Source organism: Erythrolamprus reginae, chromosome 12, assembly GCF_031021105.1.
Source record: "Erythrolamprus reginae isolate rEryReg1 chromosome 12, rEryReg1.hap1, whole genome shotgun sequence".
Lineage (NCBI taxonomy): Eukaryota > Metazoa > Chordata > Lepidosauria > Squamata > Dipsadidae > Erythrolamprus > Erythrolamprus reginae.
Window position 1 is genome coordinate 16,133,990 of NC_091961.1, and position 268,393 is coordinate 16,402,382.

The 268,393-nt window shown below is 42.6% G+C and overlaps 4 protein-coding genes and 1 non-coding gene across 9 annotated transcripts; 3 read left to right on the plus strand and 2 right to left on the minus strand.

Moving 5' to 3' along the window:
• Nucleotides 1-7,313: 7,313 nt before the first annotated feature.
• On the plus strand, nucleotides 7,314-162,012 carry RNF122 (ring finger protein 122). 4 transcript variants are annotated; one of them, XM_070765535.1, is made up of 6 exons: nucleotides 7,314-7,691; nucleotides 82,264-82,420; nucleotides 137,427-137,472; nucleotides 138,855-138,896; nucleotides 152,980-153,062; nucleotides 161,015-162,012. In XM_070765535.1, exons 1-6 carry the CDS (start codon nucleotides 7,667-7,669, stop codon nucleotides 161,127-161,129), a joined length of 468 nt encoding a protein of 155 aa, XP_070621636.1. In that variant the 5' UTR covers nucleotides 7,314-7,666; the 3' UTR covers nucleotides 161,130-162,012. The 4 variants fall into 4 exon arrangements, with proteins under 4 accessions (XP_070621636.1, XP_070621638.1, XP_070621640.1 ...); XM_070765537.1 differs by having other exon boundaries at nucleotides 7,330-7,691; nucleotides 152,983-153,062; XM_070765539.1 differs by lacking the exon at nucleotides 7,314-7,691 and adding an exon at nucleotides 7,905-8,019.
• Nucleotides 72,241-72,935, plus strand: LOC139174910 (small ribosomal subunit protein uS7-like). Its single transcript, XM_070765610.1, is given in 1 exon segment — nucleotides 72,241-72,935. A coding segment is annotated over 1 exon segment (687 nt). The 5' UTR covers nucleotides 72,241-72,248.
• A 59,158-nt stretch (nucleotides 162,013-221,170) lies between the features above and the next one.
• LOC139175109 (small nucleolar RNA U13) lies at nucleotides 221,171-221,268 on the minus strand. The gene has a single exon (XR_011560472.1). It is a non-coding gene; the product is annotated as a small nucleolar RNA U13 (small nucleolar RNA).
• A 266-nt stretch (nucleotides 221,269-221,534) lies between these two features.
• TTI2 (TELO2 interacting protein 2) lies at nucleotides 221,535-229,740 on the plus strand. 2 transcript variants are annotated; one of them, XM_070765839.1, is made up of 8 exons: nucleotides 221,535-222,996; nucleotides 224,455-224,641; nucleotides 225,427-225,519; nucleotides 226,514-226,701; nucleotides 226,799-226,942; nucleotides 227,600-227,762; nucleotides 228,262-228,462; nucleotides 229,298-229,740. In XM_070765839.1, exons 1-7 carry the CDS (start codon nucleotides 222,335-222,337, stop codon nucleotides 228,430-228,432), a joined length of 1,608 nt encoding a protein of 535 aa, XP_070621940.1. In that variant the 5' UTR covers nucleotides 221,535-222,334; the 3' UTR covers nucleotides 228,433-228,462; nucleotides 229,298-229,740. The 2 variants fall into 2 exon arrangements, with proteins under 2 accessions (XP_070621940.1, XP_070621941.1); XM_070765840.1 differs by having other exon boundaries at nucleotides 222,109-222,996; nucleotides 228,262-229,740.
• Nucleotides 228,551-242,433, minus strand: MAK16 (MAK16 homolog). Its single transcript, XM_070765841.1, has 10 exons — nucleotides 242,342-242,433; nucleotides 238,442-238,491; nucleotides 236,296-236,405; nucleotides 235,607-235,671; nucleotides 234,473-234,624; nucleotides 234,273-234,327; nucleotides 233,746-233,820; nucleotides 232,449-232,559; nucleotides 229,139-229,195; nucleotides 228,551-228,858 (listed from the first exon to the last, which is right to left on the minus strand). Exons 1-10 carry the CDS (start codon nucleotides 242,354-242,356, stop codon nucleotides 228,664-228,666), a joined length of 885 nt encoding a protein of 294 aa, XP_070621942.1. The 5' UTR covers nucleotides 242,357-242,433; the 3' UTR covers nucleotides 228,551-228,663.
• Nucleotides 242,434-268,393: the final 25,960 nt, after the last annotated feature.

Consider the following 268,393-nt stretch of genomic DNA (forward strand, 5'->3'; position numbering starts at 1 on the left):
TAAGTTTCTGCTGCCCTCCTTTCCGAAATAAATCTTACAATAATGTCTCTTTGATTGCTATGATTCCGAGGGCCAAATACCCAGTGCGCTCTCTCAAATTCATTTGGGTCACTTTTAATTTTATTTTCACAAAGCCATTGATGGATCTCTTGGATAAGACGTTTACTCTCAGCGAAATCTTTCTTGAAGCCTCTTAAGTGCAGATTAGACCTCCTTTGTCTGTCTTCTAAGTTCTTTATGTGTGACTCATGGCGAACTTTCCCCTCCTCCAATTCTCAGATCTTGTGATTTCGACTGTTTTTTAAAGTCTGTAACACCAGCACTGACGGCAGCTATAGCTGTTTGCATCTCTTTGAGCTGTTGCCCCATGTTTGCAAATGCTGTTAGCAGTGAGTCCATTTCCCCCCCCCCAAATCAGGAGTAGTTGCCATTTTTCCTTTGTTCTCTATTTTCCCCCTACTCACGTTTAAAACAGTAGCTTGCTTCTCTTTTTGTAATGATCCAAAAACGTTTTCAAAAGCTCTTCCTCTCAATCCGCTTTTCACCAAGCCAGAGAGGGTTGTCAGGGGTTAACTTTCACTTTTTTTTATTCACATTAGGGAGTTCTCTGTAGAGATGTCTATCTTCCTGGACACATGCACTGAAGTTAAAAGTATTTAGTTATCAGATTATGCTCCATTGTTAGCAGTGATTGAAATGGATGCTAACAGACAACAAAGGATCTGGAGATACAACCCTGTGGTTTCGGCTAGTGAAAAAAATAGACTCAAATTACAAAAGGAATTGTGTGAATTCTTTAATATTAACGAAACAACAGAAATTAAGCAAACAATAGTTTGGGATACACACAAGGCTTTTATGAGAGGTATTTGCATTAGCACTGAAGCTTTTATTAAAAAATCTTGGGAAGTAGAAAGAGAAAGAATATTAAAAGAGATAGACCTAATCCAAAAGAGCCTGAAAATCACAAGAAATAGAGCCTGGAACACACAACTATTACTTAAGAAAAAGAAACTGCAATCTCTTGAGGAAGAGAAATGGAATAAAATGAAGATGATTGTAAAACAGAGAATTATGGGATGGGGGAACAAATCAATGAAACAAATGGTACATTATTTGAAAAAAAAAGGAGAAATCCTATATCCCTGCTTTAAAGGATAAGGATGGTGCATTAAAACGTAGTAATGTTGAACTGGAAAAAATAATGAGAGACTTTTATGGAAATTTATATAAAAAAAGAACAAATCACAATGCAAACTATAGAAGTTAAGGAGAAATTAACGGAAGAAGATAGACAAATCTTAAATGCAAAAATAACAAATGATGAGATATCTAGAGTTATTAGAGGGTTAAAACCTGCTAAAGCTCCAGGCCCAGATGGTTTTACTGGTGAATATTATAAGACTTATAAGAATGAATTATTACCGCATTTGGAGAAATTGTTTAACAATGTTTTTCAGACCTTCGACATTCCACAGTCATGGAAAATTTCAGAGATTATAACTATCCCAAAGCCGGATAGTGATTTAATGGACCCAGGTTCCTATCGTCCTATCAGCTTACTTAACCAGGATTATAAAATATTTATGAAAACATTGGCAAACAGGATAGAGAATATTTTACCAAAGATAATTGGAGAAGACCAATATGGATTTGTTAAAGGAAGAAAGATTTACGAACCAATTAGAAACGTTAATGTGATACACCATGCCACCACTACCAAAAGAAAATGAGGTATTTTAAAGTTAGATGTGTACAAAGCTTTCAATAAAGTTAACCATGATTACTTGTTTCAATTGTGTAAAGATATGGGAGACAACTTTTGTCAAATTATAAAAGCAATTTATAAGGATAATATAGCTTATATTAGGGTAAATTGGCAATAGAACAGAGAAGGTTAAAATTCAGAATGGAACTAAGCAGGGTTGCCCACTATCCCCAATGTTATTTGTATTGGCAATTGAGGTCTTAGCAAATAAAATTAGAAATGACAAGGAGTGGAGAGGTTACCAAATAGGAAAACTTGAATTAAAACTAAATCTTTTTGCAGATGATGCTATAGTATTGACTGAAACCCCAATTGAAATGATGAAAAGAATAAAGATTTTACTCCAGGAATTTAAAGATCAGTCGGGTCTTACAGTTAATATAGAGAAATCAGAGATAATTTGTTTAAATACAGGCCCTAAAGAGCAAATTGAGATACAAAAAGTGTAAGGATTGAAATTAGGATGTAAAAAAATGAAATATTTAGGAGTTTGGCTGTTAAAAAATCCTAATAAAACTGCGATGGTTAATTATAACTTAATATGGAAGAGACTTCAAAAGCAGATAAAAACTGGAAGAAAAAAAGGTTGAGAAGAATGGCTAAGATTAGAGCCCTTATAATGATGATTATACAAAAAATAGAATAGAACAATTATATGAGAAGGAGGGAAGAGTTAACAGAACTCGGTTGGAATGGTGGTTGGGTCAACCGAAATGGCTGCAGATTAATGCAATAAGTAAATATTTAAATGAAAGTGAGAATAAAGAAGCTTTCTTGAGAGAAGAAAATTGCTTAGAGAAAATATTAAAAGAAAAGATCAATGATACAAAAGCACAAGCTAGTAATATATATAGAATGTTATCGCAAGCAGAAGAGGAAATAAAAGGCTTGACAAGATGCTGGCAAAATGCTTTACAAATAGATGAAAGTGAAATGAAAGAAATAGTAGAAAATATACATAAGATTAAGAACACAAGAGTTAAAGAGATGAGAAGAAAAGTTTTACATAAATGGTATTATACACCAGCACAACTTGCACACTTCCAGGGGAAAGAGAAAGGTAATTGTTGGCATGGTTGCCAAAAGAAAGGAATTTTCATGCATATGTTCTGGGAAATTCAGAAATTTTGGAAGGAAGTGCAGAACGAAATAAATGAAATGCTAAATATTAATTGGATAATTACAAAAGAAATAGCGATATTAATTAAACAAAGAGAACTAAGATTTTAAAGAAATAAAAACTGCAGCACTGGAAAGCGCTCAGGCAGTAGTGGTATTGGGTTGGAAAGAGTGTATAAAATGGACACTACAGAACTGGTACTGGTACATGGTGGATCACATTCATTTTGAAATCATGGAAATAAGATTAAACGACTTTGATGAAAATAAATTGGAGAAGCTGATGGCACGATGGAATAAGGTGAAAGGTTATATGCTGAGTAGAATCTGTGATGCAAATGTGAAAAATAAACTCCAATCACTCTTTCAATAATAACAAATGCAAAGTAGAGCCAAGGAAATATATATATATAAACTAGTAAATATTTGAACCCCCCACAATTGGTGGTGGTGGTGATGGTTATTGTCAGTCGGGTGATGGTACACGCACTGTGCACTGTTTTATGTTTGTTTTATGTAACCAATAAAAAAATCAATAAAAATATATTTTTAAAAAAAGAACATATTTTTACGATCTGGCCAATCAAGCGTTTATAGTGGGGGTGTCCCTCTGATCTTCCTGCCAATCAGCTTAAAGCTCTGTTAGGAGAATTGATGCTAGATTTATGATTGGGGGTCACAATGACATGAGGAACTGTATTAAGTGGTTGTGGCATTAGAAAGGTTAAGAACTACTGACCTAGATACAGTCATTTGAGTCTCCTGGAAGTACAACAGATATGACATTATAATTAAAAATTGGCAGCTCAAAGGAGCCCTGGACTTGGTTTGGAAGTGTGTCTGCCTTCAGAAAATAAAGGCAATGCGAAACAGGGAGAGTAGTCTGAGTCAATTGATGGGATGCAGGTAAGGTATTTTTATTTAGCCAAGATTGCACCGACAAAGGCTGCCTCGGTGAAATGCTCTCACAGTTTCTTCATTTTCTACTATCCCCTGCAATTCTCAACAGATTTCCTACTCAAGAGACCATCTACTAAGAATTAAGGAACATTGCTTTAAGGAGCATGTCTCTGCAACTTCACCCCCACCTGTCTTTACAAACACAGAGATTTTTGTACAGGAGGAAGCCATTTTCCGGCAACCATGGATCACCAAAAGCAAACTCAGGCGGCAGAGATGAAAAGGTAAAAGGGCGGGAATTTTAAATAGACTAAGGAACAAGGGAATTAAAAAACCAGCTCCCTTCCATCTTTCTTACCAATTTACATTCACTTGCCAACAAGATGGATGAAATACTGCTTTTAAATAGATGCAATTCTGATTTTCACAACACATCTGCCCTATGCTTTACTGAAAACTGCCTAAACAAGGAAATTGATGATGATAGTATGCATATTCCGGGCTTCCATATTTTTCACACAGATAGAAATGCAAAATTATCAGGGGGAGACTTATATATATATCAACAACAGCTGGTCTCAAGACATCACCATTATACAAAAATTCTGTGATGAAAACTTGGAGCCTTTAATTATTAATTGCAAACCCTTTTATTCCCCTTGTGAGATTCATTCTTTCTTAATATCTACAATTTACAGTACATCCCTCTGCAAGCACCTGTAAAAAAGGCACTAAGAACTCTAGCTGATCAGATTACAGAGGCTGAAGCCAAATACCTTGATTCACTGGCCATTATTCTGGGAGATTTAAACAAGGCAAACTTAAGAGATGAGCTACCAAAATACTTTCAACATGTAAATTGTCCAATCAGAGGCAATAATATCTTAGACCATTGCTACACAACAGCAAAAAATGCTTATTGGTCCTTACCAAGAGCAGCTGTGGGCCACTCTGATCATTGCATAATTCACCTTGTACCTGGCTTACAAACAAAGATTTAAAGCCACAAAACCAACAATTAAATCAGTGAGGACTTGGACTGAGGAAGCAAAGTTAAAGCTACAGGCTTGCTTTGATTGCACAGACTGGAATATTTTTAAAGACACCTCTGCAGACCTAGATGAACTCACAGATACTGTAACATCATATGTCAGCTTCTGTGAAGATCTATGTGTGCCAACCAGGAACTTGGAAATATAGTAACAATAAACTTTGGTTCACAGCCAAACTCAAGCAGTTACATCATTCCAAAGAGGAAGCCTACAGAAAAGGTGATAGAATGCTGTATAATCAGGCCAGAAATATATTAACAAGGGAGATCAGAGCAGCAAAAAGGAACTACTCTGAAAAGCTAAAGAATCAATTCTCAACAAATGAACCAGCAAACATGTGGAAAACTCTCAAAAACATCACCGGTTACAGCAAACCACCTTCCCAAGCTGAAGAAGGTCAGCAACTGGCAGATGACCTGAATGTGTTCTACTGCAAGAAACCACAACCACCTATCTGCACAACCTCCATCCCAGACACACCACCAACAGCCAAATCTTCTACAACTGAACCCATCCCATTGGGTTTACAACCCCTAGTGATCACAGAAAAGGAAGTGAAAGATCTATTTCATAGACAGAAGCCTGGAAAAGCACCAGCCCTAGACAAGATAACTCCTGCTTGCTTAAAAGTCTGTGCTGACCAATTGGTCCCCAACTTCAACCAAGTCGTTAACAAATCACTAGAGTTGTGTTATGTTCCTTCCTGCTTTAAACGCTCAAACGCAGTGCCAAAGAAGCCCTCCATCAAGGAACTGAATGACTACAGACTAGTTGCTCTAATGTCTGTAGTTATGAAAACCTTTGAAAGGCTAGCGATGTTCCACTAGAAAACCATTACGGATCCACTGTTAGACCCCCTGCAATTTGCATACCGAGCAAATAGATTGACAGATGATGCTGTTAATATGGCTCTACACTACATCCTTCAACATCTTGAATCTCCAATGACCTACGCTAGGGTCCTCTTTGTAGACTTCAGTTCAGATTCAACACCATCATACCGGACATTCTCTTAACCAAACTAAGTCAGCTAATAGTACCTGAACACACTTGTAAGTGGATCACAAGCTTCCTAACAGGCAGGAAGCAGCAGGTGAAGCTAGGAAAAATCACATCAGATACATGTACAATTAGCACAGGGGCCCCTCAAGGCTGTGTACTCTCATCACTTCTCTTCTCTCTATATACAGTACTAATGACTGCATCTCAAACGATCCATCTGTTAAACTACTGAAGTCTGCAGACGATACAGCAGTGATGGGACTCATTTGAGACAACGATGAATCAATCTGCATACAGACGAGAGGTTGAACAACCTAGAACTGAACACACTCAAAACCGTAGATATAGTGGTAGCCTTTAGGAGAAACCCTTCCATCCTTCCACCTCTCACAATACTAGACAACACAGTATCAACAGTAGAGACCTTCAAATTTCTAGGTTCCATCATATCTCAAGACTTAAAATGGTTACCTAACATCAAAAACATCATTAAAAAAGCACAACAAAGAATGTTGTTTCTGCACCAACTCAGGAAGCTCAAACTGCCCAAGGAGCTGCTGATACAGTTCTACAGAGGAATCCTTGAGTCTGTCATCTGCACCTCCATAACTGTCTGGTTTGGTTCTGCAACCCAAAAAGACTGACACAGACTTCAGAGGATAATCAGAACTGCAGAAAAAACAATTGCTGCCAACCTGCCTTCCATTGAGGACCTGTATACTGCACGAGTCAAAAAGAGGGTGGGGAAAATATTTACTGACCCCTCACATCCTGGACACAAACTGTTTCAACTCCTACCCTCAAATTGTCGCTACAGAGCACTGCACAGCAAGACAAAGTTGGTATTTGTTTTCCCCCCAAAGCCATCACTCTACTAAACAAATAATTCCCTCAATACTGTCAGACTTTTTACTAAATCTGCACTTCTATGACCCCTATTACAACCGTTAAATGTTGTATCACATGATTCTTGACAAATGTATTTTTTTCTTTTATGTACGCTGAGAGCATATGCACCAAGACAAATTCCTTGTGTGTCCAATCACACTTGGCCAATAAAAATTCTATTCTATTCTATTCTATTCTATGGGAGAGGGTGCAGAATGCAACCCTCTTTGTCTTATACAGAATAAAGGAGGAATAGAAATCTAATAAAGATAAGAGGAATCGCCAGATGAAGAGCTGGAAAGGTGATCCTTTTAAAAAATTAATAAAATCGGGGTTCTGCACCTCCATTAGCCAAGCTTTGTCTTCCGTCCAGGCTATCTGCACCGCGAATGATCCTAAGTGCAGCCACGGTAGATCGATTTTTTTTCCTTTTCTTTCTTTTTTCTAATCCCCATTCTTCGTTCTTTATCTTTTGGTTCGCAGCGCTATAGGCTGGAGTCACGTTCCAAGCCAGCCAATCCCGACCCGCTGCTTGCCTACTTCAAAAGCGAAAATGCTAATCTACTCCTCTCCTCAAGGGCCCTGACTGGATGGTTGACTGGGATGGGGCGGGATTGACCAGGCGGAGGATCGGTTTCCGAACCCGTGTGTTGGACGCAAACACGAGAAAACAGCTGCTGTTCGGGTCGGTGGTTCTACGGTGCTCCTCTAGGATTGAGCCGTTCGAAACAGCCGCCCGAGCTGCAATAATTTCCTTTGGAAAGTCTCCCACGGGGAAGGAGGATTCCCCGCGATTGGAATGCTGAGTCTCGTTCCGAGGCTGGGCAGAGGACGTGGGCAGAGCGCCTGGTAAAACGAGATTTTCATAGGCGCCCCGCGCAGTTCGGGGTTTTGTTTCGCCTTTTCGTTCCGCCAAGCAGCTGCTCTGGGGCCTCTGATGCACCCCTTCCAGTGGTGTAACGGTAAGTCCGCTCGATCCCCGTCAGGAATGAGGGAGGGCAAGCAAGCCCCCTCGCAAGTCTCCCACGAAAACACCCTTCTCTTTCCTCCGTCCAGATGGAGTAGGCAAATTCAGTCGTCAGAGACAGCTATTCCTTTATTGCCAGAGCAGCTAGCCCAAAGGGAGTGTTTGGAATCCCCCCCTCCCACGCCGCTGTATTCAGGAGCTGCTGCGGGTGGAGGGGAAGAGTGATGAGACCGCCCCTTCCAGAAGCGGATCGGCCGGCTGTTCTTTGTCTCCGCTTAAAACAGCACCGCCTTGAGGTTCCCCAACTCTTCCGAACAGATTGGGTTGAGTATCTTTGTTGTGGGTCTCTGGCTAGTGTAACAGGATTAGGATCCCCTCTCCCTAATATCGGACGGCAGGTATTGTATGTTCCTTTCTACCATAAACACTGATTTGCGTGGGATCCGGGCGACTTTGCCGTCAGAGCTTCTGAAGCGAATTCTGTAGAATGGCAACCTTTCTGGGTTAGGGTTGCACATAAAATCTACCCACATATCAAAAATCTGCTGGCACATAAAATCCACCCACATATCAAAAATCTGCTTGATAGTTTTGCGCATTGGATTGGGTGACCTGGTGTTTATCTTGGTTTGTTGTTAGCCGGAACTACCTGTTACCACCCAGCCTCTTTAGTTGATTTAGAATTCTGTGTCAGTACAAACTAGGTTAATCCAGAAACTTGGTTCAGTTGTTCAAAGGTAAAGAAAGGTTGTCAGATCATTCCTCATTCTATTGGGTGTACATTGTTCCATCCAATAGTATCTAGTGCTGCCAGTTTCAGACTATGACTCCCATCAGCCACAGTTACATATCTAAATAATGTGAACACTGTAATAAAAGGTGAACATGAGGCTACAGCCCCCCTGCTCCGATTCTGTCTTTTAATATTTAGTTCCTCTTGATTAAAAACAATAAAGCTGGATTTTCTTATAGAGAACTATATGCAAAACCCTTTTTCCCGTCTAAACAAGATAGCAAAGCCAAGCATTTTGAACAGATCCAAAAGCCACAGTCTCAAAATGGCAATTGGACAGAAAAATAAAGTGAAAGGAAGATCTAATGAAATCATATGGATTTTATCCTGGCACTTGCTGCATAACTACTATCCTATATTCACCTCCAAAAAAAGTTGTTGAGCTAATCTCATTTTGTGGATGCTTTTATTCCAAGGAAGATTATTATTATTTATTATTATTTTATTGAATTTGTATGCCGCCCCTCTCCAAGGACTGGGGCGGCTCATTGCTTGACTGGATGCAGGCAGGCACATTCCTTTTGCTCAAACTTTTTGCATTTGTCTTTGGGATGTTTATTTTCCTCCCAAATGAGGAGAGTCAGGTAAGAATCAATCCATCTTGGCTGAAGACACAAAGAAGCACAAAACTTTCCTACCTTGGACAGTTTAGCCGGGAAAGTTTCTTAAAATCCTATTTTGCTTGTTGCATTTTGTGGCAGGGTAAAGATTGGTTCCCTTCAGAAGCATAGTAGATGGTGACAGCTTTTATCATGGTTAATTGAAAGGGTAAAGCTATGCTTGGGATGAATTACTTCAAGCAGCTTTTATTGTGTGGCTTTCTTCTTCATTTCCACTTTTTTATCCCTCCTTTATCTTGCCTTGATTTCATGAAATGTAACAAACCCACATTCTCTGAGCCATGTGCTTCCCAGACAATGGCAGGGAAGGGAAACAGGAGGAGAATATTCAGAGAGACATAGAATCAAAATCAGAGACTCAGTTAACCTCTTCTGCTTTGCTTGAAGCAAAGTCAGCTTCTTCCACCACCTGCAGCTTCAGGGATAGGATTAGAACAAAGTTGGCTTGGAACAAAGGTCCCATCTACCACTGTCAGGGCTATTTGCCAACAAGATGCAGTAAACAAAGTATGTTTTGGAATCTTTTCAGTAGAGATGCTTTTAAATTGTAGGTTTGCAGGCTTAAGGTTAAATCAATTCAATTTTTTTCTTAGTAGGTTTCTTGTGTTAATCAAGGACTATTTCTATTCTTCCAATTTTGATGGTGGCCCAGCTAATAATGCTTGAATAATCCTACTCTTCCTTTCTCCTGCCTCCTTCCTTTTTCTTTTTCTTCCTCTTTCTCTTTTTTGAATGATACAAATATTAAGAGATATTATATGATCAGGACTATGATCTGTCACTATATGTGTGCAATTTTTTTCTACAAACAGGATGAAAAGAAACAAAGATATGACCATTCCAGGCAGAGCATTTGACGTCTAATTTTTAAAAGTCAGAATTGGAACTATCTTTATGGTGTGGAAAAAGAGTTGACTTCTCTTTTACTATCTCAGGCTTCTCACCTTTAACAGATACTCTACATGTCAGGCAGGGACGCCCTGGGTCCTTCCATGCTGAAAGCAATTGTCATCTATTTCACTTGGCACTTCAAGGAGAGTGAGAATTTGATCCTTGGGTGATACTAAGATACTATCATTTACAAACAATTTGTATTTTTAAACATTTTGGTGGGAAGTAAGCAAAACTGGTAGGTTTTTTTGTACTCAACTACAGAGTGAGGAGTGAAGAGAAAGTTGCTTAGAATAAAACTAGAATTAACTTGTTCATGGAGATTCTCAATCATCCAGGTCATGATTGTCCTTAAAATGTTGTTCAAAAAGCAACTGGACATTCTCAATTTTTCTCCTTGAAAACATTTCATTTCTCATCCAAGAAGCTTCTTCAGTTCAACTGAAGAATTGAAGAAGCTTCTTGGATGAGAAGTGAAATGTTTTCAAGGAGAAAAACCCAAGAAAGTCCAGTTGCTTTTTAAACAGCACCATTGGGATAGAATTAAAATTATAGAAGTCCAGGAACAGACAGTCATGAGCCCAGATGGTGTTCACACATCATCAGTTCTTTAGTTTGGGGTTAATGTATCTGATTGATTCATTGAGTAATAAATCATGACTTAAAAGTATGAGTCAACCAGACCAGATTCACACATAGCCCAAAGATGGCATCAGCATCCTTGGAAGTGAGAGAGTTTAGAGCTTGTATTATGCCAACATATTTTTTAATCCGGAAAAGGCTACTTACAACTTCCAGAGATCAAGACAGTGACACAGTAACAGTGGCTCTTTCACTAAGGATTGGTGATCATATCAAAATCAAAGTCTCTTAAAGGGGGGAAATGGTTCTCCTCTTATAGATTATCCTTTGTATATCTGGTGAGGCTCTTAGAAGTAAAATCCTGGATAAAACATTTTGGCAGCATCTAAGGAGCTATGAATAATTGAGTGTCCTGGTCTGGAGACTATAAATCTGAACAACTGGGGAACAAATGGGCTTTTAAAAAGTAAGATGAAGTTCAGTGATAAAACAGCAGGTTTCCAGGGTAGATCTTGGCTTCTCTAGATCAAAAGGATCAGACAGTGGGAAGATCTAAGAACTGCTGCAGTTGAAACAGTTAGAATTGGGTCAAGTTGGTATAATTCACCTTCCAAAATCCCAAGATAAAGAATTACTACCCTGTTTCCCCGATAGTAAGACACCCCCGATTGTAAGACGTATCAGGGGTTTCAGGGGGGTCGGCTAATATAAGTTGTACCCCGAAAGTAAGACATATGTCTTACTTTCGGGGAAACATGGGGGTATTGCCGGGGGGGAGCCCGATGACGTAGCTTCCAAGCTCCCCGCGCGCCCCTTGCCTTCGCCTCGCCGCGGCGCCACCGCCTCTTCCCCGGCTTGGCAAAGCGAAGGACGGCGCTGGTCCGAAGTGAGCCGAGCGGGCGGCGGCTTGCAGCGAAGGTGCTCATCCCAGCAACCGAGTCCTGCCGAGGCTCAGCTGCAAGCGGCCAGCGAGGCCGACCGGCTCCGAGACGAGCGGCCGGAGCTGCGCCCTCCTTCGCCCGCCTCCTTTCCGGCAGGCAGGTGGGGCTGCCCAACTGCGCAGAGCGGCTCCTCCCCTCCAGACACATGCTTCCCCGACACGCGTCTGCGGCTCCACGCGTGCACGCCGCTTGGAGCCCTGAGGTTGAACTTGGAAAAGGGCTCACGAGGCTCCTGTCCCGCGGCTGCCCTTCTGGACTCTGGGGAGATGCCTTCGGGAACGCGACCCTTTCAATTTTTTTCCAATGTAAGACATACCCCGAAAGTAAGACGTAGTGGGGCTTTGGGGGGTAAAAAGAAAGTAAGACACTGTCTTACTTTCGGGGAAACACGGTACAACTAATCCACAGGACATTTATCCATTATATCTTGATTTTTGTCCAGACAAGCTATTCAGCCCCTGAGTTTTAGTAGTAAATATAAATATGGGCTGTTTTCAGTGCTAGGGTAGATTGACCTTGACAAGTATATTAACAAGAGCTCTTCTTTGAAGTAATGGCCAATTTTATCTTTGATAGATAAATAAAGTTTGTGGAGTGCCACAGTACTAGGAATCTCTACTGGGAAGTTAGTTCTCTATCAATAAAGTCAGAGGAGACTTGATCCTTTTGCTAGAAGATTGGAATGTTCAGATGAGGACTATTAATGTTTGGGGCCTCAGTCAAGCTACTGTCCTGATCCATTAGGGAGTGGACTTCTCAACTCATAAGAAATTTCTGGGGCGGGGCCACGGCCAGCAGGCAGGAGAGAGCAACGCTCTGCTTTCCCGAACCTGGATTCTGATGCTCAGGGGCTGAAATTTCGGCTGAATTTTGGCACAACCATGTTGGAGAGGTGGGTGAAGAAGCGGGGGTTCCTTCAAGCACGGAGGTGAAAAGCAATCATCCCCTGTGTAGAAGAGAGAGCTCTGCAAACCCCGAGGCAGGAGAGCCGCCAACCAACATGGCAACGGTAAAGCCTTGACTGCCCACTGCAACAGAGGAAGCAAGAAAGAGAGAAACCTACAATTCTGTTTACAAAGAAGAAAAAAACCATTATGGTAATCAAAGAATATATAAATTTAAAGTAGACGAATATATAATAATACACTGAGAGAGACAGTAAAGTTGAGACCCGCCAAAGTTAAATACTCAGCGGTGGGGGAGAAGAGGAAAAGGAAAAGAAAAGTAATCTAAGAAAGTTCGTGAGTCGTGCAGAGACTAAACCAAAATATTGGGGAGCAAACATCAAGGAGATTATTGGAGCCTAAAGTGGTTGGTTGTAAGCTTCATTGCCTGAAAGACGCTGGGGAGAGTAAGTGAAGAGAGCCGGAACGATGAGGATTTGACAGATTTGGTGGTGCGGAGATTGTGAAAATTGCAAAGGCTACGGGGGCTACGGAGCGGCTGGAAAGTGGAGGAGGTGTTTAGGAGCTGAAAAGAGTCGTGGACGAGGACTACGGTTGACAGAGTTAATGGCAGTTGCGGAGTGTGGTGGCAGAGCGGCTGCGGAGTTTGCGGAAAGTGACGAGAACACGAAGCTGGTGGTTATCAAGTTGAAAATTGTAAGTGGGAGGGAGGTTTAACTTGATAATTGGCAACCTGGGCAAACTCTGCAGAAGGAAGTAGAAGGAGGCAACGCGATCCGGAAGAAAAACAACAGGAGAGAGAGAACTTAAAGAGAGAAGACAGCCTCAATCTACGGTCAAAATAAAGCCAGCTTTACATTAGCAACACAAGACAACAGTCGATAATAAACAGGAAAGAGAACACTACTTCTTATCCCCCTCTTTCTTTTGTTTTCTTGCTTTGCTGATATCTATAGTGGGGGAGAGAGAAACGGACTGAATCAGGAATTGTACTAAATTTGGACCTTAAACTTTGACGCCGAAGATTTAGGTAAAACAGGAAAATCAAATCAATTTAAATTAATATAACAAACTGACATACTGATTTTTGATGAACTGATGAATTGATTCTTAATGAACTGAATGATATTAATGGAATATTAATTGTTACCAATCATTACCTTTACCTTTACCTTTGTTACAACATATCTATTACATTTAGAATATTATGTGCTAATATTGAAATATTGAAGAAAATATCTTTCTATAAGTAGATATAAGTTATAAATTAAGCGTATGAATTATCTCTAAAATTTAATTGAGGGGTTAGAAGTTATATATAGTACAATATATTTAGAGCTTAGTTATAGTATAGCATATACAGTGGTACCTCGAGATACGAGTTTAATTCGTTCCGGACCTGGGCTCTTAAGTCGAGCAGCTCTTATCTCAAACGACTTTTCCCCATAGGAATTAATGTAAATAATTTTAATTGGTTCCAGCCCTCAAAAAACTCACAAAGTTAGTCTAAATTATGCAGAAAGACATGTTTTTAATGAAGAAATGTACATGTACATATAAATGAATAATGAAGTTTCTTTCACTTAACTTGTAAACTTTCTTAAACTTTTAAATTTACATATGTTCAACTTCTCTGCCACCCAATCCTGTAGGACAGAGGTCCCCAACCCTTTTTGCACCAGGGACCGGCTTTAAGCGATCAAGAGAGGAATGGGTGAATGAATGGACGGAGGGTGGGAAGGAAGGAAGGAAAGAGGGAAGGGACAGGAACAGAGGAAGGAAGCAAGGAAACTTATGAAAGGGGAGAGTAAGAGAGGAATGAGTGAAGGGAGGGAGGGAGGGAAGAAGGTGGGAAGGAGAAAGAAAAGAAGAAATAGAGGAAGGGAAGGTAAAAGAGAGAAAGAAAAAGAGAAAGAAAGAAAGAAAGGGGGAAGGGACAGGAACAGAGGAAGGAAGCAAGGAAACTTATGAAAGGGGAGAGTAAGAGAGGAATGAGTGAAGGGAGGGAGGGAGGGAAGAAGGTGGGAAGGAGAAAGAAAAGAAGAAATAGAGGAAGGGAAGGTAAAAGAGAGAAAGAAAAAGAGCAAGAAAGAAAGCTGCAAGCACCCCCCCGAGCCCCCCAGGCCGGCTGCAACCTTTTAAAACATGCGCGCCGCTTCGCAGCTGTCTCCTGAAGCCAAACGCGGAAGTTAGCGTTTGGCTTCAGGAGACAGCTCCTTGGCGCTTGTATCTCGAATTTGGGCTTGTAAGTAGAACAAAAATATCTCTCCCCTCCCAGCTCTTATCTCGAGTTGCTCTTAAGTAGAGCAGCTCTTATGTCGGGGTTCCACTGTACTGGATTTATAGAATATATTGGATTTATAGTATATATTGGACTTAATAACTAATTGATACCAACTGAGACTATTTATCTTATTGAAAGGAACTTTGCAGTAACTTGTATGGTAGAGTGGGGTGAAGTAATAAGGGTGATTAAAATGTCAACATTTCAGAAATATGTTAAAAAAACATCCTCCAATCCAACATTAACAACAGGTTCCCGCTGAACCCAAAAATCAATAGTCAGTATGTTAGCAACAGAAAAGACTAGTAATACCTCACAAACAACACAGGAAACATTATTGGAAGTTTTTGGAAGCTTATGAAAAGGGAGCTGCAAATAAAATAGATGTAGTTGTGGATGATAAGGGGCAAACTAATAATGAAAATAATGTTCGGGTAATGTGCACGAATGCTCGAAGCTTGAGCAACAAGCTCTGTGAGTTAATGGCCATAATATCTAGAGATAATTTGGATCTGGTTGCCATAACTGAGACATGGTTTAAGGATTCTAATGAATGGGAAATATCCATACCAGGATATACACTGTATAGGAAGGATAGAATAGAGAGAAGGGGGGGTGGAGTAGCCATTTATGTTAAAGAAAGTCTAAAAACAACACTAATTCAAAATACATGTCAAGATCTGGAGACTCTCTGGATTTGCATGCAAAATAAAGAAGGTTCTGTCATTAGAATTGGGGTGATCTATAGGCCTCCAGGGCAATCTGAGGAATATGACAACAAGATGGTGGATGAAATTACCCAAATGGCACTAAAGGGAGATATTGTGGTTATGGGTGATTTCAACATGCCTGATGTTGACTGGAATATCCCCAGTGCCCTTACATGCAAAAGTAAGAATATAGTAGAATAGAATAGAATAGAATAGAATAGAATTTTATTGGCCAAGTGTGATTGGACACACAAGGAATTTGTCTTGGTGCATATGCTCTCAACGTACATAAAATAAAATATACATTTGTCAAGAATCATGTGGTACAACACTTAATGATTGTCATAGGGATCAAATAAGCAATGAAGAAGCAATATTAATAAAAATCTTAGGATATACGCAACAAGTTATAGTCATACAGTCAACATGGGAGGAAATGGGTGATAGGAATGATGAGAAAAACTAGTAGAATAGAAGTGCAGATTTAGTAGAAAGTCTGACAGTGTTGAGGGAATTATTTGTTTAGTAGAGTAATGGCGTTCGGGAAAAAACTGTTCTTGTGTCTAGTTGTCTTGGTGTGCAGTGCTCTGTAGCGACGTTTGTGTCCAGGATGTGAGGGGTCAGTAAATATTTTACCCGCCCTCTTTTTGACTCGTGCAGTATACAGGTCCTCAATGGAAGGCAGATTGGCAGCAATTGTTTTTTCTGCAATTCTGATTATCCTCTGAAGTCTGTGTCAGTCCTGTTGGGTTGCAGCACCAAACCAGACAGTTATAGAGGTGCAGATGACAGACTCAATGATTCCTCTATAGAACTGAATCAGCAGCTCCTTGGGCAGTTTGAGCTTCCTGAGCTGGCGCAGAAAGAACATTCTTTGTTGTGCTTTATTGATGATGTTTTTGATGTTAGGTGACCATTTTAGGTCTTGAGATATGATAGAACCTAGAAATTTGAAGGTCTCTACTGTTGATACTGTGTTGTCTAGTATTGTGAGAGGTGGAAGGGTGGAAGGGTTTCTCTTAAAGTCTACCACCATTTCTACAGTTTTGAGTGTGTTCAGTTCTAGATTGTTCTGGTCACACCACAAGGATAGTTGTTCAACTTCCCATCTGTATGCAGATTCATCATTGTCTCGAATGAGTCCGATCACTGTTGTATCATCTGCAAACTTCAGTAGTTTAACAGATGGATCGTATGAGATGCAGTCATTAGTGTATAGAGAGAAGAGAAGTGGTGAGAGTACACAGCCTTGGGGGGCACCTGTGCTAATTGTACATATATCTGATGTGATTTTTCCTAGCTTCACCTGCTGCTTCCTGTCTGTTAGGAAGCTTGTGATCCACTTACAAGTGTGTTCAGGTACCGCTAGCTGATTTAGTTTGGTTAAGAGAATGTCCGGTACGATGGTATTGAATGCTGAACTGAAGTCCACAAAGAGGACCCTGGCGTAGGTCATTGAAGATTCAAGATGTTGAAGGATGTAGTGTAGAGCCATATTAACAGCATCATCTGTTGATCTATTTGCTCGGTATGCAAATTGCAGGGGGTCTAACAGTGGATCCGTGATGGCTTTCAAATGGAACATCACTAGCCTTTCAAAGGTTTTCATAACTACAGATGTTAGAGCAACTGGTCTGTAGTCATTCAGTTCCTTGATGGAGGGCTTCTTTGGCACTGGGATGATAGTCGAGCGTTTGAAGCAGGAAGGAACATAGCACAACTCTAGTGATTTGTTGAAGATTTGGGTGAAGATGGGGGCCAATTGGTCAGCACAGACTTTTAAGCAAGAAGGAGTTATCTTGTCTGGGCCTGGTGCTTTTCCAGGCTTCTGTCTGAGAAATAGATCTTTCACTTCCTTTTCTGTGATCACTAGGGGTTGTAAACACAATGGGATGGGTTCAATTGTAGAAGATTTAGATGTTGTTGGTGTGTCTGGGATGGAGGTTGTGCACATAAGTGGTTGAGGTTTCTTTTCAAACCTGCAGTAGAACACATAGTAGAGGCCTTTACAGGAGCAGCTCTGGCACAGCTGGTTAAGACACCAACTAGAGGGGAGAATATTCTAGATTTAGTTTTTACGAATGGGAATTGGGTTTCAGAGGTCAAGGTGGGAGAAAATTTAGGTTGCAGTGACCATCTATGTTTGTGGTTTGATGTAAAAACTCATTGTGAGCAATCCTATAATGCAACCAAAGTATTGGATTTCAGAAAAACAAATTTTAATGCAATGGGGGAATATTTAGATAATGAATTAAAGGGGAGGGATAAAATGGCAGGAGCGAGCACCCAGTGGACTGTATTAAAAAAGGCCATCTTAAAAGCCACTGGACTGTATGTAAGACAAATAACTAAAGGTAAAAGGAAGAAGAAGCTGCTATGGTTTAGCAATGATGTAAGGGCTATAGTCAATGAAAAAAAGGCTGCCTATAGGAGGTATAAAGAGTCTGGAAGTATAGCTGATAGGGAGGTGTATAAAATGAGACAGAAGGAGGCAAAACAGATAATATATGGTGCTAAAGCCTCAACAGAGGAAGAAATTACCAAATCTGTAAAGAAGGGGGATAAAACCTTCTTCAGATATATTAGTGATAAGAAGAAGAAAAACTGCGGCATCACGAAGCTTAGTACCGGGAATAATACATGCATTAATGGGAATAAGGAGATCGCTGACCATTTCAATAGCTACTTCTGTTCAGTTTTCTCAAAAGACACCTTACAAAATAATACTATGGAGGGATATAGCATTGCTTCCAGCTGTATGGATTCAGCTCCAGTGATCTTAGAAGCCGATGTCTTAGAAGAACTTGAACGATTAAATATAAATAAGGCAATGGGTCCAGATGGTATCCACCCCAGAGTTCTTAAAGAATTCAGATCTGTCATTGCTACCCCCCTGACTGATTTGTTTAACCAATCCTTGTTAACAGGAGAAGTTCCTGAGGATTGGAGAATGGCCAGTGTTGTGCCTATCCACAAGAAGGGCAATAGAGAAGAAGCTGGTAACTACAGGCCAGTTAGCTTGACATCAGTGGTAGTTAAAATGATGAAGACTCTACTCAAAAAGAGGATAAATCAGCACCTAAAAAACAATAACTTATTGGACCCAAATCAGCATGGCTTTACTGAAGGCAAATCATGTCAGACTAATCTCATTGATTTCTTTGACTATGTCACAAAGGTGTTGGATGAAGGTGGTGCCGTGGATATTGCCTACCTGGACTTCAGCAAAGCCTTTGATACGGTTCCACATAAAGAGCTGATAGATAAATTAGTGAAGATTGGACTTAATCCCTGGATAGTTCAATGGATTTGCAGCTGGCTGAAGCGTAGACATCAGAGAGTTATTGTTAACGGCGAGTATTCTGAGCAGAGTCAGGTTACAAGCGGTGTGCCACAAGGGTCTGTTCTGGATCCTATTCTTTTTAATATGTTTGTGAGTGACATAGGGGAAGGTTTGCCTATTTGCCGATGACTCTAAAGTGTGCAATCGGGTTGATATTCCTGGAGGCGTCTGTAATATGGTAAATGATTTAGCTTTACTAGATAAATGGTCAAAGCAATGGAAACTGCAGTTTAATGTTTCCAAATGTAAAATAATGCACTTGGGGAAAAGGAATCCTCAATCTGAGTATTGTATTGGCAGTTCTGTGTTAGCAAATACTACAGAAGAAAAGGATTTAGGGGTAGTGATTTCTGACAGTCTCAAAATGGGTGAACAGTGCAGTCAGGCGGTAGGGAAAGCAAGTAGGATGCTTGGCTGCATAGCTAGAGGTATAACAAGCAGGAAGAGGGAGATTATGATCCCGCTATATAGAACGCTGGTGAGACCACATTTGGAATACTGTGTTCAGTTCTGGAGACCTCACCTACAAAAAGATATTGACAAAATTGAACAGGTCCAAAGACGGGCTACAAGAATGGTGGAAGGTCTTAAGCATAAAACTTATCAGGAAAGACTTAATGAATTCAATCTGTATAGTCTGGAGGACAGAAGGAAAAGGGGGGACATGATCGAAACATTTACCGTATTTTCCGGCGTATAAGACGACTGGGCGTATAAGACGACCCCCTAACTTTTCCAGTTAAAATATAGAATTTGAGATATACTCGCCGTATAAGACTACCCCTCTTCTGTACATCATAGACCTGACTGAGTCTAGGTCTATGATGTACTTGCATTGAGAAAAAAATCATTTCTGAACATGATAACACAATATTTTAATTACTAATGATGAAGATCTTATTGTTAAAATTATGAATGAATTATTTAGAGAGAGAGAGCCAAGTGGGAGCACTCTTCTGTCTATCTCTCCATATGTCTCTGTCTATCTGTCTTGTCTGCCTCTCATATTTCTCCTCACCACAATTAAGTTTATTATTATAACTCATCATAATTTGTCAACACAAAAAGGTGAACCTGGCTATTTTTCTTTCTCCTACCATCTATTCTGCAGGTATCTTTCAGTCTAACATGCAGCATGCTGACACCTATGTGAGAATCTATTATGGAATGAGAATCTGTATGTGATATCATGATATGGCAATCCAAACAGCCCATCCATTTTTTCCTCTTTCCGCACTTTCTGTCTTTATCCTCTTGCAATGTCACTTAAACAGATTTTAACTTGTCGGGTTTAATTAGTGACCCTGCCAATTTTCAGTACTGTGCAGTGTGCTATGATACAGAGCAAGGTGAATAATATGACCTCAGCTTTTAAAGTTATTTTAAAATGTTGCCTAAGAAATATGGAAAGATTATTCTTTTTGGAGGAAAAGTACATTTTCAATGGTTAAACGTAAGAACAAATACAAACAGGCAGAAATAAATGCATCCAGTTTAACATTCAATTTTGCAACCACTAATAATGTTGGTCAAGTAGGTATAAAAATACCTGGGGAAATTATCAAAGTCTGGGAAATGGGTCCCTTGTCAGTTAAAAGGAGTGCTGATTTACCACCTGCTAGAGCAGTGATTTTCAACCTTTTTTGAGCCGCGGCACATTTTTTACATTTACAAAATCCTGGGGCACACCACCAACCAAAATTACACAAATCTAATAAATAAATAAATAAATAAATACACACACACACACACACACACACACATAAATAACCCCCTCATATATACAATCCCATGTAACATCCCCTTATAAATACAGTCAATCATCAATCATCCCTCCTCAAATTTATACCACTGTCTCATTTCTGGGTTCTTCTCCTGTCTTTCCCCCTTTTCTCTCTCATGTTTCTCATTTCTCTCTCTTCCTCCCTTTTTCCCTCATTCCTTCTCCCTCTCGCTTCTCCTCTTTTTCCATCCCTGTCTCTCTCCCCCCCTTACGTGTGTGTGTGTGTGTGTGTGTGTGTATACACACTCGAACCATTTCCAAAACCAGTTGAGGGCTGGGGTTTTTTTCTCTTTTATTCTTTTCAAACACAGGTGTGGGCTGGGGGGGGTGTTTCTTATTATTTGGGTGCTTTTTACCATATGCTTCAAGAATCACCTCTCTCCCTCTCTCTTGTTCTCTCTTATTTTCTTTCTGAGGCTCCTCCCACAACGGTGGCTACAGCGGCGCTGGCGATCCGGCCGCTAGCCGCTCCGAGCGCTGTGGGAATGCCCACCCCTCTCACAGTCCGGTCCCGGGCTGACAGTAAAGGGGCTGCTTCCCATCCTCCTTCTCAGAAGGTTTCCTTCTGAGCAAGCTGGCAGGAGGATGGGAAGCAGCCCCTTTACTGTCAGCCCGGGACCGGACTGTGAGAGGGGTGGGCGTTCCCACACCGCTCGGAGCGGCTAGCAGCCGCATCGCCAGTGCCGTTGCAGCCACCGCTAATGTAAAGGGGCTGCTTCCCGGCGGCAGGAACTGCGGGGGGTAGCCGGCGTACGCTCCGGCTAACGAGCCCTTACCGCAGCTATCCGCCACTTCTTTCTTCTCCGCCTCGCCTCTGCTACTCCCGGCGCCGCCTTTGCTCTCCCCGCCGGGCAAGAGGCAAAGGCGGCGGCGGGAGTAGCGGAGGCAAGGCGGAGAAGAAAGAAGCGGCGGATAGCTGTGGCAAGGGCTCGTTACGCCGGCTACCCCCCGCAGTTCCTGCCGCCGGGAGTGGCGCTCCACCCCAGCAAAGCCGGTGGCGGGAGCGGCGGCGTCCAGCCCTCTAGCCGGCGCCTCGCCAGCTATCCGCCAGATTCGAGTGCCGCCGCCTCAGGCGGCAGCGACAGCAGCAACAGCAGCGCTTTGATGAAGCCGGCGAGGGAGCTCCGGAATCGGTTGGCGCTCACCCGACGCCTTGTTTTTTTACTTCCCCCTTTGGTTTCTCTTCACAGGCGGGAGTTCGGGAGGCAAGGGAGCGCTCGAGGAGACAGCGTCTTGCGGCATCGCTTCCCGTCGGGTTTACGACGAAGGGACGCTCAGCAACTTCTTTTTCCTTTCGGCGCCATAGCCACCCGCAGTCCCCTGAGCCGGCGGGTTGAGGCAAAGGGCTGCGTTTCCCTTCCCTCCCTCCCTCCTGCCCCCGTCCTGAATGGAAGCCCCGCTCGGCCAAGCAGCCCGGGATCTCCGCCGCTTGCAAACCGGGCGGGCGGAGCAGACCCGCGCTCACTTTCGGCTCCGGGGACTGCGGATGGCTATGGCGCCGAAAGGAAAAAGAAGTTGCTGAGCGATGCCGCAAGACGCTGTCTCCTCGAGCGCTCCCTTGCCTCCCGAACTCCCGCCTGTGAAGAGAAACCAAAGGGGGAAATAAAAAAACAAGGCGCCGGGCGAGCGCCAACCGATTCCGGAGCTCCCTCGCCGGCTTCATCAACACGCTGCTGTTGCTGCTGTCGCTGCCGCCTGAGGCGGCGGCACTCGAATCTGGCGTGGTGGAAAATCTTTGCCTGCCTCCAGATTTTCCACCACACCAGATTCGAGTGCCGCCGCCTGAGGCGGCAGCGACAGCAGCAACAGCAGCGCTTTTTCCTTTCGGCGCCATAGCCACCCGCAGTCCCCGGAGCTGAAAGTGAGCGCGGGTCCGCTCCCCCCCCCTCAATCCCGCTCCCGGCCTCCTCCCGCCCGCGGCTGTGGAATGGGCGCAGTATCCGGCCTATAAGACGACCCCCCACTTTGGAAAAGATTTTCAGGGGTTAAAAAGTCGTCTTATACGCCGGAAAATACGGTAAATATATTAAAGGGTTAAATAAGGTCCAGGAGGGAAGTGTTTTTAAAAGGAAAGTGAACACAAGAACAAGGGGACACAATCTGAAGTTAGTTGGGGGAAAGATCAAAAGCAACATGAGAAAATATTATTTTACTGAAAGAGTAGTAGATCCTTGGAACAAACTTCCAGCAGACGTGGTAGATAAATCCACAGTAACTGAATTTAAACATGCATGGGATAAACATATATCTATCCTAAGATAAAATACAGAAAATAGTATAAGGGCAGACTAGATGGACCATGAGGTCTTTTTCTGCCGTCAGACTTTTATGTTTCTATGTTTCTATTGGCAATTCAAGAAACAATGCTAAAACTCCAGGAAAAATTAGATAGAAACCATGAGACAATGAGGGAGGATATACAAAAAATGGACAATAAAATTGAAATAATCCATCAAATATTAGAAAAAAATGAAAGAAGAATAGAACAAATTGAAAAGAAAGTAGAACAAAGTGACAAAAAAGTAGTAATAATAGATGAAAAACTCTTACAGATAAACAAAGAGTTAGAAGAATCAACAATTAATTTTGAGATGGACAGAGCAGACTTTTATATTAGATTTCAAAATGTAGAAGAGGAAAAAAAATGAAAATTTGATAAAGACAATGACAGAAATGATTGCCAATATATTACAAAAAGATAAGCAGGAAACCGCAAGCGGAATAGATGAGATTTATTCCCGAAAACACAAACTTCCTAGGGAAGTACATGTGAGATGTGTTAAAAAAGAAACTAGAAATGAAATATTAAAAATCACAAAAAATGAAACAATAATTTATAAAGGGAAAGAAATCAGAGTTCTTAAGCAAGTACCTAAAAAACTAAGGGACAACCGAAGAGGATATCGTCTATTAGCAGAACTATTAAATAAAAGAAAAATCCCCTTCAGATGGTTAATCCCGGAGGGAATGCTTATCACATGGAAAGGAAGGAAAATAAAAATAGACAATGAACTTATGGCACAGGAATTTTACGAAGAATTTATATCAGAAGAGAGGGCAGAGATAGAAAGTCAAAAACAGGCAGAAGAACCCCTGATAGATCTAGATAGCGGGAAAGAAGGAACTTCTAAAGGTAAAGAACAGGAGAAAGAAAGAATGTTAACAAGAGCACAGAAAAAACCAGGACAAACAGAAGGCAAATAAGAAACTAAAAGGTTATGGGAACGGAGGTTAAGTTAATCTCAATCAGTGTAAATGGCTTGAATTCGTATATTAAAAGAAAACGTATATTTAACAAATTATAAGAAGAAAATTTGAATATTGTCTGCCTACAAGAAGTACATATTCCACAAAAAAATGAAAAACAATTAGAGAATGAGAAATTAGGAAAAGTATTCACAGCTCTATCACACAATAAGAAAAGAGGGATTGCAGTATATGTTAAAAAAGAATTAGATCCAAGAAAAATATATGCAGATAGAAAAGGAAGAATTTTAATAATAACTGTGACAATTGTTAATATAGATGTAACCCTAGTTGCCATATATGCACCGAATAAAAATCTCAAAAAAAATATTCCATAACTTGCACCAGAAATTAATTGAACTGGAGGTGGAAGATTGTTCTGCATGACCGGCCTCAAGCAATGATTAATGGTCCAGAAAAGAAGGTCAAACACACACGTGGATAGTTAATTAGCAAACTTGTATTTAAACAGTAAAGAAAGAAGCCTAAAGCAAATGGTCCTTACTTTCAGGAGAAACAAAGAGGATTCGTTGCAAAATTCAGTCAGCTGTAAAGTTCAGTGAAAAGCCAACCCATACAAAAGTCACGGAGCAGAAATAGTCCAAGAGTCTCTGAATATTCACAGCACAAAAGCAGCAGCTTGTCCCAGAGCGTTCAATTCCCACAACGCTGTAGTGCAATCCATGAGCAGGAACAAACGACAAACCACCCAGATAATCAGCCACAGTTTGCCTTGGCCCCGTTCCCTTTTTATGCTGTTTAGCCCTCATTAAGGGAACCACATCCAGCCCAGGTGTGTTTCTCCTACTTCTTAAAGCGACCCCTTCTTTGTAAGGCCCTACGGCTGCGTAAATTGATGTATTGTCCTGCAGACGAGCTGAGAGAAGATAAACTGTCTGATGAATTGCCAGCCCCTTCCCCTGAACTGTCTGCCAATTCGTCCTGGCTCTCTGCCCCATCATCCTGACTGCTGGCTACATCTTCCTGGCTGTCAGCTGCATCATCCTGGCTGTCAGCCAGGCTTTCACAGTCACTGTGTGCCGCATCTCCCCCATCTGTGGGGGCAACAGCTGGCCCAGGCCCAAACACAACAGAAGATATTTGTATGATTGGCGACTTTAATGGCATAATCAATCCTACTAAAGATTATAAAAGCGCTAGCAAAAATTGATATAAGAAAAGTGCTTCCGAAAACGTTCCACCAGATGTGTGAAGAACTAAATTTGAGAGATTGTTGGAGAATAAGAAATCAAAATAAAAAAGAATACACATTCTACTCTAATGCACATCAAAGCTGGTCCAGAATAGACATGGCTTGGGTCAACAATAAAATAGGAAACCTGATAAAACAAATTCAAATTGACAAGAATGATGGACCGTTGAACTTACCTGAACAGTCTTCTCGATGCACTGCAAGGAGAGTCCAACATGGGATATTCTACAGTCTGATTGGTAGGGACTGAGTTTAATTTAAATATTAGCCAGGCACCGCCCCCTTAGCCCTCCAGTCTAATATGAATGAAGGAGCAGTAAGTTAACGAACCAAACAATTTATTTGAACAAGACAATTCAAACAAACTCCCAACAAGAACCTTAATCCAAAAACCAATACCCTGGTCCCGAAGCCGGGCGGGTTTGGACTCTCCTTGCAGTGCATCGAGAAGACCGTTCAGGTAAGTTCAACGGTCCTTCTCCAATGCACTTGCAAGGAGAGTCCAACATGAGATGTACCCAAGATACAGTCAAAGGGAGGGAGAAGGCTGGACCAGGGGCGCTGAGAAGGAACACACCTCTTGCAAAACCCTCCTCCCAAACGCTGCTTCCGAGGAAGCAAAGGAGTCAATTCTGTAGTGCTTAATGAATGTGGACGGGGCTGCCCACGTGGCTGCCCTACAAATGTCCTCCAATGAAGCCTGTGTCCTCCTGGCCGATGACGTGGCTGCACTACGGGTAGAATGCCCTGTTATCCCCTGTGGGACAGGTGTGTTCTTAGCCCTGTATGCCTCTGAAATGCAGTCTCGCAACCATCGACTGATTGTCTGAGATGAAACCTTACGCCCCATGGCTTTGGTCGAGAAAGAGACAAACAAGGCTTCTGAAACTCTGAACGTCTGAGTCCTGCGCATGTAGATCTTTAAAGCGCGTCTCACGTCAAGTATATGCCATCTTAGTTCCGAGGGATGGGTCCCATGAGTGCAGAAATCTGGGACTACGATGTCCTGAGTCCTATGAAAGGTGGAGATCACATTAGGAATGAAGGCTGGATCCAATCTCAGAACAACTCTATCGGGATGAAATTGACGGAGATCCTGTCTGGTTGACAAGGCTGAGATCTCCGAAACCCTCCTAGCCGACGTGATGGCCACCAAGAAGGCAGTCTTGATGGTCAAGAACCTCAAAGAAATCTGGCGCATGGGCTCGAAAGGGGGGCCTGTCAGAGCGTGTAGAACCAGAGGCAGGTCCCACGATGGAAACCGGTGAATCGTGGACGATTTAATGTTAGCTGCCTCTCTTAGGAAGTCCCTGACCTAAGGATGCCTTGCAAGGGGTCGGTAGTGATCCTTGCCTAAAATGGTCGATAATGCAGCTACGTGACGACGAAGCGTGTTGGGTGCAAGCCCTTTCTCAAGGCCTGTTTGTAAAAAGAACAAGACCACTAGAATCGACGCTCCCTGTGGATCTATCTGCTGTTGTTCGCAAAAACTGCAGAAAGCCGCCCAAGTGGCTTGATAGACCCGTTTAGTAGAAGGTCTGCGGGCAGCCTGAATGGTGTCTATGACCGCATCAGGCACGAGCTGGTTTTTCAGATGGAACCGCTCAAGTGCCACACAGTCAGCTGCCACCACTGAGGCTCTGGATGAGTCATCGTCCCCTAGCTGAGCGCTATCCGATGGTCGGGAATCCTCCAGCAGGGTGATATCGAGAGTTCTGTGAGATCGGCGAACCAGCTGCGTCGTGGCCAGAATGGAGCTAGTAACAGCACCTCTGCCCTTTCCTCTAGAATCTTCCGGATCACCCTTGGTATAATGGTGACTGGTGGAAAGGCGTAGAGCAGACCGGGTGGCCACTTCTGGCATAACGCATTCACTCCTTCCGCCCCTGAGGAGGGGAAGCGTGAGAGGAAGCGAGGAAGCTGAGTGTTGGAGGAGGTGGCGAAAAGATCCATAACTGGACTCCCAAACCGCCCAACAATCTCTTGAAAGAGTGTGGGGTCCAGGCGCCACTCCCCTGGATTGAGAGTCTCCCGACTCAGCCAGCCCGCACAAACGTTTTCTACCCCCGAAATGTGCTCCGCAGACAGGGAGGCTAAATTGGCCTCCGCCCATGTCAGTAAGGACTCTGACTCTGCCATTAGTCTCCGCGACCGTGTTCCCCCCTGTCTGTTTATATGGGAACGTGTCGAGATATTGTCCGTCATGATTAAAACATGCTGACCTCTTACCAAATGGGCGAAGCTCCAAAGGGCCAGCGAGACCGCCCTCAGCTCCAAAAAATTGATGTTGCAATCCTGCAGATCGCCTGGCTCCCAGAGGCCCTGGGCCATCTGAGAGGAGGTGTGGGCTTCCCACCCCGTCAGACTGGCGTCCGTGGTTACCGTGAGGGGATTCTGATGCAGGAAAGAGGAACCCTTTTCCAACGCTGGAGAAATCCACCATCGAAGGAATCGTCGCACTCTGGTATTGAGGTGCACCTTTCTGTGAAGATGGCTGGACCTCTTCTTTTGAAAGGGAAGCAGGAACCACTGAAGCGGTCGCAAATGATGCCTTGCCCATGGTAAGATGTCTATGCATGACACCAGAGTCCCTAAGACCTTTGAGAGGAAGGAAAGTTGAGGAGAGCGCTGCTTGTCCAGGTCTCGTAACAGTTTCCTGATGAAAGATTTTCTCTCTTGGGACAGAAAAACCATCCCCAGAGTTGTATCTATCATGGCTCCAAGATGGGCAAGACATGTCGTAGGTGTTAGATGGCTCTTGTCCAGATTCACTGTGAACCCGTGATCTCGGAGGGTCTGGATGGTCAGGTGTAGGTCTCGGTACGCCTGCTCCCTTGTCCTTGCCAGAATAATGATGTCGCCGAGATACGCCATCAGGCGTACCGACCATTGTCTTAGATAGGCAGTGAGGACGTCCAGCAGCTTCGTGAACATCCTTGGTGCTGAGGAAAGTCCGAAGGGCATCGCCCTGTATTGGAAGTGAGTCCCCCCCAGGCTGAATCGTAGGAACTGCCTGTGTGGTGGAAAAATGGGGACATGGAGATAAGCCTCCTTGAGGTCGATGGAAGTCAAGACATCCCTGTGCCGTATGGAAGCGAGAATAGATCGTAGCGAGTGCATCTTGAACCTCCGGTACTTGACGTAGAGGTTCAGATGCCGTAGGTTTAAGATCAGTCTGACCCCTCCCGAGGACTTTGGGACAAGGAAAATCACAGAGTAAAACCCCTTGCCCCGTTGCTCTAGAGGGACCTCCTCTATGGCACCTATTTCCAAAAGATGCGAGACCTCTTGGTAAAGGAGGGATTTCTTCTGAAGGTCCAAAGGAACAGGGCATGGGAGGAAGCACTGAGGTGGAGGGCGAAAAAACTTGAGCCTCAGCCCTTGGGACACTGTTGCCGCTGCCCAAGCGTCCGATGACGTTGACTCCCAGCGGCCCGCGAAGTGCGCCAGCCTGCCGCCTAAAGGAAAGGGGATGAGAGAGTCACTTGTTCTTCCTGAACCCGCGATTGGTCCCTCTAAAGGGACGACGGCCTTGATAGGACTTGTTGCGGTCTTGCAAGGAGGTCCTGTCTGATCTTAAAGACCCTTGGTTGAAGGAGCCCTGGAAAAAAGGTCTCGATGCCTGGGTAGAATTCGAGGCGGGCTCTGTCTGAAAGGGCTGGCGTCTTTGATAAGGTGTGAACCGCCTGTCCTGTCTTTTATTTGACCGTGGCATTACTTTCTTTTTGTCTTTGTCCTCTACTAGCACATCATCGAGGACCTCCCCAAAGAGCTTCTTGCCCGTAAAGGGGGAGGAGGCCAGGCACCACTTCGATTTCACATCTGCCTGCCAATGTCGGAGCCATATGAGACGGCGAGAGGATACCGACGAGGCCATGGCCCTGGCCGCGAACTTGGCGGTGTTGGCTGTGGCGTCCGCCGAGAATTCAGTGGCAGCTAAAAGTTTGTTAAGATCCTGACGAAGGCGGCCATCCTCCGGACTAACCCTCGACTGGATCTCCTGCAGCCAGAGAATGGTAGCCCTGTTAAAAAACGAGGCTGCGGAGGCGGCTCCAATAGCCCATGCCGCCATCTGGTGGGTCTTTCGAATAATGTTCTCAGCCCTTTTATCCTCAGCCTTCAGACCCTCCTGGGATTCAGAAGGGACCAGGGCATTAGAGACAAGACTGGTGATCGGCTTGTCTACCGTTGGGAAGACCAACAAGTCCTCCATTTGTTGGTCAAAGGAATAGAATTTTTGGTCCAAGTTGGATGGGCCCTGAGCAGCTGCCGGGTTCTCCCAAGGACGCTGGATAGTCTCTAGTAACATCTGTGAAGACGGAATGCTCACAGTTTCTTGTTTTGGAAGGACAAAAAGGCCCCCGTGGTAGGGGTCGAGGCTGTGGCGTCCGCTTGTCTCCCCCCCCCCGCCTGATCAATAGTCACTTTAGCCTTGTTGAGCAAGACCTTAAAAAGGGAAGACTTGAACAGGCCCGTGAACGAGGGCTGCTCCAGCGGTTGCTCGTCGCCAGACAGGTCATCATCCTGGTTACTGAAATTGTCCCTGGGGGATCCTTCCTCCTCCATAGAATCAGCCAATGAATGCGTGGCTGGGGCTATCCATGGGTCCCTGAGTCTCAACGGGGGTTGACCCGCTAGTGGCTGGTGTTGATGTGCCCCGGTTGCAAGGCCCTGGGAATACGCACTAGCGATCAAGTCCTGGAGGGCCTGAGGCATGCTCTGCCAGGTATCCTGAGAGCTGTGCAGTCCTGCCGCTGTTGGAGTAAAAGTGGCTCACTGCGCTGGGCCATAGAGTGGATGTGCAGGGGCCTGAGGTGGTGGATAGATTCCAGGCCACACGGAGGGTTGCCTCGCATAGCTGTAGGCCTCAAGAGCAGGCCTCAAGAGCAGAAGGGCGCTCTGGGGACCAGTCTCTTTCTGAGGCCGAGCCTGCTACCCCTGGTGTAATCATGGGGGAGGCTGGCAGAGGAGTGGGCCCAAAAGACAAGGTTGATAAGGAGGCCTGCTTTTGTGTCGCCTCCAATTGCTTCTCAAGGGCCTTTATATGTTTTTCTGCCTCCCTGAGCGAGGCACCTTGAGAAGATTTAGCCCTCTGGCTCTTCTCCTTGGGGGTACTAGGCTTATTTGGGACAATAACCTCCTCCCCTGGATGGGCCGGTGTTTCTGCCATAATGAATTTTCTTCCTTAACACTCACAATTCTTGAGAGTAATTAGTGAAGACAGCTCAGCTCAGCACGCCAGAAGAAATAAGCAAAGACAAACGGTCTTTCCCCCTGGCTCCTGCTGCGCCTGCGTGTCACCAGGCAGATCAAGAGCCTGCAGTGTAAACGTCGGCCCCCCGAGCCTGACGTCGCCTTGCCTATAGGCCTTCCAATAGGCTGTATCCTGGTTGCCCTGGTAACCGTTGAAGCCGCCGCCGAGTGCCGGCGGCCCCCAGCGCTCAACTTAATGGCCGCCACCCCTGTTGGCATGGAAACAGGCGGGAAGCTCCTCTACTTTCCTGCCCGACTTCTCCTCCAAGATGGCCGCCACCATAGCCGGCGAGCTCCCTCAGCCTGAGGTGATCGCTCCAAGAGCCCTTCACGCTCGCTGCGCGGCCAGAGGAGGAGTGGAGGGGGCGCTTCCAGCTCCAGAATCCTTTTCGGCATCTCCGCCACAGGGGGCAGGCCCCCCATAGCGTCAGCCGTTTTTACATTCACCGGGCGCTACCGCGGAGGCAGTCAACCCGGGGGACTCCCTCTAAGCCTGGCTAATATATAAATTAAACTCAGTCCCTACCAATCAGACTGTAGAATATCCCATGTTGGACTCTCCTTGCAAGTGCATTGGAGAATGGGCTGACCACAATCCAATAAAAATTATATGGAATGGGGAAGGTAAGAAAAATAGGAGATGGATGTTAAATCTACAATTATTAAAAGAGCAATTGAAAAAGATATGAAATTATTTCTAAAAGAAAATAATAATTCAGACACTTCCCTACAGAATCTATGGGATACAACCAAAGCTTACCATAGAGGACTAACAATAGCATATACATCTAGAAAAAATGAGGAAAAAAGACAGAACCAAAAAGAGTGGATATCTAAATTAGGAAAATTAGAAAAAGAATCCCAAAATGATCCGGGAAATGAAAATACAGTGATCCCTCGATTATCACGAGGGTTCCGTTCCAAGACCCCTCACGATAATCTATTTTTCGCGATATAGCAGTGCGGAAGTAAAAACACCATCTGCGCATGAGCGCCCTTTTTTCCATGGCCGCGCATGCGCAGATGGTGGAGCGATGACAGTTCGGAGGCTGGCAATGGTTGTTTTTCATCCCGGCCACCCCCCCCCAGCGCCTCCGGGCTCCTCGACGCTACCCCCGCCCGCCCGATTCGCCCCTCTCACCGGCTTTCTTGGGGCAGCGCTTGTGGCAATGGCTTCTTGGCTTTTTCCTTCCTTCCCTCCTTCCTTCCCTTCTCTCCCTCCCTCCCTCCTTTCCTCCCTCCTTCCCTCCCTCCTTCCTTCCCTCCTTCCTTCCATCCCTCCCTCCTTCCATCCCTCCTTCCTTCCCTCCCTCCTTCCTTCCCTCCTTCCTTCCTTCCCTTCTCTCCTTCCCTCCCTCCCTCCTTCCTTCCCTCCTTCCTTCCATCCCTCCCTCCTTCCATCCCTCCTTCCCTCCTTCCCTCCTTCCTTCCCTCCCTCCTTCCTTTCTTAAAAAGCACTTAAACAATGACAGAATAAAACCCCCCAGCCCTCACCTGTGTTTGAATTTCATTCACTCAGTCATTCATTCATTCTTCTGTATGCCACTCAGTCCCAACACTTTCAACCCACAAATTACCATTTCCCATCCCCTGTACCTGTACTGTACACATTGAATAACACACTTAGTCATCCTGATAGAAATAATAACAATATTTATTTACATTTTTACATTTTTGGGGGGGGGGTTAGCATAACTAGGATAAATCGGGATCTTCTTCTATCACCATGTCTACAATGGACGCTGCAGGTGATGGTGTGACAGACCTCGTGGTTTTTGTGACAAACATAGTTATGGGCAGTTGTTGGCGCATTTTCTTTTTCTTGGCTAACATGGCTCTGTATAGTGCAAAGGTGTTGTCAAGGGAGGCCTTAAATTGTATAGAGCGAGTCATGTTGGGATCCCAAAGTTCCACCATGCGTTGTACATTTGCAGCAGCTCTGTTCAGTTCTGCAAGCCGCTCAAGCGTTAGGCCAACATCTTCTTCTTCCTCAGCTTGTTCAGCTTCCTCTTCCTCATCTTCTTCACTCGCTGACCTGGTCAGCTCCTCCAGATCTCTGTCTGTCAGCGGTAGGCCATGCTCATCAAGCAAACCATTGACTTCCTCTGGTGTCATGTCAAGGAAGCCTTCTCCACCCAGTGCCTGTGCCAGCTTCACAGAGTTCTGGACTGCAGCATCTTGAATTTCTTCGGGAGCAAATCCCCTGTAATCATGCACCACTTCTGGCCACAATTTCCTCCAGCAGGCATTCATTGTCTGTGACTTCATATCCATTAAGGCATTCTGAATGTTCTTCAGACAAGATGCAATTGTGTACTGACGCCAGTAGGCCTTCAATGTGAAGTTTTCATCAGCATCCATTGCTTCCACGATGCTTCCAAGAGAATTGCGCGTGTACAGTGCCTTAAATGCACGGATAACACCTTGATCCATCGGCTGGATAAGCGATGTGGTGTTTGGTGGCAAGAATTCGACTTGCACCCCATCATGTTCATGTGCCAGGTCATCATGGCCTCCAGCATTGTCCATTAGGAGAAGCACTTTGAAATTGAGTCCTTTGGCAGCCAAATAATCCTTCACCTGTGGGATGAAGCACTGATGAAACCAGTCCCACGTGAGGGGTTTTGTAATCCATGCTTTAGGATTATACACTGGCAATGCATTCTTATTTCTGTTCTTGAGGGCTCTTGGATTCCATGACTTATAAATTAGCCCTGGCTTCATCAAAAAGCCTGCTGCATTCCCACACATGATCAAAGTCACTCGATCTTTCATGGCCTTAAAGCCAGGGGCTTTGGCTTCATCTTGCATCAAGAAAGTCCGTGAAGGCATCCTCTTCCAGAACAGGCCTGTTTCGTCCTTGTTGAACACCTGTTCTGGAAGGTAGCCCCCTTCTGCAATTAGGTCTTTAAACGTGCGCTGGACGAAGTTTTCGGCTGCACCTGTATCTGCTGAGGCAGCTTCTCCATGCAATGACACACTCTTCAGGCCATAGCACCGTTGAAATTTCTCGAACCACCCTTTGCTTGCTGTGAATGTGGCTGGGGCTGAAGAAGCAGAAGATGTTGATGGCTGGGGGTCTTCAGAGTAACCAGCACCTTCATCTACAGAGAATGACAGTAAAGGGAGAGAGAAGTGACTTGAATGAAAGCATACAGTCCTTCCTTCCTTCCCTCCTTCCCTCCTTCCCTCCTTCCTTCCCTCCCTCCTTCCTTCCATCCATCCCTCCTTCCATCCCTCCTTCCTTCCTTCCTTCCATCCCTCCCTCCTTCCATCCCTCCCTCCCTCCTTCCATCCCTCCCTCCCTCCTTCCTTCCCTCCTTCCTTCCATCCCTCCTTCCATCCCTCCTTCCTTCCCTCCTTCCTTCCATCCCTCCTTCCATCCCTCCCTCCTTCCTTCCCTCCTTCCTTCCATTCCTCCCTCCTTCCATCCCTCCTTCCTTCCTTCCCTCCTTCCTTCCATCCCTCCCTCCTTCCATCCCTCCCTCCTTCCTTCCCTCCTTCCTTCCTTCCATCCCTCCTTCCATCCCTCCCTCCCTCCTTCCTTCCCTCCTTCCTTCCATCCCTCCCTCCTTCCATCCCTCCTTCCTTCCTTCCCTCCCTCCTTCCATCCCTCCCTCCTTCCATCCCTCCCTCCTTCCTTCCCTCCTTCCTTCCCTCCTTCCCTCCCTCCCTCCTTCCTTTCCCTCCCTCCTTCCTTCCCTCCTTCCTTCCATCCCTCCCTCCTTCCATCCCTCCTTCCTTTCTTCCCTCCGTCCTTCCATCCCTCCCTCCTTCCATCCCTCCCTCCTTCCATCCCTCCTTCCTTCCTTCCCTCCTTCCTTCCATCCCTCCCTCCTTCCTTTCCCTCCCTCCTTCCTTTCCCTCCCTCCTTTCCTCCCTCCTTCCATCCTTCCTTCCTTCCCTCCTTCCTTCCATCCCTCCCTCCTTCCTTCCCTCCTTCCTTCCATCCCTCCCTCCTTCCATCCCTCCCTCCCTCCTTCCTTCCCTCCATCCTTCCATCCCTCCCTCCTTCCTTCCCTCTTTCCTTCCCTCCCTCCTTCCTTCCTTCCCTCCTTCCCTCCCTCCCTCCTTCCTTCCCTCCTTCCCTCCTTCCCTAAAAAACACTTAAATAATGACAGAATAAAAAAACCCAGCCCTCACCTGGGTTTCCCTCATCTGCATCGCCTCCTTCTGTGTCTGCAAGACGGTTGTACAGTTGCTGCGCCTTGGTTCGTATAGTGTTCGTATCCAAAGCAATGCTCTTTTTGCGTCAGTCTTGTACCCACACAGACAAAGCAGCTTCCATCTTCATAAGGCGTTTGTTTCTAGGTGTCACCATTCTTTTTGCAGCCTTGTTGAATGTTATGAGAGAAGTTTGCCTTATCTTCTTTTCGTCTTTCCGAATGTATCGCACAGTCGATTCGTTGATCCCATAATGCCAACCAACATCTACATTAGAACGTCCCGCTTTCAGCATGTCCAAAAGTTCAATCTTCTCATTAATTGTCAGCATCTTCCTGCTCTTTTTAGCATCGCCGCCTCCACTCCGCATGCAACGTTTAGGAGCCATCTTCCAAGAAGTCTTCACAAGTTCCAACAGCTCCAACAGCTCCAACAACAGCTCCAACAGCTCCAACAGTTCCAAAAGTTCCAAAAGTTTCAAAGCAAAGCACGCTGAGCAAACAACACTGATTGGCCGAGATTTCTGTCCAACAGCATTGTTGGGCGAAATGTTTGCAATGACAACACTGATTGGCTGAAATTTTGCTGTATCACCGTTGCCGGGCAAACTTATTGCAATGGCAAAGCTGATTGGCCGAGATTTCGGCCAACCAGCAATGGTAGACGTCAGTTTAGTGATGACGCGTGACGTCATCCGGCGGGAAAAACCGCGCAGGTATTTTTAATTTATTATTTTTTGAAAAATCGCGATATAGCGTTTCGCGAAGATCGAGATCGCGAAAATCGAGGGATCACTGTATAAGGCAACAAATTATGTTAACAAAACACAAATTAGAATTATTAGATCAAGAAGAGGTAATAAGGAAATTAATTTGCTATGCTGTTTCTGGACGCTAAGAAAGCCTTTGATAACCTTAATTGGAATTTTTTTAAAAAATTGATAAACATTATGGACTTTGGGACAAATTTTGAAATTACGATAAATAAAATTTATTCCAAACAAAAGGCAAGGATACTAATAAATGGGGATCTGATAAATTCATTTGATATTACGAAAGGAGTGAGACAAGGGTGTCCACTATCTCCCTTAATCTATATAATGTCTATTGAAATTTTATTGAATCAAATTAGGGAAAATATGCAAATACTGTACAAGGCACTAAAATTAAACAACAAACATATAAAACACAGGCATTTGCCGATGATTTGGTATTATTTTTAGAAAACCCAGCCAGCTCAATGACATATTTACTAAAAGAATAAGAAGCCTATGGAAATGTAGCTGGATTAAAAATAAATAGAAATAAAACTAAAATATTAACTAAGAACTGTAAACAAGATCAAAGTTAAGATATTAACAAAAGAAACAGGATTTCAAATGGGGAAAAAAATTAAATATTTAGGAATCTGGTTCACTGCAAGATATTCTTCATTAAAAGAACTAAATTATATGAAACTATTAAACAAGACAAAAGAGGATTTAGAAAAATGGTTAAATCTAAACTTATCTTAAACTAATAGTTTAAAAAAGGTTTACAGTAGAATAAATTTAGACATGCTATTTGCTATATTATATATTTTTGAATAAGTATTTTACGGACAAAGTAATTAATTAACATATAGAGTCAAATTTAATAAAGATTTCTAATATAAATGTATGTTATTTTTCTATCGATCTGACTATAGTTAGGTTTTTATTTTTTGTAGTAAGCGGAGCAATGGCAGTTCCTTGAGTGTTCAATGTTGTGTGTTTTTGTTTGTCCTTTTAAAAAAATTCAATAAAATATTTCAAAAAAAAAATCTAAACTTATCTTTAATGGGAAGGATTATAAACCAATATACTCCCAAGGTGGCTTTACCTCTTCCAAACAGCTCTAATACAATTAGACAAATCATTTTTTACAAAAATAAATAGAATAATTTCAAAATTTATTTGGCGTAATAAAAAACCAAGAATAAATATGAAAGTTTTACAAGATTTGAGAATAAGAGGAGGATTTGGCCTGCCTAACTTAGAATTATACCATCAAGCTGCCAAATTACTATGGATCAAAGAATGGGTTAATATAGAAAACTCTAGAATATTAACAATAGAAGGCCACGATATCAATGAAGGCTGGCGTGCACATTTATGGGAAAAAGAACATATAAAGCACTCACATTTCAAACAACACCAAATACGGAACACCTTGCTGGAATATTGGCGGAAAGTTAGGAAAAAACACTATAGTGAAATACCTAGATGGCTATCCACATTAGAAGCCCAAATCCCTCCAAATATAATTAGCCAAAAACAAATAATAACATATGAAGACCTCTTAAATGCTAAGGGAGGTATAAAAACCAGGGAAAGACTTAAGAATGAAGGGATAGAAATAGATTGGTTACCATACTATCAAATACAAAGTAGATATAAAAAAGATCAAGTAGAATTCGGAATATGTAAAAAACTAAATGAAATAGATAAAATCTTAACAGACCCAGATAAAAAATTCATTACTAAAATGTATAACTATCTACTAAATTATGAAAATATTGAACAAATAGTTAAACACAATATGATAGCGTGGATGACTAATTTTGGCTATATGATCCAATTGGAAGACTGGGAAAAACTATGGAAAGTAAATTATAAGATGACACTATCAATACCCTACAAAGAAAATTATATAAAATGTTTTTCCGATGGCACTACACTCCAGCACGTTTAGCTAAAATAAATGGGAATGTAAGTAACAAATGCTGGAAGTGCAAAAAAGACGTAAGAACATATTATCATATTTGGTGGCTATGTACGGAAGCAAGAAAATTTTGGACCCAAATTCAGACCTGGCTGGAAGAAATATTGGATTACAAATTAGAGATGAAACCAGAAATGTACTTACTAGGAACAATTAGAGGCCAACACAGTAAAGAAAACTATTATTTAATAAACCATATACTTACATCAGCAAGATTGGCATTCGCACAAGTATGGAAGCAAAAAAAGACTCCAAATGAAGAGATGGTGATTAAAAATTAGACTGTGCCAAATTAAGTAAATTAACGTATGAAATACAAAATCAACAAAATAAGGACTACTACAGTGTGTGGGAGAAATTGTACAATTGGATTGAAAAAAAAAGGGAAACTAGCAGTAAAGGAATATAATATAAATAGAATTGTAAAAGATTAATTTTCATGCATATAGGGAATGATTAATGTTTAACGTTGTTTGTATGTTGTTTGTATGTTGGTATGTCAAATGAACTTTATAAAAATTTAAAAAAAAGAAATTTCTCAAGAGATGAGATTTGCTTTAGGGAAATCAAGATGGATCACCTTACCATGGACCAACTTTACTGTATCAATGTCCATCTTTTTCTTTTTAAAAAACCCATGGTCCATTCCTGGCATTGTAGCATGGTGACTAACTTTGAATTTGACATTTATTCCATCTTCGCTTGTAATCAGCCAAACCTTATGCTGTGTCCAACTCTGATCTGGAGTTTATATGAAATTACTGTCTGGATGATTTAGTCTGTTGATGTTTCTTCTAGGTAGCAATGCATGGAAGTGGCTTTGCAAATAACTATCAATTGAGTCACACACACACACACACACCATTCTGTTGGACAGAAGCTAATGAAGATTGCCTCCCTTTTAACCCTGAATTTGTCAGTTTCATTCTCGAAAAGAAGGCCTGGGAAAGAAGAAGTGACACAGGAAGGCTGAGTTACATATTGGCTGAAGTCATGCTTTGCATTTAGCCATACCGCGGCATGTTGGCTTTGATTTAGTGGTCTTGGCAAGCCCAGGCCCTGTGCCTACTGATTTACTGACACATCTGAATCATATTCCTGTCATTACTTATGCCAATATCAATTTCCAGGCTCTTGGCGAGATCAATGTGCACAGATGCTTTGTGAAGTTACTTGGGTACAAGATCAACTTAAGGGCAACTTTGCCTTTACAGTTTACATCAAAATGATACAGCAATGGAGGACAGACTATGCCAAAGCAATCAGGCAAACTTCAGAATTCAAAACAAAAGAAAAAAGACTGTTACTCTCAATACTGTATTACTCTGCACATTGTTGACCTGATCTATTTTCTCATTTTATTAAGAGAGTCAGAATGGGAGGAAGGTGGTATCTTAAATTTTCTGGAAATATAGAGAAAGAAAGATATACATTCTCCAACTTTCCTTTGGGAGAGGTTTATGTTACATTCCATTCTTTTACCCTGAATTTCACAAGGTAAAGTTTATTGTTGCTATTAAATCATGTAGACAAACTGTATTCAAACTGGGAAAAGAAGGAAACTCTTTCTTCTTCCTTCATGCTCTACTAGTGAAGCAGCCTGCTTCTGGGAACCTTCCTTGCATGCCACGTTTCCATCTGTGCAATCCTCGGTGGACATTCTTAGGCACCAAGTGGTGGAAGAAACATCAGTCAGAGGTTAGTAAGCTACCTATCAGTACCAATTTTAGCCAGCTAAATGGAGAAATAAACTGAGGTTTCTTCTAATCTTTCTCTTTTTTAAAATAATTGAATATATACATTAACAACAGGGTACAGAAAAGTAAAGCGAATATATATAATGTACATTCTAGCAATTATAATTTACTTATATAGTACACGTAAGTGGGGAAGGAGAAAAGAAGAAGGGGAGGGGGTTGGGGTTGGGGAAGAAGGGGAAGAGATACGAGGGGAGGAAGGGTAGAAAATTAGAGCAAACAGATAGGTGGTGTGTCAGGCCTGAGTCTTCATGTGGAGTTTAGAGAGTTCAGCCTGACACAACACAAGGGGGGGGGGGTAGTGAGTAGTTAGAGGGGAAAGATTCCAAAGATTCCTTTCTCCATGCCAAGGCCACCGTTTGTTCTGCCTCAACTGAAGAGAAGAGGAAGTTGATAAGCTCCTGCACACAGACTGGCTCTTGTGATGAACTTGTGGGTGTGGGGGATGTAAGATGAACCTTAACCTAGGTGGGATTCTGAAAAGTACTCAGAATCGAAATGACAAAGGCGTAGCTAACATGGTTCTGTTAATAAATCAAGCTCTGATTGAGAGAATTGGACTGGGACTTGTTTTATTTTTCACATGCTATTTAGAACGCTGACGTGTAGATTTCCCTAAAGTTTTATCCATATGTGTTTGATGTAGTTGCTAGTGCCAACACGTATCAGTGGTTTAAGAGTTTGTTCATTCAGTTTCTTTGTAGTTCGAAATTTGTGTTGATCGATGTTTACAGTTTGTCGTTTTAATTTGATATTATGATTCGTGTCGTAGATTGCTGGTTTACACTTTGTTTTTGTTGGATATTTTTCTTGATGAATAATTTTTAAGTAATTTTTTTTTTAAATCAATGGTACCATTTGTAGAAATCTATCTCATCCCTATTTTGCAGTTCCATTGTTAACTTGGACATTTCTGCACATTCCATTATTTTAATCAAAAAAGATAAAACGGTTGGGTTTTTTTTCCTGTTTCCAGTATTGCGCATATAGAATCCTCGCAGCTGTAATAATGTGAAATATAATATATCTGTTTTCTTTATTAATATTTTGTCTTATGATTCCTAATAGAAATAGTTCAGGTTTTAGTTGGATGGTCTGGGAGGTGATCTGATCTAGTATAGTTTTAATTTTATGCCAATATTTTTGGGTGGTTTCACATGTCCACCAGATATGGTAATATGTGCCTGGTTTTTCCCTGCACTTCCAACATAGAGGTCATAAATTTGGATACATTTTTGCAAGTCTAGCTGGTGGTAGGTGCCATCTGTAAAACATTTTGTAGTGATTTTCCTTATATGAAGTTGCTATCATTAGTTTGTAGTTGACAGTCCAAATTTTTTCCATTCATTTAAGTTAATTGTACAGTGATCTCTCGGTTAGCGCGGGGGTTACGTTCCAAGACCTCCCGCGCTAACCGATTTCCGCGTTATACTGGATGCGGAAGTAAAAACCACCATCTGCGCATGTGCGCCATTTTTTTCATGGCCGCACATGCGCAGATGGTGGAGTTTGCGTGTGGGCGGCGGGGAAGAACAAGGGAAGATTCCTTCAGCCGCCCAACAGCTGATCTGCTCCGCAGCGCGGAAGCAGCGAGGAGCCGAAAATGGGGTAAAGGCAAAGGGGAAACCCCATCTTCGGCTCCTCGCTGCTGCCGCGCTGCGGAGCGGATCAGGTGTTGGGCGGCTGAAGGAACCTTCCCTTGGTCTTCCTGCCGCCCAGGCAAAGGGGAAACTCCAAGATCGCTTGCCGCTTGCCGCTTTGCAGCTTGGAGCCTTGCTTCGCCTCCTTCGCTGCAATAGGCAAGCGGCAAGCGGCAAGCGATCTTGAGAAAGAGAGAGAAAGGAGGGCGACTTGCCAGTCCACGCCCCCCTGGAGGAACAGCCTCGCATGGCCCCAGCGCCGGGCTCCGTTGTTGCCTCCGCCCCCATTCGGCTCTGCAGCTGAGAGGCCTTCCCGGCAGAGCCCTCCCCAACAGCTCCCGCCGCCAGCGCAAAAAAGAAAAGAAAAAGAAATCCCCAAAAGAGGCAGGCACAAAGCGGGGGCACAAGGGGAGCTGCCCGGCAGAGGTTGCTTTTTTTCTTCTCGTGGGCAAGTGGAGGGGGGGAGAGAGAAGGGAGGAAGAGAGTGTGAGAGAGGAAGAAAGAGAGAGAGAAATGATAGAAAAAAGGGGAGAAAAAAGAGAAATGAGAAAATGATTGAAGCATAGTGACAGGAAAGAAAGAGAAAGAGACAGAGAAGTGACTCTTGGTGATGACGTATGACGTCATCGGGTGGGAAAAACCGTGGTATAGCAAAAAAACCGTGGAGTATTTTTTAATTAATATTTTTTGAAAAACCGTGTTGCAGCGTTTCGCACTAATCGAGACCGCGCTAACCGAGAGATCACTGTATATCCAAAATTTTGTGACCAAGCTATCATGGGTCCTTTAACTATTTCTTCTACCGTATCATGTTGAAGGAGGAGATTATATATGTTTGATATTTGTTTTTTTTGTGGGCCAAAAATGATCTTATCAAGGAGATTATTTTTTTGAAAGCTAAATTTATTCTTATTTTCATTATATTTTGATTTAATTTGTAGGTAGTGTAGCCAATCCACTTTAATACCTTTTTCCACAAGTTTGTTTAGGGATTAGATCATTATTTTCATTTAACAATTGATCATATGTTATAATTTTGTCAAGGGTTAATGCGTTTGGGTATATAATTGCTTCTGTTGGGGATATCCATTTCGGGATACAGAGATAATGGGTTTTTTTAATGAAGTGCCAGGTGTTAATTAAAGTTTTTTGTATGTAATGTGACCCTAAAATATGTTGGTATTTTACCTATGTCTGCCATCAAAAAAGCTTGCCACCCGGATTGAAGGTTGTAGCCTTCAAGTGTTAATATTCTAGAATGTTTTAATGTTATCCATTTTTTCAGTAAATTTGCAATTGAGACATGGTAATATAATTCCATGTTTGGTAACCCGAATCCACCTCTTGATCTATGGTCTTGTAAGTTTTTGAGTTTTATTCAGGCCTTTTTTTTTTTGTCCATATAAATTTGCGAATTTTTTTGTGAAGGGTATTGAAAAAGGTCCTGTTTAATTTAATGGGTGCAGTTTGAAAAAGGTATAGAAATCTGACAATTTTCCCCATTATAGAAAGTGGGAGCTTTGACCATCTGGAGAAATCTTTGTCCATTTCGTTAATTAATTTGTCATAGTTGTCTTTCTTAATAGTGCTATAGTTAGCGGTAGTCCATAGTCCTAGGTATTTAACTTTTTTGGTGGTTTTGATTTTAATAGATTCCTCTAGTTTCGATATCTGCTGTTTTGTCATATTTTTTGTTATCATCTTAGTTTTTTCCCTGTTGATTTTTAGTCGCACAATCTCTCCAAATTTATTTATTTCATTAATCAGAATAGGTGCAGATTCTAAGGGATCTTGTACAATGAACACCATGTCATCAGCAAATGCTTGAAGTTTATAGTGTTCACTGGGATTTCCTTGTTGTGCCTTATTTTATTAAGTAGAACTTCTAGTGCGAAAATAAAAATCAGGGGGGCTAAGGGGCAGCCATGCCTCACTCCTTTTTTAATGTTTATTGTTTCTGTCATATCAGTTTATCAGTATCTTGGCTGTTTGTATTGAATAAATAGTTTTAATGAGTTCTGTAAATTTAATACCAAGTTGCATTGATGCCATTTGGGCTGTGAAGAATTACCAGTATAAACTATCAAATGCTTTCTGTAAGTCTACGAATAGGAAATGAAGCCGCTGCTGTCCAGCTCATGCTCCCTCCTCAACCATCTCAGATATCAAAAAAGTTGCTAAGAAGAAAGAAAAGGAGTAGTGAAGAGCCCCAATGAGAGTTCACCAGGTCGGTCCAGCTCGGCTTTCTGAGAGAGAAAGAAGAGACACAGACAGAGGGTGGGAGGGAGATAGGAAGAGAGACTGTGAAATGAGAAAATGAAGGAGGGAGAGGGAGAGGGGAAAAAATAAAAGAGAGAATGGGAGATAGAAAAATGAGAGAGAGCTGGGGGGAAATAATGAATGGGAAAAGAGGGAAACAAATGAGAGAGAGAGAAAGAAGGAAGGGAGGAAGGAAGGAAGGAAGGGAGAGGGTGGGGAATAAACAAATGAGAGGGAGAAAGAGAAATGAGAAAATGATGGAGCGAGGGAATGACAGGGAAAAAAGAGGGAAACAAATGAGAAAGTAGGGGATAGAAAGAAAGAGGGAGAGGAAAAAGAAAGGGAGAGAAATGAGAAAATGGAGGGAGAGGAAAGAGAGAAACAAATAGAGGGGAAAAGATAAATCAGAACTGGAGGGAGAAAATGAGAGGGAAAAGAGAGGGGAAAAAATGAGAGTATGGGGATGGTGGGGGAGAGTATGGGGATGGTGGGGAGCAGAACTCCAGAGAAACCTGATGCCTGCCATAGGGAACCAAGGGAAGCCATAGACCCTCTGGGGGGGGAGACAGAAGATTGGGGGAATCCTGGCAATTGTTTAGGGATGGCAATACAAGCAGCGAACTAGAGAAACACTGGGGAAGATCGATTGGCTGGAAAAGATGGTGTGTAATGGCAACCGTGCGAGCTCCTGGCTGGTGGAGGAAATAGCAAATAGTTTCAGTAGTTGGTTTCAGTAACTGATTAAACATAACAGAATAGGAAAAGTGAATTGAAGGAGCTGATTTGATTGATTAGGCTTGGATTGGAATGAATTGAACTGAACTGTATCAATTTATCTTAACTAACTGGAACTGAGCTGATTTGAACTAAATTAACTGATCTCTGCCATTCTGAATGGCAAACATTTACTCTTTATTTTTCCTTCTCATACTAGTGGTATGATTCAAATATAACCAAAGATTTTATATTATATATAGGAATTGTGGAGGGTGGTGAACATAAAGTGGCTAAGAGGGAAGTGTGGTGAAAAATGGCAGGCGCAAGTCTCCCGGGGTGCCAGCGTTCTCCTGGCTGGGAGAGTCTTCAAACTCTCCCCCTGCCCCGCAAATCCACACGAGGAGGAAAACCGGCCATTTTACACTGGCCGCTCTGAACTGACAGGCTTGCACCACCGAGCGCTGTCCTCTTTTTTGCTCTTCCTTCATTGAGGCTGGCTGAGGTAACGAGGGGGGAGGGAGAGCCTCTGAGGCAACTGAACCCCAGCCCTTGCTGACTGAAGGGTATGGCCATGGAGGCCAGGGACCCCACAGCACCCTGCTGGGCCCAATCTTGGTGGTGCTAGGCTATGAGGGGTAGGGCCAGTAAGGGCCTGGACCTCTGGGCAGTGGTCTCTGGGAGCATTGGCCCCGATGAGGTAAACGTGGTGCTGGCTGTACCCTCTGAGGGGAGAGGCCTGGTATCTTCCGTCTTCTGTTCATACCTGTATATATAGGAAACAAGAAGAGACATTATTTATTAATTACATTATTTACAATATTTAATATGAATAACAAAGGAGAAGGAAAACTCTAGTCCCTATACTACGGCTGAGTCCTTAACTCAGTCATTAACCAATCAGGCTGAAGTATCACCCATGTTGGACTCTCTGCAGCAGTGCATTGGAGAACAATCCAGCTCCTTTGAAGACTTACAAGCCATGCTTCTGCAAATATAGGAGAACATGAACAAAAACCATATGGACATTAAAAATGAAATAGGAGAAGTAAGGAGTGATATGGGAAAATTAAAAGAAAAAATGCAATTAATGGACGCAAAATATGAACTATTTCAACAACAAATGTTTAAGAATGAGCAAAGATTATAGGAAATAGAAGAAAAAATGGAATCTGAGTGTCAAAAGATGGACCAGATAAATGAGAGGTTGACCCAAGCAAACAAGGAGCTGGAAAATACTATGATCATTGTGGAAACAGAAAAAGCTAATCATTATCTAAGATTTCAAAATTTAAAAGAGGAAAAGGGCGAAGATCTTCCAGACGTAATGGCGGACATTTTAGCTAAGACATTGGGTACTGAGAAAGAGGAAATGTTAACAGAAATTGATGAGGTCTATCGAATACACACAAATTATCAAGGCGACATAATTTGCCTAAAGAGGTCCATATGAGAATGGTTAAGAAATCTATTAGGGATGAAATTTTACTGAGGGCGAGGGAAGAACCAATAGAGTACATGGGGAGACAATTGGTGGTTCTTAAACAGATGCCTAAGAGGGTTAGAAACCTTAGGAAACCGTATATTTTTCTGACCTCGAAATTGACGAGACACAATGTAAATTTCAGATGGCTGATCCCGGAAGGTATATTGATTTCACGGTAAGATAAAAGGACTAGAGTAAATGCAATTGAAAAGGCAGAAGAGTTTTATTACAAATACTTTGCAGGAGAAGAAGAAATAGAAAGGAGGGAGATCAGAGAAGAGGGAGAGATAAGGGAGATGGAAAATAAATAATCGGGACAGAACAAGGGACAAAGAAGGGAATGACTGGAGGAAGTCACTAAGGAGATGGAAAAGAGAACTTTAAATAACGATGGCAGAGCAGAAGAACCAAGGGAAGTCAGAAGTAATAGGGCAGTTAGGCCAAAATACAAATAGTGTGGGGGGGACAAAAAATAGAAATACATTCAGTGAATATCAATGGTTTAAATTCCCAACAAAAAAAGGAAGAAAGTCCTAAATAAACTATATAAAAATCATTTTGACATAATAGCTCTCCAAGAAGTGCATACAAAAGACAAACATGAATATCTATTGAAAAAAGATAAATTAGGAATACTATATACTTCCCTTTCAAAAGAAATAAAAAGAGGTGTCGTATTTTATATAAACAAAAGTATCCAGGAAAAACAATTATATAAAGATTCAGAAGGATGAATATTAATGGTGGAATTAGTATTGAATAACAAGCCTATGACTTTTATAAACATTTATGCGCCAAATGAAGGAGAAGAGAATTTTTTATAGAAAATTACAAGGGATAATTGGAGAAGTAGCTGGGGATAACATCTGTATCTTAGGTGACTTTAATGGGATTATTAATAGAGAACTGGACTATAAAAATGGAAGGAATAAGAAAATCAGAAAAGTGCTCCCTAAGTCCTTCTTTGAACTTGCTAAAGAGTGGAAACTAAAAGATAGCTGGCGAGAAAGACATTTAACACAAAGTGGTTTTTGCTATTCGGACAGATATTGCTCTTGGTCAAGGTTGAATATGGCATGGGTAACCATCGAAATAGATTTACAACTAGCAGAGGTGGAAATAGAAAGCAATTTGGAAGCAGACCATAAAGCAATTATGATAAAGTGGAAAGGCAATGAAAAAAACCAAAATGGACATTAAAGAGGGCGGTAGTGAACCATAAAGACTTTAAACAAAAAATAAAGGATGATCTAAATTTTGTTTTCAAGAAAATACTAAGGAGCAAACAAACTTACAAAATTTTTGGGATACTGCCAAAGCGGTAATGAGGGGGACAGCAATAGCATACATGGCCAAGAACTTTAAGAAGAGACAAAATAGGGAGAAGTTAGAGGAAGAATATAGTAAATTAGAAGAAGAATTACAAAGGGAACTGGATAAAAAGGAGATAAAACAACAAATAATGTTGGTAAAACATAGACTTAATCTACTAGATAAGGAAGAACTGGCTCAGCAAATTAAATATAATAAACAAATTTTTTTTGAAAATGCATTCAAGCCTGGGAAATGGCTTTGAAATAAAATTAAAAAACAAAGAGAAAAAAGTTTGATTGGTACTCTTAAAAATGAGGAAGGAGACCTTTGTTATAATATAGAGGAAAAGAAAGAAATTATTTGTGAATTTTATAGATTACTATGTAAAAATGATAAGCGGGTTGACCAAAAGAAAACACAAAGAATTTTCAAAATGGCAGATCTTCCTAAAGTTCCAAATAATATTAAACAGATGTTAAATAAAGAGATTACAAATATAGAAATGAGAGAAGCATTTAAAAAACAGAAAAGCAATAAATCACCATGTTCGGATGGACTCCCGATAGAAATCTATAAAGGAATGCAATAACAATTGGAAGATAACCTATTAGAGATATATAATGCCCTATTGAAAGAAGGGAAAATACCTACATCCTGGAAAGAAGCTAATATAGCTTTGATACCCAAAAAAGATACCGACCACACCCTAATTCAGAAATATAGACCCATTTCCCTCTTAAATGTTGATTACAAAATTTTCAGCTCAATTATGGCCCAGAGACTTAAAAGGATATTTAAATAGCTTCATCCACATTGATCAGAATGGATTCTTGCCCAAAAGATATCTAAGAAATACTTAAGAACAATAATTAATGTAATTGAATATTATGAAAAACAATGAGAAACAGCTGGCATGAATATTCCTAGATGCCAACAAGGCATTCGATAATGTAAACTGGGATTTTTTATTAGACCAATTGAAATATATGGAATTTGGAACCAATTTTATAAGAGCCATTGAAGCAATAAATTCTGAACAGAAAGCCAAAGTGATAATAAATGGAGAATCAACATCACATTCAGAAAGGTACAAGGCAAGGTTGCCCCTTATCCCCTTTACTTTTTATTTTGACATTAGAAACATTGGCAAGAATAATTAGAAATGATAAACAGATAAAAGGACTACAAATTAAAAAAGAAATATTCAAATTACAAGCTTTTGCTGACGATCTCATCTTTATTCTAGAAGACCCATTACAATCTGGTCAGCATCTATTGGAGATATTAGATACATACGGAGAAGTAGCAGGACTCAAATTAAATAAGGATAAAACCAAAATGATTGTTAAAAATATGCAAGAAGATCAGAAGAAGGAGCTAATGAACAAACTAAACATTTAAATTACAAAACCAATAAAATATTTGGAAATTAATTTAACTGCCAGAAATGTAACTCTAAAAAGGATAATTATGATATGCCAAACGCAAAAATTAAAAGAAATTTAGACAACTGGGCAAGGCTGCAACTTTCCTTTATGGGAAGATTTGCAGCCGTCAAAATGAACATATTACCAAAAATCTTGTTTTTATTTCAGACAATTCCGATCAAATTGAAGCAGGAATACTTTACAAATTTAAATAGACTAATGAATACATTTATCTGGAAATTACCTGCAATTACCCACCCAAATTTTAAAAAGGTTGGTAAGGCAATAACATACAAAAAAGTGATGAATTATGAAAGGAATTTAAAATAAAAAATATAACTAAAAGAGGAAGGGATTGATTTGGAATGGTGGGAATATTTGCAAGTAAAGTCAAGATTAGAAAAATATAAGAGGGGGGGGGGTTATAGAAACAAAGGTATTCTTAGATAAAATGCTATTAGGCCCGGAGGAGAAACTTATTAAAAAACTATACTGTTATTTATTAAATTATAAAATGGAAATAGAACAAATGAAAGAAAATACAGTATGATTAAGTGGGCACAGGATTTTAGTTAGCCCATTACCCTAAATGAATGGCAACAAATGTAGAGTAGAAACAAAAAGATAACATTAGCCACAAATTATAAAGAAAACTGGTATAAGATGGTGTGATGCAGATTCACCAAAAGTCAGCATACGAATCCCCAAGAATTCTATCTTCCAACTACCAAAACTGACCACATGCTAGTATGCAAATTAGCTCTCTCTCAACATTTCATCTCCCTTTTCCATGCTATATGTCAGACCTGGGCAAGATGCGGCCTGTGGGCCAGATGCGGCCTGCCCGCTGTCTGTGACTGGCCCGCGAAGGTTGGTCCAACCTGTGCCCAAGCACACATGTGTACAGGCAAAAACCAAAAGCCGCACGGCGTTTCCAAAAGCCACGCAGTAGAGACGGATGGCCTCGCCACCTGCGCGCAGAATCAAAAAGCGAAAAAACAGCAGTCACGTTGTGCCGGTGGCTCGGCTAATGGCGCTGCCTACACCGGAGCTCTCGCCTCGCCCTCTCCACCTTTCCTGTAAGTTGACTTAACCTTCTTTAGGAATTTGCGGCGGAGCCTCTCCCACCTCCAGTGGGGGGAAATCAGGTTGGGGAGCAGGGAGAGAATTGGAAGACTGAGAATGGAAGGAAGGAGGGAGGGAGGGAGGAAGGAAGGAAGGAAGGAGAAAAGGAAGGAGGGAAGGGAGGAAGGAAGGATGTAAGGAAGGAAGGAGAGAAGGGAAGGAGGGAGGGAAGGACGAATGGAAGGAAGGAAGGAAGGAAGGAAGGAGAAATGGTATTACTCTGGAAATATAAAACTATTAAATATGAATCTCTCCCCTTTTATGGAAAGTTCCTTGATAGATAAATATAGAAGTAGAAAGAAACTATACAACTTTAGGATTTTTTTTAAAAAAATTAAATAATCAGGTAGCATTATATGAATTGAATGAATTATTAACTTAAAATTGAATAAAGGAACTTTCCAGGATCATAATGTTTCATAATTTGGAATTATAGGGAAGTGATAATGACCAAATGATTTCAGTTTTTTCATTTAGCATCTGTTACCAGCATATGTATACTATATAATTTATAATTATAATATAATTATAATATATAATATAATATATAACTTTTCTAGATAAGAACCAGATGTTCAAGATATAATATATAATATAGTATAATATATTAATATAATATATAATTATAATTTATCATTTATCATTATAATATAATTAACTCAGTTCTACTCCATAATATACAGTATTAGTCCAGCCCTCTAAAACCATCCCAATTTCTCATGCGGCCCTATGGCAAAATTAATTGCTCACCCCTGCCCTGCTGAAATAATTTGCATGGAAAAACATTGTTTACATTTTCTTTATTGCTAGCAAATCCATGAAGTTTCTATGTCTTTCATTTGGTGATGGCTTTGTAAATATATCAGCTGGCATATTTTCTGTTGGCACATATTCTAAGACAATTTTTTTCTTAAACACCATATCTTTTACATGAAAATAGCTAATATCTGTTCTGCCGGCTTATGACACAAGCCTTCAATTAAAGGTAAAAATAGCCAAAACAGACACACACACAGGAATATGCAATAAGAATGTCTTTATCTGAAACAAAATAGAAGCAAAACTCCCTTTTTACATTCAAAGGGATTTCTTATAAAAACAAAGCACACTTGAATGCAGTAAGATAATAAAGACAAGAAAATCTCCAGTCAATTAACTAGTAACTGTGAAATGCGTCACAGCCACTATTCTTCAGACGTTGTAAAACTCACAATGATTTATGGCCAAAGACCTGAAATCCAAACAGAGTCCTAAAATCCAAACAGAGTCCTGAGAACAAATCCTGAAATGGCAAGTCAAGGTCCAACAAGTATGACCAGATAATCTTCCACACTGCGAGGCCGGCACGCTGCCCATTTAACAGCAGCCCTAATTATTTGAACCCCACCCAACCACAGGTAAACTCCCTTATCGCCTGTAATACTTTTGAAGCTGTTCTCTCCTATGTATAACTCTACGCATGTGTGAGTCTATCATTGTTTCCTCATCAGAATCTAACAAAGATAAGGAGGATTGGCTTCTTCCTGGGCTGTCTGCCAAGCCCCCCTCTTCCATCTCATCGATACTTCCTTCAGAGGATAATTCATTGGCCAACTCTGTCGGCAGCAAAACAGGCCTGTGACATTTTGATGTTTCCCCCACATCCACATCCACAGTCCTTGGGGCAGGAGCTGGGCCAGAGCTAACCACAACAATATCAATATGCTTAGTTCTATTCTTAACCTTTTCTGTTGTGATTCTTTTTAAATAAGCTTGGTTATCTTTGTATATTTTCACTATTTCACTTGCATTTACACCTGCATCTTTCAATAACTGTTTAATCCATATTGAATGATTAAAAGCCTCTGCCAATGCTATAAATTCAACTTCCATTGTGCTGACACTTACCAGTGTTTGTTTTTGAGATATCCAATCAATTGTACGTTTTTCATATTGCGCTACTATTCCTGTTATTGATTTTCTATCCGATATGTCTTGAGCAGATGAAGCATCTGCCCATATTTCCAGTTCATCCTCGTTTGGCTCAATTATCAATTTATGATCTATTGTTCCTTTTAAATATTTACATAGTTTATTTACACCATTCCAATTATGCACTGTTAGTCTATTTACATGCCTGCTAAGAATACCAACACTAGCACTAATATCAAGTCTTGAAACTCCAGCCAAATACATTAATTTCCCTATGGTGCTTCTATATAAATCTTGCTGCAAAAAGATTTCACTCTCATCTATGTGATTTGTATATTCAGTTGACATAGGTGTATTTGTTATATTTGCCTCTTCCACATTGCAACAATTGTTTTATCTTATTTTCCTGTGATATACAATATCCTTTATCTGTTTTTTCTATTACCATCCCTAAGTAATAAGAAACATTTCCTAACTCGACCAGTTTGAAATTCTTCTTTAACATCTTGACGAAATCTTCATAAATTCCTTCTTAATTATATATTATAAGTGTATCATCTACAAATACAATTACTTTAGTATCTCTTATGCTTTGTATACTCCTTTGGTATACAAACAAACATCTGCTTTGCTTGCTGTAAAACCCATTCCTGTCAACACTTTATTTAATTTATTATTCCAGTTGCGAGCTGACTGCTTCAGTCCATAAATGGATTTTTCCAGTTTACATACCAAACTTTTATCCTTACAACAACCAGGAGGTTGTAACTTATAGATTTCTTCTTCTATATCTCCGTAAAGAAATGCAGTTTTTATATCTGTGTTTTACTGCCATTTTTTCCTTTGCTACTATAGCAAGACATAATCTTATTGTTGAATGTCTGCATGTGGGACTAAATGTTTCATTATAATCAATCCCTTCTTTTTCCTTATATCCCAATGCTACTAGCCTAACTTTATACCTCATTATGTTGCTTTCTCCATTATATTTGGCATTAAACACCCATTTGCAACCAGTTGGCTTCTTTTCTTCTGGTAGTGTTACCAATTTCCAAGTTCCATTTCTCTTCAATAAATCAATTTCTTCCGAAGCTGTCTTTTCCCATCTACTTGCCTCTTCATTTGGCATTTTATTTACTTCTTCTCAATTTTGTGGCTCTTTTACTAATATTACTCTAGCTTTATTCTCCTTTTTAACTTCAGCTACTTGCTGTGTTAACTTTTCCTTACTGATTTCTTTTCTAACTTTATTTTCTTTCTCATTATTTTTATTTCTCAACCATACATGGTCTCTCCCTTCAAATATTATACTCCTAGACACTACTACCCTATCCTCATCTTCTATATAAATTCTGATTGCATGGCTATTTTCATCATATCCTATGAAACTTCCTTTCTTGTCCCTTGAATCTAATTTTCCTCTGATATGCTTTGTAACATGAACATATGCTATACATTCAAACACTCTAGTATAGCTCAGATTTAGCTTTCTTCCATATGGGACTTCACATGGAGTCTTTCTAAGATAGGAGTGATAAATTCTATTTTGTATGTAATTTACACACCTGAGCCCTTCAGCCCAATATTTTCTTTCTAATTTGGCATCTGAAGGTATCGATCTGACTCCAGCACCTAATGTCTTTTGTTTCCTTTCAACAATTTCCCCTTCTTCTGAGGTATATATTGGAGTGCGTCTATGACTTATTCCTTGTGACATTAAATAATTTTCAAAAATTCTATTTGTGAATTCACTACCATTGCCACTTAATATTGTAGTGATTATATTTCCAAATTTCCTCTTTGACCACATAACAAAGAATTTGAACCATTTCAATACCTGACTTACTCTCCGTTGGATATACAAAGCAATATCTGGAGAAATCATCGATAATGGTTAAAAAATAAGATTTACCACTAAAATTTTTACAAGTTACTGGTCCATGCACATCAATTTGTATAAGCTCCATTACTCTTTTTGACCTTGCATTATTTCTTATAGGAACTGTTTTTCTCTTTGCTTTTTCAGTGTTACAGCAGTTATACACTACATAGTTTGCACATTTTTGTATCTTTAAATTATATTTATCTTTTTCATTTATCATCTTATTCAAATGACCAAAATTCACATGGCTTAACCTATGATGCCATTTATGTATGCAATTTGGAACTTTACATTTTTTTTCACTTAAATTTTTGCAAACATTCTTTTGCCCTTTCCAAATTCTCCTTCCCTTCAATTACATATAAAGACCCTTCCATCTTACCTGTTCCTTTCAACAATTCCCCCTTCTTCTGAGGTATATATTGGAGTGCGTCTATGACTGCACTTTGACCTTGTGCATTATTCTTACATATATTATTTTCAAATAATACAGAAAAACCATCCTTATTTAGTCAAGACACAGACAATAAATTGCTACTGATTTCTGGAACCCACATAACATTGTTCCACACATTGTGGCCTTGTTCTTCTGGATGTTTCAGTGCTGATATCTTCGCTTTTCCGACCCCTGCTATTCTTATTTCTTGTCCATCAGCCATCTCGACCCATCCATCCGACTCTTCTTGCTTTCTAACCTGCAAAAAATATTTTTATTATAACTCATATGATTTGATGCCCCTGAATCAACCAACCAGTGTTGTAGATCATCTTCCTCTGTATCATTTTCTCTGCACACCATCATCTTCTCAGGTTTCTTTTCTTCTATAGCTTTGGAAGTTTTCTTTATTCTTGGTATTCTGTTTCTCTGAACATTGTCCAATAAGATGTTTGTCAGACCCACATCTGAAGCATCTTTTCTTCTTCATCTTTAATGCTTTATCTTTTCTCAATGTACTTGTCACATTTTTTACAGTTATCTGTTCATTTGGCAAGTTTTCAAGAATACTGACTATGGTTGAGTAGCTATTTTCCACTGAACTTAGCATCACTGCAAGCTGCTCCTCTTCATCTATTTGTGCATTATTCTTTCTCAGTTCACACATAGTCTTTTCAATTTTTGTCTAGGTGATTTATCATGCGTGTGCCAGGTTTCATCTTCATTTGATACAACATTCTTCTCAGAATCAGCCTCTTGCTTACTGAAGGCCTTGCAAATAAATTTTTAAGTGTTTTCCAAATTAATTTTGCTGTTGGTGTATCTTGAATTCTGAATAACATTGTATCTTCTATTTTCAAAACCAGCAACAATTTAGCTCTGGTGTTTTCTCTATTGTATTGCCTTCTGGCTTCCCATTCTTCTTGATCTTGCTCAATAAAATACCATAAGCCTTCAGGCTCCAATAATAACTTCACTTTTATACACAATGAACTGTAATTTTCTCCATTCAATTTGCTGATTAGTGACTTTTGATTAGTGACTTTATCCCCAGCCATTTTGATAAATCTTCAGAGAAAAATTTGCACTTTTAATACTGTGCCTTTAAATTTTCTCCTCACACTGCCAACTGTCACAGAAATTCCAGCTACTGCAGTTACCACCACCAGCTGCCACAGACCTCAACTGTCTTCTCCACTGAAATTTTTCTTTCTGGGTATTTTCTGGTTATCTGGGCCAATAACTCATTATGTTGGATTTCTATGTTATTTATGGTTATAAAGTTATATTCTTCACTTCATATAGCAGAGACTCTTAATAGCAGACCGTGCTTCAATGTACACATTACACTGTGTAGAGTACACATTACAATGATTCCAATATAAACTTATGTTTTTATTTGTTCTTTTCTCATTGAACTGGTTTCATATTTACACAAATAAACAACTTGACAGTATAACTATATTTCTCTATACATCTGCTCTCTATGATGCAGATTCACCAACAGTCAGCATACGAATCCCCAAGAATTCTATCTTCCAACTGCCAAAACTGACCATATGCCAGTATGCAAATTAGCTCTCAACATTCCATCCCCCTTTTCCATGCATGCTAACATCCACATAATGACAGCAGCGAGAATAGTGCTTGCACAACATTGGAAAAACAGAAATTTGCCTATTGAGTGTTCTGATAAGGAAGATGATTGGCTTCTTCCTGAGCTGCCTGCCAGCCCACCTCTGAAGGTCCCATCTCACAGTCACTTCCTTCTTCAGATGATAATTCGCTGCCCGAAGCTGTCGGCAGCCAAACAGGCCTGTGACATTTGGATGTTTCACCCACATCCACCCCCACAGTCCTTAGGACAGGAGCTGGGCCAGAGCTAACCACAACACTGAGGAAGATATAATTTAAAAAATCACATTGTGTGCAGAAATGGATAGTTTAACCAAAGAAATAAAAAATATAGATGAGCAAGAATACATTAACTGTTGGAGTAGGTTTTATCACTGGATGGAGAAAAGGGGGGGGGGGAAGTAAAATGAGAGAATTAATAAATATTAGATAATAAATATTAATAAATATTAGATAATAATATGGGAAGTAAATGTCAGAGAATCGGTCACAAAACAAAAACCAAAAGATATACCAGAATAAGATCTTTGGTAAAACTCGATGTATATATGTAAATATAATTTATGGAATAAGCACCATTAGATTTGTATTACAGGCACGCCACAAAAATGTCCAACTTCTATTTTAATGTTTTGTAATTCTTTTCTGTGTGAGTGATTGTTTTGTGTGTTTTTTGTGTTTAAATAAAGTTTACTTTTATTTAAAAAGAAAAGGAAGAGAAAAAGAAAAAATACGCCTCCTACTTCATACTTCCCTATGACCCATAAGGGCCCACAGAGTCGGCCATTTCCAGGTCCTGTCCACCAAACAATGTCAGCTGGCAGGGTCTCAGGGAAGGGCCTTCTCTATGGCAGCTCCATTGTTTTGGAATCAACTGTCTCTGGAGATTCATATTATCCCCCCTCTGCTGGTCTTCAGAAAATCCATCCAGACCTGGCTTTTCTGACAGGCCTGAGACCTTGAATAAGTGTGTGTGTATGGCTTTTTAGGGGTAGAACGTACTTTATACTGCTTTTGTATTTATTGCTCTTGTCTGTTACATTGTTGGTATTTATTCTCATGACTGTAAGCTGCCCAGAGTCCTATTGGAGTTGGGCGGCTGATAAAGCCAATTAAATAAATAAATAAAATAGGGAGAGAAAAAAAGAGAAAAACAAATGAGAGGGCAGGAGAGAGACCCATTTTCCACAGAAAGCACAGGGAGCCACAACATCTGGGTAGGCATGGCTCGGGGTCTCATGTGATTGGTGGGAGTGACCCAGGTTTTGTGGTTCCCAGTGTTGTGTTTTCTATAGGAAACAGGTCCAAATGGCTCTTTGAGTGTTTAAGGTTGCAGACCCCTGTACTAGGAGATACAATAAATTAGACTTTTTTTATTCCACAAAGGTTTTTAAACATAGCTTCCCATTTAAACTAAAGTCAATAGCAGCTTTCAAGTGACTTGAACAAATCATGCCCTCTGTTAGACATTTTGATTTTCAGTTTACTTTCTCAAGTTGGGGACCTGTCATATGCATCATCTCAAAAAGTTACCACATCTCAACAACCTCAGCCTCAACCAAAACCTCATGGAACCAGCTACAACTATGATAGCGAACTATGGCATGCGTGCCACAGGTGGCATGCAGAGCACTCTCTGTGGGCACGTGCCATCGCCAACTGTTTTTCTGGTTTCCGGTGCTGGCCATTTGGTCTTCAAGGGCCCCAAAATGCTGTTAAATGCCCTGAAAAACACCCCAAAACCAGGCCACTTTCTGGGCCATTTTCAGGCCGTTTATGGCCCCAAAAAAACAGCTTGAAGATGGCCCAGAAAACAGCCCAAAACCGGCTTAAAATGGCCAAAAACAGGCATGCATGGGCTGGTTAGCTGGGCTTTGAGTTTCCAATGGTCTGGTGTGCGCAAAGACCAGCTAGACAGCACACATGCTGGAAACCCAGAGACCAGGTTGCTGGCTTGTGCATGGGGTCCAGCAAGCTGGTCTTCTGTTTTCCAGAGCTCTGGTGTATGCTCATGAGTTCTGGTTTGGGCATACTGTATTTTTGGTGTATAAGACGCACCTTGATTTTAGAGGAGGAAAACAAGGAAAAAAGTATTCTGAACCAAGTGGGTAGTATTATATTGTTTAATAAAATACCAGTGTAGCAGAATACTTTTTATAACCATGTATACTGTTTTAAACCATGTACACTTTTTAAAACCATGTACACTTTATACAAAGTTCAAACTTGACAGCTTCAAGACTTGTGGATTTCAATTTCCAGAATTTTTCCTTCAGTCATGCTAACTCAGAAATGGGAGTTGAAGTCCACAAGCCTTAAACTTGCCAGGTTTGAAGACACTTGCACTCCTAACCCCTAACTCAGGGATCTTCAAACTTTTTTAAAAATGTATTTTTATTGGTTTTGCACATTGAAATTAATAAAAAACAAACATAAAACGGTGCACAGTGCATGTGCCCATGACCTGACTGACAATTCCACCACCATCACCACCAATTGCAGGGAGTTCAAATATTTACTAATTTATATTCTTTTATTTCCTTAGCTCTACTTTGCATTTGTTTATTATTGAAAGAGTGATTGGAGTTTATTTTTCACATTTTCATCACAAATTCTACTCAGCAAATAATCTTTCACCTCATTCCATCGTACCATCAGCTTCTCCAATTTATTTTCGTCAAAATTGTTTAATCTTATTTCCATGATTTCAAAATGAATGTGATCCACCATGTACCAGTACCAATTCTGTAATGTCCATTTTTAGACTCTTTCCAACCCAATACCACTACTGCTTGAGCACTTTCTAATGCTGCAGTTTTTATTTCTTTAAAGTCTCTTAATTCTCTTTGTTTAACTAATATCGCTATTTCTTTTGTAATTATCCACTTAATATTTAACACTTTATTTCATTCTGCACTTCCTTCCAAAATTTCTGAACTTCAACACACTCCCAGAACATATGCATAAAGATTCCTTTCTTTTGGCAACCATGCCAACAATTACCTTTCCCTTTCCTCTGGAAGTGTGAAAGTTGTGCTGGTGCATAGTACCATTTATGTAAAATTTTCCTTCTCATCTCTCTAACTCTTGTATTCTTGGTTTTATATATATTTTCTACTATTTCTTTCATTTCTCTTTCAACAATTTGTAAATCATTTTGCCAACATCTTGTCAAGCCTTTTATTGCTCCCTCTTCCGCTTGTGATAACATTCTATATATATTACTTGCCTGTGCCTTTGTATCATTAATCTTTTCTTTTAATATTTTTTCTAAGCAATTTTCTTCTCTCAAAAAGTCTTCATTATTCTAACTTTTATTTAAATATTTACATATTGCATTAATCTGCAGCCATTTCTGTTGACCCAACCACCATTCCAACCGAGTTCTGTTAACTCTTCCGTCCTTCTCATATAATTGTTCTATTCTCATTATCCCTTTACAATTTAATTCTGCTTAAGTTAACGTCATTATTTGTATTCAATACATGTAACGTTGATAATTTTGAGTTTCTAATTCCCAATTTCCCCTGCCATTTTAACCATATTTCTAAAACTGCTTTCAGAGGATCAGTTAAATAATTAACTTCTATTTTACTCCATTTTTTAAATAATGACTCAGTATTTATATTATTGATTTCCTTTTCCAATTTCACCCACTCCCCCCCCCCAATAACTGTAGTTCCATTAATCTTTCTATTTGGAATGCTTCCCTATATAACTCTAAGCTCTGGCTCCCCCACCCCCACTCTTTCTCATTAGCATACAGCCATCTTTTCCTTATTCTAGGTCTTTTATTTCCTTCAACCGAAAAATTTAGTTTACTATCCCATTCCCTCAATTTTGCCCCTGGAAAGGTACCTGATAAGACCTGAAATAAATACATCATTTTTTGAATAATCATCATTTTAAGAGGTCTAATCTTTGCCATTATTCTCAACCTTTTTTTCTTCCAATTTTTTATCTGCTTTTGAATTCTCTTCCATATTGAGTTATAATTACCAATTGCAATTTTATTAGGATTTTTTAATAACCAAACTCCTAAATATTTCATTTTTTTGCATCCTAATTTCAATCCTGAAACTTTTCATATCTTAATTTGCTCTTTAGGACCTGTATTTAAACAAATTATCTCTGATTCCTGATTGATCTTTAAATTCCTGAAGTAAAACCATTATTCTTTTCATCATTTCAATTGGGGTTTCAGTCAATACTATAGCATCAACTGCAAAAAGATTTAATTTTAATTCAAGTTTTCCTATTTGGTAATCTCTCCACTCCTTATCGTTTCTAATTTTATTTGCTAAGACCTCAATTGCCATTGCAAATAGCATTGGGGGTAGTGGACAGCCCTGCTTAGTTCCATTTTGAATTTTAATCTTCTCTGTTCTATTTCCGTTTACCCTTATATAAGCCATATTATCCTTATAAATTGCTCTTATAATTTGACAAAAATTATTTCCCATATTTAAATCCTTACACAACTGAAACAAATAATCATGATTGACTTTATCAAAAGCTTTGTACACGTCTAACTTTAAAATACTTAATTTCCTTTTGATAGTGGTAGCATGGTGTATCACATTAACAACATTTCTAATTGGTTCGTAAATCTTTCTTCCTTTAACAAATCCATATTGATCTTCTCCAATTATCTTTGGTAAGATATTCTCTATCCTGTTTGCCAATATTTTCATAAATATTTTGTAATCCTGGTTAAGTAAACTGATAGGACGATAGGAACCTGGATCCATTAGATCGCGATCCGGCTTTGGGATAGTTATAATCTCCGAGGTCTTCCATGATTGTGGAATATCAAAGGTTTGGAAAACATTATTAAACAATTTCTCCAAATGCGGTAATAATTCATTCATATAAGTGTTATAGTATTCACCAGTGAAACCATCTGGGCCTGGAGCCTTAGCAGGTTTTAGCCCTTTAATAACTCTAGATATTTCATCATTTGTTATTTTTGCATTTAAGATTTGTCTATCTTCTTCCGTTAATTTCTCCTTAACTTCTATAGTTTGCATTATAATTTGTTCTTTTTAATATAAGTTTTCATAAAAGTCTTTCATTATTTTTTCCAATTCAATATTAATACGTTTTATTACACCATCCTTATCTTTTAAAGCAGGGATACAAGATTTCTCTTTTCTTTTTTTCTAATAATGTACCATTTGTTTCATTGATTTGTTCCCCATCCCATAATTCTCTGTTTTACAACCATCTTCATTTTATTCCATTGTTGCTCCTCAAGAAATTTTAATTTCTTTTTCTTAATTTGTAATAATTTATTCAATTCCCTATTTCTTGTGATTCTCAGACTCTCTTGGATTAGATCTATTTCTTTAATTATTCTTTCTCTTTCTACTTCCCATCTTTTTTTAATATAAGTTTCAGTACTAATGCAATTGCCTCTCATAAAAGCCTTGTGTGTATCCCAAATTATTGTTTGCTTAATTTCTCCTGTATCGTTTATATTAAAAAATTCACACAATTCTTTTTGTAATTTGAGTCTATCTTTTTCACTAACCGAAACAACAGGGTTATATCTCCAGATTCTTTGTTGTCTGTTTGAATCTATTTCTATCACTGCTAATAATGGAGCATGATCTGATAACCAGATACTTTCAACTTCAGCTCTCTTGAGATGTATATTCCCCGTTTTATTCATTAATATATAATCAATACAAATAAATTTATTATGTCTTGCTGAATAAAACATATCCCTATTTGCCACGTTTGCATGGAGGTCCAACATATTATTTTTATTTAAGTGTAACTTTTTCTTTTCCCCCTTTCCTGCTGTTAATTTCAAATTAAAATCTACTGCAAGGATCACTATGCCTTCTGCAAAGTTGTCTAGCTTACGTTTTACATTTATTATGAATTGCTTTGTATTTACATTTGGAGCATAAATTACTGCTAAGGTTATCACCTTATTATTTGTTTTCCCCTTAATGAATAACATTCTTCCATCTTTATCACTTTTAATATGGGTTAACTCAAAAGGAACTCTTTGATGAATAAGTATTGCAACTCCTCTGCTTTTTGTATTCCCCCGAGATTCATAAATCCATTTCCAATCACTATTATTAACTAATTTATCTGATCTTTTCCTTCTTTTGTGAGTTTCTGATAAAAACAAAAAATCAACTCTACTATCCCTGGCCAATTTCATAATTCTATAACTTTTTTTTTGCGATGCCATGCCATTCACGTTTAGTGACATTAAAATCCTTTCACCCATTATACATACTTTTAAGTGTGTTTCCCCCTCCTGCAAAACAGAGCCTAATGGAAAAATCTTTGTTAATTATCTTGAACCCCCACCCTAGTGCCCCTTCCTCTGCACCCCCCCCCCAAGGGGGAGTCAACGAAAAAAGAATCCGTTGATCCGAAGAGGCACCCATAGATTTACTAATCCACTGAGGAGGCTCCTAACATTTCCCCTTTAAGAACAGTAAAGAACCCCCCCTCCTTCCCTCTTTATCCCCTGTTAATTAGAAGAGAATACGCAAAGAAGCAAATCAACTGAGAACAATAATACCATTTTAACGATTCAGTTCTTATTTCTTCTTTTGACGTGTGGTTCTGGGTTCTTCTTTCTTCTCTTTCTCCTGGAGTAATGCCAATTCCTTTTGTAAAGCCGCAATCTTTTCATCTTTTTCTCGGTCCAAGATGCGGATTGGTTCAGCTGTAAATAGGTCCCGAATCAAATCTTCAGTTTCTCTCCCTCCTTCCGCTGCGACTATCTCCTTCGCTGGCGATGCCTGCTGATTTAAATCCAAATCGACCTCCAGTTGCTGAAGCATTTTCTTCCCCTCCTTCAAAGATCTTGCTTGAAAGACTTTTGAATCTTTAAAAACCATTATTGTCGCTGGGTATTTCCAGGTAAAGCGAACTCCACTTTGTAATAGAAGATTCGCGATAGATCTCATTTGGTTTCTTGCCTGCAGTGTCTCAGCAGACAGATCTTTTAAAACACGTATTGGAGTGCCTTTATAATGTAGATTTGAAGTTTGCTTTAATTCTCTGTAGATCTCAGCAGCCCTCCTTTCCGAGATAAATCTCACAATGATATCTTTCTGGTTGCCTGGATTCCGAGGGCCGAAAACCCAATGAGATCTTTCAAATTCATTTAAATCAACTTTGATCTTATTTTCCTGAAGTCACTGATGGATCGCTTGAATAAGTCTTTTGCTCTCAGCAAAGTCTTTTTTAAAGCCTCTTAAACATAAATTAGATCTTCTTTGTCTGTCTTCTAGATTATTTATGCGTAGCTCATGACGGCTTTTCCCCTCCTCCAATTTCACAATTCTCCCATCCTGTTTAGGCTGGTCTTTTAACTCCTTAACTCCTGCACTCACAGCAGCTATAGCCATTTGCATCTCTTTGAGCTGTTGTCCCATATTTGCAAATGCCTTTAAAAGTGAATCCATTTCCCCCCCCAAATCAGGAGTAGTCGCCATTTTTTCTTTGTTCTCTTTTTTTTCTACTCAGTTTAAAACGGTAACTTGCTTCTCTTTTTGAGATGACCCAAACACGTTTTCAAAAGCTCAGTTTGATTCTCTTCCTCTCAATCCACTTTTCACCAAGCCTGAGAGGGTTGTTAGGGGTTAATATTTACTTTTCTAATTCACATTTGGGAACCTCCCGTAGAGGCGTCTATCTCAGTCGATGCGTGCGCAAATCCCCCAGGGGTCTTCAAACTTGACAGCTTCAAGACTTGTGGACTTCAACTGCCAGAATTCCTCCTTCAGTCACAAGCCTTAAACTTGCCAGGTTCGAAAACTCTTGCACTCCTAACTCAGGGGTCTTCAAACTTGGAAGTTGGTCTTCAAACCTTCACCGAGGCCATGGCGCATGCCCCAGTTATGAGCGAGGAATCCCCTCTCGCCTGCTCCCCCAATGGGGAGACCCACTTTCCCCCAGAGATGGGCGCTTTCCCCATGGCTTAACTGGTCACATACCTGTGTGGACCAGGGGGAGGCGGGTATATGGGAAGGTCTCCGGCTCTGACTACCTCCACCTCCCTTGTAATTGGGAGCTGGACACAGGACTGCCTTCCTGGCGCCCAAGGAGCAGCACTGCTGACACGGCAGCTCCTCTCCACGGCTTACTTCCCCACGCAGGGTTTGGTGTAAGGATGCTGCTGAGGGACAAACAGCAAGTAGATGGATTGGCCCTGCCTTCGCCCATATAGAACTCTTTCCTCTGAGCGGATTCGGATGATTCTAATTATGCATATACATATGCGCTCGATTTTATCCATTTAGGGGTCCGCCGGAGGCCACTCTGCAAATAAAATGGGCTTTTTTACCACACTTCCCCTTTGAATGGAGCAGCTCAGTGCCTGTAAAAACACACCATTGAGGATCTTTTTGAATGGTGGTGGTGGTGATAGAAGACGCTGCCAATTTTCATCTGCAGCCCTAACTAGCCCATGCTCGCCAGGAGGAATCACTGCTGAATTGAGTGTGGGTCTCTTTTTTTGTATCCCTGAGGAGATCTTATACACCGAAAAATATGGTAGGCACCTATAAGGTTCACCATCACTAAGCTACACTATTATTGATATCTCAATTCTCATCAAAGATGCACTTGAACATGAAAAGAAGCATCCAAACACCATCTTATTTGGACTTGAGTACAACAATGAAATAGATGACATCACTATGTTTCGCAGCAGCAGCAGCAACTTTCCAGCATCAAACACATTTCCTAAGGAAATTATTAACATCTCCCATGATGGCCCAGAATACAAAAACAATGACGGCACAATGGCTCCTCGCTTATGTAGAATCATTTGCAAATTTATCCACTCAATTGACCCTAAATGAGGGCTGAACTGAAACAATACGTACAACCCTATAATGCCATCACTACTTTAGGACTCAATCAATTGGTAACTATCAACACTAGATTCAACAATTGCCTCAATCTAATCTTCTGCAACAGTTTAAACACAATTTATAACCTTCATATCAAAGAACCTTTTAACAATAGGGACCACTGCATGATTAACTTTTGTCTAAATTTACATCCATAGAAAGAATCTCATAAGAGAACTCCTAAATACAACTTCAAAAAAGCAAACTATGATCTCATAGCTGCTGGCCTCTCATCTCTATAGATTGGCAAATCCTATTCAATGACTGCAACTCTGCAGAAGACTATTGTAACATTTTCCTACTTGAAGTTCAAAGATCAATAATCTATATGTACCTTTAGTAACTCCCAAAGCCAAAAAGGACAAATTATCCTTATTAAAAAAAATTCCCTTTGGAAGAAAAATAAAACTGGCTATGTAGCTAACTTCAAAATAATAATAATTAATAATAATAATAATAATTTATTGGATTTGTATGCCGCCCCTCTCCGTAGACTCAGGGCGGCTAATAATAATGATAAAAACAGCATGTGACAATCCAATAATAAAACAGCTAAAAACCCTTATTTATAAAAACCAAACATACACACAAACATACCATGCATAACTTGTAATGCCCAAGGGGGAAGGAATATCTCAACTCCCCCATTCCTGGTGATATAAATGAGTCTTGAGTAGTTTACGAAAGACAGGGAGGGTTGGGCATGCTTAGAAATATGGTCTAAATGGCAGAGAAAATGTGGAACTAGGAACTCCAAGCTATCAACGTTATACGTATTGAATACAGCGGAAGATATTAACTTAAGCAGAATTATTAACGTATTAAATAGCAAAGGGATAACGAGAATTGAACAATTATATGAGAAAGATGGAAGAGTTAGCAGAGCTAGATTGGAATGGTGGATTGGTCAACAGAAATGGCTGCAGATTAATGCAATAAGCTCATATCTAAATAAAAGTGAGAATAAAGAAGCTCTTTTACGAGAAGAGAATTGTCTAGAAAAAATAATAAGAGAAAAGATTAATGAGAGTAAAGCACAAGCCGGTAACATATATAGAATGCTATTGCAGGTGGAAGAGGAAGTAACCAAAATTTTGACAAGATGCTGGCAAAATGACTTACAAATAGATGAAAGTGAAATGAAAGAAATAGTAGAAAATATATATAAGATTAAAAATAAGGGAATTAAAGAAATGAGAAGGAAAATTTTACATAAATGGTACTATACACCAGCACAACTTGCACGCTTCCAGGGGAAAGAGAAGGGTAATTGTTGGCATGGTTGCCAAGAAAAGGGAATCTTTATGCATATGTTCTGGGAATGTGCAGAAATTCAGAAATTCTGGAATGAAGTACAGAATGAGATTAATAAAATGTTAAATATTAATTGGACAGTTACAAAAGAAATAGCAATTTTAATCAAACAAAGGAAATCAGGTGAATTTAGGGAAATTAAATCTGCGGCATTGGAAAGTGCTCAAGCGGTGGTGGTATTGGGTTGGAAAGATTCCATGAAATGGACATTACAAAAATGGTACTGGTACATGGTGGACCACATACACTTTGAAATTATGGAAATAAAATTAAATAATTTTGACGAGAACAAATTGGAGAAGCTGATGGTACGATGGAATAAGGTGAAAGAATATATGTTGAATAGAATCTGTGATGCAAATGTGGAAAATAAACTGCGATCACTCTTTCAGTAATACTTAATGCAGGATAGAGCCAGGGAATTATAGATAAACAAATAAAATTTTTTGAATCCTCTTGTATGGGTGGTGGGGGTGATGGGGGGTGTTGTGTTGTTAGGTGATGGGCACATGCACTGTGCACTGTTATATGTTTGTTATATGTAACTACTTTCTTTTAAAATTAATAAAAAATTTATTTAAAAAAAAAGAAAAAGAAAAAAAAGAGTAGTTTACAAAAGACAGGGAGGGTTGGGACAATTCTAATCTCCGGGGGGAGTTGGTTCCAGAGGGCCTGGGCCGCCACAGAGAAGGCTCTTCCCCTGGGGCCTGCCAAATGACATTGTTTAGTCAACGGGACCCGGAGAAGGCCAACTCTGTGGGACCTTATCGGTCGCTGGGATTCGTGCGGTAGCAGGCGGTTCTGGAGGTAATCTGGTCCAATGCCATGTAGGGCTTTAAAGGTCATGACCAACACTTTGAATTGTGACCGGAAACAGATCGGTAGCCAATGCAAGCCACGGAGTGTTGAAGAAACATGGGCGAATCTTGGAAGCCCCACGATGGCTCTTGCGGTTGCGTTCTGCATGATCTGAAGTTTCCGAACACTTTTCAAAGGTAGCCCCATGTAGAGAGCGTTGCAATAATCGAACCTCGAGGTGATGAGGGCATGAGTGACTGCGAGCAGTGACTCCCTGTCCAAATAGGGCTGCAACTGGTAAACCAGGTGAACCTGGGCAAACGCCCACCTTGCCCCAGCCGAAAGATGATGTTCCAATGTCAGCTGTGGATCGAGGAGGACGCCCAAGTTGCGAACCCTCTCTGAGGGGGTCAACATTTCCCCCCCCCCAGGGTAATGGACGGACAGATAGAATTGTCCTTGGGAGGCAAGACCCAGAGCCACTCCGTCTTGTCTGGGTTGAGTTTGAGTTTGTTGACACCCATCCAGGCCCCAACAGCCTCCAGACACCGGCACATCACTTCCTCTGCTTCGCTGACTGGACATGGGGTGGAGATGTATAGCTGGGTATCATCTGCGTATTGGTGATATCTCACCCCATGCCCTTGGATGATCTCACCCTGCGGTTTCATGTAGATATTAAATAGCAGGGGGGAGAGGACCGACCCCTGAGGCACCCCACAAGGGAGAGACCTAGTGGTCGACCTCTGACCCCCCACTAACACCGACTGCGACCGACGGGAGAGGTAGGAGGAGAACCACTGAAGAACAGTGCCTCCCACTCCAGCCGGTAAAGAAGGATACCATGGTCGATGGTATCGAAAGCCGCTGAGAGGTCAAGAAGCACCAGGACAGAGGACAACGCAACCAAAGCAATTTCCGTGCTGTAGCCGGGCTGAATCCAGACTGCTGAGGACCTAGATAATTGGCTTCTTCCAAGGACCGCTGGAGTTGGAGCGCCACTACCTTCTCAAAAACCTTCCCCATAAAGGGAAGGTTGGAGACTGGACAGTAGTTATTAAAAATGACTGGGTCCAGGGAAGGCTTCTTGAGGCGGGGGCGCACAACTGCCTCCTTATAAAGGGCTGGAAAGGACCTCCTCCCCAAGGAGGCGTTGACAATCTCCTGGGCCCAGCTCCGTGTCACCTCTCGGCTGGCCGAAACCAACCAAGACGGACACGGATCCAGTAGACATGTGGCGGAACTCAGAGCTCCAATGGCCTTGTCCACTTCATCAGGTGTCACCAAGTCAAACTCCTCCCAAACTGATGGACAAAGACATTTAGCCCCAGTCACCTCGACTGACTCATTGTCAGCTGATACTGCTATGCAATTGGAGTCGAGATCAGCCCGGATCTGAGCAACTTTATCAGCGAAAAATGAGTTAAATTCCTCGGCACTATCCTGCAAGGGCTCCCCAACTCCCCCCTGATTTAGAAGGGAGCGGGTCACCCTAAACAGGGCGGCTGGGCGGGATTCCGCTGATGCAATCAAGGCGGCATGGTACGTGCATCTTGCCGCCTTGAGTGCCTCTTTGTAGGTCTTAATAAAAGCTCTTACAAGTGTTCGGTCGGATTCAGACTTACTCTTCCTCCATCGCTTCTCTAGACGTCTCTTCTGGCGTTTCAACTCCCGGAGCACCTTGTTGAACCATGGAGCTCTATGGGGTCTAGTGCCACAGAGAGGTCGCAATGGCGCAATTCAGTCGAGAGCCTCTGCTGCAGCCTTGTTCCAGGCCTCAGCAAGAGACTCTGCCGAGCTGTGTACGAGTGAATCTGGTAAAACTGCAAGCGCCCTCGGAAAGCCCTCAGGGTTCATCAGGCATCTATGGTGGAACCTCCTAATCGGTTCTGCCTCCCTGCGGGTTAGGATTGGAGCCAGGAAATCAAGCCGCAGTAGAAAGTGGTCTGACCATGACAAAGGCAATGCTTCTAAGCCCCTTAGTCTCAGACCATTATTCAACTGCTCCGAGAGGAATATCATATCGGGTGTGTGTCCACCCTCGTGAGTCGGACCCTGAACTACTTGAGTCAGGTCCATGGCTGTCATGGTGGCCATGAACTCCTGTGCTAATCCAGAGGAACTGCCGAGTGATGGCAGATTGAAGTCCCCAGGACAATAAGTCCGGGGAACTCCACCACCAACCCGGCCATCTCCTCGAGCAGCACAGGCAGGGCTGTTGACATGCAGCTGGGAGGCAGGTACGTGAGTAACAAGCCCACCTGAACCCCTGAATCCAACTTCACAAGGAGTGACTCACAACCCGCAATCTCAGGGGCAACGAGTCTACACAGGCGAAGGTTCTCCCTGGCTACAATAGCCACTCCCCCCCCCTTCCCTGGGGTCGAGGCTGATGCCATATTTGAAACCCAGCTGGGCATAATTCCGAGAGAGGAACTCCTCCCTCTGGGCCCAGCCAGGTTTCAGTCACACATGCCAGATCGGCCTCCTCATCCAGGATTAAATCCCGGATGAGGAAAGCTTTATTTACTACCGATCTGGCATTGAGCAGCAGCAGCTTGAGCCCAGGGCCAGGATTACACTCGTCACCAGAACCCCAGGTTGAGCTCACAGAACCGGAACAAGGGATCGCGATCTTTTTTTCCTCCAGAACGGCTAGCCCCATGACTCCCGCCATATCTACCTCTACAAAAGCCAATACAAAGCTGTGTGCCACCAGATAATAACAGAGTGTACCAATTACCATTGCAAATGGGAAAAGAGCTGTTACATACAAAATCCAATCCAAACCAATCCAATAGGAAATACTATAATTTCCTAAATACCAAACTTAAAGACTGAAAAACCATCCCATGATTAAATGGACAAAATGTTGAAGATTGTAACAATGATGTCCTTTCTGTTTCGGGTCTATGTGACCCGAAGCCAAGTTTGAGTCCCTGTAAAAAAATTTCCCTGCATATCTGAAACTTGAAATTTCATGACTTTTCATCATTTCAGGGGTTCTCTCTATGAGAATTTTTTTGGGGGTGGGGCTTAGTTTTTGCTGGGCAAAAAAAGTCACAAATCTTATGTTCGGGTCACATACGACCCGGACCGAAAACTCTTCATTTGAAGTGCTTATGTTTGGTCAATTTGAAAACTTTTTTCACTTGGAAAGTAGTCTGAACATTTCTGCACACAATGATATGAAAATTGAAATGAAAAAATTAATCCTTATTGGTTTATTTTGCACATAAATGTGCCTCCCCCCCGTTTTTGTGAAAGTTTTTTCAATTTATGGATAGTTTTGCTTGCAAAATGCATTCTATTTTACTGAAATTGGTGTGGGATTGGTAGCTTGAACATTTCTGAATATAAGAAAAATATAAAGGAACTGAAAAAAATGATTCTTACTGGTTTTTCAACATCAGAAATTAGTCCTCCCCCCCCTCACATGCTTGCAACCATTTTCACTTTTTATTTTTTTATGCTCCAAATCCGAAATATTCTTTAAAATCTTAGGCATTCATTTACTCAATTTAACAATGCTGATCATCAAAAAAATATTTGTGGGTGTGGGGGAAATTTTTTTTTGTGGGCAAAAAAAAAGTCACGTTTAGTCTGTTCGGGTCATATAGACCCGGACCAAAATGATTTTTTTAGGTACTTGAATTTGGTCTTTTTGAAAACTTTTTCAACTGGAAAACTAGTTTGAACATTTATGAACATAATGATATGAAAATTGAACTGGAAAAATTGAGACTTATATTTCTATTTTGATCAAAAAGCCCCTCCCCCATCCTTTCTGAATTTCGTGTAAATTTATATTTTTTAAGGCTACAAATCCCTAAGGAATTTTCCCCCAAAAGGTTTGATATACTACATTGAACAATCCTGAACATAAGAAAAATATAAATGAACTGAAAAAAATGGTTCTTATTGGTTTATTTTTCCCACAAAAGGGCCACCCCCCCCCCCGGGCTTGCTGTGTGCCATTATTGTCATTTGTTATACAGTGGTACCTCGAGATACGAGTTTAATTCGTTCCGGACCTGGGCTCTTAAGTCGAGCAGCTCTTATCTCGAACGACTTTTCCCCATAGGAATTAATGTAAATAATTTTAATTGGTTCCAGCCCTCAAAAAACTCACAAAGTTAGTCTAAATTATGCAGAAAGACATGTTTTTAATGAAGAAATGTACATGTACATATAAATGAATAATGAAGTTTCTTTCACTTAACTTGTAAACTTTCTTAAACTTTTAAGTTTACATATGTTCAACTTCTCTGCCACCCAATCCTGTAGGACAGAGGTCCCCAACCCTTTTTGCACCAGGGACCGGCTTTAAGCGATCAAGAGAGGAATGGGTGAATGAATGGACGGAGGGTGGGAAGGAAGGAAGGAAAGAGGGAAGGGACAGGAACAGAGGAAGGAAGCAAGGAAACTTATGAAAGGGGAGAGTAAGAGAGGAATGAGTGAAGGGAGGGAGGGAGGGAAGAAGGTGGGAAGGAGAAAGAAAAGAAGAAATAGAGGAAGGGAAGGTAAAAGAGAGAAAGAAAAAGAGCAAGAAAGAAAGAAAGAAAGAAAGGGGGAAGGGACAGGAACAGAGGAAGGAAGCAAGGAAACTTATGAAAGGGGAGAGTAAGAGAGGAATGAGTGAAGGGAGGGAGGGAGGGAAGAAGGTGAGAAGGAGAAAGAAAAGAAGAAATAGAGGAAGGGAAGGTAAAAGAGAGAAAGAAAAAGAGCAAGAAAGAAAGCTGCAAGCACCCCCCCGAGCCCCCCAGGCCGGCTGCAACCTTTTAAAACACGCGCGCCGCTTCGCGGCTGTCTCCTGAAGCCGAACGCGGAAGTTAGCGTTTGGCTTCAGGAGACAGCTCCTTGGCGCTTGTATTTCGAATTTGGGCTTATAAGTAGAACAAAAATATCTCTCCCCTCCCAGCTCTTATCTCGAGTTGCTCTTAAGTAGAGCAGCTCTTATGTCGGGGTTCCACTGTACATATTTGTCTAGAAATATTTGGAATATCCTTTTGAAAATCAACCACATTGTAGCCAGATAACTAATTTTATGAAAGAAATCCATTTTACTAAAAAAAAGTATGTAAGTTTGAAATTAACAGCATAATTTTTATATAAATTGAAATAACTTTATGTGCAAAATAAACCATTATGCATCAATTTTTCCAGTTCAATTTTCATATCATTATGTTCAGAAATGTTCAAGCTACAAATCCCACACCAACTTTAGCAAAATAGAATGCATTCTGCTAGCAAAACTATCCATAAAGTGAAGACTATTTCACAGAAACGGGGGGGTGCATGCATTATATCAGCAAAATAAACCAATAAGATTTACTTTTCTCATTTCAATTTTCATATCATTGTGTGCAGAACTGTTCAAGCTACCAATCCCACACAGCAATGGCATCTCCCCCTCATTTCCTAGTCATAGCTCAAGCAATTGCAATGATCTAATCCACATTTATTTTACTGAAGACCACTACACAAACTAAAGCCATCTCTATCTATTGGTCCTGATGCAATATGTGCCTTCTTTCTAAAAAAGCTCTACCTGAACCTCCATGCACCATCTATGAAGTATCTTTTAAAATGAGCTCTTTGTCTGAGCTACGGTCATTAACAACAGTCATACCTAACTTCAAACAAGGTGACCTCGGCCTTGTTGATAATTATAGACCAATCTCCCTTTGCTATATCACCTGTAAAGTCATGGGAGTCATAATAAACCAACCCATCACTCTCCACTTTGTGACAAATAACCTACTCTCTAATAAGCAATTTGGTTTCAGGAAAAATTGTCATTTTAATCTGCAACTCATACATTGCAAAACCATTTGAACCTCTCAGCTTGACCAGGGTAAAGCAATAGATGCAGTCTACATAGATTTCTGCAAAGTCTTTGATTCTGTAGTACATGACAAACTTCTGTTAAAACTAAATACTTATGGCATTTCTGGATCCTTGCACAAGTGGCTAGCTGCATTCCTATCAAACAGGCAACAAGTAGTTAAAATTGGAAATGCTATATCAAACCCAGCACTAGTTAATAGTGGTATTCCCCAAGGCAGTGTTCTAGGACCAACATTATTTGTGGTTTATATAAACAACCTTTGCAATCATATTATAAGCAGCTGCATCCTCTTTACCGATGATGTAAAACTTTAACACCACAGACAATTCTACTACCCTACAAAATGACTTAGATTATGTATCTGAATGGCCAGACATTTGGCAACTCCCAGTTTCTACTAACAAATGTTCAGACCTGCATATTGACAATAAAAATCAGAACATCAAATACAAGCTGGATAGAAATTATCTAAAAGATGACTCACACTCTGTAAAGGACCTTGATTTATTCATTTCAAAATATCTAAGCTCCAGAGCTCACTGTAACAACATTGCTAAAAAGATATTAAGAGTTGTCAACCTTATTTTATGAAATTTTCTTTTTGATAAAATTACACCTCTAACGAGGGCGCACGGGGAGAATGACGGATTGGGAGACAGCCCCTGCTGTGGCAGAGACCCCTGATATCAAGCTGTTTGGAAAATAGAGCACAGATGATGTCCAAATCAGTGATATCTCCCTGCAGGATTACATTGCTGTGAAGGAGAAATATGCTAAGTATTTGCCCCACAGTGCTGGGCGCTATGCTGCTAAGCGCTTCCGTAAGGCCCAGTGCCCGATTGTGGAGCGCCTCACCAACTCCATGATGATGCATGGGCGCAACAATGGCAAGAAGCTCATGACTGTGCGCATCATTAAACATGCTTTTGAGATCATCCATCTGCTTACAGGAGAGAATCCCCTCCAAGTCCTGGTGAATGCCATCATCAACAGTGGCCCTCGTGAAGACTCCACCCGTATTGGTCGTGCTGGCACAGTGAGGAGGCAGGCTGTTGATGTGTCACCACTGCGTCGTGTCAATCAGGCTATTTGGTTACTTTGCACCGGGGCACGTGAAGCTGCCTTCCGAAACATAAAGACCATAGCTGAGTGCCTAGCAGATGAGCTGATAAATGCAGCAAAGGGTTCCTCCAACTCCTATGCCATCAAGAAGAAGGATGAGCTGGAGCGTGTGGCCAAGTCCAACCGGCATACCATGCCAGACCTATCCTTGAATACTGCTCACCTGCCTGGAACCCACACTGTATTTCAGACATTAATACGTTAGAGAGGGTCCAGAGGTATTTTACAAGAAGAGTACTCAACTCCTTTGCTCGCAACAAAATTACCTATTCCAGTAGACTTGACATTTTAGGCCTGGATAAAACTATGCATATGTTGTGACCCAAGCTTAGTACACAAGATCATCTACTTTAACATCTTACCTTTAATTTCAACTGCAATAACACTAGGATTATCAATAGATATAAACTAAATATAATTTGCTCTAATCTTGATTGCAGAAAATACAACTTGTGCAATTAGAGTAGTAAATGTCTGGATGTCAACCTTCGCTATGCTGCTGCATTCTTTCACTTGGTTGTCATAGAGATGGGGTGGGGTTAGAGATCAAGGGGGGTTGGGAAGCATGCAGGAGGAGAGTTAAATTTCGATTTCTCAGGTGTCAGGAGGAGACTGTTAGATGGAAAATTCCTGAAGAGTGATGGGAGGGGCAATATGTGCCACCTGATGCATCTGGACAATGGAGATTGGGCGAATGCCCAACAGGGGGTGGAATGGGTTTTTTATATATATGCTGTACACGCCATTTTTCCTCAGACTTTTCTTTTCTTTCTATGCTTCAAGTTCTGATTTTGATAAATTCACTTTTGAACCTTTATAAAAGGACTCTGAGTTTTATTTGTCTGAATTCTGACTGGCAGCTTGACATTAAGCAGAGTTTGAGGGAAAATGGCATGTACAGCATATATCAAAAAAACCCATTCCACTCCCTGTTGGGCATTCGCCCAATCTCCATTGTCCATACGTTCCTGTGCATACACACCTAGAAAGCTAACTGAAACCAAACGGAGGTGGGCTGTATGGAAAAAGGTAGTGTTTGCAGTACGCTGGGCCTTACTCTCTTGGAGGCATTTTCTAGAAGGAGCTAAACACCTTTTGAGGTGTGGACGGATCACAAAAACCTAGAAGCTTTAAAAAAAACCCGGAAGTTGTCCCCAAAACAAGCTAGGTGGGCGCAGCATTTTAGTAGGTTCAACTTCTCGCTGCGCTACATATCAGGGGGAAACAATTCAACCAGTGTTTCAAGCAGCACAGGCAGCGTGCCTGGCATTGACCAGACAACAGGGTTCAGGGAAGATGGAGCTTCCTGACAGTCTGGTGACGGATCTTCAGAAGGCATTAGAATCCGATGATTGGTTTTTGACAAATTAAGGAGATTGCACCAAGAGAAGCGGCCTAGGTTGGTTAGGGTCCCGCTTATATGTTCCTCTATCCATGAGGTCAGCGATTCTGGAAAGGGGACACGATTCTAACGTGGCTGGACATTTCACGTTCCTAAAGGCATTACATTTATTGAGAAGGCAGTTTTGGTGGCCTTCGATGAAGAAGGACATCGAGACCTATGTAGCGAGCTGTCCAGTGTGTGCGGCAGTGAAATGGCCCCCGGATTGGCCCCAAGGACTGTTGCAGTCAGTGGCTAGGCCTGGGGCACCCTGGAAAGAAATCTCAATGGACTTCATTGTGGACCTACCTGAAAGCGGGGGGAATACTGTGATTTGGGTTGTGACTGACCTTTTCTTCAAACAGGTTCATTTTGTGGCATGTTCCAAAATCCCCATCACCAGGTCATTAGCGAAAATGTTTATACAACATGTATATCGTCTTCACGGGGTTCCTGAGAGGATCATATCGGACTGAGCAGTACAATTTACCTCTAACTTTTGGAAAGAGTTCTTGGGGTTTCGGGTACAAAACAAGGGCTCAGCTCTAGCCACCACCTTCAGACAAATGGGGTGTGTGAGAGGGCTAACTCTGGGCTGGAGCAGTACCTTAGGTGTTACCAGAATTATCAACAAGATAACTGGAGTGATCTGTTACCATTTGCAGAGGCGGCCTATAACAATTCACTACATAGTGAATGGGTTCACTCCATTTAAGTTGATAAATGGACAAGATTTTGTGCCAATCCCAGAATTACCCCAAGATGAGCCTCAACACCCATCATTGAAGGATTGGGTAATGCAACTCAAGGCAACCTAGCCCATAGTGCGGAAGGCATTAGATGAGGCTCATAGCTCCCATAAGGCCCAGGCTGACAAGAAAAGGATAGCTGTAGTGGATTATAAGGTGGGGGATAGAGTTTATCTCTCCACTAGGTTCCTAAGGACCACTCAAAAGTCTAAAAAGCTAGGGGCCTTTCCCTATTATGCAGGTGGTGAATTCAGTGGCAATGAAATTAGATCTGCAAAAAGAGCTGAGAAAGATTCACCCGGTTTTCCACGTGAGTCTACTTAAACCGGAACGAACAAGTGACTTGTGGCCGCTGCAAGCGGATCCCCCAGCCCCTTCACTCATTGAGGGTGAGCAACATTTTGAGGTCAAAGAAGTGCCGGATTCCCATAAACACAGGGGCAGGACTCAATATCTAGTAGCTTGGAAACATTTTCCGGCATCTTATGCGGAATGGGTTGATGAGAAACACATGAATGCCCAGAGAGAAATTGACCATTTTAGAACGAAATATCCTGATAAGCCCTAATGATGAATTGTATACATTGGTGATGTTTCTGTTTGTTTTCTAGGACTGAAGTCCCTGTTCTAGGGGGGGGGGGCGAATGTCAACCTTCGCTATGCTGCTGCATTCTGTGCTTTGTTGTAATAGAGATGAGGTGGGGTTAGAGATCAAGGAGGGTTGGGAAGCGTGCAGGAGGAGAGTTAAGTTTCGATTTCTCAAGTGCCAGGAGGAGACCGTTAGATGGAAAATTCCTGAAGAGTGATGGGAGGGGCAACATGTAGCACCTGATGCATCTGGACAATGGAGATTGGGCAAATGCCCAGCAGGGGGTGGAATGGTTTTTTTATATATATGCTGTACGCGCCATTTTTCCTTAGACTCTTCTTTTCTTTCAATGCTTCAAGTTCTGATTTTGATAAATTCACTTTTGAACCTTTATAAAAGGACTCTGAGTTTTATTTGTCTGAATTCCGACTGGCAACTTGACACTGGAATACTTTACCTGATCCTGCTGTTAGTTTCTATAACCCCCATACCTTTTACCTTAAACTGTCTACCATGAACCTTACACGTTTCTTAAGAAGTCCCTAAGGGGGCGTGCATAAGTGCACCAGAATGCCTACTGTCCCTGTCCTATTGTACCCAGGTTATGTTTTGCTTCTTTATATCCACTTATTTGTGTCATTTTTTCATGTTGAACTTTATGACAAATAAAATAATAATTAAATGCTGTTGTCATAGGTGGTGGCCATAATTTCACAGGTGTTCTTCCTAATGGTTGTGGAAACCTGGCACTTGTGGAATACAGGACAGTATTAAGGCCAAAAGATGTCAGAACTGATTCTAGTTTTTGACCTTTTGAGACTCATCATCCTGCAATGGTTGGGAGAAAGCGAGTTGTTCACTCCTCTGTTTTCATTTCATCAGCCTGCAAATTGGCTTTTGCTGCCAAGGTGATTCCCCAACACCACTGAGGAGGGATTAATTATATGTATTATATATTATTACTTTTAAAACAATTTTAAGGGGCTAATTTATGTATGTTATGAGTGAATGGGATTATCTTAGTCATTATTAATTAATTTATTTTTTAATTAATTACCTAATAATGGATATCCATAATCATTGGAATGAATGGAATGGTGTGAATGGAAATGAATGGGAGGGGCGTGATAGATGGAATAGGGTGGGTGGGTGGGATTATAATATGTATGAAATGAATGAATATGATATGAATGAAATTTCAGGCACACCTGATGCTGGAAGGGCAGGAGGTGGGGGGACACTTATCTCTGGGATGGCAGAGGGTCAAAATATCCTGGTTTTGCTGGGGAGAGGCAGGTATGGCGGAAGCCATGGAGCTAGCCGTTCCAGGGGAAGGAGGGATCGCTGCTTAGTAGCGATCCCTTCTTCCGGCTCCATGAGCATAACTCAAGGCACTGGTGATGAGTGTAATTCTGGCCCTGGGCTCAAGCTGTTGCTACTCAATGCCAAGTCGGTGGTAAATAAAGCTCTCCTCATCCGGGATTTGATCCTGGATGAGGAGGCCGACCTGGCTTGTGTGACCGAAACCTGGCTGGGCCCGGAGGGAGGAGTTCCTCTCTCTGAAATCTGCCCAGCCGGGTTTCTGATATGGCATCAGCCTCGACCCCAGGGAAGGGGGGGGGAGGAGTGGCTATTATAGCCAGGGAGAGCCTGTGCCTGCGTAGACTCATTGCTCCAGAGATCGCGGGTTGCGAGTCCCTCCTGGTGAAGTTGGACTTAGGGGTTCAGGTGGGCTTGTTACTCACGTACCTGCCTCCCAGCTGCATGTCAACAGCCCTGCCTGTGCTGCTGGAGGAGGTAGCCAGGCTGGCGGTGGGGTTCCCCAGGCTTACGGTCTTGGGGGACCTTAACCTGCCGTCACTCGGTGAAACCTCTGGGCTAGCACAGTAGTTCATGGCCACCATGACAGCCATGGACCTGACTCAAGTAGTGCAGAGTCCGACTCATGAGGGGGGGGGCACGCACTCGACATGGTATTCCTCTCTGAGCAATTGAGTAATGATCTGAGACTAAGGGGCTTAGAAGTGCTGCCTTTGTCATGGTCAGATCATTTTCTACTGCGGCTTAACTTCCTGGCTCCAATTCTTCCCCGCAGGGAGGCGAAACCGATTAAGAAGTTCTGCCCCAGACGCCTGATGGACCCAGAGGGCTTTCAGAGGGCGCTTGGAGTTATTCCAGATGCACTCATCCACAGTTTGGCAGAATCTCTTGCTGAGGCCTGGAACAAGGTGGCAGCAGAGGGTCTTGACCGGATTGCGCCGTTGCGACTTCTCCGTGGCACTAGACCCAGTAGAGCACCATGGTTCAACAAGGAGCTCCGGGAGTTGAAATGCCAGAAGAGATGTCTAGAGAAGCGATGGAGGAAGAGTAAGTCTGAATCCGACCGAACACTTGTAAGAGCTCATATTAAGACTTACAAAGTGGCGCTCAAGGCGGCAAGATGCGCATACCATGCCGCCTTGATTGCATCAGCAGAATCTCGCCCGGCCGCTCTGTTTAGGGTGACCCGCTCCCTTCTTAACCAGGGGGGAGTTGGGGAGCCCTTGCAGAGTAGTGCCGTGGACTTTAACTCATTTTTCGCTGATAAAATCGCTCGGATCCGGGCGGACCTCGACTCCAATCGGAAAGCAGAGTCGACTGACAATGAGTCAGTCGAGGTGACTGGGGCACGTACTTGTCCACCTGTCTGGGAAGAGTTTAATCTGGTGACACCTGATGAAGTGGACAAGGCCATTGGAGCTATGAGTTCCGCCACTTGCTTACTGGATCCGTGTCCCTCCTGGCTGGTTTCGGCCAGCAGGGAGGTGACACAGAGCTGGATCCAGGAGATTATCAACGCTTCCTTGAGGAGTGGCTCCTTTCCAGCACCCTATAAGGAGGCGCTTGTGCGCCCCCTCCTCAAGAAGCCTTCCCTGGACTCAGCTGTACTTAATAACTATCATCCAGTCTCCAACTTTCCCTTTATGAGGAAGGTTGTTGAGAAGGTGGTGGCGCTACAGCTCCAACAGTCCTTGGAAGAAGCCGATTATCTAGGTCCCCAACAGTCGGGTTTCAGACCCAGTTACAGCACGGAAACTGCTTTGGTCGCGTTGATGGATGATCTCTGGCGGGCCCAGGACAGGGGTTTATCCTCTGTCCTGGTGCTCCTTGACCTCTCAGCAGCTTTCGATACCATCGACCATGGTGTCCTTCTGCGCCGGCTGGAGGGGTTGGGAGTGGGAGGCACTGTTCTTCAGTGGTTCTCCTCCTACCTCTCAGGTCGGTCGCAGTCGGTATTAGTGGGGGATCAGAGGTCGACCCAAAGGTCTCTCCCTTGTGGGGTACCTCAGGGGTCGGTTCTCTCCCCCCTGCTATTTAATATCTACATGAAACCGTTGGGTGAGATCATCCAAGGGCATGGGGTGAGGTATCATCAGTACGCTGATGATACCCAGCTTTAGATCTCCACCCCATGTCCAGTCAACGAAGCAATGGAAGTGATGTGCCGGTGTCTGGAGGCTGTTGGGACCTGGATGGGTGTCAACAGACTCAAACTCAACCCTGATAAGACGGAGTGGCTGTGGGTTTTGCCTCCCAAGGACAATTCCATCTGTCCGTCCATCATCCTGGGGGGAAAATATTCACCCCCTCGGAGAGGGTCCACAACTTGGGCATCCTCCTCGATCCACAGCTCACATTAGAGAAACATCTTTCAGCTGTGGCGAGGGGGGCGTTTGCCCAGGTTTGCCTGGTGCACCAGTTGCGGCCCTATTTGGCCTGGGGGTGACTGCTCACAGTCACTCATGCCCTCATCACCTCGAGGCTCGACTACTGTAATGCTCTCTACATGGGGCTACCTTTGAAAAGTGTTCGGAAACTTCAGATCGTGCAGAATGCAGCTGCGAGAGCTATCATGAGCTTTCCCAAAAATGCCCATGTAACACCAACACTCCGCAGTCTGCATTGGTTGCCGATCAGTTTCTGGTCACAACTCAAAGTGTTGGTCATCACCTATAAAGCCCTTCATGGCACCGGACCAGGGTATCTATGAGACCGCCTTCTGCTGCACGAATCCCAGCGACCGGTTAGGTCCCACAGAGTGGGCCTTCTTCGGGTCCCGTCAACAAAACAATGTCGCTTGGCGGGGCCCAGGGCAAAGCCTTCTCTGTGGCGGCCCCGACCCTCTGGAATCAACTCCCCCCAGAGATTAGAATTGCCCCCACCCTCCTTGCCTTTCGTAAGCTCCTTAAAACCCACCTCTGCCGTCAGGCATGGGGGAATTGAGACACTCTTTCCCCCTAGGCCTTGACAATTTATGCATGGTATGTTAGTTTGTATGGATGTTTAGTTTTATAATAAGGGTTTTTTAGTTGTTTTTAGTGTTGGATTTACATGATGTTTTTTATTACTGTTGTTAGCCGCCCCGAGTCCATGGAGAGGGGCGGCATACAAATCAAATCAGTAAGTAAGTAAGTAAGTAAGTAAGTAAGTAAGTAAGTAAGTAAGTAAGTAAGTAAGTAAGTAAGTAAGTAAAGAAAGAAAGAAAGAAAGAAAGAAAGAAAGTTTGGATAATTAAAATAGTGCATTCACCCTGAAAAATCACCTTTTCTACTCTTCTCTGCTGCTTGGTGCTGAATGGCTAGCATTTTATTATTTTTGCTTCAGAATGAAATCTCTCTCAATTCATTTGCATACCTTGCTTATGGGTTTTGAGTTGCATTTATAGGGCTTTTAAGACAATCTTCCTCTTACTGCTCCTAGATGATCTGTGTTTTGCATGAAATCAACAGTTTCTATTCTGTACCATTTTTTTAAATAGTTCATTTGACTGGGCTTTCATCATTTCATACTTTTGGCTGGGGGGAAATTAACTCCTTTGGCTTCTGTAACTGCTTTGAACCATGGAAGTCTAATTGCTATGGTCTCCAATCTGCATGTGCCTAACATCATTGGTGAGGATGAGATTTTAATCCAACATATCCAGATTGGCTGTAACAAGAGGAGGCAAGGTCTTCTCAGCCTTTAAGGGCAATTGCCTGTTGTGGTTAAGTTGATGCTGAGGAAAATTCTATGTTACTATTTTACTATTTTATTTGATGTCCTCCGACACTGGAGTTCTTTTCAAGGCAGAGTCATCTGGGTCTGGTTTTATGGTTAGAAGATATACACTACCAACACATACCATGTGTTGCACAGTTTTAACTACTTAGTTCCTAGAGGAAGGAATGCTTTGCATGGTGGTCATAATCTCTTCCAGTTGTTGATGGATTGCCATTGCCAAAAGCATCTATGAAAATGAATAGTGATGGAGGATATGGGGAGTTCTACAGCCAGAGGGCCACAGACTCCCCATCTCTGCTTTAGAAATTGCATGATTCATGGGTGCCCCAATTTCACAAACTTCATTCCTTGGTTTCTTAATGAATTTTCTGAGTGTTGTCAAGAGAAGGCTTGTTGTGAGAGAGGGGTGAGGTCTGATGGCTGCAGAAGCAGGAGCCTTTCTTCTCCCTCGGAAAGGCTCCAAATCCCCACTGCCCGGGGTTCTGGCCCTTTTGGACCAGACCACATCCTCCCTGAAGATGCAGGGGCCTTGCAGGGGCTGGCATGCCCCACCAGATGAACTGGCCTAGTATTGCACCAGCTGTGGTGTGAAGCTGGCCAGGCAGCCATGCCTGAGTCAACACAGCTGCGGAGACAATGCAACACCAGGATGGATAGATGATTGGTAACATCTGGAAAGAGCTGGAGGTGTTACTTACAGAGGAAGGAGAGATTTAAAGCTGTGCTGGTGAGTTGAAGTGTCCGAAAGGGATTTTTAGATATTTTATTTGCTCTATTTGATTTCAATGGAGCAAAAACAGCCTGAAAATGGAGACAGGAAGCAGCTGTCCTTGCAACGAGACAAAGTAGCAAATGCCCAAGATTGGACTTTTAAGATTCTTAACCATTTTGAAATTTGTTTTTTTTTAATTTGGACCCCTTAAATTTTTGCTGTGGAGGCTATTCTTTTTCTTTTTTCATTTTTCTTATTTACATGTATGAAAGCGGAAGAGGAATTTTATAGACACCGGAAGATTTGAACAAATGTGTTATTTAGTGGTCAGAGGAAATATAGCAGCCAATCTGTGTATATGGCTTGGAAGCATCTGTTTGGCCTTCACATTGGTTGTTTCTTTTTTTTATGAAAAGGGAGGTTGCCAGCTGTGGCGTGGAAGGAAGAAACTATTCAAGATGGAACTGACCTAATTGTTTGAAAACATATTGGATAATGCAATTTGAAAAGAAAGAGGTTTGAGACTTTTTAAGAACATTGACATTGAAAACCCAGAAGACAGCAGAAGACAGTAGTACTTCAAAGAAGAGACTGAGTTTTTCCCCATAAAGCTATAAATTATAAAAGGAATTGACTATGAAACTAAATGAATTGGAATTATCAATGATTTAATTTTATTGGAGTTTATTACCGAAAAGAAAATTAGAGATAAAAAAGTTAAAATGAAATGAAATGATGGAATAAGGAGAGGAAAATAATAATAATAATAATAATAATAATAATAATAATAATAATAATAATAATAATAATAATAATGTTAGATTTGTATGCTGCCCCTCTCTGGGGACTTGAAGTGGTTATGAACGGTTATGAATAAGAAAATTGAAAATGGTTATGATTATGGATGAGAAATTCGAAAATGGTTGTGATTATTTCAGATGATTGCCATGTTTGATAGTTTTATTGATGGATGGATAGATAATATGATATATCAATTATAAAATTAGCTGTCTTAGCATTAGTACATATATAACTTTACCCCCTTCTCTTTCTCATTTCTAGGATGCTTCTGTGGTCTGGGATTGATCTATACCAACAAAACGTGTACCATGCCTCCCATCACTTTCCAGGACTTGCCACTGAACATCTACATGGTGATTTTTGGCACAGGTGTCTTCATCTTTGTACTCAGCCTTATTTTCTGCTGTTACTTCATTAGGTGAGTCATGTTTCCAAAGGGAATTGTGTTTCCAAAGTCTCAGATGGCAAAACAGAGGAAACTTAACAAATGCACCTGGGCTACTGACTACAGTTTTGTGTTCTCTTGCTATTTTTAACTGAATTGGTTACTTGAAAGTATTGATTTTTCTTCAATCTAATCCCTAATTAGATTTAAGAAGAATCAATGCTTTGCAGTCATTTTAAACCTCTTTGAATTAGAGCAGCAGTTTTCAAACTAAATTACAAGGTCAGAAATAAGATCCATAGGAGCTTATTGTAGATTCTTCCATAAAACATTGGGTTGGGTTTATATATCATAAGAAGCAGCTATTTTTTAAAGTCATGACTTATTAAGCAGAGGCTCTTCAAAGTCTCAGGCAAAAAACTCTTTTGCTTGCTAATCTACTTGATTCTAAATGTCAGAGCCAGAATCTGGATGTTTTTGCATGTAAAACGATTGTCTTTGGCACTCAGGTCCCATACTGTAGGACCAGGACATGAAATCGGCTCTGTTCATTCAACCAACTACAGTGGTACCTCATGATACGAACCCCTCGTCATATGAACTTTTCGAGATACAAACCCAGGGTTCGGAATTTTTTTGCCTCTTCTTACGAACTTTTTTCACCTTACGAACCTGCCGCCGGCCATTGGGATGCCCCACCTCCAGACTTGAGTCCTTCCCATTTTTCCCACCCTGTCCTGCACCTTTCTCCCCTCTTGATCTCCATGGGTTCCTCCCGTTTTTTCCCACCCTGTCCTGCACCTTTCTCCCCTCTTGATCTCCATGGGTTCCTCCTGTTTTTCCCCACCCTGTCCTGCACCTTTTTCCCCTCTTGATCTCCATGGGTTCCTCCCATTTTTTCCCACCCTGTCCTGCACCTTTCTCCCCTCTTGATCTCCATGGGTTCCTCCCATTTTTTCCCACCCTGTCCTGCACTTTTCTCCCCTCTTGATCTCCATGGGTTCCTCCTGTTTTTTCCCACCCTGTCCTGCATTTTTCTCCCCTCTTGATCTCTATGGGTTCCTCCCGTTTTTCCCCACCCTGTCCTGCACCTTTCTCCCCTCTTGATCTCCATGGGTTCCTCCCGTTTTTCCCCACCCTGTCCTGCACCTTTCTCCCCTCTTGATCTCCATGGGTTCCTCCCGTTTTTCCCCACCCTGTCCTGCACCTTTCTCCCCTCTTGATCTCCATGGGTTCCTCCCGTTTTTTCCCACTCTGTCCTGCACCTTTGTCCCCTCTTGATCTCTATGGGTTCCTCCCGTTTTTTCCCACCCTGTCCTGCACTTTTCTCCCCTCTTGATCTCCATGGGTTCCTCCTGTTTTTTCCCACCCTGTCCTGCATTTTTCTCCCCTCTTGATCTCTATGGGTTCCTCCCATTTTTCCCCACCCTGTCCTGCACCTTTCTCCCCTCTTGATCTCCATGGGTTCCTCCCGTTTTTCCCCACCCTGTCCTGCACTTTTCTCCCCTCTTGATCTCCATGGGTTCCTCCTGTTTTTTCCCACCCTGTCCTGCATTTTTCTCCCCTCTTGATCTCTATGGGTTCCTCCCGTTTTTCCCCACCCTGTCCTGCACCTTTCTCCCCTCTTGATCTCCATGGGTTCCTCCCGTTTTTCCCCACCCTGTCCTGCACCTTTCTCCCCTCTTGATCTCCATGGGTTCCTCCCGTTTTTCCCCACCCTGTCCTGCACCTTTCTCCCCTCTTGATCTCCATGGGTTCCTCCTGTTTTTTCCCACCCTGTCCTGCATTTTTCTCCCCTCTTGATCTCTATGGGTTCCTCCCGTTTTTCCCCACCCTGTCCTGCACCTTTCTCCCCTCTTGATCTCCATGGGTTCCTCCCATTTTTTCCCACCCTGTCCTGCACTTTTCTCCCCTCTTGATCTCCATGGGTTCCTCCTGTTTTTTCCCACCCTGTCCTGCATTTTTCTCCCCTCTTGATCTCTATGGGTTCCTCCCGTTTTTCCCCACCCTGTCCTGCACCTTTCTCCCCTCTTGATCTCCATGGGTTCCTCCCATTTTTCCCCACCCTGTCCTGCACCTTTCTCCCCTCTTGAGCTCCATGGGTTCCTCCCGTTTTTCCCCACCCTGTCCTGCACCTTTCTCCCCTCTTGATCTCCATGGGTTCCTCCCGTTTTTTCCCACCCTGTCCTGCACCTTTCTCCCCTCTTGATCTCCATGGGTTCCTCCCGTTTTTCCCCACCCTGTCCTGCACCTTTCTCCCCTCTTGATGAAGGTGCAGGACAGGGTGGGAAAAAACGGGAGGAACCCATGGGAACCCGGGTCCCGTCGACTAAACAATGTCATTTGGCGGGTCCCAGGGGAAGAGCCTTCTCTGTGGCTGCCCCAACTCTCTGGAACCAGCTCCCCCCAGAGATTAGAACTGCCCCCACCTTCCTTGCCTTTCGTAAACTCCTGCCGTCAGGCATGGGGGAATTGAGACATCTCCCCCGGGCCTATACAATTTATGTATGGTATGTATGTCTGCTTTAATAATGGGTTTTTTAATGTTTTTTAAATTATTATTAAATTATTAGGTTTGTCATGAATTGTTTTATTGTTGTTGTGAGCTGCCCTGAGTCTACGGAGAGGGGCATCAATCAGATAGATAGATAGATAGATAGATAGATAGATAGATAGATAGATAGATAGATAGATAGATAGATAGATAGATAGATCAATCTGCAGTTGAGCATTTAAATCTTTCCAAGGATATAATTGTGGCCCAATCCTGAGAAGAATAGCCAGCCATTTCAGAGGACTGGTATTTCTGGAAAAATCTAGCAGGAAACTACAGGAAGTTGGGGGAAAGGGTCTTATTCAGAAGGCTGCAATTAGACCTATTGTCTCTGTGGAAGATGTCCTGGCTCTTTATTTATGGAAAGCTTATTTTTAAACTTTCGCAGTCATGTGCTGCCAGAATGTCTAAAAAGAGCCTGGTGAATGACACAGAACTGCTGTCATCCAGCTCATTCTGGAGCTTTGGGACCACAGAACATTAAATGGAAAGATACAGGAAATACAGTGGTACCTCATGATACGAACCCCTCGTCTTACGAACAACCCGAGATACGAACCCGGGGTTCAGAAAATTTTTGCCTCTTCTTACGAACTTTTTTCACCTTATGAACCCGCCGCCGCCGATTGGTTTTTGTGATCTGTGGCTCCCTCGGCAGGTCGGGAGGCTCCAACTGAGGTGGGGAATCCCAATAGGGAATTCCAGGGGCGGAGCTTTGACGTCACGGAGACATCCTTCCTGGCCAGCCAAAATATGGACTCCAGGAAGGAGGTCTCCGTGACGTCAAAGGTGTTGGAGGGGAGAGAGAACCGCGCGTCAGAGGAGCTCTCTGCAGCCGCCCCATCTGGCTGCCACTTTCCCCTTTTGCCCTTCGCTTCCTCCGCTTGGAAGTGAGACGAGGAAGCATCGGGCGAGGGGATTTCCCCCATCTCGCTGTCAAAATGTGTCCGTGGGAGACCCAGCCATCCATCGCCCACAGCCCCCTCCTGCCAGAAGCCCGCAAACAGCCAAAGCTGGGTGTGGAGAAAGGCGAAACTTTCAGCTCCTGGATGGACCGGAGAGCCTGGAGACGCCACCTTCCCGCCCGCCTGCCCTACCCTGCCGGTCGCCCTCCCACCCTCCGCCAACAGCGCCTGTCCCATCCTCTCCAAGAGCTGCACCGAGGCCGCATGGGAGCCACTGCTTCCAGGAGGGTTCCCCTCGCTAGCCTCCTCTAGATCTGCCGTTCTCTCTCTCGCACACACACACACACACACGCACCTCCACCCCCCACCTCCAAATCTCTTCCTTGATATCTCGGGCTCAGGAAAGACGCTCCGATACTGAGGAAACACAGAAAACACACGCTCAGTATCGGAGCTTCTTTCCTGAGCCCGAGATATCAAGGAAGAGATTTGAAGGTGGGGGGTGGAGGTGCGTGTGTGAGAGAGAGAGAGAAAGAAGAAGGGTCCTTTCTCAGAGTCCACAGAGATCTACACTGATGCTTCTTTTATAAAAGAATCTCAAGGGGGGGGGGCTGGCAATGAAAAGAATCCAGAGCCCTGGAATAAAAGTCAAACCGGCACAAAAGCCCAATCTCTTCACTAGAAGCAGGATTGGGGAAACCTGATGAGGAAATTGGGCGGGCTTTTCAACGGGGAGTTACAGCACTTAGAGAAGCTTTGCAGAGCCCAATGTGTGTGTGTGTGGGGGACACTTCAGCTGGGAAGTCACCTTCACCACCCTCTGTCATAGTTCCCTCTAAGCTGAGCAGTGAGCAATCGCTCACTTAAAAATCATCATCAACTGAGAGGGAAGGAGAGAGAGAGGAAGAGAGGAAGAGAGAGAAACAGGTAGAAAAAAGAGAGGAAGGAAAAGAGAAAGAAAAAGAATGGGAGTAAGGAAGAGAGAAAGAAAATCAAAATCTAGTTTGAAACTAGCTCAACTATTTAAGTGGCATTTTGATATTGATAGAGTTGCCCTATTATGAGCTCACTGTTATAGACACACAGTACAGTATTTTATTTTGAAATTCTCTGAGGCAAAACAGGGTGGGTTTTTTATTTGTTTGTTTGTTTATTTATTTATTATTTCTGTACCGCCCAGTCCCGAAGGGACTGCCGTTCAGACACTATACTTTTCCGCCCCCCCAAAAAAAATTAGAGGGAACACTGCCCTCTGTTGTCTTTTTTAAAACCTGATTGGGGGGGAGAGCTCAACAGCACAGCCACATGGTTACTGCAGGACTGGTTTCATGGGCAATGTAGTTCCCACCGAAGGGATCACGCCGCCATCTGCCAGGTGATTGAGTCTGAGGACTACTGTTCCCAGCATGCTCATAGCTGGAAGGACGAGGCAGCTCAAGAAGGCTCGCCAAAACACAGCAATGTTTCTCTGCTAAATTACATCAAAAGGGGAATGTTCGGCAAGCGGACGGTGGAAGAAGCGAAAGTTCTCCCTTCATGACCCTCTTTTCTCCGCTTTTCTGTTCGGTCCAATAATATTCCCCCATTCCGGTTTCACTATAAAAAAGAAGGAGGGGAGGAAGTTTTGTGGGGAGTGTTTCTCTCCAGCCCCCTCCCCGGAGATTTCGTAACTTCCTTACTTCCTTACTTCCTTACTTCCTTACTTCCTTACTTCCTTCCCTTCCCTTTCCTTTCCTTTCCTTTCCCTACTTTTGGACCTGATCAACTTGCCATCTGGCCAGAAAGGAAATCTTGCAACCATAAGTCCATGCCTGAGGTCTTCTGTTATTCTTTGGTCTACAATTTCTGGCCAAGCAACAAAGGACTTAAAAGGAACCAGCAAAAGCGATTTACCAATCCAAGCATTTCGGGACAATCGATTTCAGATCGTAACTTTTTCAAAGCTCTGAAACCAGTCTCTTTCCGAATAAACAATTTGCCCCTACCAAAACTAACGTCTGAGCGTGTGTTTCTAGCGAAGGGATTGTGCTTTTGTGCCTCTGAACAGCCTCTGAACAGCCCGGCTTGACTTTTATTCCAGGGCTCTGGATTCTTTTCATTGCCAGCCCCGCCCCCCCTGAGATTCTTTTATAAAAGAAGCATCAGCCTATAGATCTCTGGACTCTTGAGAATGAACGTTGACTCACCTGATACGCTCTTTCTCTTGGTAGAGGAGTCGACAGTCAGGATGGGTTGTACTCGCTCGTTAGAGGCGTGTCCGAGTCATAGAAGTATAAAAAGGCTGGAACCGCCCACAGACCCAGTTTTGATGACGTAACTGATAACATTGACTCGGAGTGGCAGCACAACTCAGACTCCTAGATTCAACTAATTCAAGAAAAAAAAAACCTGAACTATATACAGGAAACTTCTTCAGCTCTACATTGAAGAGGGGAAAAAACAAGGAAAGAAGAAAAAGGTAGATAAGGGGAGGGAACTGACTGTCGACTCCTCTACCAAGAGAAAGAGCGTATCAGGTGAGTCAACGCTCATTCTCCTTGGAGGGAGGAGTCGACAGTCAGGATGGGACATGTCAAAGTTATTGTCCCGAGGGATGGGCAACTTCCACTACTTGTTGTAGGACCCTCCGCCCAAAGGCCGCCTGTGCTGAGGCAAATTTATCGATCTTATAGTGGCGGATAAAAGGAGTGAGAGAGGTCCAGGTAGCTGCCTTGCATAAGTCCCCCAGGCCGCCGAGGAAGCCGCACTCCTAGTGGAGTGTGCAGTTATACCTAGAGGCCTCTGGACGCCCTCCACGTCATAGGCTTTGGCAATGGCCCCACGGATCCATCGACCAATGGTGGACGAAGAAGGCCGATCTTTTGAGGGGAGAAAAAAATAAACAGGGCCTCAGATTGCCTGATGGGCCGTGTTCTTTTCAAGTAAACACGAAGAGCTCTCCTCACGTCTGCGTTCTGAAGGGTGAGAAGATCGGGAGCAGAAGGTTGGTAGAATAATGTCTTGACTCCGGTGGAAAATCGAATTGATTTTGGGGAGAAAGGACGGGTCAAGGCGGAGGACTACTTTGTCTTGGTGAAAAAGGCATAGGTCCTCTCTGACAGATAATGCTGCTAACTCGGATATCCGTCTGGCTGTTGTGATGGCAATTAGGAAAGATACCTTGAAGGAGAGATATCGTAGAGAAGCCTCTTGTAGAGGCTCATAAGGAGGCTCTGTTAACGAATACAACACCTTTGGGAGGTCCCAAGTGGGGAAACGGTGGACCACAGGGTGGTGCGAGTTGGAAACGCCCCTGAGGAATCTGGACACCAAAGGAACATGAGCAAGGGATATCCAGGTGTCACAAGCGATGATGGAGGAAAGAGCTGCAGTTTGCCGCTTAATGGTATTCGGAGAGAGACCCTTATCTAGGCCGTATTTTAGAAATTTAAGGACCTTTGAGAGGGGAATGCGAATTGGAGACAATCCTTGGGACTCACACCAGGAGCAAAAGGTTTTCCAGGTTGAGGAGTAAATACGCTCCGTGGAAGGTTTGCGAGCCTTATGAATATAATCAATGACATCGTTGTCAAAATCCTGACTCCTCAGGACGCTCCGCTCAAAAGCCAGGCGGTCAAGCGGCACATGCCTGGGTCCGGGTGTAGGAGGGACCCCTGGGAGAGCAAGTTGAGGATTCACTGGTATTTGCCATGGCTCCACCACCGACAACATTTTTAAGTCCACAAACCAGGGTTGCCTGGGCCATAAGAGAGCTATCAATATTACCTCCGCTTGCTCCTCCAATATCTTGTGGATGACTTGGGGAAGGATAGGTAATGGAGGAAAGGCGTACAGTAGTCCCCTGGGCCAGGGACAGTGGAGGGCATTGTAGTTCTCCGCCCCCTGGGACGGGAAGCGGGAGAAGAAGCGGGGAAGTTGGGTGTTGAGAGGGGAAGCAAACAGATCTATTAATGGTTTGCCGAACCTCATTGAGATTTGCTGAAAAACTCTCGGATCTAATTTCCACTCCCGTTTGCTTTACTGTTGCCCGGCTGAGGGCATCCGCCTGTATGTTGTCTGTCCCCGATATGTGTTCCGATCAGAGAGAAGACAAGTGTCTCTTTGCCCAGAGGCCGATCTTCTTGGCCTCTAGCATCAGAGTCCTGGACCTGGTGCCCCCTTGACGGTTGATATGTGCCTTGGTGGCCATATTGTCGGTCCTGATGAGGACGTCCTGTCCGGCAATCAGGTGGCTGAAGCTCTTGAGGGCCAGGAAAACTGTGTGTAACTCCAGCCAGTTGATGGGGCAGGAAGACTGGCTTGCGTCCCAAAGGCCCTGAGCCTGCTGCTGGCCGCAATGAGCTCCCCATCCCGACAGACTGGCGTCCGTGGTGATGGTTACGGTGGGGGAGGATCGGAACAGGGTACCGTCCTCGATGGCTCCGGACTTCCACCACGTCAGGGATCTTTGGACCTGTGGAGGAAGATGGGTTCGTCTTGCCAAGTGGGCCTGTCCAAGCTTTTGGAAGGGAAGTAAAAACCACTGGAGATCTTGAGAGTGAAGTCTAGCCCAGGGAACAATGGAAAAACAGGAAACCATCTTCCCTAACAAGGAAGAAAGGGAGGAGAGGGTGGGGAAAGGGTCGCCCTGGATTAGGGACGCCAACCCCCTAATGCTACTTATCCGTTCAGGGGAGAGACTTACTAGACCCACTGAGGAGTTGATAACTGTACCCAAATGAAGGATGGAGGTAGCAGGGGTGAGATGGCTTTTCTGAATATTAATAGAAAAACTGTGAGCTGTAAGGACCTCGACAGTGGTCTTCAAGTGGTCCTGAGCTAGGCTAAAGGACTTCGCTAATACCAGGACATCATCCAAATAGAATTGAAGACGAATGGGTATAGATCTAAGATGGGCAGCTAAAACTGATAAAATCTTGGTGAAAACCCGGGGGGCTGAGGATAGACCAAAAGGAAGGGCCCGGTACTGAAAATGCCTTCCGGCATAGGAGAAACGAAGGAACCTACGGTGTTCCTTAGCTATGAGGATATGTAAGTAGGCTTCAGTTAGGTCCAGAGATGCCATGAAGTCTCCCCTTCTGATGCAGGCTAAGATAGTTTTAAGATAGTGCATCTTAAACTTGTGATATTTTATATACAGGTTAAGGCGTTTCAAATCCAGAATAGGTCTCCAGCCCCCCGAGGATTTGGGGACAAGGAAGAGAATAGAATAAAAACCTTGGCCCTGAAATTCAGGGGGGACGGGCTGAATGGCCCGAATGTCTAACAGGTGCTGTATGGCCTGGTCCATTAGAGCCCTCTTAGAGGGATCTTTGGGAATAGAACAGGCAATGAAGAAAGAGGGGGGAGGGGAAAGAAACTCCAAATGTAAACCCCTTGCCACTGTATTGAGAACCCAGGAATCTGAGGAAATAGCAGACCAATGGGAGGCAAACTTAGCAAGGCGACCACCGATGGGAACTGAAAGGGGATCGGGGTGGGGGATATCACCACCTACCTCTTCGGCCCTGACAGCTTCCTGCAGATCCGCGAAAGGGCCGTTTGGTTCCTCTACCTCTAGAGTTCTTGTCCTGGAAATTGTGAGGTTTGTAGCTCTGTTGAGCTGAGCTTCTGTAGTAGGAGAAGGATTGATCAGTCTGACGAAAAGGTCGACGATAGTAAGGAGATGGACGTTGAGAATATTTCTTCTGGCTTGAGGGTAGGATCTTCTTTTTGTCCTTAGAATCGATGAGGAAGGGCTCCAGGACATCACCGAAAAGGTTCTTACCCTTGTATTCTGCTGTAGCAAAACGCCACTTGTGTTTAATATCCACTTGCCACTTCTTCAGCCAGGTCATCCTCCTGGCTGCTATTGAGGAGGCCATGGTTTTGGCTGCAAACCGTGATGTATAAAGAGTAGTGTCCGCAAGTAGTTGACAGGTGGCAAACATCTTGTTCAGGCTTTGTTGGGCTGAAATGTCAGAAGCCGGAATCTGTTCCTGCAACTGTCTGATATAGATGAGCATGGACCTGGCAAAAAAGGAAGAGGTTGTAGCTCCTTTGATTGCCCAAGCAGCGGATTGATGACTCTTCTGCAGGAGCTGATCAATTTTACGGTCTTCTCCCTTTAGAAGATCCTCCTCCTTTCCCGGCAGGTTCTCTGAAGAATGCAGGGCAAGAACTGAGAAGTCTATAGTGGGGGGCTCTAGGAAAGAGGCGAGCTCCGGAGCTACATTAAAAAATCTCTTCTCTAGATTAGAAGGAGCTGGACCTGCCGCCGGATTTAGGCATTGTTTAGTAATAGTCTCTACGAAGAGTGGCCTGGCCGGTATTATGTCTTGCTCCTCCGTGAAAGGATTCCACATGGTCTCCACTTGGGAAGCAGAAGGTTGGGCTTGAGTGGGCGGAGCTGTGAGCCCCGCAGTTGAACGAGCCTTCAACAAAATGGTAGAAAATAACTCTGCTGGGAATAAGGCTGCTGATATAGGTAATGCTGGAGAAGCTTCTTCGTCCTCAGACAGACCGGCATGACCCCCCTCTGGAGGATCCTTGTCGTAAGAATCCGAGTCCTCAGTCGAGGAATCAGACCAAGAATCTTGGTTAGGTCTGAGGATAGAGGCAGCAAGGGAAAGAGGGGCCACTGGTGGCGCAGGTACTGGTCTAGAAGGAATGGTAGTGGGTAAAGAGCTAAGCTTAAATTCAATGCTGCGTTGAACTGCTGAATCAATCCACCTCTGGATGGCTGATGTATCAAAGGTTGTTGAAGAGGAAGGGTGGGCTTCTGGAGGAGGCGTCGCCTGAGGTATCTGTTGAGGCCAGGTTGAACTGGAGGTACAATGAGAATCGAAGGAGAAAGAGGAACAGGGGGTCTAGAAGTGTCTGGATTTAAATTTTGATTTGGCAAACCAGCTGGGCCCCAAACGCTGGCAGCCAGAGTTCCAGCAGACCCAGAAGGGGTAATAGTAGCTGGAGCCTGATTAGGAATTCTGGGAGTAGGGGAAAGAGCCCTAGCTGCTTTCTCATGGAGGCGTTGTAGAGTAAGATCCCTACGCCTCTCTGCTTTCGAAGGTTGAGGAGTAGGGTCCCTGTTCTCTGGAATAGGGGAAATGAGATCAGAATCCACCTGTAGAGGCCTGATAGATTTTTTGGTTCTTTTCCCTCCTGCTTTAGCTAGGTCTGACATGGCAAGACAGCTAGAAAAAGGGAGAAGGGAATAAAAGGTAGAGGAAAAGTTAGTAAGACAAAGTCCCCTTGCAGGGGTCTGTGAGGGGACAAATAAAACAAAGGTGAATAAATAAAAATTGTTGAAAATGTCCCTTGCAAGGAAGATCTAAATATATAGAAAATAACCTAGCCCCTATTTGCTCCTTCTTTACAGCCTGGTCTGAGTAACTTTTCCAGAATATGGGAATGTACTGAGACCGTTATAGAATTAAGCCAGCAGATGGTGCCAAAAGAGCTGGAGTTGCTTGGGACTGTTTGAATTTGAGCCAGCCGATAATTAAGGGGGGGGAGAGAAAGGAAAAACCTCTCTAAGAGGGCTCACTTATCCCCCCAAAAAAACCCCCCCGAAAAAGGTTTCAACAGGGGCTTGAAAAAACTTCCCTGAGTTACTAGGAGAAGCAATTAATGCCTCGTAGCTGAGGCCTGGGAATTAAGTAAACAGACAATTTCTCCTGCGTCACAAGCTATCGGCCTTTTTTTTACTCTCTCCCAAGCTTCCTGGAAAATCTGACACGGAGTCAGAAACCAGCTCTCTGGTAGGGAATCAAGATAAAATGAAATCACCACTAAGACTGTAGCCAGCCCCAGGGGAAAGTGGTCACTCTGAGGTCTCGCACGTTCTGACTAGGGAGGAAACGTTGGCAAAGGGGACCAGACTGTAACCAGTCAGAATCCCTCACCAGGCTTATGGCTTGCCTGCGAGTGGCTCCAAGGCAGCCCTAACGGCAGAAGGAGACAAAAAAAATGAGCCAGGGGTGTGTGGAAGGCCTGGGGCCCTACCACCCAGCAGATAGAGCTGTACCAAGAGGTCACCGCACCCTACTGCTTCCTCAGGACCAATTTTAAACTGAATAAATTGGAATTACCAACCTAATGAGATTATTTATAAGGCGTCACAGACAAAATAGGTTGTGCTTGCCACGAGGTGTCTCTGTTAGAAGCGAGTCAGAAAAACTGGGTCTGTGGGCGGTTCCAGCCTTTTTATACTTCTATGACTCGGACACGCCTCTAACGAGCGAGTACAACCCATCCTGACTGTCGACTCCTCCCTCCAAGGAGAAAGGACCTTTCTCCTTTCTTTCTCTCTCTCTCTCTCTCTCTCACACACGCACGCACCTCCACCCCCCACTTCCAAATCTCTTCCTAGATATCTCGGGCTCAGGAAAGAAGCTCCGATACTGAGCGTGTGTTTCTAGCGCCTCTTTTTGTGTACGGGCGCCCGCTCCTTTAATCCCAAGAGAGATTGCATAAAGCTCGGTCTCTTTCAGAAGTCTTGGCTGAGAACCCTTGGTTTCCGTGTTCCCAACGAGTGTTGGGAGCAGATCTTGCCTTCCTCCCACTCCTCCTCCTCCCGGCCCGGCTCTTCCTCCTCCTCCCCACATTACCAAGTCATGCTCTCCCCAAGCTTTTTGCGCACCAGAGCTTTTCAAATCATATTTCGCCTTTGGGTGGCTCCCGTATGGGGAGCCAACCCCCTTCCTCACGCAAGCTAAAGTTCAGGTTGGGGCATTGGAGGGATCGTGAGAGGTGGAAAAAAATCCTCTGGGCAAGTTGTGTTGGGAGAGCGTGCGTGTGCTGGGCAGGGATCCTCCCAAGTTACCAAAGCCTTGAACGGCAGATCTAGAGCAGGCTAGCGAGGGGAACCCTCCTGGAAGCAGTGGTTCCCGGGCGGCTTCGGTGCAGCTCTTGGAGAGGGTGGGACAGGCGCTGTTGGCGGAGGGAGGGAGGGCAATCGGCAGGGCTCTCTGGTCCATCCAGGAGCTGAAAGTTTCGCTTTTCTCCACACCCAGCTTTGGCTCTTTGTGGGCTTCTGGCAGGAGGGGGCAGTGGGCGATGGATGGCTGAGTCTCCCATGGACACATTTTGACAGCGAGATGGGGGAAATCCCCTCTCCCAACGCTTCCTCAGCTCGCCTGTCCCCACTCTGTTCTCCTCCACTTCGTCCGCCCACCGCTTTTTAAAGAAACTTAAAGTTTTGGATTTTCTTAATGGGCTTGCACGCATTATTCACTTTTCCATTGATTCCTATGGGAAACATTGTTTCGTCTTACGAACATTTCACCTTACGAATCTCGTCCCAGAACCAATTATGTTCATAAGACGGGGTATCACTGTATGTGGTCAGGTTTGCCTTTTTCCATCTAATCAATATTAGCTTGGGGGGGGTGTTAAGGTCAAACTTCAACTGTCCTAGTTTTAAACTATGAACACTGAGCTGTCAAGTTAATAAATCATGACTGACATTTTCTGAACAATATTTACTGCAAGCTTTTCAATACCTTTTGCTCTGTCAGGGGCTTAAGAGTGGTCTTCAGCCTTGCTTTGGTAACTCAGCTTAGATCTTCGGACTTGAAAGTGGATCAACAGATAATCTGTCTTCAACTTGGTACTCTTTGAATGTGATTGGGCTGCAGTTTCCTCAATTGTGGATGTTGCAATTCAACTGTATAATGCACACTGCAGAACTGTATCCAAATTTGCACCCCAGGTTGAATCCAGCACATTTGCTCCAACTTTAAAGTCTGTTATCAGCACTCTCATTCCTTTGGTTAAGAATTGCACAATTCTTCATTTTCTCTTATCATAATTCATATAGTTGAGAGCCCAAGATATTCATCGAAATGATTGGCCTTTTATACTAAAGTAGGAAATGGAGGCATCTTTCCTCTCAGAACATCTTCCAGATGGAAGCTATTTGCAAGGAGGTACAGATTATGATTTATATATGCAGAAGGTTCCCAGATTCAGTCACTGGCAACTGCAATTCAGTGTCTCAAAGAGCAGGTGATGCTAACAAAAATGCTCAAGATGGACAGGTTTTCCTGGCCTTATGTAAGGGAGCTTTATATCTTTGTAATATAGCAGGATACATCTGTACAGGCAATGGAACAGCCAATGCACATTTATCCTCATTTCCCTAAGTTCTGTATGCCAAAGAGAATCACAATACACAAACGAGAGCAGGGAGGGAGGGAGATCTTATCCAGCAATCAATAATGAAGAGAACCAAGAGGGAGAAAGGGGTGGAGTCATGGCACTGGGGAAACTCTGAATCCCCGCTGCCTGGGGGCTTTGGTTCCCATGGAAGCAAGCCAGATAGATCCTTGTTGAAGGGCAGGAGATGCAGGGGACGCTGCTGGAGGGCTCGTTTGGGGTTGGCTTGTCTCGCACCAGCAGTGGGTGAAATCGGCTGGGCTGCTCTGCCTAAGCCAAACAAGCCAAGCCAACACTGCAACAAAAGGATTTCTCTGTACTAAATGAGCGGGTCCAGTAGTCACATGGGTTGCTCGCTGTCCAATCCGCATAGGACCGAGCCTTGTCTTTTTAAAAGATAGCTGGATCTGTCCCTTCCCAGAATTCGCTCAGTCCTCCTACCGGTAGGAGGCGTGGTGGCTCAGCTCCTCTCCAAACATCTTCCCTTCTTCACTCTCTACCTACAATTCAAATCGAAAAGATAAGTAATTAGTTTTTCTCTATTGTCAAGCCCAAATGAAAGATTTAGTCTTCGAGCCAATCCTCCTGGACTCAGCTCCAAACGGAGAAGCCGCAACAAGACTCAAACGCCGATTGTGCAATCGCTGCTCTCGCTGCTGCCAGTTGTGTTTATCTCTTTAAATCTACCCGGCTGGGAGATTTTATTTCTATTTGTGGTTCCTTTGCTTCCTCCTGCAGTGTGGGACGCATTACAAGGGCTCTTGTTCTGTCCCCTGGACTTACTCTGATTCCATAGTGGAGTTCTTTTCCTTTTTCTTGGTGCGGAGGCCCTCAGCGCCCAATAATACTGGCACCAGTGGCCCGCCCACATGCAAGCTGCTTGGTGCCATAAAGTCCACTGCGTGGCCCAGAGTAGGCTGTGAGAGTCTCAGGCTATTATTCCTGCGCTAGGCCTCTCAACCAGTGTGCCTTGGTTGGTTATCTAGCCTATCTGTACTCATTGGCACAAACTCTATATTGATCCAGATTGTCTTTGAGTGGCAGACGCTCCTAGGTCTAGGAGCATGGGCCCCCTTTCTCCTGGGAATTCTTTTTGTTTTATATTGTTGCTTCTCCCAATTTGGTTCAAGACCTTGACCCTGTAATTTATCATGCCATGGCTTCTTCTATTCCCAAGAGAGACACTTCTTCCAGAAATATGCAGTACTCTAGGCCTACTGGAGATGAAATTGAACCCATCCCTCAGGCCTTGTCCTCTCTTGCAGCTCCTCCATTGGCTAGGCCAACCAGAGGCTGAAAAAAAAAGGCATAAAACTCTCCAAAAAATTCATGAACAATCAGCTAAATGTTTAAGAGTGCAGGCCCAAGTGCACATTAGTCCACCTGAACCCCCAGAATCCTCTGATCTGCCTCCTTCATGTGTCCCTGTTCTGTCCCTGGATGAGCCAAACCTAAACAGGCCCCAACCTAACCTATGGGGTTTAGGTCCAGAGGATCCAGAAATTTTAACTCAGGGTCCATTCGAGCCAGGTCCAACCCAGGCTCACAGGGCTTCCCCTGATTTGCCTGCATCTATTACTAACCTCTGAGTTGCAGTACAGTAGAACCTCGACATATGAGCTGCTCTATATACGAACATTTCGAGATGCGAGCTAGGAGGGGAGAGATATTTTTGTTCTACTTACGAGGCCAAATTCGGGATACAAGCGCTCACTGCCTGTCCCTGTCAGCGGAGCCTTTCGGGCTGGTTACTTCAGCAGCACAAAGCTTGTCTTCTCCTGGATTTACCCCCAAAAAAGAGATGGGTTGTTGAATGTTCAAGGAGCAAAATTAACTGCCCTCACCCTGCCTCGAGCCTCATCTCAAAGAAGGCAAAAGCGCGCGCGCGGCGCCTCCAACAAGCCTCGGAGGATTCAGGGCAGCTGCTGCCGTTACATCAAGTCCTCCACCACCCCATGTGCGTCCCTCGGCCGGGGCCCAACCCGAGCAGGAGTTTTGCGCCTCGACCCTGCGCGGAAGAGGGGACTGAAGGCAGCAGGATGGCAGCCGCCGCCACAGCCGCCGCCAAGCCCGCCGAATTAATGGGCATGGAGAAGGAGAAAGCCAAAAAGTCGTTCCTGCAGTCCCTCGAGTGCCTCCGCCGCAGCACCCAGAACCTCAGCTTACAGAAGGAGAAGAAGGAGAAGAAGCTGAGCAGCTGCAGCCGCCTGAGGAACAGCCTGGACTCCTCCGACTCCGACTCGGCCCTCTGAAGAGGCAGGAGCTGCGCCCCGGCTGGGTTCCAGGCTGTTCCTCAGGAGGCTGCAGCTGCTCAGCTTCTTCTCCTTCTTCTCCTTCTGTAAGCTGAGGTTCTGGGTGCTGCGGCGGAGGCACTCGAGGGACTGCAGGAATGACTTTTTGGCTTTCTCCTCCTCCATGCCCATTAATTCGGCGGGCTTGGCGGCGGCTGTGGCGGCGGCTGCCATCCTGCTGCCTTCGGTCCCCTCTTCCGCGCAGGGTCGAGGCGCGAAACTCCCGCTCGGGTTGGGCCCCGGCCGAGGGACGCACACGGGGCGGTGGAGGACTTGATGTAACGGCAGCAGCTGCCCCGAATCCTCCAAGGCTCGTTGGAGGCGCCGCGCGCGCGCTTTTGCCTTCTTTGAGATGAAGCTCGAGGCAGGGTGAGGGCAGTTAATTTTGCTCCTTGAACGTTCAACAACCCATCTCTTTTTTCGGGGTAAATCCCGGAGAAGACAAGCTTTGTGCTGCTGAAGTAACCAGCCCGAAAGGCTCCATTCCATTCAAAAGTCTGTCAAGCATTCCTCAGGCCGCTCCGTCCAGGATGGGGCTCCTCCGGAGGGACGCACGCATTAATCGCTTTTCCATTGATTCCTATGGGAAACAATGTTTCAACATACGAGCTTTTCAACTTACGAGCCTCCTTCCGGCACCAATTAAATTCGTAAGTCGAGGTTCTACTGTATATGTTTTCAGGCTTCTCTCAAGCCATTGATGCCAAATTCAGGACCATCAATGTGCCTCCTCAACCTCGTGCTCAGCCTCATGCCTCCAGGCCTGTGAGCTCTTTCTCAACGTACAGAGTTCCAATCCAAGAACCAGACTATCTGAATCTTCTCAGGAGGAGAATGAGAAAGATGAGGATCTTGAGGACAGGGATGATCCATTCCAAGGCCAGTCAGAGGATGAGGAATCACAAATCAAGACCCCTCCATCCTCCACTATATTTCCCTTTCAACTGTTTAAATCTCTACTATTCAAAGCTAGAGCAGCCACAGGCCTCTCTGGTCAGGACACGCCTGCACCGTCCACTCCCCAGGAGGAGAATCTCCCGTTCTTCATGGAGGAGCTGGAAGACACTGAGGTCATTCCCATGCCTAAATGACGCACTGCTGAAACAGTGGGACCACCCAAACTTGGGCTCTAACCCCTCTTCCAAAGATAAGAAACTATACAAAGTCTCACTATCTTATGAGGATTGTCTCCTTTTCCCCAAAGCAAATGAACCAGTGGAGATCCTGCATTCTGCAGCAGCCGTGCCTGGAGAAGCAGAAGAAATCTAAAAACCGGAGGATAAGTACCTGGAGCAAATGCTCAAGAAATTTTTCTTTGCTGACACCTGGACTATTAAACGTGCAGCAGCAGCATTCTTTTTCACTAGAGCCATGCTACTGTGGTTGCAACAAGTCCAGCAGCATATTCCTCCCGACGACTCTGGACCTCAACAAAGTGTTTGCAGTGGCCCAGGACGTGGCGGACGCCACTCTGCAATCTTTTAGATTTGCAGCAAAATCAGTTGCTGCCTCTGCAGTGGCCAGGAGGCTTCTCTGGCTCCGTCCCTGGCAGACAGGAGTGAGGTAAAAGTGGCAGCTCTCCTGGGGTCCTCTGAAACGTAAACTATTATTTGGTGACTTGCTTGATCCACTTCTTACAGAAACCACTGACAAAAAGAAGGTCCTGGGTCCTACTATCAAAAAGGCGCCCTGTTCGCCAGCAGGAACAAAGTTTCACGTTTCAAAGGAACTCAGGTCAGTATAACCTCCGTTTTCATTCCCAAACAGATAGGAATCCCAGGGGCAAAGGATCCTGTTACCAGAGGGGCCCCTCCTCTTCAAGAGCCTCTAAAACAGACCTGGCCCGCCCGCTATCTGTGGCCGTGCAGGCAAAGCGTGGGGTTTTCCACCCCTGCACAGTGGAGCCGGCACCTTTTCTCCCACCCAACAGCTGATGTGCCTCAGGGTGAATGTCTGCGCCTTGCCATGTGTGTGGGGGGGGGAGAGGGGGGGAAGCTAAGCACTCCACCGTGAGCTTTAAAGAGAAAGGCAGAGGAAGGGCAAGGCAAGAGTTCTGGTTTGGGCAGCGCTGCAGGAGTACGTGTGTCTGTGTCTGTGGGGAAAAGGGGGCAATTGCTCCCGTTGCTCGGTGATGGCGCTGCTCAAACTGGAGCTCTTGCCTTGGCCTCCCTCAGCCTTTCTGTTTAAAGCTCACATTCAGCCTCCCCCTCCCAGAGGCAAGAAAACGGCTCTTTGCCTGTCACCGCAGCCACACCCCTACCCGAAATTAAGGTGAGAGAAATGAGAGCAAAAAGGGAGGGGAAACAAATGAGAGAGAGAAGGGGGGAGAGGGAGAAATACACAGAAATGAGAGAGACCTGGAGGAAAAGAATGAGAGAGAGAGGGAAAAGTGGGAAAAGAGAGAGAGAAAGAAAGAAAAGGGAAATAGAGGGAGGGAAAGAGAAATGGAAAGGAAGGAGGGAGGGAGGGAAGGAAGGAAAGAAAGAAGGAAGGAGGAAGAATGAAATGAATGGAGGGACAGAGGAAGGAAGGACTTTTGGGGGTGTAATTTTTTTTAAATTTTTCTCTCAACATACTTTCAAACAATACAGTGTGTCATCTAAATGTGATATTTTGTTAGTAACTAATATCAATCATCAAAAGAGTTGCAAAGCTTTTTTGTCATCCAGTTACATTTTCTTTTAATTAAATTCCCTCCTTAATGTTCCTTCAAAAAGTACAACACCAATTATATTTCTAATTTATTAACCATTATCCAAAGTGCTTCCTTCTTTCTTATACATTTTTCTATAAACCAATAAAACCTTGTGTGTGGGGGGAGAGGAAGGGCAAGGAAAGAGTTCCAGTTTGGGCAGCGCCACAGGAGTACGTGTGTGTGTGTGTATGTTTCTGTATGTGTGTGTCTGTGTCTGTGTCTGTGAGCCAATCAGATGTTAACAAAAGAAAATTAAAAACAAAACATAAACATAACCATATACGAATTTCAGACTTCTTCCCCCCCTCTAAATAGCACATATACCTAATCCCAAATTTAAAAATTATTTCAACCCATTTAACATTTAGCCAATTAATACTTATCTACATTTCTTACTTAATTATTAATCTTAAATTTCAGTCAATTTGAGAAAAAAAGGAAAAAATTCTAAATATTCTCTATTTTCAATCAATTAAAAATCATTTAACATCATTAATCTCTCCAACAATTCTAAATTCAATTCCATTTATGCATTAATCCAAATCAGTATCACCTACTACATATCTTATTATAATCAATACTTCTAACTTTATTAAAACAGATCAGCAATTCCTAAATTCATATATCTAAATATAAAAACCATCAGCACCTCCTTGCCATTAGGGCTATCCAGCCTGTTCCTTCCTCCCAGAGAGGCCTAGGGTTTTACTCCATCCTCTTCATGGTCCCTAAGGCTTCGGGAAGATGGAAGGCCATCTTAGATCTCAAAAGATTAAATCAGTACATTAAATACAGGAAATTAAGGATGCATTCTCTATCTTCCATCTTAGCATCCATCCATCCAGGGGACTTAATGTCCTCCTTGGACCTTACAGAGGCTTATCTCCCAATTATCAAGGGCCATAGACAATTCCTCCATTTTGCCTTCCAGAGCAAGCACTATCAATGTAGGGCTATGCCTTTTGGTCTGTCCTCAGCCCCTAGAGTTTTTATCAAGGTCCTCGTTGCCTTAGCGGCCCATATCTGGGCTACCCCCATCCATATTTTGTGCTATTTGGATGATATCTTGTCCACAGCCCCTCCAAAGAGGATATCCGTTTAGACCTCCACTCTTCCATGTCTATCCTACAGAATCATGGGTTTTCTATCAATCTCAAAAAAAATCAGCTCTATCCCTCTACTACCCTTCAACACTTGGGAGCAGTGATAGATTCTAGACTATTTAAAGTTTTCCTCTCTACAGAGAGGAAGAACAGCATTAGGGAGCTTATCTCCCAGGTCAGATCACAAAGGAAGTCCACTGTTATCACCCTTCCTTCCCTACTGGGAAAGTTGGTGTCCTGCATTGGCATTATCCCGTGGGTCCGGCTCCATGCTAGGGAACTCCAATGGCTTCTGTTGCCATTCCAGAGATCGGGAACCAGCTCCATCTATGTTCCTCCCACCATTCTGAGATCCCTCTCCTGGGGGACCTCCTCCGCCCTGGACAAGGAGTCCCTGTTCAGGTTGCCAGTCTAGTTTATCATCACCACAGATACTAGTGTGGCCAGCTGGGGTGCCCACGCTCCGGGCCTAATAGCCCAAGGCACGTGGTCGGCGAAGGAATAAACCAGGCCAATCAACTGGCTAGAACTGAGAGCAGTGTCGCTAGCCCTCAAGAAATTCAGACCACACATCATCAACCAACATGTTTTGATCCTAACGGACAATATGCCCACCAAAAGTTACATCTGTCGACAAGGGGGTACCTGATCCAAGGCTCTGATGCAGGATGCTCTGAAATTGGGTTTCTGTGCAGAGAGACATCTACAGTCCCTCTCAGCTGACCACATATCGGGAGTCCTCAACATCCAAGCGGACTGGCTCTCTCGGTCGAGGCTGGATCCAGGAGAATGGGGTCTCCATCCAGACCTATTTCATCAGATCTGCCTCAAATTCAGTCACCCCTTGCTAGACCTGTTTGCGACCGCAATCAACATGCAACTCCCTCGCTTCTATTCCAGGTTCCCGTCCCCGGGAGCAGAAGCGACCAATGCACTCAGAACTCCTTAGTCTCGGGGGCTGCTTTACACCTTCCCCCAATTCCGATCCCACCAGACATTATTCACAAGATAATTCTCGAAGAGGCCCAGGTGATTGTGATAGCTCCTCAGTGGCCTCGTCGTCCCTGGTTCGTGGACCTTCAGCGGCTATCCGTCCAGGCCCCCTGGCGATTCCCCATTTTGGGGGATATGTTGCAGCAGGGTGTCTCTCACATCCAGAACTGGAGTGGTTCCACCTCACCACCTGACTGTTATCTGGAGCGACTTAGACCTTCGAGGTTATGACTCAGATGCATTTGAAGTAATCTTAAAATCAAGAAGAATTTCCACCGACAGAATTTACGACCATACCTGGTCTAAGTTCCACCAATGGTGTACTCAGGAAGGTCTCTCCCCTATCTGCATTCCCATCCACAGGATAGTGTCCTTCCTTGTGAGAGGTTTTCATCAAGGCCTTTCAGCCAACACCATCCATCGGCACCTGCCTTAGTCCTGGCAGGACCTAGCAAACAGCCTCTCCGTAACTTCCCTGAAATACAAGAATTGTTAAAGGGCATTTCAAACCTCAGACCTCCTAAAGTCCACAGATATCCATCTTGGAACTTACCTCGAGTTCTACACTCTCTTACACAAGCTCTATACTAATTGCTGATGTCTACTTCCTTCAGACACCTGTCTTTCAAAGTAGCCTTCCTGGTAACAAACACCTTGGCTAGAAGCATCTCCAAGCTGGCGGCACTTTCCATCCGTCCAGATCTATACCAGTTCCATCCAGACAAAGTAGTTCTTTGCCTAGATCTGACCTTTCTACTTAAGGTCAGCTCCATGTTTCACAGATCTCAAGACACTGTATTGCCATCCTTCTGCTTTAATCCAAATCATCATCTTTCTACCAGATTATTATTATTTATTATTATTTATTAGATTTGTATGCCGCCCCTCTCCGAAGACTGGAGGGGTTACGATAAGAGGGGTTCAGGTAAGCAATCAACACTTATTTAAAGTAAGCTGGAAGTCATCTGGAGAGAGAACTAAGTAATGTGCTGGAGCGAGAGGAACTGAGTTAAGAATGATGCTGGTGAGTGATTCGGCCGACTGGAGCTTGGATTGTTTTTCTTGATTTTTAAACAGGAACAAAAGCTTGGGAAAAAATTGAGAGGAAGCAGCTAATTGGCAATTGGAAGCAATAGCGGAAAGCTTCTGGAAGGACAATAAAAGCCCAATAAAAGCCCAAGATTGAGAATTTTAAAATTTGTTTATCAGATTATTGAACTATTTTTATGAATTTTAGCAATTGGTTTTAATCAGCTGAGAAAATTAAGTTTTTACTATATAAATAAGTTTAAAATATTTTTCCTGTGGAATTGCCACCTGCTGGTTGGAGAAATAATGACAGGAGAAGATTTGTTGCACATACAATATGTTTTTCGACCTTGGCTTCTGGAATACCTTATCTATGCTGATTGTGACTGTGAATTTTCTTAATTATTTCCATCTGGAGGCTACAGCATCTTGAAGAGGAAAATTTATATTGTTCTACAAGAATTATTTTATAGAATTGCAGAAACATGTGGATATTACAGATCCTATTTGCAGCACAGAAATTGAACTGAGAAAGGGGATTAAATATTTTAAAATAATAATAATAATAAAATAAAAGCAAGAAAGTAAAAGAAGAACTGAAATAAGAAGGAGCAGATGGGAGAAGATTTGGACAATGATAAAACTACAAATTTGCAAGACTGATAAATGGCTATTTAATTATTAATTGAACTACTAATTGAAATGCGAGATAGCCTATATTTGTAATATTGAAAGGAGAAGGAGCAGGTGAAAGAAGACTTAGATAATGATAAATTTATAACTGTATAAGGTTCTTAAATGGATTTGTAGAGACAATTTTGAACTGATTATTTGAACCATAAGATTATTATAATGTGAATGATAATGGTAAAGAAAAACAGGGCTAAAGGGAAAAGGGATATAATAAAGCTATGATTATTAAAGGAGGATTAATATGGGAAAATAAATAGTACTGATTATTATTTATTATTATTATTTATTGGATTTGTATGCCGCTCCTCTCTGCAGACTCGGGGCGGCTAACAACAATGATAGAAACAGCATGTAGAAATCCAATTAATAAAACAACTAAAAACCCTTATAATAAAACCAAACATACACACAAACATACCACACATAACTTGTAATGGCCTAGGGGAAGGAATATCTTAACTACCCCACGACTGGTGGCATAAATGAGTCTTGAGTAGTTTATGAAAGACAGGGAGGGTGGGGCAGTTCTAATCTCCGGGGGGAGTTGGTTCCAGAGGACCAGGGCCGCCACAGAGAAGGCTCCTCCCCTGGGGCCCGCCAAAAGACATTGTTTAATCGACGGGACCCGGAGAAGTTGCGAACCCTCTCTGAGGGGGTCAGTAGTTCCCCCCCCCCCCGGGGTAATGGACGGACAGATGGAATTGTCCTTGGGAGGCAAGACCCACAGCCACTCCATCTTGTCTGGGTTGAGTTTGAGTTTGTTGACACCCATCCAGGCCCCAACAGCCTCCAGGCACCAGCACATCACTTCCACTGCTTCGTTGACTGGACATGGGGTGAAGATGTATAACTGGGTATCATAGGCGTATTGATGATACCTCACCGCATGCTCTTGGATGATCTCACCAAGCGGTTTCATGTAGATATTAAATTGCAGGGGGGAGAGGACCGACCCCTGAGGCACCCCACAAGGGAGAGACCTAGAGGTCGACCTCTGACCCCCCACTAACACCGACTGTGACTGACCAGAGAGGTAGGAGGAGAACCACTGAAGAACAGTGCCTGCCACTCCCAACCCCTCCAGCCGGCGCAGAAGGATACCATGGTCGATGGTATCGAAAGCCGCTGAGAGGTCAAGAAGCAGCAAGACAGAGGACAAGCCCCTGTCCCGGGCCCACCAGAGATCATCCATCAACGCGACCAAAGCAGTTTCCGTGCTGTAGCCGGGCCTGAACCCAGACTGCTGAGGACCTAGATAATCGGCTTCTTCCAAGGACCGCTGGAGTTGGAGCGCAACCACCTTCTCAACAACCTTCCCCATAAAGGGAAGGTTGGAGACTGGACGGTAATTATTAAACACGGCTGAGTCCAGGGAAGGCTTCTTGAGGAGGGGGTGCACAAGTGCCTCCTTATAAAGGGCAGGAAAGGATCCACTCCCCATGGAAGCATTGACAATCTCCTGGGCCCAGCTCCGTGTCACGTCAGCTGGCCGAAACCAACCAAGAGGGACACGGATCCAGTAGACATGTGGTGGAACTCACAGCTCCAATGGCCTTGTCCACTTCATCAGGTGTCACCAAGTCAAACTCCTCCAAGACTGATGGACAAAGACGTTTAGCCCCAGTCACCTCGACTGACTCATTGTCAGCCGATACTGCTATGCAATTGGAGTCGGGATCAGCCCGGATCCGAGCAACTTTATCAGCAAAAAATGAGTTAAATTCTTTGGCACTACCCTGTAAGGGCTCCCCAACTCCCCCCTGATTTAGAAGGGAGCGGGTCACCCTAAACAGAGCGGCCAGGCGGGATTACGCTGATGCAATCAAGGCGGCATGGTACGCGCATCTTGCCGCCTTGAGCGCCACTTTGTAGGTCTTAATAAAAGCTCTTACAAGTGTTCGGTCGGATTCAGACTTACTCTTCCTCCATCACTTCTCTAAACGTCTCTTCTGGCGTTTCAACTCCCGGAGCTCCTCGTTGAACCATGGAGCTCTACGGGGTCTAGTGCCACAGAGATGTCGCAAAGGTGCAATTCAGTCGAGAGCCTCCGCTGCAGCATTGTTCCAGGCCTCACAAAGAGACTTTGCCGAACTGTGGATGAGTGAATCTGGTAAAACCCCAAGCACCCTCTGAAAGCCCTCAGGAACCTCCTAATTGGTTCCGCCTCCCTGCGGGGGAGGATTGGAGCCAGGAAATCAAGCCACAGTATAAAATGGTCTGACCATGACAAAGGCAATGCTTCTAAGCCCCTTAGTCTCAGACCATTATTCAATTGCTCCGAGAGGAATATCATATCGGGTGTGTGTCTCCCCTTGTGAGTTGGACCCTGAACTACTTGAGTCAGGTCCATGGCTGTCATGGTGGCCATGAACTCCTGTGCCAGTCCAGAGGAACCGCCGAGTGACGGTAGATTGAAGTCCCCCAGGACAATAAGTCTGGGGAACTCCACCGCCAACCTGGGCACCTCCTCGAGCAGCACAGGCAGGGCTGTTGACATGCAGCTGGGAGGCAGGTACGTGAATAACAAGCCCACCTGAACCCCTGAATCCAACTTCACAAGGAGTGATTCACAACCCGCAATCTCCGGGGCAATGAGTCTACGCAGGCGAAGGTTCTCCCTGGCTGCAATAGCCACTCCCCCCCTTCCCTGGGGTCGAGGCTGATGCATAATTCCGAGAGAGGAACTCCTCCCTCGGGGCCCAGCCAGGTTTCAGTCACACATGCCAGATCGGCCTCCTCATCCAGGATTAAATCCTGGATGAGGAGAGCTTTGTTTACTACCGATCTGGCATTGAGCAGCAGCAGCTTGAGCCCAGGGCCCGGATTGCATTCGTCACCAGGGCTCTGGTTTGAGCTCATGGGACCGGAACAAGGGATCGCTATTAAGCAGCGATCTCTTTTTCCTCCAGAACGACTAGCCCCGTGCCATATCTACCTCTCCCCAGCAGGATCGGAATATTCTGGCCCTCTGTCACCCTGGAGAAAGGTACCCCCATCCCTCCTGTCCCTCTACCGCCAGGTAGGCTAAATTCTGCATTCATACTGACCCTATTATTCCCATACATACCATCCCACTCACCCCACTCATTCATATTATAAAAATTACAATTACCATTTACCTCATCCATACCCCACTCATATCGCAAGTTAATCCCATCATTCATTCCATTCATTTCATATATACCTTCCATATGATGCCAAATATCCATCACTAAATTTACCCCCAATAAATTAGTTAAAAAATATATAAAATTAAAAATTAATTAATTAATTTAAAAAGGTTAACCAGTCAATTATAAAATTAATCTGAGACAATAATATAAATTAGGATCAATTAATATAAAATCAGTTCTTGAATAAATAAGTAGTTCAAAATTCATCAGTCAATCAGTCAATCCAGGACAGGATGATAATAATGTCTTTAGTAAATCCTTCTTTAAGTCAGTTGTAATTATAAAGTCATCCACCAGGGGCGCAGTTCTTCAATGTAATTCAGTAGGGAATACAGGAAATGGAAGCAGGGGGAGGAAGAGTGGGGGAAGAAGACAAAGCGACGATCTTAATGTTTGCTAATACCCTCAGAATTCGATTATGATTAATAGAGGGGTGGCATACAAATCAAATAAATTATTATAATTATTATTTATTATTATTTTGGAGGGAGGTATCTGGAACTTCAACTGAATAGATCAGGGAAGATTGTTATTTTCAGAAATATGGTGAAAACAAATAGATGGAAGTTTATTACACTGAGATGATTAGTGATTAGTGATTATTATTATATTGGGCATCATAGTGAAAGATATATAGATTAGGGAAAAGTATTACATTGGGAATGATAGTGAAATTAAATAGATTAGGGAAGATTATCACACTGAGTGATAATTGTGAGTATTGTTGTGAGCTGCCCAGAGTTCTTGGAGAGGGGCGGCATACAAACCTAATAAATAATAATAATAATAATAATAATAATAATAATAATAATGTGTGATGTAATTTATTATTATTATTATTGTTGACAGTGGAAGATACATAAATTAGGGAACAGATATATAGATTAGGGAAGATTATCACACTGGGAATGACAGTGATATACAGACTAGGGAAGATTATTACACTGGGCTTGACCGTGGAAGTTATAGATTAGGGAAGATGATTACACTGGGAATGACATTGGAAAACATATAAATTATGGAAAATTATTACTGTACTGGGATTGATAACGGAAGATACTTTCAGTGAAAAATAAATAGAAAAATATGTTACACTATAATTATGATTTGCTAAATTAGAAATGATATATTTGTAAAATGAAAGAAATTATATCTTTAAGTGTATAAAGAAGATATAATTTAAACTCTTACTGACTTGTTTCCAGCGGGGAAACAAGAAGGAGGGAGGGAACTGCTGCTCCGACAGACCACGACGAAAAACATCAAAAACATAAAAATAAAGAAAATTTATTTGGCTCATTGGTCCTGGCCCAGAACCCCAACGCCGATCCGATCCCCGGGGACCCCCCCCACACACCACGAGGATTCCTCCTAAGCCCAGCCTAGCCCAGCTACCAGGAGCCCCAACGCCCAGCTGATTCCCCTGGAGCAAAATAAATAAAAATAAAAACAAAAAATACCAAGCTACCGGGAGCCCGATGCCCAGCTGACTGCCTGGCTTGTAACTGTCCCCTGGCACAAAACAGGCCCAGAGCCCCAGTGCCAGGACTCTCCCCAGCGAAGCCAGGAGGACTCTCCCTAGCCTCCGGAAGCCTCAGCCAAAGCCCCGATGCCCAGCTGACTCAGCAAAGCCAGGAGGACTTCCCCCAGCTTCCAGAGGCCCCAACAGAAGCCCCGACGCCCAGCTAATCCTCACGGGAACGCCTGAAGCCAGGAGGACTCCCCCGAACCTCCGGAGCCCACAGCAACCCCCCCACGAAGCACCTAAGCCAGGCAGACTACTCCTGGTGACCTCCAACCCCAACCCCCGCCATTACCACGTGAATTACCTTAATTCTCTGTTCTTCATAACCTCTGTCCTTCTTAACCCTAAAATCGCCCAGCTAGCAGTGACACTCCAACCCCCCCCCCCAGTGGCTGTAAATAACTTAGCAGTCACTTCTCATTCAAGCTACAGATCCCTACAGGTTGCATCTACACCCCTAGTGGCTGCAAAGAAACCAGCAGCTATGCCGTCCAAGAAAAAAACCCAGGCAATTCAAGTAAATGACTCTGTTAACATCTGCTTTATATGCAACAACACTATGAAAACACAAGAAGGATTTATAAAATGTCACTCCTGCAAAAAATTAGCTCAACATACCTGCCTTAACATAAATAAGCTCATTGCCACTTTTCTTCAAGATAATCCTTCTTTCTACTATTTCTGCCCATCCTGTACTCCCAAATCAGACTCCCTTGGCAATCTATCCAATGTAATACAATCAACAGTCTCTAAAACTCAACAAATATACACAGAAAGCATGGAACCACGGCTTGCCTCCATAGAAAAAAACATCCAAGACCTGATAAAGCTAAAATACCAAAACAAGTACCCTACACCACCCCGCCACCGCCACTTTATACTCCACCACAACCTCCATCTCCAAGCCCTACCACTGACATCTCCACCCTGATGCAAGATGCCATGGAACGTGGACAAAAACACCTTAACGCCGTACTTTTTGGCCTAAAGGAAAATGGGGAATCAGATCTATCTAATATTCGTAGCATCATCCACAACCACCATCCTCAATCAATCGCCCCTGACGATATCTTAGCGGTTTCTAGAAGCGGCACTGTACAAAAGTACAGTGATGGAACAGTGGCTCCCCGGCTATGCAGAATAGTCTGCAAAAACGAAACTACCAAACAACAGTTCATCAGGACCATGAACTCCATCGCCAGAAACAACGCAAATAACAACAAACTCAGATCCAGACCAGACCTAACACTACTCCAACGTATCTGCTCTCGTGAACTACGGGCCGAACTACGGAGACGTTATGACCAAGGTGAAACTAACCTCTACATTGACTACCGCTCTGATTGTATCAGGACCAAATCTCATAATCCTCCCTTCTTCTCCAAACCCACTGTCCCTCCTCAGCCATCTTCTCCACCTATCATCCCTCATCTTCAAACGGACCCCCCCAGCACTTCAAGCAACAAATAGGATAGTGCACCTCTTACTACCTCATTCCATTCCAATTTCAACCCAACTCAACCCAATCCCACCCTTGACCACAAACTCAATCTCAAATGTAAACTAATCAATGCAAGAAGCATAATCAACAAATTATCTGAATTCCTCATCCTTCTTGACACAAACACCTTTGACTTAATATTTGTTTGTGAAACATGGCTGAACTCTTCATATCCTGACTCCATCATCACACAAGTCTTCCGGTCTGACTGCGACTCCCGCAGAGGGGGTGGTGTAACCTTATTCTACAAAAGCTCACTCAACCTAAAAAACATTCAAGTTACACAAGATCTCATTCTCCCTGAAAGCCTAGTTTGCGACATTTCCCTCAACACTACTCTCCGTTTCCTTCTGTAATGTCCAAACTACGACATTACCCATGCAACTAAACTAACCTCCCTCCTAACTTGGGCAACCTCCTGCCCCCATCCCATTATCTTCCTTGGTGACCTCAACCTACCACACATCAACTGGTCACTAAACGAATGCTCCACTGAACCTATACATACCGCCATCTATAACGCCGTCACCAGTCTAGGACTAGTATCAAACAACACCAGACTCAACAACTGTCTCGATCTCATATTCTGCAACAGCAAAAGTGCTATCTATGGACTGCACATAAAAGAACCCTTCTCCAACAGCGACCACAGCACTATCAACTTCAACCTCAACCTACATCATCTAAACACTCACTTGAAGTATGCGGCGCCTAAGTACAATTTCAGGAAAGCCAACTATGAACTCATAGACGCCAATCTCTCATTTATTAATTGGCAATCCTTGTTCTCTAACTACATCACCATTGATGACCTCTACAACACATTCTTACCCCAAATTAATAGACTTATAGATCTGCATGTTCCACTCACCTCTCCTAGAAGAAAACGAAAAAATAACGTACCAGTCTCAATAAAGAAACTACAAACCAAAAAAAAGATCCCTCTGGCGTAAAAACAAAAAAGGCCCAATAACCAACTTTAAAAGCCGCTACAGAAGCATATGCCAACAAATAAAAGTAGAATGTCTCAACTATCACAGTGAACAAGAGCAAAACCTCCTATGCACCAAATCTAACCGTGCCTTCTACAACTTCGTCAACAACAAACTTAACGATTCCAGACCTATTCCACCTCTCATAGGACCCAACAACAAAGAATACCACGATGACCCATCCAAAGCTAATCTCTTCAACTCCTTTTTTGGCTCCGTTTTTGTTAACAGTAATGGCTCATCCCCCCTCTTCGCAAATCGCATTCCAAACTCATTAAAAAACCTAACCCAAATCACCTTCACTATAGACTACATTGAAAAAGCAATCCGTGACCTGAAACCTTCCCTATCTGTTAGACCAGACGGTCTTTGTGCATACTTCCTAAGAAAACTTTCTTCTGCCATAGCTGAACCCCTAAGCATTATCTTCCAAAAATCCTTCAGGACCAGCACTCTCCCCAAGCTGTGGTCAAAAGCAGTAGTCATCCCCATTTTCAAAAAAGGAGACCCATCACAAGTTGACAACTACAGACCAATATCACTATGCTGCGTCCCTTGTAAAATCATGGAATCAGTTATAAATCGATCAATCACCCTTTACGTAGAATCTAATAACCTACTATCAAAAAAACCAATTTGGATTCAGAAAGAAACTATCCTGCAACCTACAACTATTTCACTGCAAAAACATCTGGACCACCCACCTTGATCAAGGAAAATCCATTGATGCAATTTATATCGACTTCTGCAAAGCCTTTGACTCAGTGGTTCATGACAAACTTCTCCTAAAACTCAAATCCTATGGCATCTCAGAACTCCTCCACAACTTGATTACTGCATTCCTGTCAAACAGGCAACAAGTTGTCAAAATCGGAAGCCCCATTTCCACCCCAGTCCCTGTCAAAAGCGGCATTCCCCAAGGCAGTGTACTAGGTCCTACCATTTTCATCCTATACATCAATGACCTCTGTGATAATATTGCAAGCAACTGTGTGCTTTTTGCCGACGGTGTGAAACTTTTCAACACCACTGACAACACACTCACTCTCCAAAAAGACTTTGACCTTGTTTCAGATTGGTCTAACACCTGGCAACTTCAAATATCAACCAACAAATGCTCTATCCTCCACATCGGCAAAAAGAATCCAAGCCTCACATATGAACTGAATAAACAAATTCTCGTAGCCAACCCACACTCAGTAAAAGACCTTGGAAACACTAATATCAAACGACCTAAGTGCTAAAGCCCACTGCAACAATATCGCCAAAAAGGCTTCCAGAGTTGTTAACCTGATCCTACATAGCTTCTGCTCTGGCAATCTCACACTACTGACAAGAGCCTACAAAACCTATGCCAGACCCATTCTCGAATACAGCTCATCTGTCTGGAACCCACACCACATCTCAGACATCAACACTCTCGAAAACGTCCAAAGATGTTTCACCGGAAGAGCCCTTCACTCCTCCACTCGAAACAGAATACCCTACGAAAATAGACTAACTATCCTGGGTCTAGAAACCTTAGAACTGCGGCGCCTAAAACACGATTTAAGTATTGCCCACAAGATCATATGCTGCAACGTCCTTCTGGTCAACGACTACTTCAGCTTCAACCGCAACAACACAAGAGCACTCAACAGATTCAAACTTAATATTAACCGCTCCAAACTTGACTGTAAAAAATATGACTTTAACAATCGAGTTGTCGAAGCGTGGAACTCATTACCAGACTCAATAGTGTCAACTCCCAACCCCCAACATTTCTCCCTTAGACTCTCCACGATTGACCTCTCCAGGTTCCTAAGAGGCCAGTAAGGGGCGTATATAAGTGCACTGATGTGCCTATCGTCCCCTGTCCAATTGTTTTCCCTTATCTTATATATCATACATATTCTCTCCTTATCTATATATATGTATATGTATATGTATATGTATATGTATATGTATATGTATAGAGGCAAAAAGGAGCTGTGACGTTCCTTCAAATATACCAGGGTGATCCGACATAAAAAAAAAACAAAAAAAAACCATATAGCCCCTCCCTGGTACACAGCTGGAAGGGATCTGATCTGATAGCTCAAACTGCTAATTCTCTGCCTTACAAGGCAGAGTCCACCGGATCAAATCCCAGTAAGGAAGGGTGTGGCTAGCTGATGAGGCCAGAACAAGGCCGAAATGGGACCATCCTAGTCTCCCTTAATTTTAAAATTCCAGCTAAAAAAACATTTGACATATATATGTACATGTATGTGTATATATACACATATACACATATACACATATACACATACATATATATATACATATACATATATATATATATATATATATATATATATCATATATATCATATATATTCTCTCCTTATCTCTTATATCATATATATTCTCTCCCTCCCATCTACTTTTCTTCTTTTTTACTTTCTATCTTTACATATATTACTTAATGTCTATTCTCTTCCATATGTATTGTATATTGGACAAAGAATAAATAAATAATAACCCCCCCACCTCCCGTATTGCTATTGTTATAATTAGATTTAAGGTATTATGTGAGCCAATGTTTTTTTCTTCCTTGTTGTATGAAGAGAAGTAAATTTGGAACTTTCCTCGTAAAGGGCAGTTATATTAAAATGAGGGTTTAAAAAACATGAATGAGATAAGTAAGAATATAAGAAATGGACTGAAGCACTATAGCATAGTTTTAGTAATAAAAAAAAAAAAAGCAAATAGCCAAGGGAAATTTTTGATAGCTTATAGAATTTTGAACCCGAATGAGAACAGAAAACAGTCTTTGAAATCCGGATGACAAAATTAGAAAAAGAAGGAAGCACAAGATCAATGATATATGCCAAACAAAACAGATAAAAAAATAAGAATTTTGATTAGGAATTTGGCAATTGATACTATATTGTATTCTAATTTGAAGATATATGAATTTGTATTTCTGTAAGGTGTAGAGGAAAAAAATAAAAAATTTCTACCACCACCACCCCCCCCAAAAAAAAAGAAGAAGAAGAGAACCAAGAGGAAGACTCTACTTTGGTAGCTAAGATGTCATCGAGATCTGCTGCATTTTCCTGCATGGAAAACACATCAGGAGGAAGGGAAAGTCGCATTTCTGGAGCCAAGGATGGCAACTCGCACCTATCTCAGCAGTTGTTTTGTATTGTTTGACTAATTTAGTTGCTGATCACACATACAATGCAGGAGAAGGGTATTATGCATGCTTGCATTGTAGACATTCCCGCTATAGAAGTTTGCTAAAGAATAAGTAGCAGAGTTGGAAGGGAGCTTGGAGGACTTCTAGTCCAACCCCCTGCACAAACAGGAGATCTTATACCCACGATGGTGAGCCTATGGTACGGGTCCCACAGGTAGCATGCGGTGCCATATTGGAGGATACGGTGAGGCATTGCCCTATGTCAGCTCCAGCATGCATGCACGTGCTGGCCACTGATTTTTGGCTTTCTTTTTGGCTGTTTTCACTCTCCCCAGTGTTCAGGGAAGCCTCCTGAAGTCTGGGGATGGTAAAAATGGCCCAATGGGTCAACCGGAAGTTTGGAACTCCCAATTGGCCTATTGGGTCATTCTCCAGTGCATCTGGAAGGAGAGTCCAACATGGGTATTACTCCAATCCTATTGGTAGAGACTGAGTTAAATTTTACATATTAATTGAGCACCGCCCCCTCTGCTCTCCCCATGAGCCAGTTTTAAAAACTCAGTCAAAGAGTAGAGACATGCTGAGTTTGTTAAGAGAACCTTTAATGGGTTAAATTGATTAATAATAATAAATAAAATGTATAAACCTGTTTTAATCTGTTTCTTTCTCTTTCAGATTGGAAGACAGAAGAGGAACAGGAGGATGGGGTCTCTGCCCTCCGTGGGCAGCACCTCCAACGATCCTCCTCAGGGGTTTTGTATTCCCCCCGAGGGAACACCCCGCAGAGGAGCAGCCAGCCTGGGGTCCCTGACCTTCGAGGTCATACCAGGGCTGCGAGCCGAAGGTGGAGGGGAATGCCCCTCCACTGGGAGGCTCGGAGGCGTCCCGGATCGGCCGGCATAGAACCGCCTCACAGCTGATCAGGAGATCAGCGCGGCGGCTGCTGCTGTGGCCACAGGAGCCGCCGGAACAGCCGCCGAGAGCCGCGAGCAGCTGGGAAAGCCGCGGCCCCTCTCACGGAGCCGCGGAGGCCAGAGAGAAGCGGGTCCAGGCTTCGAAGACTGGAGCGACCCGGAAAACACCCCGAACGCCGCGGAGGCGCGGGCGCCGCCATGTTGGGGCTGGAAATAAGCGGGCGTGTCATTAGGCGCGAAAAACCGCTCCTCCCCCCCCGACGGCGGAAAGAGCGCGAAGGGCCAGGAAGCCCAGGGCGCAGGCGCAGACTCGGGAAAGACGAGGCGCCATTTTGCATGACTCGAAGGAGGCAGCAAACAAAGCAACCGGAGGCAAAAAAGTCGAATTACTGGACTCAACGAGCTTGTGTGTTACCAGGCACTGTGAGTACTATGGAGGATCGCCAAGTCAGCGATAAGCCCGCTTCCCCTAGACCACCAAAAGACAAGCCCAAGGGGAAGGGAAAGGAGAAGGCAAAGGCCCCTCATTCCCCGGCTTCCACCTCTTCTATTAAGGAAGCTGAAAAGCGCATCAAAGCGCTTGAAAAGAAGCTGGAAGCTGCCTTACAATCTTCCCCAGCAGGGCTACCTCCAGCACAGCGACAGGCATCAGACCCTGTGTCACCTCCAGCTGCCTTTGGGCCCATGGGGGTCCATCATGAAGGGGACTGGTCCCCAGACAGACAGTTTTTGCCCATGCCTCAGGTCATGCCCTCCCCCAGCACTTCCTGGGCCAGACCAGGGTCAGCGGGGCCTTTGGAGAGGAGCTCCCAGGGACCATCTGCCACTTTCACCCCCACAGCAGCTGGATGGAGATCACAGCCTGGGGCGTGGCAGAATTTGCCCCCGGATTTGCAGGACATTATAGCCAATGCGTATTCGCAAAACATGGCCATGGGAGCACAGCAGCATGGCAGGCAGTCCCACCTGGCAAGGGATTCATGGTCGGCACCGCCCCCTTCGGGCTTGGGGTCCTTGTTGGAAGAGCCAGATCAGTTGGAAGGCAGTGACCCAGAATATGGCTTCTCAGAGGATGAGACCGCTCCAGAACAACCACCTACGGTGGGTTTATTTAAACCAACGCCTTTTAAGCCCTTATTATGTAAGGCCAAGCATGTGATGAACCTTCCCGGCTCAGCCAAAACAACAGAGGCCACAGAGACTGGAAACACCTCAACCACCCTCCTTCAGGAGCCTCAACCCGAGTCCGACCACTTTCCTGCCTCGGACATTTTTGTGAAAGGGCTCAAAAGACCCTGGCAGTACCCTGCAGCAGCCCAAGGGCCTACCAACATCGAAAGGAAGTTCTACACCTTCGATGAGGAGGTGGAGAAGCTTTTGGAATTCCCTCCAATTGATCAACCTGTCGTGACGCTCGTATCAAGCGCCTTGGTGCCTTCAGAGACAGGCGACAGCCTGAGACCTGAAGAGAGGAGGACAGAAACATTGCTGCGCAAGACGCACCAGATGTCAAGCTGGAGTTTCAGAGCTGCGGCAGCAGCTTCATTCATTAACCGAGCCTCACTGCTCTGGATACAGGAGATGCAGTCACGCCTCGGCCCGGAGGATGGGCGTCTCCGCCAAGATCTGAGTAAGCTGCGAGCGGCGACAGAATTCTCCGCCGACGCTACCCTACACGCGGCCAAGTTCTCCGCCAGGAGCATGGCAGCCACACTGTCATCTCGCCGTCTCCTGTGGTTGAAGAACTGGCAGGCGGATCTTAAATCAAAATGGCGACTGGCATCCGGTCCATTCCAAGGATCAACCCTGTTCGGAGACCTGCTAGAAAAAGTCCTCGTGGAAGACAAGGACAAGAGGAAGGTCCTCCCCAGGTCCAACCGAAGGCAGGACCGTAGATCCACGCCATACTCCAGACGGCAGTCCTTTCGTTGGGACACCTCGGCCGGATCCAACCAGAACCAGCGACCCTTCTCCCAGGGTCAATATACTTCACAATCCTACAGGAGCGATCGCGGCTCCTTCCAGGACAGGCCACGAGGCTATCATCAGTCCAGGAGGCCGTTTCGCGGCAACAACCAACGAGGGTTCAAACGCAACTCAAAGTGACTCAGCCACCTTACAGCCCTTGGGAGGCAGGCTCCAGGGATTCAGCACGGCCTGGCAAGCGACCTCCTCCGACAAATGGGCTGTGGCTACCGTGACACACGGACTAAAGTTGGAGTTTATTCAGTTACCTCCCAGTCGTTTCTTAAACTGCCCAAAGATAAAGGACTTTCAGAAGAAGCTACAATTACGCAAGGAAATCACACATCTGTTGGACATCCAAGCCATAGAACAGGTCCCCCATCAGGAGGAAGGCCAGGGATTTTATTCCATGATATTCATCGTTCCCAAGGCTTCCGGGGGCTGCAGGTTGATATTAAACCTGAAGCAACTGAACCTCTACATAAGATACCGGAGGTTCAGGATGCATTCCTTGCAGACTATTCTGGCTTCTATCCGACCACAGGATCTTTTAACATCCATCGATCTCAAGGAAGCCTACCTGCACGTTCCCATTCATCCAGAACACCGCAGGTTTCTTCGCTTCTGCACGGAAGGCAGACATTTCCAGTACAGGGCCATGCCATTCGGCCTTTCATCGGCACCGCGGACCTTCACCAAGCTCCTCGATGTGCTAACAGCCAGCCTACGGGCGCGGTCCATCAGATTGATGGCCTACCTGGACGATATCATCATTTTGTCCAGGTCCCCGGCAGCGGCCAGGAGAGACCTTACAGAGACTATTCACACACTGCAACGGCACGGCTTCACCATCAATGTGGAGAAAAGCCAGCTCACGCCCACCACCAGTTTGCTACACCTTGGTGCAGTTATAGACACCCAGACGAGCACGGTGGCGCTGTCAGCAGAACGGCAGGACAACATACGACGCCTGGTGTCCAACACGCGACGGGGACCAATCCCCTTATCTCAACTGTCAAAGATACTAGGAACCCTAGTGTCGGCCATTGGTATCGTCCCTTGGGCCAGATACCACATCAGAACATTGCAATGGTTCCTGCTTCCAGCTCAGAGGACAAAGGTGAGCCACTCACATCGGCTAGTACACCTGCCTCAGAAGGTAAAGGACTCCCTGGGATGGTGGACATCAGCCGCAATAGCCATCGGATCTCCATTCCGAATACAAGACCAGATCATCCTGACCACAGACGCCAGTCTTACGGGGTGGAGGGCCCATGTTGGGTCCCAGATGGCTCAAGGCCTGTGGAGAGTGGAGGATCTATCGCCCATCAACATCAACTTCTTAGAGCTAAGAGCAGTTTTTCTTGCTCTACAGACATTTACACCGTTGGTTCAGGGAAGGCACGTGTTGGTGCTCACGGACAATGTCGCGACCAGGGCCCACTTGAATCATCAAGGGGGTACGCGGTCACAACGCCTCATGAAGGAGACGAACAATCTCTTCAATTGGGCCGAACGTCATCTGCAGTCCCTGTCAGCGGAGCACATCGCGGGGGTCAGCAATACGCAGGCAGATTGGCTAAGTCGGTCTACCTTAGACCCATCAGAATGGAGGCTGGAACCGAGCATCTTCCAACAGATGATCGCCAGATTTGGAACCCCGTTAGTGGATCTGTTTGCAAGTTCCCTGAATGCACAGTTGCCAAGGTTCTACACAAGGTTTCCAGACCCGAGGGCGGAGAGGGTCAATGCCCTGTTGACACCCTGGCCCCCGGGATTACTGTACGCTTTTCCACCAACGAACCTGGTACAGAGGGTAGTGGAAAAGATCTTGAAGGAGAGAGCGGAAGTACTGTTGGTAGCCCCACACTGGCCCCGCCGACCGTGGTTCTCCGATTTGGTGGCACTGTCGGTGTCACCCCCATGGAGGATTCCGGATCAGATGATTGCTCTCAGCCAGGGGAATCTACAACATCCAGAACCCCAGTGGCTTCAACTAACCGTCTGGCACTTGAGCGGCTCAGACTATGACAACTGAATATACCTGACAAAGTCATTGATACCATACAGGCCGCAAGGCGCCCCTCCACATCTCGCATTTACCAAGCAACGTGGGCAGCCTTTTGTGGGTTTTGCGAAAGACACCAAGTGAACCCTAGGACAGCGTCAGTGATCTCCGTCCTCGAATTTCTACAAGCAGGACTAGAGCGTGGGTTGGCGCCTAATTCGTTAAAACGACAGGTGGCTGCCCTTTCCACTATGATACAAGTGGAGGGCATACGATCATTGGCCTATCACCCTCTGGTGAAAGACTTCTTACGGGGAGTGTCAAACCAACATGCCCCGCCGGTTAGGAGGTTTCCTTCGTGGGATCTCACGTTAGTTCTGAGGGCCTTGACAAAGCCACCATTTGAGCCTTTAAGATCCATACCAATTCGCTTGCTGTCTATAAAAACAGCCTTTCTAGTCGCAATCACGTCGGCAAGGAGGGTGTCGGAACTGGCCGCCTTGTCAGTTCGGCCTGATCTCTGCATCTTCTACCCGGACAGGGTGATACTGAGATTGGACCCTTCCTTTATCCCGAAGGTGAACTCAGAATTTCACAGGAAACAAGAACTGTGTCTTCCTGATTTTTGCACCCACGGTAGCCATTCGTCAGAGTTAAGATGGCATAAGATAGATGTCCGCCGTGCGGTCAAGATTTACGTTAGACGGACGAGGTCGTTTCGGCGAACGGAGAGGCTGTTCGTCGCATTCTCTCAAGGGAAGAAGGGACTTGGACTTTCATCTACTTCGGTCAGCCGTTGGATCAGAGACTGTATCGCAGAGGCATACAAGGCTCGAGACCAACCAGTACCAACGGGAGTGACTACTCACTCTACTAGGAGTGCGGCCGCTTCAGCTGCCTGGGCCACACAGGCGTCCATAGATGATATCTGCAGGGCTGCCACGTGGGCAGCCCCCTCGACCTTCATACGGCATTACAAGTTGGACTCCTTCGCTTCGGCTGAGGCAGCATTTGGGAGACGTGTTTTACAACGAGTTTGTGTTTCCCCAACGTCCCTGACAAGACCTTCTCCCTCCCATGGGCCGTAAATCTCTGGTATATCCCATGTTGGACTCTCCTTCCAGATGCACTGGAGAAGATCCGTTGTACCTACCTGAACGGTCTTCTCAGTGCACTGGAAGGAGAGTCCAAACCCACCCAGTATGATAAAGGGTGCAGGGACGCCGGAGTGGGCAGTTAAGTCAGTTATTAGTTGTTGATAATAAAAATTGGTTATCCTCTTTCTATGCTTCATTTTTAAAACTGGCTCATGGGGAGAGCAGAGGGGGCGGTGCTCAATTAATATGTAAAATTTAACTCAGTCTCTACCAATAGGATTGGAGTAATACCCATGTTGGACTCTCCTTCCAGTGCACTGAGAAGACCGTTCAGGTAGGTACAACGGATCATTTTTGCCATCCCCAGATTTCAGGAGTCCATTGTGAGGCCTGTGTGCATGCGGGGTGTGTGTGTGTGTGTGTGTATGTGTGCACATGCATGGGAGGGCATGGGTGTGGGCGCTCATGTTCCTGCACACCCTTTTGGTGCTTGAAAAAGTTCATCATCACTGCCTTATACCATTTCAGACAAATGGTTGTCCAGTGTCTTCTTAAAAACCTCCAGTGATGGAGCACCCACAACTTCTGGAGGCAAGTCCTTCCACTGATTGTTTTATTTCTTCATAGATCTAGGCTGCTTGTCTCCTTGATTAGTTTCATCCATTTCTTCTGGTCCTGCCTTCAGGTGCTTTTGAGAATAGGCTGATCCCCTCTTCTATGTGGCAGGCCCTTACATATTGGAAGACTGCTATTATTTTGCCCCTAGTCTTTCTTTTAATTAAATCAGACACCTAAATACACACATGTAGCCCTTTCAACACTATGTAAAGCAACTATTGCTACTTGTATCTTTCCTTGTGGACTGATTAATATTTTAGATGTGAGGCAGCAGTAGGTCAGAGCAGCTCCTTTGCATACAAAAATGCCAAATCTAACACCCAAGACCTCTAGGCATGGTTGGGAAATACAAGGTGAAAAGGGACACTGAAAGGTGCAGTTACTATCAAAATAATGAGGTGGGTAAAACAATTGAGTATTTCTCAAACTCTATTCCATAGTCTAGGTATAGCACTCCCCTTTAAAGCTACACTTAGTGTCCCTCAAAATCTTACTACAGGTACTCCTCAATTTATGACAACAATTGAGCCCAAAATTTATGTTGCTAAGTGAGATTTGTTAAGTGCATTTTCCCCATTTTACAACCTTTTTTGCCACAGCTGTTAAGTGAATCTGGCTTCCTCGCTGATTTTGTCAGGTGGTCATAAAAGGGGATCATTGGACACCCCAAAAGATAATAAACATGAATCAATTGTCTGAATTTTAATCACATGACAAGGGGTGAAAATGGGCATATGTCACTTTTTTCAGTGATGCTGTAACTTTGAACAGTCATTAAATGAACTGTTGAGAATTGAGGACTACCTGTCCTCAAGTTCATTCACAATCTCCCATCTCTACTTCAAAAATAACTCTCACTCTATCCCCAACATGTTTACTGCTAAAACATGCCATTTGTGGCTAAAGTGCCAGTTAGACAATTTTCTTTTGAGGGCAAGAAAATGTTGCCCTCTCCTTCTCCTTTAAATTTTACTGGTCAATTTCAAGATGAAGCATCCGACTATTTATCTAGAGAACCATTTACTTCCCCCAAAAGAGATATTATTTCCAAAGTTGCAGAATGCAGCTTTTGGTTTGCACTTTCTTTTTTACTTCCTTCAACAATCCTGTGGCCTCACAAAGCAACAGATTAATCTCTTGTCTTCTAGAACAGCCATAGCAACAGCATCAGTGTTTGTCTCTTATCCTACCCCTGCTTCCAATTTAGTGCAACTTAGGCACAAAGAAACCTCTGTCCACACCAAACAGAATGATTATTCAGAGTCAATGTTCTGCTTCTCATGGCTCAGACCAGCTGGTTTATCTTCCTCTGCAGCAAATGGACATTTGACCCTAGCACAATGTTAATTAAGCATTGACCCAAACTTTTATGCAGCAGAACACATGCCGTGTTCACTGTTAACGCACTTGGAACCTTTAACTGCCCTGTGGCTACTGACTTGGGCAGCGCAATGCTGAAGAAAAGCCAAATTCTTGATGACTCATCTTTAGCCATCATGTTGGCAGTTATTGGGACAGTAGGGATAATTCTTGCACCAGCTATCAAGAGGTGAATAGCAACCATCTTCTTTTTTAAACTTAATAGAACTACTTCAGCCAATATTTATGGCAGGGATGTCAAACAGAAAGCCCGTCAGGTGCAGGCCACACCCACCCCAGATCTGTGAATGGAAAAAACTTCATGAAATGTGAAGAGTCCAGAGACAAAGGCTTAAGTAAAAACGGTTCCTTTATTCAGCTCTTAAAGGGAAGTGACAATCAGCGGGAACACGTCTGGCTTAACCTGGAGAGCAGCCGCTCTTTTATACATTTGCGGCTCCCGCCAAAAGAGAGCAGTCAGCGTCTGAGCCAATCAGGCGCGACTTCCTGTTTTAGCACAGACAGATGTTTTTTCATGGAACCAACTATTTACATAGGATTCAACACCCCTCCCTCCTTAGTCAAGAATACATCAATCAAGTAAGCCATGTGACGAAATCCTCCAATCTGCTCGGTCTACGCAGGGTTCTCTCCGACCTGCGCAGATCATTTGAGTCCTCGCTTCCAACGGTGGAGGTTGGTTCACCTGTACCTCCCCCGTGCGGCTGGGGCGAGTTTGGGCTCCGGCCCGCTGAGTCGAGTGGGCAGGCACAACACCGACCTCTGAGGACGAAGATGGCTCGGTGTCGCTGGAGGACCTTTCCTGGCTCGGTAAGTCCATTTGAATGTCCATTAAAGCGGTTTGCGCGTTACAGTCTATTAGAGGGGAAGAGTCTGTTTTAGCGGTTTGCTCAGGGGAGGTTTCAATGTGCTTTCGTACATGGTCAATGTGCCGCTTCCACATTCGACCATCTTCCAATTTTACAATATATGTTTTAGGAGCAGTTTGTTGTACAATTGTTCCCTTCATCCAATTCAAACCCCCATCAAAATTCTTTGCATAAATACTTTGACCCAAATACAATTGTCTTTCAGGATTTACATACATAGGATTATGAGTACAATACCTTGGGTGTAATCTATCCAGTGGGGATCTAAGTTTCCTTCCCATTAGTATTTCAGCAGGACTTATGTGTGTGTGGGAATTTGGTGTAATATGTTGTGTTAACAAAAATTGGTCCAGATGCTGTTGTACATCTCCAGGGCCTGACCTGCGCAATGCTTCTTTTGCAACTGGAACGTATCGTTCTACCAACCCGTTAGCCCAGGGCGAGTAAGGCGAGATGAGAGCATGTCTGATCCCCAAGTTATCTAAAAACAATTCAAATTGCCTGGCTGTCAATTGGGGCCCATTGTCTGACACTAAGATGTCAGGACAGCCATGGGTGGCAAACAAATGGCGCAGAACCTTAATTGTAGCACTAGTGGTTATATTATTCATTGCAATGATTTCAACCCACTTGGAAAATGCATCTACCACTATTAAGAAATATTGTGACCCCACTGGCCCTGCAAAATCAATATGGACCCTGGACCAAGGCCCTGCAGGTTGCTCCCACTCAGCTGGAGTTGTTTTGGGAGGATTTGGCCGAGACTCTTGGCATGGATCACACTTGGCTACCCACTTTTCAATATCAGTATCCAGACCTGGCCACCATAAGTGCCCCCTAGCTAGACCCTTCATCCTGACAATACCAGGGTGGCCCACATGTAGCATGGTGAGTACTTTGGTCTTTAGACTTTCAGGAATGATTACTCTATCACCCCACAACAGGCAACCTTTAACATATGACAATTCCAATCTTTTGGTTTTAAAATCACTTAAGTTTGTTTCTACAGAGTCATTTTGCCACCCCTTGAGTACACAGTTTACCACCTTTTTCAAAATTGAGTCTTGCTGCGTGTGCACAGCCACCTCCCTTGCTGTTGTTAGTGGGTTATCTTCGAGTTCTATCATTAAAACATCAGCAGATGGGGCAGGGTCCTCTACTAACTCTGCCATTGGGCACCTACTAAGACCATCTGCGTGGTTGATGGTTTTACCCCCTTTGTGAATGAGCTCGTACTGGTACCCTGAGAGAAACAAGGCCCACCTAATTAGTCTTGGAGACATAAATAGGGGAGTTGGTTTGTTAGGGGCTAGGAGGCCTAGTAAGGGCTTGTGGTCGGTAATCAATTCAAAACTCCTGCCAAAAAGATAGTTATGAAACTTCTTCACCCCAGCCACTAGCGCTAGAGCCTCCTTATCTAGTTGGCTGTAATTTCTCTCAGTATTGGTCATTGTTCTGGAAAAGAAAGCAATTGGGGCCTCTGTATTATTCGGCAAAACATGTGCCAAGACCCCTCCCACGCCATATGGGGACGCATCGCACGTAAGCCTGACGGGTAGCAAAGTGCTATACTGGACTACTACACTTGTGGAAGTTAACAACTGCTTTATTTGTAAAAAGGCTTTGTGCTCAGTTCTCCCCCATGTCCAAAGGGTTCCTTTCTGAAGCAGCCGGTGTAGAGGCTCTGCTGCTGTTGCCTTCTGTTTTAAAAACTGGCCTAAGAATGCCTGCAATTCTGTTTTATTCTGTGGCTCTGGGGCTTCCCTAATGGCTTTTAATTTTTCAGTAGTGGGGTGGATGCCTTCCCCATCGATTCTATATCCTAAGAATTCCACACTGCTGGTTCCCCACACACATTTGTCAGGTTTGATCCTTAGCCCTTTATCTTGTAGTCTATGTAATACTTCTCTTATTCTTTTGTTGAGTTGAGATTGGTTTTCTCCTGAAATTAAAATGTCATCAAAATAGGGAATGGTCCCTTTAATTCCTGACAACAAGCGTTCCATTATGCTTTGAAAAATCCCGGGGGCTATGCTTACTCCAAATTGTAATCTGGTACATTTAAACGCACCCCTGTGGGTGACAATTGTTTGTGCGAGTGCTGTCGGTTCATCGACAGGGAGTTGCTGGTAAGCTTGGGCTAAATCGATTTTTGCGAACACTTTCCCTTCCCCCAGGGAGTGAAGGAGCTGTTGTACCACTGGAATGGGGTAAGGGTGATGTTGGAGGGCTTTGTTGAGCGTTGACTTATAGTCAGCGCAAACCCTCAAAGAGCCATCCGGTTTAAGAGGCGTGACTATGGGTGTTTCCCAAGGCCCCTGCTCTACAGGAACTAAAATGCCCTGGCTTATGAGCTTATCTAGCTGTAGGTCAAGCTTGGGAAGGAGCGGGAGGGGTACCCTGCGTGGTTTGAGCCGGACAGGGACCTTGGGGTCAATAGAAAAGGAGATAGGGGGCCCTTTATACGATCCCAAGGTGGGGCTAAACACCTCTGGGAATTCCTGTAAGAAATTTGGAATGCTATCGGAGTTAACAGTACAAATACCAGAAATTTCAATTCCCAATGGTTCCATCCAAGCCAAACCCAGGAGAGAGTGTCTAGCCCCTGCAACAACAACCATAGGAAGGGTACATTTAACAGTTTTAAACATAATAGGTACATTCACTTGGCCTAGAACAGGTATTATCCCCCCTTGAAAATCTCTAATTACCAATGAAGTTTGTAAAAGGTCAGACTTTGAGAGGCTAGGCATGTACATTATAAGCTTTTCCCATGGCATAATGGTGTATTTAGATCCCGTGTCAAGTTCCATAGTGCATGGCTTGTTGTTTAGGAGCAGTGAGATTACAATCTTGCCCCCATTTTTTGTTGCCGTGCTATTTACAGAAAATTGATTGTTACCTCTTGAGTAGTCGCGGTTAGCGGTTGAGTAGTTCTTGCGGCCGGAAAACCGAGGAAACCGGTTTTCGCACGGTTGAGGTGTTTGGGTCTGGAACCGAGGAGGACGAGGAGTGGAAAAATATTCCTCAGGCAAGGGTGCTCTGCAGGCTTCGGCGATATGGCCGCGTTGGTGGCAGCGGCGGCAAATGGCGTCCCGGAAAGGGCAGCGTTGGCGCGGATGGTTTCCTCAGCAGCCGGAGCAGGGGGCGACGGGGCGAGGGTATCTGGGTTGTCTCGGCTGGTCCTGTTGCAGCAGAAAACAGCTGTCCTCATTGAGGGCTGGTGGGCTGAGGTCGTCTGGGGCCTCTGCACAGGAAACCGTGGAGTCGATCTTGGCGACAACTTCCCGCTTGTCATGCTCCTTCAGCTCTTTGGCAGCAGCGTCGGCGACCTTTGCGGTTTGTGCCAGCTTGATTACTGCCTGGAGAGACGGCTCGTCTTCGGTGAGGAGCTTGTTTTGGACCATGGCATTTCTCATGCCGAAGATTAGGGCATCAGTGAGGCGAGCTTCCGGGCTATCAAACTTACATTTTGAAAGCACCATTCGAAGACGCGTAGCGAACTGGTTAATGGATTCAGATTCGAGCTGGGCCATTCTTGAAAACTGGTGCCGGAAAACGACGACTGGTTTCATAGGCTTGAAATGGCTCATGAGCTTGGTTTGCAGGACATCCCAAGCGACGGATTTGGCTGGAAGCGGATCGGTGAGAGTCTGGGCGAGATCGAATATCTCTGGGCTGCAGTAATTCAGGAAAATTGCCCGCTTCCGTTCGGCGTCGGCGTCCCTTATTCCGGCAGTTTCGAGGAAGATCTCGAACTTGGCCATGTAGGCGTCCCAGGAGGATTTCTCCGGATCGAAGAACTCAGGAGCCCGGCCGATTTGAAGGTTGTTCATCTTGCACGCGTGGTTCTTCCGTCCGTCGTCGCCAGTGAAGAGTCCAGAGACAAAGGCTTAAGTAAAGACGGTTCCTTTATTCAGCTCTTAAAGGGAAGTGACAATCAGCGGGAACACGTCTGGCTTAACCTGGAGAGCAGCCGCTCTTTTATACATTTGCGGCTCCCGCCAAAAGAGAGCAGTCAGCGTCTGAGCCAGCGTTTTTTCATGGAACCAACTATTTACATAGGATTCAACAAAATGTCACGTGATGGCAACGTGGCACAGTGAGTTTGACACCTGTGATCTATCTGGATTCTGTCATAGTTATCCCACTGGTACTTTTTCAAAAGGCAATTAGACTTCAATTTCATTTTTTTTAAAAAAAATATTTTTTTTATTAATTTTCATAAAATAAACAAACAGACATACCAACATTAAACACAAAATGGGGATACATTTTCCCCGCTTATCTCGAAAGTATAGATTCAAATACAGAAAAAGAATACATAATTAGATATATGTTAAATATTTAAAAAAATTGCTAAATTTTGAATTAAAGTTTTTCACATTTTCACTAATACAAATATAAAACCAAAATTCTTACCATATTACTTATATATAAACTAATTCTAATATAATTCTTGAACAAAATAGATTTAACTAATACTAATATAACCCAAACAAAAAGGAATACCTTATGCTTACTAAAAATAGATTATATATCTTATTTTTTCTTATCTATCCATGTATAAACTTTGTTCCATGTTTCATAAAATTTCGTATCTTCTTGATCATTCAAACGTCTTGTCATCATATCCATTTCAGCGCAATCTAGTATTTTCACAATAACTTCTTCTTCTTTGGGGACTTCCTCCCCTTTCCAATTCTGCGCATAGATAATTCTAGCCGCAGTTAAAATGTGTATAATTAAATATAAAATTTCTTTCTTATAAATCTGATTAGTAATTCCTAATAAATAAAATTCTGGGGTAATTTCTATATCCTGCTTTACAATTTCTTTTATTATTTTCTCTATCATCTTCCAGTATATTTTGGCTTTACCACATGTCCACCATTGATGATAATAAGTTCCTATTTCTTTTTTGCATTTCCAACACAACGGGGAAGTTTTAGGAAACATTTTTGCTATCCTATTTGGTGGGAGATGCCATCTGTAAAACATTTTGATTTGATTTTCTTTTAATGACACTGATTTTGTCATTTTCCAATTATTAATCCAAACTTTCTCCCATGTATCTATGTCTATTTCTTTACCGATGTTTTTACACCATCTTATCATATTGTCTTTTAAAGTCAACTCTACATTTTTATGTGCAATCAAAAATTTATATATTTTCCCTATTGTTTTTGTTTGATTAAGAGTAATTAAATTACTTAGTAAATTTTTATTCTTATTAAAGATATAAAGTGTTATGTCTTTCTGATATCTAGATCGAATCTGTGCATAGTGCCACCAATCTATTGTTATCCGTTCTTCTTGTAGTTTAATCCTAGATTTTAATTTCATTTGATCATTTAATAAGTCTTTATATCTTATTATTTTTTTCTCCTTTATGGACTTTGGGTGAATTATTGCTTCTAAAGGAGCAACCCATTCGGGAATAGTTAAAAAATGTTTTTTCCTTATATGTTTCCAAACTTCTATTAGGTATTTCCTTAGTGTATGTCTTTTAAAATATGAGTGATTTTTCTCCTTATCATACCATATAACGGCATGCCATCCAAGCATAAGATCATGCCCTTCTAAATTTAATATTCTTTTATTTTCTAAAGTTATCCAATCTCTGATCCATGTTAAAGTGGCAGCCTGATAATATAATTTCCAATTTGGAAGTCCAAATCCTCCCCTTTCTTTAATATCCTCTAAGAAGTTTATTTTTATCCTTGCTTTTTTCCCTTGCCATAAAATTTTTTTAAAACTATGTTTGTTAATTTTTTAAAAAAATTGCCCCCTGGATTTATTGGGGTTACCTGGAAAAGAAATAAAATTTTGGGCAAAATATTCATCTTAATTGTTGCCACCCTTCCTAAAAAGGATATTTTTAAATTATTCCAAATTTCTAAATCTTTCTTAATTTCTGTCAATAATTTTATATAATTGTCATTTTTTAATGTTATTGTTTTAGCTGTTAACCATATTCCCAAATATTTGACTTTTTTGGCTATTTTTATTCCGGAAATGCATTCTAATTTGGTTTCTTGCATTTTACTCATATTTTTTGTTAAGAATTGTGTTTTACTTTTATTTAACTTTAAACCTGCTACCTTTCCATATTGTTCTATTGTCTGCATTAATATTGGGACTGTCGTTATCGGATCTTCAATTATGAAAGTCAAATCATCTGCAAAAGCTTGGACTTTATATGTCTCATCTCCTACGGTTAAGCCTTTTATTTTGGGGTCTGCTCTTATCTTGATTAATAAAGTTTCCAAAGACATAATAAATAACAAAGGTGATATGGGGCAACCTTGACGGACTCCTTTATTTATCTCAAGAGTTTCCAGTTGTTCATTATTTAATATAATGTTCGTTGTTTGTTTTGAATAAATGGCATCTATTAAATTAACAAATTTTGGACCGAATCTCATTTTATTTAATTGCATTTTTATAAATATCCAGTTGACGTTGTCGAAGGCTTTTTGGGCATCCAGGAACATTAATGATAATGTTTTCCCTGGATGTTGCTCATAATATTCTAATGTGTTAATAACCACTCTAAGGTTATTTTTAATTTGTCTACCTGGTAAAAAACCATTCTGATCTTGATGAATTATCCCATTTATAACCCTTTTTAGTCTATTTGCGTATATAGCAGTAAATATCTTGTAATCTACATTTAATAATGATATAGGTCTGTAATTTTTAATTTTTTCTGGTTCTGTACCCGACTTATGAATTAAGGTTATTAAGGATTCAGACCAGGATTTGGGGATTTTACCATCAAGTCTACATTCGTTAAAAATTTCTAACATATTGTTTCTTATTGTCTCATTTTCTATTTTATACCATTCTGCCGGTATAGCATCTGGTCCAGTGGCTTTATTATTTTTCTGTTTTTTGATTATTGTTAGGAGTTCTTCCATTGTTATTGGTCCATCCATAATCGCCTGTTGGTCTTACATCAATTGTGGTAATTCTGAGTGTTCTAAGTACTTAAAAACTTCATCTTCGCTAATATTATCTTTTGTATATAGTTCTTTGAAAAAATTGTATACAATGTCTGCTTTCCCTTCTGTGTCATATTTTATTAAACCATCCTTATCTTCTAATTTTTTAATTATTTTTGATTGCCTCTGTTTTCTAAGTTTATATGCTAGCCATCTGCCTGGCTTATTAGCATGTTCAAAGTAGTATTGTTTTGCTCTTTTTATTTTTTCAGCTATTTGGTTTTGTTCTATCAATCTAATTTTATGTTTGATTACATCTATTTTTGTTTTCAATTCTTTATTCTTTGTATTTTGTTGTGATAATGATTCTAGTTGTTTTAGTTCATTTATTAATTGTTCATATTTTATTTTATTTTCCTTATTGTATTTTGCTGTGTAAGATATCGTTAATCCTCTTATGTATGCTTTAGTTGTGTCCCATAAATTTTGTGGAGTAGTGTCTGAGTTTTTATTAATTTCAAAAAATATTTTTAGTTCTTTCTCAATCCAATCCTTATATTTCTTATCTTTCAAAATATTTCTATTCATCCACCAATTAACCTGTTTATTATTAGTTGTCATATAAACTACTACAGGATTATGATCTGCCCATGTATTAACATCTATTTCTACCTCTTTTACTTGTTCTGCGGTTATTTTTGGAGCCCATACCATGTCTATTCTTGTCCAGATTTTATGGGGGTTAGAGTAAAAAGTATATTGTCTCTTATGGGGATGTCTTTCCCTCCAAATATCATTTAATAATAATTCCGCTTTCATTTTTTGGAAAGTAGTAGGTAATAAATTCTTTCTTCTCTTTTTACTATTATTATTCCCCCCCCCCCCGAATGGTCTAATTGTCTGTTTGTAATAGCATTAAAATCACCAATTATTAACATATTTTCAATATTTAACTCTGTTATTTTTTGATGTAATTTTTTGTAAAATGTCATTTGGTCTTCATTAGGGGCATAGATAGAAACAATAACCAGAGGTCTAGGTTCAATGTTAACTTGTACAATCAAAATTCTACCTTCATCATCTGTAAATAGTTGTTTGGAATTTATAGAATTCTCAACATACATCACTACTCCTCTTTTTTTTTTGGTCTGCTAATGCAGCATACATTTTTCCAATTTTAGGATTCAATAATAATTTCTGATTACTTTTTTAAATATGCACTTCTTGTAGTATTGCAATTTGAGCATTTTGGTTTTTAATTTTAGAGAACATTTGTTTTCTTTTCTTTGGTTCATTAAGTCCATTCACATTTACTGAAAAGATTTTTAAATCTTGGAGTATTGTCATTTGTTAAGTTTTTTGGTTTCGCGCTGAGGTTGTACTCTTCTAGCACCTTGGTCCTGTTCTTCTATTTGAGCGGTGGCCCCCATAACTTGCTCCTGTTGTACTGCTGATTCTTTCACTGGTTGCTGTTGTACTGGTTGTTGTTGTACAGTTTGTTCCTTTACTGGTTGATCCAGTTGGCTTATACCACTGTTTTCAAAAAAGTCCCTTGCTTGATCCAGGTTTTCCAACTTATATCTTCTAGAATGCCAAGTCAATGATAGCCCTTGGGGGATGAGCCAACGGAAGGTTATGTTGTCTTTAATCAAAATTCTAGTTAGAAAATGATAGTCTCTTCTGCTTTCTCTGACACTTCTTGGTACTTGTTTTAATATTTTTATTTCAAATCCTTTATGATGCAGTTTTGCGGTTCTTGCCCAGTGCAGTATGTCATCTCGCAGGGTCTTTCTTGCAAACTTGATGTGAATCTCTCTCGGAAGATTGTGGCGACATATGTAGCTATTTGAAATTCTGAAAACTTCGTCGATTTCTCTCATTATTTCCATAGGATCCACCTGGAGAATTCCTCCAATAGTTTCAGCCATAGTCATCTTTAAATCTTCATCTTTTTCTTCTATTATGTTTTGAAATCGTAGCCCATACGAAGCACGTTGCATCTCCAAATGAGTGATTGATTCATCATATCTTCTGTATCGTGAGTCAGCTCTGCCTTCCAGGTAGTCCATTCTCTTCTCTATTTTCTCAGTCTTTTCTTCGACTGTTTTAACACGTTCCTCGCTTTCTTGTAGAGTTTGTTGAATCTCCTTCATCTGCGCCTTCATTTCTCCCGTATCTGCTTTTAGTTCAGCCATCTCTGTTTTGAATTCAGCCAGCTCTGTTTTTATGGCTTCTCTTTGTTGAGTTGCATCGTCTTTTATAGCTTCTCTTTGTTGAGTTGCATCTTCTTGAGATTTAAGCATAAAGTTCTTCATTGTATTCAAAGTTTCTTGTATTGTTGTTAAGGTGGGCTGCTGTGATTTATCTTTCTCCTTCTCCTTGGTAGACATGGTTACTGATAGAACCTGGTATGTCGGGGAAGGATGAGGTGATCCTTGGGGTGATGAAATTGCAGCTGCTGCTTGCTTTTTAACTGTTTTGACATAGGTTGAAGTGCTTGACATTTTCAAATTTAAAATTGTTGTTAATTTATATTTAGTGAAAAGAAAAAAATCACTATAAATTCCAAACCTGTTCAATTTACTTTTCTACAAATTTCCCTTCAAATATCACAGTAAAGTATTGATCAATAATACAGCAAAAGTATCAGTAAAATTACTAGCAGAGATCACAGTGAATTGTCTTATTACTTTAAATTAGCAAGCCCAGAAGAAAAGAAAGGAAGTAAAACAATTTACAGAAAAAAGAAGAAAAAGAGAAGATTCAGCACAAGGAGAAAAAATACTGTTAGAAAGAGAAAAAAGAAAAAAAGGAGAAATAATAAGTTGGCTGTGTAGCTAAGTAAGTGAAAGAGAGGAGGAATGGAAGAGAAAACAATCTTTAAAAAAGGGGAAGTTTTAATTTCACTAAGGTAGAGCAGGCAACCAAGGTATTATTAACAGTGCATATGTTCTAAATCAATCTTCTCTTAGGCAAAACGAAAGAAAGAAAGAAAAGAAAAGAAAAGTTGGGAAAAAAATTAACGCTGTAAAATTTAGAACACAAAATACAGATATTATATACTTATATTCTTCTTGTAATTTGGGTAATCCTTATTGATGCAAAATGTTATTAATCCAGTGATATCAAGAAAGAAGTTCCAACGTTATTGTGTTTTGTGCAGTCACGATTTTCCAATTAAAATCAAAGTCAAATTTGAGGCTTTTAAAATGGAGTCAGTTTATGTTTCACAGTCCAAGACAGATGCAAACAAAGTCTCCGCTAATAATCCAAAAGAGAACAGCAAGTAATCCAAAGGCAGTAGTCCAAGAACAAACAGTCCAAAAAGAATAGCAAAATAAGTCTTCTTAGCTTTGATGTATCAGTTCATTTTATTTTTCATTTATTTTCAAATTGTTAGTTTATTTCATTTTGTCGTTGGAAGAAAAGGAGAAAAGAAAGATTGTAGCAAAAATGATCTTTATCCTTCCGCTGTTAAAATTAGAGCCCGGGATACAATGTTTACTGAGGGTTTAAAAGTTCCAGATTTTATTCATTTTTATTCAACTTTGTAGATTTAATCTTTCATAAGGTCATGTCAAGTTTAGATTGTATAATTAGTTCTTGAATATTTTTAACTGTTCAAAAGTTCAAAAGTTCAAGATCAAGTTCAAAGTAAGAAACGAAAGTGAAGAAAATTAGATCCGGCTATTATTTGTGGTTTGATACAATTTTTCCAATAACTTTCACCTTCGCCTTGTAGAAAAAAAAACTTTCACTTATAACTTTCTGTATGATCCAAACTTCTGTCTTTAAACATGAAACAATAAATTGTTACCTTGATTTCTTCTTATCTTTTGTATTCTTTTCCGGTCTGAAAGGTGTCGAAAATCTTTGCTTTCTTTAAGCTTTTTCCTCGCTCCCCGCTAGGTTTGGGGGGATCGCAATGGCCGTATCCTCTCCTGAAAGAGGATCGGTTCTCCCTTCTCCAAAGCTGCAGGGCAGACCACTGTCTCCGGAGCCTCGGCGGCAGCTCCTCAGACAAAGGGAAGCCCCCTGTTCTAGGATCGGGCCATCCGGTCCCGATCCGATCGCAATCTGCGACCTCCGGAGGGGTGGAAAGGAGCCTCGGGGCAGAGCCCTGCCCAAGAGACTCCGCTGCGGTCCCGAGCCAGACCGGAAGCCTAGACTTCAATTTCAAACTGAAGAAGCTTCTTGGATGATAAGTGAAATGTCTACTAGAAAAAGTAAAGAAAGTCCAATTGCCTTTCCGGGGGGGAAAGCACCTTTGCTAAGTGCAATTGTAACAATTGATCTCCATTTGGAGATTGGTTGATTGGTTTCTTTGACAGCATTTATGGCACTTCTGGGCTGCCTCCCCCTCCCCAACAAACCCTGACCTATAAAATTCACAGGTTACAGGTAGCCCTTGATTTACAGCCAGTTCCTTAGTGACCCTTTGAAGTTCCAATAGATCTACTTGGGGGGGGAGGGGTACTTAGAACTTGGATTAAAAATTCTGATGGTTACCACCATCTCCTGCATTCGCTTTGGGCACCTGACAACCAAGTCATTTTGGCAGCATCCTGCAGTCACATGACTATGTTTTCAGATGTTTCGCAGAAAACTGTCATTTTTTTGAAGCCTGGTTAAGTTAGTATAGTAGGTTATATATTTATATACTTCTTAGAGCTCTGACATTTCATGGTTTATTAGTCATATAAATAGATGCAAATAATATCGCAAACTTACTAATAAACATGGAACTCTGACTTTTTTGGTTCTGCAAGGTTGCTACAAATAGCAGATGAGCATGGTGCCGGTATAAATAGACACATTTGTTTTGCTGTAGCCATTTCCTGTTTTATTTTATTAGTTTCCCTTGCCATCACAAACCACAGGGAGAAATATAGTGGAACTAGGAGAAGACCTGGTATAAATAGTCTGCTACTTAGCAATCATGATCAAGTGCATTTATAATATTGGGGTAGCCCTTGGCTTATGACCACAATTGAGCCCAACATTTCTGTGTTAAGCAAGACAGGTTTTGAGTTTCCCCCCATTATACTACCTTTTCTGCAACAGTTGTTAAATGGTTAAATTAGGGATGCTGCAATAGTTGTAAGTGTGAAAAATGGTTCTAAGTCACTTCTTTCAATATCATTGAAACTGCAAAAAGTCAATAAATAAATGGTTGTAAGCCGAGGACTACCTGTGCTATAAACTCTTGTGATCTATAAGTTCCTTTATTTCTCCCTTTGCTTAACACAATTTATCCTTTGGAATCTCTTTTGTGACTCAATCTGCCCCGGAAATTATCCAAGAAGTTTGAAGGAGAATCTAATTTTCCCCATGCTTCAAGTGAGAACTTCTATCAATGCTTGAAGGAAAGAAAAAAAAATCCCACAAACTTTCACTTTCTATTGTATATTTAACCATTATACTGTATTTGCAATATTGTAGTCTGAAAACATTTTCTCCAGTATTTTTTATAAAAATCCATTATGATGATTCCTGGATAAATTGCCTATAAACTTGATTGTATTAGTGAGGGTTAGGGTCTGAGAATTGGGATTACCTAAAATAAAATGCCTATGGAATAATAATAAAAAATTGAAATAAACCAGGGACAGTCTTTACCATACTGAGTGTATAATATTGCTAAACAGATCTTTTTTGAAAAAAATACACAAATTTTTAAGCAGATGTTTAAAAACACAATGGATCATCATGATGTCATTATAGAAAAGCTATAATCCATTCAGCAATATTTGCCATCAGGGGATGATAGATATTGAAGGTAGGATGGGACTAGATATATATTTTGTTGTTTTTTCATTACAGATGGCAAAATTGTCAGTTACTAGAATAAAAACTTCTCGCAAGGATTAAAAAAACTTAAGTCTAGCTAAAAATGCTGGTACCTCCTAACATATAGAAACATAGAAGATTGACAGCAGAAAAAGACCTCGTGGTCTATCTAGTCTGCCCTTATACTATTTCTTGTATTTTATCCTAGGATGGATATATGTTTATCCCAGGCATGTTTAAATTCAGTTACTGTGGATTTACCAAAGACGTCTGCTGGAAGTTTGTTCCAAGGATCTACTACTCTTTCAGTAAAATAATATTTTCTCATGTTACTTCTAATCTTTCCCCCAACTAACCTCCGATTGTGCCCCCTTGTTCTTGTGTTTACTTTCCTATTAAAAACACTTCTCTCCTGAACCTTATTTAACCCTTTAACATATTTAAATGTTTCGATCATTTCCCCCCCTTTCCCTTCTGTCCTCCAGACTATAAAGCAAAGTTTTCAAAGGCACCCCCCCCCCACAATATAAATGTGGCAAATTCCAAAGAAACACTTGTTTCCATCTTTAGCAGCATGACAATGACAACAAAAAGTTTTGTAATCCTGAATTCAAAAAAACAAGAACTATTCTCGTACATCAGACGAATTGGAAATTTTCATTGGTGATTACTAAAAATATTCATTTTTTTCTCTGCAGCAAACTTCGGCATCAAGCACAAAGTGAAAGATTTGGATACAAAGAGGTAAATGAGCAATTTGAGTCATTTTCCTTTTTTCCTTTCAGGAGAAAGGCTTTATATATAAGCGGGTGAAGGAAGGAGCCTAAACGTCACCTTCTTGGCACATTGTAAGAGTTCTATAATTTTGAGATGCAAAAACAGCTGCAAATTTGTTTTTAAAAACATCTGTTTATTCATATCTTCCTCAAGCAGCTGGTGCCTGCGATTTTTTTATTTGCTTATTTATATTCTTCCTTTTATTGTTTTTATAAATAACTCAAGGTTTCAGACCCCCACAATATTCCTCCCTTCTTCTATTTTCCCCACAATGCCCCTGTGAGGTAAGCTGGACTGAAAGACAGTGGCCCAAATTCACCCAGCTGGCTTTCTTCCCTAAGGCAAGACTAAAACTCACTCACTTGGTGATAAGCCCAAACTCATGCACCTGAGGCAGGGCTAGAACTGGAAGGTTTCATGCTCACCCTAGGACTTTCTGAAACATGCCCACCTAGTCTTTACCCTAGATTATGCCAGGTATATACACATCAGCGCAACACATCTATGCTAGCCTGATATTATATGGTTGCTTATATACAGAAGTATCCTGCCCAGGCCCTTGGAAGACACACCAAAGCACATGAACTCTGGTAGAATAAACCAATAAATTTTACTTGAATAAACCAAGTTTCTAAGAGCTACTGAATGTAACTGCATCAGTGCTAATATATTAATCTGAAGCACTAAGCCCTGCCATTCAGTTGCCCTCTAATCTATCATATGTTGGAAACTCCGAAGTGTTTGTTGACTATCTGTTACAGAAAAGGCATTTGATTCACTAAAGTATGTTTATATTTAGAAACTGAAGCTACACAGTCAGGATCTCTTTTGCATGGTCTCTCCCTCCCTCCCTGTCAATCTGCTGCTTTCCAGACATAGTAGGATTACAACTCCTAGAATTATCAAACTGATATTGACAATGCAGAAATGATTAAATACCATTTAAAATTTAAAGTGACAATAAAATTATCTTGCTGGATTGGAAAAAGAAATCTCATGCACCCTTTTTGGGGAGTGGACAATTATCCTGCAACCAGCTATGCTGCAAAACAGAGCCTGAACATGATAAATTTCAAATAATGTAATGATGATGTACTGTGCTCAAGAGAGGACAGGAAGGCTTGAGAAGTTAGAAACTCTATTAATATAAATAATGCAAATATAAAGAATTGTATAGGCTAGGCCAGATCTCTCCAACTCAGAAAGTCTTTCCGTGGTTGTGTTGTGGTTTCTGCATCAATCAATATTGTTGCTGTTTTTGCAACTGCTGCTGTTTATCTTTGCAATGTTCAGTGGGATTGGCTGCTTTGGTCGTTCTGATACTAATCTACTGCCTTTCTTCCTTCCAGGTAGTTTTGAAAGGTGATGTCAGAAAGCTAAACTTACATGGGGTGAGTAAACCCACCGATTAGTCAAAAGAATTGATTTCTCAGCAAAAAGTGAAAGCAAGACATCCTTTCACATATTTATAGTTTGAACATGTAAATAACTATACATATATGGTTATGCAAATTACATCTGAAAGAGAGAGGTTTGTTATAAGTAGTGATGGGCGAACCCAACGTTGTTCGGGTTCAGCAAGTTTGACCAAATTTTACGCAAAATTCGGCCGAACCCGAACCCGAACCGAACCCGGACTCGAACCTGAATGGGGAATCCCTCCCATGAAGAGATTCCGGGGGCAGAGCTTTGACATCACCGGCAGGTTGCTAAGGACACCAAGGTGATCACTTCCTGGATTCCATGGAATCCAGGAAGTGATCACCTTGGCATCCTTAGCAATCTGCCAGTGACGTCAAAGCTCTGAACACCAAACACGACCCCGAACTTTGCCCAAACTTTGGAAAAATTTCAGGTTCGTGTTTGGCATACCGAACACCGCAAAATTCGGTACGGACCCGAATTGTGCAGGTTCAGTTCACCCATCACTAGTTATAAGTTAACTTCTGCAGATAACTCAAAGTTTGGGGATGATGTTAACATCTCATAAAACAGGTTCAAAACGATTTTAATAAAGTATAGTTTTGAGTTCTTTCCAACAAAATTTAGTTCAATCATTAGAAATGTATGAAGCCATACTTAAGTAGAAAAAATGAAATATGTTGGTACTAAACAGATGGTACCTGGCTCAACAAACCCCATTTATAGCTATTTGCAATAGGCAAGATTAAATGAAAAGCATTTTGCAACATGCTGAAAACTAGCACACTTTCAGGGTTTTTTGTGGGGGGGGAATGCACCATAGCAAAGAAAGAGTTAACTTAACCATGGAATTCATACTTACAACTACCCCATTCCTATAACAAATACCACAAAAACATAATGGTAGTAACATAACTACTATTATGATTTACAACCATAATGTGTAAGTTCCATTAGGTCAAAACTCAAGGACTATCTATGCAGTGAGATCCATATTTAGAGGACTTTCCTGACTGTTAAGCATCATCTGAAGTCATGGGTATTCCATCACTCTGACTTTGAAACAATAGTTACACAGACATTTGTTGGGGATAGTCTGAAAATTCTTGATCTGGACAGAGAGTTGGACTAGAAAACCTCTTCCAATGGTACAATTCTATCATTTCATTTAGTGATCAGCTAACAAAACAAAATCCACAGCAGAAAACAAGAGGAATAAACTCAATGACAATATTGCATTGCATTGGCATCCTTCACGAAGCCTGGATAGGTTAGTATGGAGGATAGACTGTTACCCAAGCAGCAGATCCCCCCTCTCCATGCCTCTGAAATAATCCAGTGGAATGGCTTATATGACAACATAGTTGAATGGAGAATTGTATATACCATGTTTTTCGCACTATAAGATGCTCCAGACCATAAGACACATCTAGATTTAGGGGAAGAAAATAAGGGAGAAAAATCTGCCTCTGCCTCCCAGCTGAAGGACTCAGGACGGTTTACAACAAAATATAAAAATACAGTTAACAATAAAAAGAAGTCCAATATAAATTAAAACAATAACCCCAGTAAAAACAACTCAGGAATCCAATCAACATAACATACCATTCAGTACGATTTGGCCATGAAAGTTGTACAGTTCATGGCCCCCAGGCCTGTCGGTAAAGCCAGGTCTTCCTAGCCTTTTGGAAGGCCAACAGCGTGGGAGAAATATGGACTTCGGTGGGGGGAGTTGGTTCCATAGAGCCAGGGCGGTCACAGACAAGGCTCTCCCTTGTGGCCCTGCAAACCTGCATTGCATAGTCAGAATGCCAACCCTGTGCAGTGTTATTGGTTTCTGGGAGGTATATGGCAGAAGACGGTCCCATAAATATTTATTTTTATTTATTTATTACTTGGATTTGTATGCCGCCCCTCTCCGAAGACTCGGGGCGGCTCACAACATGTAAAAAGACAAATCATAAGTAATCAACAATTTAAAATTTTAAAGATTTAAAAAACCCCACAAACTAACAGACTCACACACAAGCATACCATATATAAATTCAACGTGCCCAGGGGGGGGGATGTTTCAATTCCCCCATGCCTGACGGCAAAGGTGGGTTTTAAGAAGTTTGCGGAAGGCAGGAAGAGTAGGGGCAGTTCTAATCTCCGGGGGGAGTTGGTTCCAGAGGGCCGGTGCCGCCACAGAGAAGGCTCTTCCCCTGGGGCCCGCCAACCGACATTGCTTAGTTGACGGGACCCGGAGAAGGCCCACTCTGTGGGACCTAATTGGTCGCTGGGATTCATGCGGCAGGAGGCGGTCTCGGAGATATTCTGGTCCAGTGCCATGAAGGGCTTTAAAGGTCATAACCAACACTTTGAATTGTGACCGGAAACTGATCGGCAGCCAGTGCAGACTGCGGAGTGATGGTGAAACATGGGCATACCTGGGTAAGCCCATGACTGCTCTCGCAGCTGCATTCTGCACGATCTGGAGTTTCCGAACACTTTTCAAAGGTAGCCCCATGTAGAGAGCATTACAGTAGTCGAACCTCGAGGTGATGAGGGCATGAGTGACTGTGAGCAGTGAGTCCCGGTCCAGATAGGTGCACCAGGCGAACCTGGGCAAACGTCCCCCTCGCCACAGCTGCGAGATGTTGTTCTAATGTGAGCTGTGGATCGAGGAGGACGCCCAAGTTGCGGACCCTCTCTGAGGGGGTCAATAATTCCCCCCCCCAGGGTAATGGACGGACAGATGGAGTTGTCCTTGGGAGGCAAAACCCACAGCCACTCCATCTTATCCGGGTTGAGTTTGAGTCTGTTGACACCCATCCAGGCCCCAACAGCCTCCAGGCACCGGCACATCACTTCCACCGCTTCGTTGACTGGGCATGGGGTGGAGATGTAAAGCTGGGTATCATCGGCATATTGATGATACCTCACCCCATGTCCTTGGATGATCTCACCCAGCGGTTTCATGTAGATGTTAAATAGCAGGGGGGAGAGGACCGACCCCTGAGGCACCCCACAAGGGAGAGACCTAGGAGTCGACCTCTGTCCCCCCACTAACACCGACTGCAACCGGCCAGAGAGGTAGGAGGAGAACCACTGAAGAACAGTGCCTCCCACTCCCAACCCCTCCAGCCGGCGCAGAAGGATACCATGGTCAATGGTATCGAAAGCCGCTGAGAGGTCAAGGAGCACCAGGACAGAGGATAAACCCCTGTCCCGGGCCCGCCAGAGATCATCCATCAACGCGACCAAAGCGGTTTCCGTGCTGTAACCGGGCCTGAAACCCGACTGCTGGGGACCTAGATAATCGGCTTCTTCCAAGGACCGCTGGAGCTGGAGTGCCACCACCTTCTCAACAACCTTCCCCATAAAGGGAAGGTTGGAGACTGGACGGTAGTTATTAAGCACAGCTGGGTCCAGGGAGGGCTTCTTGAGGAGGGGGCGCACAAGCGCTTCTTTATAGAGTGATGGAAAAACTCCCCTCCCCAAGGAAGCGTTGGTAATCTCCTGGGCCCAGCTCCGTGTCACCTCCCTGCTGGCCGAGACCAACCAGGAGGGACACGGATCCAGTAAACAGGTGGCGGAACTCACAGCTCCAATGGCCTTGTCCACTTCATCATAGTCTGTCCCTAAGCCATGTAGGGCTTTTTAGGTAATAACCAACGCTTGAATTGTGACCAGAGAGTAATCAATAGCCAGTGTAGTTCGCGGAGCATAAGTGTTATATGGGTATACAGAGGTACACCCATGACAGCTCGCGCAGCTGCGTTCTGGACTATCTGCCATCTCCGAACACTCTTCAAGGATAGCCCATGTAGAGCACAGTGCAGTAGTCAAGACGGGACGTGATGAGGGCCTGAGTGACTGTGCATAAAGCCTCCTGATCCAGAAAGGGCCGCAACTGGTATACTAGGCAAACCTGGGCAAGGGTCCCCCTGGCCACACCGAGAGGTGGTGATCAAGGTTCAGCTTGGATCCAAGAGGACACCCAAGTTGCAGACCTTATTTGAGGGATCGAATTCCCCCCGAACAATGGATGGATGGCTAGACTGGTCATTAGGAGGAAAAGCCCACAGCAGCTTGATCTTATCTGGGTTGAGCTCGAGCCTGTTAGCTCCCATCCAGACCCTTACAGCTTCCAGGCACCAGATATCACCTCCACCACTTCACTGAATTGGCATGGGGTGAGATGTAAAGCTGGGTATCATCAGCATCCTTTGCCTCCTTGCAGCAAACAGCCTGGTCAACTTCAGCACAGCCTGATTTAGCACAAGCAGCTGGATGGGTGGTTGGATTGGCCTCCCAGAATATCACCGATCAGCTGTTCTATGCTGCAGAGATTGCTGCCGCTGCCGCCCATCACTGCCTATTTCTGCCTCTGTGTGCCCCATTTTCAGCCTCCATAAATCCCATTTTTGGCCTCTGCGTGTCCCGTTTTCAGCCTCTTTCAGGCAACTGTTCGGCAGCCACAGGTGGTGACGGCAATCCCTGCTGCCTGGAACAGGGCAAAAATGGAATGTGCAAATGTAGAACATGGGGCTTGTGGAGGCAGCAATAAATGACAGCAATATTCCAGGAGGCCGATCCAACCGCCAATCAGCTGCTCGTGCTAAATCAGGCTGTGCTGATGCTGAACAGGCTTTTTGCTGTTTGCTGTAAGGAGACAAATTGCTAGGAGGTAGAGGCCAATGGATGGGGCCAGCGGGTGAGTGGAGCTTCAGCAACATTCACTCTATAAGAGACAGAGATATTTCCATCCACTTTTTTTGTTGTGGGGGAGTGTGTCTTATAGACTGAAAGATACGGTAGTTGAATGCAGAATTGACAAAAGGTCACATCTTGGCATCTCTAGCTTAAAAGATCAGAAAGTTCAGGGTCAGTCAGATTATACTCAGGGAATATGTGTTATTCCTTTATGAGATGTTTCTCCAAGTCTGTTGCAAGAAGCAGGTTATGTGACCAGCCTGTTTAATCCGGTTATCGAATTAATCTATCTTCCAGCTTTTCCCAATACATTCTAATAGAATACAAAGTTGTATTCTGAGTTGCAAAAATAATAATCAAGGTTAATACTAATCAGGCTTAAATGTTGTACAGATAGGGCTACTACTTCTTCACCTGAAAAGTTTAGATAAACACAAGCCTTAAAGGATTCTGAACTCTGAAACTGAATGTCTCTTTTTGTCTTTTCAACAAAAATTATCTTCTGATGACCCATAAAAGCAGCATAATTTAGGAGAGAGGTTAGAGTTTCATAGTATTACCACTATTCTTGAAATCAGAAATCTTCGACAATCTACTGTAAATTGCTTTAGATTTGTGTGCCTTAATCTACCTTTGAGAGGGTAAATGGTAAGGAAAAATCTTTTCCAGAAACGTTCAAGAACTGATGTATGCTGGAATCCACTAGCCTTCCCCAACTGATCCATATTGGAACTGCCGCATCCAGCACACCCAACAATACAACCAAGCTAGTTGGAAATTCTAGATATGCAGAACCCATAAATCTGGAAGACATTAAACTGGGAAAGGCTGGATTAGATAATGGTGATAGACCCATAATAAAATATGATACAAAACAATTCCCTATAAGTATTTGGGCTATAATAGATGTTCTCTCAGATCTATACAACAATCCCACATTCTCAGAAGATTTTATGGAGTGCAAAGATAGTTTCTGGATTGTGGAAGATTCATTTTTAGACCAATTGCTACATACAAGCCCAGATACCTGCTGATCTGCCTTGATATTCAAGGAACCTTGAACCATGAGTTAAGTCATTTTGCATCCAATAAATCATGATTAGAACCAAATGACTGGGCAGAACTTTGCCTCTTGAACCCTCCCAGTCTAAGCATTCATTCATTCATTCATTCATTCATTCATTTATTAGATTTGTATGCCGCCCCTCTCCGCAGACTCATGGTGGCTCACAACAATAATAAAACAGTGTACAATGAACAAATCTAATATTTAAAAAATATATGGAAGAGTAGCTGGTCTTAAAATAAATAGGAATAAAACTAAGATATTAACTAAAAATTGCAAACAAGAACAAACCACAACATTAATAGAAAAAACTGGATTTCAAATAGAAAACAAAATTAAATACCTAGGACTTTGGTTCACATCTAGATATTTGTCTTTAAAAGAATTAAATTATATGAAACTTTTAAACAAAACTAAAGAAGATTTAGAAAAATGGTCCAATTTAAATCTATCTTTAATGGGAAGGATTAGTACTATAAAATCTAATATACTTCCAAGATGGCTATACCTTTTTCAAACGGCACCAATTCAACTAGATTAAAAAAAATCTCAAACCTAAATAGAAGAATCTCTAAATTTATTTGGCATAACAAAAAACCAAGGATAAATATCAAAGCATTGCAGGATTCAAGACTGAGAGGAGGATTTGGTCTTCCGAATTTAGAATTATATTATCAGGCTACAATATTATTATGGATTAAATAATGGATTAATTTGGATAATACTAGAATCTTAGCAATAGAAGGTCATAATATTAATGAGGGATGGCACGCACATCTATGGGAAAGGGAGCGTATTAAATATTCACAATTCAGACAACACCAGATTTGGAATATTCTACTTGAATACTGGAGAAAAGTAAGAAAAAAACATTACAGAGAAGTGCCTAGATGGTTATCTACATTGGAAACTGAAATACACCCGAACATAATCAATAAAAACCAATGAAAACATATGAAGAACTTCTTGACTCCAAGGGAGTCATAAAATCCAGAGAAAAACTTAAAAGTGAAGGCCTAGAGCTAGATTGGTTACCATATTTTGAGGTACAAAGCAGATATAAAAAACATTTAATTGAATTTGGAATATGTTAAAAACCTAATGAAATAGATAAAATCTTAACAGGATCAGATAAAAAAATTATTTCCAAACTGTATAACTACCGTATTTTTCGCTCTATAAGACGCACCTGCTGATAAGACGCACCTAGTTTTTAGAGGAGGAAAATAGAAAAAAAATATTTTGAGCCAAAAAGTAGGCTAAAATATTTATTACAATAACACTGCCCTAGGGGAATTGGGAAAATATACAAACAAGCCCCCCTCTCTCTTTCTTTCTATCTCTCCCTCTTTCTCTCTACCTTTCTTTCTCTTTCTCTCTCTCCCTTTCTCTGTCCCTCTCTTTCTTTCTCTCTGTCCCTCTCTTTCTTTCTCTCTGTCCCTCTTTCTTTCTCTCTGTCCCTCTCTTTCTTTCTCTCTGTCCCTCTCTTTCTTTCTCTCTGTCCCTCTCTTTCTTTCTCTCTGTCCCTTTCTTTCTCTCTGTCCCTCTTTCTTTCTCTTATCTCTCCTTCTCTCACTCACTCTCTTTGTATCTCTCTCTTTCTCTCTCTCCTTCTCTATCTCTCCCTCTTTCTCTCTCCCCCTTTCTATCTCTCCTCTCCCTTTCTCTGTCCCTCTATTTCTTTCTCTCTGTTCTTCTCTTTCTTTCTCTCTGTCCCTCTTTCTTTCTCTCTCTTATCTCTCCTTCTCTCACTCACTCTCTTTGTATCTCTCTCTTTCTCTCTCTCCTTCTCTATCTCTCCCTCTTTCTCTCTCCCCCTTTCTATCTCTCCTCTCCCTTTCTCTGTCCCTCTATTTCTTTCTCTCTGTTCTTCTCTTTCTTTCTCTCTGTCCCTCTTTCTTTCTCTCTGTCCCTCTCTTTCTTTCTCTCTGTCCCTCTTTCTTTCTCTCTGTCCCTCTCTTTCTTTCTCTCTGTCCCTCTCTTTCTTTCTCTCTGTCCCTCTTTCTTTCTCTCTGTCCCTCTCTTTCTTTCTCTCTGTCCCTCTCTTTCTTTCTCTCTGTCCCTCTCTTTCTTTCTCTCTGTCCCTCTTTCTTTCTCTCTCTTATCTCTCCTCTCACTCACTCTCTTTGTATCTCTCTCCTTCTCTATCTCTCCCTCTTTCTCTCCCCCCCTTTCTATCTCTCCTCTTCCTTTCTCTCTCTTTCTTTCTCCCTTATTTTTTCTGTTTTTCTGCTGTGGGCGGTTTAGGGCCCCTCAAACCCCGACGACCTCGCCCCCGGATCCTGGCCGGGACAGGGCAGCTTCCTCTGACAGGCGCCGCGCGGGGCCGAGGGGGCTCAGCAGGAGGCGCAGCAGCGGGCGGAGAGAGGGAAGGGGGGGCAGTGGCGTCCCTCCTGGCTTTGGTGGGCCGCCTGACCCTCCCCACCTCCTGCAAACGCGGCGGGCGGCGGGGGGAGAGCGAGGAGCCCGCTCCGGCGGGCGCGGGGCTTGGCTGGCTGGCTGGCGGGGGGAGCGCCGCTGGTAGTGCAAAGGGAGACCCTCCTCCGGGAGGGAGGGGGCCAGGCAGCAGCTAGCCAGTCGAGTTCGCAGCCAAACTTTGCACAGGCGGCGGCCGGCTGCGAGCGACTGGCTGGGTTTTGGGTCTTCGAGACCTCCCCGCCTCCTGAAGCGATTCCTGTAGCCTTCCCAAAGGCTTGGAACCGCCAACGCTCCTCCGGTGCCGCTCCGCCTCCTAAACCTGCGGGGTGGAGGCGTCCCCCGGCCCAGCACTTCCAGAGGCCGAAAGGCGCGGCTCTCTTCGGGGTTGGGAAGAGGAGAGGCGGCGACAGAGGCAGCGGTCTCCAGATGAGTATATCGCCGCCCCCCCCCTCTGCTCCAGCACCTCCCCCCCCCCCTGCCTGCATCTTCGCTCCATAAGACGTGGCTGATTTTTCATCCTACTTTGGGAGGAAAAAAACTGCGTCTTATGGAGCAAAAAATACGGTATTTACTAAATTATGAAAATACAGAGGAAATAGTCAAACATAACATGATAGCATGGATGACAAATTTTGGTTAATCTCTTCAGATAGATGATTGGGAAACATTATGGAAAATTAATTATAAGATGACACTGTCTGTATCATATAAAGAGAATTTACACAAGATGTTTTATCGGTGGCATTATGCTCCAGCACGCCTAGCTAAAATCCATCCAAGTACAGTATAAGCAATAAATGCTGGAAATGCAAAACGGCCATAGGAACATGCCGTATATACTCGAGTATAAGTCGATATTTTCAGCACAAAAAATGTGCTGAAAAATCCAACCTCGACTTATACTAGAGTCACTGACTTTCACTGATCTGAAAACTGTCCCAAAGCTCCACAGTTCCGATGTGAAAGGCAGGGAGGAAAGAAACCTCATGGCTAGCAACAGGAGGGTTTTTTTTCTTTCTGCTCTTGCTACCCCTGCTGCCAAACCAATCACAGCTCCTTCTCTACACAGAAAGGAGGCACTGAGAGAGCTATCTGATTGGCAGCAGGCTGTACCAATCACACCTCCTCCTCTACAGGAAGTACTGGGGGAAGCAGCAGGAGGGTTGTAGAGACTTTCAGAACGAAGGAACCATGGCTTTCTCTTCTGATCAAGCCAGCAACAATATTTTACAAGTAAATAAAATGTACAAGTAAAATGTAAGTTACCCATTTAAATTTGATTAACAGGATAGGTTATTTTGTAAGAAAATGTTCCTTAAAGTGGGGATAACTCTGTGTAATTAAACTTTTTCTTCCAGCTATACTTATCCTACCCAAGAGGATTGTTAATGCTGACTTGTTTAAAACAATACAAAGGTTAGGATAATATAATAGTATGAATTTTGTCATTAATCATTTGTTCTACATAATTAATATGAATAGATTTACCTTTTTTTAAGAGGATGGTTTCTCCTTATGCAAGATAAATATCATGTAGAACAAAGATTTTACAATTAATGATTGAGAAACCCCCAATTGTTATTTACTGATCTATTGAGATAGTAATAATGATTTTAACTTACGAAATACGTTTTAAATGGAAAATCTGAATATTTATCATATGGAAGTTTGATTTAAGCAATTGTTTTGAAAGAATATATGAAATCCCAATTATTAAGAAAATTATAATGATACTGTAATGAAGATTAAGATAACAGGTTTTAAGATTAAGATAACATTTCCTGAAGATATTTTAAGAGGTTTTTGGAATTTAAAAAAAAGAAAGATTTTGGAAGGAAAAAAGTTACATAATATAATAATAACAACAGGAAAGGGCCTTGGAGGTCTTCTAGTCTAACCCCTTGCCTAGGCAGGAAACCCTACACTACTTCAGACAAATGGGTATCTTCTTAAAAACTTCCAGTGTTGGAGCATTCACAACTTTTGGTGGCAGGCTGTTCCACAGATTCATTGTTCCAACTGTCAGGATTTTTTTCCTTAGTTCTAAGTTGCTTCTCTCCTTGTTTAGTTTCCACCCATTGCTTCTTGTTCTGCCCTCAGGTGCTTTGGAGAATAGGTTGACTCTTCTTTGTGGCAAACTCTGAGATATTGGAAGAATGCTATCATGTCTCCCCTGGTCCTTTTTTCATTAAATATACCCAGTTCCTGCAAACGTTCTTCATATGTTTTTTTTAATTCTCCTACAAAAACAATTTTAAGAAGCTACAATAGAAGAATATTCCATTTTTATAAGTTACCAGTAGCCATTGTATTTTCCACCCTGGACTTATATTCGAGTCAATAAGTTTCCCCAGGTTTTTTGTGTCAAAAGTAGGTGCCTTGGCTTATAATCGGATCGACTTATACTCGAGTATATACGGTAATTCATTTCTTTCCCTTAAATATTACTTCAATTTCCTCTTAAAATATCTTCAGAAATGTTATCTTAATCTTAAAACCTATTATCTTAATCTTCATTACAATATCATTATAATTTTCTTAATAATTGGGATTTCATATATTCTCTCAAAACAATTGCTTAAATCAAACTTCCATATGATAAATATTCAGATTTTCCATTTAAAATGTATTTCATAAGTTAAAATCATTATTACTATCTCAATAGATCAGTAAATAACAATTGGGGGTTAATCAATCATTAATTGTAAAATCTTTGTTCTACATGATATTTATCTTGCATAAGGAGAAACCATACTCTTAAAAAAAGGTAAATGTATTCATATTAATTATGTAGAACAAATGATTAATGACAAAATTCATACTATTATATTATCCTAACCTTTGTATTGTTTTAAACAAGTCAGCATTAACAATCCTCTTGGGTAGGATAAGTATAGCTGGAAGAAAAAGTTTAATTACACAGAGTTATCTCCACTTTAAGGAACATTTTCTTACAAAATAACCTATCCTGCTAATCAAATTTAAATGGGTAACTTACATTTTACTTGTACATTTTATTTACTTGTAAAATATTGTTGCTGGCTTCTGAAAGTCTCTTCAACCCTCCCGCTGCTTACCCCAGTACTTCTTGTAGAGGAGGAGCTGTGATTGGTACAACTTGCTGCCAATCAGATAGCTCTCTCAGTGCCTCCTTTCTGTGTAGAGAAGGAGCTATGATTGGTTCAGTCTGCTGCCAATCAGGCAGCTGAGGAGTAGCAAGAGCAGAAAGAAAAAAACCCTCCTGTTGCTAGCCATGAGGTTTCTTTCCTCCCTGCCTTTCACATCGGAACTGTGGAGCTTTGGGACAGTTTTCAGGTCAGTGAAAGTGAGTGACTCTAGTATAAGTCGAGGTTGGATTTTTCAGCACATTTTTTTGTGCTGAAAATATCGACTTATACTCAAGTATATAAGGTAGCAAAAACAGAATTGTAAAGTATTAATCATTAAGTAAATTCAAATGAATTTGTATATATATAGGTATGTTTATGTCTTGTTTTGTTTGTTTGTTTCTATTACAATCAAAATTAAAAAAAATATAAAAAATATTTAAAAAATGTCTAAAAACCCATTATTTTAAAAACATACAACACAAGCATACCATACATAAAACTATATAAGCCTGGGGGAGATGTCTCAATTCCCCCCATGCCAGACCGCAGAGGTGGGTTTTAAGGAGTTTGCAAAAGGCAAGGAAGGTGGGGGCAATCCTAATCTCTGAGAGGGAGCTGGTTCCAGAGGGTCGAGGCCACCACAGAGAAGGCTCTTCCCCCGGGTCCCGCCAGATGACATTGTTTAGTCGACGGGACCCGGAGAAGGCCAACTCTGTGGAACCTAACTGGTCGCTGGGATTCATGCGGAAGAATGCGGGCTCAGAGATATTCTGGTCCAATGCCATGAAGGGCTTTATAGGTCATAACCAACACTTTGAATTGTGACCAGAAACTGATCAGCAACCAATGCAGACTGTGGAGTGTTGGTGTGACATGGGCATACCTGGGGAAGCCCATGATTGCTCCGACAGCTGCATTTTGCATGATCTGAACTTTCTGAACACTCTGCAAAGGTAGCCCCAGGTAGAGAGTGTTACAATAGTTGAACCTTGAGGTGATGAGGGCATGAGTGACTGTGAGCAGTGACTCCCGGTCCAGATAGGGCCGCAACTGGTGCACCAGGCAAACCTGGGCAAACGCCCTCCTCGCCACAGCTGAAAGATGGTTCTCTAATGTAAGCTGTGGATCGAGGAGGATGCCCAAGTTGCAGACCCTCTCTGAGGGGGTCAATAGTTCCCCCCCAGGGTGATGGATGGACAGATGGAATTGTCCTTGGGTGGCAAAACCCACAGCCACTCCGTCTTATCATGGTTGAGTTTGAGTCTGTTGACACCCATCCAGACCCTAACAGCCTCCAGGCACCGGCACATCACTTCCACTGCTTCGTTGACTGGACATGAGGTGGAGATGTAAAGCTGGGTATCATTAACGTACTGATATTACCTCACCCCATGCCCCTGGATGATCTCACCCAGCAGTTTCATGTAGATATTAAATAGCAGGGGGAAGAGGACCGACCCCTGAGGCACCCCACAAGGGAGAAGCCTAGAGGTCGACCTCTGACACCCACTAACACCCACTGCGACCTACCGGTGAGGGGCGGCATACAAATCTAATAAATAAATAAATAAAACTACTGAAGAACAGTGCCTCCCACTCCCACTCCCAACCACTCCAGCCGGCACAGAAGGATACCATGGTTGATGGTACTGAAAGCTGTTGAGAGGTTGAGAAGCACCAGGACAGAGGATAAACCCTGTCCCAGGCATCATCCATCAACGTGACAAGAGTCTTCGGAGAGGGGCGGCATACAAATCTAATAAATGAATGAATGAGTGAGTGAGTGAGTGAGTGAGTGAGTGAGTGAGTGAGTGAATGAATGAATAAAGATCATCCATCAATGCGACGAAAGCAGTTTCCGTGCTGTAGCCGAGCCTGAATCCTGACTGCTGAGGGCCTAGATAATTGGCTTCTTCCAAGGTATGCTGGAGCTGGAGCGCCACCACCCTTCTCAACAACCTTCCCCATAAAGGGAAGGTTGGAGATTGGACGATAGTTATTGAGAATGGCTGGGTCCAGGGAAGGCTTCTTGAGGAGGGGGCGCACAAGTGCCTCCTTATAGGGAGCCGGGAAGGACCCCCTCCCCAAAGAAGCATTGACAATCTCCTGGACCCAGCTCCGTGTCACCTCCCTGCTGGCCGAAACCAGCCACCCACCCCATAAAAATCAGCCATAGTTTGCTGTGGAATCCACAACAGGTACTGTAAGCATGCGTAATTCCTGCTTTGAGGGGTCTTCAATGCTTTCTGAGCTTGGTGGTTTTCTTGCAGACATTTTATTACCAAAACTAAGTAACATCATCAGTGCTAGTCTATGTTATGACTAGCACAGATGATGATGATAATGATTATTTATTAGATTTGTATGCCGCCCCTCTCCGGAGACTCGGAGCAGCTCACAACACAAAACATGGTACAAATCCAACAATAAAAACAATTTAAAACCATTAATATAAAAACAATCATACATCTCAGACAAACCTTGCGTAAAACGGAAACGACCCAGGGGAATCAATTTCCCATGCCTGATGGCAGAGGTGGGTTTTAAGGAGTTTGTGAAAGGCAAGGAGGGGGGGCAGTCCTAATCTCTGGGGGGAGTTGATTCCAGAGGGTTCCGGATGTTACCTAGTTTGGGTAATGAAACATTTGCAAGCTCAGTACCAAGGAGCCCTCCCTTTCAACCCTGAGCTACAGTATGCTCCTTTATTGATTTCTGCTTTATGATGTTTGTCCATTCTCTCCTCCTCCTCTTTCTCCACAGCAGACTTGTGCCGTATGCCTGGAAGATTTTAAAGTGAAAGATGAACTGGGAGTGTTGCCATGCCAACATGCCTTCCACAGAAAGTGAGTAGATGCCAAGGACAGCCTCAAAAAACTGCCTTGTGCCTCTCATCTTGGCGAGCAGCCACAATATTTATTCAGCATCCAGCATGCCCATGGTAGTGAAGAGGAGGTGGGCATCCAGGATGATAAAGAGAGAGGCTATTTGTTGTATTTTGAGATATTTGAGCCAAGGGACAGCAAATGGGGAAGGAGATTAAGCACAGACCTGAATTAAATGGAAAAAAACCTATCAGAGCTAATTCATCATGCACAGGAATTGTGCCAGGATGCTGTAGCAAGTCTGAAGCAAGCAATGAAGCCAAGAACATCTAGGCCTAGGCTTATTTTGTCTTGAGAGTTTACTTGATTGGAGGGGAGGCGTTTGGACATAGCTTCAAAGTGGGAAGGATGGGTGAGTTAGATCGGGCAAAAAAGGTTCTTCTAAGGCAGGGGGAGGGGAACATTAATTTTCCCAAGGAGTCAAATGAGAAATAACTGTTATGTAGTAACAACTGTTGTAACTGTTGTGTAGTGCCAACCAATAGGGGTGTCAAGTTACATAGGCATGCATGGACATAGACACATATGTAATTTTTTTTTAAAGTAACTGTGGCCTTCAAAATAAAGCAATCCACAAAGCCATAAAATGCCCAGATCTGTTCTAAGAGAATACAAATCTAGTGAAGGATACAGATCTTTGCATCTTCTGTTTCAGGACAAGTCTGTGTTTTGCAGATATCCAGCAGATCTGATTTAGAAGCAATATTTTAAGAGTGAAATGTCTATGGAGATTATCAGTCATCCAGGTCATGATTGTCCCAAAGGTGCTCTTTTTTTAAGGCAACTGGTTTGTTTTTCCTTGGTGTTGTGCTTGTCATTCAAGAAACTTCTTCAATTCTGACTGAATGGTGGAGAATGGAAAGATTTTTATTCCTTACAGTCATCCCTTGAAGGTTTATCTGTGACCTTAGAGTCACAGATTTAGGGTAGAATAATACTGTTGTTTTACTTTGGTGTCTCAGTTCTTCTCCATAACATAACTCAAAGTGACTCAGATGGAGTTGTTAAGAAGTTTCCCATCTTAGCACATACCAGGTTCAAATATGCTTAGCTTTAATTACTGGCAAGATCAGGTGTTCTCCCTGACATCCATGCTACTAATAACAGCAGCTGGGCAAGGGGCTTTTCAGTTCATACCTCATCTGAAACCAGCATGGATGGCTGTTGCTTTCAGCTTACCTGGTTTCACACAAAAGTCCAGATATTGGAAGATTTAACCAGAGCATGTCCATGTATTGTAATAAGTCTTGGTCCTGTATCTCTTGTTGAAAGGAACAGAAAATTGGGTAATTGCTGGGCTAAAAGCTGGTTGAGAGTGAGTGACAAATTCATTTTAAGGTTTTTCCTTCCTTCCTTCCTTCCTTCCTTCCTTCCTTCCTTCCTTCCTTCCTTCCTTCCTTCCTTTCTTCTTATAACAAAGTCTGGACCTCTCCTAATCAAAAGTAAAAACACCATAAAATCCATAACAAAACAATAAAAATGAGCACATTAAAAGCAACGAAAATATCCAGCCATATCATCTCTTATCCCAGCCCTTGGGGGAAGGGGGAGAGCCAGGTCTTCAAAGCTTTATTTATCTTGCCCACTTTCTCACCTTAAATCCTTATTCCTTTGTCATATGCAGTCCCAAAGAATGTGCAGTGGAATTTTGACCCAAGGATGTAATAGAATTGTCACTGGAATTCCAGCATCTGCTGTACTGGAAAAACCTAAGAGTTAAATTATAGATTTTCTGAACAATTTTTTCTGATCGTAGTCAAGCTGGGCCTATTTTATCAGAAATTTTCTATGTTCCAACTGGAAAATCTGGGTTATTTGCAGCTATCCTGTGCGGATCCACTAGCACTCTGGTGTGTGAAGCATGTTTCATCAAAATTAAAATCTTACGACTACCATATTTTTTTAATTAATATTTTTATTGATTTTTATAATATAAAACACACACAACATATAACATATAACATGTGCTCAGAGATCCCACCACCAGACAATCAATCATACCCCACCACCAGTGGGGGTATTTCTTGTATAAATCATTTAAACCCAAGAGTGAAATATTTCTTTACATATTATAGAGTGATTCCAACTTGTTTCTTATAGCTTGGTCTCTGATCCTACTCGCCATATATCGTCTTACCTTGTCCCATCGCCCCATCAGCTGTTGCAAATCAGTTTCATTCATCGAATTCATCCTTTTATCCATAATCTCGAATTGAATGTGGTCCACCATATACCTATACCAATTTTGCATTGTCCATTTTGTTGCGTCTTTCCACCCCAAGACTATTACCGCCTGAGCGCTTTTTATCGCTGCTTGTTTTATTTCTCTATATTCTCCCATCTCACTACTTTTTACTAATACTGCCATTTCCTTAGTAATCGTCCATCTTATATTTAATATCCTATTAATATCCTCTTGCACTTTTTGCCAAAAGTTCTGCGCCACTGGGCATTCCCAGAGCATATGCATAAACACTCCTTTATCTTGGCAACCATGCCAACAGATAACTTTAACGTTCTGCTGAAAGTGTGCAAGTTGAACTATTCCAATCCCTACTCTTAGTTAATCTTAGCTGCTCTTGTATCAAGTCTATTTCCCTTATCTTCATTTCCCTTTCTCTACCCCACCTCTTTCTAATATCTGCTTCCATACATATACATTGTCCCCTCATAAAAGCCTTACATGCATCCCACACAATTGATTGTTCAATATCACCTATATTGTTAATTCTAAAATATTCACATAACTCTGTCTGCAATTTATCTTTATCTTGTTCACTAGCAGTTACAATTGCATTATATCTCCAAATTCTTTGGTTGCATTCCTGACCTATTTCCAATTTTGCCAATAGTGGGGCATGATCTGACAACCAAATACTTTTGATATCTACTTTTTAAACTTGTATATTGCCCACCCTATTCGTTAATATATAGTCAATGCAACTAAATGTATGAAATCTTGCTGAATAATAAGTACCTCTATTTGGGATATCTGCATGGAGATCCACCATATTAAGTCTATTTAAATGTAACATCCTACTATTTCCGATCCCATTTGTTAATTGCTTATTAAAATCTCCTGCCAAAAACATTGTGCCCTCCATAAAGTTATCTAGCTTCCTTTTTGTATTTATTATAAATTGTTTTGTTTTCGCATTTGGGGCATATATTGCTGCCAATGTCAACTTCTTATGATTAATTTTCCCTTTAACAAACAACCATCTCCCTTCTCTATCTTTCTGAACTCCAACGTCTTCAAATAAAACCCTCTGATGAATAAGAATCGCCGTATCTCTACTATTTTGTATTCCTCGAGATTCATATACCCATTTCCAATTTTTATCATTAATCAACTTATCCCTTCCCCCCTATCTTTTATGTGTTTCTGTCAAAATCATAATATCCACCTTATTTTGCTTAGCCATTCTCAATATCCTGTAATGTTTTAAATCAGAACCCAGACCATTTACATTTAAAACCATTATATTACACACATTCATAATATACAATAATATCCCTTTCCCCCTCTTGTTTCACTCTTGGTTTGCTTGTTTTCTCTTTCCTTACCCCAATTGCCTCCCTCAAAGTGCCTCCCCCCGTGCTCCCCCCACCAAAAGGGGAACGGACAAGAAAAAACCTAGTCGAATCATGAGGCACTACTCCGGATTGCGTTCCCACCCTACTGAGCTCCACTTTCAACCGCTTTTAAATATAATTAAAGAGAAAAATTCCTCTCCCACTCTCCCTTATCCATTTAAATGATTCCTTCTTTTAATTTTTTTTAACTTCCTTTACCCTTCTCCCCCGAACAAAAATAAGAGTTAACACTGCATTCCAGAAACGTCTCTGACGAAATCACTTGTTCGCTTTCTTGTCCCGCTGGGCTCTTGTTCTTCTCTGCTCCCTTGTAATGGCCTCCACCTGCCTGATTAACTCCTTCAGCTCTTTCTCCTTTTGCCTTTCCTCCTTATCTGGGGTACTGCAACCGCTAAAATAATCTTCTCCTCCTTCTCCTTTTTCAGCTCTTTTTGGCTCTACAGTCCCCCCCCCCCTTCTTCTCCTCATGGCTCACTCTCTTGAAACTGAATACCCAGTTGATTCAATAATGCCTTTCCCTCCTCCAGTGACCGAGCTCTGAACATCTTGTTCTCTTGAAACACCAAAATGGAAGCTGGAAAACCCCAAGTAAACGGTTTTCCACTTTGATATAGGCGGCTTGAAATTGGGTGTAAGGCAGCTCTCGCTCTCAAGGTTTCCCAAGAGAAATATCTCAGAACTCTTATCTCGTTTCCATCTTGTTTAAGGTTGGCACAGCTTTTCAAATATTTGTAAATGTCCTCAGCTTTTTTCTCGCTGACCAAAACCATAACAATGTCTCTTTGCCTCTCCCGGTTTCTACATGGGACAGCCCAATGGACATGTAAAATATCATCAGAAAGAACCTGAGCACACTGTGCTTGCATCCAACCTAGAATTGCTTCCTTTAATTTTGAACCTGAAGCAAAATCTGGTCTAAATACAGGCAGACATAAATTCCTTCTCCTTTGGCAATCTTCCAAATTAGCAAATCTTCTCCTTTGGCAATCTTCCAAATTAGCAATTCTGTATTTCAATTGTTTAAAAGTCTCATCCTGAATTTTCCAAACTTGTTTTTCCAAACTTTGGATTTTTTCTGCCGCCACTTCTCCTTCTTTCTTAACTATTTCTTAACTATTTTAAAGTCTAAAGAAAGATTTCCCAAAGTCAATTCCACTTTCTGAAACCTCTGTTCAAAGCCTGAAACAAGCCTGGTCCAGCTTCGTCTCAATCTTGCCAAGGCTAGGTTCAGACCCTTCAGCCATTTTATTAAGATTGATTGTACTCACTCGTAATAGCAAAAGAAGTCCCATCTTCCTTAGAAACTCAGATCTTAGATTCTCTTTGATCTCCTGAGAATGCTTTACTCCTCTGCTTTCCTTCAAGAAGGATTTATGTTTTAAGGAGGAATTTCACCTTTATTTAATATATCACAATTAGAGCTCGAAAATGAGGCGTGTCTAGTCTTGACACATGGGCAATCCCACTACCATATTTTTCAGAGTATAAGATGCGCCGGAGTATAAGACACACCTTAGTTTTGGGGAAGGAAAATAGGGAAAAGAATCTACTTACCAGGTATTCATCTGGCTAGCATCCTCAGTCTGGTCAGCTTCAGCACATTATTTTATCCCCTGGTTACAGCTTTAAAAAAAAATTATTCGGAGAGAGTAACAATGAAGGAGCTTGCAAGCCAGTAAGAGCTGGAAACATTGTTAGCACTTGGTTAGGGCTGGAAAGAAACATTCAGAGCAAGTAAAACAATGGGGGGAAAAACCCTACAGGGTTTGGAAAACATTATTCGCAGAGAGTAACAATGAAAGTGCTTGCAAGCGAGTAAGAGCTGGGAACATTATTAGCACCTGGTTAGGGCTGGAAAGAAACTCACTTGGAGCAAGTTAGAGCAATGAAAAAAACCTGCAAAGACCTAGGGCTTGGAAAACATTCTTCGCAAAGAGAAACAATGAAAGAGCCTGCAAGGTAAAACTGGAAAGATCATTAGCAGCTAGTTAGGGCTGACAAAAAACCTGCATTCAGAGTATAAGATGCACCCAAATTATCAGTCTTTTTAGGGAGGAAAAAGGTGCGTCTTATATTCTGAAAAATACAGTACTTTGTTATTGGTCCTGCTAGACTGAAAGACATTTAAGTAGGTTCCCTTTTTGAACTGAAAATCCTATCTCTAATTCAACAGTTCGTGTGCAAAGGTGATTAAGCAATTTTTGCATAAGGCTTCTCAGCCCTTTGAACTATGTCACATCAGAAAAAGTCCACAAGAAGTATCTACTTAAGAATTTGATTTGTTCCGTAACCAGGTTCTTAAGTAGAAAAGTTTGTAACTAGAAGCAATTTTTCCCATAGGAATCAATGTAAAAGCAAATAATACATGCAAACCCATTAGGAAAGAAATAAAAGCTAGGAATTTAGGTGGGAGGAGGAGGAAGGAGGAGGACAGTTGCTGCCAAAGGAGGAAGGTGAATCAAACAAATCCAAAACTTTAAGGCTTAAAAAGAAAGAGGAACTCTCAGGCGAGGCGGAGGAGCACGCACCTCCCATACACCCGGCACGAGGCTGCCCCCTATACACTGCGCCATAAACCCAAGTGGGCGAGAGGGGGGAACCTCCTGCTCCTTTGACCGAAAGGCTGCTGCTGCTATCTGCTTCCTCTTCCTTCCTATGCTGAAGGGCTCCCCTCTCCTCTCGCTCACTCGCTCGCTTTGTAGCCGGCGCTTTTCCTTCACTGTGGTGACTCCTCGGTTTGGCTGAAGCCGAGTTGATCCAGCTGGGGTGAAGCGTCCCCTTTTGCCTTTCCATGCCCAGACGCTCCAGGAGGCAACCTTGCGCCGGGTGTATCTGAGGTAGTGCGAGGGAGTCACCATAGTGAAGTAGTTTATTCCCTGTCCAAGCGCCCAGAGAAAGGAAAATGCTCCATTCACTCTGGGCTGCCTAAAGCAAAGGGAGCGTTTCTTTTCTCTGGGTGCTGGCAGAGGTTTATTCCCTGTCCAAGCGCCCAGAGAAAGGAAAATGCTTAGTTCACTCTGGACTGCCAAAGTCTCCTTAAACGCCACCGAAAGGCTCATCTGGCAGCCCAGAAAAGCCCAAGATGGCCGGGTTTAAAGAGAGAATGGCAGGAAACTGGCCGGGCCTTCGCGCCGTTCTCAACTTTTCTGGGAAATTTTTCCGGGCTCGGGTTCTTAAGTAGAAAATGGTTCTTAAGAAGAGGCAAAAAAAATCTTAAACATCCGGTTCTTATCTAGAAAGGTTCTTAAGTAGAGGCGTTCTTAGGTAGAGGTACCACTGCAATAGAACTCTATTTTATTGTCGTTAGGTATCATAATCAAATCTTGAAGACTGACAGAATTTAATTTTGCCTTTCTTGTATTAAAGAGAATCAAGATGGGAATATCTTGAATTTATTTCTCATCCATTCTTCTACAGAGAGGGGCAGCATACAAATCTAATAAATTATTATTGTTGTTGTGTTTTGTTGTTTTGTTGTTGTTGTTATTATTATCATTATCATTATTATTATTTCCAAGGCCAAATTTACTCAATTGTTCTTGCATTCCATCTTCAAAGTTAGCCTCATATTTCTCAGGACTGATGATTGATGATGTTACCTAGTTTGCTAATGAAATATCTACAAGAAAATAACCGAGCTCAGTGAGCACCATGGACTATCTGTCCCCATAATCTCTTAATGTACAGAATATAGCTAAATAAATTCTTAATTTATATAAATCATCTGATCATGTTAATAAGCTTTTTATATTTTGATGACTGATTAAACAGATTTTCTTTGCTAAATTAGCAAATATTTAATTGATATTCATCTCAAAGTAAATATGCTTTGAGATGTTCAGAGTACTTTTGGGGGAAATATCATATATTTTATTCTCCCTTGATATGAGGGAGAATAAAATGGTAACATTAGATTCTGTGCACAGCCATTTACTGATGCTGGATAAATCTAATCTAACCTGTAAATTGGCTTCCAAAACTTGAGGTTTAGAGAATTGCAACACATTTGAGAACAAGAAATTAAGTAAAACTGCTGCAAATTAAAAAAGAAACAACACACACACTATAAATACAGTACTCATAATTTAACCGTTCAGCCCAAATAAGTAATGTATCACCAGGAGCAATATATCTTTAAGATCTTTAAGATGGGCATGAACACTTCAATGGGAAAGGGTAAAATTGGAGGGGATGCTGATCAGAAAGCAGATGCTGCTTTAGGGTCTTCTCAGAATGTCCTAATCAAGCTTTTAGATCTGTATTTTCAAATTATACCTCCCCATCTCTTGACACTCCCATCCACATTTTGTATGCAGGTGTCTTGTGAAGTGGCTAGAAGTTCGATGTGTTTGTCCCATGTGCAATAAGCCTATAGGAGGTCCTTCAGAGCCTCACCAGAACATTGGAATTCTCCTGGATGAACTAGTGTGACCATCTTCCTGTCCATGATCCCCCCCCTGCCCAAGAGCCTTTATTGACACTGATTATTGCCTTGGGATTGTGAACTTCAACACACAATCATGGTCTGAAATTGTTTCCAAGTGGATGTTCATCTTAACCTTCTTAGAAGGCAGTGTGGACCATTCCAAGTGCCAAGATGGAAAGCAAGCTGGCCTTGTTCTCCATCTATCATCTGGGAGCCATTTCTGGGGAAGGCTGATCAGAAGTGCATGGGAATCTCTATTTCGGATGACTAACCAATGAAGGACTTGAAACAAGAAATTTGGAACTTTCCCAGGATGGCTCTGGTGAACAACTGAACTTTAGCACCAGGTTTCTGCAACTGGTTGTTGTGATGCCAACTGTGAGATCAAAGTCTTCCCTTTTTCTAGGACTTGCTGGTCAGAATCCACAGATGGCAATATAGCCTCTCCAATTTCTAATGAGACTTCTTTTTATAGTAAGTCAACTCCTGCGGTTTGGGCTATCTTGATTTCTGCTCCTTGGGGATCCCTTCTGCAATTTGAAAATAAGAGATATTGCTGACTTTGGCTAGATCTTTCTCTGCAAAATCTACAGTGTTTACATAAGACTTAAGCAGAAAGCCTCCCCACGGACTGTAGAAGGGGCACCAGTCAGCTAACACCATCAACCAAGCAGAGCTGCAAAGAGCCCACTTCTCCAATATTATGGAGAAAGGGAGCCACGTTGTGGCATTTGGGTTGCCATTATAGATAGTGAAGTGACAAAGATAGGGACATGAAAACTCTTCTTTTTAGCTTTCAAATGAGTGGGACTATTTTCATAAGTGGCCTTTAAATTTTTTTTGCCTATTCAGTCCTTGTATATAAAAATAAAAGTCCTTTCTCTGAAACTGGATTTTTCCCTTTTGCTTTTGTGTTTGCATCATGAGTAATCGCTTAGCAGGAAGGAGGGATGAAGGCAACATGTTACATTAAAGCAGTGCTTCTCATATAGTAGGGCAGGGGGCCCTGGGGATGGGAGCAATGCCAGGAGTGGTGCATGACCCCAAGGGCCGTGCTGTTTTGCAACAGGAAGTAGGGGTTTTTGGCACCTAACAATAGCACATAGCACAGAGTAGGAGATACGAAGTGCAGATAACAATCCCTTAAGAGACACCATGGAAAAATATTTAATAGGGAAGAAAAGAAAGAAGGAGAGAGAGAGAAATAACGAGACAAACATAAGTCTCCCAAAAGCTTAAATTAGGAAATATGATCAAGCATATGTAGCATTTGGCTTCACTGTAACTATGGTAGGAGATGAGAAAAGACAGGTATGTTTACTGTGTCTAAAAATGTTGGCAGTGGACAGCATGAAGCCAAATAAAGGTGTCACTTAAACCCATTGCACCCTAATCATGTTGATAAGCCGTTTGCGTTTTTTCAGCGAAAACACACCGAATATTGCAAACAACCATCCTGGCAGAGAGCTGGAGGGGGCGCGAAATGTTTATAACAGGAAATAATTGAGAAGCACTGCATTAAAAGGTTATTGAAACATTTTATCATTTTCCCCCAGCACACATGAATGAACTTACTAGGACTACACAAAGGTTCAGATATGATACCAAGAAGATAGCTGGAGTATATGGAGGTAAAAACATAGCTGAGCACACAATTTTAATACTCATCCATCGGCAGAAAAAAAAATGCAACTTAGCCAGAGGTGGGCTGCAACCAGTTCAGACCGGTTTGGGCAACCCGGTTAAGATTCTGTGCAGTTCAGCAAACTAGCAAATTCTACCACTGGCTGGCCCCGCCCCACCCACCCTGCCCTGCCCATCACTTCTCATTTTGCCCACTTGTCTGGCATAGCTGCTGCTGCTGCTCTCTGTGTCTGGCTCCCTCGTTTGCCTCAACCACACAATCTCTGCAGGACAACCAGTTTGCCTGCCTTCACCACCACAGTTGCATCCCATGCAGCACTCTTCCCACGGCCCAGCTGAGCAGCCCTGATCTGCTTGGGTGAGCCTGTGAGCAAGGCCCAAACCCCGGCCTAGCTGCCTCCCATGTGGCCCAACCAGCTTGCCTGCCTTCTGCTGCAGCCTATCATGCGGCAGATGTGGCCCAGCTTTCTGCCTCAACTGCCTTCCTTTGCCAATGTCCACTCCTCCCCATTCACCTAGACCAGAGGTAGGCAAAGTTGGCTCTTCTATAACATGTGGACTTCAACTCCCAGAATTCCTGAGCTAGCATGATAGGCTCAGGAATTATGGGAGCTGAAGTCCAAGTCATAGAAGAGCCAACTTTGCCCACCCCTGACATAGACTTAAGGTGACCAGATTTTAACATTGGTAAAGTGGGACACCATTGACAGGGCTGTGTGTGTGTTTCTTGATTAAAAATTTGGTCTAAATTGTAAAAGCCTCTGTAAAGTGGTACAGAAATTTGATAAGTCAAATCTAGATGATCTTTTCATTTTAGAGCTAAATGTTAGATTTTTTAAAAAATTGAAAGAGGTACAGAACAATTAGAGATAGAAAATTACTTGGAAATCTAAAAAGAAGCATGGATAGAAGCATTCAGAAGAAACCAGAATTAAGGACTTGATACTGGGTTGTTTAAAAACCACAGCCATAAAACCAAGGATGAAACTGGCCAATGTAGTAATAGTTTGTCTATGATAAGATGTGGACTTGATTTGGCAGTATCAATTCAAACTGGGGATTTTTGCTTTATATTGCAAACATATTATATTTTTTAAAAAGCTAAGAGGATCAATCTTACTTTATTTCTGTTGCACACTAACTCTCTTAAGGTAAACCTACAAATCTACCTGGATTGCAAACATCCACATCACCATTGCAAAGGGCTTAATTTTTCAGCAGTCATTTGGATTTTTTGCAACCTAGATCTTGTCACTTAATTTCGGCAGAATATGCAGGACTGAACCTTAGCTGACTAAACTCGTAGTTTCAAAGTAAATTTTTCTCTCTCCCTTCCTCTTTCTTTCTCTCTCTCTCCCTCCCTCCTTCCCGCCCTCCCTTTCTCTCTATTTTTCTCCCTCCCTCCCTCTCTTTCTTCCTTTCTTCCTCTCCCTTTTTCTCTCTTCTTTCCTCCCTCTTTCTCTTTCTTTCTCTCTTCCTCACTCTTTCTCTTTCTCTCTCTCCCTCCTTCCCTCTCTCTTTTCCTCCCTTTCTCTCTCTTTCTCCTTTCTTTCTCTCTTTCTCTCTCTTCCTTTCTCTTTTCTCTTTCTCTCTTTCTCCCTTCTCTCCCCCTCTCTTTCTCTCTCCCTTTCTCTCTCTCCCCCCCTTCCTTCCTTTTTTCTCTCTCTCCCAATTTCTTTCTTTCTCTCTCTTTCTCTGCCTTCCTTCCTCTCTCTTTTTTCTCTCTGTGGAGCCGGTCAGAGTGCAACAGCTGGCCGAACACCTGGATGGGCTTCCTCCCAGGGGGGCTGCGGGGATGGTGGGTGGAGGCTTTCGGCACCTCAAAAGCTGGGATTTTTGAGATGTTATATCCATGATCTTGCAAACTACATTTCAATCTCCATATTGCCTTTTCTTCAGAGTAAAGATTAAGTCTGATCTTTAAAAAGTGTACCTATAAGCAGTCCACGTGGGAGTTGCAGCTCCAGAGGCTGTGGTGCCCTCGCCAAGGAGAAAGAGCGGCTGCAGGGGGAGCTTCTCCTGGCATCTTCCCACCACAGACTCTGCAAGGTGGGTGGGCGCTGTGGTGGGGAAGCCGGTCTTGGGGGGGGGGCGGTTCAGGCACCGGCGGTTGCAGCCGTTGGGCGGGGAGAAATGGTGCCTTAATCTTCATCTGTTTCTCTCCCTCTGCCTCCTATCGCTTCTCTAGGCCTGAGACAAAGCTCCTGGTCTGGGCACACAATCCTCCTCAACGAGGCCTTCCTCGGGAGCAAAGCCCTAGGCAACTTGATCTGTCATCAAGGCCTTGCGGAACTCCAGACTTTCCATGTGCCTCTACTGGCCCAAGTGTCCTGCCCTTCATAGATCCCAATGGGGCCAATGCCTGAAACTGGCACTCCAGGAGGGTGGGCAGATGTTCCAGGGCTGCATGCACCCACTGCAACAGAGCAGCAGTCTCGGCTCCAATGCAACATCACTCCCAAAGGCCACCTGCCATTCAGCCTTACATTTGCGGCAGCCGTGCACTGGTCCCATTGGAATCTGAAGGGCAGGGTGTTCAGGCCCACGGAGGAATGTGGAAGCCCTGGATGGTAAGGGCGACACTGACAGCAGGTTAGGGAGACCTGCTGCACTCAAAATTGCCTTTTGGGCCTGGCACACTTGGTTTATGCAGGGCCTTCAGGCGAATGCCACCTGCTTGCTTTTCCCTGCGCCTTGGATACTGCATTCAGCACATGATGGGTGGATGCACTGTTTCCAGGCCTTGCTGGCTAGCGGGTGGCAGCACCCTGGGGAAGACATTGCGCTGAGGCTGAGACTCTTGCTCTGCTGCAATACCCAGATACAGTCCCAGGACATCTACCCATCCTCCTGGAGCACTGTGCCGGGGCCATCACTGTGCAGCTCCACTTCTGCCACTGCTGCTCTGGAGCTCCACTTCTGCCTACTGCCATTACTTTGAAGCTTGCCTTCTGTCTCCGCCATTGCCATCACTGCTCTGGAGCTCACCTTCAGTTCATCCAAGCCATGCTATGTGCCCAGACCAGGCACTTTCTCTCAGGCCTCCCGCTTCACATGAGATAGCAGAAGGAGCAAATGTGAGACCAGGAAGGCTGCCTGCAGTTGGGTTGAACTATAAGACCTTCAAGATGCCTTCTTCTAGCCTATGATTCTAAAGTCTCCAAGACAAGGGAATTTGCTTAAGTGTTTGTGTGTGTGTGTGTGCGCGCGCATGTGTGTGAGAGGGGGGCAGCGGAGACTTCTTGGGTATGCATTTTGAGGGAGTATCAAGAGATATACTAAAAGGGCAATCATTTTGGGATTAAATTCCAAATGAAATTGGGTCTTCAGGATAAGGAGACTGCAGGTTTCTAAATATCTTATTAAAATGAATGTCTAGAGGTAGCTCCTTAACTCATTAGTCTAGAGGAAGCAAAAAAGATAATTCAGGAATACTGTAATGGAATAACAGTTGACAGGAACTTTCAACTTCTGGTCTTGTAGTCCAACCCCCAGCTCAGGCAGGAAAACTGAGGATGCCAAAATCTGAGTGGAGGGCTTGGGAAAGGTGTCAAAATAACAGAATAACACTAAGTAGGCACCTTGTGGGGGACCCTATACCTGGGGTGAAATGCTTCCAGTATGGACTGGATCAGGCATACTGGTAGAGGTGGCTGCCAGTGGTTCACCAATCTGGTAGCAATGGATAACTGACAACAGGCCTGAACCAGTCCCCCGGTCACCGCTCGCTCATTCACTCGCCCTGCCCAGTCTCTCCTTTGCAGCTTCTTTGCCTGAAGCACTGCCCCTGATCTGCCTGCCAGGTACTCCTGCTCCTCCATTTCAGCCAGCCTTCCCTACTCCATTCTCCATGGCCTATGGCACCGGCATGCTTTCCTGCCCTTCATGGGGCTTTCCTGGTGTCCCTGTGGCCAACTTGAGAAGGCAGGCAAGCGGAAGGCCATGTGGAAGGCAGGCAAGCTTGTCAGGGCAACAGGGAAGGGAGGTAGCAGCAGACTCCCTTCCCTGTAGCCTAAAGTGACCAGATGTCCCGCTTTTGGCAAGACAGTCCCACATTTAAATAATTTGTCCTATGTCCCATGGCATTTCAAAAATGTCCTGATTTTTTGAAAGATCGGGTCACCTTATTCTAGGGGCTATCTGGTCAAGCCTTTCTTCTGAGTGAAGTAAGGCAACTCGTGCGGAGGTGGCTGAGGGGACTTTGAAAGAGAGACTGTTAAATAAACTGGTGATTCTCTCTCTCACACATATACACGCACACAGCCACAAAAGGCTCTCTTTCATCCCACCCCCTTTCAAGAGTCTGCAGAGAGGGGTGGCATACAAATCCAATAAATAATAATAATAATAATAATAATAATAATAATAATAATAATAATAATAGAGTCTCCAACTTTGCAGTCGCTATTCCTCACTTCTCCTGTCCCAGGAGTGGAGCTGGGCGCCATTTCTCCCCACCCAACAGCTGCAACAAGCAGTGCCCGATCTGCCCCTCCCAAGACTTGGCTTCCCCGCTGCAGCATCCGCCCACCCCACTTGTAATCTTCGATAGGGAGGTGCCAGGAGAGGCTCCCCCTGTAGCCCCTTTCTCTCCTTGGTGGGGGCTCTGCAGCTTCTGGAACCACAGCCCCCACATGGCCCGGAAGGAAGAAGCGCAGAGAGCCCCTGCCTGTCATCCCCGCAGCACCCCTGGGAGGAAGCCCATCCAGGTGCTCGGACCGGCTCCATAGAAAGTTGGTTGAATGAACATTCTGATCGACTCCACAGAGAAAAAAAGAGAGAGAGGAAGGAAGGGAGAGAGAGAGAGAGAAAGAAGGAAGGAAAGAAAGAGAAAGACGGAGAGAAAGGGAGGGAGCGAGGAAGAGAGAGTGAGAAGGGGAAGGAGGGAGAGGGAAAGAAAGAGAAAGAGGGAGGAAAGAAGGGAGAGAAAGAGAGAGAAAAGAGGAAGGAAAAGAGAATGAAAGGGAGAAAGAGAAATGGAGGGAGGAAGAGAGAGAGAGAGAGGGAGGGAAAGAGAGAGAAGGAGAGGGAGAAAGAAAGAGAGAAAAAGAAGAAAGGAAGAGAAAGAAAGGGAGAGAGAGAGAGAGAAGGGGAGGGAGGGAGAGAGAGAGAGAAAGAAAGAGAAAGAGAGAGGGGGAAGAGAGAAAGCAAAATCTAGTTTGAAACTAGCTCAACTTTTTAAGTGACATTTTGATACTTAGCAGAGTTGTCATCTGATTTTCTGCTATCCAGGCTTTTTGTGGAGGATTTACAAGGCTGTGCATGTAACCAAAAGCAAATTGGTCATGTTTAATGTTTCTGTGCAGGATAGTGATAATTTCCCTTCTAATTTTATTGTAAATGTATTGGACAAATGTCATATTTTCAGTTTTAAAAAATTCAGCAACTTATTTCTGTACAAATGTTTAAAAGTATGGCTTTTTCTAATTGGATATTGTATTTTTTTAAAGTCTCATTGAAGGTGCTTTTAATTGCTGCTAAATAATGTTGCTTTTGCTTTTTCAAAAAAACAAAAACAAAACAAAAATCAAAACAACCTCCTTCAGGTACAAGTCAGCTGAAAATCCTAGAGGGACTAAAAGTAGATAATTCATTAACAATCAAGGCACGTCAAACTAATCTGTGTTGGAACTATACAGTATAGTTCAAGTCAGTTTCCTGAACTGGAGCATGTGGATACCGTTCTGATTTCAGTCTGATACTTGGAATACTTGGAATAAAGGAATTCTCAATGCATCTCATTGTAAAACATCCTCTTTAATTTGTCCTTTAACACTCCAACTCTGCACACAGTTTTGTTATCATTATTATCTCAGCAACTAAGTAGATAAGCTTGGCAGGAACATAAAAGACATTCCACAAGTCATTCTAAAATTTATGGCTAATTAGGGCTAGCCAGGAATCATAAAGAAACAAGTAATAAATCACACATGATAGCTTACGCTTCGGAGCAAGTTCAGGATGTGGTCATTCTTATTTTGTAAAATTGAACAAATTCAGTGTCTCTTCCATTTTACACCTGGATGTACTCTCTAATATCTCCTCCCTTTTTCTTCCCAGCATTTCTTAAACCTTCTGAAACGAGTGTCCCTCCATCTGTGATCTCCCCCATTTGAATCACTTGAACTCATGTCTATGTCATTAGTTCCATGGTCTTCACTAACATTGCTAACTGTTGGCAGATCAGGGAGATTTATGATCTCTAAATCCCACTCATCATCATCTGAATCTGAAAACTCACGCTGCAAGGGAGTGCACACAACAGATACTAGTTGTAGAAGTTGTTTATAGTTGTTATGGGTTTCTGGAAGTACTGTCTACAAGGTGGGAAGATGTTCCTCTAAAGAGATGTCTCTTGTGGCTTGTACAGATATTTTAAAATGTGAAACATATTCTAACTGCCTTGTATAATAATAACAACAGAGCTGGAAGGGACCTCGGAGGTCTTCTAGTCCAACTCCCTGCTTAGGCCGGAAACCCTACACTAATTCAGACAAATGGATATCCAACATCTTCTTAAAAACTTCCAGTGTTGGAGCATTCACAACTTCTAGTGGCAGGCTGTTCCACGGATTCATTCATTGTTCTAACTGTCAGGAATTTTCTCCTTAATTCTAAGTTGTTTCTCTTCTTGTTTAGTTTCCACACATTGCTTCTTGTCTTACCCTGCTTTGGAGAATAGATTGACTCATCTCAGATAATTTATGTAACTAATTTATTTATTTATTTCATAGACCAAATTTTAAACAAGGAACCCAACACACACACACACGCCATCAATGGTGTCCCACTTTACCAATGTGAAAATCTGGTCACCTTATCATAGCCCCAACATGCTCTTCTGCCTTCCACGTGGCCTTACCAGTGTCCCCGTGGCCAGCTTGCAAAGACAGGCAAGTGGAAGGCCATGTGGAAGGCAGGAAATCACGTTGGGGCGGCAGGGGAGGTAGCAGCCTACTCTCTTCCCCGCTACCCTGCCATTCTTGGCAGCCTTCTACATGACCTTCTCAGCAGTTCCCCACACCCACTTACCTTCTGAGGCCAGCATCCGTCCTAGCCCTCTCCGGTCGGTCGCAGTCGGTGTTAGTAGGGGGTCAGAGGTCGACCTCTAGGTCTCTCCCTTGTGGGGTACCTCACGGGTCGGTCCTCTCCCCCCTGCTATTTAATATCTACATGAAACCGCTGGGTGAGATCATCCAAGGGCATGCGGTGAGGTATCATCAATATGCCGATGATACCCAGTTATACATCTCCACCCCATGTCCAGTCAACGAAGCAGTGGAGGCTGCTGGGGCCTGGATGGGTGTCAACAAACTCAAACTCAACCCAGACAAGACGGAGTGGCTGTGGGTCTTGCCTCCCAAGGACAATTCCATCTGTCCGTCCATTACCCTGGGGTGAGAATCATTGACTCCCTCAGAGAGGGTTCGCAACTTGGGCGTCCTCCTCGATCCACAGCTCACTTTAGAGAAACACCTTTTAGCTGTGGCGTTCGCCCAGGTTCACCTGATGCACCAGTTGCGACCCTATTTGGACCGGGAGTCACTGCTCATAGTCATTCATGCCCTCATCACCTTGAGGTTCAACTACTGTAACGCTCTCTACATGGGGCTACCTTTGAAAAGTGTTCGGAAACTTCAGATCATGCAGAATGCAGCTGCGAGAGCAATCATGGGCTTTCCCAAATATGCCCATGTTACATCAACACTCCGCAGTCTGCATTGGTTGCCGATCAGTTTCCGGTCACAATTCAAAGTGTTGGTTATGACCTATAAAGCCCTTCATGGCACTGGACCAGATCACCTTAGGGACCGCCTTCTGCTGCACGAATCCCAGCGACCAGTTAGGTCCCACAGAGTGGGTCTTCTCCGGGTCCCGTCAACCAAACAATGTTGCTTGGCGGGACCTAAGGGAAGGGCCTTCTCTGTGGCAGCCCCGGCCCTCTGGAACCAACTCCCCCCAGAGATTAGAATTGCCCCCACCCTCCTTGCCTTTCATAAGCTGCTTAAAACCCACCTCTGCCGCCAGGCATGGGGGAATTGAGATACACTTTCCCCCTAGGCCTTTACAATTTTATGAATGGTATGTCTGTATGTATGATTGGTTTTTATATACAGTGATCCCCCGGTTATTGCGTTCCCGACCATTGCGAACAGGGTAATTTGCGATTTTTCAACCCGGAAGTCAAAACACCATCTGCGCATGCGTGCCCTTTTTTCTATGGGCACGCATGCGTAGATGGCGCCGGGCAGATCAGCTGCTGGGCGGCTTCCCTGGGTCTTCTCCTGACTCCTAAAGCGGGGAAGTTCGCCAGGAGTCAGCGGAGAAGCGGCGCTCCTGTTTTAAAAGATCGGAGCCGGCCTGGGGGGGCTTTCCAGCAACTCCCAAGCCCCCAACCCAGGCTCGGGGGTTGCTGGAAAGCCCCCCCAGGCCGGCTCCGATCTTTTAAAACAGGTGCGCCGCTTCTCCGCTGACTCCTAAAGCGGGGAAGTTTGCCAGGAGTCAGCGGAGAAGCGGCGCGCCTGTTTTAAAACGATCGGAGCCGGCCTGGGGGGTCGGAGCCGGCCTGGGGGGATCGGAGCCGGCCTGGGGGGGCTTTCCCTTTCAGGGCGGGCGCGGCAGCAGCGAGGAGTTCGCGTGGGCGGCGGGGAAACCCCAATCTTCGGCTCCTCGCTGCTGGGAAGTAAAAACACCATCTGCGCATGCGCAGATGGTGTTTTTACTTCCGCAGCGCTACTTCGCGAAAACCCGCTCGTTGCGGGGGGTCCTGGAACGGAACCCTCGCAATGATCGGGGGATCACTGTAATGGTTTTTTAACTGTTTTTAGTATTGGATTATTGTCATATACTGTTTTATTGCTGTTGTTGGCCGCCCCGAGTCTGCGGAGAGGGGCGGCATACAAATCCAATAAATAAATAAATAAATAATAAATGGGTGGGTGGGCAGCCTTTGGTGGAAATGCTGAGAGGGGCAGTGAAAGGGCAAGTGGATATCCAGGTCTGCTGCATATGCAAAGGAAGACCCCCTCCCCTGCAGGGTGATCCAAAGTGGGGAGAGGGATGCTGCAGAAAAGCCTGCCTTCCACCTTTCCCAGCTCCTCAGTGCTTGGGACTCCGAAGCAGTCCTTGGCTTCACACTCGGCCACCTGCCTGCTCTTTTTATGGAACGGCCTGGCTAACCACCAGCACCACTCTAGGAACCTGGCCTGTAGTGCCAGGTTTGAAGCCAGTGGATTGCTTAGGAGCCCCAACTCCCATGGACCCGGCACAGGTGGAAGGCAGCTTTTTCTACAGCATGCTCCTCCCCTCTTTGGACCGCCCTGCAAGGGGGGGGCATATGCAGCAGCCCTGGGATATCTGCTTGCCCTTCCACCGCCCCTCTCAGTGTCTACATTTACAACAATGGCTGCCCACACGCACACTGCCTGGGCTGGGATGTGGTTTGGGGGTGGGGGATGCGCGGCCCTCCCAGATGAAGAGCGGGGCAAAGGAAGACAAAATAGCCTGCGCTGTCCCAGCCCTGCTCAACTGTGCATCTTCCAGCCCATTCACCCCATGACGCCATGAATGAGACAAACGGTTGCATCTTCCTCACCAGTGGCTGCTTCACTGACGGCTCCATCCTGTCCAGTTCAACTCACTACTTCCCAGGAGGCAGCCAGAGCAAGGGGCAGGCAGCACGTGGGCCCAGCCAGAGCTTAGCTTTTCTTCCTGGCAAGGTTTGGAGACTGCCTGGCACATTCAACCGCTGGCTCTCCAGGCAACACCACTCTCTCTCTGTCCCGCCAAGACCCCCGCCAGCCTCGGGACCACACTCTAGGATGGCACATGACAAGGGATGCGCCACTGCCTCTCAGCTTCCCGGCTTCAGCTCCAGGGCCTTTGTGGGTGCCGGCCAGAGCACTTTCTTCCTTCTCTCACAACCGGAGAAGAAAGAAAGAAAGAAAGAAAGAAAGAAAGAAAGAAAGAAAGAAAGAAAGAAAGAAAGAAAGAAAGAAAGAAAGAAGATTGGAAAATGTATGGATGTTTCTCATGTTTCCCACACACTCACATTTTCTCTCATCCTGATATACCTGCACACATGGAACCATTTTATAAGCCATAAACTATATGCCAGGAATCCCCCTAGACGTTGGTGAGTAATTTGTAATTTTAGAAGCATCTCATAGCTGCTGTCACAAGATATTTGCCTTGGAGGAGGCTATTTTCTACTGCCAAAGACATACAGAAAGGAAGGGAGGGAGAGAGAGAGAGATGGAAAGTAATGGGATGGGATGGGATAGAACGAAGGAAGGAAGGAAGGAAGGTGGTAAGAAGGAAGGAAGGAAGGAAGGAAGGAAGGAAGAAAAAGGGGGAGGAAGGGAAGGAAAGGAAAGAGAAACGAAGAAAGAAGGGAGGAAAGGAAGAGAAAGATAAAAAGAAAGAAAGAAAAGAGAAAAATTGTGGAACTGCGATCAAATAGGGGAAACTCCAGTGCAGTTGAGGGTGTGATCGGCACCCCCGTAGACATTGGGGAACCCCTTTGCCAACCTTCAAAGAGATCGGCCTTCCCAGACTGATTCAGAAGTGAAACCTCTTTGACTCACTAGCGGAAGCCGCGAGGACGACTTAGCACCAAGACCGAGTGACAGAAAGAAACAAAGAAGAAGGAATGTGAGTGATTAAACTATGGATGGTTAAGAAAGCAACTCTTTCAGAACTTTGATTGTTGGGTTTTTTTTAAAAGACATCATTGGAACTGCTCTGCTCTGCTCTGCTGTAGCTTTAAGGCTGAAACCTCTCTCAAAGGAGGCGACATGACGCAGTAGAAAATACACAGTAATTGCATCAGAAAAGGCACTGCAGAGCCCGAACTAAAAGGAATGAAATCGCGACAAGGAGTGTTAAGAAGTGTTAAGATCTTGTTGACCTAGTTGAAAGAGTGGAAGGATTTTTGAAAGTGAAGAAGGATAGAGAAAGTGTTGGATTAAACCTGCTAAGCCGATACAGAAGAAAAGTGAATTGAAAGTGGTATGAGTCAGAGGTACTAAAGACTAACAACCGGAATATACTTTATTAAAATCTTCTCCTTTTTTGTCTCCACCTTCCTTTGACTCTTTCCCTATTTGATTTCCCCACTGACTTTTCTCCTTTCTACCCCCCACACTTCAACCCAAACTTTGCTTCTAACTATTTTGTCTCCAAAGGAACAGCTATCAAAGTATTTGGATCCCTTATTATAACTGGATATAACCACCATAACTGGATATTTACCCTTTCTCTACTTCAAGCTTATTTGGATTATATTAACTTTGAGCCTACTTGAACTGCATCAGCTATAACTATTAATCATAACAACTATAGACTAGAGACTAACTGATTATTAGATGGACTGTTAGACTAATTAACTGATGGAGTGATTGGCTAATTAATTGACTGAGGACACCAGACAGATTGATAAACTGGAATAAACTGAATTAATAAACTATTTCATCTTCAAGCTACATCCTAACTTCGAATCTACTTGAATACCAGTGGAACATTTTTTGTGAAATACCTTTGGAATATTTTATATTTCATATCCAAACATACTGAAGAAACTTCATTGAAAAAGATAAGAAAATGACTTCATTAATTGTTAATTAATTAAATTAATTATATAACCAATTATAACAATAGTTTACTCTTATTTAAAATAATAATTGTATTTACTTAACATCTCTTTTTTCTTTTTTCTGCATTTAAATAATTTAGATTAATATAGTAAGACTTAGAAACATACAAATTAGTAGTAATATATATATATATATATATATATCCTTTTTGCATACTTTGTACACTTAACTAACTGAAAAAACTTTGTTACATACAATACTTTTGATATAATCAATTGTCAATTAGGTTGTTATTTTCCTTTTCATAGAATACCTTATATATTCTCCCTTACTTCTTTTTCTTTTCTAAACCTACTCCTTTATACTTGCTTTCCACTCCTGCCTTATATATAGAACATTAATTAATGAACTGTTTGAATTTCTGATATATAAATTTATTTTATTAATATTAACATCAATTGGGGACTAAAATAATTGTATTGCAGCATTTATAGTAGATCTTTCATAGAGTAAAATTAATTAATAAAATATAAATATTTCTTTTTACTACCTATTGTGCTGACTGTATAGCATAACTTACTATATTTCTTTATATACATTATAGATAAAATTGTGCTGACTTTATAACTTACCGTGTTTCCTTTTTATATTTAATATATTATAACATATTATAGATAAAATTCTATTGACTTTATAACATAATTTACTGTATTTTCCTATACAGTGTTCCCTCGCTTTTCGTGGGGGATGCGTTCCGAGACCGCCCGCGAAAGTTGAATTTCCGCGAAGTAGAGATGCAGAAATAAATACACTATTTTTGGCTATGAACAGTATCACAAGCCATCCCTTAACACTTTAAACCCCTAAATTGCAATTTTCCATTCCCTTAGCAACCATTCAGATTATTACTCACCATGTTTATTTATTAAAGTCTATTAAAAAAAATATTTATTAAAGGCAGACGAAAGTTTGGCGATGACATATGACATCATCGAGTGGGAAAAACCATGGTATAGGGAAAAACCCCACAAAGTATTTTTTAATTAATATTTTTGAAAACCCGTGGTATAGACTTTCCGCGAAGTTTGAACCTGCGAAAATCGAGGGAACACTGTATATATTATAGATAAAATTGATTGATAAGATTGAATGCTTTATCCTTCTATTCTATATGTATCTTACTCTCATCCTATACATTAAAAACTTACTTTTTCTACTAATCTATTAATATCCTTAAACCTTTAAATAAAATCAACCAATTAACATATTAATACACGCTCAAAGATACTAATACAGTGATCCCTCGAGTTTCGCGATCTCGATCTTCGCGAAATGCTATATCGCGATTTTTCAGAAAATATTAATTAAAAAATACTCCACTCTTCTCTCTCTCTCTTTCTTCCTCTCTCTCACTCTCTTCCTTCCTTTCTCATCTCTTTCTTTCTTTCCTTCTCTCTCTTTCTCTATCTCTCCCCCTCTTGCTCTCCCTCTTTTTCTCACTTTCCCTCTCTCGTGCACCGAGCGGCGGGCAGGCAGGCGATGGACAAGCGGCGGGCGGACAAGCGGCGGGCGGACAAGCGGCGGGCAGGTGGGCAGGCAGGCGGCGGACAAGCGGCGGGCGGGCAGGCGGGCAGGCAGGCGGACAAGCGGCCGGCGGACAAGCGGCCGGCGGACAAGCGGCCGGCGGACAAGCGGCCGGCGGACAAGCGGCCGGCGGACAAGCGGCCGGCGGACAAGCGGCGGACAAGCGGCCGGCGGACAAGCGGCGGACAAGCGGCCGGCGGACAAGCGGCGGGCAGGCGGGCAGGCAGGGGACAAGCGGCGGGCGGACAAGCGGCAGGTGGACAAGCGGCGGACGGACAAGCGGCGGGCGGACAAGCGGTGGGCAGGCGGGCAGGCAGGCGGCGGACAAGCGGCGGGCGGACAAGCGGCGGGCGCGGCAGCAGCGAGGAGCCGAAGATCGGGGTTTCCCCTTTGCGTGGGCGGCGGGGAAACCCCGCTCTTCGGCTCCTCGCTGCTGCGGCGCTGCCGAGCAGATCAGCTGCTGGGCGGCGGAAGGAACCTTCCCTGGGTCTTCCCAGGTGCGGAAGTAAAAACACCATCTGCGCATGCGCGGCCATGGAAAAAAGGGCGCGCATGCGCAGATGGTGTTTTTACTTCCGCACCACTATATTGCGAAAAATCAAGTATCGCGAGGGGTCTTGGAACGTAACCCTCGCGATACTCGAGGGATCACTGTATTACCCTACTCTTTACATTTACTCAAACAATTTTACTAACCCAAGAACTGAATTCTATCTCAAAAAACCAATGTAAAGTATTGAAGAAAAAAATCTGAAGATGTCTACAACAAACCAAACGACAATAACAAAAACATGGGAAAAAAACACCACACAATCGGCCACACCATCCACTCAGCGTCCATCAGAGACAACTTCTACAGACAAAACAACGTTACCTCAACCCTCACAACCACCCCAGAACATTACAATGGCCTCACTTTTCGAAATGATGACCAAGATGCAAGACTCCATTGATCGCAACCACAAATCAATGTATGGAAGTATGGGGATAATGCGAGATGACATTAAAAAAATGCAGGACCAGATTGGCAATTTAGACGAACACATGGGAAAACTAGATAATAAAATGGAAGTGGTACAAGAAATAGTAACTACTAATGGTCAAAAAATCCAAACAATAGAAGAGAAAAACGAACGGACAGAAACAACGTCTTCAATTCACAGAGGCCAGAGTAGAATACGTAAACAAAAATCTAGAAGAGGCAGTGATGAATCTAGAAATGGAAAAATCTGCCTTTTTTCTTCGATCCCAAAATGTGAAAGAAGCAGACGACCAAGATCTTCCACAAACTATGTCCGAAATTCTTTTAAAAATCACTGGGAAAACAAAACAGGAAATGTTAGAACAAATTGACGAAATATATCGAGTCTCTACCTCATATGCACGCAGACACAGATTGCCCTGGGAAATACATAGAAGATTTACAAAGAGAAGTAAATGGGATGAAATATATAGAACATCAAAATAAAATGTAATTTCACACAGAGGAAAAGAGATAACAGTACTAAGGCAGATTCCCAGATGAGTAAGAGAAAGACGTAAACCCTATCAATTCCTAACATCCAAACTAACCAAAAATAAAATTATGTTTAAATGGCTGATACCAGAAGGAATACTCGTAACCCTACTGGACAAGAAATACAAAATAAGTACACTGGAAGATGCAAAGGAATTTTACGAAGAGTTATTAAAACCTCTCAAAGAAAGATTTCTAAAAGAATTAGACTGTAAAGATACAACAAATACCGAAGAAAGATTTCTAAAAGAATTAGACTGTAAAGATACAACAAATACCGAAGAATCAAGTTTAGAAGACATCACCCAAGAAACAACACAGATTGAGGAAAATGACCCACAGCAACTACAAAACAAACATGAAAGACAAGGGCCGATCACAAGGGCAAAAGCTGAGGCCAGAAAATAAAAATGGCAAAAAATCAGATACTACAATGCAAAGAGACGATATTACCATATTCTCAACGAATATCAATGGATTGAACTCAGATAGAAAAAGAGAATTTTTTTCACAAACTTCTAAGTCACAACTTTCACATAACATGTCTACAAGAAACACATATTGTAAAAAAAGACACCACGGCCCTATTACTCCCAGGTCTTGGCGAACTTTTCACTTCATTAGCATCAGTTAAAAGGAGAGGGATAGCAATTTACTTCAAAAGCCAATACAAACCAAAGCTCATATATGAAGAACCCGATGGTCAAATTCTAATGGTACAAATAACAATAAAAAATGAACAATTAACAATAATAGGAATATATGCACCCACCATTAATCAACCAGCATTCTATACACAATTACATGAAAAAATCCTGAAACTAAATCTAACAAATTTTATCATAATAGGTAATTTCAACGCGATACACAGTAAAAACAAAGACCATAAGAGTAGTAAACACCACTGTTTTCGAAAAACCCTCCCAGCTACATTTGACCATCTAACACATGAATTTGCCCTTAAGGATTTATGGAGAACATACCACCCGGAAAATACACAATACACTTTTTTTTCATACCCACACAAATCTTGGTCACGCATAGATATGGCTTGGTCCAATTCTTATATTATAAATCAAACAAGAGAAATAAGGATCCTACCTGCCACTTGGGCTGATCATAATCCCATACTTTTAATTTTCAATAATCAGGACTCCATAACGTACAAAAGATGGACTATAAATTATTCCACCATAAATGAAAAACACTTTAAAACTAAAATAGAAAATGAACTACCACCTTTTATAACGACCAACTGTGAAGGAGACACGACACTACAGGTAGTTTGGGATACAATGAAAACCTATATACGTGGAATATATATATTTTATTCAGCCTACACCAATAAACAAAAAAAAGAGAAACTTAACAAACTTAACACTAAATTAGAGGAAGTAGAAACAACATTACAACAACATCCGGATGACACAGCAACACTACTTAAAATTAAAACTATGAAACATGAAATAAATCTAGAAACTCAACAACAACTTACTGCCAAATACAAAACTTTAAAACAACTAAACTTTGAATCCGCTAATAAACCTGGTCGATAGTTGGCTTTTAAATTAGCGCAGCAAAAAGCCGACAAAGCCATAGAATCTCTTTACCATAACTCGGGCCTACTGAAATCAAACACAGAGGAAAAGAAAAACATAATGCAACAATTTTATCAGGACCTATACAACTCAGACAAACCAGATAACGCTGCAATTAAGAAATACTTAGCTCTAAAAGAAACATTTCAGATAACAGAGGAAGAAAGAAAAAAACTAAATAGGAATATCACTTCTACAGAAATTAAATTGGCCATTGCAAAACAACATAATAACAAAATCCCAGGACCTGACAGTATTCCTTCGGAATTTTATAAACATCACCAGGACATACTAGAACCAATAATGCTAAATTTATATAATCAGGCACTACAAGGCAAGCTTCGGAAAACATGGTCTGAAGCTTACATTACTATTATACCAAAAGAAAACAAAGATAAAAAATATTTAGAAAATTACCGGATAATTTCACTACTAAACACAGATTACAAAATTTTTTCATCAATAATTGCAGAACGCTTCAAAAATATATTAAACAATATCATACATCCGGATCAAAACGGATTTTTACCAAAAAGAAATATAAGTAACAATACCCAAACTATACTCAACACCTTAGAATACTATGATGAAAATCGTGATAAACCAGTTGCGCTCATGTTTATAGACCTGAAAAAAGCCTTTGATTCCCTCTATTGGGAATATTTTATTACACAAATAGAACACATGAAATTTGGAGACAACTTCATTAACTTAATAAAATCTATTTACTCCCAACAAACAGCAAAAATACTTTTTAACAAAACCATCACAAAAGAAATAACAGTAATGAGAGGAGTACGCCAGGGATGTCCCTTAGCACTTCTAATTTTTATATTAGCTATAGAAACATTTTTAAAAATATAAGAAACAATGAACAAATAAATGGACTTAAAATAAAAAAGGAACATTTCAAACTCCAAGCTTTTGCAGACGATATAGTATTTACAATTCAAGACCCCCTTAAATCAGCCCATATTCTAATGAGTGAAATCCATATACTTGGGGAAATAACTGGTCTTAAAATTAATCTAGACAAAACCCAAATTATAACCAAAAACATGATATCGGAACAAAACTCTATATTAGAACAAGCCCTTAATGTAAAAATAGTGAAAAAAACCAAATATTTGGGCATCACGATTTCAGCAAACAACAGTACTTTGAAAAAAGATAACTATGACAAACTTACACAGGACATACAGAAGGATTTAAATAGATGGACAAACTTAAAATTATCACTTATGGGTAAAATTGCTGCAATAAAATCAAACATTCTTCCCAGATACCTATATCTATTTCAGGTAGCTCCAATTAAATTAAACAAATCATTCTTTGAACACTTACACAAAGTAATTCGGAAATTCATTTGGACAAAAAAAAAGCAAAGAATAAAATTAAAAAATCTGCAAGACCACAGATCAAGGGGAGGCTTTGGCCTCCCCAACTTTTATCTCTACTATCAAGCCACTAATTTAACTAAGCTTAAAGATTGGATAACACTACAAAACACGAGATTGCTTTCTCTAGAAGAATTTAACTTACAATTAGGATGGCACACATTTCTAATGGTAGAATCAAATAAAATACCAAAATACTTTAAAAATCATCATATCAGAAACACATTAATATCGACATGGCAACAGATAAAAAAAACCCATTACCTAGTAACCCAAAAATGGTTATTTATTTATTTATTTATTTATTTATTTATTGGATTTGTATGCCGCCCCTCTCCAGAGACTCGGGGCGGCTAACAGCGACAATAAAACAGTGTACAATAGTAATTTGGTATTGATGATTAAAAATCAATTAATATAAAAATCAAACATACATACATACATACCATGCATAGAATTGTAAAGGCCTAGGGGGAAAGAGGATCTCAATTCCCCCATGCCTGGCGGCAGAGGTGGGTTTTAAGTTGTTTACGAAAGGCAAGGAGGGTGGGGGCAGTTCTAATCTCTGGAGGGAGTTCGTTCCAGAGGGCCGGGGCCACCACAGAGAAGGCTCTTCCCCTGGGTCCCGCCAGGCGACATTGCTTAGTTGACGGGACCCGGAGAAGATCCACTCTGTGGGACCTAACTGGTCGCTGGGATTCGTGCAGCAGAAGGCGGTCCCTGAGGTAATCTGGTCCGGTGCCATGAAGGGCTTTATAGGTCATAACCAACACTTTGAATTGTGACCGGAAACTGATCGGCAACCAATGCAGATTGCGGAGTGTTGGTGTAACATGGGCATATTTGGGAAAGCCCATGATTGCTCTCGCAGCTGCATTCTGCACGATCTGAAGTTTCCGAACACTTTTCAAAGGTAGCCCCATGTAGAGAGCATTACAGTAGTCAAGCCTCGAGGTGATGAGGGCATGAGTGACCGTGAGCAGTGACTCCCGGTCCAAGTAGGGTCGCAACTGGTGCACCAGGCGAACCTGGGCAAACGTCCCCCTCGTCACAGCTGAAAGATGTTTCTCTAATGTGAGCTGTGGATCGAGGAGGACGCCCAAGTTGCGAACCTTCTCTGAGGGGGCCAGTGATTCTCCCCCCAGGGTAATGGACGGACAGATGGAGTTGTCCTTGGGAGGTAAGATCCACAGCCACTCCGTCTTGTCTGGGTTGAGTTTGAGCTTGTTGACACTCATCCAGGCCCTAACATCCTCCAGGCACCGGCCCATCACTTCCACTGCTTCGTTGGCTGGACATGGGGTGGAGATGTATAACTGGGTATCATCGGCGTATTGATGATACCTCACCCCATGCCCTTGGATGATCTCACCTAGCGGTTTCATGTAGATATTAAATAGCAGGGGGGAGAGGACCGACCCCTGAGGCACCCCACAAGGGAGAGACCTAGAGGTCGACCTCTGATCCCCTACTAACACCGACTGAAGAACAGTGCCTCCCACTCCCAACCCCTCTAGTCGGTGCAGAAGGATACCATGGTCGATGGTATCGAAAGCCGCTGAGAGGTCAAGAAGCACCAGGACAGAGGACAAGCCCCTGTCCTGGGCCCGCCAGAGATCATCCATCAACGCGACCAAAGCAGTTTCCGTGCTGTAGCCGGGCCTGAATCCAGACTGTTGAGGACCTAGATAATCGGCTTCTTCCAAGGACCGCTGGAGCTGAAGTGCCACCACTTTCTCAACAACCTTCCCCATAAAGGGAAGGTTGGAGACTGGACGGTAGTTATTGAGTATGGCTGGGTCCAGGGAAGGCTTCTTGAGGAGGGGGTGCACAAGTGCCTCCTTATAAGGAGCCAGAAAGGACCCACTCCCCAAGGAGGCGTTGACAATCTCCCGGACCCAGCTCCGTGTCACCTCTCGACTGACCGAAACCAACCAAGAGGGACACGGATCCAGTAGACAGGTGGCGGAACACACAGCTCCAATGGCCTTGTCCACTTCCTTAGGTGTCACTAAGTCAAACTTCTCCCAGACAGATGGACAAAGACGTTTAGCCCCAGTCACCTCGACTGACTCGTTGTCAGTTGACTCTGTTATCCCCAAACGAATCTCTTACGTACCAGACCCCTCTTTCAGTACCGAAAATAATAACTTACTCTAAATTACTAGACTCTAACGATAATATTCTTACCAGACAACAACTAGAAGACAACGGAGTACCAATAGACTGGTTCACATACATACAAATAAACACAAAATACAAACAACACAAAAGTACATTTGGCTTTCAAAACACAAATCCTCTCGACTTAATAATATTTGGATCCAATATAAAAATGATCTCTAAACTATATAGCTATTTGTTAAAGCAGGATACTATAGAAGAGCAAGTGAAAGGATCTATGATTGCATGGACACAAAATTTTGGATACACAATAAGACTCACAGAATGGGGAAAAATATTTACAATTAATTATAAAATGACATTTGCTGTATCTTACAAGGAAAATTTATACAAAATTATATACAGATGGCACTTCCACCTGCTAGGCTTTCTAAAATGTACCCAAACATATCATCTTCATGCTGGAAATGTAAAAAAAAAACAGGGAACATACTATCATATGTGGTGGACTTGTACATACGCCCAAAAATTTTGGACACAAATTAAAAAAATAATGGACCAAGTCATGTTGACAAAGATAATAACTAAACCAGAACTATTCCTTCTGGGAATTTTTAGACAGAAACTAAGTAAAGAAGACAGATACCTTATTATTCAAATACTAACGGCCACCAAATTAACATACGCACAGCACTGGAAAAAAAGAAGACACACCGACAAATGTAACCATCATTAGTAAAATTATGGAATGTGCCGAACTATCAAAATTAACAATGGAAATTCAAAACAAAAATGATTCAGAGTTCTACAAGGCCTGGGAGAAATGGTTCAGATGGCTATCCAACTTTAAGGACAATAAAACAAAAACCAATTAAAATCTCTTAATACAAATCAAAATAAAGATATACACAATAGAAATTCGGATCAAAATCAATACAACCCCCCTCTGGGTTCAATCCATTTGATAATTATCAGAAATTTACTAATATCGCAACCTACAATTACTTCTCACTAACAAAAATAATAAATATAATCAAACTAAGTCGTCATAATCCAAATGCCTGCTAGTTTGCAGGTACCACCCCTCCCCTTTTTCTTCTTTCTCCTCTCTATCTTCGTCTTTTCTTTCAATTCTCTTTCCTTTTCTATCCCACCTCCAACCACCTCTTCTTTCTATGCTATTCTTGGACCATTAAATACTACAGCTATAAGATTATCCAAATAAGAATATTGAATACAAAATACCTACATATAGACAAATATTTGGAATGTATATACAATAATATATATAAGTCGCTGTTTAAAAATACTGTTTACCCCACCCCCCCTCCCACTTCTCTTTTTTGTATTCCCATCCCCCTTTTCCCTGTTCTCTTTTTTTTATAATCTAATAAAGTATATTTAACAAAATTTTGGTTGCTAAGCAAGAGTGTTGTTAAGTGAGTTTCATATTTTACAAGTTGGTCATGCCCACTCGATCATATGACCATCAGGCATGCCGACCTAGTCACATGATCATCAAGCACACCCAATGAGTCACTTGACCACTAAGCCATGCCCATCTGAAGTCATGCCCACCTGACCTCTAAGCCACGTCCACAAAATAAGCCACGCCCACAGAACCGGTAGGGAAAATTTTTATATTTCACCACTGCCCTATACCATTTCAAAGAAATGACTTTAAAACTCCCAGTGATTGAGCACCCAGAATCTCTGGAGACAAGCAGTTTCACTGGTTAACTGTCAGGAAGTTTCTTCTTAGTTTTAGTTTGCTTCTCTCTTTGTTCAGTTTCCATCCATTGCTTCTTGTTTTGCCTTCTGCTTCTTTGGAAAATATATTAACCCAGCTTCTTTGTGGCAGCCCCTCAAAAGTCTATTTTGTGACCTGCCTATCACACTGGGCAAAGCATGTGAGCCATTTCCTCCTTTCAGTGGCTCATGAAAGTACATCTATAGTATGTAAATGCAGATAATAAAGTTGAAAAAAGGTGAACATTTTTACAGATGTTTGAGGCTGGGCATGTGTCTGGGAGGGGAGGGACCCTTTGACCTGAGTGATGTTGAGTTGGCCATGTGTCCAGCCAGCCATGCCCACCCAGATACACACACACACAGAGTCATTAGGGCAGAGAACCAGTTGTTTAAAAAATTGCAGCCCACCACTGAGATCCGCAATCAAAATTTCCTACATGAAGCCCTGGGAAGCTATGATTCTAACAACAGTGATACCTTGCCTTACGAACCCCTCGTCATATGAACTTTTCAAAATACGAACCCAGGATTTAAGATTTTTTTGCCTCTTCTTCTGAACTATTTTCACCTTACGAACCCGCCATCGCCGCTGGGATGCCCCGTTGCCAGCCAAAGTGCCTGTTTTCATACTGGTGGGATTCCCCTGAGGCTCCCCTCTATGGGAAACCCCACCTCCAGATTTTGCTGCAGGGGAATCCTAGCAGGGGAATCCCACCAGTGTGAAAATGGGCGCTTCAGCTGGTAATTTTGTGATGCTGCGATTTCGCTGAGGCTTCCCTCGCTGGGAAACCCCACCTCCGGACTTCTGTTGCCAGTGAAGCACCTGTTTTCACAATGCTGCGATTCCCCTGTAGCATCACAAAAACACAGAAGACCAGAGGTGGGGTTTCCCATGGAGGGGAGCCTCAGGGGAATCCCACCATCGCGAAAACGGGCGCTTCAGCTGGCAAAAGGGGTGAATTTTGGGCTTGCACGCATTAATCACTTTTCCATTGATTCCTATGGGAAACATTGTTTCATCTTACGAACTTTTCACCTTAGGAACCTCATCCTGGAACCAATTAAGTTTGTAAGGCAAGGTATCATTGTATATTTGCATAACTAGTTTAGTTTAGTTTATTTACATTTGTAAGCCGCCCCTCTCCGAAGACTCGGGGCGGCTAACAACAATAAAGAAAACAATGTAACAAATCTAATATTTAAAAGTAATCTAAAAAACCCCAATTGAAGAGACCAATCATACCAACAAGCATACCATGTATAAATTCTATAAGTCTAGGGGGAAGGGAGAAAAAATTTTCAATTCCCCCATGCCTGACGACAGAGGTGGGTTTTAAGGAGCTTGCGAAAGGCAAGGAGGATGGGGGCAACTCTGATATCTGGGGGGAGCTGGTTCCAGAGGGTCGGGGCCACCACAGAGAAGGCGCTTCTCCTGGGTCCCGCCAAATGACATTGTTTAGTTGACGGGACCCAGAGAAGGCCAACTCTGGGACCTAACCGGTCGCTGGGATTCGTGCGGCAGAAGGCGGTCCTGGAGATATTGTGGTCCGAACCAACACTTTGAATTGTGCCCGGAAATTGATTGGCAACCAATGCAGACTGCGGAGTGTTGGTGTAACATGGGCATGCCTTGGAAAGCCCATGATTGCTCTCGCAGCTGCATTCTGCACGATCTGAAGTTTCCAAACACTTTTCAAAGGTAGCCCCATGTAGAGAGCATTACAGTAGTCGAGCCTCGAGGTGATGAGGGCATGAGTAACTGAGCAGTGAGTCACGGTCCAGATAGGGCCACAACTGGTGCACCAGGCGAACCTGGGCAAACGCCCCCCTCGCCACAGCTGAAAGATGTTTCTCTAATGTGAGCTGTGGATCGAGGAGGACGCCCAAGTTGCGGACCCTCTCTGAGGGGGTCAGTAATTCCCCCCCCCAGGGTTATGGACAGACAGATGGCATTGTCCTTGGGAGGCAGAACCCACAGCCACTCCATCTTTTCCGGGTTGAGCTTGAGTGTGTTGACACCCATCCAGACCCCAACAGCCTCCAGGCATTGGCACATCACTTCCACTGCTTCGTTGACTGGACATAGGGTGGAGATGTATAACTGGGTATCATCCGCATACTGATGATACCTCACCCCATGCCCCTGGATGATCTCACCCAGCGGTTTCATGTAGATATTAAATAGCAGGGGGGAGAGGACCAACCCCTGAGGCACCCCACAAGGGAGAAACCTCGAGGTCGACCTCTGGCCCTCCACTAACACCGACTGCGACCGACTGGAGAGGTAGGAGGAGAACCACTGGAGAACAGTGCCTCCCACTCCCAACCCCTCCAGTCGGCACAGAAGGGTACCATGGTCGATGGTATCGAAAGCCGCTGAGAGGTCAAGAAGCACCAGGACAGAGGACAAGCCCCTGTCCCGGGCCTGCCAGAGATCATCCATCAATGCGACCAAAGCAGTTTCCATGCTGTAGCTGGGCCTGAATCCAGACTGCTGGGGACCTAGATAATCGGCTTCTTCCAAGGACCGCTGGAGTTGGAGCACCACCACCTTCTTGACAACCTTCCCCATAAAGGGAAGGTTGGAGACTGGACGGTAATTATTAAGCACGGCTGGGGCCAGGGAAGGCTTCTTGAGGAGGGGGCGCACAAGTGCCTCCTTATAAGGAGCTGGAAAGGACCCCCTCCCCTCTCCTGGACCCAGCTCTGTGTCACCTCCCTGCTGGCCGAAACCAGCCAGGAGGGACACGGATCCAGTAGACAGGTGGCGGAACTCACAGCTCCAATGGCCTTGTCCACTTCATCAGGTGTCACCAGATCAAATTCTTTCCAGACAGGTGGACAAGTACGTGCCCCAGTCACCTCAACTGACTCATCAGTCGACTCTGTTATCCAATTGGAGTCGAGGTCCGCCCAGATCTGAGCGATTTTATCAGCGAAAAAGTGTTAAAATCCTCGGCACTACTCTGCAAGGGCTCCCCTAAACAGAGCGGGTCACCCTAAACAGAGCGGCCGGGCGGGATTCTGCTTATGCAATCAAGGCGGCATGATACGCGCATCTTGCCGCCTTGAGTGCCACTTTGTAAGTTTTAATGTGAGCTCTTACAAGTGTTCGATCGGATTCTGACTTACTCTTCCTCCATCGCTTCTCTAGACGTCTCTTCTGGCGTTTCAACTCCCGGAGCTCCTCGTTGAACCATGGAGCTCTACGGGGTCTAGCACCACGGAGAGGTCGCAACGGCGCAATTCGGTCCAGAGCCTCTGCTGCAGCCTTGTTCCAGGCCTCAGCCAGAGACTCTGCCGAGCTGTGGACGAGTGTATCTGGAATAACCCCAAGCACCGTCTGAAAACCTTCTGGATCCATCAGGCGCCTAATCGGTTCCGCCTCCCTGCGGGGAAGGATTGGAGCCAGGAAGTCAAGCCGCAGTAGAAAATGGTCAAAGGCAATGCTTCTAAGCCCCTTAGTCTCAGACCATTACTCAGTTAATCAGAGAGGAATACCATGTCGGGTGCGTGCCCTCCCTTGTGAGTCGGACCCTGTACTACTTGGGTCAGGTCCATGGCTGTTATGGTGGCCATGAACTCCTGTGCCAGTCCAGAAGTTTCGCCAAGTGACGGCAGATTGAAGTCCCCCAAGACAATAAGTCTGGGGAACACCACCGCCAACCCGGCTACCTCCTCGAGTAGCACAGGCAGGGCCTATGACACGCAACTGGGAGGCAGGTATGTGAGAAACAGGCCCACCTGAACCGCTAAGTCGAACTTCACAAGGAGGGACTCGCAACCCGCAATCTCTGGAGCAATGAGTCTACGCAGGCCAAGGCTCTCCCTGGCTATAATAGCCACTCCTCCCCCCCTTCCCTGGGATCGAGGCTGATGCCATATCTGAAACCCGGCTGGGCAAATTTCAGAGAGAGGAACTCCTCCCTCCGGGCCCAGCCAGGTTTCAATTACACAAGCCAGGTTGGCCTCCTCATTCAGGATTAAATCCCGGATGAGGAGAGCTTTATTTACCACCGACCTGGCATTGAGTAGCAGCAGCTTGAGCCCAGGGCCAGAATTACACTCATCACCAGTACCCAAGGTTGGGTTCACAGAGCCGGAACAAGGGATCGTTATTAAGCAGCGATCCCTCATTCCCCTGGAATGGCTAGCTCTGTGGCCCCTGCCATATCTGCCTCTCCCCAGCAAGACTGAGATATTCTGACCCTCTGCCACCCCAGACATCGGTGCCCCCTCCCCCCTTGCCTCTCCAGTGTCAGGTAGACTAATTAAATCATTCATACCATTTTCATTTGTTTCATCCATACCAAAATCCCACCCAACCCACCCATAACAATCACTCATATCATGCATATTATCACAATGACTCCAATAATACATCTAATTTAAATCCCCCCTCCAATAAATTAGTTAAAATGTTAGCAATTAATTTAAAAAACTCCATATAAATTCCTATTAATAATCAATTAATCTAAACTAAAATACCAAATTGCATTAAGTTACTCTTAAGATCTTAAAAGAACATATTAATTATTAAAATTGGTAAAATGCAAAGTTCTAAAGTGCTAAAAAAAATATAGGAAATAACTAGAAATCAATTGTCCATCAAGTCAGCAATACTGACACCAGTTATTAAAGGTGAGTTTTGGGGGGGGAAATGTTCAGGGGAAAGATGTTCAGGGAGAAGTCCTAGCATATTGTTCTTCAGGTTTTTCAAGTTTTTGGTGCCAGCCACTGCCACTAGATGGCACTCTCAGGTCTTTCTCTGGGTTCTCAGTCACTTTCACTCCTCTGCTCTTACAATGTTTTCAGGTCTCCAGTCCCTCTGCAGTCTTATAAGATCTTAGTAGAAACTCCATGTGGTCTCAGTAGGGCGAACTTCAGTCACTGTCTCAGTCTCAGTTCCTCTTTCCTCCTTCCTCTTTCTTTCTTCTCCTTCCTCCCATTAGTTCATTCCTCCATAGTCCCTCCGGCGCCGGGCGCTCCCACCTCACAACTCCTTGGCGTCTCGGGTCCATGCAGTGGGGACAGGACAATTTCAGGCGTTGCCCCTGTCTTTCCCCTCTCTCCTCTCCTCTCCTCTCAGTACACGCTCTCTCCTCCCGCACTCGAGACCCCTCCAGGGGACCATCAACTTCAGGAGACCTCCTCCAAAAAAACAAAAAAAAAACCAAAACCTCCCCCGAAGTCTGGGTCATCCAAGCCAGTTGTTTCTTGGTTGGCTCAGTTGGCTCCCTCTCCCTGGCCATCACGGCCCTCCGCTCTTCCCTTCTCCGACTCACTCGACTCACTCCCGGCAGTGCGGCTTAGCTGCAAATGGCAGCCGCCATTCCTCCGTGTCTCTGCCAATCCGACTCCAGGCGTGTTCGTGGCCAAACAGCTCGCCACCGCCATGAACCCCGCCGAATCGAGGATCTCCAGAAACGGGGACACTTCACCTCCCCAAAACTCCAAAACAGGTTTGCTGACTCAACGGGGGTTCCTGTATTTTTTCAATGTTAAACCGTAGTCCGGTGGAGCTATAATTCCACCCTCCTTCCCCCACCAGAACCGGACCCTAGGTAACAAGCTAAACACATTTTAGCCTAGGATGTTTTCAAATTCAACCTATGATGGGTTTCTTAGTTTAATGCAATGTACAGAAATTTGGATTAAAATAACTAAGCTGTTTATTGTAAAATAAACAGCTGTTTTTCTCTAATTGACTTCAACATCTGCTATCTACATGGGCACTGGGAATCAGGCAGCATATAAATTTAAAGAAATAAACAAACTTTCATTTTTTCTTGTCAGCAATGCCAAAGTGGTTGGTCACAGCCACTGCCTGGAAATGTTTTAGAAAACAGATACAGAAACAGATGAAAGAAAAGAAAACAACAGGGTAGCATATATGGGATTATATGCTTAAGGGAGAGAAAAGAATAGAAAATACTACCTACTGTACATTGGAAGCACCTGATTTCCTGTGCAAAGCAGCAAATTCTAGATCAGTGCTCATGTTTAATTCAGACATGCATATATAGTTGCTATCATTCACAAACCAGTTGACCACATAAATATATACCATATTTTTGGGAGTAGACACAGTCAATAGATGAATCAATAGATCAAAATTATGAGAGCCTCACCGGGAATATGGAGGTGATGAGAGATGTCATCAAAAGAGTTGAAGATAGGTTAGGCAGACTAGACGAAAAAATGGAACTCTTTCAGGAAGCCTTAATAAAAAGTGATGAAAGAATATAGAAGAGAAAAGTGAGAGGATTGAAGCAAAATTTCAGGAATCAGAGAAGCAAACAATATCGGTCACAAGAGAGTTGGAAGACGTGATACTGAATCTGGAATTAGAAAAATCAGCCTTCTTCCTTCGCTTTCAGAATATCCAAGAAAGTAAAGACCAACATCTTTCTGAAATAATGGCAGAAATTGTGGTGGACATCATGGATACAACTCCACAAAAGACCTTAAAAGAAATGGAGGAAATATACAGAATATATATTAGTTATGCCCGATGAAATAAATTACCAAAATAAATCCATGTGAGATTTGCCAAGAAGGCAGCTAGGGTTGAGGTCTATAATGCAGTTAGAGGTAATACGCTTACCTACAAAGGGAAGGAAGTAATTATCTTAAAACAAATCCCAAAGCTTATCCAGGAAAAAAGAAGACCCTATCAATTCTTGTCTTCCAAATTAAACCACCATAGAGTACCTTTCAGATGGCTGATTCCGGAGGGAAGGTTAATTACACTACTTGATACAAAATATAGATTAAACTTCATGGAAGAAGCAAAAGAGTTTTACGAACAACATGTCAAAGAAATAGAGGAACATGAAGTCAGAGAAGAAAGAAGAAGAGAGGGGGAGACTAGGGAAAAAATAAGATCGCAAGAAAGCCTGTTGGATACAGAAAAAAAAGGTGTACAGGATCATAACAATAGAGAAGGAGCCATTACCAGATCGAAAGCAGCAGGGAAAGAACAAAGGTAAAAGCAAATAATAATGGAAGAAATAAGATTGCTCTCAATAAATATAAATGGCTTAAATGTTACCAAAAAAAGGAACAAAGGGTACCATAAATTAATAATGCAAAATTTTGACATAATTTGTATTCAAGAGACTCTTATATTAGTCTAATACTTAAAGACGAAGCAGACAAGCAAAAAATTCAAAATTACAGACCAATATCCTTATTAAATACAGATTATAAAATTTTGGCTGCATTTATCGCAAACAGACTTAAAATTTTTTTTAATAAATTTATTCACTCCGACCAAAATGGCTTTCTCCCATACAGACAAATTTTTAAAAATACAAGCATTATATTCAACGTGTTGATAAACAAGCTGCATTTATTTTTGTCGACGCAGAGAAAGCATTTGATAAATGAATGAGAAATGAATGAATGGGAAATATCCATACCAGGATATACATTGTATAGGAAGGATAGAATAGAGAGAAGGGGAGGTGGAGTAGCCATTTATGTTAAGGAAACACTAAAAACAACACTAATTCAAAATACATGTAAAGATCTGGAGACTCTCTGGGTTTGCATGCAAACTAAATAGGATTCTGTCATTAGATTTGGGGTGATCTATAGGCCTCCAAGGCAATCTGAGGAATATGACAACAAGATGGTGAATGTAATTACCCAAATGGCAGTATAAAGGGAGATATTGTGGTTATGGGTTATTTCAACATGCCTGATGTTGACTGGAATATCCCCAGTGCCCTTACATGCAAAAGTAAGAATATAGCAGAGGCCTTTACAGGAGCAGCTCTGGCACATCTGGTTAAGACACTGACTAGAGGGGAGAATATTCTAGATTTAGTTTTACGAATGGGAATTGGTTTTCAGAGGTTAAGATGGGAGAAAATTTAGGTTGCAGTGACCATCACTGTTCCCTGTAAGATGCAGGCGCCTGCGCGCGCGCACCCTTTTCCAAGGGCGCACATGGAGCCGTGGCCACCCCCGCACCCCCATGCCTCCGGCCCCCTCACGCCCCTGGCTTCTTGCCGCTGCCCCCTGCCCGCCTGTTCTGCCTCTCTTTCTCCTCCATTTCCCGCCTTGGGGTGCGGCTACTCCCGCAGCAAGAACGCCCGCCCCGCCCCTCTTGCAGTTCCTTCGCCAAGAGCGCTTTTGTCCCGGGCTGTCAGCGAGGGGGCTGCAGGAGAGGTGGGGCAGGTGTTCTCACAGCAGAGGCCAGTGAAGGTGATTTTCAAATTTGGGCGCGTGGGCACGCACACTCCCCATCCCCCTGCCAGCCCGCCTGGAACATTCAAAATAAGAAAAACCTTCACTGGAAAGGTTTTCAGTGAAGGTTTTGAAAGGTCAAAATAAGAAAAACCTTCTTATTTTGAATGTTCCGAGCGGGCTAGCAGGGGGATGGGGAGCGTGTGTGCCCGCGCGCCCGACATTGAAAATCACCTTCGCCAGTCTTCACTGTGAGAAGAACAGAGAGAGAACGAGATAGAGTGAGAGCAAAAGACAGAGCAAGATAGAAAGTGAGAAAGAGAGAGAGAAAGGGGGGACACAAAGAGAGATAGCAAGAGAGAGAACAAGAGAGAGAAAGAGTGAGAGAAAGAAAACAAGAGAGAGAGAGAGAAAGCAAGATAGAGAGAAAGAAAACAAGAGAGAGTAAGTGAGAAAAAGAGAGAGCATGAAAGAAAGAAAGAAAGAGAGAGAGAGAGAGAGAGAGATGAGAGAGGAAGGGAGTGAGAGAGAGGAAGAAAGCAAGAGAGAGAGAGAAATGATAGAAAAAAGGGGAGAAAAAAGAGAAATGAGAAAATGATTGAGGCAGAGAATGACAGGAAAGAGAGAGAAACAAAGAGAGAAGTGACTCTTGATTTAAAGCATATGGTAAAAGCACTTAAATAATAACAGAGAAAAAAAAACCCAGCCCTCAGCTGTTTTTATTAATAGTTATGTTTTTGGCTTTGCTGGTTGTTTTAGTTTTAATAGTAATGGATTTGGGGTTTTTTTAATTATTAATTTCTTTTTTAAAAAAAGAAGGGATATTTATGTATTTATTTAGTTATTTGTTTATTTATTTATTTATTTATTTATTTATTTATTGCCTATGCCGCCCAGTCCCAAGGGGACTGCCGCTCAGACACTATGCTTTTCTGCCCACACCGGGAAAAAAATTAGAGGGAACATTGGTGACCATCTATGTTTGATGTAAAAACTGATTGTGAACAATCCTATACTGCAACCAAAGTATTGGATTTCAGAAAAACAAATTTTAATGCAATGGGGGAATATTTGAATAATGAATTAAAGGGGAGGGATAAAAGGCAGGAGCGAGCACCCAGTGGACTGTATTTAAAAAGGCCATCTTAAAAGCCACTGGACTGTATGTAAGGCAAATATCTAAAGGTAAAAGGAAGAAGAAACCGCTATGGTTTAGCAATGATATAAAGTCAATGAAAAAAAGGCTGCCTATAGGAGGTATAAAGAGTCTGGAAGTATAGCTGATAGAGAGGTGTATAAAATGAGACAGAAGGAGGCGAAACAGATAATATATGCTGCTAAAGCCTCAAAAGAGGAAGAAATTGCCAAATCTGTAAAGAAGGGGGATAAAACCTTCTTCAGATATATTAGTGATAGGAAGAAGAAAAACTGCAGCATCACAAAGCTTAGTACCGAGAATAATACATACATTGATGGAAATAAGAAGATCGCTGACCATTTCAATAGCTACTTCTGTTCAGTTTTCTCAAAAGACACCTTACAATATAATACTATAGATGGATATAGCATTGCTTCCAGCTGTATGGATTCAGCTCCAGTGATCTTAGAGGCCGATGTCTTAGAAGAACTTGAATGAATAAAGATAAATAAGGCAATGGGTCCAGATGGCATCCACTCCAGAGTTCTTAAAGAACTCAGATTTGTCATTGCTACCCCCCTGACTGATTTGTTTAACCAATCCCTGTTAACAGGAGATGTTCCTGAGGGTTGGAGAATGGCCAGTGTTGTCCCTATCCACAAGAAGGGCAAGAAGAGAAGAAGCTGGTAACTAGTTAGCTTGGCATCAGTTGTAGTTAAAATGATGGAGACTCTATTCAAAAAGAGGATAAATCAGCACCTAAAAAACAACAACTTATTGGACCCAAATCAGCATGGCTTTATTGAAGGCAAATAATGTCAGACTCATTGATTTATTTGACTATGTCACAAAGGTGTTGGATGAAGGTGGTGCGGTGGATATTGCCTATCTGGACTTCAGCAAAGCCTTTGATACAGATCCACATAAAGAGCTGATAGATAAATTAGTGAAGATTGGACTTAATCGCTGGATAGTTCAGTGGATTTGCAGCTGGCTGAAGCATAGACATCAGAGAGTTTTTGTTAATGGCGAGTATTCTGAGCAGAGACAGGTTACAAGCGGTGTGCCACAAGGGACTGTTCTGGGTCCTATTCTTTTTAATATGTTTGTGAGTGACATAGGGAAAGGTTTATTTATTTATTTATTCAATTTTTATGCCGCCCTTCTCCTTAGACTCAGGGCGGCTTACAACATGTTAGCAATAGCACTTTTTAACAGAGCCAGCCTATTACCCCCACAATCCGGGTCCTCATTTTACCCACTTTGGAAGGATGGAAGGCTGAGTCAACCTTGAGCCGGTGATGAGATTTGAACCGCTGACCTACAGTCAGCTTCAGTGGCCTGCAGTACAGCACTCTACCTGCTGCGCCACCCCGGCTCTGCTTGGTAGGGAAGGTTTGCCTATTTGCCGATGACTCTAAAGTGTGCAATAGGGTTGATATTCCTGGAGGTGTCTGTAATATGATAAATGATTTAGCTTTACTAGATAAATGGTCAAAACAATGGAAACTGCAGTTTAATGTTTCCAAATGTAAAATAATGCACTTGGGGAACAGGAATCTTCAATCTGAGTATTGTATTGGCAGTTCTGTGTTAGCAAAAATTTCAGAAGAGAAGGATTTAGGGGTAGTGATTTCTGACAATCTCAAAATGGGTGAGCAGTGTGGTCGGGCGGTAGGAAAAGCAAGTAGGATGCTTGGCTGCAAAGCTGGAGGTATAACAAGCAGGAAGATGGAGATTGTGATCCCGCTATATAGAGCACTGGTGAGACCACATTTGGAATACTGTGTTCAGTTCTGGAGACCTCACCTACAAAAAGATATTGACAAAATTGAACGGGTCCATAGACAGGCTACAAGAATGGTGGGAGGTCTTAAGCATAAAACATATCAAGAAAGACTTAATGAACTCAATCTGTATAGTCTGGAGGACAGAAGGAAAAGGGGGGACATGATTGAAACATTTAAATATGTTAAAGGGTTAAATAAGGTTCAGAAGGGAAGTGTTTTTAATAGGAAAGTGAACATAAGAACATAAGTTAGTTGGGGGAAAGATCAAAAGCAACATGAGAAATATTATTTTACTGAAAGAGTAGTAGATCCTTGGAACAAACTTCCAGCAGACGTGGTTGGTAAATCCACAGTAACTGAATTTGAAAAATGCCTGGGATAAACATAAATCCATTCTAAGATAAAATACAGGAAATAGTGTAAAGGCAGACTAGATGGACCATGAGGTCTTTTTCTGCTGTCAGTCTTCTATGTTTCTATAAAATAAATTGGTCCTACTTTATTAAATTATTATATAAAATGGAATTTGGTGATAAATTTGTAAGAATAAAAGCAATTTATGATCAGCAAACTGCACAAGTTCTGATAAACAGAGATATGACCGAAAAAATAGAAATTTAAAAAGGTGTCCGACAAGGGTGTCCTCTTGCCCCATTAATCTTTATATTAGCATTAGGAAGTCTATTAAGAAATATAAGAAATAAAAAAGAAATAAAAGGTTTGACAGTTAAAAAAGAGGAATATAAATTACACGCATACGCAGATGATATGGTCTTTATTCCTGAAGACCTGTTAGAAACTCCTACTATCCTTTTTGAAGAGATAATAGGAGAAATTCTACAAATGGACCCTCAAGAACTTATAAAAGAGATAGATGAAATTTATAGAGTCCAAACTGGCTATGCACGGCGACATAACCTACCAAGAGAAGTCCACATCAAGTTCTCAAGAAGAGTAATTAAAGATGACATCTTAAAACAGGCGAGAAATCAGACCTGGAATACAAAGGGAAAGATATTACAATTCTGAAACAAGTCCCAAAGAGGGTAAGAAAAAGCAGAAGAGAGTACTATTTTCTCACAAGTGTTTTAATCAAAAAGAACATAATTTTTCGATGGCTAGTACCAGAAGGGCTTTCTCTGATCTGGCAAGCAATGAAAATTAAGATAGAACGTGGATGAGGCAAGAGCTTTTTTCGCACAAAGTGGATTGAACAAAACTGACCAACTACAGATAGAACCTAAAGATAAAGAAGAAGAAAAGGGGGCCACCGGTAAAGAGAGGGGAGAATCGCAAGATGTTAAAAAGAAGCAACCACAAACGCAACAAGAATTGGTGTTAGACAGTAGATTGCGTGAACTAAAAGAAATAAAAAAATACTATAAATAGAAATGTCACATGATCTGAAAATCTTCTCAGTCAACGTTAATGACCTGAACAACCCCAGGAAAAGAAATCAAATATTGACTAAACTCAAGAAACAAAAAGCACAAATAAATATTCTACAGGAAGTCCACATCAAAAAATCAAAGAGGAATTTACTTAATAAACCAAAATTAGGGAAACTTTATACTAGTTTAGCAAATTAAAAAAAAGAGGTGTAGCAATGTACATTGACAAAACAATAGAGTCAAAACAAATATACAGTGATAACGAAGGCAGAATTTTAATTGTACAATTGGATCTAGATATGAAACCTCTCATTATTATATCAATATACACACCAAACGATAACCAAAAACAATTTTATGAAGAATTGCATGATAAAATAATTGAGCTATCAATAGAAAATATGATAATAATAGGTGATTTTAATGCGATTTCAGATAGTCAAATGGACTATACAGGGAAAAAGAAAGGAAAGGAAAAAAAGGTAATTTTACCTACAACATTTTGGAAAATGAGCACAGAATTATTATTAAAAGATATATGGCGTGAATGCCACCCACAAAATAAACAATACACTTTTTATTCTAATCCTCATAAAATTTGAACTAGGATTGATATGGCTTGGGTGCCAGCACACACGATGGAAAAGATCAGATCAGAGACATCGAGGTAGACCACAACCCATTAGTCATATATTGCAAAGGTAAGAGAAAAGTTAATAATTGGTCTATGAATAGAAACATATTACATGACCCTGAATATAAAGAATGGATAGGGAAAGAATTGGAGGCTTTCTTTAAAATAAATAAAAATAATGATACTACCCCACAAAATCTCTGGGACACAACAAAGGCATATATACGTGGGCTAACAATTTCTTACATGGCAAAAAAGAATAAAGAGAAGAAGTTGCAATATCAAGGGTTAGAGGACAAATTTAAAAAATTAGAATTAGAAATGCAAAAAAATGAATATGATGATAAAGTTAAAAATCAGAGAGATGTATTAAAACACAAAATAAGGTTGATACAACAATAATCAATATTTTGAACATGCAAATAAACCAGGAAGATGGCTGGCATATAAACTCAGGAAAGAAAGAAAACAAAATTATTAAAAAATTAATAGATAGTAAAGGTGTAATAAGACATAGAATAGAAGAAAAGAAGGAAATAGCGTTAGAATTTTACAGGAAATTATATGAAAAAGAAGAAATAAAAGAAGATTCAATTTTTGATTATTTAAGCTCTATAGATCTATCTGTATTAACGGAAGACCAACAACAAAAATTAAACAAACCCTTTACAGAAAGAAAATTACAGCAATCCATTAAAAATTAAAAACAACAACAAAGCCACTGGTCCAGATGCGATACCAACAGAACTTTATAAGCTAGACATTGAAATACTTTCTTCAGATATGTTAGAGATATTCAACCAAATAATAGTAGATGGTAAATGGACAGAAACTTTAATAACATTAATATATAAAGTGGGAACTGAGAAGGAAAAAATTAAACATTACAGACCGATTTCACTATTAAACGTAGATTAAAAAATTTCTATATCAATATTTGCTACTAGGTTTAAAAACATTATAAATGGAATAATACATGAAGACCAGAATGGATTTTTACCAGGTAGACAAATTAAAAACAATCTAAGAACAATAATAAATACCAAAAAATACTATGAACAACACCCTGAAATACAAATGTCACTTATATTCTTAGATGCCAAAGAAGCATTTGACAATGTAGATTGGACCTTTATGAAAATACAATTAAATAAGATGAATGTGGGAACTAATTTTTTTAATATAATTGATGCCATTTATTCTAATCAATCAGCAAGAATTATAATAAATAAAGAGCAATCAGGAAAATTAGAAATATAAAGAGGAGTGAGGCAAGGTTGCACAATATCACCATTACTGTTTATTTTAACATTAGAGGTTTTACTAATAAAAATAAGAGCAGAAAAGGAAATAAAAGGGTTGAAGATTAAAAAAGAAACATATAAAGCTCAAGCCTTTGCTGATGACGTAGTTTTTACAATAGAGGATCCCTTAACATCAATTTTAAAGTTAATAGATTTAATAGAAGAATAAGGGTGAGTTGCAGGTTTGAAAATCAACAAGGAAAAGACACAAATACTTACAAAAAATATGACAGAGTTACAGACAATTTATCTTGAAAATTTAACAAATATGAAAATAACAAAAAAGGTTAAATACTTGGTTATATGGATTACCTCTAAAGCTATATCTTTAAAAAATGATAATTACACAAAATTGTTAGGACAAATCAAAAAGGATGTGGAAATATGGAATAATTTACAGTTATCCACAATTAAAATGAATATCCTCCCTAAAGTATTATTTCTATTCCAAGTTATCCCAATCAACCCTGGAGCAAATTTCTTTAAAGAATTAAATAGAATTTTAAAAAAAATTATATGGCAGGGTAAGAAACCAAGAATAAAACAAAGTTCATTAGAAGACCACAAAGAGAGAGGAGGACTTGGCCTCCCTAATTGGAAGCTATATTACCAAGCGACGGCGTTAACGTGGATAAAAGAATGGTTAACTCTTGAGAATCGAAGACTACTTAATTTAGAGGGTCATGACTTAATGCTAGGCTGGCATGCCTTCGTATGGTATGGAAAGCTTAAAACTCACTCATACTTTAAAAGTAACATTATTAGGAAAGCACTAATAGTTGTTTGGAATGAGATAAGGAAAAATCATTTTTTAGTAATGCCAGAATGGATTTCACCGATAGAAGCTATTTCACACCCAAATCTGTTAAAAGATAGTAAAATATGGAAATATAGAGACCTATTGGATAATCAACTAAAATTGAAAACTAAACAAGAACTGCATGAGATAGGCGTCAACATTGAAAAGTGGCAGTATGCCCAGATTAATTCTAGATACCAAAAATATATTAGAACTTTTATTTTCAGAAAAGATAATAACATACTTGGGAAATTATTAATTCAAAATCAAGGGAAATTAATTCGGAAGTTATATAAATACTTAATAAACTTTAAAATGATAGGTTGGATATTGAAAGATAACATGATTACCTGTTGTAAAAATTTTGGAAAAGTAATAAATTTGGATACATGGGAAAAGGTATGGATATATAATTGGAAAATAACTAAATCAATTTCTTTTAAAGAAAACCAAATTAAGATGTTTTACAGATGGCACCTTCTACCATATAGGATTTCAAAGATGTTCCCAAATACCTCTCCCATTTGTTGGAAATGTAAAAAAGAAATCATACATGGTGGACCTGCCCTAAAGCTAAGATCTATTGGAACAAGGTAGAAAAATGGTTAAAGGAAATAACAAATAAGGAGATTAAAAAGACCCCAGAATTCTTCCTACTAGGCATCAGTGATATCAAATACAAAAAAGAAATATATTATTTAATAATTCATATATTAGTAGTGGCAAGAATTACATTTGCGCAAAAATGGAAAGAAAAGGAAATCCCAAAAGACGAAGATGTTTTAAAGAAAACCATGGGATGTGCAGAATTAGATATGATGACGAGACGGTTAAATAATGAAATGGAAACAGAGTTTTATAAAACTTGGGAGAAAGTATACAATTGGTGGAATGAAAAAAAAAGATTATTAATAATATATAAATAAACTCTAGAAAATTTAAATTTATTAAATTGAATAAATAACATTGAAATTTTATGAATAAGTTTCTAACCTTATTAATTGATTTCAATTATGTTATAGTATAGTAGTATATTAAGACATTTTTAGGATAAGTTTTTTGTCTTATTAATTGATTCTAATTATCTTAATTATATTGTTAAAATGGAAATATAGAAGTAGATGTTATATTATAGTAGTATATTAAGAAATTTTATGCAAAATTTTTTAGTATTACGAATTGATTCCAATAATTTTAATTATAATGTTAACATGGAAATACTGAAATAGATGTTATATTATAGTAGTACCGTATATCATGAATTATCTTTCTGTATTGATCTAAATTACAATTAGTCTTTTTTTCTGTATTAGTAAGACTTCTATGTTTAGTGGAGCAATGGTAGCTCCTTTAAATGTTAAATGTTGTTTGTCTTGTTTGTCTTAAAGAAAAATGAAAAAAAAAGAAAAGAAACTGCTACTATCCTTTTTGAAGAGATTGATAAATTTGGTAAAGTTGCAGGTCTAAAAATTAATAAAAGCAAAACTAAAATAATAACCAAAAATATGACAGGCAGAATGAAAAACTAGAGAACTCTTTAGGTGTAAATATAGTTTAAAATGCTAGGTATTTAGGATTAATATTATCAAAATGTTCAATAATAAAAAAAGATAATTATGACATGGCAATTGAAAAATTGAAAACAGATTTAGAAAAATGGGTGAAACTCCAATTATCACTCCTTGGTAAAATTGCAATAATAAAAATGAACGTACTTCCAAAATTATTATTTCTGTTCCAAACAGCCCCTATTAAGTTAAATAAAAACTTTTTTGAAACATTAGATAAAATAATTCACAGGTTTATATGAGCCAAAAAGAAAGCCAGAATCAAATTAAGGTATTTACAAGATCATAAAACAAGAGGAGGAATTGGACTACCCAATTGGAGACTATACCATCAGCACTGTTCCCTCTAACAAAAACAACCCCCCGCGCAGCCTTTTCCAAGGCCGTGCAAAGGAGGCGGGTGTTGGAGTTGGGGGCATGGAGTGATAAAAAAAGTGCGGAGGCCAGCAAAGATTTTTGTTGTTCTGAACATGCGCGTGCTCCCCAGTCCCCTGCCAACCAGCTGGGGGGGGGGGACAGGGAGGTCACAACCGAGAGGCTCGGCACTGGCCCATCCACGGTGGTTGGGGGCGGCTGCAGCTCCCTTTCCTTCTCCCACCCCCAGCGCCTCCTGCCCAAGGAACCCCTGGCGCCGGCAGGATGATCATCTGTGGGGGGGTGCAGATCCAGGCCCCCGTGCTGCCTGCGCCAACAGGATGATCGTCTGGGGGGGGCATAAGAAAGATAGAGCGAAAGAAGGGAGAGAAAGAGGGTGAGAGATAGAGGGAGAGAGAAAGAAAGAAAGGGAGAGAGAGAGAGCAAAAAACAGCAATAGAGAGAGAAAGATTGATTGATTGGACTTGTATGCCGCCCCTCTCCGTGGACTCGGGGCGGCTCACAAGATATAGCAAAAACACAACAGTTCATTTTATCTAATTAATATACTAAAAGATTCTTAAAATTCTAACTTAAAACATTAAATTCTAAATTAAAATTAAATTAAATTTAGCAGCGGAAACAGCATTGGGTGAAGACAAACACTCAGTGGTAGCACCAGAGACGAAGAACCCTTCCCTGACCGTAACGTTATCTTTTGATGCACGATGATCCAAAATGAAGCCTCTTATCTAAGAGGGAGAAAGAGTGAGAAAAAGAGAGAGAGTGAGAAAGAAAGAGAGAAAGAGGGGGGAGAGAGAGAAAAGGAGGGGGAGGGAGGAGGGAGGGAAGGAAGGAAGGAGAAATGGAGGGGGAAGGATCCGGAAAAAGAAATGGAGGGAACAAGGAAGGAAGAATGAAATGAATGGTGGGATGGAGGAATGAAAAACTTTGGGGGGGGTAATTTTTTTTAAATTTTTCTCTCAACATACATTCAAATAATACAGTGTACCATCTAATTTTCCATGAATAAAATGTGGTATTTTGTTAGTAACTAATATCAATCGTCAAAAAAGTTGCAAAAGTTTTTTTTCTAATGTTGTCATCGATGTACATTCTTTTCCTTTAATTAAATTTCCTCCTTAATATTCCTTCAAAAAGTACACCACCAATTATATTTCTAACTTATTAACCATTATGCCATTATATTCTTTCTTTATATATTTTTCTATAAACCAAGAAAACCTTATATAACCAATCAGATGTTAACAAAAGGAAAAAAAACATATACAAATTTCAGACTTCTCCCCCCTCTAAATAGTATTTACCTAATCCAAAATTAAAAAATAATTTCAGCCCATCTAACATTTAGCCAATTAATACTTATCTACATTTCTTACTTAATTATTCATCTTAAATTTCAATTTGAGAAAAGAAAAAAAGGGGGGAAATTCTAAATATTCTCTATTTTCAATCAAGTAAAAATCATTAATATCATTAATCTCCCCAACACTTCTAAATTCAATTCCATTTATGCATTAATTCAAATAAATATCACCTACTACACATCTTATTATAATCAATACTCCAAGCTTAATCAACCCTTCTCAAACTCCAATTTCTTTAATCTGAGCAGAACTTTTCCATTTTATTCTTTCTATTCTTCCTTCTAGGAAGGAAGGACTTTGTTAGAATAATAAAGGGGTTATTAGATCAAACTTTGGACAATTGACAACGTAATTATGATGGTGGCAATGTCCCAGGATTTTGTGAACATCTTTTAGGATCCTCTGACAAGCAACTGCAGGGATTCACTTGACAACTGTGGCAAGAAAGGTGGTAAAGTGAGGCAGAACTCACTTAATAACCATCTTACTCAGGAGATAAAAACATGGGCCTCCATTGGGGTCAGAACAGAAGTCGAGGATTATCTGTCTGACCAGTGCACTCTTTTAGAAGCAGTTCAGCAGATCAGGAGTCCATTTTGAAGCTGCACAGAAAACATCTAGGGGGGGAAGGAAGGTTGTCCTCGATTTACAATGGTTCATTTACTGACCGTTCAAAGTCCCAACGGCCCTGAAAAAAGTGACTTATGCACCCTTTTCACACTTAGGACCTTTGTAGCAGCCTGATGATCGCAGGATCAAAACTTTGCTGCCGTTTCATATTTATGACCGTTGCTGTGTGTCCTGAGGTCACGTGACCCCCTTTTGTTTCTAACCGATCCATGCCCAGGCATGAAAATGTGCCACTGAGACATTATACTTTTCTGCCTACACCAAAAAAAAATTAGAGGGAACATTGACCAACAGGCGACCTCTATGACTTGGATCAAGGATTGGATAGCACTTTGAGACAGAAGAACATTGGCATTAGAGGGTTTCAATTTAGAATTTGGTTGGCACTCCTATTTATTTGGCACAAAAAAATAAAGCATATAACTTCCTTAAGCAACATTATATGAGGAAAATTTTAATTGAAATATGTTTTAAAATTAGAGGGCAACAATACATTCAAATATCAAATTGGATATCACCAACTGAAGCAATAATTTATCCCAATACACTAGACATAAATAAGATATTAACATATGAACAACTGTTAAACGATAACCATTTGTTTATGGTACAAGAGTTACAAGAAAAAGGGATTGCCATAGATTGGATTCACTTACTTACAAATAAAATCAAAGTATAGTGAAGATAAGAAAACAGGATTCCAACAAAAAAACCAAGTAGATAAAATACTATTTGGCTCAGAAGAAAAATTAGTCTCAAAGTTATATAAACATCTTCTTAATTGTGAAATTATAGAGGACCAGGTCAAAGGCTCCATGATAGCATGGGCACAAAATTTTGGCTATACTATTAACATAGATGAATGGAAAAATATGGACCATTAATTACAAACTAACAATATCATCCACCTATAAAGAAAATATTTACAAAGTGTTCTATAGGTGGCATTTACCACCTGCTCGATTATCCAAAATGTATCCAAATATATCACCAAAATGTTGGAAATGGCAAAAGAAAATTGGAACATATTACCATACATGGTGGACCTGTCCAATGACCAAAAAATTTTGTAGTAAAATTAAAAATTATTTAGAACAAATAACCAATTTGCAAATTCCCCTGAAAGCAGAACTATATACATGCTTGGAATTATTAGGCAAAAAATATCAAAAGAGGATCGATACTTAATAATACATATAATCACAGCAACCAGAATTGCCTTTCCGCAAACATGGAAATCAAACAATGTCCCATCAACATTAAATTTAATAAATAAAATTTATACAATTGCCGAAATGAATAAAATGACAATGGAAATTCAACAAAAAGACAACACAGAATTCTACCAAACCTGGAATAGATGATACGATTGAGTCAACCAAAAAAATACTTATATATAGATCTATCCTAGTCTCCGTTAATGTTTTTTTTTAATTGAATTTGAAAATTAAGGGAGACTAGGATAGATCTATTTTGGCCTTATTTTGGCCTCATCAGCTAGCTCTACCCTCACTGGGACTTGAACCTGCAACCTTTGCCTTGTAAGGCAAAGAATTAACCTCTAGGCTACAGTATCCAATCCCTTCAGTTCTGCACCAGGGAAGGATTAGATATTTTTGTGTCAAATCACCCTGGTGTATTGAAGGAACATCACAGCTCCTATTTTTGCCTCTCGGCCCAACCCAGGGCCATTTCCAAAGCAGTTAATTTTTTTTGATAGCCAACAATTTTATCTGTACGTGTCACATGTTTTTTTTGCTGAATTTGAAAATTAAGGGAGACTAGGATAGATCTATTTCGGCCTTATATTATATATATATATATATATATAACAATCGAAATATATATATAACAATATACATAAAAATCGAATATATATATATATATGTGTGTGTGTGTGTGTGTGTGTGTGTGTGTAGATTGTTCTGATTTCGGGTTTTGCCCTGTGTAATTTATGCGACGTTTCGGCGAAATCACATTCACCATCATCAGGCTGAAGTTTCCAAGCTTCGTGCTGTTTACAACAGCACGAAGCTTGGAAACTTCAGCCTGATGATGGTGAATGTGATTTCGCCGAAACGTCGCATAAACATGCAAAATATTACACAGGGCAAAACCCGAACTCAGAACAATCTACATACATATACCCATGAAAATTTACGAAAACAAATATATATATATATATTTTAGATATAAGTGTGAAATTAATATTGTCAAGATTTTTGTAAATAATATAGAAAACAGCTGTTAGAAAGCTGTAGCAAGTTGGTTGTCAAACTTATAAATCATTGTGTGTTTAAGTTAGTTATAAGTTTGTATAGGTTATGTTTTGTTTTTGTTTCTATGTCCTTATTGTGAATTCTTATTGTTGTTTTGTATTTGTTTTTCTTAATGTTAATAATTAATAAATATTTTTTTTTAAAAAGATGCACCTTTTTACCCCCCAAAAGAGGGTGAAACCTTGGGTCCGTCTTATACACTGAATGTAGCCCCACCCATCCACCCCCAATCTTTGGTCTCTGCTTGCCAGCAATTTACCTCCTTGCAGCAAACGGCAGCAGAGGCTGATTAGCACAAGGCACTGATTATCTGCCTCCTGACACTCAGCTGATTGATTGAAGTTGTCAGCAAGCCCATTTGCTAAAATGAAAGTGAAACTAAAGCTGCATGGAGGCAAATTGCTGGAGGGAGAGGCAAAGACTGAAACTGGCTGTTTGTATTTTGCTGCAAGGAGGTAAGTCAATAACTATAAATGCACATAGACGTTAGTTAATTAGTTAGATTCTCCTTGTGGACTAGGGGCAGCTTACAAGAGTAAAAGAGAGGTAAAAATGTAATACAACTAAAACATTAGAAAAAGCATTAGAAAAAATAGATAAAAACCACTATAAAAACAATCAATCATCCCTGATTCATACTAATGGCCGGAGTGGAACTATCACTCATGGTCCCCAGGCCCTCTGGCAAAAATATGTTTTAAATGCTTTTCTAAAGGTGAGGACAGTGGGGGCGGTACAAATCTCCTGTGAAAGTTGGTTCCAGAGGACTGGGGCCCCAACAGAGAAGGCTCTCCCCCACGGACCCACAGTCGGCATTGTTTGGCAGACAGGACCCGAAGGAGGCCAACTCTGTGCGACCTAACCAGCAGAAGAGGGTGTCAGCCTCGCTGCATTTCTCTTCCTATCTTTAACCGCACTTCAGCTGTCATAAGAAACAGGGGTGGGGGAAGGCATTCGGGATTTGGGGGGAAGCATGCTGATGGAACCCAGGGGAGTTTTGATTTTGCATGAGAAAGGGTGAAGATGTGGGGCAGCTGCAGGCTGGCACAGATGCACAAAGTCGGCCTGCTTATCACCAAGCCAAGGTTAATGACCATACATTCCAAAAGCATGACACAGCAATGAAGATGCACCCATCTGACGCTTATGGACATTGGGGATTGGATGAACTGCCAAGGGGTGTGTGTGTGTTAGGGTTACTTTGTAATAGGCATCTCTCACACCTTTTTCCTCAGACTTTGCTTTTCTTTCGTTGCATTTACTTCTGATTTAATAAAAGTTATCTTTGAAGTTCAAAATGGACTCTTGAGTTTTACTTTCCAAAATTCTGAGTGAAGCAGACCTGACATTAACCAAAGTCTGCAGTAAATAGCCATCCCAGAGATAAAACTACCGTGGGGGCTAAGCAACGATGTCCAGCCTGGACAGCGATGGTGACCAGAAAGAAGCAGCAGGCCCACTCTGCCCTTCCCCCCAGCCGGAGCCAGGAGGAAGAGGATTGGAGACTGTGGGAAGGTGAAGAAGAAGAACCAGACTTCGAGTCTCACCCAAGAGCTAAGTGGTCGATGGAGGTGGGAGCCAGGAAGATCTGGGGGAGAAATCCCCTCCCTCTGATGCTAATGTAATCCGTCAAAGAAACCTGAAAGTGGAGGAGCAGGAGGATAAACTCCTGTTATTTTGTGTGTGTGTGTGTGTGTGTGTGCAGAAAAGTAGTGTCTGAGCAGCACATTTTCATGTCTGAGCACCTGAATTTTTTTCACAGATGTCACCCAAGACAACAACGAAATCAGTGTTATTGATTTTGCAAAACCTCCTTTGCAGAATGTGTTCAGCAGAACAGCTTGCTGGGGTTTCCATTTGGAATTGTTTTTATTTTGGTGTGTACTTCACACCTAATTAATTAATTAAATAAACAAAGAAACAAATAAAAATATTTTTGCTGATAATGAAAAATAATGGGAGATTACTATAGTCTACTTTGAGCTGTATTCTACTCCAAAGCTCTTTTGCTTTCTGCAGATATCTTACTGGGATTTGAACCTGTGGGGTTTGGTTTATAAAGCTGCAGCTTTAACCTCTAGACCACAGGATCTTATCTATTCAGCTTGTTCCAGGGAAGAGCCATATGTTTTTTTTCTATTGAATCACCCTGGTATACCCAAATATGGGACACAGCTACCTTTTTGCCTACGGGTCCCTCCAGGGGTCCTTAAAAATGAAAAATGTAAAGAAATTTCCACTGTGTTTTTTTCCTTTCCTCAACCAGTAGCCTTCTGGTATCCCAAATTAATGTGAGATTTTTTTTTTCAATTTTCACACTCCCCTCCAATAAGAATTAAGGTGGCACTGGGGGGGGCGGAGCCAACTGAGGAACTAAACGGACGGTGTGGAGCTGAGCTCCGTCAAACACCACCGTTTTACAGGTTCTCTTCGGTCCTACGGGATCACAGACCCTGCGAAAAAGGGTCTGGCGGTAAGGGGGTACCGTTAGCACGATTTGTAGGCGGCAGCCCAATCGGCGGAACGGACAATCCCCTCCACGACTAAGTGCCTGTAAGCTAGGAGCAACATGGCGGCCTAGAGTGTTCCCAGCTGGAGGTGGCTAAACGAATGCTAGCAACGGCGACCGAGGCGGAGGAGCTGACCATTAACATACCGGAGTCGGATTGAACGTGAGATTTACGAATTTGGTTTCTTTCTTTTCTTTCCTCTTCCACGGGGTAACGTCGCTTGAATTTAAAATCGGATAGCGACGACAAGAGAAGGTGGAGGGAGGAATCGACATCTTCCTCCTTCCGGCTGGCGGCGAGCGATTGTTTGTGAGTCATACTATTCATTGGAGAAATCTAACAACAACACTCAAAGCTTATAACACATATTAAGAAGATCTGACATCCCACGAGGAAACGCAAATCTCCAAAAGAGCTTCTTCTCTCTCTCTTTCCTTTTTAAATTCGGAAACTTGAATAGAGGATTCGACGGGACAGCGTGATTCATTTACTTCCTGTTTCTTCCCTGGCTTTCTGATCTCCAATTTGTTGCTGCGTCACACTTGAGCGAGTTTGGGGGAAACTTCGATTCTTCTAATTTTCATCTTATTCTGTCCACGGGGGATTAAGCGACCGGAGGCGACTCTTTGGACCGATACCGGGAGGGGTGAGCCGCCGGAGGAAATATTCGCTACAAGCGGCTGGAGACCATCCTAGAGACTCCCACCTAAAAGACCAAAGACTGTCATCTCTGAAATGACTTGGCTCTATTTACTGCCTTGGCAGATCTGCGGGAAGGAGAGGAATCGACACACAAGATCCTTGCACAGCCCGGACAGACACTACGAACTTAATAACTTTATACCACCCCCTGAGATAGACGACAATTGGAGTTGCTTTAAACGAACATAACGTCCAAGCTATTTACCATTCTAATTAATAGCTTGCTACAACATCGAAGCCCAAACGAAACTTTTTTGATCGTGATCTGAAGATACTAAGGAAGATCTGACACACTGACCTATATATACAACCCCACTGAATTCGGAATTCGCCTTACTTACACCCATAACTAAAAATTTATGCATGTACTCCTAGTGATTATTAACTATACTATTTGATATTTACATAACTTTAATAATTTATATACTATACTAACTAAATATAGGATTACTAGAATAGTTTATTATAATAAGATATTAATTGATATTTATACATTATTTAATTATATATAGTAACATACCTATTATATATTTATATACATTGACATATGAGCTAACTATTAACTAATTGGTAAACCTACGTGTATATCTCTTGGTAAACCTACGTAGGACCTACGTATAATTTATATTCTAGTTATTTAAAGGATTACTAACAAAATTAATTATAACAAGATACTAATTGATATTTACCTGCATATATTAACTTACTAGTAAACTATTAATTTATCAGTAGATCACCTGGATACTTCACTACATTGCTATTTAATATATTGTTACTATTATTATTATACTAAGAGACCTCCCCTTTAATTATTGGTTATTAGGACTTTCTAGCTTATTGATACTATTACTTTTAAAAACATTAACCATTAGTTTTACTATTGAATGTTAGAAATGAATTGTATTAATCTTGATTAGCTTGTATATATAATCTTGCCCTAACTATTTATTTAATTTAGCATGTTTCAAAGCTCTTAAGATTTTAAGGAATTTTGATTGAAGTACAAATATTTCTCTTTGACGGTTTACTATTTCTCAAATAACATAAGGAAACACCCCCATTGATATATTTATACTGTGATTACTATAAAATTTGATTGAATTTCGCAGCTGGGGGAAACTAATCACAAAACCTACAAGTATTGAATGTAACTGAAGCTAAGCTATTGTACTCCTTTCCAATAGCTTAACATATCTGTGTACAGTGCTATCTACACCTATTTGCTCTGCCTGATAAAAAACCTGCATTCATACCTTTCTTCTATCACTTACTCTTCTATTTCTAAAGGCCAATTGATTTGAGGATCCTTAATATAAAGTATTTGAATTGCTATTTCTATATCTGAATACTTAACACACTAATTAAGCATTTTCTTCTTATCTAACTCTGGAACGGACTATTAGGGATCTATATAAGTGGGCCAGCGGGTGGAATATCGCCAAAATGATGAGTTTATCTAATCTGTCTAGATTGGGATCTGGGAAGCGATCAATTAATCAATCTACTTCAGCCATACCCAGCCCCTCTTCTCAGAGATCACTGGATGATATGCTGCCCAGAGAAAGGTCTAATTCATACAAAGACCTTCAATCCATGTTGCTCCAAATGCAGGAGTTAATGCTTAAGAACCATGAAGATATTAAAAAAGAAATAGGTGAAGTGAGAAACGATACATCCGAGTTAAAAGAAAGGATGCAAAATATGGATAAAAGGCATGAGGCTTTTGAACAACAGATGTTAAAACAAGAACAAAAAATTCAGGATCTGGAAAATAGGATTGACCAGGATCATAAACAAATGGAAGATCTAACTGAAAAATTAGTCCATGCCAATAAAGAATTAGAAAACACTGTAATTCAACTTGAGAGCGAAAAAGCTAACCACTTCCTTAGATTTCAAAACCTCAGGGAGGAGAAAAGTGAGGACTTGCCAGACATTATGGCCAACATTCTTTCAAAGGTGTTAGGCATTGAAAAGGACACAATGCTAAACGAAATAGACGAAGTCTACAGGATCAATACTAACTACGCCAGACGCTATAACCTCCCTAAGGAAGTCCACATCAAACTTGTAAAAAAATCAGTCAGAGACGAAATTCTTCATAGAGCACGGGAAGACCCCATAGACTACAAAGGGAGACAACTGGTTATTCTAAAACAAGTCCCGAAGCACGTCAGAGACTTACGTAGGCCATACACTTTCTTATCAGCTAAATTGACTAGACATAGCATTAACTTTAGATGGCTTGTCCCAGAGGGAATGCTTGTGACCTGGCAAGAGAGAAAGATTAAAATAGATTCGGTCGATAAAGCTGAGGAATTTTTTGAAAAACATTTCACTAATGATCGGACGACCGAAATAACAAACAATAAAGAAACCAGGACTACTACATCAATTAGTGAATAGCCAGTGGATCAGATTCCAAATAGACCGGAAGAAACACTGGCAATTGATAATATAAATATGGGAAATAATGGCTACGCAGGCTTACCAAAAGAGACTAGAAGTACTAGGGCAACTAGACCAAAGTACAGATAACCAAAACTTAGCACAAAATCCGTCTAGCAGGGGAATTGAGCTATACTCAATTAACATAAATGGACTGAATGCTCCAAAAAAAAGAAATAAAATTTTAAATAAAATTGCTAAATTAAACTTAGATATTATTGCAATGCAAGAAATGCATATTAAAAACAAATTTGAACATCTTCTTAATAGAAATAAACTTGGGAACCTGTTTACATCTCTAGCCTCCGAAAAAAAGAGAGGTGTAATTTGTTATATTAATCCCAACATTCAAGCTAAACTGAAATATAAAGATAGAGAAGGTAGAGTTTTGATATTAGAACTACAAAAAGAATCAGAAACAATAACCTTAATTAATATTTACGCCCCAAATGAAGGCCAAGAAAGATTTTATAAAAAACTACTTAATACCATAAAAGAATATGCTACGGACAATATTTGCTTAGTGGGGGATTTTAACGGAATAATCGATAAGGAAATGGACTATAATAATGATAAAAGGAATAAGCACAAGAAAAAAATATTACCCAAAGCCTTTTTTGACTTAATTAAAGAATTAAAACTTAAAAACAGTTGGAGAGACAGAAATCCTAACCTCAAAAAATTCATTTTCTATTCAGATAGGCACCAATCTTGGTCAAGACTGGATATGGTCTGGACCACAATAGAACTCAATACCAAATTTCAGTCGGTAGAGATAGAACCCAACCTTATCTCAGACCACAATGCGCTAAAAGTAATATGGAAAGGAAACAAACAATGTCCTAGATGGACGCTTCAAAAATCTATCCTTAACCAGGAACGTTTTAAACAGAAGTTACAAACAGAAATGAAATTTTTCTTTAAAGAAAACATTAAAGAACACACTAGCCTTCAAAATGTATGGGATACAGCCAAAGCCGTAACCAGAGGAATAGCTATTTCGTATATGGCCAAAGAACACAAAGTAAAAAAACAGAAATTGATTAAACTTGAAGAAGAATATAGATCTCTAGAAGAAAACCTACAAAAATATCCCCCCAAAAAAGAACTCAAACAAAAAATGTCACAAATAAAACACGAGTTAAATTTAATAGATCAACAAAACCTAGCACAACAAATTAAAAGTTGCAGTCAATGTAACTGAAAATGCCAACAAACCTAGCAAATGGTTAGCTAATAAACTCAAAAAACAAAAAGAAAAGAAACTTATAAACTGCCTCAAGACAACAAATGGGGAAATATGCCATGACCTGGAGAGGAAAAAACAGATTGCTAGGGAATTTTATAGTAAACTCTATGATAACCCTGAAAATATTGCTAACATTGAACATGACCAAAAAATACAAGAAATCTTAGAACAGGCTAACCTCCCTAAAGTACCCCAGGAAATGATAGATACAATAAATAAACCAATTACCGACATAGAATTAAAAGAAGCAATCAAAGGGCAGAAAAATAATAAAGCCCCGGGCCCTGACGGCCTCCCACCCGAATTCTATAAAGACCTCTCCAAAGAAATGGAAAAGGCCCTGCTAGAAACTTTAAATGAAGCCTTACATAGAGGCATAATTCCAACATCCTGGACAGAAGCAAACCTAGCGCTAATATTAAAAAAAGATACAGACCCTACAGACATAGCTAATTACCGCCCTATCTCTCTTCTAAACGCCGATTATAAAATTTTTAGCTCCATCCTAGCTAGCAGAATTAAAGGATTCCTAAACCAATTCATACATTCGGATCAAAACGGCTTCCTCCCCGGGAGACAGTTAAAGAATAATATCAGAATAGTATTGGACACCCTGGAATACTACGAAGCCCATAGTGAAAAACAAGTGGCATTAATTTTTCTCGACGCTCAGAAGGCTTTTGATAATGTGTCCTGGAAATTTATATTCAAACAACTTGAATATATGGAATTTGGCCCTAAATTCATAAATGCAATAAAAGCCATCTATACAGACCAATCAGCATATATCATCCTTAATGGAGATATATCGACAAAAATTTCCCTTCACAAAGGAACGAGACAAGGGTGTCCACTGTCCCCACTACTGTTTATCCTAACATTAGAAGTTCTAACCAGAATCATTAGAAACAAGGAGGATATAAAAGGGCTAAAATGCAAAAATGAAACTTATAAGCTACAAGCTTTCGTGGACGACCTGGTATTTATCATTGAAGAACCTTTAGCATCAGGACCTAAACTACTGGCCGTCCTAGAAGAATATGGCACAGCAGCAGGTCTTAAAATAAACAAAACTAAAACTCAAATTTTAACCAAAAATATGAGAGAACCGCAGAAAGCTATCTTAAAAAGCCAAACTTGATATCCAAATAGTTAAAAAAATCAAATATCTAGGCATTAATTTGACAAATAAAGTGTCCAGTTTAAAAGAAAATAACTACAATAAACTAATAGATAAAATACAACTCGACTTGTTGAAATGGAAAAATTTACAACTCTCCTTACTTGGGAGGATCGCGGCTATAAAACTTAGCATTTTGCCCAAAATATTGTTCCTATTTCAAACAATCCCAATTTAATTGAAACAGGAATTCTTTATAAAATTGAACAAAATTACTAGTAACTTCATTTGGCAGAACAAGCGTCCTCGAATTCGACTAAAATACTTACAGGATAGGAAAGATGAAGGAGGTCTGGCACTCCCAATTTGGAAAGACTACTATATTGCCGCTTCACTAACTTGGATGAGAGAATGGATGAACCTAGCTAACACCAGATTACTTAACTTAGAAGGTCACGACCTTCACTTAGGATGGCACTACTATCTTTGGGATGAGAAGCCGAGGACCCATAAATATTTTACTAACCATCTGATTAGGAAATCTTTAATAGTTACCTGGAAAAAAATTAAGTTTAAACTTTATAAAGGAATCCCTACATGGTATGCCCCATTAGAAGCATATGTCCATCCTAATTTTCATAAAAAAACCAATATAATAAGGTACAAGGATATATTAAATTCCAACGGGGAAATTAGATCAAGAATAGAATTGGAAAATTTAGGTTAAAAAACGGAGTGGTGGGAATACTTACAGATACAAACTAAATTTAACAAGGACAAAAGTAACCTTGGAATAATCAAAAATGCCCCGTTAGACAAACTATGTACAGAAGCCCAAGAACAATTAATTTAAAAATTCTATTGCTACCTAAACTATAATGAATTGAATAATATTAACACAAAAATCAATGTAAAACAATGGAATATGGATTTCAAAAGAGAAATTAAAGAAGAGGAGTGGCAAACACTCTGGAGCAGAAATTATAAATTGACTATTGCCACATCCTATAAAGAGAATTTAGTTAAAATGTTTTACAGGTGGCATATTACCCCGATTAAATTAACAAAATTAAATAATAAACTTTCACCTTACTGTTGGAAATGTCACCAAGAAATAGGTACCTATTTCCATTTATGGTGGCAATGCTCAAAAGCTAAAACCTATTGGAATAAAATTGGAACTTGGATTGACGAAATACTTAAAATAACAATAGAAAAAACCCCTGAATGTTTTCTTTTGGGCATTATTAGACAAAAATTACCTAAACCCCAAATACAATTAATGGTCCACTTAACAACAGCAGCCAGATTAACCTTTGCGCAGTGGTGGAAGAATGAGGAGATACCTCCGAATGATGCAATAATTAAAAAAATTACATACTGCGCAGAGATGACGAAATTAACTATAATAGTAAGAAACGAGACAATGGATACATTTAATAACTGTTGGGATCCTTTTTATAATTGGATAGGAAAAAAGAGTGAGAATAACACGCCATAAGAATGATATGTTTGATATAAGCACGACCAGTTACAAATCTGGTATATAACTACTGTATTTTATACTTAATATAATATTAAGAGACTTTATATATATATTGACAGTATCTTTACTATTGCTTTCTAAAATCTCTTTAACTTGATTAACTCAACACCTGCACTAACCAATCTTGATAAATAAACCGAACCATGGTAACAAGCTAATGAAATAGGAAACAGTTCTCGTTCTCAGTACAGCTCCCCCGGACATTCGCCAACCTTTTACCCTTTCTATCTTTTCTACGTTCTCTGTTCTTTCTATCCTTTTCCCTCTTTCTCTCTCCCCTCTCCCTATCTACTTTTTCCCCTCCCCTTTCCTAGCTCATAATTTGTATATTGTCAATCGACACGCCATTCGATCGTTCTCGATTGTTACGATCATTGTTTTATGTTTTGTATATTATATTTTGTATTATTTGTATAATAAAAATTTATTAAAAAAAAAAAAGAAGAATTAAGGTGGCACTGGAACTCTGCTGATGATTGGTCCAAAGTCGCCCATTTTTCATGGCTAAGACAGGACTAGAACTAAAGTCCCTGATTGGCTTCAAGTTGCCCTTTTAGCTTTTATTTGATGGTGGCATTAGAACTTAAGTGGTTTAAGGGGCAAAGTCCTTCATTTGGCTTTGATTCCCAGACTCAGGCACTCCTTACCCCCCCCCCCCAAGACAAAAGGCTCCTTTTGTAGCTGCGCCTCCCAACTGCTCTCCCACCCTCATTCAGACACACAGCTGTTATTCAATCTTGCCCCAATGCCCAAATAGCCTTACCAATCATGAACCTCCTAAGAACCATAGCCAACAACTACAGTGGACTATGGAATGTCAGGCAGCTTTTGAAAAGCCAAGGAGATTGTGGATGAGACGATCCTCAAACACCCAGATCTGGAGGCTCCTTTTGTGGTTCAAGTTGGCGCTAGTGACATGGCAGTGAGGGCAGTATTACTAGAAGTAAATGACGAGGGAGCTCTACACCCATGTGCATACACCTCCAGGAAACTGACTGAGACTGAGCAGAAGTGTGGGGAAAAGCACTTGCGGTGTGTTGGGCTTTACTAACATGGAGACATTTCTTAGAAGGGGCTAAGCACCCGTTCAAGGTGTGGACTGATCACAAAAACCTAGAGGCATTAAAAACTCCCAGAAAGTTGTCACCTAAACAAGCCCGATGGTCGCAGCACTTTGCCCCGCTTCAACTTTTCACTGATATCTTCCTGGGGGGAAAAAATTCATGGCTGATGCACTAACAAGACTTCCCCAATATAACAGTGCCCGGTCAGAGGTGATTCAGCTGGTCATCCCAACCCAACCGTGGGCATGCCCAGCAGTTACTAGGGTGCAGAAAATCCAAATGGCAGAAGTGCCAGAGGACTTAAAATCTAGTATAGTTTAAAAATGTAGTATCAGTTTTAAAATCTGAAAACTGATTAGTGGTTCCTAGCCCTAGTCCTAGACAATTTAGCATGGGTAGGGTCTAGACTGTATGTCCCATCCTTCTCCAGGGTGGCCGTGTTGGAAAGAGCCCAAAGAGTCCAAAGTAGCGGGACATTTTGGGTTCGTAAAAACCTTGCATTTACTGAGAAGGCAATTCTGGTGGCCTTCCATGAAAAAGGACATTGAAACTTATGTGGCCAGCTGTCCTGTGTGTGCTGCGGCCAAAAGACCCCCGAGTCAGCCACAAGGATTTCTACAAGATGTGGCGAGGCCTGGGGGCCATGAAAGGAGATATCTATGAATTTCATTTTGGAACTTCCAGAAAGTGGGGGAAATATTTAGGTTGTGACTGACTTTTTTTCTAAACAGGTACATTTTGTGGCATGGCCGAAGATTCCGTCATCCAGAGCATTAGCTAAACTGTTCATCCAACATATATATAGACTTCATGGGGTGCCCGAACAAATTATCTCGGATCGGGGGAGTCCAATTCACTTCAGGGTTCTGGAAAGAGTTTCTGGCCCTATTGAGCACCACCCATGGACTAAGCTCCGCCCATCACCTGCAAAGCAATGCGGCATGTGAGAGGGCCAACTCGTTGTTGAAGCAGTACCTTCGCTGCTACCTAAATTATCAACAGGACAATTGGAATGAGCTGCATAGTAGCACTGGTTTCACTCCATTTAATTTGGTTTATGGTCAGGACTTTGTGCTTATTCCAGAATTACCTCAAGTGGGGCCAAACCACCCCATGTTAAAGAAATGGGTGGAAATTGAATTGGCCAGTAGCCCGTAAGGCGTCGATGAGGCCCACCAAGTCCATAAAGCCCAAGCAGACAAGAAAAGAGCAGAAGCAGCAAACTACAAAGTGGGAGATAAAGTGTTTTTGTCAACTAAGTTCTTACAGACAACTCAAAAGTCTAAAAAAACTAGGACCCAAGTATGTGGGCCGTTTCCCCATAGAGCAAGTGGTCAATCTGGTGGTGATGAAATTGGATTTGCCTAAAACCCTGGGGAGGATCCACCCAATGTTCCACGTCAGCCTGTTGAAATCTGAGCTGAGACCGGGTGTGGTGGACCTTCCAATTCCCCTATTAATTGAAGGGGAGCAACACTTCGAGGTTAAAGAGATTCTGGACTCCAGAAAACAAAGGGAAATTACAATACCTGGTATCCTGAAAGCCCAGAGAGAAATTGATTGTTTTAGAGCTCATTATCCTGATAAACTGTAATGCATAACCTTATTCTTTTTATTTCTTTTCTAGCACTAACGTCCCTGTTCTAGGGGGTCCGAATGTCAGCCTCGCTGCGTTTCTCGTCCTATCTTCATCCGCACTTCGCCTGTCATAAGAAACGGGGTGGGGGAGGCATTTGGGATTTATTTATTATTTATTTATTATTTAGATTTGTATGCCGCCCCTCTCCGCGGACTCGGGGTGGCTCACAACAAGGCATAAACAAATCGTAACAAATCCAAATAAATTTAAATATTTAAAAAAGTTTAAAAGAGCCCCAATATACTAACAAGCACACACACAAACATACCATACATAAATTGTACATGCCCGGGGGAGATGTTTCAGTTCCCCCATGCCTGACGGCAAAGGTGGGTTTTAAGAACTTTACGGAAGGCAGGGAGAATAGGGGAGTTCTAATCTCCGGGGGGAGTTGGTTCCAGAGAGTCGGGGCCGCCACAGAGAAGGCTCTTCCCCTGGGGCCCGCCAACCGACATTGTTTAGTTGACGGGACCCGGAGAAGGCCCACTCTGTGGGACCTAATCGGTCGCTGGGATTCGTGCGGCAGGAGGCGGTCTCGGAGGTATTCTGGTCCAATGCCATGAAGGGCTTTAAAGGTCATAACCAACACTTTGAATTGTGACCGTAAATTGATCGGCAGCCAGTGCAGACTGCGGAGTGATGGCGAAACATGGGCATACCTAGGTAAGCCCATGACTGCTCTCGCAGCTGCATTCTGCACGATCAGAAGTTTCCAAACACTTTTCAAAGGTAGCCCCATGTAGAGAGCGTTACAGTAGTCGAACCTCGAGGTGATGAGGGCATGAGTGACTGTGAGCAATGAGTCTCGGTCCAGATAGGGCCGCAACTGGTGCACCAGGCGAACCTGGGCAAACGCACCCTCGCCACAGCTGAGAGATGGTTTTCTAATGTGAGCTGTGGATCGAGGAGGATGCCCAAGTTGCGGACCCTCTCCGAGGGGGTCAATAATTCCCCCCCCCAGGGTAATGGACGGACAGATGGAATTGTCCTTGGGAGGCAGGATCCACAGCCACTCCGTCTTATCCGGGTTGAGTTTGAGTCTGTTGACACCCATCCAGGCCCCAACAGCCTCCAGGCACCAGCACATCACTTCCACTGCTTCGTTGACTGGACATGGGGTGGAGATGTAAAGCTGGGTATCATCAGCGTACTGATGATACCTCACCCCATGCCCTCGGATGATCTCACCCAGCTTTGGGGGGAGGGAAGCTTGCTGGTGGAACCCAGGGGAGTTTTGATTTCGCATGAGAAAAGGTGAAGAAGGGGGGCAGCTCCAGGCTGGCACAGATGTGCAGAGTCGGACTGCTTATTACCAAGCCAAGGTTAATGGCCATACATTTCTAAAGCATGACACGGCAGCGAAGATTTATTTTATTTATTACTTAGATTTGTATGCCGCCCCTCTCCGAAGACTCAACGGAGGCTTATGGACATTGGATGAACTGCCAAGGGGTGTGTGTTGGGGTTACTTTGTAATAGGCATCTCTCACGCCTTTTTCCTCACACTTTGCTTTTGTTTCATTGCATTCACTTCTGATTTAGTAAAAGTTATCTTTGAAGTTCAAAATGGACTCTGAGTTTTACTTTCCTAAATTCTGAGCGAAGCAGACCTGACACAGCATCCCAAAAATAATCTGGTCCCATGCCATGTAGGGTTTGGTAATAATTTGAATGTTCAAATTATTGCACTTATTTTTTAAAGACTGCTTTATTATTGTTCTAGACAACTTAACAAAATGAAGAAGCTTTTTAAAATAAATGCTTGAAGAGGCCCAGTGCTATTCTTTTAAATAGTAGAGAATACTTTCACAATGCTGCATCAATTTTAAAGATCTGCAAAAATATAATCTGAAGTATCCTGTTTTAGTATTAAATATTAGTATTAAATATTAGTATTAGTATTAAGAATTAGTATTAAGATAAGGCAGCTGAGTGAAACCCTGACTTCATCATGTTTGGAATAGATCTATTTAAATAATTGTAAGGAGTTAGTGTGATTACATCTAAGAAAAGTTTCTGAGATTAATATGTTGCCATAATGTACATTTCTCCAATTCTTTGCTATTTCTATGGGTGAGGCACACATGCACAGAAATACACAGCAAACAGTGTTTATCATTTGTGCTGTTTGGCAAATTGCTTGGCAATCCCCAGTGGTGGGTTCCTGCCGGTATGGCTAATTGCACACAGCTCTGTGGCTCTGGAGCGTGAGTGCGGGATCAAGCACAATTTTGCTTCCCGCACCTGTGCATATAGCAAAATCTAGCACGGGGTGTGTTTCTGTGAGGTTTCTGTGAGGTTTTTTGCTTTCCTGAGATCACCACTGATCCACCCTAAAACTTCAGAAAGATTTTATTGATTGATATATCGCCTAGCCCAGTGATGGCGAACCTATAGCATGGGTGCCACAAGTGGCACAGAGCCATATCTGCTGGCACACGAGCTGTTGCCCTAGCTCAGCTCCAACATGCATGTGTGTGCCAGCCAGCTGATTTTTGGCTCACAGAGGCTCTTTGAAGGGCATTTTTGGTTTCCAGAGAGCCTCCAAGGAGATGGGGGTTGTTTTTACCCTGCCCTGGCTCCAGGGAAGGCTTTGGAGCCTCTGGAGGGTGAAACACAAGCCTATTGGGCCCACCAGAAGTTGGAAAACAGGCGGTTTCTGGCCTTCAGAGGGCCTGGGGGAAGCTGTTTTCGCACTCCCCAGGCATTGAATTATGTGTGTGTGCAGTCGCCCATGGTCTTTTGGCACCTGAAGAAAAAAAGGTTTGCCATCATTGGCCTAGCCAAATATCAGCTCTCCTCTTTGAAATTGTTAGAATGTTTAATACAGATAGCATGTCTTCAACATTCTTTTCCTTCATTGCCCGCCAATTAAGTCTGTGGGTCACCATAAGTGTTAATTGTTGTAAAAGATTCATATAAATACAAATAAATCACATAAAAATATTTGTGTCTCCAGATTACACCACAGTTCCATGGGTGTAATCTGCACAAACACCAATTTAAGCACTCCCAATATAAAATGTGTTACAATCACAATTACCACTTATGCTAAGAAACAATAGCAGTATACAGTTCCCTAGGTTCTGATCAGATGGGTTCTGTGCCCCGTCGTAACATTTGGGACGGCACATCTCACGCATTCGCATGAACACCCCACTCATCACATGAAAGAACCTGCAGGATCGTGGAACAATTCAGAAACCAGGCTGGCAAAGCCGTGCCGCCGGCTTTCGGGTTATGATGAACCCGCTCTTAAACATTCTGTCCCGAATCTAGAATCTTGATTTAAAAACACAAACAGCGCCCATTAGTTTCTTTCTTGGTGTCTTCGTGTTTGTTTCTCCCACAGAAACCAATATCGGGAGCTCTCATTATATATGCTAATATATTCGCCGGCAGCCCCGCCCCCGGATACTCTCGGCAACCGGGGGGGACTATCTTTCAGGCAAGGGCCCAATGATTAAGAGTAGTCGGAAGCGTCAAACCTTTGCAGTTCTAGGAGAGGAAACTGCAATAGAATCAGCTTCGACTGAGGAAGGTGACATAGGAAAACAGTGAGGAGAAAACGGCAGAACCGCCGAGGAGGCCGGACGGAAGCTTACAGAAATATAGATTGACTCACGGTCTTAATTTCCGCTCAAACCCAAAAGCATATGTTTCGACCGTTATTCACGCACAATGAAAAGAAAGCGCTTCTTTTCCTATGTTTTTGGGTTAAAGGAAAGCATAGTTTCCTTTAGATCCAAAGTGGAGAACTACCGCTCTTCGGAGCTCTTGACCGTTCACGTAATACTTGTTACGTAATATTTTTTTTTCTGTTCTTTCCTATGTCTGAGGTAAAACTTGAAATTTCCGCTTCCGGCGGTAGATGAAATTTCTGATTTCGGCAGAAAGTGGAAATCCGCATGAACTTCCGTTCTGCTGCAATCGGCCCGTTTCTGCTGTTGGTTCCGTGAGTCCCGTAGCGATTAGACCTCTCAGACGTAATCAGCTTGAGTCCCGATGGCGTTGAAAACGATTCGCATTGAAATGCGGGGTATTCAAATAAGGAAAGCCGAACTTTAAAGTGTGGAGACAGGGACTCGGGAGAAGAATTAACGGTCAGAGGCTGGGAATTGGCGCTGGGTGTGTGGGGTGGGGCAGAGAGACCTTCGCAGGCTGCTATTTGTTGTGAGCCGCTCCGAGCCTCCGGAGAGGGGCGGCATACAAATCTAATAAATAATAATAAAACAATATTAATAATAATAATATGTCTGGGGACAAGGCCCGCCTCAGCCCTTTGGGGCAGCACCCCTCGGTAAGTCTTGCCACGGGAAATCTGGGGGACTCCGTTTCTTTCCCAGCAGTACAGGTTCTCTCCCGGTTCTTGCGGCTCTTTGGAAGCGGGGCTCCCTGCACAGCCGAGTTGGGGCTCGTCAGAGACCTTTCCGCCCTGCTGGAGGCTGCGGACTGTCAGTGGCTGTTTGGGGTAGCTCCGGCCCTGCTTCAAGAACTGGTGGTTGCCCTGAGCCGCTATGCAGCGCCTCACCAGTGGGATCCAGAGGGAGGAAAATCCCCCAAGGAAAACCCTTCCGGTGCGGCAGGAGCTGAGCGAGCAGTGGAAGTCAGCCTGGTTTTCTGCAACATCCTAGCCAAAGTAGAAGAGGCAAAAGACCTTGAGGGGTTGGACTCTGCAGTTACTACCTCAGTCCTTCGCCAAGTGGCAGGACCCATCTTCATCTACGCATTGACCCATGTGGCAGAGAGGCCATGGACCCAGCCCAGGAGTCAATGTAGGGCTTCGGAGCTCTTGGATGTTCTGCTGCGTGTTTTGGAGTATAAATCGATATCCGAGTTTCTCAGAGGCACACATGAAGGTGAACATGGCTGGTTTGTTGTGGTGATGCAATGCCTGAAGCCAGAGTTAACCAAGTGAGTGAGAGCCCAGTGTTAATCTCCAAAAACAAAGATATAGATTCCATTGTAGCCTAAAATAAAGTTCATTTCAATGCAGGTAGTCCTCAACGTATAACAGTTCATTTCATGATCACTCAAAGTTGCAACAGTACTTATGACCTTTGTAGCAGCCCCGCAATCATGTGATCAAAATTCAGATGCTTGGCAATTGGTTCATATTTATGACCGTTGCAGTGTCCCATAGTCATGTGATTACATTTTGCAACCTTATGAAGCAAAATCAATGGGGAAGCCAGATTTGGTTAATAACTGAGTTACTAATTTATCAACTGCAGCGATTCACTTAACTGTGGCAAGAAAGGTTGTAAAATGGGACAAAACTCACCTAGCGTCTCACTTAACAACAGAAATGTTGGGCTCAATTGTAGTCGTATGTCAAGGATTACCTGTAATTTTGTTACAGTATTGAGCTTAGTTGTGTGATTGAGCTTATAGGCTCAATCACACAACTAAGTTCAATACTGTAACAAAATTACATCATTTTATACAGTTTACTTTGAAAGAGACCACTGAAAAGCATTATGGGAGTGATGATTTAGGGTTAGCAATATGCAATTTTTTCTGGTCTAGGATCATGTTTGCCTTCAAATGTTCAGCCAAAAATTACCTTCCTAAGAAGTAGATAGGGCCAGCACTCAGATGTGACTGTAATTAGAACATATTGAGTTTTGATTTTAAACTGAAATAGGATGAGAAATTTCTAGATTGATAATATCACATGTAAAAAGGCAAATGTGGTTTTATTCTGCATCAATACCAACAAAATTCACTATTTTCTGCAGTGGGTAAATAGCGTGGTCCACTTTAAATACATTTTCAAAAAATTTCAGGGGAGCTGAAGAGGTTCTTGGTTTAAAGAGCAAAAAGGATAGAATCTGGACTAACAAAAAGAAATTGAGAAGTGGATGTTTAAGCTTTAGAAAATTCAATGAAGTTGGAATGCAGTTGCATTCTCAGAGGAAACATCATGCAGAGGTTCAAGACCTGTTCTGTCCTATCAACCCAAAAAGCAAGACCCAGAATAGTAAACCTAAGTTATAGGAAAACAGTCTTGAATGTTAGAAAAATCTTCCAAATAATAACTACTTACCAGGCAAAGTAGTGGACTCTTTGGAGGGTGCATTGAACAAGAGATTTAACAGAGATGATTTATAATAATTTGGTTTCTTTCATGCCTATTGTGAATTTGATGTCCAATGAAATGAATTTCAAATAAGTAATTATTTTGTTCTTCCTCTTGGCACCATTTTTACTTTCAAATGCAATGAAATCTATATAGAAGTAGTCACACAAGCTAGAGTTTAATTCACTGACAAAATCAGATTTAATAAAAATAGTAGTCTCTGCCATCTCAGGTTAAAAGATTCGTGTACTAAGGATTTATCTAATCCTTATTTTCTTTCCCTGATTCAGAGAAACATGGCAATGTAATCCAGCAACAAAGTACGTGTTTTGCTTCGTGCTCCAGGAGATTCAGAAACCTTGGCTTGGTGATCACCTGGAAAAGGTTCTGCCACCTTCACTACTGTTGTCAGATGACTACCGAGTAGAAAATAAAATTCTGGGTGTACGATGCCTGCATCATATTATTCAAAATGTGGTAAGAAGAAGCTACATGCCTCACTATTTTGCCCTTTCTCTGCAAAAACATGCAGAGGTTGTAGTCTCCTAAATCCTCTTCTCTCCAGACAGTTAGGTAAGATGGGAATGGGTATTAAATCTTGCCTGATTAGAGCAAAGAATTATTCTCCTATATCAGCCTGAATCAGACACAACTAAAAACATTAATGTGTCTTGAAAAATGTTTAAGACGTTGAAATAGTAATTAGAATAAGCAGCATTAGACAGATAGGGTTAGCGTTAGGGTTAGTCTTTGATTTAAATCACCTATTCAATTCAGTTTTCCACATCTCTATTTCATTAACTCAGTCTTTGCAGAAAAAAAGATGTTTATGGCTGCTATTTTAGATTTAAATGGGGATAAACATTTATGCATAGGCAGGAGCTAATCAGCACACAGTATTAATGTAGATAAATACTTGTATTTATGCAGAAAAGAGGTATATGCAATCAGATTATTTCCACATGCCTCTTCCTCTAGGAACAGGAGTTTAAATAAGGGAAAGGAAAAACAATATGCAAAACTAGCATATAATCCAATGTTCTACTCTAGCCTGTTTTGCTAAAACTGTGATATGAAAACCTCAGTTGCCTGTTTATTGCCTTCCTAGTCTTTTGCAATGTTTAGCATAAATATAACAAAAAGGAAATGTTAGAGGTGTATGTGCATGTACCTGTAAATTTCATGTCATAAAATGACTGTTGCATAATTCAGCTAAATATACTTCCAGCTGAGATAATCATATGGATGTACTCTTGTTGCAGCCAGCAGCTATCCTCTGTCAATTTAACAGAGTTCAGGTTGTGTATCATGCTCTCTTTAACCATCTCTACAGCAGAGAGGCTCCACTTGTGCAGGTAATGTACAGCATAATCCTCTGCAAGTATTTGTTTAAAAACAAACGTCATTGATTATAGCTGGGCTCATTCCTTATCTAAACAACACTAGAATTGCAGCCTTAACTTTGCTTTTACAAGCCATCCCACCTCAACATATTCCTATCATATAAAAATGGTAAGTTTTTAGATTGCTCTCTTCTCAACATCCCTATTTGAAAATGATTAGTCCATATTTATTATGTAATTGATATTGGGCTGAATTTGGACCCCTTGAAAAAAAATGCCCTGCAATTCTGCTATTTCTCTCTTCATATAAAATGTACTTGTTCTTTTGGCCAGTTCCAGTTAACCAAGAGATGTACAGAGCATGGCATTCTAAAAACAAGGCCCACTATGATGTTTCTTGAGGTGCAAATCTGAATCTTAGAGAAGAAAGGAGAAGGCTCTTTTACAAATCTTACTATTGATTTTTCTAGAATGGTAGTGGTAGTTGTGCTGTTTGATTTAAAATGTTTGACTTTCCAGAGCCTATGAATTAAGTCTGGGATTTTCTGCAGATAAACATCTCCCTAAGTGGAAAAGAAAGGAAGACAAGTACTATATTTTTCAGAGTATAAGTCACACCTCCCCACCCACCCCCTCCCGCCTGTACCCTTCATGCACTGAGTTTTTACCTTCCCCAGCTCCCAGAAGTACTAAAAAACTGTGCACTAAAAAACTGGCTGAGTTCACCCAAGATGTATTGACTACTGTGTTCACCTGGCTTACACTTATTACTTGGGCAAGTGTTTTCATTCTGTCAGTTTCTGTACTGCATCTTCCAAGACACATTAGCTCCAACATATAATTTGAACCATTTGCTAAGTATGTCAAGCTGAGAGAGTGACAAACTAGCTGAATATCACAACAGGGAATCTCATGGCAGAATAAAAGAATTCACCTCTCAGCCACTTTTGCTGGACATCTGTCCCAAGCAGATGCTCAGATCCAGCTGTTCTCATCCCTAATCCAGGTTGTGTTGCTGTGCATACTAGACGTGCTGCTAGTCTTGGAAAAAGCCCCACAGCAGTTCTCCCCTAAACCCCGACGTGTCACGGCCTCTGACAGAGTCCTCCAGCTTTTACTGACTCACATGGAAGCAGAGAACCAGCTTTCTTTGCGGAGAATATATGCCAAAAGCCTACCTGCTTTTGTCAAGAGGTAAAAAAAATGCCCCATCTATTCTTCACAGCTTGGTAAGGAGGGAGGCACTCTTTTCACATGGCTTCTAATTCTGAACCAATTTGTCTTTTGAAAGGCTCGGCATCCGGATTGTTCATCATCTGAAGCGGCTGCAGCGAGTGATTGTGGGATATCTGGAAATCCCTGATGGACCAGAGGAAGCTGCTCGGATTGCAATGTTAGAAACACTGAAGTATACAATAGAGCACGCCTGGCCTAGGTATTTAAGAGGCATGAACCCTAAAAGCCTTGGGTGCCTCCCTCACAGAGCCACAGAAAATTGCCACAAAACATGATATATGTGTGTTGTATATCAGGAGAAAATTGTGGAATAAATGATCAGTAATCCTATGAAGCAGAAGCACTTGGGGTATAGTTCAGTGGGGAAAAAGTCTCCAAACCTGCTGCTATAGAATCAAAGTGACATTCATGCCAAGAAAACATGTTGAAGATGTTTTCAGTAGTAAATCCTTTTATTCCAGCTCAGTAAATAAGGGTCTCCAACCCTGGGCCACAGCTATTGGGCTATGGTTATTTGGAACTAGGCCACACAAGCGTGCACAGAGATGTAAGTTGATCTATGCGAGAGTGCATACACACCCCAGCCTCTCCCTCTTTGGTGCTTAGTGGCCCAGTTCCCCCTCCCCTCTCCCGCTGGCCCACTAAGCACCAAAGGCTGAGGACTGCTGCACTAAATAATTAGTCAAGGCTATGGTGGTTATTTTGACTATTATAATGGTCATAGGCCGTCCTGTGTCAGTAGATCCCAAGCATGTAACTTTTCCAGCTAGGTTGGGTTTGGGTTCCCAGGCATACAGGGGAGTAACTTGTCTCCAGAAATAGTCCTATCAACCAAATATCTATCTTCCTGCCACAGAATGATTTGCCATCTTGCTATAATTCTCAAGGCTTTGCTGAGGATGATGTGGGATGTGGTCACAGATAGAAGCACCACCCCTGAACCTGTGAAAGCAACTTTGCTTCAGAAAGCCACCAAATGTCTCCTCTTGTTGAATCACTGTTCGCAAGGACAGGTGAAGGTAGGCCAAATTCCATTTACAACAGAAGAAGGAATTTTGGGGGGATAGGTTTGATTTGTATATCTGTTTGCTTAGGAGTTGATTTAACATGCTCAGAATTCCTCTCATTTCGTAGAAGTCTTAATGTACATGTCTATTAAAAACCCATTTTAGAAGCATCCCTAATTCCTTTGCTTATTTGAACTTGCAAAGGGACCTGTGAGGATATTTTCCCTGGATTTTAAAAGTGCCTCCCTCCCCCCCAGGTATCTCGTCCAGGGCACAGCCTGGTAAGATGGCAAGAATTGAGCAGGACAGAAGGCGTGAAATCTAACATGAGGGTATAGACAGTTATAAACTAAGTCAATATTTTTCAAACTTATGAGAACTTTTAACTTCTAGAATTCTTCACCTCCATTACCATGGGGAAGTTTATCTTTTATCTAAATGTGTGATGTTGTCTGAGAAGCAAACAGGACAGAGCAAAAGGCAATAGATAATCTCTGTCCTTCTCTGCTAGGTCCTATTGCAAGAAGTCTACCAAAGCTGTGAAAATGAACACCTCAAGGAATGCCTACAGCAAATACAAGAGGATCCTGTCACAGGGTTTTCTGCAGAACAACTCCAGAGCAATGTTGATGAAGGGGATGCCTATTTTTTGAACCTGGAAGGAAAAACATCAGTTTTTTAAGAATGAGAAAATGTTCTTGCTCTTCAACAGGTAACAGTAAAAGAAAATAACTGTTTTTTGCACATCTGCTTGTCGGGAAGGATAGCAAAAGCAAAGAGTAAAAACAGAACCCACTGGCTTGCTTTTTCTAGTTTGCTTATTCTTTCATCTCTTTAATACAAAAGGCCTCCAGGCAATTACATGGTGAAGACATATACAATTATTTCATAGTCCAAATATTATTTTTTGTCCTCAACTCCCAACTAATGTCTCTTTGGACTTGGACAGAGGTTCCACTTCCTGCTCGTACTCTATTTCAACATAAGTTCGTTTCCGCCTGAATGGCCCTTTCAGTGGAGTTTTCCCCTTAGACTTGGGTTCTGATTCTTTCTTTTCCTCCTCACTGGATGTTGCCTCCTCACTACTTGACTCGAGTTTATCCATTTCCTTCAATAGAAAAAAAAGGGAAGTTTAGAAACAACAGGGAGGCAATCCCAATACATTTCATTTACTCCCAACACTCTCTATATTTCCTTGCTATCAACATTCTCTACCAAATGGCTGCACTGCAGGCAATACCAATTCTGAAAATCATTGCTTTCAATTTGAGGTCTCCTTGATGCCCAGAGACAATAAGATTAACATTAAAATTACTTCATTGCTGTTCTTGGATGATCTTGGCATCTTATAATTCGTTGAATTGCAATCTTCAATGGGCTGAACTTACCTCAAAATCGCTGAGATCACTCTCATCAACTTCTACATATTCCCTCTTGTTCAAATCCTACAAGGAAAGCATAAAATTTGTGCATGCAAAACAACCATTCTTTTCTCTGTTCATTTGATTTGTTATCTCTTTTCATCTTTGTTCTCATTTATCAACCAGGACTCCAGCTGCTGTGGCCCTGAGGTGAAGCGCTTGTCTCCCAATCAGGAGGTTGTGAGTTCAATCCTAAGTAGATGCAGATGTGAGGTCTCCTGCTTGGGCAGGGAGTTAGACTAGATGACCTGCAAGGTCCCTTCCTACTCTGTGTTAATCTGAACTAATTTTCTATTTTCTTGTGTTTTTTTAACAATTTGTAAACCACAAGAAAGCAGATTTTTACTAGGACTTATGGACAGTCAACTAGAAAAGTCTCATGGACTTTTAATATATAGTATACAGCTGTTATATGCACAAAGATGGAAGCCTCCAGACATCCATAATGGAGGCAGGGATTATGAGATGGCTAAACTGACTTGTGGGAGAACTACAGTTACTTTTGTAAAAGGCTGGAAACTCTTTATGGACTTTTTGCTGAAAATGAATAAAAACAAAATGAAATGAAACTGAAATGATTGTTCATTTTAAAAGGTCCATTTATGGGGAAAAGAACTAAATTTACAATTTGGAATAGTGGATGGTAATTATTATGAAGACACTTTAGATACCGATTTTCTTTTTCTTTCTTTCACATTTTTACTTTTTCTTCCTACCTTTTGTTTCTAGTTATTTAAACTTACCATATTTTTCAGAGTATAAGACACACTTCCCCGCCCCCAAAAGAGGGTGAAAACATGGATGCATCTTATACACCGAATATAGCCCCGCCTAGTCATTCCCACTCTTTGGCTTCTGCCCCCCAGCAATTTGCCTCTTTTCAGTAAACAGTGCAGAGCCTGATTAAAACAAGCAACTGATTATTGGCCTCCCAACCATCAACTGATTCAGAATGCAGGTAGGGGGCAATGCCTGCAGAATGGAAATATTAGCTGCTTATATTAAAACTGAAAGTGAAACTAAACTTGCAATTTGCAAGGAGGCAAATTGCTGGGAGGTAGAGGCAGATTTTTATTTTTTTGTGCTAATTAGGCTGTGCTGAAGCTGGCTATTGTTTGCTGCAAGGAGGTAAGTCTATAAATGCTTATAGAACAGGGGTTCTCAACCTCAGGGTTGGGACCCTTTTAGCGGTCAAACAACCATTTCACAGGGGTTGCCTAAGACTATGGGAAAAGACAAATTTCCCATGGTGTTAGGAATTAAAGCTTCTATTCTGGTGCGTTGGAACATATTTTTACAATCTGACCAATCAGGCATTTACAATGGGAGTGTCCCTCTAATCTTCCTGCTAATCAGCTTAAAACCGTTGGGAAAATTGCTGCTAGACCTATAGTTGGGGTCACCACAACAGGAACTATATTAAAGGATCGCGGCATTAGAAAGGTTGAGAACCATTGCACAGAATGTTCAAATTATTAGGCTTATTTTTTGAAGACTGCTTTATTATTGTTCTAGACAACAAAATGGAGCTTTTTAAAATAAATGCTGGATCTGAAGAGGCCCGGTGCTATTATATCTTCTTTAAATAGCAGAGAATAACTATATTTCCAGAGATCCAGACCAATTTTAACAGCATCTGTACAAGTATAGTCTGAAATGTAACACTGCCTGTTGTAGTATTAAGATAAGGCAACTAAGTTAGTTCCTGATTTAGTTATGTTTGAAATAGATCTATTTAAATAATTAAATAAAGTTAGTGTGACTACATCTAAGAATACTTTCTGGCATTAGTATACTACCATAATGTGATTTTTCCAATATTTCGCTATTTCTTTAGGTTAGGCACACATGCACAGAAACAGTGGTCCCTTGACTTTCGTGGGGGATACGTCAAATTTCCGCGAAGTAGAGATGCTTCCTTCCTTCCTCCCCCTCCCTACTCCATTCCTTACCCCCAGAACCCGCAGGGGCGGCAAGCTGGGGGCGTTGCTGCACTCTAGGTCACAGGTGGTGGCAGAGGCTGGAGTGGAGGCTGCGGGGGCAGGAGGCGCAATCTGGGCAGCGGCGCCCGACAGAAGACACGTGGGCCGTCAGACAGCTGAGGGCCCCGGCGGCGGCGAGATCGGGGGTGGCAGCAGCAGCAGGGGTCACGTGGGCTGCCACACAGCTGAGGGCCCTGGTGGCAGTGAGATCGGCGGTGGCAGGAGTCGCGTGGGCTGTCAAACAGCTGAGGGCCCTGTGGTGGTGGGATTGGCGGCGGCAGCAGGACCATGGGCCGCCGAGCAGCTGAGATGGCCTGGCGGCGGCAGAATTGGCAGCAGCAAAATTGGCGGTGGCGGCAGTCCACAATGGGCTGGCACACAGGTATGCCAGCATCTCCCATGGTGACGGCAAAAGTCAAGGGACCACTATATATCAATTGTGCTCTTTGCCGGAAGGCAGAGGCATAATTTCCCCCCTTGTTTTCCTCCTCCAAAACTAAGGTGTGTCTTATACTTGGGTGCATGTTATACTCCAAAAAATATGGTATGTAAAATCTTATAAAATTTGTAAACCACCCAGAGTGGCTCAGAATCAGGTAGCATATAAGTGCAATGTTTCTTATTGATTTATTTAATATAGGAATCTTTATGGATTTTCCTACCCTTCTGGTTCTGTAGTTTTGTAAACATGTAAAATGTTTAATAATAATTACTTAAAAGCAATTTGTAAGCCCCCCACTCCAGGAGTTGCTCAGAATCAGGCAGTATATGAATTTGATTTATGACATTTCAACCTCCAATTCCCAGCCTTCAAGGAAGGAAATAGGAGTATCTTTGTGGACACTTCATTTGGGGAAGCAGGATACACCAAGTTAATGAACTTAGTGTAATGCAGCCATAATGAAGATTGGCTTTTTTAAGACAACCTGAAATTAACACAATCTGAAGCAGGGCCCAAGACACTATTCTACCATCTTACCCTCTTTTGAGGTGCCAAACTAGGACTACAGATCCTGGAATGTCCAGCCAGATCATCTCAGCCTTCGGGGGAGGGGGGCAGTCCTAATTGGTGGAAACTTTACATATACTGACTGGATGTTTATTCTTTCTGTTACTCTCAGTAAGACCTCCCCAGCAGAAGAGCAGATTATGATGATGATGCAATAGAAAGGTGTACATTGTAGACTTTTCCCTCAATACATGCAATCCCCCACTGCTGCAGACATACATATGTGTTCAGCGCTCTTCCCCACCCACTGGTTGAAGCAAATCAGCAAGAGTTTTAAAAACATTACTTGTTCCTCCTCTGCCTCTTTCTCCACCTCTGAGTCACTTTCACTTTCAGCTTCGTGCTGCTGCAGAGCTTTGTCAAAAGCATGGATGGGGAAGTTGTAGATATCGCCGTACTAATGAGAGAAATATCAAGAACAGGAACACAAGACAATTTCTGAAGATCTGTAACAGTGCTAATTTCCACTGAAGTCACTTTAGAAGGCATTGCTGCGTCTTGCCTTATAGTGAAGCTTTAAGGCAGGAGTGTCAAACTTGCAGTGTCACGATGGCATCACATGACACATTGGAACTATTTCCCCCTTTGCTAAACCAGGCGGGAGTTGGGGCCAGCACATGATGCATCCGGCCCACAACCCGCGAGTTTGACAGCTCTGATTTAAGGGATTATTTGAAGGATCAGGGAGTACCCACTATTTTCAGATGGTTGTTAGATCACAAGTTACATCCTTCACAATGATTTTCACAAATCATTACAAATAGCTAAAGACTGCTTCACCTGGTCTATCTACTTTGAATGACAATAAGATTGTTTCAGGGGATATCTGGCTCAAAATTTGGTCTGCTGCACCAAGTCCAATAAATAAGAGTTCATTAAATCAAGATTCCCCATATCGTAATTTCTAAAGGTTAACTATATGCTTCATATTTTTTTTCCTTTTATGTATCCTTTATTGGAGGGTTTTGGATTCCTGAATAGATTCACCACCACTGTAACCTAACTCCTATTTCTCTAACAACTTAGAGCAAGGGGGCCAGATCTAGCCCATGGGTTGTTTAGATCTGGCCCATAGGACCAGCCTACAAACAGCAAAGGATCATCCCACAGTGCCTATCAGTGAAAATGGAGCTTGCGAAGACTGTTTTCACTGGTAGAAGGTTGCAGGAGGCTGATGCAACCGAAAATGGACATCGTGAGGGCGCAGGTGGCACTCTCAAGATCAGTTTTCGCTCGTTGCAGCTGAAATGAAGTTGGGAGCCCGTTTTCGCTGGGAAAGCGCTCAGGCCACCAAGGGGGCCAACACGAATGACATCGAGTTGGCCACGCCCACCTTGGCCATGCCCACTCCAGCCCCCTAGTGCCAAACATACACCCTGATGCAGCCCTCAATGAATTTGAGTTTGACACCCCTGACTTAGATGAAGCCTGGGAATCTCCAGCCCAAACTACTTGCCAGCTGTTGAGTAAACTGCTCCTGAACTCCAGGAATTATTTTCTGGTCCCTCACAGACTCTGTTGCTTAAGCTAAATATCACAGTTCAGCTCAATTCCTTTTTGATCTTCCTGCTAAGAGATCATACCGTATCTTGCTTTAGTCTCTCCAGTAATTCCTTTTCAATAGCGTTGTCCAGCTGAGCTGCAATTAAGGCTTTTTCCTAGTAGATGAAAACAAGGAACAAGTCAACAGTACAGTGGAAGATGAAAGACAGAATTTTGTGAGAATGTGTTGGTGCCTTCCATCCACCATTCCAAAGACCATTTTTCAAAAAAAAAAAAAAATATATGAAAAACCCTTTAGTGTTATGTATGTGGACTCTTGGTTGTCATGCTCAATACAAAGTCGCTATAAACAGATATATTCCAAAGCGATGGACAGTGAAATTTTAGTGCTCTAAAGTGGATTACCATCTGAGGATTTGCTCATCTAGTAGGCGGACTCCTGGACTTTATGGAGCGAGGTGTGCTAGGTGTCGGCACCAAGAGCTTATGGTCAAAATGTTGCAACAACTAAAAAAACAGCAAAAGAACCTGGAACTTTCACAGGGGCTGCTTTGAGAGCCAAAATAGCAAAGAAGGAGGAATATCTGTGGCAAATAAGGTCCTTTACCTCTCGTCTTTTTTCACGCCTTTCAATCTTTTTGCTTAATGGAACAAGTTTTCTCCTGAAAGAGATAGAAGATATTGATAGAATAGCTCTGCAAACCAGGTGTCAAAAAGATACAGCTCTCTCAGGCCAGTAACAGGGTTGTCTCACACTTATGGAGATAACCCCTGCTGAACTGAACAGGGGTAGGCAACACCACTTACTGCCTCTTCAGTGTCAGCTTGCGGATTCGGATCAGGTACTGGGTGATCTTGGTAAAGCGCTGCTTGCATTTGTGCCGGATGAAGCGGGGCCAGTAGATGAGATTCTCATCAATCTCCTCTAATGCTTTCTCATAGTTTTTGCTCAATCGGACCTGCCAGAAATGAAAGAGGAGGAGGCATGCAGCAAAGACCCATGGTGGCAAAGTGGTTGAAATGCAGTATTGCAGGCTGACTCTGCCTACTGCCAGGAGTTCAATTCTGACTGGCTCAAAGTTGACTTAGTCTTCCATCCTTCTAAGGTCGGTAAATTGAGGGCCCAGATTGATGGGGGAAATATGCTGACTCTGGAAACCACTTAGAGAAGACCGTAAAGTACTATGAAGTGGTGTATAGGTATGCGTAAATGCTATTGCTATTTCTGAAAAAGGGCAACACTGAAGCCTGAAGCAGGATGAGAACGTAGAATATCAGCAGGAGGCAAGGGAATATTATAGTTTTAGAGATGGAACAACGAGAACTAAATAAGGGTCACATACACACCATAGATTTATATGCATCAATGTTAACTTTTACAGGAATGCAACGGTCAATGTACTTTTCCAAGTCAATAATGCCAGCAATCAGATCCCTACAACTGGACACTTCTTCACACTTTCTTTACTTTGAATACTTTTATTAAAAGACTATCATTGTCTACAGTGTTAGTCAGTCCCAAATGTACGTACAGTAGTCCCTCACCTATCGCTGGTGTTACGTTCCAGACCTGGCCGCGATAGGTGAAATCCGCGATGGGGAATTTATCGACTGATAGTGCTTATTTAAGTATTTATATTGTAATTGTTTGGTAAGTTTTCATTGTTTTAAGTGTTTATAAACCCTTCCCACACAGTACATGTATTTATTTTAGATACAGTATTTAAATACAGTATTTACAATTTTAGATTTTTTTTTTTTTTTAAACCTGCCGATCGAGTTCGGCGGGCTGTTTAAATCTGCCGATCGACTTCCTCAGAAACCCGCGATGAAGTGAAGCCGCAGTAGGTGAAGCGTGGTATAGCGAGGGACTACTGTACACTTAAAAGGAATTTTTTAAACGATCCCAAATTCAGTCCTGGCACATACAAAAGAACTTACTCGTTCCCAGAGCCGATTGGGAAAAGCAGACCGTTCAATGGTCTTCATATAAAGGTAACATTGTCCTAAAACAAATAAGCAAAAATAAGCAGTGATATGAAACATCCGTAGATTTGCCACATTCTTACTTACAGATACAAGTTATCTGCCCCAAAAGCATTAACCCATACATTCTACAAATTCCTGTGATTGATGCTCACAAGATCCCAGCCTTTAGCCAGGAAATTATTTTCAGGATGAGCACTTCTAGGGTCCATCAATTAAAGAATGCCATCAATTTGAACCTCAGAAGTGCACCTTCTCTGTCACAACACCTGCCTTCTGGAATAAGTTTGTCCCTGAGATTTGAAGAGGTCCCACCCTATTGGTCTTTAAGAGCCTTAAAGACCTAGCTCTTCAGCCAGGCTTTTGGTGAGGATAACTAACATCCCTTTCTTTCTTTCCTTCGTTCTTTCTTTCCTTGTTCCCTTTCATGTTTTTTCTGTCTTTTGTCTTTAACTGTTTCTATAGTTTTATTAACAACAGTAATCACAGAGAATCACTGTCAGAATGTACTGTACATTTACTATTATTGCTTTTGCAGCAATCTTTGAACTTCTTTCAAATCTTACTGTTGATGGATCTTAACAAGTCCTGCTCAATTAAAGCAAAAATAATATGATATTGAAAAGCACAGTAAGAACTCTTACCTTTCTCTTCCTTAACAGTAGCATATTGACTGTTGGCTAAAGGACAGGACAAGCGATTGCACAGGCCTGTTATATTATATTCATTTCGGCAAAAGCTCTGAGTTTTTGTTCTGTAAAGGAAAAAAGTTGTAAAGGTAGTCCCTTTTAAAATACCATACATTATTTCTCATCTCCATTATTGACTATTACCACAAAATCACTAGGCCCATGATGGCGAACCCATTGTACGCGTGCCAGAGGTGGTCCACAGAGCCCTCTCTGTGGGCATGTGTGATAGTTGCTAGTTATTCTGGTTTCCGGAACGCTAGCCGGAGCGTCAGAAACCCAAACACCAGCTAGCCAGCGTGTGCATGCACAATGGCCAGCTGTTCTTCGGGTTTCAGTGCTCTGGCACACATGTGCATGTTCCGGTTTGGGCACTCAGTGCCAAAAACGTTCACCATCACTGCACTAGGTCCAACAATAAACCGTAATCCAGGTGCTTTGGGATTGCCATATCCAAAATCCCCATGGCCCAAATGCATCTCTGTACATGGGAAGAATGCAATAAATCCTTAAAAATTCACTACTGTTTCCTATGTACAGTGGGGGGGGGGGGAGTATGTAGTCAGACACCAATTGTGCAAGTTCTCCCACTTAAAAAGAGAGAAGCCTGTAATTGACATCATAGGTCAACCATGAGAGACAACATGAGAAAACACATCCAGAAAATCACATTGTCTGATTTTTAATGAATTTCTTTGCAAATTATGGTGGAAAATAAATACAGTGGTATCTTGTCATACAAACCCCTCGTCACGCGAACTTTTTGAGATACAAACCCGGGGTTCAGAATTTTTTTGCCTCTTCTTACGAACTTTTTTCACCTTACGAACCCACCACCGCTGGGATGCCCCGCCTCTGGACTTCCGTTGCAAGCGAAGCACCCGGTTTTGTGATCCTGGGATTCCCCTGAGGCTCCCCTCCATGGAAAATCCCATCTTCGGACTTCCACATTTTTGCGATGCTGTAGGGAAATCCCAGGATCGCAAAAACGGGCACTCCGCTGGCAACGGAAGTTTGGAGATAGGGTTTCCCAGCAAGGGAAACCTCAGCGAAATCACAAAAACACGGAAGTCCTCGAAACCTCACCTCCGGACTTCTGTGGTTTTGCAATGGTGCAATTTTGCTGAGGCTTCCCTTGCTGGGAAACCCCACCTCCGGACTTCTGTTGCCAGCGGAGTGCCCATTTTTGCGATCCTGGGATTCCCCTCCTGGGATTTCCCTACAGCATCACAAAAATGCAGAAGTCCGGAGGTGGGGTTTCCTATGGAGGGGAGCTTCAGGGGAATCCCACCAGTGCAAAAACGGGTGTTTTGGCTTGAAAAGGGGGTAAATTTTGGGCTTGCACACATTAATCAGTTTTCCATTGATTCCTATGGGAAACATTGTTTCGTCTTACGAACCTTTCACCTTACGAACCTCCACCTTAGCATCTAAAATCAGTCAAACTGGACTAGGTATTGCTTTGAGGTATGGCATTAAGGATTCTACTCAACTACAAACAGATGTTTCTGGGCTGCTATGACCTGAAGTGGTTCAGCAGTTAAAAATGCAGTATTACAAGCTAATTGTGCAGACAGGCAGCAGTTAGATCTGGCCAGTTCAAGGTTGACTCGTCCTTCCATTATTATTATTATTATTATTATTATTATTATTATTATTATTATTATTATTAATTAGATTTGTATGCCGCCCCTCTCCATAGATTCTGTAGACTTCCATCCTTCTGAGGTCAGTAAAATGAGAACCCATACTGTTGGGGAAAATATGCTGACCCTGTAAACTGTTTAGAGAAGGCTATAAAACACTATGAAGCAGTATATAATTCTAAGTGCTACAGCTGATATTTTTATAACAGTCTCCTTACAAGCATGCTGGTTAAAGAAAATGTGAATTCATTATTCAAATTCAATGTATAAAAATCCAGCTGAAGAGAAAACTACCTGGAGTTTCTCAAATGTTCTGACCATAAATCTCATAAAACCTAATCACTGGCATTGTGCTTGAGATAGATCAATCATGTAATCCAGAACATTAAAAGAGACTTATCATCTTCCCTTCAGTTCTAACCCTTGAATTCAGCATATATAGTAAACATACTCACTTGATCTTAAATGAGCAGAACTGTTTATTGCCAAGAGTATCCCAAACAATCTAAGAGGAAAAGATAGCATTATTGATTTTTCCCATGCTTTTCAACTGAAAATGTAGACATCTTGGCGAGGTTCTTTTGGTGAACCAAACAAGTTCTCTTCTAACTATGATGCACACTTGATGCCATTGTTTTAGTTTTAGCCGATTGCCATCTTACATTAGCTATCTTGGGCAGTCTACTAACAGGGACATACAATTTACTTAATAAAATAGTATGAAGATGTCATTTGGCTACAAAATTATTCAAGCAGAACAACAAAGCAATGCAGTTCTAGGAATCTATTAGTACAGTGATACCTCTATTTAAGAATGCCTCTACTTAAGAACTTTTCTAGATAAGAACCGGGTGTTCAAAAATTTTTTGCCTCTACTTAAGAACCACTTTCTACTTAAGAACCCAAGCCCGGAAAAATTTCCCAGGAAATTTGAGAGTGGCACGAAGGCCCAACCTGTTTCCTACCATTCCCCCTTTAATCCCAGCCATCTTGGGCTTTTCTGGGCTGCTAGAGGAACGTTTCGGTGGCGTTTAAGGAGCTTTGGCTGCCCAGAGCGAACGCTTGGAGAGGGGATAAACCACTTCGCTGTGGTGACTCCCTCACGCTGCCTCCCATACACCCGGCGCAAGGTTGCCTCACAGAGCGTCTGGGAGTGGAAGGCAAAATGGGGTACTTCGCCCCAGCCAGATCAACTCACTTCAGCCAAACCGAGGAGTCACCACAGTAAAGGAAAGGCGCCAGCTACAAAGCAAACAAGCGAGAGGAGAGGGGAACCCTTCAGCATGGGAAGGAAGAAGCAGCAGGTAGCAGCAGCAGCCGCCGCCGCCTTTTGGTCAGAGGAGCAGGAGGTTCCCCCCTCTTGTCTGCCTAGGTTTCTCTCTCTAGCGCAGTGTATGGGAGGCAGCCTTGTGCCGAGTGTATGGGATGCACATGCTCCTCCTCGCCACATCAGAGTCCCTCTTTTTTTTCTTTTTTTTTTAGCCTTAAAGTTTTGGATATTTTTGATTCCCCTCACCTCACCTTCTTCCTTCGGCAGCAACTGTCTTCCTTCCCCTCCTCCCATCCAAATCCCAAGCTTTTATTTCTTTCCTAATGGGTTTGCACGCATTATTTGCTTTTACATTGATTCCTATGGGAAAAATTGCTTCTACTTAGGAACATTTCTACTTAAGAACCTGGTCACAGAATGAATTAAGTTCTTAAGTAGAAGTACCACTGTATATTAAAATACATGTGTAGTATGCAGTTGACAATATGTACATACAAACAGGGAGCGATATAGGCTAAAAGCCCATCAAAGCAACCATATAGAAAGCATAGCTGGAAGTGGAAGTAATGTGCCAGTGTCTGGAGGCTGTTAGGGTCTGGATGGGTGTTAACTGGTTCGGACTCAACCCTGAGAAGGGTGGCTGTGGGTTCTGCCTCCCAAGGACACCTCCATCTGTCCATCCATCACTCAGAAGGGGGGACTTTTGACCCCCTTAGAGGGGGTCCGCAACTTGGACATCCTCCTAGACACACAGCTGACTCTGGAACTTCATCTTTCGGCTGTAGCAAGGGGGGTGTTTGCCCAGGATCATCTCGTGCACCAGTTGCGGTCCTATTTGTACAGGGAGTCTCTACTCACAGTCACTCATGCCCTTATCACCTCAAGATTCGAATACTACAATGTTCTCTACACCGGGCTACCTTTGAAGAGTGCTCGGAAACTGCAAATCGTGCAAAATGGTCATGGGCCTTCCTAGGCATGCCCATGTTTCCCCAACACTCCGCAGACTGCACTGGCTGCCAATTGGTTTCCAGATACAATTCAAAGTGTTGGTAATGACCTATAAAGCCCTACATGTCATCCGGCCAGACTACTGCTCCAGGTCACATCAACTAGACCAGTGTTTCCCAACTGGTGTGCCGCGGCACACTGGTGTGCCGCGAGACATGATCAGGTGTGCCGCGAAGAAAGCAGCTCAGCTTCTGGTCTCGAAACTTTTTGCGAAGAGCAAAAAGTTGTGAGAACGGAAGCTGAGCTTCCTTCTCAGCGCCTTCCAAGTTTTCTGGCAACTGCAGCGCCCCGCCCGGCTGGAGCTTCCCTGGCGGCTGCAGGTGAGCTTTGGGGCATGGTGGGAGGGTAGCGGCAGCGGAAGGGTGATGGCGGTGGCAGCGGCAGCGGGTAGTAACCCCCCTCTCCCCCTCTCTCTTTCTCTCAGCAGCCGCAGCGGGTACTAGCCCTGGGGTAGCGGCAGTGGTCAGCTGTGAGGTGGAGCTCCGGAACAGCCGTCCGTGCCTCCGTTCCGGAGCTCCGCCTCACAGCTGACGACCTTGCCGCCGCCCCACAGCTACTACCCGCTGCGGCTGCTGAGAGAAAGAGAGAGGCGGGAGAGAAAGAGATAGCAAGAGAGGGAGAGAGAGAAAGAGAGAGGGAGAGAGGGGGGAGAGAAAGAGATAGCGGGAGAGGGAGAAAGAGAGAGGGAGAGAGGGGGGAGAGAAAGAGATAGCAAGAGAGGGAGAGAAAGAGAGAAAGAGATAGCAAGAGAGGGAGAAAGAGAGAGGGGGGAGAGAAAGAGACAGCAAGAGGCAGAGAGAGAGAGACATAGCAAGAGAGGCAGAGAGAGAGAGAAAGAGAGAGAGAAAGAGACATAGCAAGAGAGGCAGAGAGAGAGAGAAAGAGAGACATAGCAAGAGAGACAGAGAGAGATAGCAAGAGAGACAGAGAAAGAGAGACAGAGAGAGAATGAAAGAGAGATAGCAAGAGAGGCAGAGTGAGCAAGGGAGAGAGAAAGACATAGAGGGAGGGAAGGAGGGAGAGAGAAAGAGAGCAAAAAAGAGAGGAAGGAAGAAAGAAAGAGGGATGGAGAGAAAGAAGGGAAGGGAGAGAAAGAGGGATGGAGAAAGAGATTTTTTTTTTGTCCAAACTTTTCTTTAGCCCCCCCACCCCACCCCGTTCAGTGTTCCCCAGGATTTTGAAAATATGAATAATGTGCCGCGGCTCAAAAAAGGTTGGGAAACACTGAACTAGACAATGTCGCTTGGCAGGACCTAGGGAAAGAGCCTTCTCTGTGGGGGCCCTGGCCCTCTGGAATCAGCTCCCGCCAGAGATTCCCCGTGTCCCCATCCTCCTTGCCTTCCATAAGAGTCTTAAAACTCATTTATGCCCCCAGGCTTGGGGTGATTAGGCCTTAGCCCCCTGGCCGACAAATGTTATGTATGGCTGTCTGAATGGGTATGATTGATTTTTAATACAATTGGGGATTTGAGATTACTCTATTTAGTTTTAAATTAATCGGATTTAGGCTGCTGCATTCTATTGTTTCTTTCTATATGCTCCAAGTCCTCGAAGAAAGGCGACACATAAAGGGCGACAACCAACCAACCAAATCTCTGTATAGTGGAGCTTTCTATTGAAATGTATACATGTTTTGCCTTTTTAGTCTTTTGTCTACAAATGTCCACACACACATTCTGCCCATGCTCAGGATTGTTCTTTTCTCTCATCTCCACACCCAGATCTTAATGCCGGTGTCAGGTATACAGCAATAGCATTAAGAGTTAGTGTCTACACCCAGATCCTAATGTTGGATAAAGCCGTGGCATTCTTCTCTCGAGGCTGTAATTAGGAAAACGAGGGTTCTTGGCAAGTATACTCTCCCTAAAAGTTCAGCACGCGTCCCACGGAGCGGATCCCGACCTCAATGCAGCCCAGGCGCGTCCAGCCTCAAGAAGCTCCGCTCCCACGTGGAAGGAGGAAGCCCAGCTGGAAGCGAAAGCCCAGCTGGCAGTTACCGGAGCCGCCGTACGGCACCACGTCCGCTTTCCTCCCCTCCTACCCGGGATCTGCGGTCACCTCGCCCCCAACTCACGTCGTCTGAGTGCATCTCACCGCCACGAAGAAAACGCGTCGGGAAAATAAGGACGAAGCCTGGACGCTGAAATCTCGCGAGAACTCAGCAGACCAAACTCCGCGAAGTAGGGTGAGGATTGCGCATGCTCCATTATAGATTTTGGAAGATATGCGCTCCCCGGTGTGTTGATGGGTTCAGTGAAACTTTATCCTGCTTGTTTCTTCCCCCTTTAAAAATCAGTTCTATAGATTTTTCCCTACCTTGGGGCCTTATCTGCCCTGACCCCCCCCCCCCAAAAAAACCCCCTATTAAATCATTTCAAATTAAATTAAAGACACTTCTTTCTCTTAACTTGTGCCAGGTCAATTTTATGCCAGGATAAAGAAGTAAACTCTACTTGAAAGTCGTTTCAAGTTCACTGAGAGCATGTGCACAAAGATGAATTCCTTGTGTGTCCAATCACACTTGGCCAATAAAATTCTGTTCTATTCTATTCAGAGAGATGGATGGAAAAAGCAAACTGGGGCACTTTCATGTCCTAGTTATGAGTGAGAATGTCTGGCTAGAGCTTGTTCTTGGAAAGATGCAAAAGAGATATCCAAAGCCTTCCAAAACTGGGCAGAGAGGAAAGCTGTCTAGGATGGTATACAGTGATCCCTCGGTTAGCGCGGGGGTTACGTTCCAAGACCTCCCGCGCTAACCGATTTCCGTGTTATACTGGATGCGGAAGTAAAAACACCATCTACGCATGCGCGCCATTTTTTTTCATGGCCGCACATGCGCAGATGGTGGAGTTTGCGTGTGGGCGGCGGGGAAGACCAAGGGAAGGTTCCTTCAGCCGCCCAACAGCTGATCTGCTCCGCAGCGCGGAAGCAGCGAGGAGCCGAAGATGGGGTAAAGGCAAAGGGGAAACCCCATCTTCGGCTCCTCGCTGCTGCCGCGCTGCGGAGCGGATCAGGTGTTGGGCGGCTGAAGGAACCTTCCCTTGGTCTTCCCGCCGCCCAGGCAAAGGGGAAACCCCAAGATCGCTTGCCGCTTGCCGCTTTGCAGCTTGGAGCCTTGCTTCGCCTCCTTCGCTGCAATAGGCAAGCGGCAAGCGATCTTGAGAAAGAGAGAGAAAGGAGGGCGACTTGCCAGTCCACGCCCCCCTGGATGAACAGCCTCGCATGGCCCCAGCGCCGGGCTCCGCTGTTGCCTCTGCCCCCATTCGGCTCTGCAGCTGAGAGGCCTTCCCGGCAGAGCCCTCCCCAACAGCTCCCGCCGCCAGCGCAAAAAAGAAAAGAAAAAAAAATCCCCAAAAGAGGCAGGCACAAAGCGGGGGCACAAGGGGAGCTGCCCGGCAGAGGTTGCTTTTTTTCTTCTCGTGGGCAAGTGGAGGGGGGGAGAGAGAAGGGAGGAAGAGAGTGTGAGAGAGGAAGAAAGAGAGAGAGAAATGATAGAAAAAAGGGGAGAAAAAAGAGAAATGAGAAAATGATTGAAGCATAGTGACAGGAAAGAAAGAGAAAGAGACAGAGAAGTGACTCTTGGTGATGACGTATGACGTCATCAGGTGGGAAAAACCGTGGTATAGCAAAAAAACCGTGGAGTATTTTTTAATTAATATTTTGTGAAAAACCGTGTTGTAGCGTTTCGCACTAATCGAGACCGTGCTAATCGAGGGATCACTGTACTTGGCAGTGTTCCCTCTAATTTTTTTGGGGGGGGGGGGCGAAAAGTATAGTGTCTGAGCGGCAGTCCCTTTGGGACTGGACGGCACAGAAATAATAAATAAACAAATAAATAAATAAATAAACAAATAAACAAACAAATAAAAAACCCACACTTTTTTGCCTCAGAGAATTTCAAAATAAAATACTGTACTGTGTGTCTATAACAGTGAGCTCATAATAGGGCAACTCTATCAATATCAAAATGCCACTTAAATAGTTGAGCTAGTTTCAAACTAGATTTTGATTTTCTTTCTCTCTTCCTTACTCCCATTCTTTTTCTTTTTCTTTTCCTTCCTCTCTTTTTTCTATTTGTTTCTCTCCTTTCCTCTTTTCCTCTCTCTCTCCTTCCCTCTCACTCTTTCCCTCTCGGCTTCTGGGCAGGTTTGGAAAACTGAGTTGATGATGATTTTTAAGTGAGCGATTGCTCACTGCTCAGCTTAGAGGGAACTATGATACGTGGATGGGATTTTGTTTTTAATTTCAGGAACAAGCAACATGTTTTAGAAATCCTGTGGTTGAGAAGTCAAAATGTATGTTGGGGAAAATATAAAGCTCACCACTTCCATATTGTTTGCAAGAATATTATATAGAGATGTTCATGCAGGCGGCATTGGAGCTTCATTCATCTTTCATCTTTCCATTATAGATATATCTTGTTTTGTGTCAATTGAGATCAGCAACTCAGTCATTAAGCAAAGAAGTCATGAAGTGAAAACGCTTCTATGCTCTGACTTCAGCTTTCCTTTGCTTTAGAGTCATGCAAAGGTTGTAAGAGGGAAGTTTGGTCATAGAGTTACCTTTTCATCAATATTATAAATGTAAATGGTCACTAAATGAAGCAATTGTTAAACATGGATGATTTTCATTTTTATCAGACATTTGCACTACTAAATGTCTGATAAAAAGAGTCCATGTATCCAGCAGGTATAGTTTCATAATCAAACATGGTCAAACTTTTTGAGGATCAAGCTGCCTTTTCTCTGAAGGACAAATATTTCTTTGTTAAGGCAAGTCAATACTGTTTTTCAACCAGTGTGCCATGGGACATGGTCAGGTGTGCCGCGAAGCGAAGAGCAAAAAGTTGCGTCACCGGAAGCTGAGCTTCCTTCTTCACGCCTTCCTTCTTCACTTTCCTTCTTTGTGCCTTCCTTCTTTGTGGCAGGTGAGCTTTGGGGCCCGGCGGGAGGGTAGTGGCAGCAGGAGTGGGAGGGCGCCGGCAGCAGCAGCAATGAGAAGTAGCAGCAGGGTGGCGGCTGCGAGCGGGAGCTCCAGGGCTGAGGCAACAGCAGCTGCAGCGCCCCGCCCGATTGGAGCTTCCCTGGCGGCACCGGCAAGTGAGCTTTGTTGCCTCGCGGGAGGGCGCCGGCAGCAGGAGCAGGAGGGCACCGGCAGCAGCGGTACCGGGCAGTAGCCACGGGGCGGCGGCTGCGAGTGGGAGCTCTAGGGTGGAGGCACCGACAGTGGCAGCTGGATGCCGTACATGCTGGTGCTGCGCTGGGCATGGGCACAGGACTGGCACTGGCCCACTGGCTGGGCTGGGATGGAGGTGCCAGCCCCGCGCCCATGCCCAGCGCAGCGTCAGCATGTACGGAATCCAGCAATAAGTCTAGCTGCCCCCGTCGGTGCCTCTGCCCTGAAACTCCCACTCGCAGCCGACCGCCCTGCCGCCACCCCGTGGCTACTGTCCGATGCTGCTGTTGCCGGCATGGTATACAAGAGAGAAAGAGAGAGAGAGAAAGAAAGAGAGAGAGAGAAAAGGAGAGGAAGGGAGAGAGAGAGAAATGAGAGCAAAAGGGGGAGAAAAAAGTGAAATGAGAAAATGATTGAGGCAGAGAATGTGAGGAAAAAGAGAGAAACAAAGAGAGAGAGAGAAGTGACTTGATTTAAAGCATATGATAAAAAGCACCCAAAGAATAAGAGAGAAAAAGCCCCAGCCCTCACCTCTTTTTGGAAATGGTTCAAGAGTGTGTATACACACACAGGGGGGGGGGGACACAGGTGGAAAAAGAGATGAAAGTGTCTTAGAGTGTCATTTTTGTTGGTGGTGGGCCCCAGGATTTTGTAAATGTAAAAAATGTGCTGCAGCTCAAAAAAGGTAGAAAATCACTGCTGCAGGTGACCTTAATTAGAGGGGTTCTTGGTGTTCTTTGAGCTTGGTTGGGTTTTTTTGCAAATGTTTATTATCCAGACCAAGTCATATCATCAGTGCAAAGATTCTATTTCAAACCCTGTGTCACAAATATTCTTTGTGGTTGATCTCAATTTGTTGATTTGTACTCTACATGCCAGTTTTTGCAGCTGCCTGACACACCTTAATCAATTACCATCCCCTGAAGGCTTTTGCCTCCTAAGATTCTAGCACCTTTCTGAAATTGAAAACCTAACCTTTCTGGAAACAAATGTGATTTCTTGTAGCCTTTGAGAGGGGCAGCTTTTTGCCATAATTTTTGCCAAAAAAGTAAAGTGTTTCAGCATCGTCCTTTCTCCAATTTCTCTTATTTTCTACCCAGCCCAACCTCTTTTGCTTATTCAGATTTCTTGTAACCAGTGAGGGGCTACCAAAATATTTGCTACTACACTGTGGGCATGGCTTATTCATGATGCCCTGCATTTTCTTTCAACACCTTTCAGTGCAAATTGGGTGTTCTGCGGTGGAGCTCCATTTTTGCTACCCCTCTGCGTTTCCGTCCCCAACCCCAATACAGGCAGTAGTCCACCCCTGCTTGTAACCCTACTTCTGTTTCACTTCTCAAGCCAAATTGGTCAAGGAATCATAAGGCAACAGGTTTGAGCATATTTTATTGTAAGTATATATTTTTTTAAATTTTAATTACAAACAGTATAATGGTTCTTTCTCTCCTATTTGCAGCCCAAGGAAATTAATACAGGAAAGTGCCTCTTGGTCACCAAACCAAGCTGGAGAATTTTGGGAGTTGAAATCCACAAGTTGGAAACTTTTCAAGTTTGAAGACACTGCTCTAAGTATACCTTCTTGGATTTTCATCACCTTGATGAGCATTCACATTTTAAGCTTATTAAAAGTTAGTTCACCAAATAGTTCATAGGTAAGTTTGATGAGCCTGTGCTGATCAATTCATCCACAAGAGGGCCTAAATATATATTTATAGAATACAGTATACTGTATTCTGTAAAAAATAAATTAACAAAAGAATTATAAAGATGGTAACGGAAGCATAACTAAGAAATATCTTTATTGGAATTACCCAAAATATCCAAAATCTGTGTAAGACAAATTTTTGAGAATAAGAGAAATGCTGCTTCTAACATTCAAGTATGCTTCCAGCATCATTTATACATGGGCAACTGTAAGGAGAGAAGGTCAAAAATGTCAGACTTTGCACTTCCAATATTTTGCACAGTGACATCATGAGCCATTTGTTTTCACTAAGATATCATGACACTCTATAACAGGTGCCACTCTGCAATAAATGCTTGGAGCTGGATTGGGCTGCAGAATTGATTGGGAAGTGAACAAATATATCTCAAACTTTGCTGAGACAATTTCAATGACATGTAAAAGATGAGCTCAGTGATAGTCTGGATTAAAGAATGGATCCAATTTAAAAATAAGATACTACAGGTGCTTGAAGAGTATAATCTGCAAACGGGATGGCACGGATTTCTCTGGGACGGGAAGCATGAAACACATTCATACTTCAGGAATCATAAAATTAGAGAAGCATTATTAGAAGTATGGAACAAAATTAAAAGACGGCATTATAGACAGGTCCCGGGCTGGCTCGTAGGAATGGAGGATATAATGCTTCAAAATACTATGGACCTAGAAAAATGGTTAGATATTCACAGCTATTGGATAAGGAAGGGAATTTGAAATCCATACTACAGGTACAGTATTTGTGGTAACTGTACTTCCGGTGTGGAGTCACAGCGGGTGGACAGAGAAGGGCAGAACTCTGCTCCTCAAGTCCAAATCCCAGTGATCGGAGGGCCTAAACAGGGGCGCATCAACCCTGGGGGGGAGGATGAAATAGTGAGGGATCCTCAAGCAGCGTGGCGACAGGCAATTGCCAAACCATGAGGAGGGATAAGCCTCACGAACTCTGAGCTGGGATAGCCACCATGATAGCGGTACTAGTGCTGTGACAGCCTGAGAAACAGAGGAAGATAAGCAATCTGGACACCTCTTTGACATTGGTAAGAAAGAAAAACCCCATATGATAAAAACTGATGTTAAAGATCCATTGGCTATGTAAAATACTCGGAACTGTATTTTAACTATATTGACCTAAAGTAAGGTGACCAGATTTTAACATTGCTAAAGAGGGACACCATTGACTGGAGGGGTGGAACGAGGGGCATCTTGATTAAAAATTTAGTGTACCATATTTTTTGGTGCATAAGACGTACTGGTGTATAAGATGCTCCTAGATTTTAGAGGAAGAAAACAAGGAAAAAAGAATTCTGAACCAAATGGTGTAGTATTAAATAGTAATAGTAGAATAGTAGAAAAGAGTGGAATGGAATGGAATGGAATAGAATAGAATTCTTTATTGACCAAGTGTGATTGGACACACAAGGAATTTGTTTTGGTGCATATGCTTTCAGTGTACATAAAAGAAAAAGATACATTTGTCATAGGGTCAAAAAACAATCAATATTAATAAAAATCTTAGGATACAAGCAACAAGTTACAGTCATACAGTTCTAAGTGTGAGGAAATGGGTGATAGGAATGATAAGAAAAAACTAGTAGAAATAGAAGTGTAGGCTTAGTAAAAAGTTTGACAGTGTTGAGGGATTTATTTCTTTAGTAGAGTTATGGCATTCGGGAAAAAAACTGTTTTTGTGTCTAGTTGTCTTGGTATGCAGTGTAATAATAACCTCTCCAGCCACAAGGGGGTGGGTTTGTGGCTCCTGCTGTTTTATGTGGGAAATATCTACCTTCCTTCTTTCCTTCCCTCCCTTCCTGCTTCCTTCCTCTCTTTCCCTCCCTCTCTCTTTCCCTTTTCTTTCTTTCTCTCCACTTCTCTCTCTTTTCCTTCTTTCTCATTTCTGTGTACCTCTCCCTCTCTCCCCCCCTTTTGCTCTCATTTGTTTCTCTTCCCTCCTTTTGCTCTAATTTCTCGTTTCTGTTTTTCTCTCTCTTTCCTCTTCCTCTCTCTTTTTCTTTCTCTACCCTTCTCTCTCATTTGTCTCCCTCTTCTCCCTCTCTCATTCTCTCTCTCAATCTTTCCCTCATTTCTCTCTCACTCTCTCCCCTTCATTACTATTTTTCTCTTCCCTCTCCCCCCTTTTCCTTCTTTCCCCTACTCTCTCTCATTTGTTTGTTCTTCCTCTCCCCCGTTCTTTCCCTCCATCAGTTTCTCGTTTTTCTCTTTCTCCTTTTCTCTCACATTCCCTCCCCCTCTCACTTCCCCCCTGTCTCTTTCCCTCCATCTCTATCTCTCCCTGGATGATACAGCAGCCTATCCCACTTCTTCTTAGCTTGTCCTCCGGTTTCATGCAGAAATGCACCACTTCCGGGTTTTACAGCCGGCCAAACAGGATCGCCTCTTCTGTGCTCGACGCTGCAATCTCTCTCTGGCTGGGCTCCGCCTCCCCCGCCCCCTCAAAGACGCAATGAGGGGACTCTTTGCCCAGTTTTCTGCAGCTTAGGAATGTGGCGAGAGGTGGGCAGCTCAGCCCTGGGGTTGCCCCCGAAGACAGGAGATTGGAGTGGGGGCTGATGGAGCCCCCTCCCACAGGACAATCAGTGCTGTACCACGGGTCTCCTCTGCAGCTGGATGCACCGAGGGGAATCCTCCTCGCAAGCGGCTCCCTCAGGGTGGCAGGAACAAGGGGGACGTGCCCCTGAATTAGCCGGACCCGGTGGAGACACTGGTGGCGGCGGTGGGGGCATGGACGTGATGTTCCCCGCTGGTATGTCAAAAAAGCGGGACTTTTAAAAAACCCAGCAGGACGCAGGACAAATGGGCAAAAAACAGGATTGTCCCACAGAAATCGGGACATCTGGTCATCTTAACCTAGAGGCTATCCGGTGGGGCAAGAAACAGAGTCGAGCAGGCTGTGGGAGGTAGCGCACAACTATGGTAAACTATGCGTTGAAAGAGGACGTTTTAATTTTTTTAAAAAAGCAAGGTAAAGCAAAGAGAAAGCTGAAGAAATACAAATAAATATAAACAAATGAACTGCCTAAAAGAACTTCTTGGATTGATTCTGTTACATGAATAAACTGTAGGAGATTGAGGAAAAAGAAAAAAAGGAACGAATGGAATGAAAATTAAACTATTTGTGAAAGAAACAAGATAAAACAGTTGATTGGAAGAGGAGAAGGAACATGAGACATTTACCTACTCATCCTGCAATAAATCTGGAACTGGGAGTGTGATTTTGAAGGAGAAAAGAGTAGGAGACTTTGGCAAACACTGTTTACTTCCTGTGTCCCTGAAGGTGAGGTGATTAATGGCAACAGAGAGCAGCGAGAGTAACATAGAAGTGAAGTGGTGAAAGTGATGTGTCAGTGCCTGGAGGCTGTTGGGGTATGGATGGGTGTCAACAGGTTCAAACTCAACCCTGACAAGACGGAGTGGCTGTGGGTTTTGCCTCCTAAGAACAACTCCATCTGTCCGTCCATTACCCTGGGGGGAGGAATCACTGGGGGGAGCAACTTGGGCATCTTCCTTGATCCACAGCTAACATCTTTCAGCTGTGGTAAGGGGGGTGTTTGCTCAGGTCCGCCTGGTGCACCAGTTACGGCCCTATCTGGACCGGGAGTCACTGCTCAGTCACTCATGCCCTCATCACCTCGAGGTTCGACTACTGTAACTCTCTCTAGATGGGGCTACCTTTGAAGAGTGTTTGGAAACTTCAGATCATGCTGAATGCAGCTGCAAGAGCAATCATGGGCTTTCCTATATATGCCTATGTCACATCAACACTCCACAGTCTGCACTGGTTGCCGATCAGTTTCCGGTCACAATTCAAAGTGTTGGTTATGACCTATAAAGCCCTTCATGGCATCGGACCAGAATACCTTCGGGACCACCTTCTGCCGCATGAATCCCAGCGACCGATTAGGTTCCACAGAGTTGGCCTTCTCCAGGTCCCGTCGACAAAACAATGCCAATTGGTGGGACCCAGGGGAAGAGCCAGCAGCCTATCCCACTTCTTCTTAGCTTGTCCTCTGATTTCATGCAGAACTGCACCACTTCCAGGTTTTACAGCCGGCCAAACAGGATTGCCTCTTCTGCGCTGTGCGCTGCGATCTCTCTCTGGCTGGGCTCTGTGGTGGCCCCAACCCTCTGGAATCAACTCCCCTCAAAGATCAGGACTGCCCCCACCCTCCTTGCCTTTCACAAACTCCTAAAAACCCACCTTTGCCGCCAGCCATGGGGAGATTGATTTCCCTTGGACACTCCGTTTTATGTATGGTTTGTTTGGGTTGCATGAATGTTTTTAATCAAGGCCTTTTTTAACTGTTCTCCTTTTTTAAAAAAAAATCTCTGAGTCTGCGGAGAGGGGCGGCATACAAATCTAATAAATATTAATAATAAATAATAATTTGTATTTTGTGTTCTTGCTGTGAGCCGCTCCGAGTCTTCGGAGAGGGGCAGCATAAAAATCTAAATAATAATAATAATAATAATAATAATAATAATAATAATAATAATAATAATAATAATAATAGAAAAAGAAAGTAACACCCGGAAAGACTAAAAAACTTGAAATTCCTAAATATTGTTGAACATAGTGCTTATATAAACCAATTCTAACTTTGCACTACTCTGATTGGGATTATTTATTACCGTCTGTGTTTTGGAACTGCAAAGCAGAACTTCAATTTCTAAAGAAAACATGAGCCTCAGATACAAAGAATGACCAGGACTGTTTGATGTATAAAATCTAAAACATGATTATATAGAGACTTAATTAACAAAATAGCATACTATAAAATTAATAGTACATTCATATTTGTAGCACATTTAGAGTATATTTATAGCAATTTGATATTTATTTACATATATTTATAACTAGTCATTACTTAAAATATATTTATTCAAGTAATACCTTTAGTGATTGTAAAAGATTAACTGTTTTCAGTAAAGGTTTAGATTGAGATATACTTAACATAGAATATATGCATACTATTGATGTTATTTAAAATCATAGAAATATAGTAAGAAACTTAATTCATTTAAAAAACCATTAATTATAGAAAATCAATTAGCTTCTCTTTCTAATATATTTTTCTTCTTTTTACTAACATGTTTCTATAATATTTAGACAGTAATTAAGTTCTATTTAGATCAGTGTTTTTCAACTAGTGTGCCATGGGACATGGTCAGGTGTGCCACGAAGCAAAGAGCAAAAAGTTGCGACACCAGAAGCTGAACTTCCTTCTTCGCGCCTTCCTTCTTCGTGGCAGGTGAGCTTTGGGGCCCGGCGGGAGGGCAGTGGCAGCAGGAGCGGGAGGGTGCTGGCAGCAGCAGTACTGAGAAGTAGCAGCAGGGTGGCGGCTGCGAGAAAGAGCTCCAGGGCTGAGGCACCGGCAGCTGCAGCGCCCCGCCCGTCTGGAGCTTCCCTGGCGGTGACGGCAAGTGAGCTTTGGGGCCCAGTGGGAGGGCACCAGCAGCGGGAGGGCACCGGCAGCAGCGGCACCAGGCAGCAGCTGCAGGACAGCGGCTGTGAGCAGGAACTCCAGGGTGGAGGCACCGGCAGCTGCAGCAACCCGCCTGGCTGGAGCTTCCCTGGCGGCACCAGCAAGTGAGCTTTGGTGCCTCACAGGAGGGTGCCGGCAGTGGGAGCAGGAGGGTGCTGGCAGCAGCGGCACTGGGCAGTAGTCACAGGACAGCGGCTGCAAGCGGGAACTCCATGGTGGAGGCACTGACAATGGCAGCTGGATGCCGTACATGCTGGTGCTGCGCTGGGCATGGGCACAGGGCTGGCACTGGCCCACTGGCTGGGCTGGGATGGAGGTGCCAGTCCCGCGCCCATGCCCAGCACAGTGTCAGCATGTACGGCATCCAGCAATAAGTCCAGCTTCCCCCGTCGGTGCCTCCATCCTGGAGCCACTCGCAGCCGGCCACCCTGCCGCCACCCCGTGGTTACTGTCCGATGCCGTTGCCTGCGTGGTGTATGAGAGAGAAAGAGATCGAGAGAAAGCAAGCAAGAGAGACAGAGAGAGAAAGTGAGAGAGAGAAAGAGAGAGCAAGAAAGCAAGAGAGAGAGAGGGAAAGCATCAGAGAGAGAGAGAAAGAAAGAGAGAGAGAAAGAGAGAGAAAAAAGCAAGAGAGAGAGAAAGAGAGAGAAAGCAACCAAGAGAGAAAGCAAGAGAGAGAGAAAGAGAAAGAAAGCAAGAGAGAGAAAGAAAGCAAGAGAGAGAAAGAGAGAAAGAAAGCAAGAGAGAGAGAGAAAGCAAAAGAGAGAGAAAGAGAAAGAAAGCAAGAGCAAGAGAGAAAGAGAAAGAAAGCAAGAGAGAGAGAAAGGAAGCAAGAGAGAGAGAAAGAGAGAAAGAAAGAAAGAGAAAGAGAGAGAGAGAGAAAGAGAAAGAAAGCAAGAGAGAGAGAGAAAAAGCAAGAGAGATAGAAAGAAAGCAAGAGAGAGAGAAAGAAAGCAAGAGAGAGAGAAGGAAAGCAAGAAAAATAAAGAAAGAAAGAGAGAGAGAAGAAAGAAAGAAAGAAAGAGAGTGAGAAAGAAAGAGAGAGAGAGAGAAAGAAAGCATTGTCATCGCTCCGCAGCCTGCACTAGCTGCCAATCATTTTCCGGTTTCAATTCAAAGTGTTGGTTAGGACCTATAAAGCCCTACATGGCATCGGACCAGAATACCTCCAGAACCGCCTGCGGCCGAACAAATACTAAACAACCAATTATATCCCACAGAGTTGGCCTTCTCCGAGTCCCGTTGACGAAACAATGCCATCTGGTGGGACCCAGGGGAAGAACCTTTTCTGTGGCGGCCCCAGTCCTCTGGAATCAGCTCCCCCCAGAGATTAGGACTACCCCCACCCTCCTTGCCTTTCGCAAACTTTTGAAAACTCATCTATGTCACCAGGCATGGAGGAATTGATATATCCTTAGCTGTCTTGACTTTATGGATGGTGTGTTTGGGCTGTATGACTGTTTTAATAGGGGTTTTTAAAAGACTGTTTTAACATTGGATTTGTATATGATATTTTATTGTTGTGAGCCGCTCCGAGTCCTTGGAGAGGGGCGGCATACAAATCTAATAAATTATTATTATTTATTATTAAGAGAGAGAAAGAGAGAAAGAAAGCAAGAGAGAGAGAAAGAGATAGAAGGAAAACAAGAGAGAGAGAAAGAGAGAGAGAAAGAGTGTGTGAGAGAAAGAAAGCAAGAAAGAGAAAGAGATAAAGAAAGCAAGAGAAAGAGAGAGAGAAAGAAAGAGAGAGAAAGAAAGAAAGAGTGAGAGAAAGAAAGCAAGAGAGAAAGAGAGAGAGAGAGAGAAATGAGAGCAAAAGGGGGAGAAAAAAGTGAAATGAGAAAATGATTGAGGCAGAGAATGTGAGGAAAAAGAGAGAAGCAAAAGAGAGAGAGAGAGAGAAGTGACTCTTGATTTAAAGCATATGAAAAAAGTGCCCAAAGAATAAGAGAGAAAAAGCCCCAGCCCTCACCTCTTTTTGGAAATGGTTCAAGAGTGTGTTTACACACACACACAAGGGGTGGAGGAGGCAGAGATGGAAAAAGAGAGGAGAGTGTCTTAGAGTGTCATTTTGTGTCATTTTTGTTGGTGGTGTGCCCCAGGATTTTGTAAATGTAAAAAATGTGCTGCGGCTCAAAAAAGGTTGAAAATCACTGATTTAGATTATATTCAATTATATTTAAGTCTAGAATAATATAAAACATTCCTTATTTAAATTGTTTGGAATTTCATTAATAGGTAAGAATTTGTTTTGTGAATGGTAGAACTGAAAGACTGGTTCAATTCTTTAAAAATGTTTACTAGAACTACAATACAAAAAATCACTTGAAAAGCAGCATCAAATCCTACTCTTCCCACATCCTCTCCCTCTATGCAAATATTGATTAATACTATGCTAGCAGCAGCAAAGGCAAACACACAAACACCATCTGTACAAACAACTTTGCTAGCTATACAAGAGACAATGCTTAAAATGCAGGAAAAAATGGACAGGAACCATGAAACTATGACGGAAGACATTTTAAGAATGGATAACAAAATAGGTTCTATACAACAAACTCTAGGAAAAAAACGAGAAGCGAATGGCAGCAGTAGAAGAAAACTCAGAACAAACAGAAAATAAAGTAGAAACATTAGACCAAAGAGTCACATTAATAAATAAAGAATTAGAAGTCAATCATAAACTTTGAATTAGATAGAGCTTTATTTTATTTACAGTTTCAGAACATAATGGAATCCAAAGAGGAAAATATTGAACAAATAATAGTAGAGATAATTTCAAATGTATTACAAAGAGATGCACAACTGGTTAGAAATGACTTGGATGGGTGTTCACATAGTTTGTGAATACAGGGTATTCACAAACTATGCCAGATGATACAAATTACCCAGAATAGTCCACATAAGATGTGCCAGGAAGGAACTAAGAAATAAAATTTTAAAAGCAGCTAAAAATGACACACTATTGTACAAAGGAAAGGAAATAAGGATTTTAAAACAAGTGCCTAAAAGATTGCGGGATAACAGGAGACAATATTGTGTGCTAGCAAGCTTATTACTGTTGTGGTTCAGCCTGGGACCCCTCCGGGAATGGCTGATTTGCTGTCGGCTTCCAGCTCAGAGGGAGAGGCTGAGGACCAGGAGGTGCAGACTGACGAGGAAGCGGAATCCCAGGCTGAAGAAGAAGGACAGCCAGAGTTCCACCAGGGGGAGCTCTCCCCAGCAAGCAGCCTGGATTCCCTGGGGGAAGATGCTGATGACATCATAGATATGCGACAAAGGAGAGCTAATCAGAGACGAACTCAATTGGCTAGGTATTTCCAGCATTAGAGGTCACCGCTGGGTTTGGGTGTGGTGCTTGGGAAAGGATAAAAGGCGGCCCCACCCTTCCTGGCTTGTGGAGTTTTATCTTGGAGATTCGTGAGACCTGTCTGTGAACTTTGGTGGCTACAATCCTGGTTTGTGCCTTGGACCATTGAAACCTTGGGGGGGTGTGCCAGCAAGAAGCTTGTGAAATTGACTGGACATCAGGACCCTGTTGTAACGTATTGTAACCTGTCTGCTGTGAAGACAGGTTTTCCTTTGTGCTTATTTTTTCCTGCTATAAAATACTTTTGGATTTTACCAGAGTGTCTGGCTGTTTTTTCAGTGGGTGTGGAGGTCTGGGAAAACCCAGACAGAACAGAATAAAACTCCACCAACCACCAGACACCTGGTGCTCATTTTGGAGGGGTGGTTTGGTTGTTTTGTTCCTTGCTCTTTGCTGCTGGTTCCTGGTTGGACTTCTTTTGTTTGTCGGCTTCCTGTTTTTGCCTGTCACCATGGATGTTACTGCAGCTGACATGCAGGCTGTCTTTGCAGAGTTGCGAGGGGACATTGCTCACTTGACCCAGACAGTCTTGTTATTACAACGTCAAGTGGAGGTTTTGTCCCAGGCGGCCCCACCCCAGGCGGCACCTGTGGTACCACCTCCAGCACCTTTGCCCAGAAGGAAATGTTTTGTGGCGATGCCGGAAAAGTTCTGGGGGGACCGGCGGCTGTTTTCTGCGTTCCAGAGCCAGGTGCAGCTTTTTATCAACGCGCAGATGATGCACTTCCCAGGGGATGACCACAAGGTGGCGTTTCTGTGCAGTTTATTGGCTGGCCCTGCAGCGTCGTGGGTGGCACCTTACCTGGCCCGGGATGATCCGCTACTCCAGGACTACAATGCTTTTTGTGACTTGCTGCGTCACCAATTTGCGGACCCGGTGCAGGAACAAACGGCCACGCGGGCGCTGAAGCAATTACGCCAGGGTTCGCGCCCCCTGGTGGACTATATGGCTGACTTTAGGTCTCTGGCCGGGCAAGTCCAGTGGAATGAGGCTGCCCTGATCGAGGCCTTTCAAGATGGACTATCCGACACGATGTTGGACGCCTTAGTGCATGAGGTGATGCCCGGCACGTTGGACGGTTTGGAGCGGCATTGCTTGGCAATAGAGGCCAGGCTGTTGGCCAGGGAAGTCCGTCGAGCGGGACGGTCCAACCCCCGTGCATCAGGCGTCCCGCCGACACCTGTTTCGCGGCGGGGGTTGTCAACCGTAAGCACCCCGGCTCCGGTCCCTGCGCCCCGACGTTTTTCACCAGCGCTGCCTCCACGCTTGATGGATCGTGTTGCTGCCGGGGAGCCGATGGACGTAAGTTACGCCCGACCCCGACAGACCCCGGAGGAACGAGGGCGTCGGCGGGCAGCTGGGTTGTGCTTCTATTGTGGGGCCCCGGGACATTTTGCTGTCGTTTGTCCCCACAAGAGGCGGAGCACCGTGGCTGCCGTCGTTCCTGTACCTTACAGCCCTCCCGTGCTTCCCATGGCGTCCCCTGTGCAGTTACAGGAGACAACCCCTGGTGTCCCCGTTCCTGCCCTGAACTCTCCGATGGCGGGGCCTTCGTCTGGATGTCCTCCGTCGCCGGAACGATCGGGAAACGAGGGGGGCCCGGCTTGGTGGCAACACTAGGTCGGGCGGGGATCCCACTTTCGTCTGACTCCACGACTCCCGAATTTGGACCGTTTCGACACCTGACGCTTGCGGTGACCTTGCATATCGCGCAACGGACTCGGACTTACCCCGCGTTGGCCCTTGTGGATTCGGGGGCGACGACGAACTTCTTAGACGAAGCCTTTGCCCAACGTCATTCCTTGCCCCTTTGTCCTGTTACCCCGCCATTAACTGTGGAGACTATCGATGGGCGGGTTTTGTTGGCTGGTCCCATCCGTTTCCAGAACCTGCCGGTGCGGATGTGCATCGGAACTCATGAGGAGGCCCTACAGTTTTATGTTACCAAGGGGCTTCATTTTCCCCTCGTGTTGGGGTTGTCATGGCTGCGTGCACATGACCCACAGGTGGTGTGGTCTCAGAACTTGGTCACCTTCTCCAGTTTGCAGTGCGTGGACCATCACCGACATGTGTGCGCAGCCCACGGCCCAGTAGTTCCCGCGATTCAATTACCCCGTTGCCTCGAGGAATTCGCCGATGTGTTCAACGAAAAAGAGGCGGATCGGCTACCACCACATCGGACGTATGACTGTGCCATTGACCTGCTCCCTGACGCCAAGCTCCCGGCTGGTCGTTTGTACTCCATGTCCGAGCCGGAGCTTGTGGCTCTCAAGGAGTTTGTGGAAAAGAATCTGGCCAAGGGATTTATTCGGCCATCCAAGTCCCCTTTGTCTGCCCCTGTTTTGTTCGTGAAAAAGAAAACAGGCGATCTTCGCCTCTGCTGTGACTATCGCCGCCTTAACGCCATCACAGTGCGGAATAGGTACCCCTTGCCCTTGATCCCTGAACTCATGGACCGGTTGCGGACGGCAACGGTATTCACCAAAATCGATTTGCGCAGTGCGTATAATTTGGTCCGGATGCGGGCCGGGGATGAGTGGAAGACAGCGTTTGGCACGCGTTACGGCCACTTTGAATATACAGTGATGCCATTTGGCCTCACCAACGCCCCGGCCGTGTTTCAACATCTGATGAACGACGTGTTCCGGGACATGTTGGACCATTTTGTGGTGATTTACCTTGATGACATTTTAGTGTATTCCCCGAACCATGCCTTGCATTTGACCCATTTGCGCCGGGTCCTGCTCTGGTTGTGGGAGCAGCAGTTGTATGCCAAGCTGGAGAAGTGCCAATTCTTCCAGACTACCGTCGAATTCCTGGGGCACATTTTATCTCCAGGTGGCATTTCCATGGACCCGAACAAAGTGGCCGCACTTCAGTCTTGGCAACCTCCACGACGGGTGAAAGACGTACAACGTCTTTTGGGGTTTGCAAACTACTATCAGGCTTTTGTTCCGGGGTATGCCACGTTAACCACGCCCTTGACTCGGTTGTTACAAAAACAAGTCCCATTTGGTTGGGGGGAGGCAGAACAGCGGGCTTTTGATGCCCTGAAAGCGGCGTTCATGGCGGAACCGCTTCTGCGCCATCCTGATCCCGCTCAGCCGTTTGTGTTAGAAACCGACGCTTCAGATGTAGCGGTTGGCGCAGTGCTTCTCCAAGCCCATCGGCCCGGTGACATGTTGTTTCCGTGTGCCTACTTCTCCCGGAAGCTGTCTCCCTCGGAAAGGAACTATACTATTTGGGAGAAGGAACTTTTAGCGGTGAAGGCCGCCTTTGAGCATTGGCGGCATTACCTGGAGGGGGCCCGTCATCAAATCGAGGTACGGACGGATCACCGGAACCTTGAGTATTTGCAGACGGCCTGGAAATTAAACCAGAGACAGATCCGCTGGTCTTTCTTTTTCGCGCGGTTCAATTTCCGCATCAGGTACACTCCCAGTGCCCAGAACCCCCGAGCGGATGCCTTGTCGCGCAAGCCAGAATACACGCACCCGAAGGAGCTGGCCCCTCTGCAGACAGTGTTACCCCCTGCAGCTTTGGCTGCCACTCAGGACCCAGTAGACTTGCGTCACCGTTTACGGGAGGCGCAGCGTGAGGATGGGTTTGTAGCGCAGAGAGTGCGGGAGTTAACACCCAATTCCCCATGGACGTTTCAAGACGGTCTGCTTCGGTACCGGGGGCAGCTGTATGTTCCCGCCGGCCCAGTGAGAGGGTTGATTATGACCCAGTGTCATGACTGTCCAGTGGCGGGGCATTTTGGTCTGTTTAAAACATTGGAGCTAGTCTCTCGGACATTCTGGTGGCCACGCCTCCAAGATGATGTGCGTTCCTATGTGGCCACCTGTGTCCAGTGTCGTACGGCCAAGGGGGTGACTGGAGCCCCACTGGGATTACTGCAACCTTTGCCCACGCCTGAGAGACCCTGGGGTGCCGTGTCCATTGACTTTGTCACTCATTTGCCTTCCTCTGCTCGTTTCACGATAGTCATGGTGGTGATGGACATGCTCACCAAGATGGTGCATTTTGTCCCTTGCACTAGGGTGCCCACTGCCCAACTCACGGCTCAAATGTTTATTAGTCACGTGTTTCGATTACATGGGCTTCCGGATCGAGTGGTCTCTGATAGGGGCACACAATTCACAGCCCGGTTTTGGCGGGAATTGATGTCGGCCCTGAATGTGTCCGTGTGCCTCGCCTCGACGCAGCACCCCCAGACCGATGGCGGTACAGAAAAAGTGATCGGGATATTGGAACAATACCTGCGGTGTGTAGTGGCGGATCGCCAGACGGATTGGTCCCGGTTTATCCCTGTAGCGGAGTTCGCTTTCAACAATTCCCGTCACTCATCGACCCGGCTCACGCCCTTTTTCGCAAATTATGGATTTCACCCTCGCTTCTTTCCCTTGACCCTCCTAGATTCCCCGGTGCCTGCTGCTGAGGACTTTCTCTCAGAGCTGCAGGCGGTTCACGAGATGGTGAAGAGATACCTGAATAAAGCCAAGGAGGACTACAAGAGGGTGGCTGATCGCTCCAGACGGGATGTGCCCCCCTTGGTGGTGGGGGATCAGGTGTGGTTGTCCACGAAATATGTAGCCTCTGAATTACCCCGGCACAAACTAGATCCCCGGTTCCTGGGTCCTTTTCCCGTTGAGCGGGTGATTAATCCGGTGGCTTACCGGCTCACCCTGCCGGACAACTTGCGGGTTCACCCTGTGTTTCACCGTTCGCTGCTAGTCCCTGTCCCTCCCGATTGTCCGCTCCGTCCCAATGTTCCCGTGTTTCCTGCCCCGTGTGTTCGTGATCACCTCCCTGAAGCTATGGTACATGACGTTGTGGATTCCCGTTGGGTGGATGGGTGTTTCCAGTACAAGGTGCAATGGGTAGAGGGGGATCCGGATGATTGCTCCTGGGTGGAAGCGGCGTTGTTGGACGCTCCCGATCTTCTTCGGGCTTTTCACGCCCAGTTCCCTCAGAAACCGCATCCTCTCCGCTGGCAGGTGGGGAGGGGCCTTCCGCGGGGGGATGGTGTTGTGGTTCAGCCTGGGACCCCTCCGGGAATGGCTGATTTGCTGTCGGCTTCCAGCTCAGAGGGAGAGGCTGAGGACCAGGAGGTGCAGACTGACGAGGAAGCGGAATCCCAGGCTGAAGAAGAAGGACAGCCAGAGTTCCACCAGGGGGAGCTCTCCCCAGCAAGCAGCCTGGATTCCCTGGGGGAAGATGCTGATGACATCATAGATATGCGACAAAGGAGAGCTAATCAGAGACGAACTCAATTGGCTAGGTATTTCCAGCATTAGAGGTCACAGCTGGGTTTGGGTGTGGTGCTTGGGAAAGGATAAAAGGCGGCCCCACCCTTCCTGGCTTGTGGAGTTTTATCTTGGAGATTCGTGAGACCTGTCTGTGAACTTTGGTGGCTACAATCCTGGTTTGTGCCTTGGACCATTGAAACCTTGGGGGGGGGGTGCCAGCAAGAAGCTTGTGAAATTGACTGGACATCAGGACCCTGTTGTAACGTATTGTAACCTGTCTGCTGTGAAGACAGGTTTTCCTTTGTGCTTATTTTTTCCTGCTATAAAATACTTTTGGATTTTACCAGAGTGTCTGGCTGTTTTTTCAGTGGGTGTGGAGGTCTGGGAAAACCCAGACAGAACAATTACAAACATAGAATACTCTTTAGATGGCTAGTACCTGAGGGCATGCTCATAACCTGCCAAGGGAAAAAATTAATTTTAAAATATTTTTATTATTTTCAAATGAAAACAAAACAAAACATTACAAACAAATATAAAAAGACCATACAAAACACAAAACATGAAAAGGAGCTACAATTGCTCCACTCAAAATAGAAGTCTTCTTAATACAAAAAGGAAAAACTATTATAGATTAGATCAATTCAGAGAAATAAACACATTCATAACAAAACTCTATCATAGCATTTTCCAATCTAATAAATGTAATTATTTAACTATTTATTTTAACATCATTAAGTGGTTTTTTTGTTCCACCAAATATAGACCATCTGCCAGATTTTATAAAATTGTGATTCTTCTTGGTTATTCAACTGCCTCGTCATCATATCTGACTCTGCACATTCTATAATTTTCCTAAATACCTCCTCTTCTTTAGGTATTTCCATTTCTTTGCATCTTTGTGTGAAGACAATCCTAGCTGCTACTAAAATGTGAGTTATTAAATAATATATTTCTTTTTTATATTTATTGTTTGTAATGCCTCTTGTTGTGTAATTTCCCTTAACCATCTTTCCACCTTATTCCAGTAATTTTTTGCTTTTGGATAAGTCTACCATAAGTGGTAATAAGAGTCAATTTCTTTTTTACACTTCCAACAATTAGGTGATGTATTTGGGAACATTTTTGAAAGTCTATTAGGTGGCAAATGCCATCTGTAAAACATCTTGATTTGATTTTCTTTAAAGGAGTTATTTTCCAATTATGTGTCCAGACCTTTTCCCAAGTGTCGATATCTATTTCTCTACCTAAATTTCTGCACCAACTAATCATATTATCTTTTAAAATCCAACCAACAGTCCTAAAATTAATCAAATATTTATATACTTTTCCAATCAATTTTCCTTGATTTTTAGTTAATAATTTCCCTAAAATATTATTATCTTTTCTAAGTATATATGTACTTACATCTTTTTGAAATCTGGACTTAATCTGTGCATATTGCCACCAATCCATTACTACACCTGATTCCTGTAATTCTTGTTTTCAATTTCCATTGATTATCTAGTATATCCCTATATTTCTACATTTTACCTTCTTGTAATAGGTTAGGGGGACATATAGCTTCAATAGGTGAAATCCACTCTGGAATTACTAAGAAGTGATCTTTTTTTATATCATTCCATAGATCCAATAATGCCTTCCTGATTGTATGTCTCTTAAAATATGAGTGAGTTTTATACTTATCATACCATACAAATGCATGCCAGCCTTAGGTCATTGCCTTCTAAGTTTAATAATCTATTTTCCAAAGTTAATCATTCCTTAATCCATGATAAAGCTGCTGCTTGATAATATAGTTTCCAATTTGGGAGGGCGAGCCCACCTCTCACTTTAACATCTTCTAACACACTTTGTTTTATTCTTGCTTTTTTCCTTGCCAAATAATTTTTTTTGTGATCTTTGTTAATTCTTTAAAGAAATTTCCTCCCAGATTAATTGGAATTACCTGAAATAAAAACAAGACTTTAGGTAGGATATTCATCTTAATTGTAAAAATTCTTTCAAGTAATGATAATTGTAAATTGTTCCATATTTCTAAATCTTTTTTAATTTGATCTAAAAGTTTTATATAATTATCATTTTTCAAAGACATAGATTTGGCTGAAATCCAAATACCTAAATATTTTACTTTCTTTGTTACTTTCATCTTTGTCAAATGTTCCAATTGTTTTATCGATTATTATTATTATTATTATTATTATTATTATTATTATTATTATTATTTATTAGATTTGTATGCCGCCCCTCTCCGTAGACTTTATCTGTATATCTGTCATATTTTTACTTAATAATTGTGCCTTATTTTTATTAATTTTCAAACCTGCTACACTCCCATATTCTTCTATTACATCTATTAATTTTGGTATCAAGGTCAAGGGATCTTCTGTGATAAAGACAACATCATCGGCAAATGCCTGTACTTTGTATGATTCTTTTTTTATCTCTAATCCTTTAATATTTTATTTGTTCTTATTTTTATTAACAATGTTTCCAATGTTAAAATAAATAACAAAGGAGAAATGGGGCAACCCTGTCTCACTCCTCTTTGTATCTCCAACCTTTCAGTTTTATCATTATTTAGTATAATTTTGGCTGTTTGATTTGAATATATAGCATCTATTATGTTAAAAAATTTAGTACCAAAGTTCATTTTATTTAATTGTAATTTCATAAAAGTCCACTCAATATTGTCAAAAGCTTTCTTTGCATCTAAAAAAATCTAATGCCATTTGTTTTTCTGGATGTTGTTCATAAAATTCCAATGTATTTATAATTGTCCTCAAATTATTTTTTATTTGTCTGCCCGGTAAAAATCCATTCTGGTCTTCATGAATTAATTTGTTCATAATTTTTTAAAGACTAAATGCATATATGAAAACAAAAATTTTATAATCTACATTTAATAAAGATATTGGTCTATAATTTTGAATTTTTTTCCCTTCTCTGTTCCTGGCTTATGTATTAATGTTATTAAAGCTTCTGACCATGATCTAGGTATTTTGCCGTCTGTGATTATCTTATTAAAAATCTCTAACATATTCAAGATAAGTATATTACTATTTAGTTTATAAAATTCAGCAGGCATGGCATCGGGACCAATAGCTTTATTATTTTTCTGATTTTTAAGTATTCTACTATAGTAAATGGTGCGTTAAGCTTTTGTTGTTCTTCTGTTAAAATTGGTAAGTCTATAGAATTTAAAAATTCGAAGATCTTCTCTTCTTTTATTTCTTCTTTTTGGTATAATTTTTTTATAAAATTCCTGCACTATTTCCTTCTTTTCATCTGCGCTATGTCTTATTGTTCCTTTACTGTCTTCTAATTTCTTTATCGTTTTAGATTCTCTGTCAATTTAGATTCTCTCTCAATTTATAAGCTAACCATCGTCCCGGTTTATTTGCATGTTCGAAATATTCCTGTTTAGCTCTTTTTATTTTTTCAACTATTTGTTCTTGTTCAATCAGGTTTATTTTATGTTTTAACAAATCCATTTTCCTTTTAACTTTGTTATCATGTGTATTACTTTGTAATACTGATTTTAATTCTTTTAATTCTCTAATTGTTGGTATTGTTTCTTTTTCTCTTTATTTTTTTTGCCGTGAAAGAAATTGTCAGGCCCCGAATATAAGCCTTTGTTGTATCCCATAAATTTTGTGGTGTTGTTTCTGCATTTTTATTTATACTAAAAAAGATTTCTAATTCTCTTTCCATCCATTCTACATATTGGGGATCTCGTAAAATATTTCTATTAATTCACCAATTAGTTGGTTTTTTATTTCCTTTCCAGGAAATTACTAACGGTTTATGGTCTGCCCAACTGTTTATTTCTATTTCAAAGTATGTAATAAATTCAGAAGTATGTATTGAAGCCCAGGCCATGTCTATCCTAGTCCAAATTTTATGTGGGTTTGAATAAAAAGTGTATTGTTTGGTTAGTGGGTGACGTTCGCGCCAAATCTTTCAATAATAATTTTGAACTCATCTTCCTAAATGTCATTGGCAAAATTGTTTTCTTTTTCTTGTCTTTCTTTTTACCAGAATAATCCATTTGATTATTAGAAATAGCATTAAGGTCACCCACTATTATCATATTTTCAATTGCTAATTCAGTTATTTTATCATGTAATTTCTTATAAAATTGTTTTTGATTTTCATTTGGTGCATAGATGGATACAATGACGAGAGGTTCTAATTCCAATTTTAATTGTACGATTAACCTCTTGATCACTATATAATTGTTTCATCTATATATATAAGGTCCCACAGAGTTGGCCTTCTCCAGGTCCCGTCGACTAAACAATGTCGTCTGGAATCAACTCCCCCCAGAGATTAGAACTGCTCCCACCCTCCTTGTCTTTCGTAAACTACTCAAGACTCACCTATACCGCCAGGCATGGAAGATTTGAGACATCTTTCCTCCAGGCTCCTTATAATTTATGTTTGGTATGTATGTGTTGTCTGGTTTTAATATGATAGGGTTTTAGTTATTTCTTTTAATATTAGATTTGTGTCACTATAATATTGTTTTTATCATTGTTGTGAGCCGCCCCGAGTCTTCGGAGAGGGGCGGCATACAAATCTAATAAATAATAATAATAATAATAACAATAATAATAATATATACACCGCAATACCTCTTTTTTTTTTTGATCGGCTAGACTGGTAAAGATATTTCCTAATTTTGGATCCCATAATAATTTTCTATTCGATTTTTTAATATGCACTTCTTGTAAAATAATTATTTGCGCTCTTTGTTTTTTAAGTTTAGCAAATGTTTGATTTCTTTTTCTTGGATTGTTTAGTCCATTCACATTAACTGAATTTTTTTGTATATCAGAACACATACCTATTTGTGGTATTTCTTTGTGTCTTTGTATTCTCATAATCTACTGCTTAAAATCAATTCTTGTATTTGTGGTTGTTTTCTCCTCACACCTTGAGTTTCCTCCTTGTGGAGTCGAAGATGGAGTCAAAGTCTGTTTTTTTGAAGTTTTTATAATAGTGGTCGGACTTGACATCTTAAAAGAATTTCTAAGCTTCCTTAAATCTGTAAAATTAATTTTCTTCCAAAATGACATCAACTTAACATCGCAAAATTATAACAAATAACTTATCACCTATTTTACTTAATACTTAAAAATTAATTATCATAGCTACTATTATTAATATAAATGCAGCAATATAATAAATGTAATAAAGATAATAAAATATGAATAAAATATAATACAATGCTATAATTATTCAGTTACTTAATTAATTGTACTTAATTACTTAAAAATGGAAAAGGGGAAAGACATTAAAGAAAAAACTACAAAACGTTTATCAATTATCTGAAAAAAGGAGAAGAAAAAGGAAAGAAGAGAGAGAAAAAACACACATCTTATATTTGAAGTAAATTTGGATATATGGAAAACACTTAATATATCAAAACAATTATTCAGTTAATCAATCTTAATCTATTCAAATGTACGTAATACAGTAATACCTCATCTTACGAACTTAATTGGTGCTGGGAGGAGGTTCGTAAGGTGAAAAGTTTGTAAGATGAAACATTGTTTCCCATAGGAATCAATGGAAAAGCTATTAATGCGTGCAAGCCCAAAACTCAGAAACCCAGAAGCCGGCCGCCACCACCGAAGGAGGCTTGAGCCTCCTGATCCTCCCCGCCCCTTTGCCATGCATGTCATCCTGGGTGAAGCGCTGGGGGGAAGGAGTCAGGAAGATCCTCCTGCTCCACCCCCCCAGCTGAAAGCACAAAGGTGGTCTGCCGCCGCCCGCTTGAGCCTCCCTTTCCTCTACGCCACTTCGCCCTGCCTGTCATCCTGGGCGAAGTGTTGGGGGAGGGAATCAGGAAGGTTCTCCTGCTCCCCCCCCAGCCAAAAACACAAAGACCGTCTGCCGCCGCCCGCTTGAGCCAGGATGACAGGCAGGGTGGAGCAGCGTGGAGCAAAGGGAGGCTGAAACCGCCGGTGGCTTCAGCTTCCCATTGCTCCGTGGGCGGCGGCAGACCGCCTTTGTATTTTTGGCTGGGGGGAGAAGCAGGAGGCGCAGGATCGGGCCGGTGGCAGGCGTGGGGCGAGGCAGCAGGTCAGCATCCTGGGCGGGCGGGCGAGGAGGCGCGGCCGAGTGGGCCCGGCTCAGACCTCCGGCGAGGACAGGGCGGGTGGCGGCTAGGCGCGGCAGCGGTGGCGAGGGCGCATCTGACTTGGGGCTGGCGGTGCCCGACGCAGCGGGGAACATCTTAGTAGCTCCGGCACGGGAGGCAGGAGAGGACCGGGCGACCGGAGCAGCAGCGCCGCCGCCATCACCGCCACGTCCGGCTCGGCTTCCCTGGCCGCCGCAGGCACCGCATGCTGCGATCTTCTGGGCCGGCGAGGCTCAGCGGCGGAAGGCGGCCACCTGGCGGGGGAGACTCAGCCGAAAGGGGGCGGGGTTGGAGCCGCAGAGCCGGGCACGCCTTCCGCCCGGAAAGTCCTGCCCCTTCATCCCCGAAGGCTGGCCTTTTTGGCTGGGAGGGAAGGTGAAGCACCGGCGGCTGTAGCAGCTGCTGCAAGATGCTTCCCTGCCCCTCGCCCGTGGCCGGCAGAAGAGTGCTCTTGCCCGGTGGGAGCCAAAGCACTGGGCAAAGCACTCTTCACCTCCCGCTGGGCAAGAGCGCTCTTCTGCCGGCCATGGGCGAGGGGCGGGGAAGCCTCTTGCAGCAGCAGCTACAGCCGCCGGCTCCCCCGCCCCTCGCCCCTCAGCAGAGAAGGATTTAGGGGTAGTAAGTTCTCAGAATGGGTGAACAGTGCAGTGAGGTGGTAGGGAAAGCAAGTAGAATGCTTGGCTTCATAGCTAGAGGTATAACAAGCAGGAAGAGGGAGATTGTGATCCAGCTGTATAGAGCGCTGGTGAGACCACATTTGGAATACTGTGTTCAGTTCTGGGGACCTCACCTACAAAAAGATATTGATAAAATTGAACGGGTCCAAAGACAGGCAACAAAAATGGTGGAAGGTCTTAAGCATAAAACTTATCTGGAAAGACTTAATGAACTCAATCTGTATAGTCTGGGGGACAGAAGGGAAAGGGTGGACATGATCGAAACATTTAAAT

Excerpts from the sequence above, each read along its gene's own strand:
- MAK16 (XM_070765841.1), bottom strand. Across the intron at positions 236,406-238,441 it reads TTCTGCTCATTTAAGATCAA|AACAAAAACTCAGAGCTTTT; the intron begins GTGAGTATGTTT and ends TTTCCTTTACAG. Across the intron at positions 229,196-232,448 it reads AAGAGGCAGAGGAGGAACAA|GATTTGAACAAGAGGGAATA; the intron begins GTAATGTTTTTA and ends CTTTCCTTGTAG.
- TTI2 (XM_070765839.1), top strand. The coding sequence starts at position 222,335 with ATGTCTGGGGACAAGGCCCGCCTCAGCCCTTTGGGGCAGCACCCCTCG. Across the intron at positions 222,997-224,454 it reads CTGAAGCCAGAGTTAACCAA|AGAAACATGGCAATGTAATC; the intron begins GTGAGTGAGAGC and ends TCCCTGATTCAG. Across the intron at positions 225,520-226,513 it reads GAGAGGCTCCACTTGTGCAG|GTTGTGTTGCTGTGCATACT; the intron begins GTAATGTACAGC and ends TCCCTAATCCAG.
- RNF122 (XM_070765535.1), top strand. The coding sequence starts at position 7,667 with ATGCACCCCTTCCAGTGGTGTAACG. Across the intron at positions 7,692-82,263 it reads CCCCTTCCAGTGGTGTAACG|GATGCTTCTGTGGTCTGGGA; the intron begins GTAAGTCCGCTC and ends TCTCATTTCTAG. Across the intron at positions 153,063-161,014 it reads CAACATGCCTTCCACAGAAA|GTGTCTTGTGAAGTGGCTAG; the intron begins GTGAGTAGATGC and ends TTTTGTATGCAG.